This window comes from Alligator mississippiensis, chromosome 4, assembly GCF_030867095.1.
Source record: "Alligator mississippiensis isolate rAllMis1 chromosome 4, rAllMis1, whole genome shotgun sequence".
Classification (NCBI taxonomy): Eukaryota; Metazoa; Chordata; order Crocodylia; family Alligatoridae; genus Alligator; species Alligator mississippiensis.
The window spans coordinates 211,736,839-212,025,196 of NC_081827.1; the positions used below are offsets into that span (position 1 = coordinate 211,736,839).

At 43.0% G+C, this 288,358-nt stretch overlaps 3 protein-coding genes across 10 annotated transcripts; 1 reads left to right on the forward strand and 2 right to left on the reverse strand.

Annotated features, from left to right (window-relative positions):
- Positions 1-12,918: 12,918 nt before the first annotated feature.
- Positions 12,919-101,416, forward strand: LOC102566101 (neurabin-1). Of its 3 annotated transcripts, none has more exons than XM_019480269.2 (19): positions 12,919-13,228; positions 13,952-15,787; positions 42,190-42,322; positions 42,963-43,083; positions 46,524-46,628; positions 46,826-46,946; positions 47,682-47,825; positions 50,957-51,010; positions 57,596-57,825; positions 58,090-58,186; positions 58,268-58,451; positions 62,226-62,377; positions 63,016-63,349; positions 80,832-80,916; positions 83,528-83,599; positions 84,065-84,263; positions 91,782-91,898; positions 96,808-96,996; positions 99,813-101,416. In XM_019480269.2, exons 2-19 carry the CDS (start codon positions 14,189-14,191, stop codon positions 99,978-99,980), a joined length of 4,104 nt encoding a protein of 1,367 aa, XP_019335814.1. In that variant the 5' UTR covers positions 12,919-13,228; positions 13,952-14,188; the 3' UTR covers positions 99,981-101,416. The 3 variants fall into 3 exon arrangements, with proteins under 3 accessions (XP_019335814.1, XP_014454890.1, XP_014454891.1); XM_014599404.3 differs by lacking the exon at positions 12,919-13,228 and adding an exon at positions 13,597-13,699; XM_014599405.3 differs by lacking the exons at positions 12,919-13,228; positions 91,782-91,898 and adding an exon at positions 13,597-13,699.
- Positions 84,145-132,334, reverse strand: PDK1 (pyruvate dehydrogenase kinase 1). 5 transcript variants are annotated; one of them, XM_014599406.3, is made up of 13 exons: positions 132,161-132,333; positions 128,623-128,764; positions 118,834-118,905; positions 117,150-117,334; positions 116,717-116,812; positions 116,332-116,409; positions 114,027-114,103; positions 110,418-110,516; positions 109,306-109,416; positions 106,875-106,988; positions 106,588-106,720; positions 105,395-105,493; positions 84,145-84,231 (listed from the first exon to the last, which is right to left on the reverse strand). In XM_014599406.3, exons 1-12 carry the CDS (start codon positions 132,276-132,278, stop codon positions 105,420-105,422), a joined length of 1,299 nt encoding a protein of 432 aa, XP_014454892.1. In that variant the 5' UTR covers positions 132,279-132,333; the 3' UTR covers positions 84,145-84,231; positions 105,395-105,419. The 5 variants fall into 5 exon arrangements, with proteins under 5 accessions (XP_014454892.1, XP_006261607.1, XP_019335815.1 ...); XM_006261545.4 differs by lacking the exon at positions 84,145-84,231 and having other exon boundaries at positions 102,579-105,493; XM_019480270.2 differs by lacking the exons at positions 84,145-84,231; positions 116,332-116,409 and having other exon boundaries at positions 102,579-105,493; positions 132,161-132,334.
- Positions 132,335-140,583: 8,249 nt separating this feature from the next.
- On the reverse strand, positions 140,584-211,080 carry ITGA6 (integrin subunit alpha 6). 2 transcript variants are annotated; one of them, XM_014599578.3, is made up of 26 exons: positions 210,814-211,080; positions 183,031-183,155; positions 182,372-182,451; positions 178,878-179,133; positions 177,183-177,314; positions 173,796-174,009; positions 172,592-172,785; positions 172,376-172,464; positions 171,733-171,860; positions 169,532-169,627; positions 163,814-163,875; positions 160,756-160,913; positions 160,182-160,340; positions 159,226-159,335; positions 158,359-158,548; positions 158,182-158,265; positions 157,891-157,970; positions 157,638-157,715; positions 157,439-157,541; positions 154,397-154,570; positions 149,675-149,773; positions 148,977-149,087; positions 148,792-148,890; positions 147,573-147,698; positions 145,198-145,327; positions 143,798-143,888 (listed from the first exon to the last, which is right to left on the reverse strand). In XM_014599578.3, the coding sequence occupies exons 1-25, from the start codon at positions 210,990-210,992 to the stop codon at positions 145,220-145,222; spliced, it is 3,234 nt and encodes a 1,077-aa protein (XP_014455064.2). In that variant the 5' UTR covers positions 210,993-211,080; the 3' UTR covers positions 143,798-143,888; positions 145,198-145,219. The 2 variants fall into 2 exon arrangements, with proteins under 2 accessions (XP_014455063.2, XP_014455064.2); XM_014599577.3 differs by lacking the exon at positions 145,198-145,327 and having other exon boundaries at positions 140,584-143,888.
- Positions 211,081-288,358: the final 77,278 nt, after the last annotated feature.

The following is a 288,358-nucleotide window of genomic DNA, read 5'->3' on the forward strand; positions in this document are numbered from 1 at the left end:
GAACTAAAAAGCTTTGCAGTCAGTGAATAGTATCTGATGAAAACTGTTTGGTTTTGGATATATTTGGATGGCTAGTCCTATAATTTTTGATGAATTGTTCATTGTTAAATTCACAGTAATTATGTATAAAATTAAATTCTGTGATCCATGTTTTCATAATCTATTGGATTATTGAAACATGCTGTATCTCTGGCTGATTTAAAAGATGACTTGGAAATTACATAAAGTATAATTAGGCTTGACAGAATTCAATTTTTTAAAAATAATTTCAACAGATAGTATAGATTTTTGTTTATTTTTAAGTATTTATTTCAATTGTTATCAATTTACATTTTCAAGATTGTATGAAATTAGAGGTGTGGGTGGCAGACAATTTATTAATGACAGTATACTATTATTATAGTACAATTTAGCCATCCACCAAGACAAACGTAGGTACTGTAAGACTGCCACCACCTGACTGGCAGAGATACCATTAGTCCCAGCTCTGCTCGCCCATAGCTCCCTCATCCAATTTGTCACTTTCTTTGTTCCCAGTCCCCTGGGGTTTCTGGGAGTTACCATCCAAATTACAGTCAAAATGGTTCTGTAGGACTGCTCCCTCTGTCATCACACATTCCATCAACCATCATTTTTCTTACGTCCCCTTTCTATAAATTTTGATTATTAATGATGAAAATATTTTGAGTGTAAGATGAAATCAATGTTTATCAACATTTACTGATAAAAATTGAATCCTGCCAAGCCTATATATAATGTGCAGATATAGGTCCTGTGTAGGATTAAATGAGATGAAATTATCACACAGATATGCCTCAATCTAGATCTGGCTGTAAATCCAATTTGTTGCTTTCAGAACCCTACATAGCTCAGATTTGCAAACCGTTTAGCCCCCCTGGAAGTGCATTTTTTTCTTTGAATTTACTATTGTGGGAGAAAAATACTTCTCACATTAATTATCCCTCTAATATACTCTCTGAGGTCAACGATATTTTCCCCCAGAGTATTTTCTTGTTTAAAGGACATCATTCTCTGCAGTACTAAGATAGCTAAAGCTTAAATATGTTGGCACCAGAAAGGAGATTTTTATCAAATACATCTCTTAGCAAGTTCTAGACATTTATTTGAAAGAAGTGCCCGTGCCCTGATGTTGCATGGAATAATGAGAAAGGAAAAAACAAGAGTTTATTCTTGAAGTTGATATTCTGGGATTTAATACTCTCTCATGGTCCCATTTTGAAACTTTGGTCAAACATAACTATCACTTATTTCATTCTCATTGTTCAGCCTCAAGGCAAGATATCAGTACTTCCCAATGCAGCAGTTATTTTCTCATTTCCAGCAGTGTCAGATAAGTTCACTGATGAGTATTTTAACGTAAAGTCTGAAAATGCTTTAGAATATTAGACTGTAGTGTAAGGAATTGCATCCAAGCCTTGATCCTACAGTTGATAGTACATTGTATGGTAAGTCTGCTGAGTCTGAGAGGGGCTTCCTTGAGAGGGGCTTCCTTGACTTCAGTGCTGCTCTATACAATCACAGCTGTTCTGTCTCTGCTATCATTTGCAGATGTGGGACCTTGAATTTTAAAGTCTTCAGTTCACAGATGTTGTCTTTCCATGTGTTTATACCATGCCCAGTGAAATGACCTGTGATCCTAACAGGAGTTTCTAAGTGCTATTGTCATATAAAAAAATAATCAGCAGCTAACTGGGCAAAAGTTTTTATTCCAGATATGGGAGATATAGATCACTCCATTTCTGAAGTAACTATCTTTTAATACCCAGGAAAGAATGGTCATTTAAAGGTAAAATAAAATAGAATCAAAACAATATTTAAGTTTCTTAGTGATATTAGTTTCTACAATTATATTAGTTTCTACAACTAATCTACACAAAAAATATCCTTCTGCCTAATCAAATTAAGGTGGCTTCCTTTCTATATGTTACTTACCTTTTGCTATATTTGCCCTTTGATTTATATCCTGATCAATACACCTACCATTCAATGTGATTTAGACAAAGACATTTAGGCAATCCAATTCATACCAGCACTTGATTAGAGATAGATCACAGAAGAAAGATATAACCAGCACCTTAGGCCACATCTGCCCATGAGTGAGAATGTGTGCTTTACAGAATCTCAAAGGCTTCTGAGGTACTGCAGTGCATGTGAATTGGTCTACTGCACTGCATTATTTGCAGCACAGTGGCAAAATTAGGTACTGGGAAATCCCAGTATCTAAAAAAGCACAGAGAAAAAAAGTGGAGCAGCACAAATGTGCCACTGCTATTTGTCTCTGGGGAAATGCACATTCCCACTTGTGGGGACATGCCCTTAGTGTCCTCATTTGTCTTCTTCTGGACTGACAGAATCTCAAAATCTTACCTGTTAAACTGAATTTTTAGTTAGTCAATTTAAATAATTTACTTACTTCATTGTTATTTCCCTCCCTATTCTTTTTCTTACATAACTACTACTTCTGTACCAAAAATAAGCACTTAGAATACTTTTGGGTATGTTTGCAAACCACTTAAGTTTAGGTTTATAGTATAAAACTAAACCAGAGTCTCTCTTTCTGTATGTCTGTCTCTGTTCTATCTATATATAACTTTGGTTTATAAAACTGATTAGTGAATTTAGATGTCCAAAACTGTGATTCCATATAAGGAATGATTTTAAGATTATAATTTTTGTCATTTGGCAGAGATATCTACACAGCATCTAATTATCTGTTTGTGCAATATGCATATGAATCTGAGCATCTATATGTGCATATATATTTAAACATCTATAAACACATATAGATAGAAATATTATTTATATTTTTATTTAAAATTGGGCTATAAACCCAAATACATGTATAGTATTGTTTTAAAATTGAGAATCTGTGCATGAATGCCTTCAAGACTTGTCACTCTCTTTGTGAATTTTTAAAAAGATTTGGGGCTGCACTTTAACTATGTGGGAATACTTTAGGTATGTCCTTACTGTTTCCACAGCACTCCTGAGTGCACTGAAGGAAAGCACAGCCCCATCTACCTGCTCCCACTCTGTCTGTGCCAAACTTGGAAACAAGGTGGTAAAGAACATCCTCCCACCCACATCCCCTCCTCCCAAGTATTCTGGGGACACCTGAGAGCCCTGAAGAAGAGAATGCCCCTAGTGTGGCTTCACAGCCTGGTTTCTGGGTTTTCAGAAACTGGTGAGAGATGCTATGCTTCCTAATGGCAAGAGAATCAAGAAGCAGTGTAGACCTGTCTTCAGGAGCTCTGACAGTATCAACAAACATTTTCTCATTTCTTTTTTTCTTCTAAATTCTGTTTGCCAGATGTTAAGCAGTTGATAAATGAAGTGTCCTGGAGGATCATTCAGGGCATGTTAGATGGCTGTTCTCTGAGACTGCGTTTCACACTTGTGATTCTGTGGTCAGAACATTAATTCACAACATTTTGTGGAGATGAGATGGTAGTAAACTGCAAGGGATTTGATAGTCAGGCAACTCATGTTTGTTCTTTGCTGTCTGGTGACAGACCAGGGATATGTCCTACCATATTAGGACTGCCTGCAAAAGACGGGATCTATTCTGAAAGGCTAACGGGAAACCAATAAACTATGCATTTCACCAGAATGGTCTCACCTGATATTCTGCATGACTAGAAGAGCAGAGCCACCTACTTATTTGGAAGTGGTAGAAAAAACAGTCCTGCCTTGTAATACTAGATCCATTTGGGCACAGTTGGTGTTTGAAAAGATGGCATGGAGGTTTAATAGCAAGGAGAAGGAGATCATAGCTGACATTCTAGCTGTTGCCACACTTAGGGGGTAATTCAACAGGGAGTACTTAAGAAGCAGCTGGGAAAGTGGTGGTTTTATATCTATATAAGTTGGAGGCGTTAGCTCCAGGAATAAGAATAAATGCCAAGTGTACATCAACATGTAATACTAATCTTCTCTTCTCTCATATACTTCATTTCCCCTTCTACACATCATTAATGTGGCAGAGCCACACAACTGCTTTATTATTCATGCTTGACAGGTCCTCATCCTGGGTGTGCGGTTGCTCTGCACACATGCAGGGGGTGTCAGCAGGCTGTGGTGCATCACCACACTCACATATTGGACTGTCCTTTAAGCCAGTCTTATAAAGTGTGGCATTAAAGCATCCAGCTCCAGAGCAAATCTTGTTTAGTTTAATGCATAAGTTGAAGAGGAGCTTGTACCCAGGTGGATAGGGTGTTGGGTTGCTTATGAAGCACTTGAGATGAGAATCAGGCCTCATCCCACTTTTTGTGGTGTTGTCCAAGTACCCATAGGCACTTGAACTTCAACCTACCTACCTATGTAATATTAATGACTTAAAATAAAGACAAACAGAGTAATGTTTACCTGTCTCCTCTGCAGTGCTGTTGGTAGCCAGGCTGCTTTCAAGGACTGAAGGCTGGCTGGCACTGGGCTTCAGGAGCTAGGGGACCAGGTCAGTCTCAATGGGGCCTCAGTCAGGCCAAAGAACTTCTGGCTTTCAAGCATTCCTATGTTCACTGAGTCATGAATTTGACAGTTTTCAGAGACCTTGTGTGCATTGGCAGTGTCCAGAATACTAGGCAAGTGCTGGAGTCTCATTCCAATATTGTGTCCAGCTTGTTCTTGAGTGGCTCAAGAACTACTGCTGGCCCAGTTTTTTTGCCATTTGCTTTCTTGTAATCCATCTCCAGATCCTTAGTTTTATCCAGGATAGCCTCGATGTCTGAATTCCAGGACTTCCTGAGCCTTCATTTCTCACCTCAGAGCAAGGACATCCAGAACCTCTGCATGGCTCCAGCTGGACACATGACGAGGCATGACACAAGGCTGAGAAAAATGCTGACTCTTGGCGTGTCCAAGTACAAATAGAGCAAACCTGGCTGCATGCCAGCTTTTAAACAGAGAGGTGATATCTGGTCACCATGACCTCAGAGCAGTAGAGGACACACAGTTAAGCTGACTGGCTAATTCAGGCAGGGTGCAAAGCAGTGTAGGGAGTATTAATTACCTTAGTGTGAGTAAATTATGGCAGTTTCCAACAATAATACACACACTGCAGTATCTCCTCACCAGATACATTTACTAAGGTATTGTGTTACATGGACTTTGTCAAAGCAAGCCATTACAAAGTAATTCTCCTCCCCTTATAGGCAAGTCCTGCAAGTCATCACCTCCAGAAAATGTTCCCTCTACATGGGCAGATCTAGGAATCTAGGACAGTGCTTCCCAAAGTTTTCCTCAGCATGACCCCATTTATGACCCCATTTCCTCAGCATGACCTCTCATTCCCAAGCCGCGGCCCCCAACCACCCCCAGACTCCACTCACTCCCAACCCACAGCCCCCTGGCCCTGCCAGTGCCTCTCAAACCCAACCCACAGCCCCCAGGTCCTGCTGGTGCCTCTCCCTCCCCACTACCCCCAGGTACCCCAGAACCAGGGCCTGCAGCCCCCCACCTCCTCCCCCAGCAGCGCCCAAGCCCCAGCTGCTACCCATGGGAGACAGCAGCTGCTGCAGCCAGAGCAGAGTATGGAGCCTGGTTCCTGCCCCCACTCCCTGTGTCCCCTCCCCTTTGGGTGGCACAGCCAGAGAAAAGCCTGGGGGGAGAGGAAGAATGCAGGCTGCCTGCTGTGGGTTTGGGGCTCCTTGCCCTGCTGTCCTCCCCCCATGGGGCTCCATAGCCCAGCAGGCAGGACCTGGCATGGGAGGAAGCGCTGCACCACTGTGGCTGCAAAGTTGAGGCGCACCCTGCACACTCAGCAGCAGCAGGGGCACAACTCCACACCACCGCCACTGCTGCACCTTACCTTGGCAGACATGGTGGTGCAGTGCTCCCTCCTGCACTGGTCTTGCCCACTGGGCTGCAGAGGAAGCTCCTGCCTGAAGCTGGTTCAGTCCCATTGCAATTCTGTGCCCAACTGTAGGCATAGAAATCTCACGACCCCAACCACTGATGCTGCAACCCCATTTGAGGTCCTGACCCACAGTTTGGGAACTGCTGATCTAAGATCTTTTGAAAAGCGGGGTGTAGATAATGTAGTGCACCATCACATATAACACACTGCATAATTTTATCACATTAATTTTATCATCAAAAAACATCCCCTAGAGTCTTTAGAAATAAACTAAGGGCTGAGAGCTTATATTATTCCATTTAAGATTGGAGCAAAAACAAATATAAAGGTATTGGAATTTTCATTAATTTGCTTTATCATGTATTATGTTTAAAAGACACAGCTAGACAAAAATAATCAAAATATGTTGTTTCATTAGTTCTGCAGTCTTTAGAATTAATCTCTCAGCTTCATAAAACAAAATCTAGCCTTCTTGTGCATCTTTACAAAGTATCCATGCTTCACTCAAAGTTATTCACACACCAGAGCTAATGTTTTTAGCTATTGCTAAAAACCATCTGCAGAGCTATGAAATAGGAGCTACCAGGAGCATTACCAGGAGCAGCAAGCAAACAGCAGGAATACAGAAGAAAATTTAGTTAGATTAGTTGAACATCAAGACCATCAGAAAGGAGAGAGGGTCATTAACACCTGTGGAATGATGAGTTTTGAAGAAATCTGTAATGAGCCATGAAGTCACCTGACTCCCTTAGTGCTGCCAGAATAGAAATGCTACTGCCACCGGCAGGCAGTTGATTTTAAACTTTGGGTGGACCAGGAATCAAAGGGGGTGCAACTACAACAGGGCACCTCCCCTTGATCTGCCCTGTCCCTCATATTTTCCTGTGGGCAGAATGAATGGCTGCTAGAGCTTAAATGTCTGAGTGCTGTATCCCACCCTCACATTCCCTCTCTTATTTTTCTCCTTTCCTCCATGCATACTTCTGTTGAAGAAACAGACAGTGAGACCATAAGACTCAAGAACAGAAAGTCACAGAAAAGACTGAGTGTCTAAGTGAAGAGAAAAACAGACTGAAAGTTAGATAAAGATGAAGAGAAATAAAAAGACAGAAAACTTGTTCTATATTAAGCTCTCATCTGAAATATTTTCTGCCAGTATTGGTATCAGTGCTGCTGCATGTATTAGTGACGGAGGCAGTTGTCGAGTGGTGCCACTACTGTAACATCTACTCTTTCAGCTGTAACATCTACTCTTTTATTAAACATATCTACTCTTTCATTATTTAAGACTGAAATTGAGTCTTTTCATTTTAAGACAACCAATAGCGCCCGCCCACTTAGCTGTAAAAAATTCTGCAAGGTTTGTTACAACTAAGTGGATGACTGAACACTCTGAATGTGCTTGCACCAATTCATCCTCCCTTAAAGGCAATTAGATTTGATTTTAAAAACGAATCTGCACTGATTAAATGAGTGAACAAACTGCGCACAGATGAGCCTTAAGTTAGGCCACCTATGCCACCTTTTTGGAGTAGCTCTATTTGTGCGGAATCTATGCTTTTTTTAAAGTTATACCCTATCGAGACTCCCACAAGACCCTTGCATCATTCCAATGTGTGTCTTACACTTGCCTTGCATTCTCTCTCCTAATTTTAAGAGCACACAGCTGCTATAAAGTTTGTCACCTCCTTACAGTAGCACTGAAACTATTCTCCATGAACTGCCAGCTTTAAATGTATAGTCAAAACTTATCTAGAAGTTAGTTATTTGTGAGAGTGATGCAAGATCATTAGCTAAAGAAAATCATGTAAGAATTTATTTTTAGAATGATAGGAATGATAGCAACCTTTTAAATTAATGTGTTGCTTTTGCTCTTTGCTAAACACAGGTAACAAAACATCCACCCAGAATATTTTGTTTCTCTCTTTGAATTTCAAATTAGTATTCAAAGCCTTATTACTGAAATATTTCCAGAATATTCCGATTATTTTAAATAATGACAGGTTTTTAAGCAAGTCATCTTTTTTTATAAAATCTATGAAAAGTATGTTTAATTAAGCCCTCCTACTTTTTACCTTTAACAAAAGTGCAACACACAATGACTACTTCAATTTAAAACTGCTGAGTAGAACTAAATAAAAGATTACACAAAAATTTGGCTAGAGCGTATGTCAAATCACATGATAAAACTAAAATGTGGATAAAGCAGATGACTTTTAAAGAGTACAAGTTCAGAGAATGAAGCTTTACAAAGAATGCAGAAGGCATGATTCTGTTCAATGGACATGTAGGCTTCTTCAGCTCAGCTGATCACTGGTTTTAACAATGCACTGTTATACTCAGTGTTGATTTCCACCCCCACCCCCTTTTTCCTGTGAGGCACTGATTCCATTTCTATTGCATTCTTCCCAGTCAATTATAGGGATCAGCAAAGCAATGAGGAGGAGGATGGAGCTTTTTAAATCCTATCTGTACCAAAAGAATAGCTTGCTCCAATTTTGGGCTCCAAAAGACTTAACGCTAGGATATGCATGAGTAAGTTAAAGTATTTTAACAGCTGCATGTCAATTTCAAACTTCTAGCTCTCATCTTTTATATAAGCAGTTCATTTTTGCCTTCTTTTCTCCTCTGTGTAGTGGAGTCTTGTGAAGGAATAGCAAGCCTTTCTGAATGCATTAGCATAATAAGGAAAAACTAAAGATGACCTCATAATCCGGGACCCATCCTCTGTTTAAAAATTACTTTTATATCATTTAAAAATAATGTTCTCTTGAGTGACAATCTTTAGCAAGCAAGAACTTAGAGCTGAAAAGAAATAATCAAAATAAAATTCTGATTGCAGAAAAATCTAATAGAAAAACATACAGAAGGAGTTGAAGTAGTTCCTTTGTAGGTTGGAATTGAAAGCCTACTTTGAATACTATCTCCTACAGAGTTAGTTGTCATGGCTGAGTTGCACTTTAATACCATGTTTCAGACCACAGTGTGTTTCTGAGCAGGTCTGGAAAAGATTGAGGATTGAACAAGCTAGTGTTTAGGAAAGAGATACAGGTTTTGGAAGTAAAAAGCTCTGGACCAGTTTTGTGGCAGGAGATAGGCATACCCATCCCCCTAGGACCTCCTGCCACAGCAGCTTACAGTAAAAGTACCAATACAGACATCTGCTTACATACAGGCGAACCTACTATCACCAGATAGTAGGTTGACCAGAGCAGCTAACCGAACATTTGTGACCCCTTGGGTGATTTCCAGTTAGGAAGAGAAATTCTTGATGGAGTCAAGAAATCTTGATACAATTCCTTTTTATTTGTAGGACTGCACAAAGTCCTGATTTCCTGAATACAGGAGGAACCAAACACAGACAATTTCTTTGCTCACCTCATTTAGCTTGCACCCCAGTTCAAAAAGCATTAGGCTTTTTCCCAGGACCACACATGAACATTAGTTCAGGCTTTCTTCTCAATCTGAGTTCTGCCTCTGCTTCTCCACTTGGACTGTTTTTCCAGCATACTCACAGGTATGTGAGTGCATGCACACATGAACACACACTTGCATACACAAACATAATAGCATTCAACCTGTGTTTAAGTAGAGTAGCCTTGTCCTTGCCTTTTGTTTGGGGCAGAAATATATGCCTAGCTGTCTCTTACAGCCAACTTCAGTGAAACCTACCTTTCAACAAAGTTTAATCCAACCTGTAACTCGTGCCCTGTCTTCCCTTCATCCATCATCCTAGTGGAGCCTAAAATGGTGACAGTCCTTTCAGAATGAAAAGAGAGAAATAAATTAACAGATTACAAGCTTAACTATTTACCTGTTTCCCTGTCAAGATAATTTCACACTGCCAAACTGAATAATTTCACTTCCCGAAATTTGTTCACCCTCAGCTTGATTTTCTTTCAAAGAGTGAGGGAGGAGCTGCTCTCAAGTGCCTTCAAGCCTTCATGTGTCTATTGTTTGTATGCCAATACTGGCCCAAAACCCTAAGCATTAGCATGTTTCCAGGATGGGAAGGGGCTTTTAAATATAGGTAGGCCAAGAAAGAAGCAAACACAAGAACTTTTTCAACTCTGAAGATGCTTAATCACATTCCGCTCACCATTGAAATAGCTTCCTTGTCTCAACTTATATATAAAGACTTTTTTTTTCCGTGTTTACAAGCCCACATATACGTTGAGGGTGCGGAGGCCCAATTTATGCAAAGGTTCTTGTTCCTCTTTCCTAGGGTCCGTTTGAGGCCAATTGAGCAGTTCAGTTTTTTAAGATCCCATTTCCTACACATGTTAGCAAGTCTGACCTAACAACTAGTAAGTTTAAGCAGGTGTCATCTTTTTCTATACAATGCATTCAGTAGTCAAACTCCCATTATTGTGGCTAACTATCCTGATCTAAATAAAAACCATAGAGCTGATCTTTGTACCTCCAAGTTTTGACTCTTCAGCTTGTTTTCTTCCTGTTTTCCAAGCTGGAAAAGCAGCTTTCATTAGTCACCTATAGTACCCCCAGCCTTGCATGTGTAACAGTTCTTCTTAGGGCCAATTTCTTCACAGTGCCAGCAGTAACTGGACTGCTTTCTATATTTTTGTACTGTTACTAATGTTTCTTTCTTTACAAGCCAAATGTATCACTTTCTCTAATCATGCAATAATATCACCAAGCAGAATAGAATTCCCTTTTCCTCCATACACACAGAATAAAGAAGCTGCATTTGCAGGGTTCATGCTGATCAGCTTCCATCTGCCTCAAAAACTCTTCCAGCAGATTCATTCCATAGCAAATTCTGCCTTTGAGAAGTGCTTTTGCTCTCTCTTTCCTGATTCTGATCTATTAGTCTGACCTGCTGAGAGGCAGGCATATTGTTAACTTATTCAGGAAGTCCAGGTATGTCAGGAGTTTCCCTGAGCCTTCTGTCAGTTCAGGTAAGGTTGCCTCTTTCTCACACCTTGTGACATTTAGCTGTGTTATGGCCTGCTCCGATAGATATCTGGCTCCAAACTGTATATTAATGCTTGTATTCAATAAGACCGTCTCTTTTCTGGGGGTCGAATTCTGCATCACCATTGGACCTGGGCCACTCAAGTGGTCTGCTGGGAAACCTTCCCCTAGCCCCCTTCCTCTTCAGCCATTTCTTTAGTCTATGATGTTGAACTGAGTCAAATAAACCTCCTTAGGAATAATTCCTTCAAAAAGAGCAAACCTATGCATTATTTGAGCTAGGACAGCTTAACTTCTCCCCTCGAGGCTTTGGTAGGTTACAAGTGTGGAAAACTTTTTGCAAAGGTCTTTGTTTTTTTAAATATCTGTTCTTAGCTCTGACTGACCCAATTCTGTGTCCAGGTGCCTGACTTCCGCTATGACCTTTTGATTTCCTTTTGGAGCCAACATTTTAGTTCCGTAAGTCCATGCTGCAGCTTATCTTATTTGTTAGTTCCAAGCTGAACAAAAATTTGCTTCATCAGCCCTATTGTGAAGATAAACTTTCAGTCAATGCCCATCAGGTTGCTAGTAATCTCATCCCTCTGTTTTACCATTCCAGACTGGAAATGTCTCTCTTTTCAGTATGTTGGGCCACATCATAATTGTTGCTCCAATAGAGATTTCACCTGCAATCTTTTGCAGCTCTTTCTAGAAAACCTCCAGATCCTGCTTGAATTCTTTTTGTGACATCTACAGCTCTTATTCCAGTTAATTCTAGGTTTAATTCCTTCTGGCCAAATGTGATTTCTGGAAGCATCCCCATTATTTTCTACATATGGGTTTACCAGGAATAATGTTCGTACTTTCTTTTGCATGGAAATAGGATCATCCCTCTGACACCAGTGTTACCCCAACTGACCCAAATGGGTAGCCAAGATAACTTACATTATTCTCAGTTAGGAGAAATTGGTAATAAAGTCAAGCTTCTTTGATGTAATTTTGTTTGTTTAACAAAGCAGGACTTTGTACTTTCTTTTAAGCACAGCAGTAATCAAATACCCAGAGACAGCTACCCTGCTTACAGCTCCAAATCTTTTTCAACCCACAGTTGAACTCAAAAGCGTCCATTCTAGGTCTCTTCCAGGCCCTGTGAGTTCAATATAATTTAACCCAACTTATAACAGTGTACTTTCTACCATTCCTATTTCTGGAAAGTTTGGTAGAAAAATTACAAATAGCTTATTTAAAGGAACACATCACTATTTTGCTCACTGTAACACTATAATATCTCAAAGTATGAGGAGCTTGTTACTGTGAATAGTAATATTTGAAGTTTGATGACAAATAACATTTCTAGGTGTAATGTTGGTGAGAAGTTTGACTGACACTGGCAACACACAAGAATAATAGAAGACTCTTTACACCAATTCTTACTTTATTTCATGTTGGAAGGAAACTTTTGCAATTTAAATATTTAAGAAACATTTTGTACAAACATTGGGGGTTTCTTACTGTTGTTAGAAATGGCCTTAACAGTTTTAGAATTCAAATCTAAAATATTCTGGGCATTTCTGTTTCTACTAAAGCAAGTCAGTTACAGTGCCTGAGACGCACATATTTCATTGTAATTTTTAACAGAAAAATATTTAACCAAGTTATTTCAAAGACTGAAATATTCAGACTTTTGAATCCTTGTTATGAAATTGTTGGTAATTATTATGTCAAAATAAAATATCATTTGGCATTTCCAAGAAATTTCAAAATTTCACTTCAGTACAGCACAAAAAATTTCAAGTTTGGACTAATTGCCAGAGCAGGTATTCTGATGCCAACCAGTCCTACCCATCTTTTGAGATTCTCTTCATTGCCAATGTCCAGTACTTTTGATGGGTCATTTTTAAGGTTCTTCTGACTCTTTTTGTGTGATTGCATATCTGGCATATGCAAAGAAGGACTAAGCTGACAAGTCAGATTCTCCCTTTAATTACATCCAGGCAGCCAGGCTGAAGTCATCCTGTTGTCAGGGTTTAAACCAAGGCAGAATCTAAGCCAGAATTGGATGCAGGATTTCAGTTCCTGCTGCCTAATAAGTAGCAGCTCTTTGGAGGGAGGCTGCTGTTCTCCGTCCTTCACGACCCACAAATGTTGCCTCATTGCCCTGGCCTGATGCACAAACAAGCCTAGGGTCTTGGGCAGAGAAAGCAGAAAGCGGGCTCGCCTGCTAAGGATGCCAGCAGCAGGTGTCCTCCCGCCAGCGCTCGCCGCCTCCAAGCACAACAGGGCCCGTCGTTTTGGTTTCTCCGCTCTCTGGAGATGCGCGCACCACGCGGCTGCAAGTCCCAGCCTCCCACTGCTGCCCTGCCGCTCCCCCGCCTCGCGCCTTCCACCCGCTCTCCTGCAGCTGCCTCCGACCCGGCGGCAGGGAGCCGCGAGGTGAGCGGGGCGGGCGCCTGTGCCCGGGGGCTCGGAGCGGACCCGCGCGCCCCAGCGCTCCCGGGTTTCGGGGTCGCGGGCCGAGGCGTCGCGCCCCGGGGGGAAGGCGAGGGCACAGCTGGGCGCGGGGCGGCCGCGCATGTGGTATCACCCGCAGCCGCCACCCGCCATGGTACAGCCCGAACGCGCTGGAGCCCCGGCAGCTCCGCTCCCCCCTTCCCCGCCTTCCCATGTTGGAATGGGCCGGGGCTCGCGCCGCCGCCTCTTTGTGTGGGAGCGCGCGGGCGGGCGCGGCACACACAACACAGCGCAGCAGAGCGAGGAGGCGCCGCGCGGGCGGGCGGGTTCCGCGGCCGGCAGAGCGGAGCGGGACGTGCGGGGGTGGGGCGGGGCAGGGCAGGGCGAGGCGAGGGCCCGGGCCGGACAATGGTGGCGCGCAGGGGCAGCGGCCGGCGGCACCCCCGCCCCCAGGTAGGCGGCTCGGAAACTTCGGGCGAGGCGGGCGGCGGCGCTGGGGGACCCGCGGGCCGCTCCACGGCTCAGCTCCGGCCTCCGTGCGGGGCCCGCGCCCGGCGCGGGAGTGGGAGGGCCGGGCCGGGCCGGGCCGGGCCGCTCCGGGGGGGCAGGGCAGGACAGGGCCGGGCGGGGGGTAGCTCCGGGCCGGCGAGTTGCGCAGGCGGGTGCCGCGGTAGTTACGCTGTCTCCGCCTGCCCCGCCCGGCAGATGGCTTCCCGGCAGGCCTGATCGACGGCGAAGTTCCTGCCCGTGCGCAGACGGACGCCGGACCCGCACTGCCCGCGACGCGGCTCCATGTGAACACGGAAGACGCGCCCGGCTCGACGCGGCGTCTCCATCCCGCCGCCTTCCGCCTGCCCTGCGACTCGGGGCGGGCAGCGGGAGCGCGGCCGGCGCTGCTGGCCCCCGATCTGCCCCGGAGAGAAAGGGCTTTCCAGGCTGATCATGATGAAGACCGAAGGGAAAGGGGAAAGGACTTTGAGAAGCGCCTCGCCACACAGAAATACCTATAAATCGGATTTTCACGCCATCAAATGCTCCTTCGATGGGGTGAACAGCTCCGAGGGTGCTTCCAGCAAAACCAGCCTCCCGCAAAAGTTGAATGCCTCGTCCAATGGAGGGGGAAGCGACCCTTACAGTCGAGGTAGAGCTGCTACCTATGGCAACCGAGTACACAAGATCAAAAATATGTTCATGCAGATGGGGGGCTCCTCTTCCACACCGGCGTGTGAGACCAGCCCGCTTGTTGAAGCCAAGGTCAACAGCAGGACAGCACCAGCAGATCTTGGGCCTTCCCCAAGCAGCCCATCTTTCCTCAGCGTCCAAAAAAATAACCTCTTTAATATGAGCAGCAGCCCCTGTTCCAGCCCCCCAGACTCGCAGCCTGTGCCTTCCGCCAGCGACAAAATTGTCCGCAGCAATGAGGAGGGAGATCTGGACAAAATTGCCCTGGCAGAAAAGTTTTCTGAGACTAGGAAACTTTTTGAGAGGAATATAAAGCAGCGGAGTTCAATGGACAGATATACTCCCAGCAAATGTGAACGAGGTGAAGATAAGAAGAGATGTGGTTCAGCCTCTCCTGATTGTAGCAGTGCAGTGGATCACTTTAATTTCAATACAGATGTGAGCCTTCATGTTGCCCCAGAAAGAGTTGAAAATCAAAGCAGTGATGAACAACGGCAGCAGCATCCTAGCAGTGGGCAGAGATTCTCCTCCCTGAATGCGGGGCCCATTTCTAGGAGGCTGGAAAGTTTCCTGGGTGATAGTGATACTGAAGAACCCAAAGAAATTTCCAAAAGTCAGAGTAGTCCAAGTGAAGATCACGTGTTTTCCTGCGATAGGGAATCACCTGCTGCCACTGAAGGATCCGCAGAGGAGAGTCCATCCTCCAAAGTGTCTGTATGTCTTTTAGGCCATAGCAGGAGTGAGCTGAGCAAAGCACATGTAGAAGTGGGTAACAGGGAGCAGCAGGATGGGAGCATCACATCTGATAAGGAAGCTAAGTGGGGGTCAGCTAATGCCTCCTCACAGGCACCCTGGGTAGAGAGAAATCAGGGTGAACTAGTCCTGGAAGAAATCTCGGGGAATGAAAGTGTGTTCCAAAAGGACCAGTCATTCCAATTTCAGTCTGTGGAAGGGAAAGGAAATGAGTATATGTTTAGAGGAATTGAGAAGTTTGAAGATGACAGTGAGGTCAGTCAGAAAGAGTTAAAAGAGGGAGTGCCTCTGAAGGAGGTTGCAGTCACACAGGGTCAGGACAGTCTGGAGCAAGAGGGGGACACTGAAGAGGAGGAGGAGGAGCAGGTGGTAGAAAATCAGAAAGAAAAGTTCAGTGCATTTTCTACCACTGCTTTTGGAATAGAGAATGCTGGTTTTGATGATGACAGGGATGCAGAGTCAGAAAACCAGGGCTCTGAAGGTAAAGAAACTTTAGATGTAGAGGAGTATATCTATGACAACGAATATGAGGAGCTTCCTGGACTTTCTGAAGATGAATATCCTGAGCCAGACAGAAAAGTCAAGTTCTCAACAGCTCCTATCAAGGTAAAGTGTTTTGAAGGTATTCTGCTTTCTTTCTAAATGTATCAACCTTGCAGGAAATTTGTGCATGTAAAATATTATTGTAATAGATTTGCTTAATAGAATATTGTAATAGAATTGCTTAATTTTAAAATAAGAAAAATATTGGTATCAGAAATATTAAACTGATTTTTGAAAACTCTGTACTTTATAAAAGGCAACTTTTGTTCAATATAAGGAAACAAATTAAGCTTTCCTTAATTATATAAAGGAAAGGTCTACTTCTGTGCCAGAATGTAAATAGTTGATTACTATTTTAGAGCAATAATTAGAAAGGTTCTAAATTCTCTTCAGTCTTTTTCTTCTTCCACTTACATATTTGTATAAAATGTTGGTAGGAGGAAGGAGTTTCTTTATTCTGCCATGTTAATACATATAAGATCTTAGGAAAGTATGTATGATAAAAAACACAGAAGTTAAAAAGGTTTGCATCCAACCTCAGACCTGTTTTCATAATTAATGATTAGAAAAATTATTTTCCTTAAAATACCAAAGGACATCATCCTAATTTAGATACTGGGATTGTTTTAATAATAACTTTTGTGAAGTTCTTTTGTATCACACTGGTCTATATTCTGTAGAAATGATAGCATGATTTTATACAAGTAATGGGCTGTATTTCTACAACTCTGCAGAAGATGGGGTCCTTATAAATTTGTGTGGATTGTAAACTCAAAATTCTTTAGGATTTTGAATCTCCATCCCCCTCAAACAACATTCTATATTTGAGATCACCCAGAAAACCTGAGATAAGTCCCATGACCGGTGACAGGTTTTTTTTTAAATACACATTTTTCTGTGATATTAGATAATATTTAGGAAAGGAGCTTTTTCAACTGTGTCAGTCTCAATTCTTTAACCTTGCTCATGCTGAACTTTTGTTTTCTTGATTTGAGGGATGTAATAACAGCTCATTGTCTTTCACAATTCCTACAGAGGTTAAACTAAAAAGAAGAATTTGGTGTGGTAGATAAATAGGATACAACTCTCTCTTAACCAAGTTGGAAAACTTTGTTCACAAACCATTCTGCAGCCATGAACGCTTGCAGAGCTTTCCTGCAGACCACAGCACTGGTGTGCAGAGAATACTGGCCATGTTTGTTAGGTAACAGTGGTTCTTAATCAGGACTCCAGTTTGTCAAGAATTGCACTAAGGATGCAATGGTGTTTAACAACATAGAATAATAGGGATGGAAAGGATCTCAGGAGGTCTTGTATGTCCAGTCCTCTGGACCAGGCAGAAATATCCCTGTCTGAACTATGCCAGCTACATATTTGTCTAACCCATTGATAATCAGGGTGCTGCAGCCCAGTAGGTGTGCAAACACCTAGATATGATTTATGTGATAAACTCTGAGATTTTGAATTAGGAATCCACAAAAACATTCTGACCTGTTGTGGTCTTTGAATTCTTTGCAAAAGAGAAATTGTACTTTTTCCATGGTCAAGAAAACCATGAAAGCTAGGAGTTGGCATTTTCTGAGAGGTGCTTGGGTCTAAAAAGGTTGTGAACCACTAGTCTAACCTACAGTTAAAAACTTGTAATGATGGAGGTTGCACGTCCCAAGATTTCGATCTCTGAGCTATAGAGAATCTTATTGAGTGATGAACTGCTATTAGTGATCTTGTTTCATGTAATTTTTTAATTTGTCCTGTACACATGATGGCTTTTATATGGCATGCATGTAGGTCACCTGGGTATACTAATGAGCTACAACAGGTGAACAGGTGTGAAGTGCTGGAAATTGGCCACTGATTTTGACTGGGGACACGTCACCATAGGAAATTACAGATTGGAGAAAGTTATTTAGCACATACTAAAGGTCTGTTCAGGGAATTGATGCAAGCTGGCTAGTGCACTTTTAATCCATACCCTAATTTATTGCACACTAACATTCCTCTGATAGATTATAGGTTATCTTTCTGTGTGGTGTTCTGAATGCTGGTTTTCCAGTTTTCCCCTTTTCATCCATTTTGTTTTCTACCACCTTTCCAGTCTTTTTGTTTTGTGTTTGTACATTGGGGTACCAGTCCATGACCAGGGTATCTTAAATTCTAGGACAGGGGTAAGGGCTGGCAACCTATGGTCTTTAGACCCATTGGATCTAGCCTACAGTAATGGGGCTTCTGCTGCCTTCAGCAGTGGGGTACTTTGCATGTGCCATGATGGGGAGAAGCAGCAATGACCAGAGCTGTGTGGGTGGGGGGGAAACGTGGTGGGGAAGATGAGTCCCAGCACCCACTGTCCTCTAATCAGAGCTGGATTTTTCCAGCCCACAGTCTGAAAAGTTTGCTGAATGCTGCATTAGGGAAATACACTTTTTTTTTTTTTAAGTTCTTTCATTTTTTCTTAATTTCTCCAGTAACTCAGCACTGCTTTGCAAACGTGTTTTCATATACAGGGCTTAGAGATTTTACCATGTGAAGAAAAAGGAAATCTGAGAGTGGTAACAAAATATTATTTTGATATCCCACCCATAACCAAGTTAGCACCACAGTAAGAAATTTGCCCTACTATCATATCCAATGGGAAGAGGTTGCCGGTATTTTTATCAGCATGATGTTGTTAGATTCAGTGGGGGTGATATGCTGTGAAGGTCTTTCCAGAAACTGTGACTGCTAGAAGAGGTGTTCTGTTTCTTCCACTCTTCTCACTCCAGAGTCTCTTAGCTAGTACAAAGCCAGGATTGGATGTCTACTTGCTTTTTTCTTTCTCTGCTATCTTGGGGAAGTAAGCCTATTGCTTTTCCATCCTTCCAGCTTTCTGGTTTCTGCAAATAAATTATTTCCTTACTACCCCTTACCACCTTAACTCACATGATTTGACACATGGATTTTGGACTGATACTGCATGCTGTCTGCTGAGCCAGTCTCGTGTGCAAGCTCAACCCAGCGGTCTGGGTTGTGAGTTGCATGCAGCGCCTGTGCTAGACTAGCCATGCTGGACTAGCCTTGTACAGTGGTTCTGGGGCTGGTCCAGATCAGGCTTTTCCTGGAGCCAGCATGCAAGACTGTCTGGGGTGGGGTGCCACACACAGCTGGTCCCCTGTGCTGCAAGCAGAATTTGGAGCACCAAGTCCAGCCCATGAGCCACATGTAGCATTGGCCCTGCCCCAGGGCTTGTGCTGCCTGCTGGCTGGATCTGGCGCTGCACGCATTGCTTGTGGCGTAGCAGGCTGGCACAGGATATGTACTGCATGCAGCGCCCTGCTAGACTGCCCTACACACTGGTTCTAGTGTGCACAGATGGCTTGGGGCCTGATCCTAGCTAACTCTGGAGCCGGCGCTCAGGACTGGGCTGGTGAGGCACCATATACAGCTCATGCCCTGTGTCAGCCCCCTGGGCTACAGCCAGTGCTCATGGTGCCAAGTCTAGCCTGAGCACTGCCTGCAGCACAAGCCCCAGAATGGGGCCAGTGGGTGTTGCCTGCAGCACAGGAGGCTTTCACGGGGAGCGGGCTGCACATGGTGCCCCATGGACTGGCCCTGCTCAGTGGCTCTGATGTGGCCAGATCCAGCTTGCAGACCAGCTCAGAGATCCTCATCCAGCCTGCAGGGCCAGATGAGTTTTACACCCCTGTTTTAAAGGAAGAAGCATGCTGTCTTTGCTTTCCCATGTTATGTCTGACTGGTTGCTATATGGATAACAGTTGGTTTCTGTTACTTGTATGGCTTCCTAGCATCTCTTGTTTTGGGGTGTCTCTCTCATGCATGCGCACGTGTGTGTGCGTGTGCCTGGGGAATAGCTCCCACATAATCACCCCCAAAGTACTGAGAGTGATGCTCATGAGAATTTCTCATGCAGCTAAATGAAATTTACTTATATTAATATGACTTTTCACTGTTGCGATTCAGAACTCTGTGGTCATTTGCAAAATTTAGGAGATTCTGAGTGGCAGTAGAGCTGGAATCAAGCTATGTTTAACCCTATAGTTGAATAGTTTTAAAGCCCTGTACTACTCTGTGGCTATAGTGTAGTTTGGGAACATGATTTAGAACAGTTTGTTGGCAAGTAGATAAAACACCACCTATGGAAGTGTTGCTTTGTTTTGCCTCTTGATTCGTAGTTGGAGGGCTATTTTCACAGTGATGTTGGCTGAAAAATGTTTGTAAATCAATGCTTAGATCCTGCAAATGCTAATGTCCTATATCTGAGAGAGATTTCTGCTTGCTTTAGATGAGTGATTCTCCCCCCGCTCCAAGCCCTACTGTTGCCTGATGTCTACAAAATTGACAGAGAGAGGGGTTAGGCTCCCTTCATTTGCCTCTTTCATTTACATCCCACAAAGTAGTATTGGGCAGTTACTCATCTCTTGTGAGGGTCATGTCAAATACCATAGGTTTGTTTCATCATCTTTGCTGTTCAGAGTATGTGTGAAGCTGTTAAGGAACACAGCAAGCAAATTTGAGGCATGATGGTCCTCTGCTCTACATTTTGTTTCATATTGCACCTGGATGGAATAATTTCTTTGTTTTTTTTCCTACTGTTTGACTTGGGGTATGCATAAGAACTAGTTGATTGAAACTTGATCTGAAAAAAAGGGGGATCTGTTTTTGGTTATCATACCACTGGTGTAGATTAAAGTAGCCTGGTAAAGATGATACCTATGGGCTCCTATACACGTGCGGGGAGCCTGCTCTGACATGCTGGAAATCCAGCGTGTCAGAGCAAACTCAATTAAGTCTGCTGGAGCACGGAAACTGACGCGCTGCAGTCTTCCACGTCATGTGTATCGGCATTTCCGTGTGCCTCTGTGCTGAAAAAAATGACGCAGGGCACTTTGAAATAAAACATGTTGGATGAGCTTTAGTTCAGAGTGCCCCGCCACCATTTCTTCAGCACGGGAATGCCGATACAGGTGATACGCAGGTGCTTTTAATTAGCGCGGGTTGGCACTGTGCCCCAGTACACCTGTAAAAATATCCTATGTGCTTGTTTTTGCTAAAGGCACTTAACACAGTTCAGAGTCCTCCATGGGGGAGGGGAAGCTCTGTGACAGATAACAGCAATACCTAAGTGTATGTTTTCATCTTTGTTTAACAAGGAGGTTAGTTTTTGAGAGGGTATGAGTTTTCTTGTGTGATCTTGGGGGTTTTTTCTTACAGGGAATTTGAATTGACTATGATAATTTGAGTAACTTTTTATTTTTAGAGCTAATCTACAGCTTTTAGTGTTGTTTTATGCTTAAAAGATAGATAAGATTAAATTTTTGGGTTACAGGTAAACTGTTTTAATGTGTTTTTGCGTAGCTCTGACTTCTCAAATTATTTTTCATAATCCAAATTTTAGATGTTTTCAGTATATTTCACTGAACCTGTATAGTGAGTGAAATACAGAATTAGGTTTTCGGAGTAATCTTGGACTTTATTAACCGCCAAAATGGAATAGTTGTGTATCAGACAATGTATGTGTAGAGATTTTGAGCAGAAAGGGTTTTTTGGCATAGTGTTATAATCAAACTAGAATTCTCAAGATATCAGGCCTCAGAGCCTAGCTTCATTTTTAGAGAGGGTCTATATTTGTCTCAATAGTTGTGGAGTAGTTATAATATGAGATTTAAGATCCCTGGAAAAAATCAAGAAAGAAAACTGTCATCGTCTTCGTCAGGTTATCAGACTCAACTGGCTAGGTCTGTGTTGAGATTTGCATTTGACAAAGTCTTAGCTATTGGCTATTGCCACTAACTAAGTGTTGGAGTAGATTGTTTAGTTGGTCTGGTCTGCTATGGAAATTCTTTGTTTTTCATTTCTTTCTTGTAGTACTTAAGAATAGCCAGGCAAAAATGAATTTATCAGACGTTTTCTTAAAACGTATGCTCAGTGTTACTTCTTTTACTGGCTTAAGTTCACTTGCCATGTAAGCAAATTGGATTTAGTAAAGGCAAGGACTTTTTGATTGTGGTAGTGAAGAAAGGACTTTTAGTAATATAGACTTAGGGTGATGCAGAAGAATCCAAAATACTCTTCAGCTGATGACCCCAAGAGCCTCAGAAAGCTTCTGTAGACCCATATCTAAATACTACATTTACTTGAATGTAAGATGACCCTGAATATAGCATGAGTCCCCAATAATTAGATTCTGTACGTGGAAAAATTATAAATTTGTTAATTTTCCAGGTATAAAATCTAATTATTGGAGATTTGCTTTGAGTTTGTCTTCCTCCCACTGCTATAGGAGGCGAAATCAATTTGAGGGGTTTAGATGGCCCCCTTGCCCTCTGTCCCCCAACTTCTTCCCCCTTCAGCTGCTTCTCCCCTTACTATCAGACCCTGACCTCCCTGAGTACATGGAAGTTAAGAGCAAATTTGAAAACACTAACTGAAATAAACATGCCTGTAGTAATTGGCACATAGGCGAGTTACTATGGGTACCCATAGACTTAGTTCATCCGAATTGATGCATTTTACCTTTTTAGAAACTGCTGCAAATTTTAGTATGGGTACTCCATAAACACACTTTTAAATAGCACTTTTGTACCTACTTATATATAGTACAGACTATGCATGATACTAGTTCACAGCCAAAAGAGTTATGATTTTCCATGTAGTTCATTGGGCTGGATCCCAGCAGAGTTAATAGTGTTTCAAGCCATGGTGGCCCCATAGCTTAGCACAGCTTAATATGTGTGTGTGTTTGTGTACTCCAGACACCCCCCCTACAAAGGATCCATGTGTAATTAGTCCCCCACTCATGACTGAAACCAGATGCTCTTGTAACAAGTCCTGGGATGCTCCACAAATTTATAATCAGATGAGTTGCAGGGCAACCTTGCCCAGCTCCACCTCATGGAGAGTGGGGCCACACTAATCATACGTGTCAGGCCCCATTTGCTGATGATTGCCCGATTGTTTAAAGCTGATGGAGAAACAAGAATCATTGGAAATGGGAAAGGAAGGCACTGCTCGGCTGTGGGAATGAAGACGTCGAAATATGTGCGGTGTTGTAGCTTGCCATGACCTGAAAAAAAGCTGGCACTGAGGGAGACTCACTACCATATATCTTATTCAGCTCGGCTGCAGTAACCTGTGCTTGTTGTAGGTTCCCATCAGTGTGTTGTGTGGCACAGGGGCTAGTATGGCAAGCTGATCAAATAGGTGTCAGTTCTAGCCCCAGTGAGAGCCCTTGATTTTACCAGAAGAAGCTCATATTTCCATCAATATGTTTGTCCAGTATGGGCAACTTGTTTTATAGTCATGCTCAGTGTTGCCTGTATTTAGTCAGCTAGATAGTTGGTTTCCATTTCTGAGCACATGTTTTTGGCAGCAGTTTAATGATAGTCAGTGTATTTAATGAGGTTTCCTTGTATGTGAATGTAAGAGTAATGTAAATTGTCCTTTTATCGGTGCCGATCCGATATGGCATTGATGTATTGGTGCACCTCTACTTAATTTAATTCCTTTGAGGTTTGGGAAGGCAAAAGAACACAGCAGAGGCAAAGGGTAGAGCTGCTGATTGAAAAAGATCACTCAGAAGTAAAGGCTGGGAAAGGTGAAGTAGCAGAAAACTGCATATTCTTCTCCTGTTGGCACCCTAGTCACAACAGTCAAAAAGTCACAAAAGGGGTATTGTAATAGAACCCTTGAAACAATATTTCATATCAATATGTGACTGTTAACTCTTGTTATTACACATTTGGTAAAAAAAAAATTAAGTCATGTATAGGAATTTATAGTATGGATATGTTGCATAAGTGGATATGATAAGTTATTAAAGAGAGAGTGAGGATTTAAGGATAGCTGTGCAATAAGAAAACTTGAGAACAAAATGATGTGGGTGAGATACAGAACCCAATTCTGGGAAAGAGAACAAAACAGAAAAGTGAAAAGGAGTGAGGGAGAAAGATCAAGTCTGCTAAAAGCACTCAATGATCTATGTTAGGAAAGAAGAAAGAATTATATGAAGGGAGGTAAACAGAATGAACTCTGATATTCATTGGTTTACTTAGTTGATTGATCTTTTAGTTGTGGCATTTGACCAGTTTTAGAGCTGGTCAGAAATGTTGAGCAAATATTTTAATAATGCTTTTGGCATTCATCATATATATTATTTTATTTCTTTCTGTTTAATCAGTTAAATTTACAGTGAACAATAAATAGTATACCTCCTGTGTTTTAAGGAGGCTTAATATTGGTAATGTTTCTGGCACATATGCCACAAATAAAACCCCATGCCCTCCCTGAATACAACTTCAATCCCCTTCCCCTGCTTAATATGCTGCTCTGCGTTCTGGTCTCTGCCCAGTCTGATCCTCTGCTTTCTGGTCCCTGCTCTCTCCCTCATCTGCTGTCTGCCTTACATGGCGGCTGCCCATACCTCCCATGGCACTTGTGCCACAGGTTGGCCACCACTGAATTGCTATATTCTCCTTCTAGTGGACATGTGCTCAGAAAGTTTGCTTTAAAATGGATACTAGTTAATAATCCTAATAGCTGTCTCAAAAGAAGATGGATTACTTTTCTATTCTGAGATGAAGGCTTGAGCATTTTGGGAAGACTGGGGAAATTTGTCCTCATCTGTTTTTACAGTACCTCATCTGTGCATAAACATGGAAATCTGTTTCTGGTGCTCAGAAATGCAAATGAATAAAAATCAATTATTTCAAAAATAAATGTTTACAATTTCATTTTAAATTATGAAAAGCATTTCTTAAGGTCTAAATGTTATACATTTATTTATTTAAATCATTTGAATAGATGATTATATAAGTAGTAAATGTCAGAGTTTTAAAGAGTCAAACCAATAAACTGGTTCTAGTTGTTGGCACAACTTAGAAGCGGTTTGTTGACTTGCTAATGCCGCTTTTGACAGCAACAGCTTTTTTTGCTGGTACAGAATATTTTCTTGGTTTCACTTTGCTCAGCATATTCAGTTTAATTTCCATTTCATTCAAATTTGAGTAACTGGAAATTGATAGAGCAGGAAAGTATATGCTTCTCTTCCAATCCATAGATAAAAACTACATGTCTGAGACCAAGATTTTTCTAAAATCTTGAATGACAAGGTGACTAGAAACCATTCATTTCACTGACTACAGTTTGGGATGGCCAAACTGCAGCTTTCAAGTTGTTTAGATTGCAACAGCTTAAGTTGTTCAAAGCTCCCAGATAATTTTAAATGCAGCTCCTGAAGAAAGTTATGTAGTTAAATTAAAACATTATTTTTCTCTTGTTTTGTTTTTTATCTTTTTAGGTATGACTTGTCTTAAGAAGTCCCTTGGACTAGGGACAGAAACAACACACAAACTGATATAAGTGATTGGAAACCAGTTCAAATCTGTAACACAACAGAAGTTCAGGGCACATAAGCCCCTTTCAAAATGGGTGAAACCCATTTAAGATAAAACTGGATGGATGTAGTATCAGACTTAACTTGAATTTGGAGGAGATCAGTTAACTCACAGTCCCCCAGCATCCTAGGATGCTTTGCACCTCCCCTGCAAACTGCGCCTTCCAGGGTGGGTGGACTAGCTTTGCCCCAGTGCTGTGCTCCAGTTGAGCAGGGAGGTGTGCTCTGGTGCCCCCTGGCTTCTGGTCTGGACCACTGCAGGCAGGTGGCTGCATTTCTGGAATCAAAAGTGAATGTCTTCACTTGTTTATTGGGTCGATCTATGCAGCTTAGACTGACCTGCGGAGATTGACTTGATTCAACATGGGCTTTTTAATTGTCTGTACTTAGCCTTAATGACAAATTATTATTTGAGTTGGGCACCAGTTGCAGATCAGTGACTGGTGTTTGTGCATATTGAAAAATTGTGTCTTGTGGTCCCCAGATTTTGGTTTGTGGCTGGGAAAATTAAGTTTTTCTGTCTTTACTGTAAATAGACAATACTTCCTTTGATTGATAAATCAATTTTAATTGCAGAACATATTTACATAAACTTGTTTCAGTGCATCCAAATTCAACTAAAAACATGCCACTGTTTTGAATGTTAACTGAATTCCAAATAGATCCTGAAACATCACAAATAAAAAATTGTCTAGAAGAAAAGAATGTCTTTACTATTTTGATTATAATATAGGAGATAAAGATTTACAAATCTGAATAAATGTATAATAGCTTAAACGTTCATAGATAAAGTATGTCCACCCTGTTTAGTAACTAAAGGTGCCTAATACAATGTAAAAACTATATTCAGTCAACAAGAAAACATGCAAATGCAAAAGAAGATTAGAATCAATTGTTAAAATTGTTTTCTTGCTTTGCTGACTAAATAAATGTACTTTGTCATGAAAAAATATCTTCTACTCGCAATACAACAAATAATAGATTTGGAAATGCTTAGCTTGTAGCATTTAGAAATACAGAGAAGAATAAGTTGAGGTCGTCTGATATGTACTTCAGCTGAGGTGGTAGGTTGAAATGATAACTTTAAATTAGGTAGAAATATACCATAAACTGTCTGGGTTTTAATTTTTTTGTTCACAATAGCTATAACAGCACAAATGAGTGAACATATTATGTATTTAAAATAATGTCGTTCTTTGCTTGGGAACAACTTTCACTTGAGTGATTGTATGGTCAAGATAATGCATTGAATTTTAGAAGTTTTGGGTCTAGTCTCCTCTTGAAGATTTCTGGGGTAGCTGATTGCACCACCTCTGGAGGAGCTTATTCCACAGTCCAGTTACCCTGACTGTGGAGAAGTTTTTCCTAACGTTGAGCCTGAATTGGTCTTCCAGGAGTTTGTGGCCATTACTCCTGGTTTTCCCCTCGGGTGCCCGCGTGAACAGTTGCTCACTGAGCCCTTGATGTACTCCCTTAGCGTAGCAGTAAGCTGCTACCAGGTCTTCACTCAGCTTTATTTTCTTCAGGTTGAAGAGTCCCAGATCCCTCAGCCTTTTCTCGTATAGCTTGCCGTGTAAGACTCTGATCATACGGGTGGCTCTTCTTTGGACTCTCTCAAGCTTGTCCATGTCCTCGTTAAAGTGTGGTGCCCAGAACTGGATGCAGTATTCCAGTTGCGGTCTTACCAGCGCTGAGTAGAGCAGAAGAATCACCTCCTTGGCTTTGCTGGAGATGCATCGATTGATGCAAGCCAGAGTATTATTTGCCATACTGGCTATACCATGGTACTGCTGGCTCATATTCATACTGTGGTCTATTATTACCTCCAGATCCCTTCCATTTATGGTTCTGGTCAGTTTGGTGCTGCCATGCCTGTAGTTGTTTTGGGTGTTGCTCATCTCAAAGTGGAGCACGTTACATTTCTCGATGTTGAACTTCATCAGATTCCGATCCTCCCAACTTGCTAGCCTGTCTAAGTCCACCTGTATCTGTAGCCGGTCTTCAAGCATGACCACGCTTTCCCATAATTTGGTGTTGTTCGCACACTTGGCCAGTCTTCACCCCCACATCCAAATTGTTAATAACGATGTTGAAAAGTATTGGACCAAACACCAACCCTTGCGGGACATCGCTGCCCACTTCTCACCAGGATGACACGCATTCATTTACTATGACTCTCTGGGTCCTATCCTGCAGCCAGTTTCTCACCCACCGGATTGTCTCAGAGTTAAACCCACAATCCTCCAATTTTCTTGAAAGTACATTGTGGGATCACAGGCCTTTTGGAAGTCAAGGTATACAATGTCAACCTGCTCTCTCATGTCCAGGTGGTGGGTTACCTGGTCATAGAAGGAGATGAGGTTAGTAAGGCAAGACCTGCCTGCAATGAAGCCATGCTGGCTGTCATTCAGATCTTAGCTTCTGCAAGCTCAATAGATTCATAAGCCTAGGAAAGGACCATAACATCATATAGTTTAGTCTCCGGTAAGTGAAAGGCCATGATACACAGCCTGTGAAAATGTCACCATTCTAGTCAGCACAATAACCTGTGCTTGACTAAAGCATATCTTCCAGAAAGGCATCCAATCTCAAGTTGAAGATTTCAAGATATAAGACTTTCCTTTGGTAGTTTGTTCCAGTAGTTAACCATGCACCCTGTTTATAATCTACACGCTCATCTGATAGTTTGAATTAATCTCACTTTCAGCTTACACTTGTTTGTTCTTGTTATGCCTTTCTGTGCTAGATTAAACAGATCTTTATTACCTGGAATTTTCTCCCTGCAAGGATAATTGTACATTTGAAATCAAGTCCTCCATTAATTTTCTTTTGATAGGCTAAACAGATTCCACTCTGTCTCACTGTAAGCATACTTGAGTTGCTCTTCAACAGCCTCTCCATTGTTTTTTCAAAATGTTCTGTCTTTACTGTAAATAGACGTTTACTGTAAAATGTGGATACCCAAACTGCACACTGTACAGTTTAATATCATGTTATCCAGCATCATCTACAAAGATAGTATCCTTTCCTGCTCTCTACTCCTTGCATATACATCCATGGTCTTGATGGTCCTTTTTTTGCTATGGTATTATTTTGGGAACTGATGCTCAGTTACTTGTCTGCTGTGATTCATCCATACAGCCTTTCCTGAGTCACTGCTGTGCAGGATACAAGTTTCCATTTCCTAGATATGGATTGCATTCTTTGTTTCTATATGTATGATCTTGCTTTTCGTTGTGTTAATAGACATTTTGTTTGAATAGGCTTTGCTTACCATGCATTCCAGATCTCTACCTTGTCTGCCTCATTAGTTACTGCACTTGTTACAGACCCCCACACCAAGGGGAAGAAATAGATGCGGGGCTCCTGAGGCAACTCTCGGAGACCATAAAAGCTAAAGAGGCGGTAGTCATGGGGGACCTAAACTACCCGGACATCTGCTGGGAGACGCAGACAGCAAGGTCCCATCGCTAACGCAGGTTTCTAACTTGTGTACAGGACCTCCACCTGACACAGGAGGTGCATGGTCCCACTAGGGGGAATGCCATACTGGATCTGGTATTGGCAACGGGAGATGACATGATAGGGGACCTCCAGATCGGTAGCTATCTGGGAGATAGTGATCACCTTATAATAGAATTCAACATAAGACGGCGAGTGGGTAAGGTAACTAGTAGGGTGAAAGTGCTAGACTTTAGGAAAGCTGATCTCATTGCACTCAGGCGATTCGTCAGGGAAGCACTGCAGAGTAGGAGTTTTGATGGGATGGGTGCCCAAGAAGGGTGGCTGTGCCTAAAGGAAACGATCCTTTGGGCACAAAGCAAGACGATCCCCGAGCGAGGCAAAAGAGGGAAAGGGGCCAGGAGGCTTCCATGGCTGACCAGAGAAATCCAGGGCAGCCTAAGGGCCAAAAGGGGAGCACATAAAAAGTGGAAACAGGGTGAGATCACTAAAGATGAATATACCTCCTCTGCTCGTGCTTGTAGGGAGGCAGTTAGGCGGGCCAAAGCTACCATGGAGCTGAGGATGGCAACCCAAGTAAAGGACAACAAGAAATTGTTTTTTAGATACATTGGGAGTAAAAGGAAGGCCCAGGGAGGAATAGGACCGCTGCTAAATGGGCAGAAACAATTGGTGACAGATAGGGGGGACAAGGCTGAACTCCTCAATGAGTTCTTTGCCTCAGTGTTCCTAAGCGAGGGGCACGACAAGTCTCTCACTGGGGTTGTAGAGAGGCAGCAGCAAGGCGCCAGACTTCCATGCGTAGATCCTGAGGTGGTGCAGAGTCACTTGGAAGAACTGGATGCCTTTAAGTCGGCAGGCCCGGATGGGCTCCATCCGAGGGTGCTGAAGGCACTGGCCGACATCATTGCAGAGCCACTGGCGGGAATATTCGAATGCTCGTGGCGCACGGGCCAAGTCCCAGAGGACTGGAAAAGGGCTAACGTGGTCCCCATTTTCAAAAAGGGGAGGAAGGAGGACCCGGGCAACTATAGGCCGGTCAGTCTCACCTCCATCCTTGGTAAAGTATTTGAAAAAATTATCAAGGCTCACATTTGTGAGAGCCCGGCAGGACAAATTATGCTGAGGGGAAACCAGCATGGGTTTGTGGCGGGCAGATCGTGCCTGACCAACCTAGTCTCTTTCTATGACCAGGTTACGAAACGCCTGGACACAGGAGGAGGGGTGGATGTCGTATACTTAGACTTCAGGAAGGCCTTCGATACAGTATCCCACCCCATACTGGTGAACAAGTTAAGAGGCTGTGATATGTGGATGACTACACAGTCCGGTGGGTGGCGAATTGGCTACAGGGTCGCACCCAAAGAGTCGTGGTAGATGGGTCGGTCTCGACCTGGAAGGGTGTGGGCAGTGGGGTCCCGCAGGGTTCGGTCCTGGGACCGATACTCTTTAATGTCTTCATCAGCGACTTGGACGTGGGAGTGAAATGTACTCTGTCCAAGTTTGCAGATGACACAAAGCTATGGGGAGAAGTGGACACGCCGGAGGGCAGGGAACAGCTGCAGGCAGACCTGGATAGGTTGGACAGGTGGGCAGAAAACAACAGGATGCAGTTCAACAAGGAGAAATGCAAAGTGCTGCACCTAGGGAGGAAAAATGTCCAGCACACCTACAGCCTAGGGAATGACCTGCTGGGTGGCACAGAGGTGGAAAGGGATCTTGGAGTCCTAGTGGACTCCAAGATGAACATGAGCCGGCAGTGTGATGAAGCCATCAGAAAAGCCAATGGCACTTTATCGTGTATCAGCAGATGCATGATGAATAGGTCCAGGGGGGTGATACTTCCCCTCTATAGGACGTTGGTCAGACCGCAGTTGGAGTACTGCGTGCAGTTCTGGGCACCACACTTCAAGAAGGATGCAGATAACCTGGAGAGGGTACAGAGAAGGGCAACTCGTATGGTCAAGGGCCTGCAGACCAAGCCCTACGAGGAGAGACTAGAGAAACTGGACCTTTTCAGCCTCCACAAGAGAAGGTTGAGAGGCGACCTTGTAGCTGCCTATAAGTTCATCACGGGGGCACAGAAGGGAATTGGTGAGGATTTATTCACCAAGGCGCCCCCGGGGGTTACAAGAAACAATGGCCACAAGCTAGTAGAGAGCAGATTTAGACTGGACATAAGGAAGAACTTCTTCACAGTTCGAGTGGCCAAGGTCTGGAACGGGCTCCCAAGGGAGGTGGTGCTCTCCCCTACCCTGGGGGTCTTCAAGAGGAGGTTAGACGAGTATCTAGCTGGGGTCATCTAGACCCAGCACTCTTTCCTGCTTATGCAGGGGGTCGGACTTGATGATCTATTGAGGTCCCTTCCGACCCTAACATCTATGAATTGTCCTCTGCAGATTTTATCAGCAATGACTTTCCTATTTCCAAATCATTAATTCAGAAATTTCACTAGCATCAGGGCTTTCATTGGTGCCCTGCATAACCTCACTAGACCACTACCAGTTGATGATGATTCCTCATTGACAACAAGGTATCAACCAGTTTGTTATCCATTTAGCATATACATATTCATTTCTGTTCAGGGTATGTTTTTAAAGCAGAATCTTACGTGGTAAGAAGTCTTACAAAAGTTCAAGCGTACTAGTCTATGGTTGTAGGGGTTTAGGTTGTAGCCGTGTTGGTCTAAGGATATAGGCAGACAAGGTTCCTTGGGTGAATTTGATATCTTTTATTAGACCAACCCAAATGGTTGGAGAATATTTATTAAGCAAGCTTTCGGGTTCAAAAACCCTTCGTCAGGCTAAGGAAGCTGCAGCAGTTGGTGTGTGCTCTTCCTGGATGGAATGAAAAGTAAACAAGCCAGGGGCTGGGCTGGGCTGGGCTGGGCTGGGCTGGGGAGTCAGTTGCCAGGCAGATTATAATGTATCAAAAATCCAATGTCTATGTTTAGTCCATGATCTCTAGTATCCAGCAGGTTGATGAAATGGAGCTCGTAGGCTCGTCTCTGGGAAGCGTTGTTTAAGTTTCCCTTGAGGATCAGGACTGAGAGATTGGAGAGAGAGTGGCCCTCCTGTGAGAAATGTGCCCCCACCGGTAATTGAGTGTTTCTGTCTTTGATGGATTTCCGGTGTGCGTTCATTCTGGTGCGCAGTTGTTGTCTGGTCTCTCCTACATATCTTCCATCGGGGCATTTGGTGCATTGGATGAGGTATACTACATTTCTGGAGGTGCAGCTGTAAGATCCTGGGATGCTGATGGCTCTGTTGTGGGGCGTAGCAATAGTGGGGGTGGTGGAGATGTGTTGGCAGGTTTTGCATTTCTTGTCCTGGCACGGTCTGGATCCTTTTGGTGTGTTCTGGGCTTGAGGAAGTTTGCTTCTGGTGATGAGGTTGGCGAGGTTCGGTGCTTGTCTGAAGGCTAGGATGGGTGGCTCCTAGCCTTCAGACAAGCACCGAACCTCGCCTACCTCATCACCAGAAGCAAACTTCCTCAAGCCCAGAACACACCAAAAGGATCCAGACCGTGCCAGGACAAGAAATGCAAAACCTGCCAACACATCTCCACCACCCCCACTATTGCTACGCCCCACAACAGAGCCATCAGCATCCCAGGATCTTACAGCTGCACCTCCAGAAATGTAGTATACCTCATCCAATGCACCAAATGCCCCGATGGAAGATATGTAGGAGAGACCAGACAACAACTGCGCACCAGAATGAACGCACACCGGAAATTCATCAAAGACAGAAACACTCAATTACCGGTGGGGGCACATTTCTCACAGGAGGGCCACTCTCTCTCCAATCTCTTAGTCCTGATCCTCAAGGGAAACTTACACAACACTTCCCAGAGACGGGCCTATGAGCTCCATTTCATCAACCTGCTGGATACTAGAGATCATGGACTAAACATAGACATTGGATTTTTGATACATTATAATCTGCCTGGCAACTGACTGCCCAGCCCAGCCCCTGGCTTGTTTACTTTTCATTCCATCCAGGAAGAGCACACACCAACTGCTGCAGCTTCCTTAGCCTGACGAAGGGTTTTTGAACCCGAAAGCTTGCTTAATAACTATTCTCCAACCATTTGGGTTGGTCTAGTAAAAGAGATCAAATTCACCCAAGGAACCTTGTCTGCCTTAGTCTATGGTTGACTTCTATCAACTAATTCCATAATTTAATCAAAAATCAGATTTTTTATAACCTATTTTTTATAAAAGCATATTGATTTATATTGTGCTTCTATCCTTTATTCTTTGGTAGCAATGTCCTATATTAGCTTTTGATATTATTGATATTAGGATATTGATATTAATAGTACTGATATTAAGTTAACTGCCTTATTTTTTGGGTAATCCTGCATGTCTTTTTGAGTATTGACACAACATTAGCACTTCTGCAGTTACCTGGAGTTTTTACGGTCTTCCAGAAACTATTAACTGTTAATAAATTTAGGCCATATATTTCCTGAGATTATTCTAAAAGTGGTGGAGTGTTGGTTATCCAAAGCTGCTCTTTTCAAATATTTATCCCTGGTAGATTGTGTTTGACATGCTCCTTAGTTACTAGTGGACTGGAAAGTGTGGTATTTTCTCGTCTTTTCAAATAAAGAAAGCGTGTAAAGAAATATTTATTGAACATGTCTTTCTCTTATCATTAAGAATGTTACCATACACAGGCAATAGGTCTATTCTGTTTTTAGGATTTCTTTTGTTTCTACTCTACTTATGACTCCTTGTAGGCCTTAGTCCCACTAAATGTATTTTATTTTCTTGATGTCTGTAGCTTCTCAATACTTCCAGACTCTTAACTTGTATTGTTGCCTCCCATCTCCTTTTCATACTTATTTTATATTATTTTTTACTTTTCAATTGCTTCAGTAACTTCCCTACTGGCCCAGGATGCCCTTTTTAATTCAAATTTATTGGGTTTTATGAATTTGTTTACTTTTTGATTATGGCACTGGGTTTTTTGGTAATCCAATACATTCTTCTTTAAGAACTTTCCATTTCATTTACACTTTTCTGTCTACATTTTTATTCTTAACAACTTCATTTTTTAATTTTACTCCACTTTGAAAACAAGGTTTACTTCTGAAGGTGTTAATTGCAAAGTTTAGGGTTTTTTTCAAAATAGCTGTTGTTCAGTGTTCTTGGTGGGACTAAGGCCCAATGGGCCTTAGTAAAATTTGACCCTTCTATGTTTTTTGATTATTCAAGTGCCAAGATCAGGGATAGGTTTACTTCATTTCCACTGGAAAAAATGGAAGGTAGTGATTGTCTTTATTAGGGATGCCTGTGGCCTCAATCCCTTTGAGAAAAGTATATGGTGGCTTTTTTGAGGAGGGCCATCCAAGCAGCCAATACCTTTCACCATGTTAGGTGTTTTAATCCATTTCTCTTACCATTAAATAATTGTGAATTTCTTGTTAACTTATTCGATCAGTATGTACAACACTTTAAAGCTGTGTTCAAGTAGATTCAAACTAACACAATTCAACTTCAAGGGTAGAAATTCCAACCACTGGTAGTGAGCCATTTTTGTTTCCTGGGGAGTATGGTTTAAAAAACAGCAAAATCTTTAGAAGTTATCAGGATGACTAGAACAGTTGCTGTTGGGTGTATTTACTGCTGTATTTTATTCAGTATACATCTTTAACGGGCATTCAAAGTAAGAGATTCTAGAGCACTAAAAGTAATTCTGTGTTTTTGTGCTCTACAAACAAATCATCATCTTAAAATGGGGTTACTGTCTGAAAAGACTGAGTTTTTGGGGGGTTTTTGAAGAATTGTAGAAAAGCAAGTAAAGATTGAAGGTTGGCATTTATATGGAGAATGTATGCACTGAATAAAAACAGTCTTGTTTTCTTTTCCATATACATGTTTTTATTAATGTGTATGGTCTTGAGAAACTGACTGGTAAGGTGGTTAAGCACTAAGGTAACTGTTCTTGAAAAGTGAGACATTTTGGAAGCGACCCTGAAATATTTAGTGTGATAGATACTTGGTATACTGTTGTTGCCTATAAGAAGCTTACAGCGGGCTGTGTAAAACTGGGTATATATTAAGAGCTGCTTTATTAAGAGCTGGCCAGATGTGTAAGGATGCAAACGTGGCATGTATTCTCCTTAATTTATGGTGCAGCAAGTCCATAATCTTACCCTTTGTGTCCTTGCTGCTGCGGTCCTTGAGTTTTCACGGAAGGGCAGTATACACAGTATTCCAGTAGCAGTTGCATCTGTGCAGAATTTGGACATGGTATAACCTTGTTTCTACCTGAGATATTCCCTTGATCAGACCTTTTGGCCATTGTGTTGCACTGGGAGCTTAAGCTTACCTGATTATCCACCATAACTCCTAGGAGATCCTTATCAAAGTCACTGCTTGATAATGTCCTCCATTCTGTAAATGTAGCCCAAATTCTTTATCCCAGATTGTTGACCTTACATTTGACCAAATTAAAATGTGTATTGTTTTTACCCAGTTTAGCCAGAGAACCATATTGCACTTTGTTAGTGTTCTCTTCTCTTCATTATGTATCAGTTTCTTAATCTTCTCATAATTTGTAAATTTCATCAATGATGGGTTTTGTATCTTCTTCCAGGTCACTGGTAAAAAGTTAAATAGCAAGGGGCCAAAAATGATCACTGTGGAACCCCACTAGAAACACAGCTTCTTGAAAAAGAATCCCTTTTACCCAGCTTTAATCCATTTTAATTTTTGCCACATTGATATTATATCATCATTCTCTTAAACTGTTACAGTACAGAAGTTGAAGTATATTGTGTAATCCTATTGCCTTTAAATCAATTTTATAATAGAAAATTTAAAAAAATCAAGTTAGTTTGTCAAGGTCTGTCTTACACCAAGATATGGGGTTGCGTGGACACACCCATAGATAGGCTGCAGATACAAGCAGACCTAGACAGGCTGATATGTTGGGCAGAACAGAACCAGATGAGGTTCAATGTAGAGAAATGCAGAGTGCTGTATCTGGGAAGGAAGAACCCACAACATACCTACAAGCTGGACATCGCTAACCTGACCAGCACTACAAAGGAAAAGGATCTGGGGGCAACAGTAAACCACAGTATGAATGTGAGCTGGCAGTGCGATGCAGTAGCCGCTAGGGCCAATAACACTCTGGCATGCATCAATCAATGCATCTCCAGTAAATCCAAAGAAGTGTTTCTCCTACATTACTCAACATTGGTACGGCCACAGTTGGAGTATTACATCCAGTTCTGGGCGCCACACTTTCAGGAATGCTCTGCTAAAGCTCAAGAGGATCCAGAGAAGGGCCACCTGCATGATCAGGGACTTGCATGGTAAGCCATGTAAGGAGAGGCTGAGGGATCTCAGACTTTTCAGCCTAAAGAAAAGAAGGCTGAGAAGGACACCTGATTGCAGCTTAATACTATATCAGAGGTGTACATCAGGGGCTCTGAACAACTGTTCACCAGGGCTCCCTGGGGGAAAACTAGAAACAACATCCACAAACTCCTAGAAGATAGTTTCAGGCTGAACATTAAGAAAAACTTCTTCACAACTAGGGTGTCCAGACTATGGAACAAGCTCCCCCAACAGGTGATACAATCATCTACCCTAGAGATCTTCAAGAGAAGACTGGACAGTCACCTGGCTGGGGTTGTCTGACCTCAGATGTCTCTCCTGCTCATGCAGGGTGCTGGACCCAATGATTCTTCAGGGTCCCTTCCAGCTCTGTGATTCTATGAGTCTATAAATCCATGATTTATTGGCATTTATTATATTTTCTTCTCTTACTTCCCCTCTAAGTGAGGTTTGCTTGTTTGTTATGCAATGTGACCTTCTTGATTCTTGGATTATGGCTTGTGGAGCAGTTAGTAAAACACTCTTAAGTAGTTTCCTATTATCTTTCATATTTTTTCTTTACATTCTTTCTACTTCCAGCTTTCACTCATAATTGATCTCACCTTTATTAAATTGCCCCCTTTTAAGGCACTAACTGTGTGAGTATGTCTGTGTGTGTTACTAGATTTAATTTTATTCTTCTGTTTAAAAACATGGTCACTAACCTACATTTAATTCTCTTATCAGTTCCTCTTCATCTGTAAAAGTGAGATCAAATAAAATTCCCTCAGGCTGAATGTGTAACTCTTTTTTTTTTTTTAGTTATGGACTTCTCACTTACAGCTTCTTAACAATTTTGAGAATATTTAAGTAATGGCAACATCCATCATGATCATGCAGCTATTTTTCCCCCCCTACAGGTTGTAGATAATTGCTTAAGGAGCTGGTCATCTATTCACTAGTGCGATTAAGTTAGGTATAATAAACACCAATTACTTATTTCGTCTTCTGTGTTATCTTACAACACTGAGCTATAAACAGTTGAAATAATTCACTTTTGATTTGTCTAGGACTGTACAACACTCTTAAGCCACTCTTCCTCCCCTTTCTTGTCAGTTTGATCCTTTGTAATTTTTAACATTCTGTTTTTGTAAATTTTACACCACTTACCTAACTATAATCTTCTCATTTCAAGAATCTTTTGCCCTGTTTCACAAATGAGATGGGAAGGATCTTTAAGGAAATCACTTGGACATTCTTTTCCTTTGGCACCCTTTGTAATTCCCTGAAGTCGTGTCTAAGGACATGAAGCAGTGTCAGTTGTACTGATCTGTACCATTACTAATGGATCCTTTTCTGTCATGTTGAGAAACTTATTCAGCTCTAATCATATGTATATTAGCTTCATCCTATTGTTTACCTGTCTCTTGCAGACATTACTTCATAATAGAACAGTAGTTCTCAACTAAGATTCTGTAGATACCCTTTCAGGGGTGCCGTGATGCAACTAGGAAGGGCTATAGCATGAGCAACACTCCTGCCTGCCTTAGCTTGCTCTGGTAAACCTAAAGTAAATAGGAGTTCCTTGGTCTGCTGTGGCCCCTCCTGGTCTGACCTTACGTGGTGTCTCCCAGGAAACGGAAGTACATGGGACAGGTGGAACTGTCCCATGCACCTCTTGTTTCCAGGAGGAATTGGCAGAGTGGGGGAAGGGAATCACTGGAACTGGGACTGGTAATGTTGTGCCTGGCAGAGTCTGTGTCCTCCTGTGCTAGCCTACTCTATCAAGTCACACAAGTACCAGCACCGGACAAACTGGGCATGGAGCTCCTCAGGCCTGCTGCTCCAAAATGTGCCTGCTTAGGTGGGAGGAGCAGGGCATGCCAGGTCCATGGAGCAGTGACTTCAGATCTCCCCGGCAGCTGGACCCTGCTGGGTCTCAGGAACAGGAGTTGGAGGAGAAGAGGTGGTATTCTTGCAGGCGAAGTTGGAATCTACTGGTGATGTAGGAAGGCTGCTTTTTGAGGACACAGGGTATGGGAGCAGCACTAAATGGAATGATTTAAGCCCTGCGTGGTGCTGCCCTGGCCAGCACCAAGCACAAGGAGCTATAACCGTTGGCATGGTGGCATTGAAGGGTTGTAGCAACTGAAAAGCAGCCTCTTCTATCATTAATCAAAGCCCATGTACGGACCGAGGGCTTCTTATTGCAAGGAGCATCTAGGGTAGAAGGCAACTCTAGAAGATCCCCTGCTCTATTTCCCCCATCCTGCTGTCCCCTGTTATCTAATTTCAGAAATGCAGCTGAAAACTGGTTCTGGAATCGGCCCAGGAGAGAGTGAGAATGTGCAAGGAGGCAAGAGCGTCACCAGTGATTTTAAAAAATAGTGAAGTCGGGGACCATCCCTACTTACAGACAGGGCCCTGGTCTTCGGAGCAGAAGCTCAGCACTTAAAGAAAACCAAGCCTCTTTAAAGTGTCTCAGCTGAATAGTGCAAAAAGTGGAGTGCCTAGAGCAGTGATTGTCAACTGGTGCACCCCTGGGCCTCATACATTAAAGCTGGGCCAAATGGGTAGCATCTCTCCCTTGCTCCAAGAAAAGGGAACTCCCTCCACCTGCATCTGTAAAGGGTGCTGCTAAATGTAAGAGAAGTTATAAAGAGTGCCTTGAGCCTAAAATGGTTGAGAAGCACTTTAATAGAGAATCTTCAATGAACATAGTCTATGTTGCATAGCTGAAGATCCCTTTGTTGGGTATCTTTTCTTTGTTTTTTCTCCTGGGTTAGGCTGAGCAGCCATTTGTGAGTGTATACTTCTCTCTTGTTTGAACAGCTTAGTGTCCAGAAATATATTCTTCAGTTTCCATGTTAAGGACCTAATAAGGTTTAGAAAATTTTAGCTGTATGAGATTTCCCCTTGTTCTCTCTCCTTCATAGTCACAGCCCAGCCATCCTCTTTTTGTCTCCAAACACCCTAAATGTCATCTTGACCTCTTGCCTCTTGTTACAGACTTCTAAGCCTCCCCTTGCTGCTTCTATGATTCTTTGGATTTGGGGTTGGGATGTTTTCCTAATCTGATTGTCCATAGCCCATGATGCTTGGTAGTGTTTATACTTGTCCTTTCCATCACAGTCTTTTCTGCCAGTGCAGCCACCAAGTTTGTATGCAGGTTTCTGTCTTAGTGCTAGTTGGCTTCACGGAGAAAAGAAAGTAAAGCACGGTGCCACTATTCAGAGTACAAGCAGTGTTCTATGGCTGGCCACTATGGTATTGCATGTTCCTGGGTATAATTCTACATGCTTCTTGTATTCTTTTTCCAGATTCCCATTTGCACAGAAATTTACCTGGCAGGAGATTTTATTGCTCAGCTGCACTTCTTCCCAACAGAGAGGGAGTAACTACTTGGATATCAACAAACTAGGTTTATCAGACCCTAGGGTCTTAGCCACACCTGTTCAGAGGCCTGCAGTCCACTTAGATAATTCTTATGGAAAACACGTATCAAATAAACTTCTGTAACCTCCAAGCACAGGTTTGGCAGCTGTGCCCTACAAACTTCCCTGTTTTATGCTCTTCTTTGTGTAAAAGGTGCAAATCTACCCTAGCTTCCAAAAGAAGTGATCATCCTCTATTCATAGATTCATAGATGTTAGGGTCGGAAGGGACCTCAATAGATCATCGAGTCCGACCCCCTGCATAAGCAGGAAAGAGTGCTGGGTCTAGATGACCCCAGCTAGATACTCATCTAACCTCCTCTTGAAGACCCCCAGGGTAGGGGAGAGCACCACCTCCCTTGGGAGCCCGTTCCAGACCTTGGCCACTCTAACTGTGAAGAACTTCTTCACAATGCCCAATCTAAATCTGCTCTCTGCTAGCTTGTGGCCATTATTTCTTGTAACCCCCGGGGGCGCCTTGGTGAATAAATACTCACCAATTCCCTTCTGTGCCCCCGTGATGAACTTATAGGCAGCCACAAGGTCGCCTCTCAACCTTCTCTTGTGGAGGCTGAAAAGATCCAGTTTCTCTAGTCTCTCCTCATAGGGCTTGGTCTGTAGGCCCTTGACCATACGAGTTGCCCTTCGCTGTACCCTCTCCAGGTTATCCGCATCCTTCTTGAAGTGTGGCGCCCAGAATTGCACGCAGTACTCCAACTGCGGTCTGACCAACGCCCTATAGAGGGGAAGTATCACCTCCCTGGACCTATTTGTCATGCATCTGCTGATACACGATAAAGTGCCATTGGCTTTTCTGATGGCTTCGTCACACTGCCGGCTCATGTTCATCTTGGAGTCCACTAGGACTCCAAGATCCCTTTCCACTTCCGTGCCACCCAGCAGGTCATTCCCTAGGCTGTAGGTGTGCTGGACATTTTTCCTCCCTAGGTGCAGCACTTTGCATTTCTCCTTGTTGAACTGCATCCTGTTGTTTTCTGCCCACTTGTCCAACCTGTCCAGGTCTGCTTGCAGCTGTTCCCTGCCCTCCGGCGTGTCCACTTCTCCCCATAGCTTTGTGTCATCTGCAAACTTGGACAGAGTACATTTGACTCCCTCGTCCAAGTCACTGATGAAGACATTAAAGAGTATCGGTCCAAGGACCGAGCCCTGCGGGACCCCACTGCCCACACCCTTCCAGGTTGAGACCGACCCATCCACCACGACTCTTTGGGTGCGACCCTGTAGCCAATTCGCCACCCACCGGACTGTGTAGTCATCCACATCACAGCCTCTTAGCTTGTTCACCAGTATGGTGTGGGATACCGTATCGAAGGCCTTCCTGAAGTCTAAGTATACGACATCCACCCCTCCTCCTGTGTCCAGGCGTTTCGTAACCTGGTCATAGAAAGAGACTAGGTTGGTCAGGCACGATCTGCCCGCCACAAACCCATGCTGGTTTCCCCTCAGCATAATTTGCCCTGCCAGGCTCTCACAAATATGAGCCTTGATAATTTTTTCAAAGACTTTACCAAGGATGGAGGTGAGACTGACCGGCCTATAGTTGCCCGGGTCCTCCTTCCTCCCCTTTTTGAAAATGGGGACCACGTTAGCCCTTTTCCAGTCCTCTGGGACTTGGCCCGTGCGCCATGAGCGTTCGAATATTCCCGCCAGTGGCTCTGCAGTGATGTCGGCCAGTGCCTTCAGCACCCTCGGATGGAGCCCATCCGGGCCTGCCGATTTAAAGGCATCCAGTTCATCCAAATGACTCTGCACCACCTCAGGATTTACGTATGGAAGTCTGGCGCCTTGCTGCTGCCTCTCTACAACCCCAGTGAGAGACTTGTCGTGCCCCTCACTTAGGAACACTGAGGCAAAGAACTCATTGAGGCTGCTCAGCCTAACCCAGGAGAAAAAACAAGAAAAGATACCCATATGTTTGTAGGCAGAGGAAAAAGAGACCGTACTACTGTATTTCACAAGGTTTTTAATCCAGTAGCTATATAGTATATGTTAAACTTAGTGGGTTTATTAGTGGGCATGTCTACATGTGCCCCTACTGAATCGTTGTTACTGCAGTCAATTAGTACATCCTTTTGGAAATACTAATGTCAGTGCAGTAACAGCCTGCACCGCAGTGGCGCACAGTTTTTAATCCACTGCATCACTGTAGAAACGCACTGTAACGAAGGACGTGTTGCTACGGCGATGTAGTTGCAGCATTACGGTTTGTGCCTGCCAATGCCACAGCGCAGTAGCACATTGCTATGGCAACGTACCATTACATGTAGATGTATGTACCCAGTGAATACTTTCTTTCAGTCTCAGTAGATATTATTTATTCCTTCTTCCTTCTTAGTCTTCAGTCTCTTAGTACTGGTTATTTATCAGTTTTTTATTTATTGTCCTGTTATTTTTAACAATTCAAAAGTTCAGCTGGAGTGATTACTATATTTAGTAATGTATGTAACATGGCATTTCCTTTTCCAGGGAAACAGTTCCTTCTCCCCTCCTGCCCCCCCCAAAAAAAGCATCTGTTTGTAAAAGAAAATAATTGGCAGATGATGTTGTGTTGTTTTTTTATGAGACTTATGAAAAAATAAAATTCTGTATTTATCTATGTGAAAAGTGTGCTTTAGTACAAAGGCATTCGAAGTATTTGGCACTTCTAACTACCTCCTCTGTTCTTCAGAAACTGCCTTGCAACAGCAGTGTTATTTCTTAAATAAGTTGAATTTTTAGAAAATGAAATCCTTAAAATTATCACTTTACATATTGGCTTGTAGATAATCTACTCTCAAACGTGAAAGAATGTTTACACTGAAATCTCATTTTCTGTTATCTTTCTAAGGTTTTCAGCACTTATTCAAATGAAGAATATGATAGGCGCAATGAAGAAGTTGATCCAGTAGCAGCATCAGCAGAATATGAACTTGAGAAAAGGGTGGAAAAAATGGAAGTGTTTCCTGTAGAAATTGAAAAAGGTGCAAATTAATTATCGAATATTTGGTAGAGAAAAGTAATTTCTTTTATATACAGACTGAAGCACTTTTCAAGTGGGCTTCTATGACATTTAGGTCTTAATAGTTTAAAGATTTAGGTACGTGCTTAGTTTCACATTTGTGAATGGTTTGAATTCATTGGAACAACTTGCGGGGACCAGTCTCTGTAATGTAATTATAATGTAATTGAGGTAAATGGAACTTCAACAGTTTATACTACCAGAGGATTTATTTGGGTCACTTAATAGCTCAGAAGCATAAACTTCAGAATGCAATCCACTAGGCAGTCATTTACAGTGTGGTGGGATGTAAGTAGAAAATGCATTCAGTAATGCTAATCTCTCTTTCTACAATTCCCATACAACTGGTGTTCGAAGGCATTGCTGTCCTGGAGCATTTTAAGCAACTAGGACTTCAGTCTTGTGTAAGGGGTTTTTCGTCCTGCTGGGAACAAGCCAGTCTGCGTTCTTTCGTTACTTACTGACTTAAATATATTTTACCTTAGTCTGATTAAGTATAGATAAGGAATAGGGCATGTTTGTTTATAACTGGTGAGTGTGATTTATGTCAACTATATTATAAAATATGTGGTGGCTGTTGTTGGGATTTTTTAACCCTACAGGTGATAGTGGCCTAGGCATCAGTATTATTGGAATGGGAGTCGGTGCAGATCAGGGATTGGAAAAACTAGGAATTTTTGTGAAAACAATAACAGAAGGTGGAGCTGCACAAAGAGATGGGCGGTAAGTTTTCAGTTAGGTCTTTCATACCATTTTGTTACTGATCTTGCATGATATATAGTCAAGTATTCTTCAGTAAAATACATATAAAATCCAATATAAAAATGAGGGTGTAGTAGCAGAGCAGGAAAAGTATCTCATGGCTTCATTGGCATGAGGTCAAGCCCTACCCTGGACTTGTGCCAAAGGCAGCCTCCAGTTGCCCCAGCTGGAAATGGATATCTAGTCATTGAGTTTAGGTGATCAAAGGCAGTCAGACAGTGCTAGCCACAGTGCTTTCTTGTGTGCCATCAGCTATAGAAATGGGTGTATCTTAGCCATAGTAGCCCAGTGAGATAATATGCTTAGGTAGACTTTTGACCTTTTGAATATTATATAATTACTCTATTTTGAGATATACAGGGGAAAAGTTACAGAACGTCCGTTACATCTGACAAAGCCTTGGGCTCTTGCCTGAGACAGCGTATGCCTCTGTACTGGTTAGTCTCTAAGGTGCCATCCTTCCCTCCCTTCTGTGTTACAGAATCTTGAACTACAAATATGACATGTATTCTGCTTTCATGACACTACAGTAATTAGTCAAGTAACTGGCATAGTAATTTTTATTATATTTAAGTGCTCCAATCTTGCTGAAAATTACTCGTATTCCATAATACAAAGGACATTGTATAGTGCAGCATATTTTAATGAAAGCACTGAAAATGTCCTTTAACTTTGATCAGTTTGGTATTCAGCTAGTCTAAAAAAACCTCTAAAGCCTTTATTGAACAAGCCAAATTTAATATCAAATCTCAGCTGGTTTAATTCGTCATAATTCCTTGGTTTCAGTGGCATTTGGTGTATGCCAGTTGAACATTTAGCCCTTCTCCATCTTGCACCTACTCACTTTAGATAAAATCAAGGAGAATAAATCCCCCTGTTTCAGTGCTTATCTCAATCACTGTTTATGTGGGTCATGAAGAAATGTGTCCTGTAATTAAATTATTCTTTGCTTTTCTGCTTAGAGGGTTTCTTGCAGCATCATTTTTAAGCATCTGGCAAGGACAGCTGTCAGAGATAGCAAAATAGGCTAGATGGATCATTGGGCTTGATCTGATATGGTAATTCCCATGAATAATGTTGAAAAAGTTAAGTGCAGCCAAATAAATATCATATTTGTTTAGTTGTATTTTGACCTGGAGTTTTTTTTAGCAAAAGCCTATGTAGTCTAATCTACAATAAGCAAAATAAAGACTGCATCTGTGCCGAATAATTTTGCTAGCAAAACTTTTAGTTAATGCGTGTATGTTAATATGAACATAAGGGGCAATATTTAAACTTTTCCAGTCACATTTTGTTAGTCACCATACGTCTTTCTGTTCCAAACAGTTATTACCATTACAAATCATAACTTATGTCTGCTTAGCATACCCATGAAAATACATGTGCTATATGCATGGACATAGCATTTCCCCACAAATGATGTGGTTAACAGAGAGCAACTACCAGAAAATAAACAACTAAAACTATGATGAAGGAAAATATACTTTTAAAAAAAGTAATAATTAAAAGAAAAGAAAATACCATCTTTACTCAAATATAAGACAGCCCTGATTATAACTTGACCCTCCAATAATTAGATTCTATATATGGAACATTTTTAGAATTGATATAATTTTCCAGGTATAGAATCTAATTATTGGAGGTTTGTGTTGAATTTATTAGTCTCCCACTGCTACAGCAAGGAAGATAAACCTGGGGGGGAGTCAGGTAGCCCCTTTGTCCTCACCCTCCCCCCTCTCTGCCACCAACTTCTCCTGTAGCTCCTACTCTCCCTGAGCGCACAGAAGTGAGGAACAAATTTGAAAAACCTGATGTTGGAATAAACATAGCTGTAGCAGTTTGCATATAGTACCCATAGACTTAGTTTATCCAGAATTGATGCATTTTACCTTTTTTGGAGCTGTTAGAAGTTTATCCATGGACACACTTTTAAGCAGCCCTTTTGTACTTATTTAGAGAGAGTACAAATTTTGTATGGTATCCAAAGCCAAAAAACTCCTGATTTACCACATAGGTTATTGGGCTGGGCCTCACCAGAGTCAACAGCATTTCAAACTGTCAGTACTAATCAATATCAATACCTGTGTTTTCCAGATCCCGCCCCCAAAAGACCCATGTGGTAATTAGCCACCCCACTCATGACTGGAACTGAGCATTCTTGTCATGATTCCTAGGATCCTCCAAAACTTTATATGCAGATGAGACATAGGGCAGCCTGGTCTGGCTTCACCTCATGGGGTGTGGGGCCACACTAATCATGTGACAGGCTGAGAGAATGGACAGCAGAGGGATTCTGGGTAAATGGTTTAGAGTCCCGTTTGTTGATATTTGCCAGACATTTAAAGCTGGTGAAGAATTAGGAATAATGGAAATGGGGAAAAAAAGGTGCAGCTCAGCTGTGGGAGTGAAGAAGTCAAAATGTATTCATTTTAATGGCTCACCATGACTTGAACAAGAGTTGGTGCTCAGAGGCACTGTGCTTAAGGGGCATTACCATATGTCTTATTCAGATGGGCTGCATTAATTTATCTCCCATATGGGCTATGTGATTTATTGCTTCTTGGTCTCTTGTAGGCTGAGATCAAGCATAGCTGCTTCAGTGGTCTGTTGCCTGGCTGAGATCACTTTAGAATGGCGTTGTGTAGTAGTTGGTGCAGACCTGTCCAATGCACTGTGGACTGGACACCTTACAAGAGTCTACTATAGTCTCCCAGTGGAGGATCTTGGCTACGCACCTACTTCATGGAAATGGGAGATCCCTCACTAGCTGCTCCTTTGGCCAGTTGGCTAAGGGCAAGTGAGACTCGGGGGCATCCAAACCCCAAGGTCTCCGCACTTGGGTCTGCATGTAGGATGCCTGCCCATGGATTTGGGAATCCTAGGCTGAAGAGTCTGGGATGGAAGATACTTGCTGGTGGTAGCACCACATGGACTTTAACGATTGAGTTCTGCTCAGTCAATAGGATTCAGAACTGATTTTGCTAATTTGACCTGTAACACAAAATTTAATTTTAAAAAAGTGTTTCATAGTCATGCTCAGCATTGGCTGCATTTAATTAACTGCATAATTGGTTTCCATTATTGGGCATGTGCTGCTTTTAGCAGCAGTTCATAGATAGGCAGTGTATTTAATGAGGTTTCCTAGTATGCGAATGTAAAATGAGGGGCTTTTTCCTCATGTTGACTGGGGGAGAAAGCCTCATCTTATATTCGAGTAAATATGGTAAATCAATCTCCTATTCCTTAATTCTTCTAGCAATGGACTTTTGGGACCCCCATAATTGTCATTTTAAATATTTGTAAATTTCAAGGCATGTTTATCAATATAGAGATAATGTGTTATACCAAAATCTTTTTATTGACTTTATGGCTAAATAAATATTTAATGATTTATTTTTCAGAATCCAAGTAAATGATCAGATTGTTGAGGTTGATGGTACAAGTCTAGTAGGAGTAACTCAGTTTTTTGCAGCCACTGTACTAAAAAAGACCAAAGGCACAGTCAGGTATGTATATATTATTGTTATAAATTCTAAAATGTTAGCTTTTAAGTTATCCAGATTTTTATTAACATAGAAAGTTTTGTGTAAATTAAAAAAAAATAACAGAACTTGTCACTAAAGGCAGCAGTGTAGCTTGCTATGATATATTAATCAGTACTCACCTTGCACTACTTGGTAACTTGTAAGTTTTTGCCTCCTAGATTTCTGATAGGAAGAGAGAAACCAGGAACTCAGAGTGAAGTAGCCCGTCTCATTAGTGAGACTTTGGAGCAAGAGAGGAGTCTGTATGAGCAGCACTACGACCATGATGATGCAGAACAGGTATAAAACAGTCAGTGCCCGCATTTCTTTAAATATGGTATTTATGTACAACTATTTGCATATATATTTTTGAACGTGTATGAACCATCTCTTTGAACCAAAAGCTTGGGACAACAAAGGAAAAAGTGCAAAGTTTATAACTTAATATTGTCATTCCACATGATAATGAGGTAGTGACAGAAAGAGAAATCTCTTTTGCTACAGATTGAAAGGCATGAATTTTGAGCCTTGTTCCAGACCTGTCTAGGGCTGCCTGCATTTGACTCAGATATTCATGAGTACCTGGGTCATTCAGGCTGGGAAGCTGAACATATCCAAGTGTGATGCATCACCCCCTTTTGTGCTGTAGGCTGTTGAAAATGGTTTGCCTTAACCAAGTTAACCCAAGTGGCTGTTAGGCTCAGATAGCACTTTGACATTTTTTGACACTGCCACCAGCCCTCAGTCTGATACCCAGGAGGCAAATTGAAGGGATGAAGTTAATTAAAAAGATCAATTCTTTCCTTTTTCTGTTTGTAGAATTCTTATGTAAGATGTTCACAGGCATCTTAAAGCAGCATTATAATATTAGAAAATTGTTCAATTAAAAAGAACAAAGAATAAGTGCTAGTTAGGAGAAAAGCTGTATTTATGATTTATGATTTTGGATTTCTTGTGTATTTAAGAAAGATCTTTTTTGTTGCTTATAAAACAAAGCACAGATCTTTCTTCACTAATGTTTTTGTTTATTGTCAGGATGATGACTATGATGATGGTGAAGATACTTTTGAGTCACATTTACATGGAAAATCTGTGGAAGTTTTTTATCTTCCTGAAAACGAAGATATGAATTTACCCCTGGATATGGATTCAGCACAACTTCTTCTTAAATTTAAAGAGGTAATTGTATTTAATGGTACTACATTATTTAAAGTTGTTACATGTTATCTGTGGTGCACCTAGGAGCATTTTAATCTTATAAGATATTAATATTAAACTTCCTTCTATCCCTATTTGTCATACTCTCTTTCCTCTAACTACGAATTGTCTCTTGCAACTTTCTTTTCAAATTTAAGGATTTTATCACATTATGCATTTTAAATAGTTATTGGATAAACAGTCCTCATAGCAGTGTCTGGAACCCCCAGAGCTCCTTTGAATTTTTCTTGTACAACAGTTTGAGTGCTCTAATTACTGTGCTGCAATGCAATGCTGCCACTTTTTTCCTGGCCCAATGAATCTTGCATTTTTTTTGCTGTACAGTGGCAAAGTTTCAAAAGGAAAATGGAGTGTGTCTCCATGCCTGTACAGCCCACATGTTACAAAGGCACACTCCAGATAGGTAAGAGATGAGCATTTGAATCTACAGTGTTTGAATCTGAAGTGTCTTCAGGCAAAAGACAACATAAAAGGTCTCTTACATCCTGGCTGAGTGCTTTAGTCACTCCTGCTGTGTATTATGAGTGACCCCTGATCTGTAGTGAAGGACTCCAGAAGAGAATTTAGGGCTGTGAATCTCAGTCTGATGCAGACACCTCTCTGAAGCCCAGTTAAGTGGTTAGGTCCCAAGAGAAGGATAAGATGCAGCCCCCTCTGTTTTTTGTTGGCTAGTCTGAATGGTTCCCACTCAGACATTGCGGTGCTGAGTATCATAACACCTTACTTTTAGGCTGTGTCTTCTGTAGTTAAATCAACAGCTAGAATTAGGAGTTAGGTATAGTGGGAAAATTAAGCATCTCAGAATGGTACTCATAACAGTTAGCACTTCTAAGGGGATTGATGCACATTACATTTGTAGTGTCCACATGCTTACATCATCAGTAACACGACAAAAATGGCAAATCTGCCCCAGAAATGTTCTGGAAGTTTTCAGAGGACCTTCTCTGTAGCCCTCTGTAGTGTGAACAGTTGGATCTAGCACTGAGTAGGGTCTTGGCCCCACAGCAATCCACAGTCTTCTGCTCTCCCTCCCCACTGGGCTCAGCCACAGTGAGCTGCCATAGAGCCATTCTGGTGGCAGTGGTGGTAGGAGAGAGGACAGCTGCTGAGCAGCAGTAGCTGTCAAGTACAGCCTCCTGTTGCTTGCAGGGTCAGCAAGGGCAAAGAGAGCAGCTCTTCTGGACTCCCCATGCACTGAGCAAGAGGGGACAAGGGAGTAGTCTTTGACAGCTCCTGCTTCCAGTATCAGCTGCCATCTGATCACTGACAACCTGCCCTCCTTCCCAGCAGGGAAATGAGCATGCTGTCAATGATTGGGGTCACTGACAGGCTCCCCAGAAAACAGGGGAAACAAGGGAGCGCAGCCCCTTTGGTGGAGAGCTTACCTTTGAGCAAACTTTATAATGTTCCAGCCAGGGGGCTGTGCACATATGCACACTGCTACAGCAGTATAAATTAACATGTGTCCATTGATTCAGTGTTTTTTGTGGCCCCTAGCCCCTTAAATTACTTTTTTTTTTTTTGAGAAAAATACACTGTGCCCAAGAGCTTTGCTATCTTGAGATGGCACTGGTGTGAATAGTTGCATGAGATTTTATCTATAGAGGCTGATGATGTTGCTCTTGATCAGTGGTGCTCACTGTTTTAGAGGGGTGGGTTGGGTCTTTGCAACTTGGCTGCACCACAAGACACCACTCTCTTGGGGAAGGTGGGAGGGGGAAGGGTGTCTATCAGTGTCAGGGAGGGGGAGGACAAAGGAAGAGAGCTTACCTTCCAGGGCAGGAGGAAGGGAGAGAGCTCTGGTAGACAGGGCCTGCTACAGTGGAGGAGAGAGAGCAGGAGGGCTGCAGAGTAGATCAGCAGCATGGCAAAGGGCAGGAAGGGGGACACATCCTACTGTGTGAGCAGTAGGTTGAGCACCACTGCTCTTGATAGTACTAGACAAGTTATTAATAGAATTCAGTTTTCAGACTTTAAATCCTTAAAGACCGTTTTCAATTTTCATAGGTTAGTAAGTATGGTGGGAGTCTGACCAATCATAATGCGATTTCCTTGCATAAATACCATGCCTGTTGCTGGAAAATGACTAGGTAAAATCCAAACTCTGATAACAAATCTAAAGTGTTGACTCATGAATTTACTCACTTCAGCAATTCTTTGGCATTCTGTGCTTCACAAGAAATTGGCTTCTTCCAAATCAAGTGACTCTCAACCAGGGTGCTGGGACACCCTGGGGTGCCACAAGATCTTTTGAAAGGTGCTGCAAAGTGAGAGGAGGTTCAGGCTTCTCCTGACCTGGTTGCTACCCTGCCCCCACTGCTCAGCCCCTCTACAAGGAGGTAAGCGCTGTAATAAATAAATTAGTTTTTGAAATGGGGTGCTGCTCAACTCACAGACGTTACGCAGGCATGCCTCGGGTCACACCAGGGGTGCCTTGGGGCTAAAAACATTGAGAAACACTCTTCTAAATCATACATTGAATGTGAAAATTTAGAGTTCCATAGTTATCTTCAGTGAATATTCTACTGGCAGAGTAGCAAACTTTTCAAGGTGTGGTAATAATTAGGTAACTTAAATGAAGCCTTTTTCTACTTCCCATAATCCCTTTGACATATCTTGCACATTAACCACGTGGCTCAACTGCATGATGAAAATGCTTATGAATGCTACTAGTAAAAATGCTTCAACAACTGAATTTTCATTTGATTTTTATATTTATTATTTGCCCTAGTATAAAGGACTGACTGCTGAGTTTCAGTGTTATTGTTATCTTCAAATAAATCAGATAAAAGAAAAAGGTCATCATTATTTTATTTTAAATTAGTTAGGAATATTATAACACCTATAATCTTTTTTTAACTTTGTATGTTAAAAACATTATATCATATAATGTGTTAAGACCTGATTCTCCTTTAAGTTGGTAAAAACATGAATAACTTAGATTAAGGAGTGAATATAATGTATGTTAATGGACACTAATGCAAGCCTGGCTAGACTGAGTGGAGAATTAGGTCCTAAATAATCCATGATAAATTTAAAATGTATAAAAAGACATTTGAAATGTTTGTTGACAAAACTACTTTTCATTCCAGCTACAATTAAAGCATGCAGTTACAACAGCTGAAGTTAATCAACTGAAAGAGAAAGTAAGTACATTATTTTAAAATCTTTTAATATTAACATTTTTCATGGTAAGTTTCATGTTTTTGAGAAGAAAAAGTTAGAGTCCAAATGAAAGCTGATAGGCAGGGATCCTGGTTTTCTCTGTTAAAAAGTTAAAACTTCTCTTAAAACTTCTCTGATTAAACCCCCCCCAAATCCGCGTTTTTCCGCAATTAAAAAAAACCCCTCTGTGTGTGTGTGTGTGTGTGTGTGTGTGTGTGTGTGTGTGTGTGTGTGTGTGTGTGTGTGTGTGTGTGTGTGTGTGTAGTAGCCAATTACCCATCAAGAATGGTGGGGGGCAGAAGGGGGCTGGGATGGAGTGCTGCCACCTAACGGCCCACGCTGCCGCTGTTCTGCCTCGTGCAGAGAGCAGGGTGGCTGAGCCAAGGCCAGCGCTGCTGGCCTCGGCTCCCCCACCCTCTGTCTGCTCCTAGGCGCAGCTTCGGAATCAGGGCAGCACTGCCCCACACTTGAAGCACTCTGGCTGTTTCCATCAGCCAATCAGAGTGCAAATAAAGCATTATGGGCACAGTGTGTGTGTATGTATATGTATCGGTTGAACACATTTTTTTGATATATTTACAATTTTAAAGCAGTTTGGAAGCCTACCAGTGCCTCAATGACTATAATAAAATACATTCTAAATACCTATACATTTTGGCATTTGATTTTGGGTTTTTTATCATGGAAAATCAGAGCTCCCCCTGCCTCCATTGCTCACCAGAATGCAGGTCCAGCTGCAGCTGTCCCCACTTCCACTGCTTGGTGGTTCTGAAAACCTCTGATGAGCCAATGCCCTGCCCATGCCATTGCCCTTCATTACCAAGCCACAGCCCCCTAGCTCTACTAGTGCCCCTTACTCCTCACCCCCAGCCCTGTTGGAGGGGGTACCCAGCTGCTAGGGCTATCAGGCCAGGTACTCAGGTCTGGAGCCCCCTCCTCCCTAGCAGCACCTGAGCCCTGGCTGCCACCCATTGGAGACAGTAGCTGCTGTGGCTGGAGCAGACTTTGGAGCCCAACTCCCCCTCCTTCATGCACGGCATGGCTGGAGTGGAGCCTGTGGTGGAGGTGGTACAGGCTGCTGTCTGCGGGCTCCTTGCCCTGCTGCCCTCCTCTCGGGCCTCTGTGGCCCAGCGGGTAAATCCAGGTGTGGCAGGCTGAGCAGGGCAGGAGGAGGTGTGCTGCTGCTGGGAGCCCCACACTGCCATGGTGAGGTACCCCCTGCCTGCCCAGCAGCAGTGACGGTGGCAATGTGAAGTTATGCCCCCCACTGCTCCTGGGCGAGCAGGGAGCACCTTGCAGTAGTGGCATGGGGCTCCCGGCGGTGACACCAAGCCTCCCTGCCCCACTTTGCCCTGATGTGCTGTGTCCCACCTGCTGAGCTACGGAGGCCCTGTGGGGAGGGCATCAGGGTAGGGAGCCGCAAGCCCACAGTCACCAGCCTACGTCTGTCCTAACTCTGCACACAAATCTCAAGGGGGTATGTACCCCCCATGGCCCACCTGGGAGTGTGCACAGTGGCGGGGAGCCAGCTCCCCACCGTCCCCTTGATGAGCTGCCCACGGCTCTTTTCCACTCCTTAGCCAGACCCTATGGCTGCACATTCCTGCCCCAGGCCCTACGCACTGCCCCAGCTGAGCAGAGCCTCCAGCCCTGCCCAATTTCCTCCCTCCCTCCCTGCCTCCTTCCTTCCCTCCCCTCCCCTCCCGATTTTACCTGTGGTGAGTAGTAGAAGCTGCTCTCAAGCTGTCTGGCTGCCATGTAGCACCTCCTGCCTGATCGCCCTGCTCCCACTCTCCCCAGCCCCTTATAGACTAGAATTCTCCCAGCCTGCAAGGGGAAACCTGCAGTTTCCCACGTTTTTCTCCTTTAAAGGAGAATATCTGTATTTTTCTCCTTGAAATGTGAAAATCTGAATTTTACTGCATTTTTCCATGGCAAATAGAAAACTGCTGACACATCAGTTTTCCATTTGCCATGGAAAAATGCAGTAAAACTCAGATTTTTTTACTGCTGATACATCAGTTTTCCTGCTGATAAGTTTATTTTAAGAGTACAGCTCCATGTACAGTGTGGAATGCTAGAAATAAACTCCTAAACCTTAATTCTGTAATAAACTGAAGATCTGTTATGCTGGTCCATTCCTTCCTTTTTCATGTCCTAGTGACGAGGTATTTAGCAGAATTCGAAGACTTGTTGGAATCTGACAGGGTTGTGCCATGAGCACTTCTGCTACAGCCTCAAGCTTGCAACTTCTGGTCTGCCAACCATGCTCTTTAGTGTTTGCACCACCCCAGCCCCTGTTGTACCAGTATAAAATGCTTAAATACTACTGTGTAAAGAAGGCTCCCCTTAACTGAATATTATAAGAGGAAACAAAATTCTTTTTTTCAGTGGACATAAAGTTGCTTCATTTTAATACTGGTGTGCCAAATATTAGATGGTCTTTAGAAATTAGAGTAGTGTATGTGTTTAGCACTTTGAGTAAATAATCACATCTAGGAGAGAGTCTTTGGGGTTCTGCATAGTGAAGGGAAATTTGAGCTGAAGATTCCCTTCAACTTCCATGTCATTCTTTCTCCTCTCTGTGCCTCCAGTCTTCCTGAAAGCTTCAGTGAGAAGGGGCTTCTCTTAGGCTGATGATTGGCTGAGTACTTAAGCTTTTTGATTGCTCTAGGAGGGGGAAACTGTTTATCTCCTCTACCACTTAGTCCACAGGGGGAAAGCTGTGAAGAGTCTCTTTTTTGAGTAGAAAAATATTATCTGTAGGTTAGATGAAACTAAAGAAACTTCCCTCTGACCGTTTCCCCTTTTGTGCTCCTGCAAAGCAGACTGCTCAGTAAGGCAGGTTACAGAAGGTGGCTCTTATTTTTCTCCACATTTTTTTACATTTAGTGTGCACGTTCCTCGTGTATATGAGATAAGAATCATTTTTGAACTGCAGCCGCCATTGGAACTGTTCCCTTACTTTGCAGACTGTCTAGGGCAGAACTAGCACAGCCTCTCCACAGTTCCTTTTACCACTGATGGCTGTGACCCAAAATGTTTGTTTCTCTGTTGACTATTTTTCCTAAGTATAAGTAGTTTATTGTTCACCTCATTGGCAAACAAATAAGTGATGTAAAATATAGAAGACATCTTCAGTCTAGGAAGTGCTCCATCACTGGACCTCCTCAGCACAGTGAACTTAAATTCTCCAAATTCAAGGTCTTTTCCCCCCAGCAAGGCTATAATCACTGCTAGCAATAGACACCAAATACCTCTTGCCCTGAGGCTGCACAGATACCACACAAGTGCCCCATGTGCTGTTCTTTCCAAAATGGCTCAAAATTCCAGGCAGTCCTAGATTCATAGATTCATAGATGTTAGGGTTGGAAGGGACCTCAATAGATCATCGAGTCCGACCCTCTGCATATGCAGGAAAGAGTGCTGGGTCTAGATGACCCCATCTAGATGCTTATCTAACCTCCTCTTGAAGACCCCCAGGGTAGGGGAGAGGACCACCTCCCTTGGGAGCCTGTTCCAGACCTTGGCCACTCGAACTGTGAAGAAGTTCTTCCTAATGTCCAGTCTAAATCTGCTCTCTGCTAGCTTGTGGCCATTATCCTGCTTAAGGCTTTTTTGCTTATAGTGTTCTCAAGGGTTTGTTTGGTTCCTGAAAAGGAGAATGCCATTCAACTGGTCCAGCCTGTTTCTTTAGGTTCTCCAGTAAGCCAGAAGTGTACAATGAGCTCACGAGCCTAGGCTCCTGCTGCCGCATGTGACAGGAGCTACCTACCCTATCCTCACTCAATCCTCTAAAAACAGAGAGTGCAAGTATCTTCAATCCTAAGGTGGTGAGAGAGACAGCTCTCTCTCTCTCTCTCTCCCCCAAATTTAGTGGATCCAATTTGGAAGATAGTTGCTTCAGGCCCAGATTTGGGTTCCACTGACAGCTTTGGTCCTAGACCAAGCTTCCACTCAGTTGGATCTAAAACAAGCTTTCAAGGTCCATTTGGCAGTCCCGGGGTCCAGACAGTAGTTATAACTACTGTCCTCAGGCCAGGCTTCCTGACTACTGCAGCATGATGAATTAGATGACTTGAGAGTTGGGCTCCCAAAGGAGCTAGCTAGCCTGGGAGACTGGGAGTCTTATAACAGTGGTTTTCAGCCTCTTTTCATTTGTGGACCCCTAAAAAATTGATGAAGGTGCGGGCTCCTTTGGAAATGTTGAATGGAGTTGTGGACTCCTTTGAATTGTAAGTGTGTGTATTCACATACTTTTGATTGATCATATTCATCTTTTGTAGGCCTTTTCGACATAGTCTGTCTGCGGACCACAGGTTGAAAACCACTGTCCTAGAGTCCTCCAGGCTGTTGGGTGATCCACATGACTTGACAGCTGCAGACAAAAATGATATACTTGCTTACTTCCCTGCTGCCCCCTCTCCCCCCTGTTGAATAACAGGAGGCAGAACACCTGGGTCACTTTCTTTGCTGTTGTTCAGTGCTGGGCAGGTGTGAAATTTGCAAGAATATTGAATTTGTTAGGAGCCAGTGAGTACTGTGGATCATATTTTGCTTCAGAAACACTACCTTGTGTTTTGAGACCACAAATGTTATGGATCCTCCATTGTGTGGAAAAATTCCAAATCTTAACAATCATTCCAAATCTTAACAATATCAGCATTCTCCTATGAACCAGAAATTTAGAGCTGTGATCGACTCGTGTTGTCACTGAAGATCCCAACACAAGGGCATGGATCAGGTTCTCCTACACTAATGCTGTAGCCTTCAGTACTGAGGAACTTGTGCAGAGCCAGACTCGCATGTGGTGCTGAAACCCTTGGTTACTGAGAGTGGAGTGCCTGGTATTGCACGCTATGGTACTGATCTGACTTTTGGAATTAAAAGCACCAGCCTTCTTTGCACTAATGAGATTTTTGGTACTGGAAGACCTAATGTAACTGCCTCATAATTGTGTTATCCCCATAATGCAGAATGACTGAGTCCAGTACAGCCTTCTACCCTGTTTCTGATACAATAGTTTTTGATAACTCTCAACCTCCTGAAGGACTGTTTTATTGGATTATGTTTTGGGACAGGAAATGGAAGGCTCACTCTGCCCTTTATGCCTCTTCTTGTGGGTAACTGGAGGTAACGTGATGCAGGGAGAACCCCAACACATTTTTCAGGTTTTCTTTGTCGTGCCCATGAGCTCCATGTGCTCTGGAAATGGAGTGTATGTGTACAAGGTATCTTGGAGAACTACAAAGTTCTAAATAATTTGTGGTGAATTTTGGCTATTTATTTGTCTCTATAACAGCCAGTTACTTGTAATGTAATATTACTATACAACATGCATCCTTCTGCCCCGTTTCTAAAAACTAGACAATGAGCTATATCTGAGTGTACAAAATGCAGATATTTAGACCTGGGGGAAGCATTACCAAGTTCATGTTCCAGCATGACAGAAGGGGAATCATGAGATGTTTTTGTTTGTTTTAAAATAATGGAGACGACAGTTCTTGCCTAGATGCAAAATGCTGAACTCTTTCTACTGCTAAAATTGACCGTTAATTATTTTAAACAGAATCAGGAGTTTAGGATCCAGCCCTGAAGTTGATTCTATGTTTTCAAACTTTTAAGAAAGTAAAATGGTCTTCATATGCTGATCCGTTTTCAACAGCAAGCTTTAGTGACTTGCAAGCAAATCAGCTAGGAAGATATTAGGGCAGGAAAAGGGTAGATTTCTTAGGAACGTAGGACTAGAAGAGATGTCCTGCTTATGTTGCAGACTCCATATTTTATATTCCCTTTTATAAATGTAACAAGCTCCATACTGAAAGATACTAGATTTTTTGCCCCTAATGGCTATGTCCAGACAAGTGTGGACATTTGGTTCCCCGGGGACAACTAGCATCAGTACATCTTGTGCTGCCGCTAGTTGTCTCAGGGGAATTCCTGTGCCATGTTCCCTCTGTCACGTGACAGGTTACACCAGGTGGGGTAGGGGGGAGGCTGTGGCCAGCACTGGGCTGGCCCCAGCAACCTTACCTGGGGTTCTGGGGTCCTCCTGGGGATGCAGTGGTGGCAATCCTGGTGCTTGGAGCCTGATTGGTAGTCACAATGTACCTCCAGCCAGCTAGGCACTGGTTTTGAGCAGCGCACACTGCCCCCCACATGTGCCTCTCCAGTGCTTTTTTTTTTTTTTTTTTTGGGGGGGGGGGGGGGTTGCATAGGGTTTTTTTTTACCCCTAGATATATGACTCTCTCTCTGCCTGAAGAAGGGTATTTGTACCTGAAAGCTTGCAAAGAACAATTTTTGCAACTATTTAGTTGATCTAATAAAAGATATCACCTTTTTCTAAAGAACCGTTTCTGCCTATGTCCTTAGAAGGCTTAGACCAACACAGCTACCCAACACCCCCGAAACATTTGATAACAAAAAACGCTGTACAAATTAATTGCTTAGCATTTAATCTGATTAGTAAGATTAAGTGTCAGTAGTCGTTCTGTGCTTAAGTATTTTATCACTGCTCAGATGTTAACTTTTAATCTTTTTTATATCTTGTTCTTAATGTTTTAAGTTAAAAACTACTGAAGCTGAAAAGGTTGAATGGGAGTCAAGCAAAGCTCAGCTTCAGCAAACTTTAGAAGAGAACAAAGAGAAAATTAAGAAGTTGGAGACCTATTGGGTAGAGGCGCAAAGTTTATGTAAAACAGTGAATGAACATCTTAAAGAAACACAGGAACAGTACGATACCCTAGAGAAGAAATACAATAAGGCCAAGAAATTACTCAAAGATTACCAACAAAAGTAAGTACTATTAAAGTGAAACTCACCCCCAAAATATGTGTTTCTCTCTTGCTTTTAGGTAGCCTAAATTGTGGTCAGTGCTGTAGTTAAGGTTTGTAAAATATTTTGTGTTGTAAGTATCTCAATATAGGTTTTTATAACTTCCAGTTCAGGTTGAACTTTACTTATTCTCGCTAGCTTAATATATAGTTTCCAATTTTAGTGTGTTTCCCTATCAGCAGAAGTCCTTCGCGTGTTGCAATACAATTCTGTTTCTTTCCCCAGAGAAATAGAATTTATGAAAAAAGAAGAGGATCACACAAAGGTACTTGGAGAGAGAGACCAGAAACATTCAGAACAGCTGAAAATGTTGCAGGAAAAGGTTAGGCAGTATCTTATTTTGAATACCACTTTCACATTCTTGAAAAGTGGCATCTAACTCTTTGCATTTTAACACTTACAGATTTCAGAGCTTGAAAGCAAATTAAAAATATATGAGAGAATACCTTACATGTTTGGAGGTTTGCTGGAGGCTGGCTCTCAAAGTCCAGAACAACTAAATGAACACTCTGAAGTAAAAGAAGACATTGCAAAAGAAATGGAATCAGTAGTGGAAAAAATAGATTCTTCAGACACATTATTTTCTGGTAAATTAAGCAATAATTAAGAAAATCTTAAAATTCTATATTGGGTTTTGTTGGGGTTTTTTGGTTACCTTCAATATTTTAAAGGTGTATGGGAGTGGTTGTGAGTTACATTTTGCATAAAGAATTTGAGCCACTTCAGTATGTGATGCAATATAAAAAAAGTATTAGTAGCCCTGATATATTTTGGTGAGGGTATAGGAAACTAGAGATGCAAAGGAAGCCTACTTAATGGAAAGAGCACTAGGCCTGAGTTCAGAGGACCTTGGCAGTGTTCTGTTCTGTCAAAAAGATTTAGTCTGCTTTAAAAAAAAAAAAGTCTTGTAATTTCTACTGTAAATGGCTGGCTAATATTTTTAATGTACAAAAAAGGGGTTCAGTAGTTTTATAATTAGCATCTTAGAGCACTGTATAAACACAAACATGTTTGGTATCATTCTTGCTGCAACCTTAGGAAGTTAAAGTAGTTTTTTCTTTTTGAGTTTTATGTAGCTATTTACAAGAAAACTGGGTGTCTCAGGTTACTGACAGTAATTTGAATGCATTCTAGAATTCCATTTCCAGGCAATAAAACAATTATGTTTTAATAGAATAACTTTTTATATTTATTGGAAAAATGTACTAAGTTAAAATATTGAGCTTTGACAGGATTTCCAGAAACCTATAAATTAGCAGAAGAAGCTTATAATGCTGTATTTGTTCCATTTTTTCTGAACTTCCTTTTGATGATAAGTTCCCTGGTTTTCTTAAGGATCTTGAAAAGAAGTCTCCCTCACTCTTCCTTTTTTCTTTTCAGTTTTTTCAAGGAAAGCATTGTCCTAGTCCTAAATCATAGACTATAGAAAATCTGCATCTCTGTTATTACAGAAGAATGGATAGACTTTGTATTGTTGCTGGATTTGAAATGAATAAACAAATATATCTAGTTGAAGGCTTGTCGGTGACAGATAAAATACACACCTGGACTTAACTCAAAGTATACTCACTTTGTGTATTGCAGTAGAATATATTGTTAGACATTAGTCTAGGTACAGTTGGGTACAATAGATTCTCCATTTTGTCCTTGTTTTGTTATGAGTTTCATCATTCACTATGTGATCAGGTTATTCATATGATGTCGTCTTAGCTACAAACAAAATAAGCAGAAGAGAAGAGAAAATGGCAATTCCCTTTTGTGTTTCTACTTTGTTTTTGTTTAGCCCCATGTTATTTGATGGTTGGCAGTTTCGGGTAAATCCCAATAGCAGGTTGCTTATGCTATTGATGTGGATTTTGACTTTGGCCAGCTTTATTTAACGTGTAAAATTGGTAGCTGTCAAGTAGATTGTTGGAAACTGTTGAAGATTCATTCCTCATTTCATGGTCCGATTTATGTACTGAACAGCATGGACCTGAACAAATACAAGCTACTGGAGAGGAAGGTGGAAGTAGAATAGTTACAGATGGGTTTTTAATGCCCAAAATTATAGACTTCTGACGCAGGTGGTTGCCAACAGGTGTCAGATGGTCACAACTATCCTGTCTTTCTCATTCTGCTAACTAGAATGAGTTGATCATGACTAGAAGGAAAGGATCACATAAAACTGGACAACTGTTGATCTGAGTTAATGACCTACCTGTGTCCTAGTGAATTATGAGGGTATAACCTGGTAACACTTTCATGATTGCTATTAGAAACCTTGAAAGTGAGATAGTTTCAGAACTGCTAGCTCTTAGCAGTCACCCTCAAAGTTTCTAATAGCAGCCCCTGGACTGCTGCTTTCCTCTTCATCATTTTTATGCTGTTAACTAGGTTATGTTTACATTATAAAATAGATGGTGGGGCTGAAAGATGTGTGCACTTATATGATTTATGCATTCAATCGTTATGACAAATAACAAGCATTTGTTATAATGTAAGAAATGGGCAGAAAATGGGAACTGGCTGTGTGCTATGCATGCAATTAAGCAAATTAGAAACAAACAAAACTCTGTGTTAGAGGTGATATCTTTTATTAGACCAACTAAGTAGTAGCAAAAAATGTTCTTTCTTTGCAAGCTTTCAGGTCCAAACACCCTTCTTCAGGCACAGGAGAGTTCAAAGATTTGTAAAAGTTCTCTCAGGTAGAAAAGAAACTTCAGCTTGTACAGGGGAGGTAAAGGATGTTGTGGTTCCCCTGTGTTTCAAAGTCCATTTGTGAAAAGGTTGCTATGTGAATATGCAGATTAAGCCAAGCTCCAGCAGGTTTCTTCCCTGAAGGTGTCAGATGTCAGGCAGGGAGTTGAATTTTGCTTATTTCCTATTTAGCAATGAAGTTTACATTTCCAATTAAGCAAATTTTGTACTTACCTGGTATGCCTATCAGTGGAATACACTGCATAAACACTTAAATTATTTTTGACAATTGATGAGAGTGCTGCTCTTTGCTCTCGGCCTTAAAATTGCCTAGATGTCCTCTTATGAGAAGGGAAACAAGTTTTATAATAGTCAAAAGTGCTAAAATAAATAGGTAAAATAGTCAGTTTTCAGCATAATGGTATATCAAAATGACTATGCAAAGGAAATGTCTCCTGAATATCAGAATATATGGTATTTACACCAGTTGTTACTGTTTCTGCCATAAGTGTGTCTAATAGATATATGTGTCCTTTCATCTATCAAGCAAGTAGCAGCCAGTCTAGACGAAGGATTTTTTGTCCACATCCCTCATCTCTGGTAACTGAATAGTTGTCGCTTTCTAAAGCAGCTAGAGCAATCACAGTTTTAATTTTGATTTTTTTTTAATTGAGGTTTTATGCTCGTAAAATTCTTAAAACTCCTTAAAAGCAGAGGAAGTTTTATAACTCTTAAGAAATGGGCGATAGTTCTTATACTCCTCTTGTAATGTGTCCTTACTGCTCAGAATTTCTTCTGCCCACCCCTAGATCTCCACTCCAGCTTGGCATAATTCCCACTGTAGTAGATGAACACAAGGAAGAGTGGGGAAATTACTCTGAATTGGATGCTTCTACTGCAGGTACCTTCAGCTTTTTAGGGTTTAGAGTAGAAGGTCAGGCATTCTGGAGAAGAACCCCAGCACGGGAGCAGCCTAGGACAAGTATCACCTTCAAGGCTGATGCAGCTAGTTTTTTCTACACTCCTCTGCTTCTCAATCTGAGTTGATGAAATTGTCACATAAGAACATTACTTGAATTAACCTTATTTCTTCCTTTTTGGGGGCTTCTTTACTTAAAGAAACCTCTGAAATAGAGCACTTGGCTTCCTTCCTTGTGTTTCCGAGCACCAGTATGTTGTCCTGAGCAGAAAAAGCCTTCCACCTGACACTTCATAACCATGACTTTCCCTCTTTGTTCTATTGCCCTGTCTCTCACTCTCTAGAAAGTTCGAATATGTTTGCTCCAAAAGAATAGGCTACTTAATGTCCTGGTGAGTTGGAAAGCTCATGCTAGTGTTTAGTGAAGAAAAATATACAATTGGATGAGAATAAACAAGGGGAGACTACTTCAAATCAGTTTCTGCTAATGTGTTAATCTATTCTCAAAGCTGTAAAGAACTATCCAGATGTCCCACCATACCTTCCCAAAAGCCTTTTGAAAAGTCTGCTAATTATATTCAGGTGTACGTGTTCTCTTACTGGGCCTAAAAAAGCCTGTTTCCAGATTGGTTGGCTACAGTATTAATGTTTGATAGCTTGATTTGTCATTCAGACATGTGGCAGCCAATGTCTTCTGACAATATTAATAAGTTGGAAAGCTTGCCTGGTGCTCAATCTTTAAAATATTTTGTGTTTATCTCAGATTTTGATGCTTTTGTGGGAGATACTCCAAGGTTAGATACCAGTGCTCACAAGGCAAAAGCTCAGCTTGCTTTGAAGGTAAAACGTCAGCCACCTTCTCGATCAAAGCTGAAAGAATCTCTTGGAGCTGGACCACAGAATATAAATCTACAGGTACTCGTATCTATATATAGTACATATCGTTGTATGTTTTTCTCATTTCACCGTTTTAAAGTTACCCAAAACTAAGCTCTTTTTTTTGTAATAGGAACTCTTGCATTTACTTGAATATAGGAGAAGGTCATCCCCATCTCCCTCTCCCCTCCAATCAGCAGTAGGGGAGGGAGTGGGTTGCACTCCCTGGACAAGCCATTCACAGCTCCATCCCATGCCCCTCCCTGGCTGGGATAGCCCCTGCCCAAGCCCCACTCCCTCCCTTACTGCCACGCTATTTCCCTCCCCCCGCCCAAAAGATTTACCAGCCAGACGCTGCTCTTCAAGTTGCTGGGCTGCACATCGACAATCATGTGGCTCATTAATAATTGACCGATATGGCTCGTTAATAATCAGCAAAAAAAATCTTTATCAGTGCACCCCTAATAAACAGTGCAGTATAAGGTCAATTTCTATTTTGATCAAAGAGAAAAAAATGAACTCCAAAATCTTGTGTAGAAAATAGCAGACATAATTTTTTCTGTATAATTTTAAGATTAATTTTATTAAAAAGCAAGTAATAAAGATTTTCATAATGGATGTCATGGCTGCATGACTGCATACTATATTTTATATAATATTTTTATTTTTATTTACAGGATGAGGATACAGAGGATACTTTCCATAACAGGGATTTTTCTATAGCATATCAAACCAAGATTTTAGAAGTAACAGAAAAGCCAGCCCCATCTCTGCTGAATGATGTAGATCAAACTACTGAAAAGCCAGAACAAATGGAAAGCTCAGAGAGTCTGTTAGAGTCGAGCCCTTCTGCATCCACTCACTCTTCTCCGGTACACAAACCAAACAGTGAGAGCAGCATGTGCAGTACACACTCTCCTCCTGCAGATGATACAGCTTCAGGTTCTCCTCAAGGATATTCCAAGAATGTTAAACACAGAGAATTAAAAGGGAAAGGAAGAGAGGCTAAAGGTAACTCTTTAGGTTATTTTAATAGCCCTTGGATTGAAATACTTTATGCTAGATTGAAATGACTGTTGAACAGTAATATTCCACTCTCGCTTAAGATGTGGGAAAATCACTTGTGTTAGTATAAAGCAGTGGTACTCAACTCATCTGGCCCTGCAGGCCAGATCTGGAACACCAGGCCAATCTGCAAACCAGATTCAGAGCAAGAGGCGATGTCCTCTGGTTTGCAGGGCTATAATATGGCAGCAGCAGCATTAATTACTATAGCTCCCAGAGCTGTGGCAGCCACCACTGTTCCTATTGCCAGATTTACAGATAATGTAGTTCCACCCTCTGGCTTCAGCTATGGGGCTCTCCATATGTCTAGAAATTTGGCAGCTGGATGAGTAGGAGGCCAGGAGCCATAGCTACACTACCAAATTTCTGGACCTGTGAGGAGCCTTGCAGGCGGAATCCAGCCTACAGGCTGTCTTGGTCACCCCAGTATAAAGTATAATCTTAGTGTAAAAATTAATTGTTTGCTACAAGATTAGTTGTTGAAATATCTCAGAACATGGATTCTGTCTCTCTAATGAGATATACATGGTACTTGGGTCCTGCTATATGAAGACTAGGAAAGTTTTACAAAATAGAGATTGTTAAGGTTTATATTCTGTTAGAACAGTATTTAGATATACATGGCTGGATACTGCAAGCATACTCTGCAAAGGAATGATCCTTGTTACAGGTCAGTTATTTCACTGGAATGCCAGCACTTCAGTGGCATTTGATGGATTGGCATTAAAGGTAAGTTTCTCTGTTAAAATACAGCAGCAGCCAAATAGGTAAATAGGCTGTGTTTAATGATTCTTTGAAATAAAATATTCAGGGGACATCTTTTTTGGTTCTTTTGTGTGGAAACAAGTTTACAGCTACTGTGCACACATCTGAATAACTTAATGAAGCATAACAATCATCCTAGCTTTAAGGGGTTAAATATTTAAACACATTTTTATTACTCTTTCCTTGTGCTTGCAGAACAAATAGCTAACAATATTTTGTAATGAATACAATCCTTTGTGTAAAGGAAAGCTTCAGTCAAATTTAATACGAAAGAATAAAATGCCTTAAAATAGTGCAGAAAGAAAATGCTGATAACAGTAATTACACAAGAAGACTGCAGCTGTAGTGTTGAGAACCAGATGCTTAGTACAAAAGACAAAGACTAGATGCTCACTAGCTGTCATGTGTGAGCCTCTGAAAATTTCTGGAATACCAGTATGTGAAACCTTTTCTCATGCTGCACTTCATTTCAGGCTTTGGGTTCAGAGCATCAGCCTGAAGATTGTTAAAAATATCTCCATTTAAAAAACACCTAGGGTACTGATCAATATACCATTTGTTCAGCTATTATATCAGCTTTATAATAAAGGTGCATACAAGCATTACATTTCTACTGGTGGAATCACAGTGCTACTGGTAGAAACCTTAGGTGTATTAGCATTTGCTTGGTTTCTACCAGACCAAAAACGGCAGGTCCGGTAGAAAAACCTTTAAGGGGATAGAAGTTCTACTGGAGAAACGAATGCTTGTACACTTACCCCTCTGATCCAAGCTGCCCCTCTGTTCTCCAGCATCCCAGCATGCATTGCTTTGCTCTTCCCCTACCCCCTGAGAGACCTCTGCTGCTGCAGCCTGGCTCACAGCAAACCTTTCCCCTTGACAGCTTTGGGGTTGGGAAAACCCAACACCTGTCCACATTCGTTGGACTGTGTAGATCCACTCCCTCTGTGGACCCAGACTGGCTCATTCCTGCCTCCACTGTTCCTGCAACCCTCCCCACCCTGCCACCATGGATGCAGATCACACTTGAAATGATAATTCAGGTCTTGGGGGAGTAGATCTGGAGGGTACAGTTGGTGCCAGGTTTACACAGTTTGCTTCTGGGAGGGGGCAGGGTCTGATAGATCCAGGTCCAATCATGGAGGACCTGAAGTGCCTAGACCCCCTTCCCTCCCCCTACCCCCATACCCAGACTCAGCAGAACCCAACCTTGACCACCCAGCACCCCATCTGCTAGCCCCAAACCCCAACCAGACTCCTCCAACCTGCTTTGAATCTGAGTCCGTAGACTGGTGCCAGAGGGGTAGGGTTCCAGTGCAGGCTGCTGGAGGGGAAATTGACAGGCTCGAAAAGACAGCAGACACACACTGCTGTCTCAGAGCCTAACAGTTGGGAAGAAAGGAAGGGGTGTTGTAGGCAAGGGCAGCAGTCCCCTTAGGCAACCATCCAGTCAGTGCTGACCTGTGCCTTTAGCTGTTGTCAGCTGTCTCCAGCAGATGGGACCCTGCAAAAGTTGGGATGCATGCGCAGGGCCTACGTAGCTGTGTGGTGGTAGCAGCGCAGACTGTGAAGCAGCCTCCCAGCCCCTGTAATGTTTGAACAGTGCGGGCCCAGTAGGTTTTTCTGCTGGAAGAACAAAACTGGTAGACTTTGCGCCATATGCTTCAATGCTTGTTTGCACCATAAGTCATTAATTTTCCCTTGAGTTAATAGCAACTGCTGATGGCAAGGGGGAAACTATGGGACTAGAATGGATCCCTAACTGCATTAAGGAAAGTGTCATGGGTTAAAAAAACACATTGAGAGGTGGCATAAAGGGAGATGCAATACGTCAAGCATAGGTCCATCATAAATTTAGAGAATGGAGCTCTCAGACCCCCAAATGTTGCCTCTTAGTCTAAGCTCCTGCTTACTTGCCAAGAGAGACTTCCTAAATTGGATTGATGGGTAAGTAGAATTTTCCATGTCTTTATAAGATACTGCAATGTGTGTATATGTATGTCTATATATCATGCTACTCTACCATGTCACATTTTGGCTAGGGACAGGCATTCAAAAAGCTGGCACCTGAACTGATTCAACCTTTGCAGGTTCGTCTAACCTGCCTAGGCTGAACCAGTTCACAACAGGACAGACATGCTCTCTGGACTGAGGCAATGTAGGCACATGCCTGCAGTTGCTCAGGCCAGGAACCAGGGAGCACCAGGGAGCCATTGGCTGCAGGGAAGCTGTGCTGGGAGGCATGGCCAACCCAGCCTGAACTGGCCAGAGAGGGGTTTAATTCTACCTCCCTGTGCCACCAGCAGGGACCTGAGCCAGGTCTACCTGCACTCCCCCCTTGCTGCTGCAACAGGGAGGCACCGTGGCCCCTGAGGCAGAGGGGGGCAGGGAGCAGAGTTCGTTTCACCTCTACCCCACTGGCATCCGGGTGGCTCCATGCCTGGCATAGGCCCCCGGTTGGCCACTCCACCCGAGGAATAACCCCATCCCTGCCCCCCCACCAGGGGCCCTGCCTGGCCGTGTCCCCTCCATGCAGTTGCAGTGGGAAGGGCAGAGCCCTTACTGGGGGCGGCAGCCACTGTCACACTGTGGGAGAGAGCGAGCCCCTTCCTGGCAAGGGGCTGGGCTGTGGACTCAGGCTACACGCAGCAGCGCCAGGGTGTGGAGCGGTTCAGAGCCCTGGAAGCCATCACAGCACTGCCACAATCCACAGCCACTCTGCCAGCCCCACAGCGCAGCCCCACTGGGAAGCCATGATGGGCTCCTGCCCATCGGGCATTCACCTCTCGCCATTCCAACTGCTGGGCAGGGATGGGGCCGGCCCCCGCAGCTCATTCTGTGCCAAGGCAAGACACTGGTGGGGCTGCTCTGTGGGGCCAGCAGAATGGCCGTGAAGTGCGGCAGCACTGCAGGGGCTTGTAGGGTTCTGGCCTGCTCCACACCTTGGTGCTGCTGTGCACAGCCCCTTGCCAGGAAGGGATTGCTCTCCCCCACAGCGTGAAAGGAGCTGCCACCCCCAGTAAGGGCTCTGCTCCTCCTGCCACAGCAGTGGGGAAGGGGCATGGCCAGGAAGGGTCCCTGGTGTGGGGGAAGGAAGGGGTTATTCCTCTGACCGCCAGCAGAGGGTCCGATCCAGGGGCCTATTCTGGGCACAGAGCCACCCAGCTGCCAGTGACATAGAGGGGAAACTAACTCTGCTTCCTGCCCCAGTCTGCCTCAGGGGTGCCCCCCTGCTGCAGCAGCGAGGGGGGAATGCGGGCAGACCCAGTTCAGGTCTCTGCCGCAGTGGCAAGAGTGGGGGAATTAAACCCCTCTCTGGCCAGACCCCTGCCCCTGCTCGGGCTGTGGAGCAGAGGTGCAGGGCCAGCCTGGCTGGGCTGGAGCAGAGAGCCCCGCCCAGAGAGCATGCTGGGATGCTGGAGGTCTCTGATTTAACTCAGACTGGCAAAAGGTCTGGGACAGACAATGCATTAACTGGTTTGAGCCAAATCAGTTACGTCTGATGCTACATTCAGCTAGGTTTATCTTAAACCAGTTTCTGATCACTTAAACTGGTTTACGTGTAATGTTTGTCCCTGGCCTTTGTCTAACGTAGAAAATAAGGATTGTATTAATGCAGTGAAATATAGAAAAAGTGTTGTATTAGACCCCTCTCAACACTCCAGTAGGTTGAGATATCTCTTTCTCAGAACAGAAATGGAGGCAGAGAATTGACTTGCCAAGACCAAAGCATTAATCAAATCAAGAGATTCTGGCATAGAATCCTATGCTCAGAATACTTAGACCATATATCTCTCCCACACCCTGCTCAAATATTATCAAGTGTCTAGACAAATACTGAATTGCCTCAAGTTTATCACCATTTCTTATTTGTTAAAATAACCCAGTAGCTTAGCTAAAGGACTTCTTCAGTAGATTTATCCCTTTCATCCTGTAAGATCCAAAAGCACTTCACAAACCGTGTACATACAGTGCCACAGAAACATTTCAGATCTTATTCTAGGCAAGACAGCTGCAGTCAGACAGCTGACATACATTATAATTAGGTTTGGCAGGATTTAATTTTTATTGGTAAACATCAATAAACGGTGATTTCAACTTTTGCTAAGAGACTGACGAAAAAACATTTCCAGTGACCAAAATGTATACGTTGTAAGAATAGACGGCTGCCGCAGTGCCCAAGTGGGCTCCTGCTGAGCAGCAGCTGAAGGCAGGCGGTGGGCTGGGCATGTATGTCTGCATATCTGTCCCCAATCCCATCTTCTCAGCTTGGTGCCTGTAGGGTGCTAGCCATCTGGGCCCTCCCTTGCAAACTTGGGTGGAAGCTGGTGGGCAAAGCAAGCTGCTGGCTGTAGGGGAGCAGATGCAGCAGCCAGAGGTTTCCTTGCTGGGATGGCAGGGGGAGAGCCGGGGTGGGGGCAGGGGGCAATGGGCAGTGACTGCCACAGAACAAAGCAAAGTGGGCACTGAGTTCAGCAGCACTGTATATTGGGGCCGAGAGGTGAGGGCTGACAGCCTGGCAGCACGACACCTTCACCTGTGCTTGATGTGTGCTGGGCTGGAGGAGGAAGCAGGTGTGTTTGTGCGTGTGTGTGTGCACATGCACACTTGTTCATGCCCAATACCTCATTTCTCACAACCCTGAAATTTTAAATTGATAAAAAAACTAAATAAATGCTTAAAAAAAATCAATTTTAGCTTGTGGCTCTGAGCAACCCTGATATGCCAGTGCCATGCCCCTACCCATACTCTTGCCGTTCCCTCCCAACCCTGCTGACACTCCTCACTCCCAGCCTGGAGCCCCTTGTTCCTGCCAGTGGCCCTCGCTGCTGACCTGGTGCCTCCCACTCCCAGCCCCCAGACCCCCAATGTCGGGGGCAGGGGGTGTGGACATAGGTGATGCCATAGGCAATGTGTTGGGGGAGCATGTGGAGGGGTGCGGCATGTGCCTCCACAGATTTCTATGCCCACAGCAAGGCACAGGCCTGTAGCCTGGCTGGACCGGCATCAAGAAGGATCCATCTCTGTAGCCCAGTGGGCAGGACCTGGTGCAGGAGGGCAGAGCAGGGCAGGGAGGCTCAGTGCTACTGCCACCAGAAGTGCTGTGCTTCTATGGCTACCAAGGTAAGATGCTGCCACAGTGAAGGGGCATGACTCTACACCGCCATGGTGGCACCTCACCTTGGTGACCATGTCGGCATGGCACTCCCAACGGCGGCAGCACTGAGCCTCTCCACCCTCCTGCACCAGGTCCCACCCACTGGGCCACTGAGATGGCTCCTGCCTGGTGCCAATCCTGTCAGGCTGCAGCTCTGTGCTCTGCTGTAGATGCAGAAATCTGGGGGGAACACATGCTCCCCTACCCCCGATTTGTTGCGTATGGGCTTGATCCCTCTCCATGAGTGTGTGCAGCAGCAGGGAGCTGCTGTTCCTGCCACCCCCACCCCCCCAACTCCTCCACCTTCCCTTTCCCCTCCAGAACAAGTTGCCCATAGGTCCACCCCACTCCCTGGCTGGGCCCTGCAGCCACATATTCCCGCCTGCTCCAGCCCTTGGCACTGCACACTGCCCTGACTGTGCAGTCCCCACAGCTGCCAACCACCAACCCTGCCCCACTCTCCCTCACTCTGCGGGCTCGGTGTGAGCCACTGCTGCCACCACCTCAGTCTCCACACAAGTTATGCCCCATCATGTGTTGGCTTTGCCTCCCTGCCCTCCCCACCCCCACCCCCTATGGATCACCTATGCCCCATTCCCCCACATAGACTTTCCTAAGGGAGCTGCAGAAGCTACTCTCCACCACACTGCCTGGCTGTATTGCCAGCCACATGCATGTATGCCTTATGCATGCACACAAGCCCATGATGCCCCCTGCCTCTGATCGCTCTCCTCCCGCTCCCCACAGCCCCTTGCAGACAGAAACTCTGCCAGCCTTCAAGGAGAAACCCAAGGTTTCCTGGATTTTTCTCCTTTAAAATCCACATTTTTCCACTGGAAATGGAAAACCCAGATCCCTGGTCATGGCTCAAGACCTATGCACTTAGCTAATGTCAGATAATTCTGGGAGAACTTCAGTAATGATTTGATGTTTTTCAGAATAATCTGAATATTAGTAAACATTCTGGTGAATTACTGTATTGTTGCTCTTGTCCTTTTAGGATACTAAGGCGGCTAGGACTGAAAGGATTATAATCAGACTTCTCTCCTTTAATCATAATTCAAGAGAGGTTTGTGGCTTTTCCTTGGGGAGTAATTGAAAAAGGAACTAGGTTATTTACCTTATACAAAATATTTAGTTACTTAACCAGCCACCATACTGTATTAATAAGATTATGGCTGCAGCCTTTCTTGCCCATCTTAGACAGTCATTCTTATATCCTCAGCAACAGGAGATCTTTTGTAATTTCCTGGTTCCATACAGCTCTGTTGAGTGCTATATCTGAAATTCTCTATGCCCTTCCTTGTATAAAAACTGTCGTACTGTGTGTACATAGTGCAGAGGCATAACACAGCCAGTTTCCCTGGGAAGTTGCCACATGCAGGGCAACTTCTGGTTGCTGTTTTTTTCTGCCTCCTGTGCCCCCCAAATCAACACCTGGGGAGGCTGCCCCAGTTACCCTACTCCAGTTATGCCACTGGCATAATGTGCATGCAATTTTGTTTCCTTTTGAGTACAACTACTATAACCAGGTGTGGCTGCAGTGCATGAAAACTTCCCTTGGTAGCTAACAAAATATTGCAAGTGTTAGTCTTAAAGCTGATAGTCATAGAATGGGTCAATGTAGTATATCAAAGATAAGAGAATACTAGTGCTGAAAATTCATTCTCAGTAGGTAAAATAATGCTAACCAGTGTTTTAGTGTTGCGTTCTTATATTCTAATGATTTTACTGTCTACCCACTATATAAAATAGCACAGAAGCCATCCTTTATGCTTCCTCTCATCCCATTCATACATCTTGTATCAGTCTACTCATTTTTTTTTAAAGTGGTCTTACTGCTTTTATCTTGGAAGTTGTTTCTTTAAAAAAAAATTCTTGGAGAGAATGCAAGTCTTTTGCAACAAAATGTAAACAATCAGTTTTTAAGGAGCGAGTCAACAGGAATACAGCTAAATGGAACTTGTTGATATAATCACTGGACATTCAAAGACCCTTTGATCAAGTGCTTTAGCAAAAGTTATAAAGGAAACCAAGTCATTAATCAGAAACTATTAAAGGGATAGGCTGAATGAATACTAAAGTATTTAACATGAAAAAATAGATAAATTGTGTGTTGCTCAAAGAAGCCCTTCAAGCAAAGGTGGAAATTAATATATTAATTCTCTGGGGGAAAAGTAAGCGATAAGCTGTCAACCCTTGTCAGTAATGTTTTCCAAGTTACTTTTGAACTAATCTGTAAATAAGATCTAAAAGAGGCAGGCAGCTTTGCAACAGAGGGAAATGGTATTCAAAATGCAAGGGCACTCAGTAATGCATTTTCAAGGAATTAAAATATGCTGAACTGCTAGTTTACTTTCTCTTGGCAATTTTGGCACTCAAAAGAGGGGGAAGCATAATTTGCATTTGAGATGAGGGTGGCTGTAGCAGTTTGGTTGGTGTTGGTTCTGTCTGCCTGCCAGAAACTATTCATAGTCTTTGAAACTGAACTTGAACTTGTTTGGTAAAATGTCATTAATTTCATTACCCTGAACACTTATGAGGAACATTTGTATCAGTATCTCTTTCCATTTGAAGTGACAGATTGGTGGAGAGAGTTCTAGAATAAAAAATTAGCAGTAAGTAACATTTCCATTCATACCACAATCTGTCCATTAGTGACAAGGAAATCATGATGGATAAAAGAAAATGGAAGTAGCTCCATATGAATGTGTTCAGGGGCTATAAACTGGATTGGCATCCTGTTGAGAAGGCATTTTTGTGTGCTTAAAAATCCCATTTATAACGTCTGATGAACGTGGCAATTGCACATCTTTCACTAAAGCCAGTGCTTTTTGTTCGTTTTGGAGGTTGGAGGGGGTTGTGTTTTTCAAGAACACATTTGTTTTGTTTTCTTGGCAAGAGATTGCCCTCATTCTTGTAAACTGGATTCTCTTCAGAACCAGGATCCTTGAAGTTGCATGCGCTTCACAGTTTTTCTCATAGGTCTTCAATGAATTCTTCCCTGTTTTGGATGGAAGTTATTAAATAAGAGTGTAATTATTTATATTAACTGTTACAGATTTGAAGAGTCCTTTTTGCATTCAACTTGTATAAGAAAATGAAAATAGTATGCTATTAAGAAATACAGAATTAATTGTTCATTTTTGGAATAAGGTCAGAAGCTGTACTAAAAGGCATTTTGCCTCTTGAAAGTGTGTTTGTTTTTTTCCTGGAGAATACAGTGGTTGGAGACGACATGTAGCAGACCTGGTTGCTAACAAAAACTACATTTCACTTGTTTAAAAGAAGTGGACCCAGTAATTCAAAGGGTTCAAAGAAAGGTAAATTAAGAGCTTGCAGTACTATCTTGAGGTCCTATCAGGGAAAGATGGACCAGTGCCAATTTAAACTTGTTAAAGGTAGAATGATAAGTCAACCCCCACCCCACTCCACCCCCAAACCTGGCAATCTGAGTTGAAACCATTCCCTGTGGTGAAAAGTTAGACCCTAGTAAGCTGTACCCTAGACTGATTGGTTGACCATCCTGAAGGAACTACAAAAGAGCTGAAATTTCCAGTTTCTTGGAATGAATATATCCATCTTTGTTCCAGTTTTTAAAAATATAATTCATGTTCAGTTCCTTGCATGTTGGACTTCTTTCCCCATCTGAGGTTATCAAAGTTTGTACAAACTTACCGGAGTCGTCCATCTCTAAAGTTCTGTTTTCTCCTTCATAGGCAACTGAACGGACTGACTTAAATATTCATTACACAAATAGGAGGCCTGGTGTAGAGACAACAAAATATAAAAAGATGGAAGGTGGTCATGAGCTGTGAGGTGTTTTGCTTTTTCTCTAATGTTTTTAGTAGTTATCTGCAATATCTGGAAAAGCATATGAACAGAGATAGCAAAATTTGCAGGTGTTACTGTTACTTAGGATGAGAGGAAGACGGGCATTTCAGAAAAGCCTAACAAAGCCTGAGGGCAAATAAAATTAATTATTGACAAATGCAACGTAATACACATTGTAAGGAATAATTACAATTGTCCATCCATTTTACTGCGGTCTAAATTTAACTGTAACCACTTTAGGAAAAGACCAGCATATCAGTAGACATATGCTAGCTCAATAAAACGCCCTGCTTAGGGTGCACTTATCAAAAAAAGCAAACAGTTTTAAGATATGCAAATAATAGAATAGATTGACAGCAAAAATATTAATTGTCATGAGGTAACTATGTATTGTCCCTAGTATACTGTGTTCAGTTCTAGCCTTTCCCAATTAAAAAAATGTTGCAGAGATGAAAGAGTTTCAAAGAATGTTGACAGATTTTTAGAAGCATGGAAAGATTTCCATTTAAGGAGATGAAGTACTTGATTATAAGAGAGCATGTGACATAACTATGCAAAGCAATAAATGGTATTGGAAAAATAAATATGTTGCTTCTTGTGCTTTGAGAAAAGGTAACTAGGAGGCATTCAATGAAATGCAGAAAATTTGAAAATGATAAAAGAAAATAATTGGGCATAGTAAACTTGTAGAACTCATAGTCAGAAAAGATAGAGGCAAGAAGTTTAGTGGGATTCAAAAAGGATAAAGTACCAGATACTTCTGTGAATAATGTAGAATATAGAAATGTAATTGCATGAATATAATATTTTTAGAGAGAATGTAAACACTTCGGGCATTTATACATATACTTTTTTTTTTCCAACAATGCGCTGGAGATCTGTTGCTTCGGCACAGACTTGATTAACTGTGTGTGCTCCGCATGCGAGCTGAGGTGAACTGCACTGTATAACTGAACTGTATAAGTGGTGAAATGCACGTCAGTGTGCCAAAAATGGCAGTAGTGCACTTTTGAACTAAAGCACCTCCTGGGTGTTTTAGTTCAAAAGCGTGCTGCTGCCATTTTCTCAGCGCTGGTGCATTTTGCCACTTACGCAACTGCACACGTTGCAGTGCCAAGCACTTTTCAAAGCACCTGGCGCTGCAACGCATGCATGTGTAAAAATGCCCTTATACTTTGAAACATAAGCCAGCCACCAAGTGGTAGGTTTTTAGGAAGAAACTTTACTTAAGAGCAGATTATACTGTAATTTTCTACTAGAAGTGTTGTTCCATCTTTCTGTTCATCTTGGGCACCTATACACGAGCGCAGAGGCTGCTCCAACGCACTGGAATTCCAGCACATCAGAGCAGCTCAGTTGTGTCTGCTGGAGGGTGGAAGTTGTCTGCTGGAGCATAGCGATTGCCACAGCCTCCTACATGCCATGCATCAGCATCTCCAAACTTAAAAATGTTGACGAGGGTGCTTGAACTAAAGCTTGTCAAACAGCTCTTGGATCCACTCTAATTAAAACACTCCCACTCCCCCCCCCCCCCCCCCCCCCGGAGCACATGTAAATGTGCCCTCTTATTGTAGACAGGGTGCTAAACTAACTGGACCAGTACTCTAATCTTTGTATGGGAGTTCCTATATAAATTTAACCTTTATAGTAAATACCAGTCAACCCTAAATCGTTCTTGCATCAAAAAAGCACTTCAATTAAAGTTGTTTTATTTTCTTACAACAGTTTGCTCACAAAGAGTGAATTTCCTCACAAAAACATATACCATAAAAAGTAAAATAAACTCAAAAGCAACGTTCATCCTACAAAAAAATCTCCCTCTCATTAGTTCATTAACAAAGCATTAAATCCTACCCAAATGATCATATCCTCTGTAGGGAATGCTCTTATAAATTTAAAAATATCTTCCAAAATGCTTTACTGATGTTTGCTGCTGTTAGCACCTCTAGTAGTGGTTTCTCTGCTTGCATATTAACTTGTGGATTGTCCATATAAAGTTAATTTTGAAGCTTAAGATTTAGGAGCCAAAAAATTGTATGGCTTCTGAAGCCTCCTTCTCCTCCCTTTTTTTTTTTTTAGCCACATTAGAGTAAGATTTTGTAAAATTATAGTAAGAAATTATCTTTTGGAAGTGCTACTTGTAGATGACAAATGGGGTATAGCAAAGCGAGAAAGATGGGGAAATGTTATGAGAGATTTTTGTGAGAGTATATTCAATACAACACAATAAATTGCTCTTTTCTATGGTCAGCCCATATTGCTTCATAATTTTCCCAGTAATCTGAGTGCTTATGGTGTTCTCCATTTTTTGTAATTAAAACCCCAATTAAAATATCTGAGCAAAAAGGCAAGTAAAAATAGCTTGGGGGGTAGCAAACAAGAGGAGATAGTAAGGTGATCTTAAATCTGGATTATTGTAATTGTGGCTTAAATCTCAGGTTTATACTATTGTTTTTGTGATGGTATATGTATTAGGATAAATTTTTTGTACTTACCCAGTATTTTGATACAAAGTAAAAGAAATCTAGAGCTTTATATCCAGTAAAGCCATACTATTATTCACAACTCTGTTCTTTTACAACTGGAAGGTAAAAGATCTTTCTCTTTCATGAAATTAATTCCAGTCATCTATTTCTTACAAGTCTTCAACAATCCCTCAGAGTCGAGGATGATTTTTTTTATCTGCGTGTCCAAAGATGGCTGATGAGGCCTGTTCAGGATTGACAGACTCTGCTGCAGATAGGACACGCGTTTCCGTGCGGGGTGGGTGGCTGGATTCTTTATCTGGTCTGCAACACACTGTTTCTGCCACTCCTGCTTTTCTCTCTCCTGTTGTTGTCATGAGGTTTCAAAGTACCAAGATTCCTACAGCAGACTCTACCTCCATTTGGTGCAGTCCTGGGCAGTAGTCTCCCATGAGTTGACATTGTTGCATTTTTTTTTTAAGTTGGCCTCGAGGAAGTCCCTGAAGCACTTTATCTGACCTCCTCTTGAGCGTATGCTTTGGCTGATCTGGAAGGATAAAACTTGCTTTGGGAGTCTGGAGTCAAACATCCAGGTGATGTGGCTGGCCCACCAAAGTTGATGTCAGATGGTCATCGCCTCAATACTAACGGGGTTTGCTTGCAAGAGGTTGCTAACATTGATGCGTCTGTCTTCCCACAAAATTCTGAGGGTCTTCTGCAGGCAGTATTGCTGGTACTTCTCCAACTACTTTATGTGTCTCCTGTACATTGTCCATATCTCAGCTCTGTACAGCAAGGTGGGGATCGTGACTGCTTAATAAAACATGAGCTTGGTTTTGGATCTGATGTTGTGATCTTCAAACACCCATTTCTCCAGGCATCCAAAGGCTGCACTTGTACATTTGAGGCAGCATTGGATTTCTTCATCAGTGTCAGCCTTCTGCAAGAGAAGGCTTCCGAGATATGAGAAATAATGTTCTCCAGAGTCTTACTGTGGATCTGGATTACTGGAGCTGGAGACTGTTCATTAGGAACTTGTTGGTGGAGGACATTAATCTTCTGAATGTTAAGCGTTAGTCCCGCTTTCTTGTATGCCTCAGTAAAGATGTCAGTGATTCCCTGGAAGGCTTGCTTCCGAATAAACGCACACTACAGCATCAGCAGCGTACTGGAGCTCAATGATTGAGGTCAGGATGGTCTTGGTTTTGGCTTGGAGTCAGCTGAGTTTAAACAGCTTACCAATCCATTCAGAAGTTGAGCTTCACTCCAGCTGGAAGCTTGTTGGTGGTCAGATGTAACATCATGGCAAGGGAAATTGAGAAGAGTAGAGTGATGACGCAGCCTTGTTTAACTTCCATTTTAACCTCAAAGGGATCTGTGATAGATCCATTACTGAGAACTGCCACTCATATACCATCATGGAGCAGGCAGAGAATTGTGACAAATTTTGGTGGTTATCTGTACTTCAGAAGGATCCCCCATAACACTTCTTAACTGACACAGTCAAAAGCTTCTGTAAAGTCAAAAAGACCATGTAGACAGGCTTGTGTTTTTCCTGATATATTTCCTGCAGCTGGTGAGGTGTGAAGATCATGTCAGTTGCTCCTCTTGATATCCTAAACCCACACGAGATTCTGGGAGGAGCTCCTCAGCAAGTGGAAGGAGACAGTTCAGGAGGGTTCTCACAATGATCTTTCCTGTGGAGGTCAATAAGATGACCTCTCTGTAGTTTCCATGGTCAAACTTGTCTCCTTTCTTGAAAGTTGTCATAATCGTGGTGTACCTGAGGTTGTCTGGGATTTCCTCATCATTCCAGATCCTTATGATGAGGGCATGAAGCTGTGATGTGAGCTCCTCTCCTCCCTGTTTGAAGATTTCCATGGGGATTCCATCCGCTCCAGATACTTTGTTCTTCAGCTGCTTGATGGCTTTCCTCGTCAAGGATTGGAGGGATTCCAAGATCGTCTCTGACTGGGTGTTGCAGGATGGAGTTGAGAACACTCTCACCAACAACAGTCTCACATTTTGAAGACCTTCTCAATCTCCTATCAGCCATTGATGGCTCCCCTTTCCTTGATCAGGTCTCCTCCATCCTTAGGTCTCAAGGGGGTTGGTCCCTGAGTGCTCAGCCCATAGCTGGCTTTGGTGGCACCGAAGAAACCACATGCATGTCAGCAAGATAGGTTGCAAGGGTGGGCTAACAAAAACAGGATGCGTTTCAATACGGACAAGTGCAGGGTGCTGCACTTGGGCAGTAGTAACCGGCAACACACTTTTAAGATAGGAAACGCCCTTCTTGAGAGCACGGAGGCAGAAAGGGATCTTGGAGTCATCATTGACTCCAAGATGAACATGGGCCGACAACGCAAGGTCACGGTTGGCAGGGCTAACCGGACCCTATCGTGCATCCGCAGGTGCATCTCAAGTAGGGCCAAAGAGGTGATCCTCCCCCTCTACACAACACTGGTCAGGCCACAGCTGGAGTACTGTATCCAGTTCTGGGCACCCCACTTCAAGAGAGATGTGGACAACACTGAGAGGGTTCAGAGGAGGGCCACACGCATGATCCGGGGACAGCAGGGCAGACCCTACAATGAGAGGCTACAGGACCTGAACCTGTTTAGCCTTCACAAGAGAAGGCTGAGGGGGGACCTTGTGACCATCTATAAACTCACTAGGGGGGACCAGACGGGTTTGGGGGAGACCTTGTTTCCCCTAGCGCCCCCCGGGATAACAAGGAATAACGGCCACAAGTTGTTAGAGAGTAGGTTTAGATTAGACATCCGTAGGAACTACTTCACAGGTAGGGCGGCTAGGATCTGGAACCAACTTCCAAGGGAAGTGGTGCTGGCTCCTACCCTGGGGGTCTTTAAGAAGCGGCTCGATGCCTACCTGGCTGGGGTCACTTGAGCCCAGTTTCCCTCCTGCCCAGGCAGGGGGTCAGACTTGAAGATCTACAAGGTCCCTTCCAACCCTACTTCTGTGATTCTATGAAGATGTTGAATCTTCTTAGCCTTGTCTTCCCACTGTTTGTTCTTCATATCACGGATTCTCCTTTGGACCTCTACCTTGGCTTGTTGGAGATACAATTTCTTTTGCTTGGAATTGGTGGTGTTTTGCCAAGCACAAAAGGCCTTGTGCTTGCGATTGATTAACTCTTGGATCTCCTGCTCATTTTCATCAAACCAGTTTTGAAGTTTCCTGTTAGGGAGCCCAAGTGTCTCTTCACAGGTGCTGATGATGGTGGCCTTGAGGGCACCCCACATGCTGCTGACATTCTCCCACTGCTGATTGGAATTCACCATTTTTTCATTGAGGTACTGGTGGAAGAAGTCTTGCTTGCTTGGGTCCTTGAGTCCTTCAACATTGATCTTCCATTGGTATTGCTTCTGCTGCAGTAGTTGTTTGGGAGCCAGTTTGAGTGACATCACCAAGCAAACGAATAGGCGATCAGTTCAGCAGTCAACAGCTCCTAGCATAGCTTGGGTGATACAGACATCTTTGTGATCCTGGGCATGGACAATGGCGTAGTCAATTAGATGCCAATGCTTAGATCATGGGTGTTGCCATAATGTCTTGTGCCTATTTTTCGGGCAGAACAGGGTGTTGGTGATGGTTAGCCTGTTTTCCACACATTTGTTTACGAGGAGGATGCCATTAGAGTTAACTTTTCCTACTCCTTCCTTGCCGATGGTTTTGTTTCAGAGGTTAGAGCCCCTTCTGACTCTGGTATTGAAATCGACAAAAAAAATAAGTGCATCTCCTTCCAGAGCGTCAGAAAAGACTTGGTCAAGATTGGCATAGAATTCTTCCTGGGTTTCATCGGCAGCACCAAGAGTCGGGCCATACGTGCTGATGACAATGGCATGTTGGCTCCTTGCCATTTTAAGACCGAGTCATGAGGCACTCAATTTCAATAGAGAATTCATTGAGTTAGTTTACGAGTTCATTCTTAATGGTAAAGCCAACTCTGTGAAGTCAGCATTCTCCTTTCTCTTTACCCTTCCAGAGGAAGGTATAGCTGCCTCCAAGTTCTGTGAGCTGTCCATCTCCTACTTGCTGTGTCTTGCTCAGTGCAGCTACATCCATATTGTATTGCCTGAGTTCTTGGGCCATGATTGCAGCGTGGCACTCTGGGCATTTACTATTTGGGTTGTCCATGAGGGTTCTATTGTTCCAGGTCCCCAAAATGATGCTGTGTCTTTATTGGTTTTTTTGACCACAGTAAAGGTGATTCCACTGGGTGCAGTTATCTAGTCAGGAAGAAATGCAGAATACTGTATTAGACAGGCTATGTTTAGGGCACCTTTTCTAGCCCCCTCCCCATCTGGGGTAAACAGAGGAGATCCTGAAGAGGGCTGCTCAGTCACAGTTACAGCTGCTGAATTGCACTCCTGTCTTGTCTAAGTACTAGATTAACTTCTTGTAACTGCCACCTTCATGCCAGTTCACAACTAGGAAATTCCAGAACTTACAATCCTGCTCCTGTTGCCATTAACTGGTCACCAAAGGGCTTGAGGAATGTGCTCGAAAAGCTGTTTTCATGGAAGACACCTGTCCATGACTTTTTTTTATTGAGGTACTGGTGGAAGAGGTCTTGACACATCAGCTTTCACACAACTCTTGACAGAATAGGACCTTGATCCAATAGCAAGGAAACTAAAACACCTGGGATCTTGTTCCACCGCAGCCTTTATCCACCTTCACACCTGTTGAGATTCTGTTATCTTCTGCCTGCTCTGCTGTTCAGGACTTGTAGACATATGGCTGGGGCCTGGGCAGATTTATTTATAGTGGTGACCTGTGCTTGCCATGTCACAGCACCATCAAAGTATATGTGTGGCTTTTCAGGAGGGAAACCATTGCCATCTGCTGTCCTCACCACATCCTGGTGGTGCTGCTGCTGCTTGGTCCATGACTGCTTATTAGTCAGAGTTACCCCTGCTTATCTCACAGCTTACCTTCCCTGAAGGTCATCCCATTATTTGCCACCTGTGGATGCAATGGGTAGCAGTACAGCTCTGCCCCACAGAGGTATGGTGCATGTGAATTCAAAGACCAGGAAGTCGAGCATCAGGTTATTTTTAAATCTTTGTGGTTAAGATGAACATGCATTTTAACAACACAGAGTTACAAATATTAAAGTTTACAAATACCTTTAGTAGGTAGTTAAAGTTTGCTTAATTTCTGCTTTTTTCATACACAGATGAAAGGAGAAATGAAGATAAGACAGTAGAAGCAAGTGAAGGTACAACTTCTGGGAAGTCCAAAAGAAGATTTCCAGACTTTGGGTGAGATTTTTTGTGTGTGTGCATGTGCTGGTGCAGAAGTAAATGTCTTTAAAATGTGATTATGATGTTTTCCTCTGCATTTCTGGTATTCCCCTCTTCATCCCTTCAAATTCATTGAGCTATCATTCTACTATTAATCCTCACTGGTCATTGACTGCTCTGTCAGGTTTAATCATGATAGAATTACTAAACAAACAAACATATGAGCATACAAATATGTATTATAGTTTTGGGACAGCATATTCTATACTTTGCCTCCATGCGTTTATATAGAGGGAGGTATTAGCTGAATTCCGTGAGATTGAGTAAAATACAACAAATCTCTTCAAATTACATTGCATACTCTTTGAGTTTTATATTGTCATTTTTTGAGAAGTTACAAGTAAATTCAATAATTTCAATTAACTCATCTTGAATATTAAGCTTAATAAACATTAGTATATGCTTCCAGATGCTCCTAAATGTTCTTAGTATTGTAGATCTGAATAATACTTCAAACTTAGTATTATAGATCTGGATAGTACTTCAAACTCAGTAAAATATTATGTCCAAGTTATATGTATTTGAAGATTTTTTAGGAGTAATGATTACTATTGTACTATTAATCTTTGTAACTAGAAGTTGTTGTTCTTAAAAAGCCAGAAAGATGTTTTTTCAAAGCCTTGTCTTTCAGAACAGGTGCTATGGGATAAAATAAGAAAATGAAGCTGCTATGTTTGCTAGGTAGCATATGCCCTTGATTTTCATAGATTTCATAGACATTACGACTGGAAGGGACCTTGCAAGATCATCGGGCCCAGCCCCCTGCCCAAGGAGCAGGAAGTCATCTGGGGTCAGATCACCCCTATACTTGGATGCTTATCTTGCTGGGGTGATCTGACTCCAGCTGACTTCCTGCCCCTTGGGCAGGGGCTGGACCTAGTGATCTCATGAGGTCCCTTCCAGCCCTAATGTCTATGAAATCTGTTAAATCAAGGGCATAAGCTACCTGGCAAACATAGTGGCTTCATTTTTCCTATTTTATTGTGGCACAGGAGAATGAGGGAGGGATGCTTTGTTTTTAAATATTTATTTAAAATTAAATTCAACCTAATCTAGGGCTGTATACACTAAAGTGCCTGAGTCATAAGATTATATTGCATGGCAGCATTGCAGAGCCACATTCTGTTTTCTTGGATGCCCTAACTGTATAGTTCCCTACTTGACCAGGTAGGGAATTTCATCTGGAAATTTCTTGGCCTTTATCGTGCTTCTTTTTGAGATGTCATCCCTGTGATTTATTTCACTCTTATTGATGATATGTATTCAAAACTTTGGCTCTGCAATAATGAATTTGTCTAGAGATGCATAGGTGTCTGTGCTAGCATGTATGCATGCACTTTTACTATGGAATTTAACATGTTCCAGGAGCAAGAAACCTAGTGCTCATTTCTGTTGGCATTCTGTTCAATGAGTTTTGGGTTGGTTTTTTTGTCTTTTTTTTATTTGTTTTGTTTGTTGTTGTTTTAACTAGGCTGGAATTTGATCACTGTACTTGCCTTCTGCATTATTCTTCCCAGGAAGGCAACAGTAGAGCAGGGAGTTGCATCTTAGACCTAGTTAGAAGATGTAAAAATTGAGTATAGTGAAAAAAACAAAAGTGGAGACCACTGAGCTGTTTTGCTAAGCAATACTGTAGTAGCAGCGAAGCCAGGGAGAAGAGTGGCTGAAATTTACTATATGCTCTACACCTCTCTTGGCACATGAGAGAGAGGATTCGAAGTAGGGCCACCTCTCCAGAACAGTAGGAGACATGTTTGAGACAGATTGACTGGAGAGCATAGCAAAACAAATGAGTGTGGGCATTTTTTTTAAATGCAAGTTACTCTATACATGTGGGGATGTGTACACTGCCAAAGCTATTCTGGGAAGTGCTACTGAAAGTAAACAATGTCCACTCACACATCCACTTGCATTTGCCAAAAGCTGGGGAAATGTAATGTCCTTGCTATTAGTGCCCTGCTGAGCATGCACCATAAGCATGCCTGAGTCTGAGAGCAGCATTGGGTATGTGCCAAACATTAGTTGTGTTGGATTTTTCAGGATTTGGCATGTATTGGCAAGTGTCTGGGACGTTTTCATATGGAAACAGTGTGAATAAATGTTTCTGTGGAAGTTGGCAGGGGGGAAAGAGATTACCACCACAGAGTTCCAAAATTGTTTTAATTTCTTTAACCAGTTTTCTCTATGCTGGCCCCTCCCCATATTGTAATCTGTTTTTGCTGAAGGGGTTTTTATACATGTGTTTGTATATATCAAGCAGTTAGCTGCTTTAGGCTGGAAGTTAACATATATATTTGTAGCATATGCAGTCCTATTGAAGCTTTTTTAAGTAACTTTCCTCATTTCTTAAGGAAATGTGAATAATAGCATGCCTTACATAAAAGGAAATGTCTGCAAAATTGTGTTCCACTCTATATAGTGTTTTAAAGATCAAGCCTTTTTATAATTGTTATATGAATTAAATGTATAACAAATATTTAACATATTTTGATATACATGATATTTATAGAATTTAACATGGCACTCAAATGTAGAATTTGTTTGAAAGTTGCATTTTTCTTCAATTCAGAGGTTTACGGAAATCTGGTGGTAAAGGCAAGAAACAAGAAAAGGAAAATCTGAGGGGTTCTCTGGATAGCAGGTATTTTTTAAAAAATTATATTACATTCTCAAAATTACTAAAAAAAAAAAATAATATTTTCTTGAAGTAGACATTGCTTTCTGACCATAGGAAACACATAGATGTCAGTACAACGATAATGAAATATTGCAAAAATGAAGATTTCAATACGTTTCTGTGCTCATGAAACAGCAGTCAGTTTAAACCTATTCACATGAAGTCTGTATCTTCTTTTCAGTTCATAAATGTAAAATTGTATTGCATCTAGGACACCCATGTTAGGAGTAGCTTCTTGTAGTTGCTGCAAAAAGGTGCTAAAACATTTACAATGAGCTTTTAAAAGATCTTTTAATACGTGACACATAAGAGTTCTCGTATGCATTTTGGTAAGTGAATATAAATTTTAATTTTTAAAATGTCAGCATGCCCTGAAATATACATAGTAAGTTCCTATGGCACAATTACCAATGCATTTATTTATTTCAGAGGGTCCCGGGAGTTGTTGGAGGACTCTGGCAACAATCTGTCTGCATCAGATTCAGATTCACCTGTTCCCACTTGCATGCCTTTCTCTTGGTTTGGAGACAGTCATAAAGAGCCTCAGGTTTCTGGTAGTGGTCTTCACTTTGCACAGAGTGGGCAAGACAATGTATCTGAACAGGGTCAAGAGAAAAACAAAAGCAAGGTAAATGTATATAAATAAGCTATATTTTGAATGCTTAGGTTAATTATCTCTTTACATTTTCAGGATCCAAAGTCTAAATACTTAGAATCTTGATCATTAATACATGGAGTAAGCTATAGACTGTTGCAGGATGCTAAGTAGTTGTGACTCAAAATTTGAACAATATAAAACAAGAAAGTCAAGGAGTATTCTTTTTGAAATCTAAATATCTTATAGTTGCAAAGGAATTCAATGGGTCTTATAGAGGAGCAGTATCTTATCTGGTATTTCCTTAGTGAATTTAGCAGAAATTCAGTTCCATAAAGAGTATATATTTTTGCTGGTTACATAGTTCAGGCTGGTGCAAAAAAAAAGGAATCAAAACAAAATAATGTTTTTGTTGACTTTAACATGAGGGGAGAGGAAGTATAGCGGATACCAAAAAGTATGTTTCAAAAGGGAAAATAAAATCATAAGTTTTGATTGAACTTCCAAATACGGAAAAAAGAACTTGATAACATGTAAACTTTTCAAACTGCAAGCCTCTGCTAACAATCCAGGGAGTTATAAAAAGCTTTGCAATTCAGAGTATAAAATTAGGCTTCATAATTCAAGTTAATACTTTCAAGTTTCCATTTTACAATCTAAATTATTTGAATGTTGTTAGAATTAAGGGAAACTTAAATTCATTATCTTTAAGTAATTGTGTCTTTCTTCATTTACAGCTTTTTACTTTAAAGTCTAAAGTGAAAGCAATATCTTTTAAAATAACATTGGCTATATAAATATGTTGAGAAGCAGATGTATGGTTAAGACTAACCTTTAAATTACACTAAACTTGCCTGTTTGTAAACAAAGCTCAGTTTTAATTCCCATACTTATCTTTTTGTGTTCAGTCCATATAAAATAGGCTTTCACATTCTCCTATACAGCATTTCATCTAGGGATATATAGTGCATATAGAACATGTTGTAGTCCCATAATAGAGTCTGGGTTTGTCACTGATACTCTAGAGTTGGCTGATAACACGGTACTGATTTTCTTCATTTCCAGTCGCTAACTTCACTAAAGTATAGTTAAAATGCATTAAAAATTGTCCAGGAGTTTGCAAATACAATAGTTTTGGAAAGTTGTGTAGTCATGATGATCCAAGAAATGTATGAGAACAAAGGATTTTTTGTGATATCTTTTTATTGGACTAATTGTATATTTGGGAGAGCATTTTGGACAAGTTTTCAAATATCAAGTGCCCTTCCTTAAGTCCCTGCGTATGGGTGGAGGGGCAGGGGAGCAAGGAGCTCAGTATGTAGGAAGCCCCTGTGTCTTATCCCAGCTCACTAACTGACTCTATTTTTTCCATCACTTCATACCATTTCTCCCCAGTTGATTAGCACTTTCAGCTTTCAGTTAATTTTTGTTGACCGAACATGCCAGCCATGGGTTTGTGTGCTCCTCTTTTCTTGGAGCAGAAAAGAGCCAGCCATTTTCTTTAGCCTTGAAACCAGCAGCATCACCAAACATGTGATAATAGTCTCTGGCTACTTGTCTGCCTAGTTGCATTTCAGAGTGGTGGGAGGCTAATTTTGAATCTAAAAGCCATTGGTATGTTGATTGCAGCTCTGTGGGATTCCAGATCCTGTGACAGTCCCAGGTCAGGTATATAGCATTGCAGTAGTTTCTGGGCTGCGCCTTTAGCTTTATGAGGATATTGCAACTATTGATTCATGCAGTTAATCAAATTGTCTTCTTTAGCTTGTAGTTGACTGTAAATATTGCCCTAGAGCTGTGGTGGGCAACCTTTAGCCACCCAAGCCCTGCTGCATCTAGACACTCTAGCCATAAGCAGATGCTGCAAAGGAAAGAGCTAGAAAAAGGCAAATGCTAGGACTCTAGGGATGCCTCCCCTGCTGCAGTATATGGAGTATACTAAATCAGGGGTGTCCAACCTTTTTGAATGTGGGGCCGGATCACGAACTTTTTATCACCCAGTGGGCCAGAGAGCCATATTCAAAGACCTCACAGGAAGTGGTATCACTTCAGGAAGTGATGTCACATGACCTTTGACACCAGTGAAGTTGCAGGAAGTGACAATGAAATGGGTCTAAATAACTACTTCAAAACTCTCCCTCTATAGCATTCACCTCTGCCACTGTTCGGGACATGATATTGAGCTCGATGGACCATGGGGCTGACCAAGCATGGCAGTTTTTATGCTATGTTCAGAAGCTCTTATGTTCTTTGGCTGAGCTTCCAAACTATGGCTGAGATTTGCAAAAAGGGGTAGATAGGCATATTACAAAGTTGTCATAAAAGATGTGGAGCCCTCTAAATCCCATTCATTTTAATGGAAGTTGGCCTTTTGACTCAGCGTTGAAAATCTCAGCCCAAGGTGCCAGCCAAATAAGTCAAAATATATTTTGCATTTCTATGAAGTGCATCTATGTGGGGCTCTCCAAGCATTTTACAAACATGAAATGAACCTCAGGATGAGCCCAGTTAGAGGAGCAGGGGCTCAGCTGCACTTTCCCCCTACCTGCGCTGGTCAGTCCCAAGCGGCACACGGCTCCGCTGCCACTTCTGCTGGCTGGTGCTGACCCAGGCGGGTCTGTCCCATCCGGAGCAGCATGCAGCTGAAGCTGGCTTCCCACATGCTACTGGGGATGGGAGGAGCCCGGCCGGGTTAGCACCAGCCAGCAGAAGTGGCAGCAGAGCCGTGTGCTGCTTGGGACTGACGGGAGCAGGCAGGGGGAAAATGCAGCTGAGCCCCTGCCGCTCCAGCCGGGCTCATCCCGTCCCGAGCAGCATATGGCTCCGCCACCGCTTCTGCTGGCCAGTGCTGACCCAGCCAGGCTCCTCCCATTCCCAGTAGCATGTGGGTGGTCAGCTTCAGCTGCATGCCGCTTTTCCTGGCAGGTGCTGACCCGGCTGGGTCAATCCCATCCGGAGCAGCATGCGGCTGAAGCCGGCTTCCCATGAGCTGCCGGGGATGGAAGGAGCCCAGCCGGGTCTGCACCAGCCAACAGAAGTAGCAGCGGAGCCGTGTGCCCCTGGGGACAGGACGAGCCCTGAGCGGCAGGGGCTCAGCTGCATTTTCCCCCTGCCTGCACCGGTCAGTCCCAAGCGGCACCCGGCTCCGCCACTGCTTCTGCTAGCTGGTGCTGACCCGGCCGGGCTCCTCCCGGCCCCAGCAGCACATGGGAATCTGGCTTCAGCTGCGTGCTGCTCCAGATGAGACAGACCTGCCCAGGTCGGCACCAGCCAGCAGAGGCGGCGGGGGAGCCGTGTGCCGCTTGGGACTGACCAGCGCAGGTAGGGGGAAAGTGCAGCTGAGCCCCCTGCTGCTTCAGCTGGGCTTATCCTGTCCCGAGTGGCACATGGCTACTCCTCTTCCCACACACACTGCGTCGGCAACGTCAAGCTGACGCGGTACGTGTGGGAACCTTGTCCCTTCCCCAACCCTTCAGCAGCCATTAGGAAGCTGCTGAGGGGCCGGGGGAGGGACAAGGGGTGGGAACGAAAGTAAACAGTATTTACTTTCGTTTCCCATCGCAGCACCGTGAGCCACAGAAAATGGCTTGGCAGGCCGCATGTTGCTGTGCCTGGCGCATGCTAGAGATGGCTGGAGATTTTCTCCACCACTGGCTGGAGCATGCTGGAGATTCTCTGAGTTGCCACAGGTTGGATCTAGCCCATGGGCCCTAGATTGTTGACCCCTGCACTAGATCAGTGGTTTTCAACTGGGGTGCATCAAGAGCCTTTCAGGGATGCTGCAGCACTGGTGCCACTGCCACGGCCAGGTGAAACTAACCTGTGCGCCATGTGTAAAGCCAGATCAGCAAGGGTGCAGCAAGCTCCTGCCTGCTTTAGAAATGTCCAGTAAACTTAAGGAAACCAGAAACAGATGCTCCTGATACAGCCCTTCCTGGTCCAGACTTGCACACTCCTTGTGGGAACAGAAAGAGGCACATGGAAAAATTCCACCTGACGTCAGCTGTTTCTCCAGGCTGCTGGGCCACTGCAGCTGCCAGGTGGGACTGCCTTTGCTGCCTCTTCCCAGGAGGAGCCAGCTTTCCTATCTGCTTGGGTTTATCAGAGAAACCTAATGCAGGCAGGAGTGGGCATTCCTGCTGCAATCCTTCTGTCTGGCTCCACACAGGGTGCCTGGAGCAGTCCTACCTGGCTATGGTGGTGACAGCACCCTGGTTGAGTACCACTGAGGTAAGCTGAGGCAATGTGCTACCAAATTCTGAAAAGTTATGGAGAGGTGCCCTGACTCTGTAAACACTGCACTAAAGTAATAAGGTTTTTGACAAAGAAGTCAAAGTATGGACAAATGACTCAAGGTTATTTTTACTGATATCTCTTGATTTACAATCCTTTGTTATAAGTCAAACTAGGCATATACCAGTCACATACTTCATGTTTCTAGATAATGATGGTCTCATATCGTTTTTTTGTAAGTACTTTCTTAAGCTGTTTCTTAAGCTTCTGTCCAAGCACAAGCATTTCCAAGATGACTTCTCCGCAGAATTGTGCTGCTATGAAAAATATTGTGGTGCCACATATTTATGGATTAATATTTTATTAGCTCTTACATTCCATGAGGATTAATCTGAAAGGGTATTTAACCACCCCAGACCTCTTGTAGAACTCTTTCTGAACATTTACACTGAATGAACTTCCCTAAACTTTAGTCATTTTTATTCTTTGGAGAGAATTTTTTCCCCTTTTCTGTTGAATGTTTGAATACATCTGCCTTAATTATTTGTAGGTAGTAAAGCATAAAAAATCAGTTTGTCTCCATGATTAAAGCAGAAATGTTTACTGCTGGTATGTATTTGTGCTGAATCCAGCACAAAGTGACCTTCATTCTGTTGGGACTTTCGAAAGTTCCTGTACAGGAATATATGATTAATAACATTTTAATGATTTCATATTACACACATCATAATTTAAGACGGCTTAACAAACTAAATTCAAAATATATGCTTTTTCAGTTTGGGAACTAGACACAATTAGGCTGTTGTGTTACATAAAGCTTTCACTCAAGAAAAGTTGCTGATTTTCTTGAACAAAGAAAGTTTACCTCACAGGCCTTTTTTAAGAATTCATGAATTAGAAAGCATCTTTCACCACAGTTTATGCTACTCCACTAATTCTTAAGAGAACAATAAGCATGGCTGCACCTGAACAGAAAGTTGTGTTTTATATTCCAATTAAAAAAACCAGCTACAACTGGTAGAGAGACTGACATTACTGGGTATGTTTTTGTTCTAATACTTCCCACCATTCTTTACTAGTGTGACTAATGTGTGGCTTTTCCTTGGCTGTCTTTGTTTAATCCTGCTAGTGAATCATTTCCCATTACAAGAAGCATGAGGAAGGTGCAGCTGATTTGCTGGCTCGAAGAAAAAAAAATCCCAAATTTTAAGTTTGTCCAGGTTCCTAAGTGTTTTGTCAATTGTCTTAGTTAAAAAGGTGTGGCTGAAAGGATAAGACTAAGAACAATTCCAGGTTACATTTGATGCATCTGGAAGGGTTTCATGAAGTCTAAAATAAGTTGAAACACTAGAGATCTGAGCTGATAGTAAGCTTACCACCATCCTGGGAATACAGACAGATTTAAAAAGTAACCCCCAAAGGAGACAGCAGGAAAACCCAAGTGAGATGACAAGTATGTTAAAGAAATGGCATTGAAGTTGAAAGTGCATATCAGTTTTATTTAATTAATTATTCCCAAACAGGCATTATACTTCCAGGATATTTAGAGTTAAGGTAAAAGTTAAGAAAAAAAATTAAAAATCCAAACATGGTGAGGTATAAAAACACAGGATACCCAAGCAAACTTGATTCAGTCCTTTGACGCCACAAGCGAAAGAACCGTGTCTTTAAAAATCAGTTTATTCTGGAACCTTATGTTAGGATGCATAAATCATAACTACATGTTTATTGTATAGCATCCTTATAAGGTAGTTAGTTGACAAGAAGCTTTGACAATAAATATTTGGAGTTTTAATTTGATAAATAACATGATGGTGATCAGTGGCAAAAGTCAGAAAAGGAAGTGACTTGGTCAAGCAAGTTTCCTCCTGGAGAAGAGGGAATAGCAGGGCAAATACCCCCGAGGCCAGGGAGCATTGCCCTGCTTTTCCCCTCCCCTCCTAGACTCATCCAGGAGCAAAGGAGAGCAGCAAAGCCTTAAGCTGTGGGCAGTCCCTGCCTCTCCCTTTCTGGACCAGACCAGGAGGGGACTATACAAGCATTTGTTCTTGTAAAAGAAACTCTCCCAAGGGAGCTCTTCTAGGTTGAGACCTGGAAGATCTCCTGGAACAAGCAAGTTTCCCCTGGAAGAAATTTGAATTAAAGCTTGTATGCTTGTGATTTCTACTAGTAGGCATGGAATGATTGTATGTGTCCTGAGGTCCAAGCTGTTTGTCTGAGGTCAGTGGCTGTGGCTAAATTTGAAACTAGCATCTTAGCTACTTTTGAAGACACACAAATGAAAGTACTTTCCTGATAAACTGCAGTAACACCATGGATATGCTATGTCTTTGTGCTGCTAAATATTTAGTAAATATTTTACATTGCTTATGTTATTACCTTACAAGAGTAAAGGAATATTGAGTAGTCATTCATGGTACAGAAACTAGTAATAATCATTCACTGGAAGTACTTATGTCTGCTTAAATTTACTTCTTTGGAGGCTATTAGAAAAATGTGTGCAGAGTAAATGCATTGCGAGTGCTCTTGGGAAATTATTTACCTTACATTGTCTAATATAAGGTGTTCAATTCAGCACAGAGCTTTCTACAGTGTATACCTGTCTTGACTGAAATTTGGAAAGGGGTGGCAGCTCCCTTGCTATCTCTCCTTCCTCTTGCTGATAGTATAGATTTATATAGCATGTTGCATATAGGAGTAATTCAAACTGTACTCTGCTCATGGAAATACAGGCACCTCGTTAGTTAAATGAGGAAACTGTGTAATAATACAAAGCAATGCACACACCAGTTTAAGACAAGAGAATAGCTACCAAAATGAAAATTTCTCCCCACTATTTGAGCTACTTTAGTGCTATGGGAACATTAATGACCATAGTGGTCAGGACTTTGCTTATAGTATGCCTCCATCCCTACCACTTAAGTACATAAAAACAGAGTCGCACATTCCTAGGTTGTGATTTCAGTTTAGTACAAATTCAGAAAGAATAATTTTCCTAACTAGATCTGTACCCCTTCCTGCTGGATCTGACTGTTCCTTTGGAATATCCTTTCCAAATACCGACTTGGCTTATTTTTCACTTAAGTGTTAATGTATGGCTATCTACATAAAGGTAGTATTACTGCAGCTGTGACTTCAGTGCTGTTGTCATATTTGAGCATTTTCAAGTTCAATAAAAACAAGTCATATTTTTGATACAGTGAGCATATTTTTATATTTTTTTACAAAGAATCAAGGGTGCTAAAATGTCTCCTTGTGTTCTGCTGTCCAAGGGGGTAAGTTAATAAAACATTATTTATTATTTCCACTTGTTTGCAGAGTAGAATTGTCATAGATGATTCATACCATAGCAGGCCCAGTTGTGATCTATCAGGGTTAGTGACAGAACCAAATCTGTCAGGGCGTTCACACACTTTAATCTTCTCTTCAGATGAGGTGAGTTTCAAAGTGTGTATATGTGTCTTGTTGGTGTTGCCATTCATACCACAGTATGTCTAATAGAACACGCTTTGTTTAATATTAAATTGATCAATGACTCCAGTATCTTACTGTTTTTTTATAATGAGATTTAACATTGAAATAGTTATTTAACTAAGGACTCCTATCGTAAAGAGGTATTTTAGTCTTTGCTTCATGATCTACAGTTTTATATGTTAAAAATTGGGATGAGTGCTATGCAATAAAATTGCAGTTGGGAGTTTCAGAAATTAAGAAAGTGATATAAAAGAAAGACACACATAAACTGAACAGATAGATGGACTTTGCAGCATTTTTCAGTTCTTCTCACACCAGTGTGCATTTAAAAATATATTTTTCATATTAGATAAGTAGTTACTGGTGTAGTGATATTTAATCCTTAAAATAAAACATTTCCTGGTATATGTACGTGAGAGAGCCAAAGTTCTTTCTGCTCGCAAAACTCTAACCTCCTTTGCCTTCAGCTGAGATCTTAGACTAAATGTTCCCTTGTCATTGGCATTTTATAAAATGAAGGTAAAAGAACGGAACAGTTACAAAAACTATACCTCATCATCTTTCAGTAAGATGGCTCAACAAATAATGATTACATTTGAAAGAAAGTGTTAACAGGTCACTGGTCTCTGATATTACATAACTCCCCATCAGCTTGGGAAAGGGGAGAAAACAGGAAATATTCTCTCAGAAATACGGAGATCTGAATAGGATGTATTGCTGAGTTCTTGAGTGACACTTAATCATAGGGAAGCCAGCACTGAATGTTGAGCTTCCAGAATGAGCTAGTGTGCTGCACAACATGTTTAGGTACTTTCACGTTTCCCCAGTTTAGGTGCTTTCTAATCTGCTGCAATGAATGGGGCCTCTGCTATCAGCTGATAGATACATCTAGCCTTGTCTTCTGTCTCTGGAAATTTTAGGCTTTCTAGCCTTAATCACTTTCCAGAGTCTTAAGGGAGAACAGTTCTCCCAGATTGTCACAAACTTCTCTTGGTTCTGATGTCTGAATCAGCATTTGTCTTTTTCTGCAGGTAGAAATGTTTTTCATACATCACTCACTGGAGGAGAGCTAGTCACAGGAGGAGCCAGCACATACCTGCTCCTACCTATAAAAAGGAGATGTTCAGTTAAGGTCCTTAAGCTATAAAAATGAATGTGGGTTTTTTTATTTTAAAAAATGGCCAGTGCCTGACTGCATTTTACAGCTCTAGGCATACCTCAGTTGATTGTGTCCATTAAGCTTAGGTAAAAGAGGGATGACACTTGGAGAGCAGTCAGTTGAGAATTGCGGTGTTCATGGGCCCTCTTCTGTGACACTGCATTTGTATGGGAATGCCTTTAACTGAGCAGAATCCAAGCAATTATTGTGGTATCAGTCAAACACTTGCATGGCAATAGCAATTCAAAATGGCATGGTGGTTAGAATTTTTTTAAGGTGTTATTACTCATTCTGGTATTATGCTAAGCGAATTTAGGAGAATGGGGATTCTTAAAGAGGACATTCTGTCTACTTTCTCTTAGTGACATGCATCACCTGTAGTGTAAATCTTCTATTAAATTACAAAAAGTCTGTATTCTATCAGTCTCCTGCCTTACTTTTACTAATAATGGGCTTTAATTCTCTCCAACCATGTTTTGCTTTCCTTATGTGGGAAGCAAAGCCTAAAAGTTAAAAACATGCAAGGATAGCACCCCTCTTTGCAAGGTTGCCTCTTCAGACTTTTATAGTAAGGACTCAGTTGTTGAAACTACTTTCCAGATTATGTAGCTAATTAACAGGCCCAAAGAAAGCAATCTTAGAATTGAAATGTAGTCTGGCCATTGGAGTTAAAAAATACATTCTTAATTGAAAGGAAAGCAACTACCCCATCAGTGCCAAGGGCCTAAGAATTTTGTAGAACCAAAAAATTAGGTCTCAAGTATGAGAGATAATTTTGTAAGTTATTGTATATAATAAAGCTGATAAGTTTTTTACATACTGCAGTATGCCATGTTAATAGTATTTAAGGTGAAAAATCAGTTACAGTGTATGAGACAGACCAGCCCTCTGGCAACAAATAGAAAATGGGTCCTGAACAGCAGATGGGTCTGGCCAGCTGAGAATCCTTGGGACCAAATTCTTGCAGTAACCTCTCATCTACTACCCCCAATATAGGAAGTTTGGGATGGTGAGGATTATGCTGTGGGCCTGACTTGTGGACTGGTTAGTCTGGAGGATGGCTACCATCAGGTGTAAGTTAAAGCAGCTTGGAGACAGCACTGATCCTCCCTAAGAGTTAGGCAGCTCAAAACCGTCTGCTCTCTCTTGTTGCAGTAAATGAGTCTGAGTCTCCTTATTAATGAGGCCTGTACCTTTTAAAGTATTGATGTCTTATAATGGCAAAAGTATAATTGTTTTAAAGGCAGTCTAAAAATAATATATTTGCTTTATCTCCCGTTTTTAGACCATATTAAATGCATTTTGATGTTTAGCTTTGGAAGCATATCTTTTTCTTGCTGTTATTGGAGAGAGCTAATAGAATTATCTACCCTACTTGGTCCAGGGCAGAAAGATTTACTTCAGACTTATGTGTTTCACTCTGCTAGCAGCTGTTGGTATGGTATGAAGAATAAAACTGTCAGCCACTGAGGAGCTGAAAAACCATTGTTTCACCTCCGAGGACTCAAGGTGCCTATAGACATGCAGAGAAGACTTGATTAATTGAGTCTGCTGGAGCATCCTAATTAGTGTGCTCTCATGCATTCAGCATCCCCATCCTTCAAAATAGCGGCAGGGGCACTTTAACCAAAGCTTGTTGAATAACCTATAGTTAAAGCACTCCGCTGCCATTTTGAAGCATGGGACACTGAATACACAAGATGCTACAGGAACTTTAATTAGTGCCCCTCCCCACCCTCAGAGTATGTGTAAAGACGCCCTCATTGCTTTTCCCTCAGATCTGGTTTGCCTCTCTAGGTACTCATGCAAGACTGAATATGGGAAATGAACTTTAAGTAGATGGGACACACACTACAACATGGCTTTTGGGTCAACCAAGTTGGTGATTTGTAACAGTCATTTATGGGCATGTCTTTAATACAGTTCACTGATCAAAAATGTAAATGTGTCAGGTTACCCTATTTTCATAATACTATAATCAGAGTTTTAATCCCCATGAACCTCAGCTACAGTTATAATAAAGTTTTGTTTTGATCTCTTAATACCGCAGACTTCTGAAGGTTTAGTCCGATCTATCCCTATTTTGAGTTGCGTCATCAGGTCAAGAAATCCCGATTTCAAGTTCCCAGAGATAGTGTTTTTAAAAACGGTTAAAACAGCTTCCTGATTCCTCTGTAGACTGAGAATTTTTTTATTTAGTGAAGTAATAGACCTGGGGTTGGCAGTGTTTTTGGGCAAACTGTAATTGTTGATGTGCCAGGTGTGGATGGCAGTGGAGCCATGAGAGGCCTTATCCTTGTGGCAGTGCTGTCTGCCCTGTGGCATGCATGTGCCTTCACCAGCAGTGAGCTGGCTCCACAGACCCCAGCACAGCTGCTTGCAGCCTCCTGGCTGCCTGCTACAGCCAGCCCAGGCACCGGGCAGGCCCCTGCCATCCGCCATGGAGCCCAGCTGCTCACAGCCCTTGTGGCTCCCCCAGTCTGCCCTGAGGCACACATGCCAAGCCTTTGTGTGCTGTGCTCTGGCGCACGTGCCAGGGGTTGCCTACCCCTGTAACAGACTGCTTCAACAGTAATAGCAGGCTTTCCTCTTGGATGCTAAGCAGAAATTGAAGAAAACTTCCGGATTTAAAGCCAAGAATTGATTAGGCTGTTTGAGCAATTGAGGTATATTTTCACTGGAATAACACATGGCCTGGTATGAATCAGATAGCCTCTGCTACTTAGCAAATTAAAAATAAAAATCTGGTGTGGCAGGACAAGGTAAGAGAATAAATATGACTTTTGAGAAATATACTACCACTTAGTAATAACTGTTATTAGTTACAGTGCAGAATATATTTATAACTTATTGGACATGTCTACACATGCCCATCAGTATTGCGCAGTCCCAGCAGCACACATTTATTTTTAGACACATCTCAGTAGAGTCGGCATCACAGTTTGTGCCTGCTGATGCTACGCTGTTGTAGCATCTCATGTAGATGTGCCCATTATTAGAACTGAATCATTTAAAATTCCTTGTTTGGTTACAAGTGAGAGCAAGCTGGTCAGTCTCATTGTCTTAGATGTTTGTGCATTCTCCCAAATTACCATGTAATATGGCCAAATTGCCACATGATTCTTTTTAGGCACAGTATAGAAGAAGCAGAATTATCATTCTGTCTCAGGATTGTGCTCCCTTAAATGAGCAAGTTGCTTAGTGCTTGGCAACAAAATGCCTGGATTTAAGCCAGTGTTCTGATGTTTCATGACAATTCAATTTCTCAGAGGCAAACTAAAATGTCTTACAAATGTTTGTCCTGCTTATGTTTGTGGTGAATTTTGTTGTCTGAGTTGTTGTGATAACTTTATATTTCTTACAATGTCTTGGATTTAAAGAGGACCGACTACAAAGTCTGCTCATCAAAATGCAAGTGAAAATGTTAAAGTTTTATAGAAATACAGAAAGTATTTAGAAAGATTTTATAAGAACTATTTAATGTTAAAACTTGTTGCAAAACACAGTTTCAAGGAAATGTTAATTTTAAAGCTAAGAATTCTTCATATAAATTATTCTTCATATAAATTATTCCTTTTGGATTTTTGTTTGATAAAAGTGCACTGAAAAATATGCACTTTATTATCTCAAAAAGTTTATAAATTTATACGGTCAAAGAGGGAAAATATTTATCATCTTAAATTATTCACTGTAACTTTCTTGATTGGTTAGGCACTTGATGATGAATTTGCAACAACAGGGAAACAAAATCAGTGGCAGAGTAGACCCATTTCTGAGTGGACAACACAACAAGTATGTCATTGGTTGATGGGAATGAACATGGAGCAATATATTTCAGAGTTCACAGCAATGAATATAGATGGGCAGCAGCTGATGCAGCTAGACAGTGATAAGTTGAAGGTAAGTGCTTTTTTAAATTTTGAAAGTGTCTGTTACTTGACTGCTAGTTCAGAGATGCATTTTTTTAAATAAAGAAACTTAGCTTTTCCTTATTTGAGTACTGGCAACATTTTAAGGGGCATAACAGTTATTTCTGTGTTCTTGGTTTAGCTGCAGAATATGTAGAATCAAAGATCATTTAATGAATGGCATTAAACTAAAGGATATTGAAATTAAAAGGATTAGTTATGACAGAATAAAAGAGCAAAATAAAACATTTCCTCAATGGCAGTGCAGTAAAACTCAAAGAAAGCAACTGGTGCCCAAAAAAGGCAATTCCCTTAGTATACTGTCTATATCTGTCAGCACAACAGGATGCAGGTAACTCAAGTATGTAACACAGCAGACTCTAGTTCATTCTAGAAATCTGACTTCCACCCAAATCTCTACCTCTTTTTTGGAAGTTCAGTTCCTTATTCCTTTTCTACTTTCAGATATGGCCACTCTTTTGAGAAGTGTATTTTTAAGGATCTACCTTTTTATAGAAGCCTCTCAATGCCTAGCCTTTAAACCTCTGAAAATAATCCAGGTGCTATTTTGAGATGGCTATTTTGCTTCCAAAAGCTGTAACTTTGTATCTCTTGCTACTAAATAGTTTTCAACTTGTATGCTTTTCATTCAGGCCAGCAGACTATTTTTTCTAGGTTAGCAAGATGTTACACTAAATTAGGATATTGGATAGAGTGAAGCCAGAATTATGGCTGCCTATACACGTTCCAGGGGAGATGCATTTTAATTAGAACAGTTTCCAGAAAGCCGCTTTAACAAAAACACTGCATCATGTGTATTAAGCCCTCACACATTTGCTGATGCTGCAGCAACTCTGGAGTGTTCTAATTAAAACAGGAAGTGATTGATTAATTCTGCTACAAGGCATTCTAATCAGAACACCAAGGAGCACGTGTATAGGCAGTCCCAGGGCTCCTACATATGTGCAGGTAGACTGCTCCGATGGTGCTGTAGTTACAGCACATCAGAGCAGACTCAATAAAGTCTGCTAGAGTGTGGTAATTATCACACTCCCACAGATTCCAACATCATGTGTATCAGCATCCCCATGCTGAAAAATAGTGGCAGGGTGCTTTAAGCTAAAGCTGGTTTGATGACCTTTAGTACAAAGTGCCCCACTACCATTTTTCAGCTTGGGGACGCTGATACACATGACACTCCGGGCACTTTTAATTAGCGTAGGTATCAGAGCTACACTAATTAAAGTACCTCCCCCCCCCCCCAGGTGCCTGCAGGAGCACGTCTATAAATGCCCCTAGTGACTAATAGATAGATTGGAATGTCTGGTAATAAAGAAAAATAAATGTTTAATTTGCTCTTTAAAATGCACCTGTTTTTTAAATAGATTTATAATACTAAATGTTCTTCAATGTAGTATGAGGATGCTTCTTTGAATGGTAGAGAATGAAGGTTGTTAGTAACTCATCAGCTATACCTATTTATCTGATATGAGGAAATGGGAATGTTGGTGGTTGAAGCAGTCATTTACATGGTATTCCTAAGAGTTCAACTGATATAAAACAGTAGCACTGTTTGTGAATTGAAATCAGATATTGCCATCTGCTTATCAAAAACTGAACTGCATTTTTTAATGACATTACTAATTTGGTATCTGTCATTAAAAGAAAATAGAAAGTAACAAATTAACACTTTTTAGTAAAATTATGGAAGACATTCTAGTCTCACTATATCTTTAATAGTGTATTATTGTTCTTACTACTTAAAAAAAGGATCGTATTGAATCCAGTTTGGCTCTCCATTTAGATACAAACCAGCTGTTACAAACCAAAGACAAATAACAATTTTTTTATGGATTTATTTTAAATTCCCATGATAGATTTTTTAAACAATGGACTGGAAAGGACTAAAGCATGAGAACCGCAAAACAAAATTACCAACAACATACAAGTTTAGCTAGTGCTGAGAAATACAAAAAGTAAACAGGCAAGATGAGAATTTTAAATGACATTCTAATTCTTTCTTGCTAACTGCCTGTATCGTGGTGCTGCTGCTTCAAGCAATATAGTGTCTTCCTGGGCAAACAGGATTTTAATTTCTTGCTTAAAAAAAAAAGGCAGAAGATAGTTTGTTGGGAAGCTGGCAGGAAGCTTTCGGCCAGCCCTTTATCATAAAGAATCAGAGGGGACACGGATATTTTTTTCCTTGATGTTCTTAAACAACCCTTTCAACTTTAGATGTGATGACTTAGGGATATTTGCATGGTGTTTTGAGGGGTTTTTTTCCTCATCAATTTAAATAGTATTATTACATTTTCATCTGATTGAACCTTCATCAATCTTAGGACTTAGGATTTCACTAAGTTATTTCTTTCCTTTTATTTTCCTTAATAGATATTTTTCTAAAACACTAAATACTGCAAATGATTGATCTGAGTTCAGCAATGTTGCTGGTGAAGGAGGTGGGGAATTAATAATCCTGTTACTGTGGTTAGTGTATACCAAATACTGCAGGATCATTGGAGTCAACAGAAAATTTTAAACAGGCTTTTAACTTTGTCATATCTTAGAATCTCTACTACTCTATTAAGTAATACTTAAATATTTATTTATAGCAAGGTAAAAGAGTAGTTTGCCCTCCAATTTACTATTAAAACACAAATGCTATGTTCGCAGACTTACACCCTTTACTCCCCTGTAAAGAACTGGACAATTTCTTGAAGTTTCTCCAGTATTTGCCTGAACAGATTTAGTGTTTTAGACGTTGGTTTTCTGTTGAAAAACAATAATGATATCCATTTTCTCCTAAAGGCTTTGGGAGTTTCCAGTCAAAATGACCGATCCATGATAAAGAAAAAAATTAAGGATATTAAAAAAACACAAGAAAAACTGGAAAAACAGAAGGAAAAAGTTCAAAAGCGAGAGAGAGAAGTTCGCAAGAGTGGCAGGGTGGTAGCCACTGTAGAATCAAGCTGCTAAAATGATTTAGTTTTATTTTAGCTGACTGACTTCAACTTGAAATAGTACAGCAAATTTGTATATAATTGTACAATTGAGGGGAAAGAGTGAAAGTGCAACAGTTTAACATGATAGGTTTTTATTTACCTTTTTTAATTTCTTTAGTCCCTCCCCATTACATGTTCCATTAAAACAAAGTAATAATTTCAATATTTTTTATATCTAGTTGTTTCTGCCTGTACTAATAGACAGTAACTTAACTTCCTGCCTTAAGTACTGTTTGTGCTTTTGTCTGATCTGTAGAAAACACCATACACTCTGAAACATTCTTTGAAATTCATAAATAAATTGGGATATGACATGTAAAGAAATAGGCTATAATATGTTACTACTCTGGCATTTGACTTAAAGTATAAATAGCAGGTTGAATCTGACAGAGGGACAATAGAAAAATCCTGCCACCAAATTCAGTCTACAACAGTCTGCTGTTTCTGTTGCCACTAAAATTGTATAGTGAAAAAATAAGTTTAAGAAAACCGTAATGTCAAATTAATTTAAACAGAGCATGTATTTCAAAGTATTCTCTTTAAAAATCTTTATTTTCCCAGTCATAGTCCTTTTTTTTTTTAAATTCAAAATCTACTTTGGTAATGCATTGAAATTTTTTTTTTTAACTTCACGTGTTGCAACTTACTGAGAAGTATTCAGAAATAAGTAGTTTTCACAAACTATTTGTGTTAAGCATAACACTAAGTCCTCTCTGCAAGCTACATGATAGGGTGGTGGAACAAGGTTTAAACATATAAATAAAAGATCAATTTTTTATGTATTTTTCCTAAGTAATACATAGTTTTATAGTTTTATGCTATGAATAAGATCAGTTTGCAATGTGTGTATTTCTCTTTTCTACTCAGTATAAGATTTTGGGGACCAAATTTATATATTTGCTAATTTTAAACAATACTGTTTCCAGACTTCAAATTCTCACATGAACTTTGTAGGAAAATTTATCAATGAAGCACTGGGTTTTGGTATCGTATTTAATTGTTCAATTGTAGATTATAGAATGTTTGGTTGGTTTTTCTAAAGGAGGATTTGATTCCTGGAATAGCTTAGAACATGATTGGATGTGTTTTTGTGTAATGACATATGTTCTAGAAATATTACATAAGCAATTCCCTAATTAGTTTTTGTTTCACAAAAATAATGGAATAAAAGTGCTAATTCCATCGTGGAATAGAAGTTAAATCTAGAATTCCAGTTACGTGGACCAAGTTCTCCTTTAAATATATGATTAATGTTTTTTCATTTTTAATCAAATGAATGACTATCATCTGACATTCAGTGTTTTTGTAATACATATGGAAAATTACCTCTTCTACATTCTGAGAGAGAACCATATGGAAATCTACCTGCACACCACTCGCTTCCAAAATAAAGTTTTAAAAAAATGGTCATATGTGTTTCTACTAAGTGGCTTTTCTGTGTTTTTAGTTCTGTGTTTTAACTAAGAAAATTGCTTTTTCTTTGCCAAGGTTTAACTCCTATAGATTAGTTAATTATAGGTAGATGGATTCATGTCCAGCTTTTCAGTAATCAAAGGTGGAAGAGTTGTACTGCTGAAAAAGGGAAAGCTTGGTCAGAGTTTGTGAGGGGAGAGGCTATTTGTATCCCATAGCTTATGGTTGTTGATGGTAGGTGCACAGAATGAAGTGGTTTGGAAGGGACTGTGTCATGTTTGGGAGCTGAAAGTTTCAGTGCCCAAGATGTGTTCATCACACCTCTGAGGACCTTGTCAGACACTACCTCACTTGCAAATTTCAAAAGCTTGTCTTTGCAGTGCTTTTAACAGTTAAACTGGGGCCAGTACATTCATCATATATTTACCTATCTTGACTGCATTGTCTTAAGTGTCCTTTGAAAGAAAACATGTCTATCATTGACAAAAAAAAATTGAATATGATGAGCTGTTATAATCAGGATTCCAGGTTTTCTTGTTTCCCACAGAAAAACAGAGTAAAACACAGATTTCTCATTTTAGCAGAGAAACCCACAGATCTTGCAGTTTTGCAACAAACCCTCTGCAGGCTGGCAGGGAGCAGGAGGATGGTCAGGGAGGGGGCACAACATGTGCAGGGTGGGAACCTGAGCCTGTAGCAGGCAGCACACCCTGCCCCATACACAGATAGGGGAGGCATGGGTTTCCCCCTTTTCCCCAGGAGTGTGTGCAGTGGTAGGGAGCTGGCCCCCATCCCATCCAAGGTTGTAGCAGGCAGGCAGCGAAGGGGAAGCCAGGCTCTGCTCTGCTCCACTGCAGCAGCTGCTGCCCCCTGGCAGCTGGAGGCCACCTCTGGCAGGGCTGGAGCTGTGTATGGGGGCAAGGGGTATCAGCAAGGCTGTGGGGATGGAGTGAGGGGCATGGGTTAGGGAGGGCCTTTCATTTTAATAATGCATTTTAGGGGGTTTATCAGAAAATTTGCTGTTTTTTTTAATCAGGGAAAACCAGGATCCCTGGTTATAATGAATAATGGAAAGAGAAAGATGTTGGTAGGCTGGTGTCCCATAATTTCTCTCCCCAAGCTCCCAAAGAAATCAACTCTTTTTTTAATGAACTGCATCAACTGTTGAACAAATTTATTGCTTCATTCCAAGGTATCGCATTAAAAGTTTTTTTTCATCACACACACAAATTAATTTCACAGTGCAAGATTAGTGAAGTGTAACTGTCCATTTCTTCTTGCAACTTCTAACCAGCCTGCAGCAGTGAATGAATTCTTTTAGTACAATAATGTACAAAAGCTACTGCTCAAACTACTGCTTAATTAAAACTCAACTCTCATGACCAGAAGTAAATACAACAAAATGAAGATTACAATAACTTTATTTCCACCATAATCATTACAGGAGAAAACTACTGAAATATCTATATATGAAAGTTGATTTAAGGCCCTGCTTTTTTACTTCAGTAATGCAAACTCAAGCTCCTACATAGCAGGGATGTAAACAAAGATTTCAGTTTCTGTAACCCCACATACTCATATATGTGCTAGACAGACAGTCGTAAGAGGCAGACTATAATACCCTAACCTTTAAAAACATATTTTGCACTTTTCCTTAAATGCTACTCAAGTCAGGTCAACTAATTCTTGAATCATGATATTTGTTTTAACATTTGTCAGAACTAGTATAAAATGTGTGTTCAGCCTTAAAACGTGTACTTCATTTTTTTTTAAGTTATCATTTTAGCTTTAAGGTTGTCAAAAGTAACAGGTACAAAATACTTCCTTTAAATTTTACAAATGTTGGGCCCCAATTGCATCTTTCTGGCTGAGTGCTTTCTTGCACAGCCCTAATGGGTGTTTATACACATGCTCTGGGAGGTGGGGCAGAAAGTCTTCAATTAGAGCAGAAGCTGCTTTAATTGAAGTGCCCAGAGCACCTCATGTATCAGAATCACCCAGCTTAAAGCACCCCCTCCCCCCACCACTTTACCTAAAGCTCATTCAAGATAAGTGCCCCCACCACCATTTTTGAGTACAGGGATGCTGATACACAAGGCACTGGAGGCTGTTGCAGTAATTACTACACTACAGCAGACTCTAATCAAGTCTGAGACAGCACATCAGAACAGCCTTGCTTCTCATGTCTAGGCACTCAATTGTATTGGGCAGGAAACAGGCTTTACACCTGGTCTCTGAGATGCCACTACAATGAAAAGGCATTATGCCTCAAACACTTCACCTTCTCACATCATGGTAAGGGAGATTTGTCTTGCTAAAGCAACAAAAGCCATCTCACACAGCACTAGCCTACAACGTTACAGTTCCAGCCGCTTCTTTGAGGTGTGCAACAAGAAATCCAGTGATTGGGATCAGACAGACCAACACGTGTCACCCTCCTCTGACCTATCCTGAGCCAAGAGGGTGTTAACAGCTGAATAAATGTGACCATTTCAACTCAGCACCCCAGACTAATAGTTTGGATTCAAGCAAGGGTCTACAACCTACGGTGGATCATCTGCATTTTACTAACAGTACACCGATACCCCATTAGAGTCTGCCACATCTGGCCCAGATTCCATATTCCTCATTTTACTAGTAGTTGACCCTTGCTGCTGGCTCTTGCAGTGGAGGGGGAAGTCTTTGCATTTTTCAGCTTCATGTTGAGGGCTGCTCTCCCCTCCACACTGCAGCCTCTGCTCACTAAATTAAACTGTCCCTTGCTGTGTCTTTCAGGGGAGGCTGCTTTTGGGTGGGCAAGGGGTAGAGATCAACCAACTTACACACAGCAGAAACAACCAGGCCACAGCAGGAGATGGGCAGCCCACAGAGCAAGGCTGAGTCTCAAGGGATAGTCTACGGTTAGTAAAGTTGCCAGCCCCTGAGTTGCTAGATCACTTGAGGTAAGGAGGTGGAATTTTAAGCAAGTGCTTTCCTGCATCCTCCTTGAAAGCTTCCAGAATGAGAAGATTCAGTGAAAGTATGTATAGAACTGAGATGCGATTTGAACCAAGCAGCAAGAAAACTACTAACCTTGTCATAGTCCTCAGAGGTTGATTCATCCTCCCTCCCCACAGTCTAATACATTGTTTCGATAATATCCCTTTACTTGCCTGGAGGACAAGTTCTGCTTTCTGTATGACCAGAATAAGACCAGAAGTTCTGGGTACTAGGTATGTTTTGACATATCAAAACACAAGTTTTCTTGAATTCTTTAAGTGCTCCTGAGAAGCAGGTTAACATATTCCAGTAACATAGAGGTGTCATATTCATTACACTAATTTGTCTCATAAGATTGGTCATAATGGGCTCATGTACACACCACAATTTTTGCCCTTTCATGCGCTGCAACTGCTTGTCTGTTTGCGTGAGTGGAATTTCCCAACACTTTAAAAGTCTTTCTTGTGCATTAAACTAAAACTCCTTAGACGTAGTTTAGTTTGGCTCGCTGGGAATTAAAGCATCACATCCATGGATTTGTTGCATGCAAACACAAGGGTACTCAAAGATGTGTAATGAGCCTTTATCCACCAGATGGCACTGCAACTTTTTTTTCTAGTTCACCCCTTCGAATTGCTTTTGCTTTCAAATTGTTTCCACTTTTTAAAAGTAACATTCCTTGGACATAGGGTTTTTTTGTGCATGTGTGGTTTGCCAGCTCCCTGCTTCTACAGCTGTGTGGAAGGGATGGGCATGGGGCGAGTGGGGGGCCCCAGCGCTGGACCATCCTACCCTCCTGTGTTGCTGGCCAAGGACCCGGCTTAATTCGTTTGAAAACATAATGCATGTAAATACAGATGCAACGCTCCAAAATTAACAAGTTTAAATTTTATAAACCTACTTAATGAGGATTAAAATCTGTGGTGTATACAGGCACCCAATATAGTCATTCAAATAGTCAAACACAGTCATACCAGAAGAACTGGTACTACATACCTGAGATGATTATCAGTGGCTACTGCTATGCTTTTTCTTCTTTACAAAAATCCAATTTAGAGTTGTAATTTCCAGAGTTGAGATATAAGCGTATCCAAGCTGCAAACAGGTATACCCAGAGAGTAGTTTAGCTTATAGGTACTACTTTGACAAACGGAATGTTTCTGCTACTTCTTGCTTTATGTAAAGTTTATGTTCAGATAGCTACAGAAATCAGTGAAACACATGATTTTCTACTGAAATTGCTATATTAAATATTAAAAAATTGTTAAATTTTACTAAATTCAGGTTCACAACATATTTAGGCTCACTGGATAGAAGGTGCTATGTAAGTGCAAAAATTATAGTGTATTCCATAAATTTATTAAAAACTTTAGTTTGGTGGTCTCCAAGGCATGGTTAGAGGCAACATATTATCCATGAAGCCTTTCACCAGTACTCTCAGCCACAGGAAGTTAAAAAGAATAAAAACAGGTTGAGAGAAAGAATAAGCAAAGTATAGTGCCAGCAGTAGCATAGGCACACAACCAGACACCCATGGCATGGGGGCAACGACAACTTCCACTTGCCACTGCAACTGCAACCTCATAGCTGCCAATAGCAGCCACCTTTTTCTTGGCCCCTCCCCCCCACATCAAGTGTACAGGATGGTTGCCCCACCTCAGTTACATCACTGATTGCCTCCAGTATGTTACTTGCCCAGTATTGTCACCCGTGGGCCAGTGAAACTTGGGGACCACTGCTTACACACTTTTGTTTCATACATCAGTATTCACATCACTTAAGAACTTCTTCACTCAGTAGTACATAATAAAATGAAATATCTTCTCTGACCAGTGTTCACCTAATGGAAACATTATTAATTATGAATTGTACAATTCAAACCAGGTGTGCAACTAGTAGATTTGGTCCCTCCAAAACCTAGAAATTACTGCTTCCCAGTTTTAGCTACTGAAGTCAATTGAAGGTACCTGGAGGAGCAAATGAAGTGTGCACTTAGTTAGCTAATTTGACAAAAGCAAATCTAACTCCTTAAAACAGTTGTGACAAATTACTGAATTCAATTTTATATTATTCCATACTAAAAATGATCTTTATACACCAAATATGGTTCAAATACTTGATATAACCCAGCTGTGTACAGTCCCTTGAAAACAAAGGCATGTTTATTTTTTCCAGACACAACTATATACTTCGGAAAGTGGTCATGTCCTTTGGTTCACTGCTTGGCACACACCAGTCATCTGCTTCATGGTTTGCCTTATAATGTTTCCAAGCTGATTTATTATACACAGGGAGCCTTTCAATTGATTCCGTTGACAAAGCCTATAAACAGAGGAGAATGCAGAGCTCAGAATAATTTCCAGAGCGAATATTAGGCATTCTAGTTTAATTAATGAAACGATGCCATTTGGTTGCCACAAAAAGGCATGGCAAAGAAATTTACTACAATTAAAATAGGTAAAGTGGTAAACTCTACCTTTATGTAGATAACTGCATCTGTACCGTAACCTTCAAAGGAATACAGCTTCAGATCTCCTTGGAAGTACTGTGCATACAGACGTGATATGGGCAAACCATAACCAAACCCAGCCTGGTAAAAGACAGACAAATTTAAGTGTGAAATTTAAGTGTGCTGTAACCGTACCATCATCATCACGCTTTATTTTGTTGAGCTGTTAGGGTAACAGGCAATAACTGCACTTTCTAAATTTGGGGAAGGGGGAGAACAGCAGCCAGACTGAAACATGTTGCTTGATGCATGTTGGCATGTGAGAGAAATAAATCACTCTTATGGGATCAGTAAAGTGAGGAATCCATACCTGAAACAATAGTTTTCTCCCATACATCCAGAAGTTTCCCTCCTGTCACACTCATCCACCAAAAAAGGCACCTTCTTAGGAAAGGGATGTAGATGTTTGAGACTAGGAGCAGTGAAACCATTCTTACTTCTTTGGCAACTGGCAATACTGTATTTCTTGCATACAGCATACCCCTGCACCTTGTAATATGCTTTTTGAAAGGCAACATAAAGGAAATAAAATCTTCCTTGTAGTAACTGAGTAGCAGCAAGTACAGGACTGAGCCTGCTGCCAGCCCCACATGTCAGATGCAGCCCACAGACTAACCTTGCACACCAGGTCCAGCCATGGACTGCCCCTGTGCACCAGTATGCAGGGCCATGTTATCTGTCTAAGCAGCTCCCCCCCACAGGTCCACAAATTTGGTGACGGGAGCAATGACAGCATTAATTGCTGCAGCTCCTGGAGCCGCCTCCTGGTCTCCCAGAGCCACAATTACTGCTACCACCACTGCTCTGCTGCCATATTTCTAGATCTATAGGGATAGATATTTCTGGCATATAATGTGCACCCCAATTTCCACCAGCTGGTTCTAATGAAAAGGTGTGAACTTTTTAAATCACTTGCAGTTAACCAAGAAAAAGGAAATAGTACCACAAGGAACATTCTGCTTCACACCAAGCAGCCTGCAGATACCCCTTTGAGAACAGATCTGCAGCATGGCTGTATATCCCTATCAAATAGCAGATTCCTCCTCTATACCTGTACCCTGGGATGCCACTAATCTTGAAATAAGGGACTTAACCAATAGATGTTTTATGATCACCTGTAACAGATGAGATCGCCAGAGTCAACCTCCTTAAATTTCATATTTAATTGAATCCAAGATTTTCCCCTCCCCATTTGACATGAGTGAAAAAGCCCATCTGAGACTTGAGTACATGGGGGGGGGGGGGGGAGGCACAGTTGCAGCCCCAAACACCCCCCCCTCCCCCTTCTCCTCACCACTGTTTACCTCTCAAATCGGGGCTCTGGCCCCAGAGAGCATGCTGATTTCAGGCTCCACCTGGTCATGCATCAGCAGCAGCAACTCCAACCTGGTCCTTGGGCCAAAGCTGCAGCTGCTGCCACTGAAACCACTGCTGCATGGCTGAGCAGGAACTATAGCTAACACGGGGTAGGCAAATTGCAGCCCACAGGCCAGATGCGGCCCACCAAGCCATTCTATCCAGCCCATGGGGCCCCTAAAAAAGTTAGAAAATAAATATTAATCTGCCCTGGGTTGCCTGTCATGCAGCCCTCGATGGCTTGCCAAAACTCAGTAAGCAGCCCTCTGCTCAAAATAATTGCCCGCCCCTTAGCCAACGTGTTCTGTGCCCCAGGTTGCACCAGGATCAGAGTCCTACCTGAAGATAAACAGTGATGGGGGGAGGGGGGCAGGAAGGGAAAGATGCAGGGGGTCACAGACAGCAAGGGGTGAGGGTTTGGCTGCTTGACTCCCCCACTGTCTCCCCACCTACTGCTGCTTTCTCTGCCTCAGTTGGGAAACTGAGGGTTGAATTTAAGAAGACCCTTCCAATAATTAGATTCTATGCATGAAAAATTATTACAAATTTATAAATTTTCCAAGTATGGAATCTAATGATGGGGTTCAACTTAAAAACACTACCATAATCTACACACTTTTTTTCTTTTTCAGGATATCATTTATTTCAAACAAAATGACAAAAGTACACTTGAAGGCAGGAGACTTAAAACACAGAAACATTCCTAAATTAATTCTGTAATCTACCCAGTGGTCAGAATCAAAAGATCAGAGTGCTACACTTCCAAAACAGACGGTAAACAAATCTTACGGTGGTACAAGGAACCTCCATGTTCTGCTCTGCATGTCTAATTTGTTCAAATTTGGAAGAACAAAAAAAGTTCAATGGTGTGTTTCCTATTTCATATTATTATATATTCTGTTGCTGCTTTTAAGATTTTTACATACTTTTCCTGTTTGTTCTCAGAAGAACATTTCAATTAATCTTTAACACTAGAGTTGCCAGATTATCAAGCATATAATCTCATAATAAGCATAAAATATACACAAACACACATACAGACCAGGGGTGTTGCTCTTGATGTCTCAACTCGAGGATGTGGTGCAGTTGAATACATATAGTTGAACAGTCTGTCAATCTTCCTCACAGGAACGCCACCACCACGATCACTCATCTAGAACATAAGTAAACATTGTTAGCATTGTTCCTGCGCACATGCACACTCACGCACAATGTTACCCAATTTTCACAAAGAATAGAGTTGAAAAGAAGTCTACAGGCAAATCTGATGTTTTATTCTGCAGCCGTCCTTCCTTCCCTTGAATCATGAATTTCATCATTTCACTCAGACTGCTTTCCACCTTCATTTTTCAACCGGTTCTTCCCAATTAGTAAGCAGCAAATCAAAAAAGCTTCCCCTGATTTCTCCATCTGCACCAATCAGAAGTTGCTGCTGCCTCTATGCAGCAGCTGTGCTTGGTACCCAGCCATGTTCTGCCACTGATCACATGTGCTATTTCTCCCTTTTATCTTAACTCAGAGATCTTCAGTAAGCCTACCTCCCACTTCATTCTGTACCTCAGAAAAAAATTATTTGTATCTCTAGAAACAAATATTTAGCTATCACCTCTAGAAAAAGATGGTCCATGGACTTGCAGTCTACTAGGAATTGTAACTATTGATACAAATTGGAAGATGCATTTTTATTACACCAGGTAAATTCTAAGTCTACATCTCCATCCCCTGCCCCACACACTGAGGGGCTGAGGTCAGGAGGGGCACTGGGTCAGGACTGGCCAGTGTTTACAAATAGGTCCTGATACAAAAAAGGTTGAGAATCGCTGGCATAGGGTAACCTCCCATTGTCACTGCTTCTCCCCACCAAGGCATAGGGAAAGCTTCTGCTGCCAAAGCTCCAGCTCCCTGGGCCAGATCCAACAATGGCTCCACAGGCCATAGGTTGCTGAGCACTGATGTACACCCTAACCACAAAACAAAAGATAAAGTAATATTGCATTCATTATCTCCCTCTTTCACACAAGAATTATCACATTCACATTATCTCTCTTTCACAAAATCCTTGATAGTCTCACTCATTGGTGACCTGAAACCCTAATCTGAGCCCCCCTCCCCCCCCCAGTCAGAAAATAACTATTTTCCCTCAAAAGTGGTTACCTTCACAGTTAAATCTTCATTTCCCAGCGTAACATGTACATGAACTGGAGGATAAATACATCGATCAGCATTGTGCTCCATCGTGGCTCTCATTGCATTCTGAGAAATATTTTAAATTGAGCGTAAGTAGTTTTTACTTTAACTTTGAAGGTAAATGGATTTACAGTTAGGAATAGTTTCATTAGAATGCATTTGTAGGTTGGTAGTTTCCAAAAACAGGAGGCACCTAGGTACTGGGATAATAAGTACTTGTTTAAACTATCACTGTTTACGTAGTTCATTCATAGAGCAGACTTCTGAAACAAGTATTTTAAAAGGCTTTAGAATGCTTAACATTATACAAATGGTGAAGGTTTAGTCAAGCAATCCAGAGGTTTCCTTTTTAAACTTTGAAATTTCTTTGCAAAGCTCCAAACAACTCAGTATGATACGGACTGCTCAAGAAAACTCCAGGATTGGAAAAACTCTGAAGTCCACGTAGCATCTGCCACTAGGGCTGTGCGAAACGGCACCATTCCGCATCAACTTCTGTTGCAACAGAACAGTGTTTCGTTTCAAGTTTTGTTTCAAAAGCGCTGTTCTGTTTTGTTTCGTCAAAATTGTTTCGCTGTTTTAATGCTGTTTCAATGTTTCACCCATAGACTATAATGAGGAATCATGAAAATGCCTAAAACTTTGTCATTTCTTGCCTGATTCAGATGAAACTTGCAGGGATGGTAGCCCCTTCTGAGGGCACGAAGCCTGCCAAGTTTCAAGGAAATGGGTACAGAGGTTTCTGGGAAACTGCACCTCAAGGTGTTAACAAGCAAAACTCCTGTCACTTGCTGGTAGTGGCAGCCTCCTATCATCCAGCAGGCAGATCGAGGGTCTGCCCACACCCCCAGGAGGGCTGCAACGCTGTGCTGGACTCCTCCTGGGGGTGTGGGCCCCTGATCTGCCTGCCGGATGACAGGAGGATGCTGCTGCCAGCTGGGACCAGCACTGGGCACAGCCCGTGCCAAGCGCCGGGAAGATTAGTGGCAGCACCAATCTTCCCGCTGCTGGGTGCAGGCTGTGCCCAGCACCAGTCCCAGCTGGCAGCAGCAGCCTCCTGTCATTCTGCAGGAAGATTGGGGGCCCACCCACACCCCTGGGAGGGCTGTGGGGGCTGTGCTGGACTCCTCCCGGGGGTGCAGGTGCCCGATCTGCCTGCCAGATGACAGGAAGCTGCTGCTGCCAGCTGGGACCAGGACTAAAGACAAGTAAGCTCAGCTTCAAAACTTGAAATGTTTCAAAACTTCTGAAACATTTTGAGTGCCCTTGTTTCATTTCAAAGCTGTTTCGAAGGCTTTTGTTTCATTTTGATATAGCTGTTTCGAGGTTGAAACGCATCAGAACAGCTTGAAAACGAAACACCCAGTGAAATTTCGCACAACGCTACCTGCTATACAATTTTCCCAGCTTAAATATGCTCTATATGACTGGGAAAGTGAGAAAGCAATCGTTTTCCATTTTTGCTTCCTGGTAACATTTTAAACTATAATAATAAAAACATCTTATCGTATTAAAAAAAAAAAAGTGGGGGGGGGAGGGAGGGTTTACTATTTTCCTTTACCCCAGTCTTCCACAGGTTTACTAGAAGTTTTATTGGGAGAGAGATACTGTAAGTACTTTTGCCTTATTTTAAGGTGAGAGAAACTGAATCTTAACAAGCATCCTCTCTTAAGATTAATTAAGCACTGGAGTTCAGGTACTAGCAGAAAGTCATTTTAAGTAGCCCAATCAAAAAAAAAAAAAAAAATCAGTTTACATGTCAGTCACTTGTAACACCATAATTTTATTATTTCTACAGTGGATTAAAAAAAGAAAGTTAGTGGTCCACAAATATATTTAAAAAGTATAGTTTTAGATCTTAATTGCTTTGCTTGTTCAGTTAGAATATAGCATGCATAGAGTCAATACATTAGAAAAAAAAAAATTGAAGAGCTATGGCCTAATAAAGAAATCCTGGTATGTTTTTCTGTACTGATGAGAAAGACAAGAAACACATTTTTCAAATCTTGAAATTTTATATGCAGTGTTTGTGTAAACTTTAAGACCTATGGTTCTCAACCAGGATGCCAGGGTGTCAAAAACATTCGAACCTGTTCTAGTCTGAGTTCTTTGCAATAAAGAATTGTTTGATTCCTTTTCTGTTGTCCAGAAAGGAGTGAAAACTAAGAGGTCTCCTTTTCTGAAGGGTGCTTTGAGTCAGGAAAACCTGAAAGCCACCAATTTAGACATTTAGCTACTTGATTTGTTGGAGGACTCAATTAAATATGAAAGTAGGATATCATAGCTGATAATAAACATCAGAACAACTGCAGATGTTTCCTTTGGCATTTCTAAATGGCAATAATTGTGGAAGCCAGGGAGGGTAATGAATAGAGGATATATAGATATCTCCAGACATATCTCGTTCAATGCTCTCCCTCTAAAGCATGCACTCCTGCTACTGCCGGAGATAGGATACTGAGCTAAAGGGACCATGGTCTGGCCCTGTATGATACTTCTTGGCTAGGGGCAGACATTCAAAAAGCCTGAGCCTGAATTGACGCAATCTTTGCAGATTCGTTTAACTTGACTAGGCTAAACCAATTTGTAACCACACAGACATCCCCTATGGACTGAAAAAATGCAAGCACATGCCTGCAGTGTCTTGGGCTTGAAGCCGGGGCACACTAGAGCAGTCTTCCTTTCCTTTCCTCGGTGCTGAGCTGAGGAGGGCGTGGCCCAGCCCCAGGGCAGGATGCTCTGATATGGGAGCCCCACCCGCACACCGCTTGATAACAGAGCATTTATCAGCTCGGTCATCAGCATTTAGCACCCCATGAGAAAACAAAGCCTTACTCATTAGTTGAAGCTCTTCTTAAACAGCTTTTTCCAAAGGAAGGAATGCAGGGACATTACCAGCTGACTTGTTGATTAGCTCCAAAAAGCCCTAAGCAGACACTGCCCTGTCTGCCTGCTAGTAAAACTGGAAATACACGCACACAGAGACACCTCTCAGCATTAGGTAGCATACCATATGCTGGCTACGGTCCATGCTGTGGGAGAGAGGAGGAAGGGATCTCTGCTTAAGCAGTGAATGGGAGGTTTGGGGGGGAGGCAGGCCCCGTGGGGAAGCCAGGCAAACCCTGCTGTACCTGCAGTCTCTGCCAGAGCTACAGTCAGGGAACACAGGGGAGGGGCCAGCCCTGTTGTGGAGCAGAGAGCCCTGCCCAGCCCAGAGAGCATGCCAGGATGCCGTGGGACTCTGATTTAACTTAAACTAGCAAGGTGTCTGGGACAGACACTACATAAACTAGTTTGACCCAAATCAGTTATGTCTGATACTGCATTCAGCCAGGTTTATTTCAAACTGGTTCAGCCATTTTCTAACTGGTTTATGTGTACTGAATGTCTGTTCTATTACAGGTTTAAACCAATTTCTGATCACTTAAACCAATTTATGTATAATGTCTATCCCTAGCCTTTCTGTTTTTAAAGCCTCACAATTACTGGTACAGTTTCAAGTTGCCATTAAAAAAAAATGCTGAAGACACTCTTTTAATAAAAAATGTTGTGAAAGAATGATTCTACTGCACAAACCTTGAAAAGTTCAAAAAACATGTGATAGAGATGGGATGGTACATATACTACTTGTATGGGCTGTCCTGGGGATTTTACTGGAAAGAAGAGAGAAAACCAGACAGTATATTACATGCCCACTGTTAGCAATATCCACATAGTTCAAAAGGTTACTTGAAAGTCTCTATTTTGTGTTCACTGTTAAAATATATTACAAAAATAGGGAAAGAAGCTGAATAGAAATGTTATACTATCCTGTTTGTCAAAAAAAATTCAGAATCTTGACAGAATATACATTTGGAACTTTTTATTTGTAGAAATAAATTTCTAAAACCATTTAATATAATTCCATTACAGTATATGTTTGAACAGTCTGCTGTTTTAATACTTTGGCAAATCTCTAAAAGAATTATCACAGAAACATCTGAAATGTTCAAATTATAACTAATTCTGCTCAACCTAACTTGCACATCTTTTTTATGCTCACTTGTTAAAAGAAGAAAGTAGGAGGAGTATTTCAATAGAAACTAGTCCTTAAGCTAGGGTTAGACTCTTCCTCCTTTTTGATCACTAGACCAGAACCAGTGCCTGAAAATATTTTCAGGACCAGTACATTTTATTTCTGTTCATGCTTATTATATTTTGCATACATTCTTTGCAGTCAATACTTTTGAAGCACTACTATGGTGGTATGTCATTTGATATTTCAAAAATATTGGATCTAAGAAAGAGATGCCAGACCTGTGCTGTTCCATCACTCATGCTAACAGTGGTGTTTTAATATCAAGGTTCAAAGATCAAAATTTAGAGATTTTATTAGCTATAGGTTACAACCATATATTTGACATAAATATACACTGTTTATACATTTTCTTTAAATATGGTTTTATTAAAAATTAACTAACACTTAACAATAGCAACTAATTATACTGCAGCTGCATAATAATTATACTATGGCCATGCTTTCAAATTTAAGGCTTGTTATTAACACTAATTCATAAGACCAGCTACCTGCATTAAGGAGTAATCACAAAGTTATGTTACCAAGTGTATATAATGTACCTAAATTTCTAGATACGTGATCCAAGTATAATAGAAGAAATCTAGTCATGTAATTAATAACCATAATTCCTATTATGAATAAGTGATAAATAGTTATTTAAAAACATAACTAAATTGTAATTGTTGTATGTAGGACAGGAAAATTGCACATTTCTACTAGTATTTATATCTATCAGGCTCAACATTCTTAAGGGAGACCTCTTTTACCTTGATATGGAATGACAGACTTGCTAGAGCAGGAAAAACAAAATTGGTAAGCAGCACAATAAAGGCCTCACTTAAACCCAGACTTAACTAGGCTTCCTCTTCTCTGACCTCCGTTTTGTAGGTATAAATAACTGTAGGTGCACTCCTGCACCTCAAATTATTTGTAGAGGCAATTTAGATTACTTCATATTTTTGTAAGCCTACCTGAACTGAGCTTTAGCTCTTAAAGGATAGTGCAGCTTAGTTACACCCTGGGTGTACTTTTAAATTAATTTGATTAACGATATTTTACAATTGTATGTTTATATATGCATCATTGTTGCCAGATTTTCAAAAACCACAACTGGAAGTGTGCCAATAACTGTCCACAAGACCAAAGTCAGTGATAGTCAACCTTTTTGGCAGGTATGCTAGAAATCACCCTGCACCCTCCCCACATGCCACTAGGATCCCCTATCTCTGTCCAATCTGCTTCTGCATCTAATCTCTTGCTCTGCCTTCTGCTTCCTGCCTTATCTGCTGCTGTGCTGCCTGTCCCCTCCCTGGTCTACCATGTGCCACACACAGAGGCTTCCTGTGCCACTTGTAGCACAGGTTGGCCACCACAGACAAACTGTACCTACATCGAAGTGTAAGCACAAGTACCTGACAGCTAGTGAAAAACTAGAACACAGTCTGATCCTAATTAAGGATTTCAGAGATATTAAAGCAGATAGGCTGGAATATATAATAAAGTCACAGACAAGATTTTCTATGGTTTTCTTCTACACCTTAATGCAAAGACTAAAAAGGTGAAGAGACAAGGAAACCAGCTGAAAGCTCTTAGACCAATAGTTGTAAAACTAACATAAAACTTCCCTTCACACTAATCTTATTTAAAAAATAATTAGGAGCAGAAGGGGATGGAAAACAAATGTAAAGCCTTGTCTGGGATTTACAGGAAGACCCACTAAGCATATGAAGTATGAAAGGACAACACATTTTTCAGTTAGTCACTTCAAAGGAGACTATCATTACACTGAAAAAAAACAAGGCCCCATTGAACCCAAACATATACCATTCATCTCTTCAAGGACAAGTTCTGGAGAGCTCATGTAATACAAATCACAAAGTGTCTTCGCATTTTCATAGCCATCTACAATATATCAAAGCAGAAACAAGTTAAAGAAAATGAGGATTTCCACCACATACTTTTTCCAGTTATAGTTTTCTGATAACTTGTTCAGCAAAAATGAAAGATATTCTGAACTGTATTGCAGATGGTTCATTATTTTCTATCCAAAAATGAAAGACAAGTAGAACTGCCAAAACATGACATTTGAACTGAAATTTTCTGTCCCAGCTAAGGAAGAAATTAAATACCTGTTTTATGTTAGTTCATACTCTATAGATTTTCATGTACCTTTTCAAAATTCTTGTTCAGCAGGTCTGCTGGAATTTACCTTTAATAACTCCTACAACATCACAGTTGGGATTAATGCTTCCAATGTGTTTTGGGTGAGCTGGATTAACTTTAATTTTTCCACCAAAAAGCAAAGCTGCCAAATAAGAAATAGCATTTAATAACAAACATAAAAAAAATGTAAAAACTGTTAAATTACATCTTCAGCAGTGCTGTATGGAAAAGAACAAACATTCTATAAATCCCTCTTTGGCATTCCTTAAAAAATAGAGGGGGATGGAATGGTTGATGAACTTGACAGTGCATTTGTATGTATGCGCTCATTTGTTGATAAACAGATCACGAAGTTGTAGTATGTAGTAGTACTTATTTAAGTAAACAACAAATAGTTAACAAATAGTTAACAAATTTTAAAAAAAATATAGGCACCTTCGATTCGACTCCTCCCTGCCCCTTTAAACAGTAGCACTTACAATGTTGATTAAGAAGCATTCTAATTGATATGCGACTCATGTAGAAACGATCCAAAAAGTACTGCACATTCTGGGAGGTTACTGGATCAATACCAAAGCTCTCCTTGTACTCAACCACACCCTGAGCCATAGTAGGGATTACATCATTATGTCGATTCCGGATTTTGATCACAGTATCTGTAAAACTAAAATCAATGCATGGTCAATTTTTTAACTTTCAAGTGAATTCAAAGTTCATTCAATAAACCAGATTCTCACTAAAGATCAGTACTTGCTGCCCCAATTGATGAAGGATCAGCTTCACTTGATACAGCAGAATTAAGATCACATGTATCTGAGTGATTCACAACCCACTTAATCTGCAGCAGGTTGCCAAATTAAAATGAACTGTTCAATTGTCTGCTGAGGCTTTCACTTCAAAGGGCACTTTTTCTCCAAACTTCTTGTATTAGCAGTAACGTCCCTTTAAAATCAAGGGAAGTGATTTTTCTGCTATACTGAGCACTGGTGAGGCCTCATCTGTAATACTCTGTCCAGTTCTGGGCCCCATGCTTTAAGTTGTGGATAAATTAGAACGAGTCTAACAGAGCACAGGAAAAATAATTAGAGACCTGGGAAGCATGAGGAAAGGCTGAAAGAGCCAGGGTTACAGTCTGGAAAACTGATGTCTGGGAGGGGATTTAGTAAGAGTCTTCGAATACCTGAAGGGCAATTATAAAGGGCATGGAGATACCCTTTCCTCTGTGGCTGTAGGGGACGGGACGGGACAGGACAGGACTAGGAGCAAGGGCCTCAAACAGCAACAGTAATATAGGTTGGAGTTTAGGAAGAACTTTCTGACTACAAGGGTGGTCACCTGTAGGAACAAGCTACCTAGAGAAGTGGCAGAATCTCCATCTCTGGAAACTGTCAAGAGTAGGTTAGACAGCCACTTGACTGGGGTGACTTAAAATCAGGGGTGATCCTGCTTCAAGCAAGGGGCTGGGCTAGATGACCTCATGAGGTTCCTTACAGCGCTACTTTCCTACGATCAGCTGGAGCTAATCAGCAGTCCTATGCAGCAAATTGGAAAAGTGACATCCTTTGAAGTAAAAGTAGCAGCAAACAGCTGGAGCATGTCAGTAGTGCTGTAGAGTTGTTTGCTATGACTATGTATACCCCTGCTTTCTTCATTAACCTTCACTTTGCAGAAGGACAAAGGACCTAGCCTTAAGAAAGATATGGGGTTTGATTGTATTCACATAAATGATGCCCTTTATTGAAAAGGTCATTAGAAATGCAATGCATAACAGTAGTTTTTCAGAGGTATAGATGATCCTTAAAAACTGAAGCGGGACCAGTAACTTTTGCTTTGATTGCTATCTGGCAACTACTATACAGACACCGATAAACTGAGGTGTCATTTCCTAGCTCACACCGTAAGTTCCATCTTATAACTTTTCAATGTCTTTAGTTTTAAACAGCAGTTCCAAGATCAGAATTCAAATTTGGTCAAATCAAATAAGCAAAAGGTAATGCCTTTCCCTCCCCACCTCCTTGATTTAGTCTGTAGCTCTTATTATTCTTCTATCCCTTATTAAATGTCAAAAACATTAAAGAGCTTTCTTGATTTGAAATTTCTTGTTGCCAGGACTTACACATACACACACACACGCACATACATTGGAATTAAAAATACACTTACCTATGAATAGTTTCTGAATCTTCTGCATTTTTGTCCTTGAAGTCAAGGATCTCCTGAAGACTCTGATCATACCTTAAAAAAATGAAGTTCTGGATGATGAATTTTTGTCCACACGGATCCTCCATTTTGCGAAGATACTAATGTTTAACACCTCTTAGCTCTGAAGAAGGAAAAATGCCATAGCCTCAAAATAGTCATCCTACTGTTTAAAAGGCACTAACGTTCTCAGGCCCTATTTTCAGATACCATCGGCTTCCTAAATAGCTTTACGCTGCATACACTCCTGCTTGTTTGTGGCCAAAATTAAGTCTCTTTTTACTTTATTGAAGTTTGACCATTCAAATGGATAAGCAAAGTATTAACTCACAATCATATATTTTAAAAAGTGGTTTTCTATATTTGAAAAAATATATGTATATTTTTCCTTCTCTATTTTGAGTACTTCAGTTTGAAATTTAAAATGCATGTAATTCTCAGGAAAAGGTTGTAATAGTTTCAACACAGTATATGCTGTTTACCTTGCAACTTAAAATGCTGTATTTTCTCACACACAACATGCCCCAGAATATAATGTGCACCTTGTGTTTAAAAGGCAGAATGAAGAAAAAAAGATTTTTCCAGTTATGGCTGCACAGAGCAGGGACAGAGACTATTTTTCAGCTAGCCCTGCCTCCTTTTCCTGATTAACTAAAGCGGATGCGTTAGGTCAGGGGCGGGCAATTATTCTGGGCGGAGGGCCGCTTACCCAGTTTTAGCAAGCTGTCCAGGGCCGCATGGGTAGCTCCGCCCCTTGACAGGTGCCCCACCCCCTGGTCACCATCTTGTGACCAATGTCCCAGGGCCAGCACCAGTGGGGCCCAAAGCAGGGTGCAGGTTGGCAGGGGCTGTGGAGCTGGGCTGGGCTGCACCAGCAGGGAGAGGGGAGAGCTGGCCCAGCTCCACAGAGCCCCTGCCAGCCAGGACCCTGTACTCCTGCCGCCCTGCCCTGGGCCCGGCTGACACCGGTGTGGGCCCCATGCTCCCACTCACTCCCAGTGCCCCCAGTACAGGTGGGGGACAGTTATAAACACTATCATTATCTCCAAATTCATTCACTTTATTCAAAAAAGGCTTCTCAGAAATTTATCTTTCGCCTTTCTAAAGGTCCGGACTTGGATTACCCTGGCACCAGTGAAAACACTTAACTCAAACCAACAGAACTAGAGCAGTGGACTAATGGGAGCTCACATTCAGGCCCAAAACAATTTATTGGGTTCATTAAAGGTGCTACAATATTTGCTGGAAAAGGGTTCTCAGCCATAGTTTCCTTGCTAGTATCACATGCATTCCTTAACTGTTGTTCACAAAGAAATATATTCCTCATTTTAGTCCTGCCTCATGCAAACTTGGTGCAACTGTCATCCCACTTTTAAATATTGGTGCTATTTAGAATAACTAACTCACAATATTAGAATTACAGGCCATGACTGTTACACTAAAAAACAATTCATTCTTCATTCTGAACTCTCTCCACTATTAGTCATTTATGCCTCCTTAACTCTGGGCCCTTAGCCTCATATTTGACTGCTAGCCCATGAGACCTAAGCTTTTAGCCAGAAAATATGATCTTCAGCGCTACACCGAGCCAAAATAGCCCATCCATGCCAGTTATATCCTGCCCATCACAAGCACAGCTCTCCACACACACACTTCTTTTCTTCCACTAAATTTATCCAGGGAGAGATAAAAACATTTCTCATAGAACCAATCACAGGGTTGAAACAAAGAAGTTTAGTCAGCCCAAAGGCTGACACAATTAAAGACTAAGCCTGATCCTTTTGTCAGAAATCTATGGTTCCCAGATAGATATTTCTTTAGGAGTGTATTTGTAAAGCTAGGCAGTTTTCAGTCATTTGAAAGGAATGACTGCCCTCATGCAAGCCTCAAAATATAAACAAGCTTCTGTCTTAAACAGTGGTGGAGAAAAAACCAATGCACTTCCCCAAGTGCTTAGCAAGGCAAGAGGTTTCAACCATATGTTGGGACAAAGACTGAATGCATAGACAGGTATAATAAAATGATGTGGGCTTGCTCTCCTCACACAAAATAACACTGCTGTATCCCCTCACATTTAAATTGGCAATAGCCATTTCTACATTGCATTCAGAGTTCCAGCACACTGTACACATGCCTGCGATCCTGCGGGGATGGGTTACAAGCTGGTGCAGAGCGCAGGGGGAAAAAGCAGCCCCTCCCCCACCCCGTGGCCAGCACCTCACAGCAGCCGCTTGCAGCCTGCCTGGAGCTGCCTGTGACTGCTCAGGACAGCCCCATGCAGGCTGCGAGCAGCTGCAGCAGAAAGCACTGGCCACAGGGTGACGGGCTGCTTTTCCCCGGGCTCAGCTTTTTCCTGGGGTCCTCCCCCTGTCCCCACTTACCTGAGGTTCTGGTCAGGACAGCCACATGGTCCCAGGCTAGAAGTCCCTAATGGGGCTTCCGGCTGGGGAGGGGCAGGCCGGGCGAGCCCTGCTATTGCGAGAGCCCACTGGCCTTCCCCTGGGTCCTACTGACCTTGGTTCCTGTCTTTTTTTTTTTTTTTTTTTACAGGAACCAAAGACAGATAAATATTAATTTTCTAAATTTTTGTTAGAGGCCCCGCGGGCCGGATGTGGCCCATGGGCCGTATTTTGCCCACCCCTGCCTTAGGTGCTTTTGAAAACTGGTCTCCATGCGTGGATCTATGGTTTTGAAACAAGCTAATCTAGAGCTATGAAATAGGAGAAGAGAGATCAGGAGCAGATAGCAGACCAGAAAACCGCTAAGAAAGGTTATCTTGATTAGTAGAATATCAAGACCATTAACAATGAGAAATGATTGTTAATATCTATAAGTGAAGAACAATGAGCTACTAAGACTACTAGCTCTCTCAGCTGCTTGAACAGTAATACTGCAGCTGCTGCACTGTGGAGCAGAAATCAAAGCCAGGAACTTCTATCCTGGGCAGAAAATCAGTTTCTCTGCTTAATAATATGCAACCCAATTTTGCGAAAGGTTCATGTTGTATGCGGAAAACCTGGTATCCATTAGACATAGTATTCTAGTTCAGATCAAGAAGGCTACAGGATCCTTAAAAAGAACAGAAAATGAGGAAAATACAGAGGCTCTCTGAGATCACTTCTGTTCTGTGGAGGCAAGAGGATAGACAGAAGATTGTAAACTGTCAGCTATCTAAGTAGTATTATATACTGTAGAGGGTTCTGATCTTGTGGAACAGGGGATGGAATGATTTGATGGCTTCTGCCTTAACAGAAGGTGAACTGAAGGTAGTTAGTGCTTAAAATTAGCATCTAAAGTAAGGGAAACACTCTACACAGACCCAAAGTAGCACAAGTATAAAGAATCAAGAGATGAGGGGGGGGATTGTTATGTATATGCCAGTGCTAGATGAGCAAGAAAACCAACAAGAATCTGATAATGAAATTAATTAACCCAAATGAAAACGTAAAAAAAACAAAAACAAAACACAGGCCTGGAATGTTTAAAAAAAAAAAAAAATCAACTGGATATACGCCACTTAAGAAAGAGAGGAAAGAAAGGCAAGTAGCAACTCTAAAGCAGAAACAGGTAAGTTCCAAGAACAGAACCTGGAACAATCAAGAGTTAGTAACCCAACTAATAAATGAGAAGGGGTTATTAGATGTGGAGTATATCAGACTCCTCTCCCAAAACTGGGGGGGAGAGGAAGGAAACAGGATGAGTATTCACTCACCCAAATTCGAGATGTCTGACTTTGACTACCCAAACATCTCGTGGGAGGAGCGCTTGGTCAACTCCGAGCGGCTTCAAAGCTCTCTCTCATGTGTGGACGACCTCTATCTGACGCAGGAAGTCTACCGCCTGACAAGAGGTAAAGCACTGCTCGACCTCGTACTAGCAACCAGAGATGACCTAATCAGCAACCTAACGACAGAAGGGAAGCTGGGTGACAGTGATCATGAACTGATCACCTTCACCATCTGCCGTAAAGCTGAAAAGTCAGTCAGTAATACAGAAGTCCTCGACTTCAGGAAAGCTGACTTTGACAAGCGAAGGAGGCTTGTCAGAGAGGCCCTAAAAGGCCACAACCCAATGGAGAGGGGAGTTCAGCACGCATGGTTGCTCCTCAAGGGAGCAATCCTGGATGTGCAAGAGAAGTCCATCCCATCTCAGAGGAAAGGCAGCAAAAGGGCACAGCAGCCCCCTTGGCTCTCCAGGGAACTGGCAGACCTCCTGTGTCTTAAAAGGAAGACCTACAAAGGATGGAGGACTGGAACTGCCAGCAAGGAGGAATACTCTGGTCTGGTCCGCACTTGCAGAGAGCAAATCAGGAAAGCCAAGGCTGTAATGGAACACCAGCTAGCTACAAATATCAAGGAAAATAAAAAGTCCTTTTTTAGATATGTGGGGAGATAGAGGAAAAATAAGGGCAACACTGGACCCCTGCTAAACCAGAAGGGCAACTGACAACTGATGCCCAGGCAAAACTTGCTAAATGGGTACTTTGCATCAGTTTTTCACCAGTTCCATGGCACGGCCCTGCCCACTATGGGTCAGGGAGGCCCAGGTGAGGGAGATTCCTTGCCCTCCATACAAGCTGACCTCGTGAAGGAACACCTTGACAAGCTGGATACCTTCAAGTCAGCCAGCCCTGATGGGTTACACCCAAGGGTACTCAGGGAGCTGGCGAGCATCATAGCTCAGCCCCTGGCACGGATCGTTGAGAGCTCTTGGCACTCTGGTGAAGTGCCCAATGATTGGAAGAGGGCCAATGTCGTGCCCATCTTCAAGAAAGGGAGGAAAGTGAAACCAGCAAACTACAGGCCCATCAACCTGACCTCTTATCCTGGGGAAGGTCTTAGAAAAGATTATCAAGGAGGCCATCCTTAACAGACTAGCTGAAGGCAATATCCTGAGGGATAACCACCATGGGTTTGTTGCGGGTAGTTCTTGCTCAACCAGTCTCATTTCCTTTTATGACCCCGTGACTTATCACCTGGACAAGGGGGGAAGGGATCGACGTTGTATACCTCGACTTTAAAAAAGCCTTCGATTTGGTACCCCACGATCACCTCTTGGCTAAACTGGCTAACTGCGGCCTTGATGGCACCACGAACTGCTGGCTGGGGAACTGGCTCCGTGGTAGGACCCAGAGGGTGGTGGTCAACAGGAGCCAATTGTCTCGGTGCTCTGTGACCAGTGGGGTCCCACAGGGCTCTGTCCTAGGGCCTATACTATTTAACATCTTCATCAATGATGTGTACATTGGTGTCAGAAGCGGACTGGCCAAGTTCGTTGACGACACCAAACTCTGGGGTAAAGCATCTGCACCTGAGAATAGGAGGGTGATCCAGGTGGATCTAAACAGACTCATGAAATGGGTGGACAAGAACCTGATGGTGTTCAACACTGAAAAATGCAAGGTTCTCCACCTTGGGAGGAAAAACTTGTAGCATGCTTATAGGCTTGGTAGTGCTACGCTGGTTAGCACTACAGATGAAAGGGACTTGGGGGTTATGGTTGACCACAAGATGAACATGAGCCTGCAATGCGATGCTGCAGCCAGTAAAGCGAGCAAAATGCTGGCTTGCATCCATAGATGCTTCTCAAGCAAATCCTAGGACATCATTCTCCCGCTGTATTCAGCCTTGGTGAGGCCGCAGCTGGAGTACTGCATCCAGTTTTGGGCTCCACAATTCAAAAAGGATGTGGAGAAGCTTGAGAGGGTGCAGAGGAGAGCCATGCGCATGATCAGAGATCAGGAAAACAGACCTTATGATGAGAGGCTGAGAGCCATGGGGCTATTCAGCCTGGAAAAGTGCAGGCTCAGGGGTGATCTGGTGGCCACCTATAAGTTTATCAGGGGTGCTCATCAGGATCTGGGGGAACGTCTGTTCACCAGAGCCCCCCAAGGGATGACAAGATCAAAGAGTCACAAACTCCACAGTGACCGATTCAGGCTGGACATAAGAAAGAACTTCTTCACTGTCCGAGCCCCCAAGGTTTGGAATAGACTGCCGCCAGAGGCAGTTCAAGCATCCACTTTGAATGCCTTCAAGACACATTTGGATGCTTATCTTGCTGGGATCCTATGATCCCTGCAGACTTCCTGCCCCTGGGGCAAGGGGCTGGACTCGATGATCTTCCAGGGTCTCTTCCAGCCCTAACGTCTATGAAATCTATGAACTAATCTTCTGACCACTGTACTTAGTACACGCCCAGTTGGGGTTGGCACCTCCCAAAGCTTCAGCAAAAAATGAACATGCTCAATACACCTCCAGACGTAACTGCTCTGGATATTGACTAGATAACCTTAAGAAGTGAAATGCTGTAGGATTCTGCTAGCTTATCCTTTACAAGCTCCTATACCCAAGAAGTTAGCGCAGCTGAGAAAATATAACAGGTCAAGGTGTGGATGCTTTACCCCAGAGTTTGGTGTCGTTGGCAAAAATTATAAATTTGTTCCAAATTTGTTACAATTTTCCTTGTACAGAAGCTAACTATTGGGGAGCCATCTTAAATTCATGCCCCCACTGCTACAGCAGAGAAAACAGTGGCAAGGGATGAGTGGTCTAACCCCCATTCCTTGCACCCCATAGCACATGCTCCCTGTGGCCTCTCCCCGCAACCACTTGCCCCTCCAGAGTGTCTTCCCCACCTCTTCCTTTCCCCCTGCCACCTGGGCCACTTGCCGCAATGGCACCTGACCAACCCACCCCCCCGCTGTTGACTCTGTCCCCTCACAAGCCATTATTTACTCCATGCAGCAGTTCAGGTTCTGCCTCCAGCCAGGCAATGGCAGCAGCAACAGCAGCTCACCTGCCTCTGTGTGGTCTCCCCCATGCTCCTTTCGGGCCACACACTGCACGATCTCTCCCCTACTGGCACCATGTAGTCTCCCTTGTGCTTCCCCCCACTGTACAGTCTCTCCTATACCTCTCTGAGCCCTGCACCACATGGTCTACCCTGAACTCTCCATGTCAAATGTGTGGGGTGGGAAACTCATCTTGGATGTAAGTAAATATGGTAGTACCTTTAACATCTAACCTGTAACATGAAGAAAGAAATTGCTTTATGATGGGGAACTCTGTTCTCAAGGACCCATGTCAAAAGTCTCATGTTGCTACTAGTAAAACATGTTCAGAATTCCAACACCTAAGCGATATATTTTTAACATTTGTTGCACACAAATTGGAAGTAAAATTATCTATGCATTGGACCTCACTCTGATGGATAAGGATAGACTGACCACTGAACTGAAAACTGACAGTCTCCTTGGTGCAAGCAATCACAGCCTAATTCTAGTAATGTGCAAACAGAAGGGTTGCTATGAGTAACATGTACTTGAAGCTTTAAAAGGGCCAAAGTTCAAAAAAAACCAAACAAACCCTGAAAGTTCAATGAGTGGAATGAAAGGCTAGCACAAAAATGAGAAATAACTGAATGAGAACCTTCTAGACACTCGAACACAAACAAAACACTTTTTTTTATTTAACACCATTCTAGTTAAGATAAAGCAAAGTTGCATTTAAAAACAAAACAACATCAAAACAGGGAAGCTAAGAGCAGCAGTGGGCAACTGATACTAGGCAAAATAACAGGTAGCTAATAAGAGACTCTATCATTAAACAATACCATAAGTGGCAACCAACCTGCTTTTATAGAAAACAGATCTTGTCAAATTATGAACCAATTTAATATAAAAAAAATGAAAAGAGAACTGACATAATATATATAACCTATAAGACATCTGACTTAATCCTACATCATGCTGTTATAAAACATTTACTACAATGAATCAATATAACCCCTATCAAATGTATATATAATAAACTGGCTAATGGATCACAAGCTAACTAGACAGGGCATTATCCTCTTGGGTGTTTCAGATGAGGTCCTACAATGATCTACTGTTGGCCCAGAGCTGGTCAGCATACCAAACTGAAAGAAACTGACACTGACAAAGTTTACAGATGACATATATTGGCCTAAGAGAAAATAAAGAGAAAAGCCAGTGATATAGGCTCCTCTGAATTACTCCTCAAGGTTGGATCACTTGAACAACATGACTTTCAACAATTAAATGCAAGATCATACATTCAGGCGCAAACAATATATGTTATGCTGTGGGGCTATATCCTTGAATGAAATAACAATGAAAAGGAGTTTGAAGTAATGGCAGATAACCAGTCAAACTAGAAGAGTTAAACTGACTAACCATTTGTATATTCTAAGAAAGAAAATGTACATGTCATGAACTAGCAACCAAATGCTCAAAATTCTCAATCAAATATAGGCTGGTATATAAGAGCATGTATAGATGAAACAGGAGCCCTAAATTGAAGCGGTGGGTTTTAAAAAAAACATAGCTTCAATTTGGGGCTGATTAAACCCATGTGTCATGTACACATCCCACTGACTTATCTGCCTCTCCGGTGCAGAGGGGAGGAAGAGCTGCTGGTGGACGGAGCGGTCCCTGGGCTGTGTGGGGGCTGGTGCTTCCCTCCGCAGCAGCAACAACTCCCCCCGGGCAGCACCTGCCCACAGGCACCCAGCCCGGGGGGCACTGCAGCCACAGAGGAAAGCATGCAGATCAGGCAGGCAGGTAGGCCCCAGGGATGGGGGGCGTGCAAAATTCAGGCTCACTGCTTTTCTTGGGCAGAGGTTGCTTCCCTGGGCTGCTGCCAGGCTACCTGAAGTGCTTCCTACAGAGCCACAGAGCTGCATGGAGCCCAGTGCTTCGCTCCACGGCTGTAGGGGCAGCAAACTAAAACTACTTGAAGACATTTTAGTTTGCTGCACCCCAAGTCACTTAAGGTGCATTACACTGCCGAATTTCCCACAGCGGCTGGAATTAATACACAATACACCGCCAACGCGTGCAAACATCAACACCATTAAAGTGGTGCAAAAGCATTTAGCCCGCTTTAAAGTGTCGTGTGCACAAGCCTCTCGGTTCGTCTACACACAGCCCAAGTTTAAAATGTTGTACTTAGTAGTGGGTGCATCTACACATGCATTAATGTGCTTTAGTTAATACACACTATATCTAGTACTGCTATTGTGAGGTACTAGGAAAATGTGCATTATACTGTCTTAACGCACATTAACTAAACAGCACATTTTTTAAGTGATACTTAATACATATTAGCCTATTTTAATGCACATTAACTAAACAGCATGGTTTTTTAGGGCTCCTATACATCTGCGGGGAGCTCCAACACACTAGAGATCCAGTGCATCGGAGCAGACTCAATTAATCGAGTCTGCTGAAGCGTGGAAACTGACACACTGCAGCAGCCTTTCGCATTATGGGTATCATTGTCTCCGTACATCTCCGCTCTGAAAAAATGGTGGTGGGGTGTTTTGCAATAAAACACATTAGATGAGCTTTAGTTCAAAGTGCCCTGCTGACATTTTTTCAGCGCAAGGACACACGGGGGACGCTGATGTGTGACACATGGGCCCCTTTAATTAGTGCAGCTTGCTAATTAAAGTGCCCACCACAATGCCCCAGGGCACATGTAAAAATGCCCATAGTGAGGCTTTAATTCGCGTTAAAATTGGCTAATGCACATTAAAGCGCGTGTATAAACGCACCCACTCTCTCCGTTAAGTTCTAAATTATTTTATTCAGAATAAACTGTGTAACGATACCACAAACACCACAAGGAGTCTTTTTTTCCCTATAAAATCATTGATTTATTCATTTCACTTAACATTAATTGCAAAGGAAACTCTTAAAAGATAATATACTAACAAAACAGTTCTTACCAGCTCTGCACTAGCTGAACTGAAGGTGTTCTTAAAAGGTTGTCTGGAAGCAGACTTATTTCTTTCATTATATTTGCCAATCTTACAGGTAACTCTTGACGTAAAAACATAAATGAAGTCTTTTCACAAGCATTTTCTGATCCTAAGTCAAAAAAATATTTGGGAGAAAAAAATAAGAGTAAAGTTAACACCTGTGTTTAACACACAGAAAATTCTATTTATCTGCACACACTTTTGCAGTCTCATCTCAACACTAAATAGGATCAGATGGTAACTGGTTGGTCAGGCACCCTGTTTATTTTTTTGCAGTCACAGGGATCCTGGTTTTTCTCTGTATAAAAAAAAAAAAAAAAAAAAATCACAAATTCTCCAATTTTAAAAAAGCACAAATTGTGTATACATTTTTTGCGAATTCTGATTAAAAACCCCAAAATCTGCATTTTTCCACAATTAAAATGAAATGCCACTACATATATAGGTATCAGTTGAACACAATATTTTATTGATATATTTACAATTTTAAAGCAATCTGGAAGCCTACCAGTGCCTCAGTCACTATAATGAAATTAATTCTAAATACCTATAAATTTTGGTATTTGATTTTTGTTTTATAATAATCATGGAAAAATCAGAGCTCTCCCTGCCCACTTCGCTCGCCAGAACGCAGGTCCAGCTATGGCTCCTCCCCCCCACGCCCCTTGTGGAGCTGAGCAGCCCTGATATGCCAGTACCCTGTTCATGCCATTGCCCCTCACTCCCCACCCACAGCCCCTCCCGCCCCCGTCACCCCAGCCCTGCTGGTGCCCCTCACTCCCCACCCACAAGCCCACCCCACCCCCAGCCCTGCCAGAGAGGCCCACAGCTGCCAAGGCTACGGTGCCAGGGACCCGAGTCCACAACCCCCTGCTTTCCCAGCAGTGCCTGAGCCCCAGCTGCTGCACCCCAAGCAGGAAGCAGAGCAGACCAGCTCCCCCTCTCCCACAGGCAGCATGGCTACAGTGGAACCTGTGGGGCACAGGGGGGGTGCGGAAGGTCTGGTGCACTCCCCCTGGGGCCTCCGCAGCCCAATTGACAGGACCTAGCACGGCAGACCAGAGCAGGTCTGGGCAAGGAGGTTCAGTGCCACTGCCAGGCGCCCCACACCACCATGGCAAGGCACTCCTTGCCCTCTGGCAGCAGCAGGGGGCACAACCCTGCACCTCCACACCTGCTGCTGAAACTTGGGTCTACTACAGTATGACTTGACACTTCCAAACTTATTTTGTGAGTGGTACTTTGTTTTCAAGTAGCAGGAAATGCCTTCCATTATCCCTCTTGAACTGAGAACACGGTTAAAAATGTGGTCTCCCATCAAAATAAACTGATGCTTAAGTCAGGTTTCTCTCTGATGCTTTGCTTCACTATAATGAAGATACAAAGCCCAGTTTGTATGAATACAGGAGAAAAAACTAACAAGGCAGTCCCTGTTTACTGCTCCAAGCCTCCTCTTAGTCGGCACTTAGCCCAAAAGCTTTATCTATAATCTTTTCTCGGGGCCACGTTCTCAGGGTGCTCAGACTGTCATGACTTTTGCTTGCTTTCTTTCTCACACCTCTCTAAAACAATAAGCAGTTAAAACCCACTGTCTATATGTTTTGTTGCTTTGGGCAGAGGCCACTACTGTTTCAGCTATCTACGTCTATAAAGAGAAGTGGCTCAGTCATGTTAGTCACAAGTCAGGCAGAAGATAGGGCAGTCTCTGCAGTGCCAGCCTGCCCTAGTTTCTGCATGTTTCTATACAGGAGGTCAGCCACTTTTTACACTGATCCCGATCCCAGATGGAAGATAGCTGTTATACCCACTAGGGCTACAAACAGACATCCCATTTGTCCCCAGAAAAAAACATTTTATCCCAGAACAAAGTTTACTCATTCAGACATTCATATCTGTTGTCCCAAGACAAATCCTGAAGAGGATCATGGGACAAAAAGTGCTGAAAGTTTGTTGCAGGACATCACAAAGTATGTCGGAACCTCCTGGACTACATCTGTCAATGGCAGAGAAGCAGCAGTGCTTTCAGCTGCTCATGAAACCCTGACTGAAAGAATGATGTGTGTGTGTGTGCATGCTGGTCCTAGGACTTTTATTATGTCAGAAACATGGTCACAATGTGTCCTAGGACTAATGCAACATCTGCTTCTAGCCGAAGTTCAACAAGGCTTAACATAATCATAACTCTTTAAAAATTGCAGAGGCAAGAATTCTTGTGGGTGATCTATTTTAATGGGCCAACTGTCCAGCTGGAATAGATGTAGGCATATCCCTCTGGCCTCTGGGAGGGAAGCAGACACAGCAGAGCTAAGCAGCAGACAGAACAAAAGCACGAGTAAAAAAAAAGATTGCTCAAGAGGGTTGTTATCACCAGTGAAGTGCAGAAGTTATCAAGTAGATTATAATGGGCCATGAAGTCACTATGTTAAATCCCTGGTGTACTTAGTGTCCAAACTTATTGAATTTAAGTTCTCAAGCTCATCTTATAAAAATGCTGGGCACATGGACTGCCATGCGATCTGCAGGACACAGATAAAGTTCCTCAAACAGACCAAGACCTATGATTTGAACGCTTCCATTAGATCTTCTTCTTATTATTATTTAAATTTTTCCATGTCCCAAGCCAAGTCAATTCCAAATCAGAGACAGTCCAGAACAATAAGTGGCCCTACTACCGGCAAACATCCTTGGCCCTCATCTGGGGCTTCAGATGTTCCCAAATCCTCTGGTGGGCATCCTACGTGCAGGCCCAAGCCCAGAGGCTTGCGGTTCGGATGCCCCTGAGTTTCGTTTGCCCTCAGCCATACAGCCGCAGAAGCAAGCAGGGAGGAATGCTTCCATTAGATCTGCTTGATGTTAAAGAAATAAAGAAAGACATCAAATCAAACCATCATCCAACTTATCCTCCCGGCTGGGGCCTATAGCAAAGACACCCACCCATCATGATGTTGTATTTGCCATTTCCTCCCTTTCCATGTATCCAGAGCACATCAACAGGTCTTCCACCCACTTCCCCCCACTCCTCTAAACAAGGGTGCATCCGGAGGCCTGGGCTGCTGGATGCTTTGCTTGGTACGGCAAGGCTTGTCATCGCTTCCCCAGCCATGCAACTTCTGCTGTGGCTGGCGCCAGGCTGCCTGAAGCTGCAGGCTTTGTTGAGAGCGGTTTTAGGAAGAGCTCAGGTTATGGATTTGTACAGGCCGGGCTGAGCAGGGACGACCCCGCCGTCCGCCCTCGGGTAGGGGTGGGACTAGGTGCCCGCTGGAGGAGCCCGCCAGCCCCACTTCTCCAGGACGCCGAGGACATTTCGGCACCTGAGAGGGCAGACACCCCTCAAGGCTGCTCCACACAAAGGCAAGGGTCTCCCCCTGCTCCCGCCTGGCAGTGAAGGCGCCCTCAGAGGACAGAGCGGAGCAGGGCGCTCCAGCCCCACCTCGCCCCGCCGGCCTCGACCAGGGAGGCCGCGCGGGAGCCGGCGGGGCCGGCGCTGCCCCGGCCGGGCACTCACCGAAGTCCAGGAACTGCTTCATGGAGAGGGGCGAGGGCGAGAAGCGGGCGTAGAAGTCCACCTGCTGCGGCAGCCCGGCCGGCGACACGCAGCGCCGCAGCGCCCGCAGCAGCCGCATGGCGGCCCCGCTCAGGCCGGGCCTACCGCCATCCTTCGGCCGGCCCAGCTGGCTCCGCCCCGCGCAGCGCAGCGCCGCCTCACGCCGGGAGGAGGCAGAGGCGGGGAAGGGGCGGGCGACGCGGGTTTGCCGCTGGCCCGGAGGCTGCGGGGGGTGGGGCGCGGCCCGGCGGGGGCGCTCTAGCTACGTGGCCGCTCCTCCTTGGGCGGCAAGGCAGGGGCGGCGCGCGGCAGGTGGCCGGGCCGGGCTTTAGCCCGCAGCGGGGAAGTGCTGCCCAGCTGCCAGCCTCACCCACAGCTGCCTGCCCTGCCTCTGGCAGCCCTCACCATCCTCCCTGTAACCACCCGTCTGCCGTTTGAAGACCGCTGTCCAGTCCCACCGCGCGCGGCCTTCCCCGTTCTTCCAGGCTTTCCCCACAGGTTGTTTCCTAGACCTGTTGCGGATTCATGCCTGGCCATCGCATGCATCTTCTTGGCTCTCTCCCCATTCACGAAGCGGTTTGTGGTGTGAGGCGGCGGTACGTGTCCTAGGGCAATGGTGCTCAACCGGCAGCCTCTGTGCCAAATGCAGACGGTGGAGCCTTGGGATCTGGCCTGTGGGGCTCCCAAAGGTCAGGAAACTTGGTGCCAGGGACCAGTGGCAGTGAATTCTGCCACCCCACCCGGCTGCCAAAACCCCAAACCCATGCAGAGGTTCAGAGCCAGGCCGTGAACCTGCGTAGCAGGCCATGCACCCCCCTCCCCCATGGAGCTGGATTAGGGCTGGGTCATGCCCCCTCCAACCATGGGGCCAAGTTAGAACTGGGCCAAGTCCCCTTTCCCTTCCCCCATGCAGAGGCTGCCCCCCATCCACATGGCTTCAGGAGTCCCTGCTGCACCTGTCCCAGTGCCGCATTGGGTCCACCAGCCAAGTTTGGGCGTGGACCAGGCACTGCCTAATAGTCCAGCTGGGCAAAAAGGTTGAGCATCAGTGTCCTAGGATTACTGCTTAGTGCATGACTTCTTGTGGCACTTGCTCCTTGTGGTGGGGTCAACCCTGCCATGTGGGTCTTGCTGTCAAAAATTGGCTTTGCTGTGTGTCTGGCTAGCGTGGAGATGTGACAAGAGTTCCCATTTCTAAGTTGTAGACCACATTTGCTAAAAGTAAGCCAGGGTCCACTAACTGACGTGACAATGCTTAGGAGACCATGCCTGCTGAAATGCATAACTCTTGCTGCCTGTTGACCCCATTCTCCTCAGCACACTGTTGGGTTGCCTGAGACCTTCTTTCACAGATGTGAAGCTATTGTAGCATTTTGATTCTACCTGGATGTGGTGGAATCTATTATTCTTGGCAATCCTGCCTCTCCTTTTTCCCTCTCCTCCCACTTCCAGTGAAAAAAAAAAAATTTACAAGAAACCTCTACCACCTTTTTCTCATCTCTATCTTCTATGGTTTATATACAGACTGTCATAGAAAATGGCATATATTCATCCTACTAAGTCCTGGGAGGGGAGAAAGGGAGCTCCTTAGCAGCTAACTGGCTGACTAGCCACAGCTGGAGATAAGAGGCTGCAGCTCAGGTGGAAAGGGGTAGCTGCTAGAGAGGTTGAGAACTGCTCTGAGGGCAAACTAGCACCAACTTTCTAAATAACCAGACTACAAAACTCCCCAAAACTGAAGAGAGAGTGGGATTGCTGGCAAGGCTTCAGGCAAGAAGCCCTTGGGGGTGTAGGTGTTTGAAAGAGAAGGGAGCAGGAGAGTTGCCTTGTGCTGTCCATCTCAGCAGAGGGCTAAGATAAATCTCAAAACCTTCTAAGGCCATGCAATGAGGTCTGTGAGCCAACTGTGGAGATGGGGGTGTTTTTTAATTCTGTACTTAAAAACAATCAAATAAAAAGATACATTACTGTAAGAAAAACCCTATTCTTTTGGATGGCCTGGAAAGAACAGTGCTGAAGGTGGCATGAGTCATGAGCAATGTGCTCTGGAGCCTCCTCTGTCCATACAAACTCGCAACATCCAAAAGCATGGGAACAAATATTTTTGTCTGGAAACTTAGCATGTCTGGGGGTCTGAGTATCTTTCTCCATGCCGTTGTTCTGTTTTTAACAGTTTACCTATTAATAACATACTTCATATTGCTGTGGTCCTGCTCAGCTTTTGACATTTTTTTTTTTAAACATATTCTGTTCTGAGTGAAAGTACTCTAAAACTAAACCAGCCTTTTATTAAGAGAATTGATTTCAGAGATGCTGCAGCTAGCTATGGGCTCACAGACTGAATTCTTAAGAGCTGCCTTTATTGTACTCCACTGCAAGTTTCACTCATACGGCTTCAAAGAGGGTGAAACATTGAGACCCTTATTCTTTCCTGCATTCCTCTACACCTTTCTAACCAAACACATCTGTAAAGTTAAGTTTGTAGTCATTATCTTATCATAAGCATTTATGATAATGCCCTCCACTTGCAAGCTATCTATTCCAATCTTTTTGTCTCATTTACTTGATATTGCAAAAGCAGGCACAATAGATAATACAGACTTCTAATAGCAATATTTATATTTTTAATTTGGAATTAACCTTTAACATTTTTGTTTAATTTTGTTTGGAATTAAAACTGTTAACATTTTGAGGTGTTTTCCTCTGGGCTTGTGGGGGCTGTTCTTTCTTGTCTTTGTATTGTAGAAAGAAACCCTTCATCAGACCTTGCTGATGTTAGAGCAAGTCTGAGCCCATCTTATGATGCCGGTCTGGTGCTTGGTTATGCAGCTGGAATCGTGTTTCTAAGTCTATTGACACCATTGGTTACAGAGATCTTTCATGGTGCATCTTGATCAAGTTTTGATCAGACTAGCTTTTAGGGGAGTACAAAGTGAGCCCTATTCGATTCAGATTCGGCTTGAATCGGGGACAGCGATTCAATTCATTGATTCAGATCACTTTCCCCGATTCGATTCGGCCGAATCCGAATATGAAGATTCGATGCTGAGTCAGAGAATCACCGATTCAGACAGACAGCTTTAAAAGTTTTTTCTATGTACCTTCAGGTAGCAGGCGCAGCTTTTGATCACTGTGATGCTGGGGTGCATGGAGCGTCCCACAGGAGTGCAGGGTGCCCTCCACTTGCTCGGCAGCAAACCCAGAAGTGGACCGAAAGACCCCCCTCCCACCCAGACCCAGGAGGCACCAGTTACCGAGCCGGAGGGCACCAGCCCCCCCCCCATGCACTCTCCAGCGGACCCAGAAGCGGACAGGGAGTGCTTCTGGTCCAGTTCCCCAGTGTGCTCAGCCGCAGAGCCGGAACTCCCCACGCTTCTGTGGAACACTCCACACGCCCCAGCATCGCAGCACTTACAAGCCCCTACTACCTAGAAGTAGGCAGAAACAATATTCAAAGCTGTATCTATGTCCAGATCTCCAAATCGATTCAGAGGGTTCAAATTCGATTCAGAGAAATTAAAGGGTCCTCCGATTCTACTCTGATTCGGAGATTCAGCCACCAAATCGGGCCAAATTGAATCAGTGACCGACACTTCACACAGCCCTACTAGCTATGAGCATTAGGCCCTTCCTCCCCTTCACTCCTCCTGCCTACCCTGCTTCCTTCCTGTTCCTGATGCACCTTGCCACTTTGCTTCCCTGCCAGAGTGCACCCTGCACTACACATTAACCAGTAATTCATTACCAGTATAAATATCATTTAAACATTTAACCTTTCACATCCCTAGCTGAAAGCATAAGGTTAAACTAGTGTTCAGAGCATTTAGGAGAGGGGGTACAAGATTATATTAAAGTAGGAGTGCCAGAGGCACTGTCATGGAGCACATGGTTAAGACTATGGTGTTGCTTGGTAGAGGGCCCTCAGTTGGAGTTATTCATGGATGGATCTAGGATTTTGAAAACTTGGGGGTGCGGATGGTATGGCATATCATCACATAACACAACACATGGTTGTCTCTTATTAAAGAACTGGATGTTTTACTAATATGCAAGGGGGCTAGCATATATACTATTCAGTTGAAGATCAAAGCAAAACAAGTAACTATTAGAATCTAGTAAATGAGTGCACATTCTATGTAAAATTTGAAAAAACACAACAAACTTGGCAAAAAATAGCCCAAAGATATATCATGTCATTAGTCCTGTACTCACCACAGTTAAATGTAGTTTTCTTATTCAGAGTCATAAACCAAAATTAACCTTCTTGAGTGGCTTGGCAGTGCCTCCAATACTTCACTGCGAGTCATTTCTACACCTAAGTTAATATTGCCGCATCTGAGTTAAGGTTTTGAGTTAGAGTTTGGGTGGAGCAGGAATCAGAGGGCTACCACTGCACCCCACTTGGATCTGCTTCTGGAGCTATGGTTAAGACTCTAACCAGCTAGTATTACCAAGATGGGAGCCAACATTGCAGCAAGCAGAAGCAGCCTGACTACTTTGAGTTTGGGCTAGAAGTAGGACCTATTTCTAGCACTACTACAAAGCTAGTTTATACCTTCCTCCTTCTCCACATCTGTGCCTAGCTTGGGGCCCCAAGCCTTACCTTGGCCCAGGATCCCACGTCAATCCCAAAGTTAAACTGCCAATACTATCAGCCCCAAGTCTAAGCCCTAGGACAGGACCCCTTGCAAACCCAGTTTGGAGGCTCCTGCCAATCCCACGCCTAAATTTAGCCTGGGATCATCTACCATCTCCTGCTTTCCACAACCTTCATCCTACTCCAGTGCTACATATGATCCCAAATCCTATTTTAAAACTGAAGCCACCTACGAGCTTGAACTGTGACTCTGTTGTGGCACTCTAGCTCAGTGCTACCAACCAGAAACATCCTTCACACTAACTCAGGGCCTAAAACTGTACTAGATCCAAACCTAGAGTTTGTTGGCCACCAAGCAACTTCAGTATTCATTGTTTGGCACAGCATTGCAATCTCAAACCTATATCTACCCGAGTGATACCATCCATTTTTAATCCTAACCCTAGCACGAACTGACCAATGGACCTCAACCTTCCCCCTTGCCTACGGTCTGAAAATTATCCCTATTCCAGGCCCCATTAGGGTTTGTAATGGAGCCTCAAGTAAGATTGCCTATTGGCCACAGCTCTTGCTCTAACCAGAGACAATCAATCAGCTTCCATCTCTGAATTCAGGTGGTGACCACCAAGCAATCCCAAACCTAGCCCTAACCTGAGGCCACATGACTGCCAAAATACATCCCAGGCCTAATCTGAATTCTAGATTGAGGCCACCTACTAGTTTGTCTTTTAATTCTACTTGGCTTCCACATACTGGCCTGAGTGGCCTCACTCTAATCCTAGTCAGGGGACTAAGCCCTGTCCCAAATTTTTGCTGACGCCAAGTTCGCTTAGTGGCCGCACAACTCTTAACTCTAACTTGGTCAACTACCAGCTGAAAAATTAATCCATGGCAGCTACCATCTGCAATTCTCACTCCAGCCAGGGGCTGCCAACCAGCCCTTAATTAACCCTTCCTTGGGGCAGTGAATGCTAACTGAAGACAGGGGCCATGAATTTGCCTCAAACTTAACCTAAACCCTTCCAATTTTCAGACAGTACACTATAATGAGGAATAGTAGTGAATTAAGTAGTTCCTGTATTTGGAAAAAGGAGGCAATTACAGGCCAGTTAGCCTGACTTCAGTAGGTCTTAGGATAGATATTGAAGGAACAGTCAAAGGAGATGGAAGTGAACAGAAAATTAGACCTAGACAACATGGCATTATCCAAGGAAGAATGTCAGATTAATATTGTGTGTCTACTTGAATGAGGACAGTGCAGTGGATTCGGATTTAAGCACAGCTTTTGATACCATGCCTCATGGGGAACTTATTGGCCAAACCTGAAAAGATTCATAGATGTTAGGGTTGGAAGGGACCTCAATAGATCATCGAGTCCGAACCCCTGCATAGGCAGGAAAGAGTGCTGGGTCTAGATGACCCCAGCTAGATGCTTATCTAACCTCCTCTTGAAGACCCCCAGGGTAGGGGAGAGCACCACCTCCCTTGGCAGCCCGTTCCAGACCTTGGCCACTCTGACTGTGAAGAAGTTCTTCCTAATGTCCAATCTAAATCTGCTCTCTGCTAGCTTGTGGCCATTATTTCTTGTAACCCCTGGGGGTGCCTTGGTGAATAAATACTCACCAATTCCCTTCTGTGCCCCCGTGATGAACTTACAGGCAGCCACAAGGTCGCCTCTCAACCTTCTCTTGCAGAGGCTGAAAAGGTCCAGTTTCTCTAGTCTCTCCTCGTAGGGCTTGGTCTGCAGGCCCTTAACCATAAGAGTGGCCCTACTCTGGACCCTCTCCAGGTTATCCGCATCCCTCTTGATGGGGACTAACACTACAACTGTGGATAAGTAATTAGCACAAAGGAAAAATATATTGGGTTATGTAGAAAGGTAAGTTGTCAAACTGAATAGTAATTACCAGTGGACTTTTTCATGGCTCAGTTTGAGGACCTAAACACTTTTATTAGAAGTCTTGGTACTGAAACTAGACGTATTCTCATGAAACTTATGGATGACATCAAGTTTTACCTAAACAGAATAGAACTAAGGTATTAAAGCTTTATTCTAATATATAACAGTATAAAATGCAAATGTGAAATGTAGTTTAGGGATCACTTAACAAGAACATCCAGCTGTAAGATGGTCTTGGGGGAAGGGAAGTTTATAAATTGGAATCAACTGAGAAACAGCAAGTCCTGGCTTTATTGGTCAGGCATAGGACAATTATGAGCTGCTAATGTTCTGCAGCTTTAAAAAATGCTACTGAAGTTCTAGAGCATCTTAGGCAAGACAAAAGAGGGTATTATGAGTCTTTTGGGGATTGGGTGTTTGAAAGAGAAGGGAGCAAAAGAGCTGCCTGGTGTTTTTCCAAGAGGCTTTCCATGGTTCTCAGCAGAGGGCTAGGGAAGTATAGTAGCAGGTCATAAGAGGGGCAAAAATGTACTAGGCGTAAGGCCCTATTTAGAAATACTAGGGTAACCAGAACTGTACAATGTCCAAAAAAAATAGAAAAAAGGGAAAAAAAGATGGATGTCAAAGTGAAAGTACAAAAAAGGATACTAAGAGTATTAGAGGAATACAGATACTATCTTATGAAACAATTGAAGGAGCTTGGCCTGTTTAATTTAACAAAACAAACATTGAGAGGAGCTATGGTTACTTTTCAGGAATATGTTCAAAAGGTAAATGTTGGCATGGGAGAAGACCACAGAACAAATTGCTACAACTTGATTTTGAACAACTTACATGGAAAATTAGAAGATTATTTCAATCAGGAGGCCAGAGGTTGTTAGCCAGGTTAGTCTGAAGTCAGGTAGAGAGTAGGACAGCTTGGCATCTTAGAAACTAACTAGTTCAGAGGTGCATGAGCTTTCATTGGCAACTGCCAGCTTTGAAAGGTGCTATGAATAAACTGCTAAAAAAAAATGTGGAATGCCCTTCTGGGATAAGCAGTGGGGGTAAAGAACTGTAACTGGCTTTAGATCAAGCTCTGTAAGTTATGGAAGGGACAGTATGATAGGATAGCAAGCCCTTGGCTCAAGGATCAGAATGTATGAGTAAGGGCAATCCCCATGTTGGGGTATAGAGGTTGCTTGTAGTAGCAATCCCATAGTTCAGGATCTGAAAGGGCTAATTTTCCTTGTCATTTGGCTTTCTTCTTCCCTGCCATGAATACTTTATTAGTTTCTGGTGTTGCTTTGTTTTGTTTCACACTTTTTCCCTTTATCAGAAGCATTTGGATAGCAATCACATTTAAGGTTGAGAAGCTGGTACTTCATAGGTTCCTTGTTTAAATGGTCTTGCTTTTCCATTCCAGGCCAAACTGGAAGGAACTCTTCCCCCCCACCAGTCAGACTGGGAATGGGGGGTTGCTGTTCTGTTCCTACAATCCTCTGAACATATTAATCAGTTAGTTTTCTGCCACTGCAGTGCTAGGGTATGGGCAGCATCTTTGTCCTCCCTGCCACTTTACCTGCAAATATTGCAGTGCTCATTTTCTGATTGTTGTGCCTTGTAGTTGTAATGTGCAAGGATATGGAGTAAACAGTTTTTAGGCATATTTGGGTAAATGGCTACCTACAAACATAGGGGACTGGAGTTACTGGCCAAGGAGGCCACTTGTAGTTCTGTGATCTGAAATGCCTACTTTCCAGTGGCTGGCGTGGGTCGGAACAAAATGTATCTTAAGAGTGGGCTAGCTTAATGTTATAAGAGATACTAGTGAGAACTGAAAGCTATAGAAGCTTGGCTGCTAATCATTATTTAAGTGTAATTATACTGTAAGAAATATATCAGTACTACCAAGGCAATAAACATTTATTTAAAAAATGTTCACACTTGTATACAAATATCCACAGGTAACATCCAATTATGGAATGATTTAGCATTTTTAGTTCATATAAAAATGTGTTTACAAGATGGAAGTAAACCAGTGACATGACTTGAGATGTTTTTGACAGCCTTACATTAAACAGTCACAACATTCATGTTTGTTTTGCTCTAGTATGAGAATATCACATTCACAACCCTATCCCCTTCATAACTGGAAGGACTAGAAACAGAATCAACTGTTGAGAAACTGACATTTTTGGATACAAATCCAGTTGCTTAGGTGTATGGCCCAGTCAGCAAAGGAACAGGGATTTAAAAATTGTCACAGCCCTCATTTTAGGGATATGGATTTAAAAGGTCCCGGTTCCAAAATGTTAACACATGAGTGTTTGCAGGATCAGGGCCACAAAAATATGTCCGTCTTACTTGTATAGCATCCCTCCTCCCAAAAAACTTAGCCATCCCCAACTGAGATATATGTTTTAAGTAAAGAAGCTGGATTTCCCTGCTGCAATGGAGATGCTACAACGAATGCCATGGGCTGTGCTGCCTTTTCTTCCCAGCCATGTGGAAGAGCGGCCAAGTCTGCTTCACAGGTCATTCACTCTTTCCTTGCAAACCCCATTAGCAGCTGTGACAGGGTTAAAACTTGAACTGTCAAGCTTGCAAGGTGAGAGTGAGTGGTGTTGAAGAACAGACTGTCCCTGGTCCATACAACCTCAATTCAGCTGTTACTTTGGAAGAGTTGTTTTCTTCACTCTGCCTTCCCAAAACAAGGTGCATATTTTATCTGGGGAAATGTGGTATGCAAGGAAATATGGTAATTTGAAAAAGATTTAAGAGAGGGCTAAAGAGGAAAGTTGTACATTTAGGACTTCTCAATCTACAAATAAATGCAGTTTCTAAAAATAACACTTCTTACGAGTAAGGGCTATAGAACTGTCTGAAGATATCAAACACACCACACAACAGTTAGTGATCACATCTAGCTTACAGTCACCCCTATAGCTTACAGTCACCCCTACTCCCTCTCTTAGAGCTAATGGCCTGTTAGGAGGAGGTACAGCTAGAAGGCTTTGGCCCTGGAAAAAGGTTATTTAACTTTTGCATAGGTCTCATCACTACCCAAAAGGGGGGAAAAAAAAGTCAGCACACTGATACCAGTCAGTATTAGTCATAAGGAATAAACAGCTGAGATCTAGATCTTGATTCTTATTTAAATAGTACCAGTATTTTAGAACATAGGTAAAAAACTCAAAAATCTCTTTAAATAGCTATCGTTTATGTTGTTATAAATCAGGATACTGAACAGAATTATTGTAACAGTATTCTTAAGTCAGTAGTTTCAATGTGGATCAGTGCAGATCCACAGCTAAGGAAAGTTAGGAGCTTACTCTCTTTCAAGTGCTATATAGTATTTGCAGTAGTAGACACCTTTCTCCAAATATGCAATCCTTATAGAGCTGGAAAATTATTTCCAAGAGCACCTGTGACTTTTTGCATTAAGTATAAAAACTGTATAGAAAAAAAACCCATATAAACTTTAGGTATTCTGAATTATTACACTGATTATTTTACAGGACCATGCTAATTCCTACTGCATAAACAAATATACAAGGAAAAAAGATCCACACAAACTGGTGGAATAAATGTTTACATTTAAAAAAAAATGTATCAGTGATTTGAAATTTACACTTAAAGCATTGGCACTTTTACCACTTTTTAAAAGATCCCTAAAAAGCTCCAAGTCTAAAAAAAAAACCTAGCAATTTGGAGGTTTGATTAAGTAGTCTTTGGCCTATGGGTTAGTCAGATAAAGGGTTTTTAAACAACAATAAATAAAAGAACGACTAAAATATATACAAAACACATCTAGTATTCAAGCCTCTTTTTTTTAAAACCTGTATTTAGTAATTTGGTGCAAGCAAGGTTCTTACAACTGGCCACGTGTAGACGAAATGAGAGGCATGTGTGCACAACACTTTAAAGCAGGCTAAATGCTTTTGCACTTGTTTAATGGTGTGAGTGTTTGCACCCCTCAGTGGTGTATTGTGCATTAATTCCAGCTGCTGTAGGAAATTCGGCAGCGTAATGCTCCTTAAATAACTCAGGGCGCAGGAAACTAAAACTCCTTCAAGGAGTTTTAGTTTGCGGCCCCTACAGTCACAGAGTGAAGCACTGGGCTCTGTGCAGGTCCACAGCTCTGCAGGAAGCCCTGCAGACAGCCTGGGAAAGCAGGCTCTGCCCAAGAAAAGTGGCAAGCCTAATCTTTCCCCACTCCCCCTCAGAGCCTGCCTACCTGCCTCAGCTGCATGGGGGCCTGGTGCTTCCCTCTGTGGCTGCAGTGCCCCCCAGGACTGCCCAAGCCAGGTGCCTGCAGATGGGTGCTGCCCGGAGGGGCGGGGGGCTGCCACAGAGAGAAGCACTAGCCCCTCTCTGCAGCCCAGGGACTGCTCTGCCCACCGGCAGCTTGCCCTCCCCTCCCCGTAGGAGAGGCAGCAAAGATGTGTACACGATACATGGGCTCAATCATCCCTAAATTGAAGTGGTGTTTTTTAGAACCCACCGCTTCAATTGAGGTCCCCCGTTTCATCTACACACGCCCCCCCCCCCCCATATTAGAAAAATTATAGCAACATGACATTTGTATGTTCAACTTCAGACTACACTTTAGGTTAAGCCCCAATTGCTGTAGCTGCAGACTTCAGATTCTACTTGAAAAAGTGTTTAAAGACCACAGGATATATAACAGGCTACACACAATAAGGAGGGGGAAGGAGATGATATTTTGCATCTGATCTTACATTCTTTGCACACTCACTGACTTCAAGTATGCTGAAGTCCGTATTGTACACTGATGTGCATACTTCATAGAAGAGTCAGTTCAATATGCTGTTTATAAGTGTGAGTTAGTCATAGAGGCAAATTTTAAATAATGCAGATAAATCAGTTCAAGCAGTCTTAAAATTTTAGTTGTGCAAAACAAAATCCTCAGAATAAGTAACAATATCTACAATCAAAAATACAGGTCCATATTGTATGTAGGTCTCGAGCCATCAGTATTTCATTAATGAAGATGCTAAAATATATTTAGTGGGAGGAAGTTTTCCCTAAGAGTAACTTTCATTTTCACTCCATTTTGTAATCCATTGTTTTTTCTCATGATCATCCTTATATTTTCCATCTTTGATCTGACGCTCTTCTTTCCGAATTCTAACAGCATGGTAGCGGGGGACGCTGTCATCGTACCTGGAGCGTTGGAAGAATCCACACTGGAGAAGAGTGACATAAAGGGACAATATGGGATTCAACTGTAATCAAAGTATCGTAAACAGAGGTCTAACATTGTCCTTTGAGCTAGGATAAAAGTGGCATCTCTCAAAGGACTGTCAAAGAAAGGAACTGAAAAATAAAATGTTTCCAAGTCAAATGTAAAAAAAATGCAGGGCTCCTAGGTGGAATGAAGGGGGATGGGTGGGTAGTAGGGGGATATTTCAGGGCCAAAGTTATTAAGACATGGGTCTGTTATTAAATCAACTGAAAATGTTTTTGTCTCTTGGTGATCAAAATTTTTCCGGATAAAATAGAGCTTTGATGCACCACTTTCCTGTTTGAGCCCAGCTGTCGCAAAGTTTGCACAGCCACTTAGCTCTGCACACTGTGATCAGCTCTCTTGAAGTAAATGGTGAGAATGACTTTGAAGACTGTTGTTGGGTGAGTGGATGAAGTGATGGGCAGAATATAAAGGTCTTTTTCATTGGTTTCTTCAGCAGAACATGTCACTTAACACAAGTTTGTAAGTAATATTACTCTTACATCGTGAAACACCAAAAAACCCTCACCTTTAAGATGGTAAATAGTAGAGGGAAATGTGATCACTATTCAGATCTAAGACCTCAACTAAACCCACAGAATTTTAGAAAAAAAACATTATCTCCCCTTTACTGCACATCAAGTTAACAGATCAGACCCCAAAATATCCTCATTTTAGGAAACACAATCCATATACAATTATTCCTTCCAATCTTAAGTAAGAATTACTAAAAGCATAAATCATGCAACTGGCATACTTCAAAGGATTACAAAAAATATTAAAATTGTATCCGTTTCCACAGCAATTAAAAGCAGGTATTAGAAAGCACCTTTTTATCATGAGCAGCATAAATCCTTTAGCATGCAATAGGGGTTAATAAAGCCACTTGTTTTGCCTTCAAACATGAGAAATGTTGACATAACTTTATTTTAAATCTTAAAATTCTACACTATGACATCTGTAAGGCTTGAAGATTTAAAATAGTTATGTCCCAATAAAAAGTATTGCCTCATAAAAATATTTTACTATCGAGAATAAGAATATTCTAAAACCCATACGTAAAATATATTTTAAGCAGTTTCTAAGAGCATACATTTCTTCACGTGCACTGAAAAAAGTTAACATTATAAATAGAGTAAGCAAGCAAATATTGGTATTTTGAGATCCAGTAGTTAATGGAACATATGCAGCAAGCTTCCCACAGTTAGCCACCAAAACCAGAGCATGTCCCACAGCTAAGAATTTTTTTTTAAATATTAATCAATTACCAATTACAGAAGTAGATCAATACTATGCATCAGAAGTAAGCCTCTCTTTATCAGATGGCTGAGCATGGATCTCAGCCTTGTGATATGTGGCATCATAATGATCTTTCTTATTTCTCTTGAAGAAACCACACTACAAAGAAGCAAGGTATTTAGTCAACTTTTTTGGATTGGTGTAAAAAAGAAAGAGTCAACCTTTTGTACTATTTTATATATAAAAAAAATTAAGACACCTCCCTTTCATTACACCTTTCCATTCCTTTTACATATGCAAAACAGCAACTGAGAATGTAACATGGGAGAGTAGAAAGTATTTCAAGATGTCCCAGAATATTTTCTTCTATGAAACACAAAAATTATGACATATTTGTAGGTCAGAAAGGATTTGCTGAATGCTACAATATCCCGAGATCCAGCAGTGGCTTTTTTTTTTTTTTTTTTTTTTTTTTAATGTTATCTAAAACAAATGCTATTCTCTAAAACGGGATTTCACAAATATTTGTAATGCACCCTTAAAGCGCATAAATGGGTTGCAGTAGCTCACGTAAAATAATTGAAAATGCTTTACTATTACTCGAGATTCATCTGCTTTCTTCAAAACTGAGCTGCCCTTCATATACAGCTGAAAATGCTTTTGTCTGCATGACAGAGGCATGCTTAATTCCAATTAGGAGAGACGTCTAGGTTTCTCCAGATTTGTTTCAGTCTCATTTCTATGTTTAAAAAAACAAACAAACCACACAACAGTGGACTAATACCGCTTACTCAAATCTCATAATTGTCAGTAGCACTTCAAGTAGGTTATTAAACCATAATTCATAAACTTTGTCAATTATTTGTTCTTTTCCTTAGATAACGTACTTGCCGGAAAGAAGAAAATAGGCAAAATCTGGAGGACAATCTGAAAGGAACTGATAACGAGCAGCCCCCCCGCTTTATGGTCAGCAGAAAGCAGTTGCTGTCTAGAAAAGCTATTTTCAAGTGAGTATTTTCAGAGGACTGAGGACAACTTCTATATTAGTGTACCATATAGTACTAAGGTCCGAGGTGATATTCCTAATCCAGGAATTTGATTCCATAGTAACAACTAACTTGCATCCCACTGCTTCCAGCTAGAGTCAGGAATAAGACTGTTGTTCTTTTGCACTTAAATCTCTGACTGGAATAAATAATGGCAACTCTACAGCCAATCACTGGTTTCCTCCCGCAGAAGAACTCTCAGAACTACAGCTGGGATACTCACGGAAGCAGCAAGCAGGTAATTAAAGAAGTGAGGATAATTAAACCAAAGGGATATATTTTGATTTTGGGAGCAGAACTTAAATCTAAGATTCTAGAAGGAGAAAATAGGTGTTCAGATAATGCAGTGTTTGTAGCCAATCTTCAATTATCTTCAGCTATTATTCAACCATTAGATCAGCACTTTCTATGCAAAGTGACAATATGGTTTCCTAGGGTATTACTTGCCACCATGCATCTGTTTAAGAATATTCTCAGACTATAAGAATGCACCCACATATTGTCTACCAGGAAACACTTACTGTTCCAAGTGTAAATAGTACTAATAATTTGTGATGCATACATTTTTACTAGGGGTACATTGATAAAGATTTTCTTGGCCAATACGATGGCCAACTACTAACCAGCCGTAATCAGCCAATAACGATCCGATAGCCGATTTACAGGAATGTAGCCCAGCAGCTTGGAGAGCAGCATCCTGCAGGTAAGCATGTGGGAGGGGAAGAGGCATAAGGGGACGCGGGGCTGATTGAGGCCCCCACAATGAGGGAGGGAGTGGGGCAGGCACTGCCTAGCCAGGGCAGTGAATATGACCCTAGGAGCTGGATGGAGCCGCAGGCAGCTCGTCGAGGGTGGGGGGCAGGGGCTACCTGCCACTGTGCACACCCCCAGGGGAAGCATGGGGGCCATGTGCCCCCCAGATTTGTGTGTGGGGTGAGGATGGACTGCTTGCTGTGGGCACAAGGCCAGGGGCTCTGCCAGCCTCTTCCCAGCAGGGGTGTTGGGCCAGGGCTGTGCTTGGGACAGGTGGTGGCAGCACAGGGAGGGGTGGCTACAAGGTGGGCTACAGCCATCCCAAAATTCCCCGTAGTCACCCCTCCCAGTGTCACCTCCGCTGCCTGCCCCAAGCACAGCCCTGCCCCCCCCACAGTGTTGCAGAATTTAGAACCTGAAATTTTTTGTGTGTGTGTATAAAATGATAGAAAATACATATTCATGAGATTATTCCACTTTCAGTAAAGATGTATGATTATGTTGCTCTTTTTTACACCTTAATTGGCAAAAAAATGCTTAAGTAATTTGCTACCTTATTTGTTCATATGCAACTGAAAAATAGGTGGATTATTAAAATAACTCACCTTCCATAGCAAAAACACCAACAGTGCAAGCATCAGTATTCCAGCAAGAATAGCTACTAAAATGATCCACCAAGGCACTCCTGTATAGTGTGCTACAGTCTTTGCAGGGAAGACAGTAACACGTACCTAAGGGAAAGGGAAAGATTGTAGGAGTGAAGAGGATAGTAAGAAAATTTCAGAAGTACTTAACTCTAATACCAAACTAATTTTCACAGCAGTTCTTCAGACCTTCAAGTTGTGCATACAGACAAGCCTATGTTCTGAAGATGTTTTTTCCTCTTCAGTTGCTAATGTCTTTAACACCCAGCTTTAAAGACAAGAATCTGATTCTACTCAGACTTGGGAACTCCAGGGCAGACTTGATATTTTATTGTGTCAGTAAAGTTTCCAAATTGATCGACTGAAGTGTGAGACCTACAGTCCATGAGACCATGATTTTTTCCAAGTGGTACAAGTTCTGTACCAAAAAGTCACAGGGGAAAAAAAAAAAAAAAAAAGAAATCTAAAGGGATGAACTGAAGGTTCACAACAATTCCAAGCCTCCAATCATTAGTTTGGGTTTGGTAGAGTAAGGGTGTTGTAAAACAATATGCCTGCTTAATTCAGAACTGGGATTGTCTTGTTATTATGCACTCAAACATCATGTAGATTAATGGGAACCAAAACTTAAATGGTTCTCCAAGGAACCAACACAACATAACAACCTTCCTAGCCTAGAATATTTCGGCTCATTTGGAAGAAAAGAGTAAGAGCAAAATCTAAGCCAAATAATTGGCCTGAAGTCTCATCACTCCTACCAATTGGCAAATATACTACTGGTTTCATTTCCACCAGGTGACTTAGTTTGGAGAAATATTACAAATGGGAAACAATGCTGATATGCATGTTCTCCCTGTAGCAGACTGCTCTGTGTCTTGCAGCTCAAAAGCAACACTGGTTTTACAACAGAAGACACAAGTCAGCCTCTTGCAGAGCTAGGCCCCATGCCTGCCTGCAACTGGAAAGGCAGTATTACTGACTGAGCCTAGGTAAAAGTAAGAAAAGAGTATGTATGTATCTGCTCTTCAACTGTACTGGATCTCTCACACAGGAAGACAGAGGTTTCATGGATCCAATACCATTTTCAATGTTTTGAATTAAAACATTCCCTGTTGCAGCATGTGTTAGATGTGTACTGATGAAATGGAGGATCCATGTTAAAGTAGTTTTGAAAACTCACCTGAGCTGTCTCATTTGTGAGCTTAACATTTTCTGCTGCAGCAGGAATACTGATTGTAGCTCTAACAACAATGTCGAGGTAGTTCAGCTTGGAATATTCCTGTTTCAAAATAAAGTGTACATACATTACAAGGCATGTGAGGGGAAAATGAAAATGCCTCAAGAACAGAGAGTAACAGAACATACCTCTAGAAAAGTACTATTCCACAGTCTTGAACGCAATACGACCAATGCCTTGCTGTCCAAGCCTTGCAATGGACACTTTATGTTCACACAGCGTGCACTCCCCCTACAGTCCTGTAATTTAAATTTATAACATGTTAATTCAAAAGTCATATTTGACAGAAAATGTAACATTTAAGTTGTAGGCCAGGACTTAAACTGTTTTAAGGAATGGATCAGACGAGTGTGCGCCTTAAAGTAAAGGACAGGGCTTCCTTTAGAAGACTCAAATCTGTTCCCACTATAATCAACAGCAAACACTCACCAATTTCGGGGAGACCTAGCTCAGGATGCTAGGCTCTGTTCTAATATTGTTGAAAATGTATGCATCATTTTGCGCACAAATTCTTTACTTTTGGTCTTGTTTGTTATTTTGCTGCCCTTTAAAGTCAAATTCTAAATGCTAAATTGCCTACATAAAAGTGGTCTTCTGTGGTTGTTTAGAAACGAATCCAACAAACTAATCATAACTTTAAAAGAACACTGGGAAAAAATAAATAGTTAAACCATGGACCATCAGAAACAAAGCAATAAAAACAAAACAAAAAAAGTGTTGTATACACACCTTCTTTCACCCAGCTAAACCAAGAAAGGAAACTGGAGGGGCAAAAGTGGGGATGGGGACTAAAGCATAACTGATATTGTGATAGGGAAATGCTTACCAGAGTTTTGTATTTTCTTTCTGAAAACAAAGAAAACTTCTTGCCATCATTAATCTGCTTCTCTGCAATCTCACGTTTTCTCCTTGAGTTATGGGAGTCCTTTACAAACAAAGAGAAATATATAGAGTAAATAAACTTAATTGGACTAATCGGAACACAACAGACTATTTAAATACCCAATACTTAAAGATCCAGATTAGATTCCAAATACAGAAGAGCAACAATTTTGGCCTCTTAAACAGATCCATCTAAAAAAAGTGTAGCTCATTTAGCGGCTACCGTAATTTCCCATAATATTGTTTCATTGTTTTCATATTGTAAATACAAATCCAGTAAAATAAAGCAGGATTTCTTTGGACTTCATCATGGTACTACAGCAAGTAAACAATTTCTAAAGGCAAGCGTAAGAATAATACAAACAAGTTTTAAAATAATTTTCCTCTAACATAAACCTTTTTTCCATTAAACTAGTATCTTAAACCTGATTCAGTAAAATTAACAGGGAAGGGAAAGTACAGCAGTGACACTAGAGCCTAGTGCTGGTCATCTCATCACGACAGACAGAGACAGACACGTTTGTGTCACCTGACTACCGTGATTCATTAAGCACCTGTATCATGGGCAGCTTTTCCATCCACTTCCTATGCTACTAGCAAGGACTGTTGGTACCACAGCAGTTACTGGTATTTAATCAGTAACGTACCTTCTGTAGCCTGAAGAGGCAAGTGTTTTACCTGACCATTTCATTTTTAAGGCATTCAGAGTATGGGCTATTAACAGCACCACTTAGCTTTTTTTTTTTTAATTTGATTACTAGCAAGCATCAGTAGAGATAAGCCTGTTAAATCTGTTTGCTGAACTTGTTCAATAAACTGCTAAATACAGCACTAACTGATCATTATGAGCGCTGATGAGGCAGGCTACAGGAGGGGTGCGTGTGTTCACGCGTTCCAATCCTTACACATTCAGTTTCAGTGGGAAAACTGCATGCACTTAAATCCTGAAGAGTTCATACTGTTGTTCAGCAGAAACGCTTGTACTGAATATTGTGTAACAAATAACTGCTGTGTGTTTTAAAAGAAAAAAAATCCCATGCAGATAACACACAGCACATTTATAGGCTTGGCAGTGCTACACTTGCTAACACCATGGCTGAAAGAGACTTGGGAGTCATGACTGACCACAAAATGAAGATGAGCCACCAATGTGATGTTGCAGCTGGTAATGCAAACCAAACTCTGGCTTGCATCCATAGATGCTTCTCAAGTAAATCTCAGGATGTCATCCTCCTGCTGCACTTGGCCTTGGTGAGGCCGCAGCTGGAGTACTGCATCCAGTTCTGGGCTCCACAATTCAAGGATGTGGAGAAGCTTCAGAGTCCAGACGAGAGCCACGCGCATGATCAGAGAATAGGCCTTACGAAGAGAGACAGCCATGGGACTCTTCAGCCTGGAAGAGCACAGGCTCAGGGGTGACCTGGTGACAGCCTATAAGTACATCAGGATTTGTGGGAATGTCTGTTCACCAGAGCGCCCCAAGGGATGACAGGGTCCAATGGTCACAAACTCCTCCAAGACTGTTTTAGGTTGGACATAAGGAAAAACGTCTTTACTGTCCAAACCCCCGAGGCCTAGAATAGGCTTCCTCTAGAGGTTGTGCAAGCACCTACTCTGGACTCCTTTAAGAAGCGTTTGGACGCTTATCTTGCTGGGATCCTTTGACCCTAGCTGACTTCCTGCCCTTCAGGCAGGGGGCTGGGCTTGATCTCCCGAGGTCCCTTCCAGCTCTAACATCTATGAAGTCTAAGATCTCTTTCAATGCCAGAGACCAGGACAGGGCATTATCTGATGACTGGAGAACAAGGGGGTGGGGGAAGTGGAGTCTTACCTGACAGGACTCTCGTTAGGTAGCAGCTGCTGCAGCTGAGACATAGGGAGTGGTGCAGGCTCACTGGGGGCTCCTCTTGGCACCCCATTCTCTTTCCCCCCACCCTAGGACACAGGGGTGTACCTCTTATAGCAGAGCATTAGGGGGATAATGGAGGGAAGAAGGATGGTGGCAGAAATGGTGCCATTTCACCACCTGCCCCCAAGATGCACTGAGGGTGTGTGGTCTGCCCCTGCCTGGCTTCTATGGCCATGTAGTGCAGAGCTGCACCTGCCATGGCAAAGACGCCTGGTGGGATAGGGCCATATTAGTGCCTCCTCCAAGTCAACACTTGGGGTTGATGCCGTGCTCGCCCCCTCCCCCCAGTTTACTGGCTTAATCTCAGTTATGCCAAATATTTTTATTTTATATAAAAAACACACACATGAAAGCCCACTGAAATCAGTGAGATTGTGAGGATACAAATGAGGGCTCACATGCTTTAGAAGAACAGTAACGTGCAACGAAATACTATACATCCCAATGTATGCAGATGGGGAAGAACCTTAGAGACAAACAGCACACAGACAGAAGTTACAATTTTTGCCTGATCTGGCTCCACAAAGTGGTCTACAGACGCAACCAAATAGAAGCACACAGATGCACACCACTTTAAAAGGGCCCAAACCCACAAAAATCTGAACCCTCATTGTGTGAAGGTTCAAATGAACACGTTCCAAAGCAGAGCATATTCTGTAACTTGTGTCTGTGGAGCTCCCAGTCTGTCACTGTTTTCAAAATGGGAGGGGGGAAAGGGAGCAGAGGGACTTTGGTCTGAGGTTTATTCAGCTGGTGCTGGAGGGTGGGCTGTGCGGATTAGAACTCTAATCCACCCGCCCAACCTTCAACACCAGCCAGGGAACCGCAAGAACATGCTGCCTCTGCTCCCTTTCCTTCCTCCCATTCTGAAAACAGTAACAGGCTGGAAAGGGGAGCCAAGCTGCTTTGGAGACCAGGTTGCAGGCTAGCAGCAAGCAGCTGGAATTCCCAACTCCAGATGGAATAGCAAATTTCTGGTTGGTCAGGGGAATTGTTGCAACTCATATCGCTTCCTGCAAAGCACTCTTGAGTTGCAATGGGAAGCTGCTCTTCTGTTTGGGCCCTTAGCTTAAAAAAAAAGGTTCTTCTGGCTGTGCTTTGCATCCATACTCTTTGGGAAGATAAGATATAGGCTAGTTCTTGCAATCTCTTGCATACAAAAAACTCCCACATCCTCCAACAGCAATTGTATGCAAAGGGCTTGCAGGATTCAGTGACATTTATTACCATCAACCCCTTGCTCTTTAGGTAATACCCACTGACACTGAATATGCTAACATCACAGCAGGAGCTAGATTTATCATCCCCCATCATAATCTGTAAAGTTTTTTAAAGTCAGCCGTGGGTTAAGTAAAGTCTAGACATAAAAAAGGAAAAACACTTCCCGGTTAATTAAATTCCAAGCACCTTAAAAAAAAAAAAAAAAAAAAAAAAAAAAAAAAAAAATCACCTGTATGTTTGAAATCTACTTAACTCAAAACAGATGAAATGAAAGCAAATCTTTGGCTTTTTTCTAATTTATACTTAGACAGCATCTAGTGAGGTCAATACGCATGTCTAGCCATTCAGAACATGAGTACTACCGTGCATAATTGAAACCATTCATCCTCTCACACCAATTTCTCTCCTATGCACTCTGAAGGAAAAAATGAACACAAACTAGACCCTTCTCAGCCACTGATGAACACAGTATTGTAGTTGAAAGGGAAGTGGCTCTTACTAAGGTTGCTACTGGCTCCTTTCACTGGCTTTGCCTACAGCTTGGCCACAACAGTTAGTCAAGTTTGAAAAGCCGGTGGACAGTTTTAGTTGGAGCTTGGTTTCGGAAAAGATGAAAAGCATGTGGCAGAGTATGCTTTCCTCATTATATCAGCTGTCTCCTAAGCAGCACTTTGTAGTCATCTAGCTAAGTAGAAACCTAGTCTTATAAGGACTAATTTGGATCCCAATGCTACATTTGCTTCAAAGGGCTACTCTCGACAAATGGCTAAAAGGCTTGGGCCCTTATGCTGAAAAACTAAGGGCAAGAAAGATTTTTAAGTGGATACTGGCAAATGCCAAAAGGTTTTCCCCAAGAAACAAGGAAAAGGGACCAAAAGTAATGAGACAGGCTTTAAAACTAAAATGTTTAAACACATATTAATAATAGTTGTCCTGTTCTCCTTTATCCTTTTGGAACAAAATTTTCCCCATAAGAAAAGAACTGCATTCTTAAAATAAAAAAATAAAATGTTTTGTTGTAAATACAAAATGAAGGAGCCAGAACAACAGAGAGATCTTGTACTGTGGGATTCTGATACACTTTCTAAGCTATTAGCAATACAGAACGTTTCCAAAATAAGCACCAAAGGCACCTATATGCATGCAGGGGGGAGGGGGGGGGAGGGGAAGGAGAGACAGGGAGACAAAGTGCATTTTAATTACAGCGGCTCTTGGGAGCTACTCCAATTGAAACGCCTGCAGTATCAAATGTATTCAGCATCCTGCATTTCAAAATGTCAGTGGGTGGGAGGTTAACTAAAGCTCCCCCACCACCATTTTGAAATGCAGGGACACCAAATACACAAGATGCTGCAGCATGCTGGAAAGTTCTGATTAGAAGACTCCAGCAGATTCAATTAATCGAGTTTGCTCCGATGCATTCTAATCAGGACATGTTGGCGCACTTTTACACATGGTCCAACATCCCACTATTGCATTCTCCATGGTTCTTCAGCAATAGATTAACTTGCTTTTAATAGGTGAAAATGCACTTACTCTGAGTTGCAAATAGTTTATTTCATTCCGAGGTTCACAAGGGATTATTCCCAATTCTTTGGATTCTACTTTCATCAAATACAGCAGCCATTTGCCATTATCGATTTCTTTAGGCCACTGGATGTCCAATGAAGCTGTACCAAATGTTTTAAGTGGTCTACCCAAGTTAGTTATCTGTTAGGAAAACAAAACCCATAAAAAGTTAGAATTTACAGTTACAAATGCACACTAAAAACTGTGTACCAAGAGGTTTTTTAATATTAATGCCAAAATCATGGAAAAAGCACATATTCTGAAGTACTATATATTTGTGATTTTTCCAAACAATTATGGATTCAAAATACAAGATAACAATTCTCCTAAATTATAGGAAGTGTGATCCCACTATAAGTGTTCTAGATGATGCTGTACAATTTATACATAAAAACAGGAAAGATTCAATTTTTTACTTTAGATCTTATAAGTAAAAGTAAAACTAAAGCAACTGTAAGGTTTACTAAAAGCCTGTGAGGATCTGAATAGAACATGTAGGCAATTGGGTTTATATAAGCATAGGCCAAGAGGATGCAACCAAATGTTAAAAGTTAGAAATGTAAACTACAAAGTTCAGCAACAACTGGAATATCTGCTCCCTCAGCCAATGTTATCTGCAAATCTATCATCTGCCAGAAGAGCAACAGGAGCGAGGATGTTTTTAGCAGTAACAAAAATGTATTCAGTTATATAGAAACAGAGGGACTGCAACGGCAAGGGGAAATCTGACAGCACAGAATGACAACTCTGGCCTTCTTGCCCTACTACAGCAGTTTCTAAATGAGGAGTCGCAGCAGTGAATGGGATTGGAAGCCCTACAAAAATTCATATCTTGTAGTTAAGAAGTGCAGTCACCAGAAAAGAAGAACTGAAAGCCAATGCTGTACCAGTTTGATAATCCCCCTAAATTCTATTTTCCTGTTCTTTTAAAGTCAGAAGAGAATGGCCTAATGGCCATGGCCTTGTCACTGAATCAGAAACAAAAGTACACTTAAGTACTGCCAGTGCCTTCACATTGCTATGTTAGGTGTATGTAAACAAAGCTGGAGAAGAAAGTATGTATCTCGTAGTCCAAGATGGGACGAATAATGATAAAGGTGTTTTTCAACCCATTCCCTTCCCCTTAAACCTTTTTCAAAACCCTCCAACATAAACCAAGAATGCACAAATTGAGAGCTTCCACGTTTGTGCAGAGAAAGGAGGACAAGGTTCCAGCTTTGATTTTGGGTCTTGTTACACATTAATTTTAGGCAGCTCCAGGAGCTCTTAACCACTGGATTGTCCACACATTAACACCTGAAACAAGTTTTAAGCACACTTTAGGCAGCTTAAAGTTGCACCACTCCCAGGCAGGTTTCTCTCTGTTCTGTGTTACCCAGTTCTTGTTCCATTAATGTGTGAGCTGTCCAAGTTGCAGTCCTCCAGCATCCCAGAATGCAGCATCTCCTCCCCCATCCTCCTAGTCTGTGTGGACAATCTTTCCACCTCCTGAACTCTACTGCCCAGGTGGCACTCCTGGCACCAAGTCAACTCCCTCTCCCATTCCTAAGCATACGACCTTCCCACAATGAGGGGTGCAAACCCATGCAAACAGCCTGCAGAACGCATGCCCAGTTGCAGGGCGTGGACTGGTCCAGGAGTGGGGGATCTAAGCACAGTGGGGGAGTGAGGGTGGGAGGAACAAGGTAGGGGGCCAGATCAAGTTCCCATGAACTGGGGCTTCCTTCCCAGGGCAGGGGCAGTAGTTCCCCCATAAGTACCTTCTCTCATTGCTCCCACCTCCTCAGCCACCCCAGGAAGGATGATCAGCACCCCCAACACCCCAATCCCAATTTAGTAAAATATGAGACCCTCTTTAATTTGCTTCCTCTATTTCTTTTTATTTTTTTATGATTCTTTTTATTTTTCCTTCAGTGGCAATCTTCCTTCATTTCACCACCCTTCCCCTACACCCATTTCCTCTCCACCTCCCTTTTCATTACCCACCCCCATCCCATTAATGCTCCACCTCCCAGCTTCATGTTCTCACCCCCAGGCAACCCATCTCTCACTCCGCCGCTGCTTCTCCCCCCCCCCCCCCCCCCCCCGAGTAGGGATAAAAGCCTGTCCTGACTCACCAACCCTGTAGTGATAACTTGCCTCTCTGTAGCTCCTAGTTAGGCCCCTGCTTGCCAGTCTTCTAGTGGCAAGTCACAGCTGTGCAGGTGAGGGACAGTCTGAGAAGGTTTTTATCCTTAAGGTGGGACTGCTCCAAACTCAAACTAGCACTAACCAGCTAACATCTGAGCAGCTCAAAATGAGAATGTGTAACATGGCCCATATGCTACTACCTGTCAGGGCAGACATTTGAAAGGCAAGGGGGAATTCTAGTGGAAGAACAGCCAGCTCTGAATGGAAAGGAAAGGTGCTGTACTGAGCAAATGTGGAACAGAAGCCTGTTTGAATGGATGAAAATACAGGAGCAAATGTTTACATTGCTGAGTGTTCTGGTGTTTGCAAAGTGTTCACTGTTTGAAAAACATGGATGTGAAGTCCATGCTTTAGTAATTAAAAAGCACAAAACCAGTGTGAGCTCCTAAGGACCATGTGTTGAAAGTGGCTTCAACACAGGTCCTGTCGCTGCGTGCTCCACTTTGTGTACATAAGTTCCTACACAAACACTTTGAGTACTAAGCACCTGAGTATGTCATCAGTAGGGTTTATATAAACTTTGTCACTTGGATATTTTTGGTAGAAAACAGTATGTGCAGGGGACTGCACTCAACATTGCCCACAAACAAATGGAAACCACTTTTGGGAAATGCAATCCTAATATTTTCAAGGCTAAAAGAAGCCCCATTCTTTGTGCACTGATCAGGCTGTGGATTTCTGAACCAAAAAGGTAGAGATCCTGTTCCAAGGACAGCCAGCCTCAAATAAGCTAGATTTTACATATTCACCTGTATGAAACACAGTAGATTGCTTATCTGATGAACAGTCATGACATCTTAATAATCAAGATCAACTCACTCTGAATTCATATTCTATTAGATTTCCAATATCATCCTCAGATTTCATAGCACTCTCACCAATGATGTTACCTCCAAAGTATACCTGGGAAGGCTTCGCAACTCTGTTCAATTAACAAACAAAAACCCACATTTTAGTGAGGGTTATAAATCAAACAGTTCTCTCATATTAATTTGTTTCATTAACTATAAACACTTACCCAGTAACTGACAAAAGCAACTGAATAACCACTTTAGCAGTAGCAGTAATTGGAACCAAATTAACTTGATTACTTGTTCTACAATGTAAAAGGAAACAACACTGTTTATTTTAAAATCTTAACAGTTTTCAAATTACAATTACATTGCTTTTAAAAACCAAATCAAAGCCAATTCCAAATGTTTACAAGTGCCTGGGAAACAATGAGCAAAGACATAACCAAAAAAACCCCAAAACAACAAAAAAAGCCTTACGTTTCTAACTCTAACGTAATGTCCAAGTCAGTTGTGTCAACATTAACTTTAGTTGTACTCAAAACCAGATAAAAGGTTACCTAAACAAAAAATAAAATGTACAGTAAAGCACTTAATACATTTTTCTAGAGCAAGTTTATGTCAAGTTAAAAATACATTAAGCTCTAAAATATATAAAATAGCTGGGCTCCAAACCAATTCCCTCCCTCAAACCTCCACTTCAGGACTGAGGCCAGAATTTTAATTTTGAAACGTGGGCCCAACTCTACTTGAAAGGTAAATGCCACTTACATTGGAATTTCTTTTGAAAGGATTTCCAAGTTCACACTCTGCCTGAGAACCATTTTGATTGGCACCACAAGTTAACTGTTTTTCCTGAGTTAATGAAAGACATTACAAGTCAAAATATTTAAATAAGTATTTAAATATACATATATAGCCTTTTCCTTGCTTTTCTGGAATACTTACCGGATAAGCCCTCAGCTCTCTAAATGTAGAGTAAGTCAAACTGTCTGGAAAAGTTGCAATTAGTTTAGCTTCATGTGCATCTTCACCATCTTTCTTGGGATTTTTTGCATCTGATGGATTATTTGTCACCGTTATTTCTAGTGCAATATCTTTCTGATCTTTCAGGACAAGCACTGGGACACTGTTCTCACTAAAGAAATAAAATTGATTAAGTCTCATGCATTAGAAAAAAAAACAGACAAAAATCTGATCCTTTCTAAACATCCGTTCATGTTCAGTCATTTTTGCAGATGCAGGGTATGTCTACACTGTTTCCACAGTGCTCTGCATGCCACTCTCAAACACACCCTACCCATGTGCTCCGCATATGCTAAACCAGGAAATGACACATGACAGCAGGTGATCAGGGCATGTTAGAATGCAGTGCCTAGACAGCACCAAGAAAGCACTGAAGGCCTGCCCACAGGAACACAGGATAAAAGCCTGAAAAAGACCTCCCAAGTCAGTCTAGTCTCCTATTATAGTAGGCAATATAATCATGTAATTGCGTTTGTAAACTTATCATACTTTTATTGGAAAACTGTTCTATAACCTCCTTGGTCTCATGGTTAAAACACTTCTCTTCATTTCAGGCCTATATTTTATTCATGGCCACATTATTATACCCTTGCTTGTGTGCCAATACCATCCTTTGGCTCATTTCTTTTCCCTGCTTGGTACTCCCCTGTTAGACTTTGTCTTACTAAGCAAACTACCCCTTCAATTTCTTCTTTTAAAATAGATTCTCTACTACCTTGCTCATGTTTGCAGCCCTTGCCCACAGCTACTTCAGTTTAAATTATAACCAATACAAGAATCAAGTCTTACATTGGTAAATAAGAAAATCTGTCTTCATTTCCTTCTCTGGTGCAGAATCTGTACTGAAGTTTTAGATTGCTATTGCATATATTATCTTCTCCACATCCTTCTTTTAAGAACTGCACGCACACAAAAAACAGAATCAGTTACATACAAACATACAAAACAATATTAAACCAGGCTGCTGACATGTTTGTGATTAAGGTCAGATGTATAGGCACTTCAGAACCCCTGGACTTGTTCGACTACAGAGATAAAAGGACACTAGCACTTGGTTAGTAGTTTAAATTTTTGCTGCCAACTGCCATGTGAAAATGCAAAAGGAGGCAATGTGGGGCCTACCCCTTCACAGTGAAAAGGGGTTTCTTCCAAGACAGTACTTGGCCTATTACATGCAGTACTCAGCATCTTGCAGATCACTGGGTTCATGTAACAGTCAAAGTAGTCCTGGCTAGAGTACTGCAGGGTGGTGCTTCGCTAAAATTTGGATGCAAGCTTTCTAACACTATACTAACTCTAACACTCAATAAATATTAGACTGCAGAGCGATTCTGTGTTGTGGGACTAGTGTGCATCAGGATAAAGCGACTCAATTAAATGTTCAAGTACTACATTTCAACTTAAGTCTCCTAGAATAGAAAGCTAGTGCGTTAGCCACCTCTGTCATCTTCACTTCTGTCCCAGGAAGCGTGCATAAGCAACTTTTAAAATACTTTGCATAGTTAAGTGACTGATAACAGCAGCCAACTTAAGAGAGCAGCTGAGATTACAAAATTAATTTATGTGATTTGCCATATCAGTTTGGTCACAGCCAATTTCTTCACAGCTCTTATTTCAGGGATTAACTGTCAAGGTATGTGCTAGAACCAATTTGTTATGCAAATAACCCAACTCCTCCTTTTTCTGTCCTACACAATTGTGAAGTTTAAGTAGATCTCCAGCAGAACATGCAATAAAAGACTTACTTCTGCCTTCACTGTTTCTGGTTCATTTGAATTTAGAACTGGAACAAGATCTGGAAGTGCTCTTCCTTGTCTTCTCCTGGATTGTGAGCCAGAGTCTGAGCCACTGATTTTAACATCAACTGACAAAGGAATGGGACGTAGTTTATCTTTGATATTTTCCTGTTAAACATTTTAAATGTCATATTTAATACACAGTATAAAAACCCCAAGACACTGGCTTTCTTAACAAAGCAATATATTCTAAGTAGAGTAGAGCCTTTCCTTTTAGAAACACAACAGAAAGTCCAAAGTATTTATTGACTTAAATGAACATTTTTAAAAGAAAATGCATTAAAACAAGGACCTGCACACCCCAGTGCTCTCATTGGCTTACTAATTACTTCTCTCACGGGTAATGATCCGCAAGAAGACCAAGTGGGAAGGCAAAAATAGCAGCAACTGTCTCTTCTCGGTAACCATGAGACGATGCAAACAGTAGGATGATACATCCTCACCCTCCCACCCCACTCCACTCCACAAAGAAGTGTTCAATTGTAGCAGAAAGTGAGACAAAATCCTCTGCCCATCACCTTACCTGGAGTACAAGAGATGTTTTCACACACTCCCTTGTATTTTGTCCTTGTAGTTTTATACTCCCAGTAAGCTGATCAGATGGATGATTGGGAAAGTGTACTCTGGAAGGTAGACCTAAGCGCCTCCTATCCTTTTCTGCTTCAAAAGTATAGTTAAGTTCTAAATGAAAAATAAAAGGAAAAATACTTCACACATAGAAAGTATGATAACTTAAGAATGCTAATATATTCAACTATGGTCCTGCCATACATTGTCTTGTACTACAATATACTGACTACACTCCCTTGTTTGCAAAGCCTTATTAAATACAACCTTTTAACAGCCAGGATTATACTTCTTTCATTTTCATAGATTTCATAGACATTAGGGCTGGAAGGGACCTCGGAAGATCATTGAGTCCAGCCCCCCGCCCAAAGGGCAGGAAGTCAGCTGGGGTCATAGGATCCCAGCAAGATAAGCATCCAGTTTCATCTTGAAGGTGTTCAATGAAGGCGCTTGAACAACCTCCGGTGGCAGGCTGTTCCAGACCTTGGGGGCTCGGACAGTAAAGAAATTCTTCCTTATGTCCAGCCTGAAACGATCTTGTAGTAGTTTGTGACCATTCGACCTCGTCATCCCTTGGGGCGCTCTGGTGAACAAACGTTCCCCCAGATACTGGTGGTCACCCCTGATAAACTTGTAGGTGGCCATCAGATCACCCCTGAGCCTGCACTTTTCCAGGCTAAAGAGCCCCAGGCCTCTCAGCCTTTCATCGTAGGGTCTGCTTCCCTGACCTCTGATCAAGCGCGTGGCTCTTCTCTGGACTCTCTCAAGCTTCTCCACATCCTTTTTGAATTGTGGAGCCCAAAACTGGACGCAGTACTCCAGCTGCGGCCTCACTAAGGCCGAGTACAGGGGGAGAATGACGTCCCGGGATTTGCTTGAGAAGCATCTATGGATGCAAGCCAGCGTTTTGGTCGCTTTACTAGCCGCAGCATCGCATTGCAGGCTCATGTTCATCTTGTGGTCAATGATGACCCCCAAGTCTCTTTCTTCCATAGTGCTAGCCAACATAGCACTGCCAAGCCTATAAGGATGCTGCGGGTTTTTTTTCCCCTAAGGTGCAGAACCTTGCATTTATCGGTGTTGAACACCATCAGATTCTCATCCGCCCACTTGCTGAGCCTGTCCAGGTCAGCCTGGATCACCCGCCTGTCTTCTGGTGTGGATGCTTTGCCCCAAAGTTTGGTGTCATCTGCGAACTTGGCCAGACCGCTTCTGACTCCAGTGTCCACATCATTAATGAAGATGTTGAACAGTACGGGTCCAAGGACAGAGCCCTGGGGGACCCCACTGGTCACCAGAGACCACGATGAGTGACTTCCATCAATTACTACCCTCTGGGTCCGACCCCGGAGCCAGTTTTCCAGCCAGTGGATCATGGAGGACCCAAGGCGACAATTGGCCAGTTTCTCCAAGAGACGATCATGGGACACCAGATCGAAGGCTTTTTTGAAGTCTATATGACATCAATCTCATCTCCCTTGTCCAGGTGATGAGTCACCTGGTCGTAGAAGGAAATGAGATTGGTCAAGCAAGACCTACCCACAACAAACCCGCGCCGGCTATCCCTTAAGATGCTGGCGTCAGCCAGTCCATTAAGGATGGCCTCTTTAATAAACTTTTCTAAGATCTTCCCCGGGATAGAAGTCAGGCTGATGGGCCTATAGTTAGCCGGATCCACTTTCCTCCCTTTCTTGAAGATAGGCACCACATTGGCCTTCTTCCAGTCTTTGGGCACTACACCAGAGCACCAAGAGTTTTCAAAGATCCGCGCTAGAGGCTGGGCTATGATGCTTGCCAGCTCCTTGAGTACCCTGGGGTGAAGATTGTCAGGGCCAGCTGACTTGAAGGTATTTGGCAGCCACCTTCCCTTTCCTTTAACGTTTTGGATCCAAAAGCACTCTCTCTCATTATCAGTCAAAGGATTTTACAAAAAAATCCCTGTTCAAGTTTACTGGCATCATTAATATCTTCCCAGCTACAGCAGCAGGGCCTTAGCACTCAAGCAGCAGTTTAGGGAACTTGGCTACTTGTGCATAGAGGATGCACGCAGATTAGATTCAATGTTAACTATAAGTCCATACATTTAAGATTCCCTCCCCTCTCCAAATGTATCGTAACACATGCCCCCCTTCCATTACAAAGAAACTACAGCATCTTAGCCACATACAAGTAAAAGAAGGTATCTGAAACTGCTATTTTAAACATTCTTTAATCTTATGGAATAAAAATTCCAATCTTACATGAATAAGATTACTCTAGGTGCCCATAGCCATTAAACTACTTCCATAAGTGTAGAAGCTTATACTACAGGCTCTTACTTGTATATTTCTTGTGTGCGTGTACACACACACACGGCTTTTTTGTTGTTTTGGGGGGATTTTTGGGGGTTCTCTCTTTGCTCATTGTTTCCCAGACACTTGTAAACATTTGGAATTGGCTTTGATTTAATTTTTAAAAGCAATGTAATTGTGCGCGCGTGTGTGTGTGTGTGTGTGTGTACACACACGTACACACACACACACACACACACACACACACACACACACACACACACACGTATCTATGTTTGTTTTTTTGTTTTAACTCCATGAAATAGGCTTTTAAAAACTATGTATTTTGTAAAGTGACACCAAGTACTGGCGTGTGAACTGATTCACAGATTCTGTTGGAGTGGCTGTTGGCTAATAATTACAGAGCTTTTAAAGACTCTTTAACTAGTCAAATCCAGCTGGTCGCCACACCATTTAGTAACACAGCACAACTGTGTTTATACAGAAACCTGCCATTCAGACATATGTTAGCTCTTCTCTACAGATCTCCTGTGACAGCCAGCTGTGCCCTGTATTGAATTACACTTCAAATCTAGAACAAACAGCAAGCACAGATTACTACAGTTTACATGGCTACCTCTGCAGTTAATTTTTTCTGACAGCAAACAGCTGCTTGTTTCTTCCATAGCATTAAATAGACTTACTCTCACAATAAGCAGACTAGAAGTATTTTTATCTACTTACTTATTTTTGGATTGAAATCTTGGGGGCTAGCAGTATATTCAAAACATGCTTCAACATTCAGGCTGTAAGAAGTCAAGAATTTAATTTCAGTTAGGCAAGATCCAACAGGTTGACAAGTTTTAACGTTTTTGAACAGTTTAATCAATTTTCAATTATATTAATTTTCATATGAGAACTGGCATTTCACTTCTTCCTGAATAGGGCATTACAAAAAGAAAGAAGTGCCTTTTTCTCTTCTAAAATGCATTTTAAACCAGAAGGGTACTTTTCAAAAACAGGATGCTTTGCAGTGTGCTTCTCCTTTAAGGGATACAACAGGATTTTTTTTTTTTTTCGTTTTACTGTGGGAATCCTCAGGAGAACTAATGGGATTATGACAGAACAAATGACTGATCCTGGCAACTGAGAAACTGAGAAACATTTTGTTTAACTGCGGCCCCCCCTACAAAAGCAGGTAAAGATGCGATGGACTCTAATGCCAAATCCACAATCATGCATTAGATCCCATCGCTCCTTATTGCCAGTGCAGGGGGAACTCCTACAGCTCGGAGCCCCCTCAGTTGAGGGGCTCACAGCTGCAAGGGTACCCCATGCACCCCCAAGCCTGGCAGCTGTGATCCCACAGGCCCAAGGGTTTCATGCACCCCTGGGGCAGCTGCACCCCCTGGCTGCTGGGACCCAGCTAGTTGCTACTGAACTTTAGTTTACATGTTTATCAGGCTCTCCCCTGCAGCTGGGAGCCCCGTCAATTGACAGGGCTCTCAACTGCAAAGATGTACTATGCCCAGCCAGGAGTCCAGCAACTGAGGGGACTTTTGGCCCCAGCAGCATGAGGACCCAGGGAGTCCCACAGCTGCAGACACTGGGTGCCAGGACCTGGAGTCGGCAGATGCTGGGGCTGAGATTCCCTTCAGTTGCAGGACTCCCAGCCTTGGCTGGTCATGGTGCACCCCTGCAGTTGACAAAGCTCCCACGTGGGGGTAAGGGGGGAGGGGGGGTGCAAATTAAAGCTCAATAACTATCATCTATGAAGTTAGAACACATTTTCGAGGTCTAACGTTACAGTCAGTTGGAGTTTTATGTCATGATAGCATATGTAGCTGGTCTTAAGGTAATTATGCAATTAACTAGTTAATTGTGTGATATCTGTAATGTATAGAGAGAGCCTGTTTAAAAATAAACGGGAGCAATTCTCTGTTGCCATGAACCTTGTATAGTCATTTGCATTCGTGTTGAGAGGACAGAAAATGCCATCTCTCTCACAGCAGTCTCTCATCTACTCTGCATTCTGTTAGCACAGGTGTAATGATTAATTAGTTTTAGTCACCGTCAGCACTCATACAGAAGCTTATAGAAGCTAGTGCATAACGGGTCACTGCCCAAAGTTATGTTGGTCAAGGAGTTTCTTTCTGTACAATCAGATTAGTTTCTGTTTTACTGTCTGTTCCATAGGAAGATAAGTCCAATTTCATATTTCTAGTGAAAAGCCCATGTGAGGGTGCTATTACAGGTTACCTTTAAAACATTTTAGCCAACATGAACTTAGGACAGTTTCAGAGCACTAGCAGGTTAAGGCTTAATGCCATCTCTGACCTGCATAACTGTGACTTGTCACTAGAGGGCTAGCAAGCAGTGCTGTGGCCAAACTCAATTCATTCCCTGTCCGGTGGGAGAGGAGAGGGGAGGGTGGCACATAGAAATGAAAAAAAAAAAAAAAAAAAAACCTAAAAAAAATTAAGACTGTCTCATACGTTTGTGCAGGGATTTTTGACCTTTTTTAAAGGAATGTACCCCTTCTGGTGGTGGCGGTCAGCGGGGGCTGGCACATGGCAGCAGCAGGTGGTGGATGGCAGCCTGCAATCAGCTGGCCGGGCAGCACCTGTGCAGCCCACAGAGGGGAAGCGCTGCCCTTCCCCCATCCTTTCCCGCAAGCCCTTCTCCTAGGAGACGGCAGCACGGGGTGGTGGCGCTCCATCCCTGCCCTCCCACTCGTACCCCCTAGCACCTTTCCATGTACAAGTCACAACCCCTGCATTAGTGAATTGTGGGTAACAGTAGAGAACTGGGCCTTGGGGAGCCCCCTAGCCGAGCCCAGCCAGATGGCCCCACACCAGCCTGCTCCAATAAGACCTCTGGCACTGCCTTCTCTGGGGAAGGTTGGGGGCTGGAATCACTGCTGAGGCACAGGGGGGCTATGCGTTCCTGTCCTGGCCAAAGGGGTTGGGAGGGGGCTGGCAAGCACCAACCACCTGCAACAAATCCTGCTAAACCTTTCACAATCCTGTCCCAGGTGGGATGATTTAGGGGGACCCCAGCTTTCCCCTCCCCCCACCCCAAGTCCTCCAAGGGCCCGTCTCAGCCTACAGCAGGGGTGGGCAAAGTGCAGCCCATGGGCCATTCTATCTGGCCTGCGGGGCACCCCCAAAATTTAGAAAATTAATATTCATCTGCCCCTGGTTGCCTGTCATGTGGCCCTTGATGGCTTGCTAAAACTCAGTAAGCAGCCCTCTGCCCAAAATAATTGATCACCCCAGCCTAGAGGGAGGGGGCTCCAAACGAGCAGCAAAGAACCCTTCCAAACCAGACCTCAGATTCCTCGTCCCATCCCATACTTTCCCCACGCGCCCCAAAAGCCTTGCTCAGAGCAGCCTGTACTTTTAAGCCCAGCACAAGGCATGGGAAAACTTAATTTAAGCTGACTTTCTTTACCTGAGGGTAATTGAAATTTTCCCACACCCCTGGCCCTTTTCTCCCTTATCCAGTAGAGTAGCTGGGAAGGGGAGGGGCAGCTTTTCCTCAAGCCTCCCCAAGTCTAGTCCCCGTTATGAGGGGCTATGGAAGGCTGGAAGGGGAAAGCTTTTCCTTGAGCCCCCTTCCACAGCCCCCCTCACCAGGGACCAGCTTTTCGGGCGGGGGGGGGAGGGGGGCCAGGGTGCGGTAGGCCAGGGGAGGCATGCTGGGAGGCCAGACCATGGAGCTGTCAGGTGGCGAGCTGTGGAGCCAGGGAAAAGCATGTTTCCCCCAGCCACTGCACTTCAGCCAGTGGTTTTGTGCTCTGCACAGAGCTGTCACGTGGTGAGACCCTGGAGCTGCAAAAGGGTGGGATGGGGTAGAGTGCCTGGAAGCTGTGCATCCTGGGATTCTGGAAGACTGCAAACTGATCACTAGATCTCCAGGGAACTGACTAACAATACCGTATCTCAACCTGGGTAGAATGGCTAGAAGACAGCCCCACCCTTAGATGGGTTTTAGGATGAGTTAACACCCTTTAATGGGTTTTAAGTGCCTTTATGACAGTTTAAAGGTAACCTATAACATCACCCTAACATTTCCCTGGGGTTGTTATTCCATGTTAATACTACCTTCCATGCCTTCTACTCTCCTACAGTAGTCCTGTAGTCTCAATAATTTATGATGAATAAGTAAGAAAAGAATCAAACCCTTCTTTTTATAGCTAAGATACAAAGAGCCTATTACATCTGCTTCTAGAGAGGATCTGCCAGGTAATGAAAAAGCCATCTAAAGAGCAAACATGTTGCATTTAATAAAGGGTACAGGGGCTGCTGCCACTAATTCTGGCAGCAGCATTTCAGCTAGGCCCCCTAGAATAAGTACTGCTCTGTCAGTAGAAGTACAGGCAACCCCCGCTTAGCACTCTTAATTGGTTCCTGAAAAACTGAGCGTTAAGCGAAATGAGCATTAAGTGAAACTGAAAGTATTTGACGACCAAAGATGGCTACCGCAATTGTTTTTAATGACCCAAGATGGTGACCGCAAGCGTTATACTGAAACTCGCTGAGCACTAAGGCAAAATCAGGTATCAATTTAAAATAAGCGTTACAGTTAAATAGCACTAAATAAAACAGTGTTAAGCAGGGGTTGCCTATAGGTTTTCTGCCATCAGAGCGATATCAGCTGCACTATACAAAGCTGCACCCTCACTGGGGGTTTTGCCAACATAAGCAGAGCTCCGAAACATGGACAAGGACAGGGAAGAAAAAATGATACTAAACAGAGGGAGAGCAATTAACATGTGCCCTACCCAGCACCCTATTCATTCTTATTATTTAGAAGCTCAAGTGTAAGGCTGCAAATAGACCTCGAATTGGTCCCAGGAGAACGCCTTTTGTTCCAGGATCCAACAGACATACAAGTCCAGTTTCCTGCTTCAATTCCCTCTGAAGTATGTAGGATAAAATGTGCTTAAGCTTTTGCCTAGGACGCAGCTGTGTGTGTCTATTAGATTACCGTGGGGCATTCCAAGACAAGCCAGCCAGGCTGTGTGCTCTTGCTGACCTACTGGTACAGAAGCAGCAGCAATGCAGCTTGGAAGAGCTGTGCGCATATGTGGTAGAGCACCAGTGAGGTGCTCGCCACATAGGGAAGTTGCAAGCTCTGGGGAAAGCTTGTTGGCTGAGCAGCAGGGGAAACACCCCCCCAGCAACCATTTTAAGGGGGAAGGCATGTGTTGGAGCACTCCTGGTGCTCTGCCACTTTCAGAACCGGGCCAGACAGGTGCAGCTCAGGCCTGACGAGCAGCCATCTTAAGTCTCAGGCCAGCAGGGCTGGGGGCAGCAGTTGCTGCCTGGTGCTGAGGGAAGCAACATCTCATGGAGGAGATGCTGCTCCAAGAACAACCTGGAGGAGGTCAGGGAGAGGCTACAGGGAAGGAGGCCTCCTGGCCCTGGGCATGATCTAAAACTGCACCCTGGTGGGGCATTTTGAGGTGTGGGAGCCCCCAGGAAATGCCAGGCCAGCTACCTCCCCAGTGAAAAGCAAGGAGGGGCACCTTAACCCCAGTCCCAACCTTCAGGTGGGTTATTTATCAGAGGCAGTAGAGAGCCAGGCACGCCCTGGTGTGGCACTTGAGCCCATGTGGTATGCAAGGCCCCAGGGAGCAGATAGTGGGGCCAAGCACAGCTGCGGCCACCTGAGCCCAGATAGGGGTAGTTAGAGCTGTATACATAGGCTCAAGAGAACAGGGCATTCAATGGGCAGCTTCCCACCTAATTAAAACCCTAATCATTTAGCAACAAGGTGTGGCAGGCGAGAGAGGCAGGTGGGAGACTAGTTCTGTGGCTGGTCAGGGAGTTCCCACTTTGCCACAGTGCGCCACACCTGTTTTGATCCGGCTCAAACCCTGGAACAAAATCAGGCTTGTGTCCAATGAGACATCTATATACAGTCTACGAGCAATGAACAGAGAGTACAGTTGAAATTTACTACTGTGAAGTGTGTCTTTGAAGAAACCTCCTATTCCTTTCCATTGCTTACCCAACCTTAGCCTTTTAGCTCTTGTTAAAAGTGCGCACCATGCAAGCAATATTTTTTCAGTCAGAAGAAAGCTCTGAAGTAAAGCAAGGAATTCTAAGTTCTAAAAAGTTGCACAACAAAGAATAAAAATACACAGGAACAACCAATTAAATCCATTTCCCTGTCCTTGCACTCAAGAACAAAAGCCAATGATTGAATGTGGTGATAAAAATACAATTCTCATTTGTCGCAGCACTTCAGCCTAGTAGACACAATCCAAAGATTCTGAGAGTCCATATCGGGACTAAAACATACATTATAATTACCTTGATAGTTAAAGTTTTGTGCTCATAACATGAAAAACTAGTCTGATAAGTTTTGGGGGGGTTTTTGTGAAGCCTAAGAAACAAAATAAGAAACACTCATTATGCCAAGCCTCAGAATTAAATAAATTAAACACCTTACCAGATTCCACTGGGTTCAGGGCAGGTTCTTCTGTTTAAGTCAATTTTGTCAGGCAATATCTTAATTGTTTTCTTAATGCTTATAACAGGCCGAGACCTTATTTTGGGTAGCATTGAAGGGATGAAACAAAAAGTTACAATTAATAAAACAGTCACGTTACTCATTCACTTTATAAAGGGCTTTTACGCTCTCGCAGATTTACTGTGAAGACACTGAATACCCTATATCACATTACCCTGAAAAAAAATCACATTGCCCTGAAAAAAATTACTGCGTTTGATGTTCAGTATGGTTAGAAACAAAGCATATTCTAGACAAGATAAACAAGCCTGACCAAAACAAACAAAAAAAAATCAAAGATGAAGTGACTACTATTGTTAAGATTAAAAAAAAGTGCAGGTTATCGCATTTTATATTCACAAGAGTCAGGAAATTCAAAGTGAAGATTCTCAAAAGCAATTGTAATTCGGCTCCAGTGAGGAAACAGTAGGTACCAGAAATCATTTAGATTAATGTACACGTCAAGCTTAATGCGCAAAGTAGGCAAAGTTATGTTTGCTGTGGAAAACTTGTTTTTCCACTGTGTGACCACTACTTCTATAGCATTACACCCATAAAAGTCATATTAGTATATTTTTCTTTTTATTTATTAAATATAAAAATAGGGTTTTTACTATTGACTCTAGCAATACCAATGCTGGTAAATTTGTCCTAAAAGTGGACTTAAGTACTACTTATTGTAATGGAGTACTCCTTTTTGTATTGGGAGGCTTCCGCTGGCTCACTTTTATACCACAGCAACTTAAATATTCTTGCGTTTACCTTCTGGCTTATTTAGATTTCTGTGCTGCCTTCATGAGCATAATATCAAGCACCTTTTAGTACACCATGAACCAGTATGACAAATCTGTCATGTGTGGTTTATTCTCCCATCCTCTCATCAGAGGAAGAACTGCACGTGCAGTGGAGTGTTCTGTTTTTTAAAGTTTTTCTAAAGGAAAGATTTCTCTTTAGTTCTCATGGGAGTTTTTCCAGTCTCAGACTGGCCTCCCAGAAAGCTCCATCTCCTATAGAGATGAGCTTTACCTTTATGGTAAAGTTTCACTATGCCCAAGGAAACGAGTTGTCAAGCATGGCCTTCATCCTGGAGCTTTTGATGGCCATTTAGCTATGCTGAACCCTAAACATGGAGAGTCCTGAAGATAAGCACCAAAACTCTGAACTTGAAATGGATTCATGGTCCCGATCAAATCCTCCCCTTCCTGCTTATTGTCAGTGATGCTGTATGTTGAGGGGAATTACATTAACACCAGATCTTCTCATGATCAAAGCTGTGTTCAATACAAAGCATTAATAGCTAAAATACAGGCTTGAGGTAGCCATAAGAGGCCAAAATAGTTCCCTTAGCCCCACTACTGCAACCTATGGGCAGCATATGCCCCACATCTATGGCACTCAGCTGAAAGATTGCAGCAGGAAATAAATTATTGTTGTTTGCACTATGACAGTACCTAGAGGCCCAAGTTGGTATATTGTGATACAGGCCTACCCAAGCTATCAGCTCAAATGATGGTGGAAAAAAGTTTGTAACATAACACTGATTGTTATAAACACTTGAGATAACAGAAGCTTTTATAATAGGAAAAGAGATTAGAACCAAATTAATCCAAACAAAAAAGGTCTGTTAATGCTACCCAAGGGTTAGATCAAAATTATAACTACTGAACAAACTTAGACTGGAGTTGAACTAACAGAACAGAATTAGCACATGAGAAATTGGGCCTAATTGAGAGACAAGACAATGAAGAAGTGGGTTATTCGGCCCACCTGTAGGGTTCCTTAAAGGAGAAACCAAAGTGGTTGGCACAGAAGAGATGATAACAAAACTTGTACAGTCTACATCTGCCATTGCATTACAGCAAGGAGCTGTATAGAGTAAATGAGTTAAAATGCCTCAATTAAGAGATGATAGATCTGTGGTCGTGGATTCACCGACTGTCTCATTCACCCCCAATCTGTTTACATCTTGGTATGAAGGGGGATGAGTTCAGCCCTTGCTCTAACCATTCAAATAGCAGAAACAGAGTTTTGAACCTCAGGATTAAAATACGCATTACAAACCTGAGAAAACACACCGGTCTCTTCAAAGAAGTGTTAAAAATATTTTACTAAATCTATGTTGATTTTATTTATATACCTACCTGTAAACAGATACAGAATCTGAAAGTGACCCAACAGCAATATCAGGATAGGAATTTCTATCAAGATCCATATTTCCGGCAATAGAATAACCAAAGAATTGAATGTTATTTTCTTCACCATCAAGAATCTAAAAACAAACAAACAGATTGTCAAGAATGAAGTGTTTAAGATTCTTAAAAAGGATATATCAAAGGTTTCATACTCAAAAACTAAAAATATCAAGGAATTCTGAGAATACTTCTTTTAGGTAAGACACCTCAAAGGAGAGAAACTTTTACTTAAAAAAAAATATATATATATATATATATATATATATATGTCTGGGCTCTAATCAACGGCTCTCTGGTATTAGCTGATCCCTTATGAAATAGAGCTTATGTAGCCAGTGGCCCCTTCCCTACTTCCTATTAGTGATAATGAACTCTACACCGATTTCCTCAGTAGAAGGGCTCAGTATTAAATTAACCACTCCTGATCATCTTTGCCAACAACACACCCTTTGTACAACCCCAAAGAGCTTTCTTATATACCCCTTTTTCACTGGTAGAAGTGGGAGGGAAGTAGATATTTGTAGTCCTAACGTGCCAGGGTAACTTCTTATGTTTGACACCAATTCAAGGTTGAGCATATGATCTTAATTACCTGTGTTGCTTTTGTATTTATTCCATTCTTAGATCCATGATATATATACACCTTGCCTGAACCATCATAGGGTGCCCCTACTGCAATATCTGTTGAAAAGAAATTACGATATTCAGAAGAATCTTTGAATGGTTACATCCATGATAGCATGAGGTGCTCAGAAACTGGTTTTGAGCAAAAATGGGCATACGCTTATTTCAAGGCCTGCTTTCTCACCTGGGAATCCATCCTGATTAACATCGCCAATACTTTCAACAGCAAGACCAAACATGGAATCAGTAGTTCCATTAAGGCGAACTGGCTTCACGCCTTCCCAATTGCCGTTCTGATTAATGTAGATGTACACAGCACCACCAATATCTTCATCTCTCTCGAAGTATTGTGGGGCTCCAACAACAATATCTTGCCAACTTAAAATAAAACACAACAATTTTAAAAGAGCTATGAAAAGTAACTGGAAATGCCCATCAATTTAAATTACATCAAGCCCATAGTCTTTAAGTCAGTTGGTCTGACAAAGAGGTAGCAAAGGTTGTTAAAAAGTACATTAAATGGGTACAGTAACAAGAATGAACCTAAGGGCATTCATTAAAGTGACAGTTTAGTTTCAGACTTTTCCCCCTTCTTTGATATATAATGAATGCTCAAGAGTGTTTCTTTATGTATCAGAATTAGTTTATTTTTCCTGCTTTTTTGTGCTTTATTCATTTTCTAAACTTAGTTGCCCATAAGTGATTAGACTTTTTTCCCCCTACTAACACCCTCCAGTTAACAAGGAAAGCTTGCCCAGTCTACTCCAAGACCCTCAGCAGGTCCTCCACAAAGCTGGAGAACACAGAACTTACCATTCCTAGTATTCCTAGGGTCAAAACCAAGCAGGAAAAACAGCCCAAAAACAAAATAAGAAAACTAAACTTAGCAAGTCTTCTTTACATAGCATAAAGGAGAAGGAGAAAAAATATATACACCTTCCCTTTTTCTCAGCATCTTCAAGTCACTTTTTTAAAAAAAAAAAAAAACATTGGCTCATTTGCATTCTAATTAGAACGCGTTGGAGAAAACTCAATTAATTGAGCTTGCCCCACGTTCTAATTAGAATGCTTAAGCTTAAGCACTGCCACAGTCACGTATCAAGCTCTCGCGTGTTTTATAACGACTGTAAGGGCCATATCTAAACTTCGTCAAATGACCGTTAGATAAAGTGTCTTGAGGCCATTTTAAAATACCTGGAGGCTTAATACATGTGACAGTAAGTCATTTTAATTAGAGTAGCTGTCTGGAAACCACTGTAATTAAAACACCCTCCCTCCTGTCCCAACCACTCCCCCACAGAGCACATGTTTAGGCAGCTATTTTACCCGGAAGACACCATAGCAATGCAAAAATCAGAACTTAGTAGGAAAAAAAAAAAAAGCCTCACCCATCCTTATTGAGATCCACAACTGCAACATCATAGCCAAACGAAGAGGCTAGCCCTTCTCCTTCAAATATATGCACAAGTGAAAGCGCGCTCTGAATACTAGGATCTTTTCTTAGCAAAACAACTGCCCCGCTGTGGTTGGCTCGTGGTGCACCAGACACAAAAGTTATCTCCTCCTGAGACACAATACCTTTGCCAGAGTCCAAAGAAAAACCTAGAACAAAAAGTGAACACACAAAAGTAAGTTTTTTTTTCCATCATTAAATATGAAAAGTACATGTGCACACTACATTAAAGTGGTTTTTAGTAGTGGTACTGCAACCAAATTTAGCAAATATATCCACAGTGTAAGCTAGTCATTCAAGTAGCTTTTAGATCAGCTGGAAAAAACCAAACAGCTTAAGAGTGCACAAGTGTGAATATAAAATGCTATGAGGCTTATATCTGTGCTCTTGCTAGAGATATGAAGGGCCTGAAGAAAACATTTTTCTTATATAAATCCACCATAAGCATGCTTGCTCAATGAAATCTGATGTTGTCTGTACATGTATGTATTAAACATTGTATATACAGACACAAATCTCCACCTCTTACTGTCTATATAGTATCAGATTTTATTGACCATGCAGTACCTTTCATATACGTCATATATGCTTATGGCAGCCATTTAAAAATGTATTAACTTAAGATCAAGTCAAACTTTACCACTTTAATATAGCTTAAGTATTTATTTTAACACAGGATGAATAGTACTTATGAAGTTTTATACACACACGCATAAACATACATACAAACAAAGCACTCTCAGTCATATACATGCAAAGTATACTGCACAAGCACAGTGTCTTATGTTAATTTGTTACACCGTATTTGAGAATCTGTAGTGGTGAAATTAGCAGTATTAACCTGAATGTTTGTAAATGACATACTTAAGTAGTGAATGAAGCCCTAAATGTCCAGGATCAAACCTAAATTTTAAAAAGGGGGTTTGAGTTGTTTCACATACTTTATATATGATTATTGCATATATTGGAACGTGGCATGAATTTGTGCTAAAAAGTTTTCACTAGCCAGAGTCACAAATTCAAAGGAAAAAAAGTCTAGATTAGGAGAGAAGCATAAAAAATAGTAAATGAGGCTGCCCTTTTTATCCTCCTGTAATCCTTCACCACTGCCATTCCAATTCTCAATTACAAAAAAATCACTGCAAGACAGAGTTTCAGATAAACTTGGTAAGAAGGCCCCAGGATGCATTAAGAATTACACTGCAGGTTAATTTGTCTTAAATGCATCTTACTTTCCAAGTTATCCTTCATCTGAATCCCTGCCATCACATGCCTTTATCCAAGTGTATTTGAAATGGGAAAAAGTGTGTCCAAGTTTATGTAGATGTTTAAAAAAAAAAAAAAAAAACACAAAAAACTGTGATTGAGACCATATATATTGTCACCTCAAGAGGTCACAAACCTAGGTAGCTATTCATCATCACATCCACTGATTTGTCCACCCTTATATTGGGAGGTAGTGTTTTGTATACAAACTGATCAGGATCAGTATCAGAAACACTTGTCAAAAACAGAAGACCTGTAAACATATATGGAAGGAAGAGATCAAAGAAGAATAAAAATATGGTCGTTAAACAGCAAAGCAACTGCAGAATCATGCAGGCTCATAATAACCTAGGGCATAGCAACTGCCAATAAATGCCAATGAAAGGGAAAATTAACTGAATTTGAAAGATGCAAATCAAGAAAAATCATTTTAGAATGACAAATCCACCAGTTAAATTTATATCCTAGAATGTAAATGCAGTATTATGTTTGCTATGAAATCCATGCTGATGAACAGGAAGACCAAATACTAATCACCATACTTTTTAAAGTCTTATTCTCTGCACAGTGATCTAAAAACTCCTTCTATGGCATCCTTTCCTCAATCCAAAAGACCTCTCAGATCCTTAGTTTGGCTATCAAATTGTCTCTCTACCATCAGTAATTATTGTTCACTGCACCTATTCATTCCTGATCTTATTCCAGTTGAACAAAGGCCTCCTAGATCATTGTGTTCATTCTGCATTTGCAGTTCATGGTCTATATCCTCTTTAAAGAGTCTCATGATCACTTTGCAGACAAGGTTCTTTGGGTAAATGTGATATATTTTATTAGACCAGCTAAATAGTTGGAAAAAAAAAATTCACTCTAAGTTGGCTCTAACCTTGGCTGGCTCTCACTTTTGTGAGTGTTCCCATACGCAATGCCAAGAATTAAATCTCTCTTTTTTCCATCACCAGCACTTAACCTTCTGGATTCATTTTGATTCCATCAAACAGCAGTTTTTTTTAACTTCTGAAGTGCTGGTGTAGAGATACCAAATTACTCTGCACTTTTCTCTTAACACTATTCAGCTTTTCAAAGATTCAGTTCAGCTTTATTCTTCACCAGGTTATCCTGTTGGTTTGCAGTCCCATCTATCCATTGACCTAGGAACAATTGTCTTTCTTCACAAATTGGTTTAAATAGGAAAGTTTTCTTTTATTATTTATCATAAAGAAAAAAAAAATCACACTATAGCAGTGTCAAGCTACATTAATGTTTAAAACTGTTAAAAGCATATTTACCAGGTTGTACTTGAATTACTTAGGACAGCCAGACTGCAAATAGTCTTAGGACAGTGGTTCTCAACCCTTTAAAATTCAAGGCATCCCTCAGAAAGTGTCAGTTCTTAACTTGAATTTCTGACTACAGAAAGACAACAGAAATTCTTCTACTGCAAAGAACTCAGAAAGACTACAACACAGTCAGAGTTTTTTACACTGAATTTCTATTTGAAATCTCTAGGGTTATCTTGTGAATCACAAGTGCATGCTGGCACCCCTAACAATACTAATCTTCCATGGCACCCTTGAAAGGCTCTCATAGCACCCCAGGTTTTCGGGGCACCCTGGTTGAGAACCACTGTCTGGCAGCTGACTACAGTTTTTATGTTGTAAGGATAAATACAATATGAGGCCTTAGCAATCATGTCCAGAAACTCAAGTTTTACCAGAACTCCCAATGCTACATGGCCAAGGGCTATGGATCTATAGATAGTACTTACTTACCATTGGAGAGTGATTATAATCATATCCCAATAATTTGAAGTCCCTTGTCAAAGCTCTTAAATGTCTCATTACATTAGCAGCTCTTAAGAGATACCTTAACAGAGTATCATCTTATACTTCAAAAGGCCCATAAATGTAGAGGAGACTGTGAATGACCAAGAATGGGCTGTATTTTACACAGTCCATAAATGATTTGCTTTCTACTCATATTTTACATTATCATACCAGATTTGGATAGTGAGTATTCAAAAAGTCTCAAGAGTTTTATCACGTGTGCTTAATCCTACCTAAATAACTGTTAGCTGGAACAGGAACAAGACTTTCATCTCGGGAAGCCTCATCACCAACTTCATAAGGCCCATCATCAAAGATACTCAGCTCATAAAATGTCTGGTTCTTTTGTTCTGCACGAACCACCCCTGAGGAAATGAAATGGTAAAATAAAAAAAATGAATGAATGACAAGGAGGAAAATAAATAGATAAATGGTCCCTGGTTGACATTAGGAACAGTGCTGTCAAGATTGTTGTTTGAACTGCCAAATGACTAACATGTTTTGTGAAGTTATTTTGAAAAGGAATGACTTTGTAAATTCTAGCTGCCTTTTTAAGTCTCATGGTATTTTGTGCATCGAGGGAGTCATGATGATGCCATGCAATGATCTAAAAAATATGGTATACTAATAAAATGGTCAACCAAACATGGAACAAACAGATTATGAACCCTCTTAGTCCAGCATATAAAATGGCATTTTCTATTAAAGTCTTATGAGACTTATCTATAATACTGATCATAAAATTCTTATCAAATCAGTACAAAATGTTAAATGATACATCTGGGAAACATTGTGTTTTAAAAATAGTTGTGTCAAGTTCAATAAAAATGGGTACTTCCCTTCTGACAAGCATATTTAACAATTTGGAAAGTGCAAAAATGGTTTTCCTCAATATGAAAAAATACTCTTAAAACTGATATACCACCATAGCAGTTCTCTGCAATTAAGACAAAGCAATCTCTGAATGCAATATGCTGTTTCAGCTTGGTCAAATTTTCTTGACAGAAACAGGTATGTGAAAGATTAAGTTTTCATAAAAGTACACCGTGTGCCCAAGCTTAACTCAAAAAATGTTACATGGTTCACATGAAAGACACAGGTGTATGAAGGAACAATTTATAGCAGGGGTCAGAGATCACACATTCTACAGGAGGGGGAGGACAGCATTTTCAGCTGTTGGTTTAATGAACTGCAAAGAGAGAAATTACTAAGAAGAGAGGCAGGACTGGCATTAGAAGCTTTTACACAAAGACTGAATGAGACACATCTATTCATTTATTTTTCCAAGAGGTGCAGTATTTTTTGGGTATGGGCCAAGCCCTTAGTTTTTATTAAGTAGAACATTGAAGCCAGTGAAAATTTTACTTAAGTAAAAGCCAGGATTTTCCCTTAAATATTTACATTTTTGTTTGGTTTTCTTTTTTCTTTTCCTTTTTTATACTTGGCCTTTGGTCACTCTCTCATTACCTGCAGTATTGAGTTCAAGATAAATTAGTTTTTGCAGCGAGGGACTGATCACAACACAGAGGAACAAGTACACTGTGGGACCAAGTATGAAAAAGGCCTTAGTGTAGGTGTATGCATTTGAAAGACAGAAAATAATGTGCTGGCCCAGTAACTTTAAAAACAATGTATGCAACACTTTAAATTTGCTCCAATGTGAACATCCATCCTTTAAAACAAGCACTGAATCCTACCATACAATTAGAATCAGTGTACCTACTTCTATTTTAACTTTAAACTTTTTTTTAAGTCTTCTAAGTTTGTAATGTACATGTTTTGAGACAATTTAGCAGGTTATGAGAACAATTGACAAACTTTCCGGGTTGACACCAATGAGATCTTTTCCTTAAAAACATCCTTTTTAACATCGAAGAAATTATTGCTGGTGAAAAATCTAGCAAGACAAGGAGGAAATAGGGTCATACCTTTCCAGTTATAAGTGCCTGGTGCACCAAATACAATATAATGATAGTCTCTGGTGAAAGTAGCAGCAACACCTTGCTGACATGAACCAAATTTCTCGTGGCCTCGCAATCGACCATCACAGAAACTCCACTCTCCACCATCCATATCATCCACAATCGTGAGATTTTGGCTCAACACATAGCACCTCCCAATGATATCACGAGTTTCCTGAAGAGTGTTCACGTATTGTCTTTTCTCATAGCGGTGTGCACATGTCTGCAAGAAGAACCAGGATATAATGGATAACCAAAACGTATTATGGCTTCTTTATGTCTTCTTGAAAATGATCATTAGAAGTCAAATAATAAGCTATGTTCTCCTTTAGCCAAGGGGCTTGGGTATCTGTCCCCTGTAGCAGGGTCCATCATTCTAAACCTAGGAAGAATAGGCTCCCTATATGATATACGGGAAGGCTCAGGCACCAAGAAATGGGCTCTGGCCTATCCACTTAGCAAAACACAATCAAAGTTTTATTTGGATAGAGAAAAAGAAAAGCAGAGCTTGTGATTGTAGTCTCATGATCAGGACATTTTCCAAGGAGGATGAGGCCTGGATCCTAGTGCCTTCTCAAAATGACTGCTTATAATTTTTATAACCAAAGGCCATTTAATATAAGATACATAAGCAGTCACTAGGCAAGTCCTCTAAACACTGACCTATTGCATAAAAAATGATAGTTTCACCACCAACACATGTCTGGCATCACATCCAAGAGATGGGTCTACTGAGATGACACATACTGATGACACCTTGTTTATGGATCTCAGCAGGGCTTAGGCATGAGGCAGGCACTCAGTGACTCAGTTCTATAAAGACTAAGGTGCTAAAGCCTTAATTTTTCATGATAAGATTCATCACATGGCAACCAATTTGGAGGAAACAAAATCCGGCAGGCAACTCTACATGCTCCACATTGTCCAGATCCACAATTTGTCTACACCATTACCAGTTCCAGCTAGGGTGACCACCTTCTTGAGGCACTGTAAACTAGCAGATTAGGTCTTCCAAACCAGAAGAAGCAGAACTGCCCTCCTGTGGTAGCTAGCAGTGTTGTGCTATGTACACTGAGAAGCAGATCCTGAAGCTACTTCCTGAACTGGGATCAGTGGAGTAACATTTGTTTAGCAATGAAACCAGACAAATTAAACTGTCTGGCACTGCAGAAACTTACAAAGAGTGAGGATCAGATTTTCCGAATTCAGACCAAAGGTGCCATTTCAGGGACTTTTTGGGGACACTGAAACAGTGCCTTGAAAACTCAGGACTGTCCTGGAAAACATAGGATAACTGCCTGATCCAGCTCCCATGAACTTCAGGCACCTCCAGAGCCACACAGAGCTCAGCAGAACTTTTGAAGATCACAGTTCTGTAATTCAGCATGTGTGGAGTTGGGCACAACTTAAGCGCCTAAGTCTGCTGAGGATCTAGTCCACCTGCTTGCGTTCTGCAGAACAGTGGAGTCGTATCTTGTAACATCTGCGTGTTGGGTAGGAATGAAAAATATACCACCTACCATAGAGACTGCATCATCACTCATACAGTTACTGGAAATTCTGCATATGGCAGATCTCACATGTACATTTGCCATATTTCACTGGGATTTGTGGGAAGGGAATTGCTCTTCCCATACATTTTGCTCAGCAGATAGCTATTGTCTCTCTGTTCATGGCCATGTGAAGTTGACCCTCCACTCAGGTTCTGAGGCATATCAGAACAAGTAATTACCTACTCTGGGAGTACTAACTGACTCCTGCATTTCCTTAAATAGCTTGCTCCAATTTTGGAGGTAGTGAGGCTGGAAGAGTTCCCATGCAAGAGCACAGCCACAGTTCTCAGCACATACTTGTACCTAACAACATGTAGCTGGCACCACACTACTGGACAAAGTATATTTGGTAACAAGGACAATTATTTAGCTACAGAGATTTATGGTGTCATTCAATGATAACTTATGAAACAACTACTCTGTACCATATAAAATAAAAAATGGTATGGCCTCATATCATGACTAGCCTCGTTAATACAAGGTTGTCCCAGGGGAGCGGGGGCACTGGGAGACTCCCGCGGCGGCCAAGGGGTCTGCTTACCTCCCGCAGGGCCGGAGGAGCCGAAGAAACTCCACGCGCCGGCGCAGGTCATCAGCCGGGCGTTTATCCGGCTGCGGCTGAGCGGCGGGGCACACCGGCCGGGAGGAACAAAAGGCGGCCCCGCCGAAGCAGCGGGGCAGCTGAAGGGAGAGAGCTGGAGCGCGGAGCCCCAGCGAGCAGGGGATCAGCCGCCACCTGCAGAGTGCGGGACGCCGCCGTGTAGAGGCGAAGCAGGCTGCAAGCAGCGCAGCAGAGCACCCAGGAGTGAGGAGACAAGGGGAGAAGTCAGCCCCAGAGGTGGGGCAGCAGCCAGCGGGGAACCCGACACCCGAGGCAGCAGGAGGCGTAACAGCTATCCCGAGAGTGGGGCCAGCTGTAGCCTGCATTATGGAGCCGACGGCGCGGGTAACTGTGGCCGGGGCTATTGGGGAAGCAGAGAGGAAGTCTGCATCCCAAGGAAGGAGGGATCAGGTCAGCACCCCCACTGGGAGAGGCATACCCGGTCCGAAGACCGCCGGTGGTGGCTAGGGTGACTGAGCCGAGAGAGGACGAGATGAGGACGGGTTAGAGGCCAGGACAGGAAGACCTGAGGTGGTATATGGCCGGGGTGTAGGGGAGGACGGAGCCCCGAGAGTACCCGCGAAGAGGCGTGCCAGCACCAGGGGATACCCCAAGGGAAGACCCCCCACTGACAGAGTCATCAAAGTCGTGGCAGGCGAGTTCTGGGGTCCCCCTTTATACCAGCCGGGGTAAACCCTGGGGCGTACCAACGAAGCCCGGGGGTGCAAGATCTCGAGTCCGGGCGAAGGCAGCGCGCGAACTCCTAGTCGAACGGAGGCGGGTACAAAGGTCTTATTACAAAGTTAATTCACTCCTCAACCCTAGCTCAAAGGCCAGTAAAATGTCCAGGGACATCTACTGCTTTGTAATCATAATAAACTCATACTATATCTCAGACTGAGACGTATACTAATACACAATATAAATCCAAGACAATGTGACCATTCTTGCAACACAGGCAAGAAAGTATGATGGTTAGAAATCTTCTGGGTTAAAAAAAAAAGGTGAAGGACAATCTTATGCTTCCATATTAAAATTAAATCTTAAAAAACTTCCTAATAATGCCAACTTAAAACTCAGATTCCTAGAAAAATATTCTAAACCTCTTCTGTTCTAAGTTGTCATGATGGTGGAAAAAATTTTAGATAATCTAAAATCCCCTGCTTCCCTAGGGACAAATTAAATTCCTTTGATTTAGAAGACAACAATAAAATCTACAGAGTGCTCTGAAAGGTTACACTTCTCCAGGTAACTTTCTTACATGCCTTATAAGCCTGAAAAGATGTTTAAGAATATCCCAGACTTACCACCACCTTCCCTCCTGGTCCCTGGCTTCGGACAGTTACACCCATCCACTGGTCTTCTTTACTTTCTTTCTCTGGGTCAGCTGTAGATCACCACAAAACAGTTCCACATATTACAATTAAAAGCAGTAAAATGAACATTTTTTGCAACATTTTCAGCAGTTTTACATAGTACCTCAAATGGTCTTTAGGTGGCACTGTTTATACATGTTGTCACTGAAAGTCTTAATTGGCAATCAACATTAGTTTTATCACAGATTTTTGTTGCTTTAATGCAGCTTTAGTAATTAAACCAAGATTTATGCATCTTCAAAAAACAGATAAGAACAACTGTAAATATATTTAAAGTTTCTAAAAAGTAACTTTTCTTTTTTTTTTTTTTTTTTTAAATGAACAAAAGACGATCACATCCAGTTGTAAAGACTCTCATGACCCTGCTGTTTGATAAGCCAGGACTGTCCAACTGGCAGCCCACTGGCTGCATGGTTAAGTTACAGTCCCAGGACTCTTGCTCAGCCACAACTCTCCTTATCGGCTCATTTGTAACAGGAGCTCTGGGCACCCCACTCCAGCCTCCAGCTGCCCCAGGCCACTTAGAAATTGGACAGCCCTGTGCCCCATGCAGTTGCTTCAGTTTAAAACAAAAATAGGAGAGAGCTTACTTTTCTCATCAAACATGACACGTGTGCAATATGTCTCTGATATAATGTCACACCAATATAATCCTCCAGTTCTGTTAGCTTGCTGGGCTGGGAAAGCTTTCTCCCGAGGTGCTCCAACCAGCAACCTGTTGACAAAGAAATATAGTTAATGGACTTCCGTGGATAACTTGAGAAAAGAAAGGAATCAAGAGTAAAAGAGTAAAAGGACTGGGCAAACAGGCGGAGGAGTTGGGAAGGGAAGTGGGGGCAGGGACTGAAGTAGTCTTTTGCATAATTGTGACAGTGATCAGTGCATGAGCATGCGGGAACGCAGGTGTACAGTGCAGTCTTTGTTAATTGGACTAAGAATGATGTAACTGTAAAAGTGTGTTTTTTGGACTGTCAAGTGAACCACAGCAGGTCACAAGACGGGTTGTTAGAGGGAGGGAGAGTGTGTGTTAGAGATAGAGAGTGTGTGTGTGTGTGTGTGTGTGTCTAACAATAGATAGAGACATATAGTTTTGGTTGATTGCTTTACAGATTCCCCCTCAACTGTCTCAAGCATTAAAAAAACATTAGGTAACAGCTACTTGTACTTCTGCTGCTGGGCACATACCAACTACTAGCAACCAAGCTGCTTCAGGATAGACCTGAGCATCCCCTGGACTGGGAATGTGAGAGAGTGGAGTTGGGCAAACACTCAGCACCAGTCTACAGCAGCTATATTCCCTACTTCCTCAGCAGCATATTTGGGCTGTGTAGGCTCACAAACAAAGGAGAATCTCAAACCATTTTACATAAAATGATTGCTGAATAGTGTTATATAATCGTACTAGATTATGAACAGACTGTAGTAAAACAGGTTTAGATTAGACAGATGTTGGTACATTCTAGAATGCATTTTCCATCAGTGCCAAAAGATGTCATAACAAGTGGTGGAATTAATCCAAACTAAAGCACTACAAGCCTGCCCTATAAAGCACACCCGGCTGAGCTAACCAAACACTGTTTGGGGTACTGCAGACTGGTCATTAGAAAGAGCCTGAGTATTATTCAAACAGACTAGATATTTTTCATTCCTAATAAATACTCAATTACTTTTTGTTCAATAAATCAAGCAAAACATATAAAAGAGCGGGTCAGACATAACACTGCATAAATAACCATAGTGAGAAGAAGTATGCTATTGAATAGGTCATATGCAGTGAGGGGAATTTTATCTTAACTAAGGCAACCCACATAAATTAGACTGTATATTCTTGTGAAGAGCATTGCAGAACATTTGAGAGCACCATTATGGGCTTATTTTTACTTCAAGTCACCATGCATTGCTACTTATTTTATTATTAATTTTTTTTTAATGTATGCAAACATACTAGTTTTTTTCCTGCAGCCATGCACGTTCTTGAATCTAATTTGATGGTGATCAAAACCACTTCCTCACAAAGAACCAGAATAAAAGTTGGGGGGGTTGTTTAAAAAAAAACAACCCAACAACCCACAAATGTTCTCATCTCAAAATGTCTTTCCTGCCAATATAAACAAAGAGCTTATTGTGAAAGAGACTGGAGAATGAGCTCTTAATTTTTTTATTGTAAAGTTGACTTGCCTTTTATTAAAATCTCTTCTCCAAGGCATAAAGCTGTGGCTAAACCATTCAAACCCAAATGCCTAAAGTTAAGATCTTAAAATGTGGCTCAGGAGTCAACAGAAGCTAGAGACCAGTATTTGCCACAGAGATTGAAAGAGACAGGCTTCCATTTTACGTGCAGCTACTGGATTATCATGTCATAAAACCAAAAAATATACTCATGTCATGTCAACCATCCTGTATATTAGCCTCTCTCCTGGAAATTTAGCTTTGCGCAATTTCCATGATTCATACATAAGACCCAAAAGGAACCTCACATGACAGAAAACTACAGATTAGAAGAGGGTTGCAGAAGCAGGCATACAATATTGTATTAGACTAGATTTCAAGGTGTAGCCTAACCTATAAAGTTTTATTGGCACAGCTATGTCAGTTAGAGATGTAAAAAGATGCCAGCAAAAGTAGACACAGCCCAGATAAAAGGAGTGGGTTTTGTGTTTGTTTGTTTTAAGCTTTGCATATGCTATTCAGGGAGGCAGTGGAGCAAAGCCAGCAGAGAAAACCCATTCTGTCTATATATGCCATGTCTTCACCAATGGGGCTGTGCTAGCAAACAGCTATGCATGTAGCAGAGTGCACAGCTATAGCCATAGTGCAGAAAAGCCCCTGTGTTCGTTAGCTTAATTATGCATTGTACTACTGCTGACTAGGGCTGGGCAAAGCTTCATTTGCCGATTCGATTGGGAGGAGATTCAACCCGATTTGGTGGCCGAATTCAAAATTAATCAGGAGACAAATAAAAAGGTTCAAATTGATTCAAAGCTCTCCAAATTGATTTGGAAAAGATTCAGAGAGCTTTAGAGAGATTCAGGCAGTCCCCACTCACCACCGCAGGGAGCTGGACCTGGACTCCATGCCGGTACGTAGGGGGCGGCGGCCAAATCTCCGAATCAGATTCAGCCGAATCGATTCAGGGCAACGATTCTAATCACTGAATTGAATCACTGTCCCCCAAATTGGCCAAATCCGAATCGAATACTAGCCGCTTCACACAGGTCTACTGATGCCTTTCTCCCAGCCAAGTAACAAAACTATTTAATGAATTTCTAACAGGAGGCTAACTAGGTTGTCATTGGTGAAAATTGAGGTCTTTAAGGATTGTGCTGTCAGTGGACATATAGTTTGCTTTATGCTAAAAATATCTGAAAGGCTGCCTCATTATGTGAGCTAATATCTACTACTCGCCCTTAATTCTAATCATAGACAGTAATTAAGAACCTAAGCTTTCCAAATTAAGACTAGTTGAGGGAATTAATACTTCATTCTACTAGCAGAAGCTATATTTAATCTAATTCTAACCATTCCTGTTCTGAGCTGGGTGCCTTTGGTCATGACCAAGGCAGGGCCCCCTTCCATTCTTAATCAGTGATGAGCAGTCAGCTTCCTAGGAATGGGTTTGCTCCAACACAGACACAGCATATATGTTTTAACACAGTAGCCCGGAAGAAACAAGGCTTTAACTCCAAGCCTTCATGAAAGAAAACCAGTTTAACTAAGCATCACAACCAAGATATAATTTCAGCTCAGATAAAAGAGGCCCGTGATTTTGGTGCTAAAGTCCCAAGTTCAGCCTCTGCTGCCCACTGCAATATTTGTAGTTGCTTGCAGCCATAGCTCATTAAGACTCATGACCACACTGAAATTTGTCCTATACAGCCAGAATCAGAGACAAACATTTGTTGTCTGTAAAGTGTATATCACCCGCTGAATATGTGGAATGGCAAAACTCCAGCTGACTTTTCAGGAACATAGAGGGGCCCATGGACCATGCATTTTAAAAAGTGTGTGCTTATAAAAGGGGAAAAAATAGCTTTTCAGACCTTATTTGGTGATTCAGGTATGTCCATGTTTGCTACTAGTTAATGAACATCATTCATTCAAGTCTGATGAACAGGTGAAGGGAAGTAACCTAGTTCATAAAATCTAGTCCAAAATTCTTTAAAAAAAACATATACACCAGCAACAGCTTTCCATTAAGAGCAAATATGAAATATTAACAGGGAATTTATTTAGTCCTAAATTCTTATTTGCTTTCCACAGTAATTCCTCAGAAATTCAACATGCAACTGTGACGGATCTGGATTATATGCTTTCAGAATCCTTACCAAACTAATGGAAACAGTGGCAATGCAATAAGAAATGGTAGCAGTATCAACTTAAAATAGGATTAATTTCCCTCCAGTTTTACCCATTTAAATGCACTGATCATTTGTACACAAAAAGCTGCAGTTGAGAAGAAATTATTGAACTAGAAGAGATGCTTCTAAAAGCTTTTTGGTTTGTATTGCTTCCCACCACCTTATAATTTCATCAACCTTCACTGCTCGTTTTACACTTTCATCCTGAGCATGGCTTGGCACTTTCCAAGATACTATATAAAAAGCTGTCAAAATATTTCTGATCAGGGAAATAAATTTCAGTGATTCATTATAGTATCTTTTGTCCAAAACATTAAATTGGGCAAAAGGAAATTAAAAAGTCCAGTTAGCATAACTGGAAAGAACATCCTGTTCTTAAAAAGCAACACCTTTTTGTTAATTTAGCATTGGATTTCCAATATTATACAGGCCAAAAATAATAATCAAGATAGAAGGTATCACTTCACTGCATCTCACTGTATATTCAGTCTTAAGGTTCATTGCCTTCAGAAAACTTTGCCAAGGCATTTAAATACCCAAAGAAATCAGACAGCCCTTGAATACAGATAAGAAAATATGGTGAGCATAACTGTAAATGCTACTTGTCTTAATCTTGAAGTTTTTACCTCACAAGCCCAGAAGACATCCTATATTTGCCATGCTTTTGCTAGAAGTGAATGGAGCACATTAATCACGTCAGCCTTCTGAACGCTGCACAGACTGGAACAGGAATCACTTGAAGTGTTTCCTGGGTAACAAGCCATTAGCCGTGTCCATAAATAAGCTAAATAAAGCTGTCAGTAGTGTAAACACTTTTCAGTTTTGCTTTCATTAAGCCTAAACATCCCGTTTCATGTCGTTATTGTGGGATAACACTGCTGCCACTGTAGATATTATGCTTTCTTCTCCTTTTCAAAAAAACAAAAACAAAACAAGAAACTGCAGCATAATCCCAAAGTGATCAACTAGGAAAATGGTTATACAAAGTACCCTAATGCAGGGGTGCTTAGGTCTCAGTCCGTGGCACTGTGTCAGCCCATGGGGCTCCCCACAGATCTGGAAATTTAGTAGCGGGGGAGCAGTGGTATCACTCTCCTGCTGCTGCCAGATGTTCAGACCCATGGGGAGTCCCAGGCCCTGCACACTGGATTAGGGGCCTAATTCCAGCCTGCAGGGCTCAGCAGGGACAGTGCCAGGCCTCAAAGCCCAACCCCAGTGCACAGGGGCCACACCAGACCAAGGCCCAATTCTGGTTTAAGGGAGACAGGAGGGGGCAGTACCAGGCCCCTGGGGCCCAATTCCTGCAAGCAGGGCAGTGGGGGAGGTGCCAGGCCCCAGGTCCCGATTCTACTGTGCAGAGCTTAATCCAGCCTGTGGATCAACCCTGGGCCACTTATCTGACCTGTGGGGTCAAAAGGTTGAACGCCACTGCTCTTTATGGCTAACATTTTTCTTAATTTGAGCAGAGACATCAGCTCCTGCACCCTCTCACCAGTGCTTCCACTGCTTGGCTCTCATATTTGTTCGGCTCCATTGACCATGATGAAGGCGTAATCCACAGAACTTAATTTGAACACATCTGTTACACAAACACATCCCCATTTTCACTGGTCACAGCTCTTAGTTTTGTTTCAAATTAGATTTTTAGCTTTCCTAGACAGAAATCTTTTCTGCAGTGCACATTGTTCCTGTTTGGGATGCTTCGGCAAGAATAGGTCTTTGTACCCTAAGGACTGGTCCACCTTAGCTCATTTGTCTGCTACTGCTTCCAGCTCAGGCGACCAATCATTCTGGCTCGTGCTTTTAGTACTGACACTCCCAAGCTCAAACCTCCTTCTCAGGCAAAACCGACCCTTGCAACAACAGCAATACTACAAAGAAGGCATTTATGAACAATTCAACAAAGAAAAGGCCCTTGCAGTTGCAACAGCTCATAAGTAGGAAAATGTCATAGTTCACGTAAGTCAAGTGGGAAATGTTCTATATAGTGGCCAGTTCTCTTCTCAGTAAAGCTGATGAGGGTTAGTTGTTGACTTCAATGTGAATGGGATTAGGCCCTATTGTCTTCCAACCTGCCAAAAATAAACCATCATTAAATTCTCTGGTTAAGAATCCCTTATAAAGGTCTTGACAGGTTTTATTTGGCTTAAAAACACACAGCATTCTAACCATGACTAAATTTAGTCAGTACAAGAAAAAAGGTTGCCCTGTTGCAGAGGCCACGTCTGCTGTATGAATGGAGTCATCACCTCAAGATAATGAAAACAACGCACCAAAATGTGTTTCACAGGGTAAAAACCCTTGATGTATTAGCGTAACTCCTATGAACATAAATAGAGGTTATATGGCATATCATCTAGAGATTAAGCTTTGCCAGATCCCTCAAAAATCTAGCAGGTAATTATGTGGCTGCAGAACCAATTTTTGATGTTTTCTGTAAGGATGCATGTCATTTACAGTTTGTAGGTTACTGATAGCTCTATCAATATGCAACTCCAGATGTGTCTTTTCAAATTAACAACAAAATTGCTGCCCAGATAGACAATTAATCTCCCTTCCTGAATCCCTGGTGTTTAAAGGATTAACAATTTCATTTCACTTGATCAGCTCTTAAAAAAAGAGCACATTATACCATGGGGGATGGTAAAAGAAATAAGAAGCAATAGAAGGGGCAGGGCAAGTAGTACAAAACCAAGCTATGGCAGGCAAACTAATGACTGTTTGGGTATTCCATGCCCAAAGATGGCATATGGAAAACAAGTGCTTATCCTTCACATATATCAAAAGAGCCTATTTCACATGGATCCTAATACCTTTTGACAGATCATTACCTTAATAGATGGAAATGAAACCTGTTAACCTAACTAAAGCATATTTTATACTTAAAGAGATAAAGTGCTTTTGCACAAACCGTTTTTGGGCATATAACAATCACCTATTGTTACACAGGCTGTACTTAAAACATATTTTCCATTACCTATGTAGAGTACTCTGACTTTGGAGTAGGATAACCAGTGCTACAGCATACCCTGTTGCAAGTCTCTCCCCCTTGCTGGGGTGGGCAGACCATGGCACAGGAGCAGCAGCTGGAGCCTCTTCTTTGTCCCCAAATCAGGTAAGAATTTCCTCCACACCCTTCCTCTCAGCACCTTCCCATTTCTTCCTCTCCATGCTCAGCAATACCTCCCCTCCCATTCTCCTCCTGCCCTCTCTACTTACACCTCTGGGCACAGAAAGGGGAGACCTGTTCACCACTACCAGGGTTCTAGCTGCTTCTTCCCCACTCCAGTTGGTACTGCAGGGAGCAGCTGCATGAGAAGGTGGGCTCAGCCGAGGACAGTGGTGTTTGCAAGGAGGTTCTACCTCTCTGCACCTGCGTCCAGGCTGGCAAGGAACACCCAGGAAGACCAGGCAGGGAAATCAGGCAAGGAGGGGGAACCTGTCCAGTTACCACTGCTACCGTCTCCAGGTGTGCCCAGCTCTGCACACAGCTCCTCCTCACAGCCTCGATTAGAGTAGGGCAGGAGCAGATCTAGGGTTTCCCCTATCCCTGGGTCAGCCAGGGACTGTGGCAGCAGCAGCTAGGTCTCCCTTTCCTATGCCTAGAGACCTAACTAGGAAGGGGGAAGAAGGGGAGAAGGAGGAGAAAGGAAGTGCCAAAGGGCAGGGAGGTAGGAATTCTTACCTGCTTTGGAGACAAAGTCCCTAACTGCTGCTCTCATGATGTGATCACAGTTCCACAGAGGGCTCAGGCATCCAAGGCTGCAGGGAACTGGAGCTGCCAACCTACACTGTGGAAAGGAGGCTGCGACTGTACCACCACACCCCACTCTAGATTTGTCCCTAGATATGTCTACACAAGCTGCAGTCATACCACTGACTGCAGTGCAGGTATATCCTGTGTGTATTGCTGCTCACCAGCAAGCTGGCCCTTTCTGTGTCTTTACCTTTATCAATTTAGAGAAACAAAAAGGCATACCATTTCCCTACTTTATGAAGTGTAACAAGCATCGCTTCCGAGCCAAGTTGTGGCCCGCTCACCTGTTCCTGCAGCAACCGCCTGCCTTCTTGCCTGCCACGTCTTGATGTTAATTAATTAATTAGCGGGAGGCTGCCCATTATAATGCCCCGATGCCGGGGGGGGGCGCTCTGCAGCTCCAACCTCCCCTAATACCGCAGCCCAAGCCTCGCAGATGTAATTGCTGTCATCTCTCTTCTGCCCCCTTTCGGAGACTCACTATGCTGCCCCCTTTTTGGGGCTCCCTATGCCCACACTTGGGCTCAATCGCCCCTCTCTGGGGCCGGGGTCTATGCCCCTATAAACTGCGCCCTCACTGGCATCTGGCTGTGCCCCACTTGGGCTTACAAAATGGCCCCCGTCCTGGGAGCTCGCCCCGCCCACACTGGGGCTTCAGAAATGCCCCTCCCTAGGGCTGGGTCTATACACCCTGTATGCTGCGCCCTCCTGGGCGCCGGGGTCCCCACACTCTGCTGCAGGTCCCTATAAGTAGGTTATGCCCTCACTGGCGCCAGGGTCCTCACTTTAATCGTGAGCCCCCCTATGAGGCCTCCTCCAACCCCTACAGCCTCACCCAAGCCTCCGGGTGTAATAACAGAGCCAAACAAACACAAGCCTCCTGGCTGTAACACAAACATAAAGCCCCCTGGCTAAACCTTTAGTGCCCAATCCTCTCAGGGCTATCATGAGCTGTACTCGCTCGTCGGGCTTCTCCCCATATCTCGGCTGAGGGAGCTCCTGCCTCTCCGGCTGCTGGCAGAGAACTGCCAGCCTGGCCTCAGCCCTGGGCTTTTATAAGGGCCAGGCCCTGCCCCCTTCTGGCCAGCTGACTCCCATTAGTTGCCCCAGCAACCTGCAGCTGTCCCCCTTATGTTCGGCCAGGGCTCTCTCCCTGGCAATTTTCACTCCTTAGGAGCCAGGCACTGACGTGCCCTGCGACATGAAGCTTTACAGGGATTAATAACAAATTTTGGCATTGTTTGATATCTTCAGCTCACTGGTGCTATACCAGACCTAAACTGCCTACCTGCAAAGTAAGGGTGAGCAAGAGAATCTCATTGAAATCAACTGCACATATTACTACTATTACTGTACTTATTAAAGAGAAGCTAATGGATTAAGTCCGTCCTGCTACTGAATACCATTTTTCCAATGAAAATTATTTCACAAGTTTCATGTTTCATATGTATCAGAAACACATAGGTAAACTCATTTTCATTGCCTAGGACATCCTGAGAAGTCTGAAAACTTATTTTTGCATCAGCTTTTTCTCAGTACTCTAAAATAGGCATCTCTTCTTGATGCCTCAGAACAGAAGTGAAATACCTAAGCCACATTATTTACCTTGCTAGTTTTCTGAAATATGTGCCTAGAAGGGTAGTAGGTAGAATATGGAAATGGACTGGCTGGATTCCCCTCCTGCTCCCGCTCAGTTATAATAGGTATATACTATTCATTATAACAAAATCCAGAGGAGCTTTAAATACATCTGAGGATAAATACCTTCTTTCAAAGGACTAACAGAAGTAGCTTAAGACTATAATCAAAACGGTAAACCATTAAGGACGTGAGAAACAAAGTAAAGGAGACAGATGGCATGTCTACACGAGACGCAAGCTTGCTGCAAGTAGACTAAGTAGCTGTGCAGTATTGTAAATGTCTAGCCATCTATACATATGCCCCATTACTAAACTAAATTAGTAAACTAAATTTACTCCCCAGCAGGACAATACTTGTATTTACAAGTACTATCCCACTACGGAGTAAAAAAAACTCCACAGCAGAGAATATGCAGACGCTCAAGGGGCTGGCTGGGACACGAGGGTGCTTCAGTGTAGAGGGATGCTTGCCAACCAGCCACACACTGAAGCACCCTCATGCCCTAGCCAGCCCCTCCACAGCACACTGAGCGGGGGGAGTAGCCACAGGCTGTCAGGCTGGTCCCCAGGGCTCCTTGCCAGCCAGGGGTGCTCTGCCCCGGGTCAGGTAATGTGGGGCCCCTACAGGACAGGCTTGGCAATCTGGTGATTGCATCAGAGGAAAAAGCTGATCTCTTCAACAAGTTCTTTGCCTCCATATTTCTGAGCAGGGACCAGGACAACTCCCCCACTAGGAGTACAGACGGGCTCAGGGGACATGACGCCATGCCTACGGTCAGGGACAATCTAGTTAGGGAACTTTTGGAGGGGCTGGACATGTTTAAATCAGCAGGTCTGAGGGTACTACTGAGGGAACTGGCAGAGGTCATAGCAGGGCTCCTGGCACAGCTGTATGAATACTTGTGGTACACTGGCCAGGTCCCAGAGGACTGGAAAAGGGCCAGTGTGGTTCCCATTTACAAGAAGGGGAGAAAGGAGGACCCGTGTAACTGTAGGCCAGTTAGTCTCGCCTCGGTCCCTGGGAAGACCTTTGAGAAAATTATCAAGAAGCACATCTGTAGGTGCCCAGCATGGGAAGTAATGCTCAGGGTCAACCAACACAGGATCACTGCATGCAGATCCTGCCCGACTAATCTTGTTTTCTTTTATGACCAGGTCACCAAGTCCTTAGGTGCAGGCATTGAGGTAGATGTCATCTACCTGAACTTCAAGAAGGCCTTTGATACCTTTTCAAACCCCATTCTCACAAAAGAACTAGGCAACTGAGGCACTGATACCTACACAGTCAGATGGGTGGCAAATTGGCTCAATGGTTGCACCCAGAAAGCGGTGGTGCAACCACCAGGTCGTTTTCAACCCGGAGGGATGTGGGCAGTGGAGCTCCCCAGGGCTCAGTCCTCGGGCCTGTGTTATTCAACATCTTTATCAGCGACTTCAAGGTGAGCGTGGAAAGCACACTGTCCAAATTCGCTGATGACACAAAGATGTGGGGAGAAGTGGGCACACTGGAGAGGAGGGACAGAATCCAACTAGACCTGGACAGGTTACAGAGGTGGGTGGATGGGAATAGAATGGAATTCAATGCAGACAAGTGCAAGGTGCTGCATCTAGGGAGAAGGAACCTGCAACACACCTATAGGCTGGAGAACACCCTTCTCAACAACAGTGGCTGAAAGGGATCTTGGAGTCGTTGTTGACTCCAGGATGAACATGAGCCACCAATGCGAGGAAGTGGTCAGTAAGGCTAACCGCACCTTGTCATGCATCTACAGGTGCATCACAAGCAGGTCCAGGGAGGTGATCCTTCCCCTCTATGCAGCGCTGGTCAGGCCACAGTTGGAGTACTGTGTCCAGTTCTGGGCACCGGACTTCAAGAGGGATGTGGCTAACCCTGAGAGGGTCCAGAGGAGGGCCACTCGCATGGTGAGGGGGCAACAGGCCAGGCCCTACAAAGATAGACTAAAGAGCCTGGATCTATTCAGCCTCCACAAGAGAAGACTGAGAGGGGATCTGGTGGCCGTCTATAAACTCACCAGGGGGGACCAGCAGAAAATAGGTGAGGTTGTGTTCCCCCAGGCACCACCTGGGATAACAAGGAATAATGGCCACAGATTGATTGAGAGTAGGTCCAGCCTTGATATCAGGAGGCATTACTTTATGGTTACGGTTGCCAGGCTCTGAAATGGGCTCCCAAGGGAGGTCGTGCTCTCCCCTACCTTGGAGGTCTTCAAGAGGAGGTTGGATAGATATCTGGCTGGGTCATTATGATCCCAGCACTTGTTCCTGCCCAGGGGCGGGGTCGGACTTGATGACCTGTTCAGGTCCCTTCCGACCCTAGAAACTATGAAACATGCTGCAATCCTGGGTACACATGCAGATTCCAAAGCTTATTACTCCAAAGTTTATTGGTGTGCATTAACTGCCATATGCAGACATGCCCAGTGTCCAAATATATCTCCTGCTACTGTCACTTGACTGAAGTGTGTTCCAGCTGCTGCTCATTGCAACTAGTCATTTTTTAACATTTGCTTTGCTCAGCCCATTCAATTGTGACACAATCTAACAACAAAGTGGATTCCCCAATATATGACCACAGCTGCCAAAGCCTAGAGCAGGGGTAGGCAATTATTTCGGGTGGAGGGCCACTTACCAAGTTTTGGCAAGCCATTGAGAGCCACGTGACAGGCAGCCAAGGACAGATGGATATTAATTTTCTACAATTTCTAGGGGCCCCACAGGCCAGACAGAATGGCCTGGTGGGCTACATCTGGCCCACAGGCTGAATTTTGCCCACCCCTGGCCTAGAGTGAGAAATTCACCTGAACAATACCAGCAGCCTAAAGTTTGAAAATGTAATTTGTCTTTCCAGTTAAGCAATATTTACAATGATGCCAAAACTCACAACCACAAATATCATAGAGAAGTTGGACAAAGTTAAAAAAAAAAAAAAAAAAAAAAAAAAAAAAATCAGTGAAGCTAGCCAGCAGCTCATGTGTAGGCCAAAATTCTCAACCAAGGTGCCACAGAACCCTGGGGTAACCCGAAAGCCTTTCAGGGCTGTTGTGGGGGTGCCATGAAATGTTAGCACTGTGAATCATGCCTGCACCCCTAACAAGACAAACATGTTTTCAAATGAGAATCCATAATGTTAACAGGATTCTGACCTGTCGTGGTCTGAGTTCTTTGCATTAGAAAAACTGCTGTATTATTTTTACACTAGAGGTGCACCAATGCATCGGTCAGATATCGGATCAGCACCAATATAAAGAAAATTGATTGTATTGGAAATTGGCCTGATGTAGACGATAATTTGTCTGATAAATGTCTGTGTGTGCGTGCAGCCATAGTGCAGCGCGCATGCAGCCACAGTGCAGCGCACAGGCAGTGAGAGGCACAGCCCAGCAGCTTGGAGAGCTGCATGCAGCTGGTAAATCTGGTGTGGTGGAAGGGGCCAGGGGAGGGAAGGAATGGGGTGGGGGGGGGCAGGGGGAGCAGATCAAGGCCCCTGCAGTAAGGCAGAAGTGGGGCTGGGGCAAGCACTGCCCAGCTGGAGCAGGATGGGTGCAGGACAGAGCCATCATTCCTCTGGGGGGCACGGCTCCTGACACTGCACGCCGCTTGTCCAGGAGCCACTGGTCCAGCACTCACCCGCTTGTCTGGTAGCTCCCGCCACTGCTCCCACCACTCATCCAGGAGGGCATTGGGGGGGGGGGGAGGGGCAGGCTGTATTGTCCCTGGATCTGCACAGGGCAGGGCAGGGCAGGCTGGGGCGGGGTGGGCCAGGGCCCCACTCTGCACAGATCCGGAGGCACATGCCCCCTCCCCCATGCCCTCCCGGATGACCAGCAGGAGCAGCAGCAGGAGCTGCTGGACAAGCATCAGACCAGCAGCTCCTGGATAAGCAATGCGCAGTGGCACACCGCAGTGCGAGCCACCCTCCCCCACCCCCAGACAAGCCATGGCTCCGTCCTGTCCCCGCTGGGCAACACTTCCCCAGTCCCACTCCCCCCTCTCCACCCTCCACCACACCAGACTTACCAGCTGCATGAAGCTCTCCAAACTCCTGGGCTGGTATCAGAAACCAGATCGGTATTGGCCAATATGCCTCCTTAAAAATCGACTATTGATATCAGCCCCAAAAATCTCTATCGGTTCACCCAGTCAGAAAGTGAGTAGAAACTAAAAGTTGGCATTTTCTGAGGGACTCCCTGAGCCAGAAAGAGGTGCTTTGAGCCTAAAACTGTTGAGAACCACTGGTGCAAGCTGTGTAATCAAAACTTTATTAATAATAAAGCTTTCTCTGCATAAGGACATAATATATGGCCAACCAGGAGAAATCTGTATAGATGGCAAAGTCAAGCCAACACACCAAAGCTCCAGTTTTTTAAACCTTCATGGCTGTGGACTAACTGTAGCTCACAGGACCAAGAAAAAAGGCTAACTATCAAAAGGTACAAGAAATGTCACCATAGTAGAAAGGTGAATCCTCTTCCCAACACCCAGCATTTTACTTTTTTTGCTGAAGGTCAGGATTTAAGAATCTGTGTGCTTACATACCATCTAAACCACAGATTTATTCAAATAAACTTAATTCAGACAGTCCCCTCACTTAGAAGGCCACCACTCTATTAAGATATTTTTATTAGTACAACATATTGCTCAAAAATGAGTTACATATTTGTTTAGAGCGCCCAAACAACCCTCTAATTCCATGCGACCATTCAGCATATCTTTAAGGAAATAAACTGAGCTATGACATCCACAGACATCTCCCTCCTTACATGTATAATATATTACATACATGTACAATATATTACATGAGAAGGAATGGACAAACTGTGAGGAGTTCGGTTTTCCAGTTCTGAAAACAACTTGTATTTGTTTAAAAAAGTAGCTATAATTTGAGAGTTTAAAACGAACTTAAATTCACTTTTTTCTACCAAGCCACATAATCTATACTTTAATCACCCTCCCCCCTACCAAATGCATACATTCTTTCCTTGCTCTCTTTTCACATTCTCACTTAAGCAGAGCATGACAATAATGCTGGATCTCAAATAGACTTTTCCTATGACATTCATATAGGCTGAAAGATAGGAAAAATTAATGTACCCCTTACTAGTTATTACAACTTTGCTTGATCTCTGCTGACAACAGGCAACAGAGCCCATTGTCCTCTTGCTACTTATGAAGAAAAAAATGGAGAAAAGAAAAAGGAGAGGAGCCGAATGTTATTCAGCATTCTGTGACCAAATCATATCATTAAGTTTCCCACTCACCACTTTGTTTGACTTGTATGAACAAAAATGGATCTTGGGCTTTGAAAGTTCTCTCTTATCCCTTATGCTCATGGTTTATCAGATGCAACTCCCCAGTATAGATGAAAAAATATATATTATTTCTGGCACCACTGAACAAGTGCATTGTGTCATCATCTTCAAGGTCTGCTTCTCATATGAAGACTGAGGCCCATACTAAATAAATATTTAGAATTAAATTCTAAAATTTAATTGAGGAATTGAATAAGGAAAAACCAGTGAGCAATTCTAATTATATGCCCCTGGATGAAGCAGGATCCAGACACAGCCAATAGATTTAACTAGTACAAAACTTCAGCAGTGTGTATGAAAAAATGGGAAAACAACATTAAAAATAGTTACAATTTTTATACAGAACACTTAAAATGTAAACAAAAAACTGTGAAAAGGGGAACCACACAGCCAATGATGAGATCCCTTTCAGCAGCGCTTGCCCATTTTGGCTGTTCCCCGAAATTTACACTTCCCTTCCAGTTTCAACCCGTGCACATGTAGGCAACCTTCGATCCCTTGAATCATGGTATGTACATGCAGGCAGTCTAGTCGGATGCCTGATGAATCTGTTTGTGGCTGACAAGCCCAATTCCAAGTGTACAGCATGCTGCTTTCTTCCTTCTTGCTTTGTTTCCATCCTCGGGATCAAAGCCGCTTCATGTTGAGCTGCACCCAGTATCGGATGTTCTCAAAGGAAATTCTGCACACTCCTCCCATTTTTATATGCTGATGTTGAACAACTTCATATAAATTTTTGCACACATTGTGGTACCGCCATAGAGAGGGACCTCACTTTCTAGAGCCATCTTGAATCTTGCTATACAAAATATTCTTGGGGACACGGTCTCCTCCCATTCTCCTGACATAGCCGATCTGTCGCAGTCTCCTCTTCTTGAGTGGTTTCGGTCCTGTATGTTCCAGTACCTCCGTTTGGTATTCTGTCTTCCCATTTTATTTTCAGGATCTTATGCAGACATTTCATGTGCATATGGTACTATGCATATCTCAATAACTCAAGCAATTCACATCACTTTGCAAGTGTAATGAGTCATTCAAAAGTTATTTTCTGCCTGACTGCTCTGCATTTACAAGATGCTCTTCATGAACCTAATTATCAGAGATACTAAGCACCCAAAACTCCAGATTAAGTCTGCAAGAACTGCAGGCATTCTGCCCCTGGGGACAGCAGACTGGGGGAAGATATAGTGCTTAAGTCAGCAGCAGCCGGTCAATCATTTTATTAACACAAAACCCTGGGACTCAAACTCAAGCATGGTGTAGAAGGAAGGATGGAAAGCAAATAGATGAGCATAGCGATTACCCTGAAGCTAATTAGCCATCTCTTAAAATGGAGAGTGCAGGTTTTACATACTGTACTAAGACAAGGACTTTTTCATCCTGTGAACTCTTGATAATGGAGACCTCCATCCCTTCTATTCACAGCCATAACATCCCTGTACAAACTGTGATAAGTGCTTACATGGGAAACTAATATTAGGGAAGTAATATACTTTTAGATGTGATTTAATAGAGGGAAAATGGAAGAGAGCAAATGCCATGCAAAGAGTCTATGCTCCATGGATCACACCAGTTAGTACTCTGCAAAACACAATTTTTAAAACCTGTGCTTCAAGGTTTTTACAGTAGACTCTGGATACCACATAGGGTTAGGTCCTGTCACCTCCCCCCCACTCAAACTGTGAAGCTCTGCAGCACCATTCATTTGCCACAGCTTTTTTCTCAAAGGGTGCTACTTCTCCAATCAGCTGTGTGGGACAGCTGATGTGCTTTAGCTGAGTGGAAAAGCAGTTCCTTTTGAAGTAAAAGCTTCAACAATCAGATGAGAAGCTCTTCCTTAATTCAGCAACCCACTACCAATTATCCAGATGCTTTGCAACCTGCTTATAAACTACTTGGACCTTGCTGTACTAAGAACCCCAAGCCTTGTAGATGCAAGTCCTCTTCCCATTCAATTTACAGAGAATACTTCTGACATATTCATTAAAATAAAATGGCACTGCTGGACTTGTTAAAAAAGAAAATAATAATCAATGATACAGATTGGTCCTTGAAAAAGGACCCAAAGACACATTGCTCTCATTTCTCGAGTGCAAAGGGACATTCTTCTCAAGAACACTCTCAGAGCTGAAAGGTACAGAAATGCTCTGCACGCAATATACAGGTCAAGATATCTGTGTCTCTCTTGTTTTCATTTTTATAAGCTTTAGAGGGGTGGAAAAGATTCAGGTACACAATCATTTAGAAGTGATAAAATACAATCCACTGAAGCAACATTAAATTAAATGAATTTGGGTTTTCTTGTTTTTCTAGGCTGGATTCTTTTGCAACTCTTTGCAGAACAACAGGTTGCTTACATATATCTGTAGTTTTTCTAAGTATGGATTATTTCTGAGAAATAAATACATACATCATTCAAGAATATGGCATATTATAACCTCCTTCCTTAGAGGTTTTTAAGACCTGGCTAGACAAAGCCTTGGCTAGGAAGATCTAGTTGGGGATGGTCCTGCTTTGAGCAGGCCGTTGGGACTAGATGACCTCCTGAGGTCCCTTCCAAGCCTAATTTTCTATGATTCTAATATGCCATGTCATTTTATGTATTTTCTTTCAAAATCTTACTAAGCATGTTGGCATCTTACTACCCCTTGACCTATCAAGCACGTTACCATTAAATGATAGTTTTATATCAAAGTACATTTCAATGAAGAAGTCGAAACAATCTCTCCAATTGGTGTACATTTTTGCTTACTTGTTTTTAAAAGGACAGTTTACCTACTCATTTGCATTCCTTTAACCTTCAGTCCCATAGAGATGTTTTTTCCACTTCCAACTTGATCTTCAAATGTTTAAAAACAAACAATAACCTAAGCCCCCAAAACAATTTTAATAGCCGTTATTCTACAGCAGATCTGGCTACTCCTAGAAGAACTTTCCATTATGAAATTATATTATGGCAATGACACGCATATTTAGCTAGATCTTCAAAAAGAAAGTAAGTTGGATGTTAATACCCTGTAGCTTGTGAAAGATTTACTTCAATAAAAATGCCAGACATCTAATCAATTTGGTAATTTTTCCGTTTTATTTTGAGATAGAAAAACCAGGCACTAATAAATTAAATCTGTAAACCAATCTGTTTTCTTTATTAAGCTTACAAAGTATAAAATTTGTGGGAAGTCAGCCTTCCTGCCCCATTTCTGAATGACAAGCTAATCCGCCCAATTTAAAATTATAGCACATCCACTGTCCACAGAATTAAAAACTGTTTAGTTATAATTACAATGATTTTCTGCAAGTATCTTTGCCTCAGTTTTCTGATCTGTAAAACAGGAATATTACCATTGTAAATTGCTTTGCAATTTTCAGATAAAGACATTATGCAAATGCAAAGCACTTTTACCACAAAGACTGCTCATTACTAAACACACTTCTAACAAACTTAGATAATACAAAAATTGCTCCTTTCTCCCTAATTTGATTGCCCCATTGTACAGATTTACAACAGTCCCAATTCAGTCTAAGATTCTACTCAAATGAGCCAACTGCAGAGAGAGACAACCTATTTTATCTAAAGTTTCTGAGGTAGCTTCTTAAAACAAATTATTTGCCATGCTTCCCAAGCAAAAGAAAGGAAATTTATGCTGCCCTAGCATCACAAATGGAAGTGACTGGAAGATGGGAATGAATGGGAGCTTATCCACATGCATTGACTACACTCAGGAATTAGACCATTATGTATAATTCCCCCAGCATGTATGCAGATACATCTGTAGAGAGGTGCCATTTAACAATACATTTTATTCCTGGAAGGAAGCAGAAGCTGTGCTGGTATAAGGCACTTTAATAGCAATCAATAAATGGATCTCCAGTGGAAAATGCAGCTTTAACTCATTTAGATATTTCAGTTTAAAAAAAAAAAAAAAACAAAGCCCATACCCCTAAGCATAATACATACTAGCACAAAAAAATTGTACCTTACCTTTTTCCAAATAATTGTTATGCATAATTTAATTTTTCAACAGCTTCTTCTACGTTCAAAATTACCACTACCCTCCCCACCAATGTTTCACCATAACTCACAAGCCTCAATAAGGTCTCCCTGTGAGAGAGGGCGTTACAGGTTTGGGGACTCCCACAGACGTGAGACAGGGAAACAGGTGGTGGGCACAGACAGCCATGTGAGAGGGAGGCATGGGTTTGGGTGGAATAATGGTATCAAGGAGGGGGAGGAGGGCAGGGGGTAGAAGGAACAGAGGATTCCCCTGGGTATGAGGCAGGAGAGTGGTGGGGGAGGAATTTGTTGTTCTTTTATGCTGGTATTGAATGGGTTGGAAAGTGAGGTTGGGTTGAGTGGAAGGCCACTTTCCTTGGTCAGAGGCAGAGGAGCAGAATGGTGGGGTGTGAAGCATAAAGTTTTAATTTGGGAGATGAGGAGGATTTTCCCTTGATGCATCATCTTATTTAAATATTTAATTCTAATTCCATATTGTTTGTCTTCTACTGTACACTACCCTAAGACTTCTTGAGAAGAGGTACATACAATTCTAATAAATAAATACTAATACCTCTGCAGAGACAAATCTAAAAGCACTTTGCCTCTCAAGACCACAGATGCTTCTTCCATACATTTAGGAAATGAAGCCTTAAAGTCTAGGACACTATGCTTCCAAATGTAAATAGGAAGCATTATGACTCTATGCCAGATAATGACCTTCTAACTGTGCCTATTATAGAAGGATGTCTAAAACAATGTCACACCTGTCCCAAGTCCTTCTACCCTGAAACATAACCGCATACAGCAAGGTAAGCACTGTTGTGTGCATGATTATATTCTTCAGATATCTGAACAGCACTTTTTTTAAATTCCTGCATCTCACGTTTTCTATGCATCTTTTTCTACCAACTGCGTCACTCAAAAGCACAGTGCAAGTTTTCTCATACCAGTCAGCTAGACTGGGACCACAATTAGTTTGGGAAGCGGTATGCCAGCTAGAACCTTCAGGAATCCGGTTCAAAGCAGAGCCATTATTCTTAGCTCTGACTCTCATTTCTGTACTGAAGAGAATTAAAGCAAAACATGCAAATGTCAAGTATGCCACAGTCAGCTTTGGACCTGCGGTTTCAGGTTTCAATTGAACAGAAAGGGTGGACAAGAGGAAGACAGAAAACTCTTCAGTTCTCCCCATCCTTGGACTTTTCCTGTCAAGTCACATACTTCTGATAAATTTATCCTAACCCGTTATCATCTTGAATTCTCAATCTGGATGGTACCAGATGTTTTTCTTGTTATTAAAATGGATGTCTCAACTATTATGACCCTCTGCACAAAAGAATGACTCATTAATAGCTTTACTGAAGACAAAAGGGCTACATTTTAAGTAGGACTGTATGCATGTCTGACTGCATGGCAGAGGTCTGCCCAACTGTCTGTGCATATCTACAACAGCCTAGCCTAGAAGGAAGGAGCGGCACTGGGGGTGTTGCTGTTTTTCAGATCCTCTCCCACAGCCCCACTCACTTTTATGCATGTTCTTGGATTGGATTAAGTTCAGAGATTTTTATAAACAATTTACTAACCCTGGTATCCAAGAATAGAACAAACTTGTCAAGGAAAATCCTTGTCCTTAACCTGCATATTTAAATGTTAATTTAGTTTAACAAGGACAACTGCCTTCTCCTCCCCCAGTTCAAGGTCCGGCCTTGTTTGCACTATGAACTATTTTTGTTCTGTTCAGGCTGTTCTAATCTCATCTCCAGTTGACGACATACAAGGTTAAAACTTTTAGATCTGATTTATTTACAGGTTCCAGGACACCTATAATATTCTGCATCATCAAAGCTTACTGGGCTAGCCATATACAACATCCATGCTGTTAATTTCTATATTGTAACATTGTTTACTAATCATGGTTTTGGTATACAGAGTCAGTGTCACAAATTCACGCCTTCCAGAAAGGATGAGCAACAGACAAATGAAGAATAGGAACCTTAAGTCATCTAGATGAAAAGAGCTGTTATATTTTGAAAATGTCTTTGCCAAGCTTGACATTTCCCAGCTTTTTATGTGCCACAACATCTCAGCTTGCAGAAACAGAGATGTAGCAAAAACACTGTCACTGTTCCAAACACAAAACCTAATGAAACTAATTAGTGCTTCCAAAGATGTCCATTACAGCTTCCTGAGACTTCTACAAACAAATAAATATAGAGGCTATCACTGCATCTTGGCTTTTTAGCTCATCCATTCCACAAGTGTATTTATCATTATTCCAGGGAGTTACCACCGGTTTCATAAGCTATTCATAAGGCTGTCTAACTGGTAGCCTACAGACCACATACAGTCTGCAAGGGGTTAAGCTACAGCCAGAGCAATAAGGGGGACAGCAACAGCAGCTAGGAGCTCCAGCATCCCTTTCCTTCTTTCAGCTACTGCTTCCTGCTCCTACAAAGGAACAGGGCAGTAGAGCAGAAAGGGACTATGTTGCGCAGTGTCAGGCAGGGGTGCCTGCAAGGGCCCATGACTCACCCTGGTGCAGTCCAAACAGTGTAGACCCTGACTGCTTTGAAATCAGACAGCCCTGAGCTACTGCAACTCCATCGAAGTTGATGAGATAGTACCTGCTTATATTAACACTATATTTGATCATCAGCTTCCAGGTACTTAAAGAAAAGGACAGAACAAAGAATAAAACATGTGTGTGCATTTTCCAGTAGTAAAGCACCAGTTCAATAATCTTTAATTGCAGTTGCTGTCTTAACTTATTTTTGAAAGCTGTCACTTGAAGTTGAGGCTATTTACTATCATTGCAGACCACACGCCAAATCCTTCAGCACTTACCCCGGCAAACTCCCACTGAAATCAGAAGACAAAGGAATAAACTGTTCTTCTAGTCAGGCCTCATAATTAACAATACCATTTCATGCAAGTCTCACATCCAGCATAGTCTTGATGAAGAATCTGAGCCATCCATAAGCGACAGTAAAATGGCCTAAAAACTTTTGGCATCACCAGCAAAAATTTGGAGGAGGAGACGCTACTATGCTAATGCAGACTGTCATCAAGCTCTCTTGTGTGACTGCACCTTCTTTTGCTAGTATGGCTATGTTGGCCAGAGGTGTGATACGATCTGCAATGGACTCAGCTACACTTGCAAAAGCCTCTAAAATCAACACAGTTAAAACTAGCAAAACTGTGCTTTAGCTGCTATAGCTTGCTTTATTCGTGGAAGACTGGAGAACATTCACAAGCAAAAGAACAGTTTTGATGCTGTGAAGTACGCTCACAATAGGCATGGTCTGGTAGCATGACATACTGGCAGAGGCTTCCAAGTACAGGCCAAAGTCAATACAAAGAAGCCTTGCCAGCCCCTGTGTTGGTTAGGAATATAAAAAGAAAACATGAGCCCTAGATGACATAGATATACTGACCCCCATGCATGCATACACAAGCACACATGGATACACTATTTATACTGTGCCAGCTGATGTTGTGTAAGGTAGTGGTTTAGTTACAACAAAAGTATTCTTTGGGACCGTCTAAGCTCCATCTCCACCAGGGGGCCTTGCTCACATAACCTTATGCAGGAAAGCCTCTGTAGTGCAGGATAGTCCTGGGAGTGCTTTACTTGTGCTGTATTTCTATAGCTTAATGGATAAACTGGGCACTAGCGTAGGCATAATAGGAATGTTGATGAAGAGACTTCATTCTGTGCTGTGACACACTTCTTACAGTATGTGCTTTATGTTTTCAACTCCCTGCCACAGATGACTCAGTTAACTCATACTGGGAGTGGGGGAGAAAGAGCTCCTTATCTCTCCTTACTCCTTTGACCCTGGCAACTCCATATTCCTCCTCTTCACAGAGGATAACAAGTCAAACCCTGTTTAACTCTTTGAACCCTCATAACGATATAAATGAGCTTCCATTTTAAACTTCTATATCTTCCAAATCAGTTCTTCCAAATACTAAAACCTAGGGATCTTATACCTTAACTACTATAACCTCATCCTCTCCAGCCTCCCCAACACACACCTTGCCCTTCCAATCTGTCCAGAATGCAACTGCAAACTGATCTTGTTTCACAGATGAAATAGTAAAAAAGAATAGTCTGGATTAGATTCACAGGTATAGGCTCTACAAAGAAAACAGGAAGGTCCTCAAAGGAAGCATCCTGAAGAGGAGACAATCCACCAAAGAAATGAGGGGAAAACAAGAGTCATCCAGAGAAGAAGGATAAAAGAATCAGGACAGCAGAATCTGGCAATTTCTCTCAGTAAAACTTCTTTATAAATGTTGCAATTGGGACAGCAGTATTACAAGAGGCTAGGAGACAAAGGGCAAAGCCACATTTTTGGAGCTCATAGACAAAGTAAAAGCTAGCAGAAATGTTAAAAGGTAGCAAAGTGCAGTTAGATGCAGTGGAATTCACAAACATACCTAAGATCTGACCTACACTTCAAAAGTTTTGTTGACAGAAGTTCCTTTAGTAAACCCACTTCTCAGGACAATAAAAACCCTCCCCCCCACAGAGCTGCCAGCCTAGAAAAACTGTACAAACACTGCAGTATCAGCAATCATAAAAATCTCGGTCTCTCTCCACCTGAAACACCTCTTACGCCAGGAACAAGAAATAAGAGGAATCAGTACAAGTGCCAAAGTCCCGGTGAGCCCATGCTCCAATAGCAGCAGTGTTGGGAGCTGCAAACAGAAAAATGTCCTCATAGAAAAACCTTCTAGCATGGACATGGCCCAAGCAAGTTAGGTATCTGAATTTTCCCCTCTATCATCAGAGCTAAACTTTCATCCAGGTCTTCAGCATCCTGAAATTTGAATACTACAACTTCCTTCTCGCCTGCCTTGAAAAATACCCATTTAGCTCCTTAAAGCCTAAATAAGGACTAGCATAATAAGTAAAAATATACACATGCTCAAGTGCTTGTAGGATCAGTGGTCTAACTCAGGGGTGTCAAACATCAGAGCCAGGTCATCCAGCCCACAGACATTTGCCCTGACTCTAGCTGTGATGGGGGGACTTTCCTGCAGAGCCAAGAGCCCGGGTGAGAACTGTGGCGCCAGAGGCCCAGAAGTACTGCAACTTGCTCCTACAGCAGCAGCCAAATGCCACAATGTAAGGCTGAGCTGCTTTCTCTGTGTAATACTGCTAGGGATCCAGCACAACAGCTCTTGCCCAAGTACTTGGCTGCTACTATGAGAGCAAGTTGCAGCATGCTGCTGGGGCTCCAGAGCTGCTACTCTTCCTGGCTTGGCTGCAAAGCACCCAGGCAAGAGCAGCAGTACTGCAGGAAGAAGCCTGGCACCATGTCTTGTTCTTGCAGCAGCAGCAGCCGCCAAGCCTAGGACTCCAGGCCTCTCCTCTATGATCCTAAACCGCCTGGAGCAGGCACCATGTGCATTAGATCTGGCATAGGGTAGAGTGAGGTGGGGGGGAAGGGGAAGGATGCTTGATCTGGCCCCACATCATTGATCTGGCCCATGGATTAGTCCCATACCACTCATCTGTCCCCATGGGCTGGATAAGTTTGATACCTTGGTCTAAGTCACAAAATTAAATCTCTAATGGTGTCAATTGGTATGAACTAAAGGACTAGAAGTGATCTGCTGCATCACTGAATTCAGTTTCCTCCTGCTGCTGCATATCTTTCATAAATTGGTCATCAATTGATCAAACTCCATCTTAAAGCTAGATGTTTTGGTTGCCCACTCTTATTGGAAAACTGTATTAGAATCTCATTTGCTTAATGGATAAAATCTTCCCTCTAATTTCCAGTCTAAATTTATGCATGGCCTGTTTATAGCCATTTGTTCTTGTGCCAACATTGTCCTTTCACTTAAGCCGCTCTTCTCTTTTCCTGGCATTTACTTGGTGTACTAAGAGGGAAATCACATACTTCTTTAACCTTTGTTCTGCCAGACTAACTACTAAACCAGGCATTTTTAGTCTCCCTTGAAAGATATATATTCCATTCCCCTGATTGGCCTGACAGCCTTCCCTGTATCAGTTCCACTTTGAGTTTGTATTTCTTCAACATGAGCGATCAGCATTTCAGAGGAGATCTTACCAGTCCCATTTACAGTCATCGTTACTATTTTCCAATCCTTATTGGAAACACCTCACCTGATCTGTCTTGCATTTGGCTTTTTGATAATATCACAGGGACAGCTCAAAGACATCCTGCAATTGGCTAATAAACCCAAGTTCTTCTCCTCTGTCACTTGCAAGTGAAGAGCTTCCCTCCTGCAGCAGAAACTGTTATTTGCCCTGAAGCTCATAACCTTATACTTAATAGTAGCAGTGACCTATGAAATTGGGAGCAAGTCTACACCAGTCATCTACAATTATATAAGTCCTTGTCTTTTTATTATAATGGTAAGTAATTACCATCATGTAAATCTAGAAATATACAACCCTTTGCATCCTGTGAATGAGGAAAAGATAATCAAAAGTAAACATTATTTTATTAAAGGCAACTGCAATTGTACCTTGATCTTAGTCATACTTCCTCAAAATTTCCCCACCCGCATCCTACAAAGGTTTTGTAATTCTCACTCTGAGCAATCAAACAGTGATGACAAGAAAATGAAAATAATTTATCTTGAAACCTGTATCAGGTAAAGAAGGAAGATTAAGAAAATATTGCTGAGACAACTAAAGACCATCTTTGATAACATGCAGTTGGCATGCTGAAATGGGTTCTCTATTCCTAGATTCAAATGATAAAGCCCAAGGATTCTCTTCCCTGCTTGCTTTTGCTAGGATCCAATTACTTGGCACAAAATGATCCCAGTCTGGATTTATGATTTAGATTGAAGAACCATGCCAAGCAAGAACCCAGCTGTCACATTCAATTAAGGTTCAGTGGTAAAATGTGTTTTGTGCATTTTGGCTGCATGTTTAATAGTGCTCACTTAAAAATCTATAGCTGAGCTTTGAAGTTAGCATTCGATAAAGATGAACACGCAAAATAAATAAATCTATTGTTTTTGTTTCAGCTGATCTGGGTGTTTGATTCAATGAGGCCGCAGCTTATAAAACTATCTTTGCAAAAGAGCTGAAAAAACAAAGCTGGATAGAGCTGCAGACCCACAGGTAGTCTGAAATCACTCCCAACAGCATGTCCTATCTTCAGCTGTGACAATAACAGTAATTTTTACCTACTTAACTGTCAAATAGGCTCAATTGCTGCCAGCACCCAGACCTCCCTGAAACACATGCACAAAGGACATAAGCTGTCCTGCCTCTAGAAAGAGTTCCTGTGTTTGGGGTGGCCTCAGTGTACCCAATGGACTCTGTAAAGGAGTCGTTTGCTACCAACAATAAGTACCATTATTTTATCTAGTTTTTTACTAATACAAGACAAAGTCTGAAAAATAGTCCTTTAGTTCAGTTTTCCAATGACGAAACTCCCACTGAGTTTGATTATGTTGCTATTTGACAAGATGTTTCCAGCACCACAGAGCTTAAAAATGTTGCCTTCTAGGGATGCTATCTGCATAATGTATTTTATATGCCAACACTACTGAAGTATCCAGGCAGTTTACAATATTTAATGCTTTTATTCTTACAACACCCCAGTAAGGCCAGAAAATATAATTAACCCCATTTTACAGATAGAAATGGAGGTACAGCAGGGAATTGAACCTTCGTCTCCTAAAACACAGAGAGCACCTAAACTGCTGGGCCACTCTTCAAGTTAGTCTATTACGTGCAACTCTACCCTGTCTTCTACCTTACAGTAGTTTGCACGACTCCGATGGAGTCTGCAGGATTCAGCCTGTGCGTACTGTTCCCTAGTCTGGTTCTGCATTACTCAGGGTTTTTTTTCCAGAGAGCCCTGTCCATAAGTTAAGGATCTGCTTATTTTCTCTTCCCTCAGATCTGAATTGCCACCAAGTGTTCTATACATACAGCTAACGCAGAAGTGTCGTTCTAATAATCTGAGAGAAATTTTAATCTAAAATTTCACAAACTTGCCTGAACATTGCAACTGGCCTCCCAAGACCAAGAACCCCTACAGAATGATTTTATGTCCCCACATATTCCAATTCCTAACTACTAGCTGCATTTGGCCATACCATAGGAAGCTAATAAACTGTACATTGTCCTTCTATTGGTTTAATATCCCTAGACATTTTAATATCTACTCACTAGCCACATTTGACTGTACCATACAAGGTCTAACAAACTGTAGATTGTCCTTTTATTGACCGTTTAGAGTAAAATGACACAAGCTTTTAAGAACCGCAATAATAATGCCGTCAAGATGGGACAATGATGTACGATTCTAAAAAGCAACTTCTTGCATTAAGATATTTATTCTTCTGCCTTTGGCAGCCCCTGTCCTATAAGCATGAAGAGCTAACAATAATAGCTGTTGATGTTCACTCATGCAACTTCACTGCAATTAGTAGTTTCACAAGTGCAAGTCAGGGCAAAATACAGACCTATAAACGTAACTTTCTTTCTGACTGCTACTTGCCCCACTTCTCTCTTGCAAGGGCAGTTCCCACGCTCTTATTTCTTTCTGCATTAAAGCAAAATATGAGGGCTTTACTTGTCCTGTCACAAGGAAACTTCTCCTCAGTGTCACCCAACGATACCACATACAGAAGGTAGTAAACACCAGGCAGCTCCGCAGGGAAGCCCGGGGAGGAGGCCTGGGAGAAGGTCCCGTTCATTTCGCCTTTGGCTGTTCCATAAGCGCCGCCTTTCCTTGCACCATTACACTGGCAACACCCGCCCCCGTGCCGTCTTCCCATGAGGAGTGCGAGACCAGCTCAGCCTTGAAAAGGAGCTGGTAAAATACTATGATATCCCTCCCGGGCTCCTGATCAAGTGGTGGGGCAGACGGAGCCCCGGAGGACTAGCTGTCCTCCTGCCCGGGGAAGCAGCAGCTTAAGTCTTTTCCAGCCAGCTTCACAGCTGGAGCACGTGCGAGGGGCGCAGCTCCCCCGGCCCCGGCAGCGAGACCGCGGCTCCCCGGGAGCGGCGCACATGGCAGCAGCCTGCAGGCCCCCCCGCCTCAAGCAGCCGCCTCCCTCCGCGGCCGCGGGACCTGGCACCGCCCCCGCCCGGATCCCGGATCCCGGCACCAGCGCCCGGGGCGGCAAATGGCGATCGCCCGTCACCGCTCCGCCGCCCCGCCAACAGGTGGCCGCGGCCCGGCCTGGCCGAGTCGGTGCTGCCCGCCCGGGACCTGCCCGGGGAGCGGAGCGGAGCAGAGGGGAGGGGAGCGGGGAAGTTTGGCCCGGGGCCGGGTCACTCACAGTCTCTTGTCCTGCGGCTGCAGCTGCCAGTGCATGGCCAGGGAGAAGCCGAAGAGGCTGCCCTTGCCGCCGCGCCGCACGACCGCCTGCTCCGCGTCCAGGTTGAAGGCGCGGGCGAGGCCGGGCAGCAGCAGCAGCCACTGCCCCAGGCGCAGGTAGAGGCCGAGCGGCGCCGCCATCTGTTCCCGCCGGCGGCCGCGGAACCTGCTACTCCTCCGCGCAGGGCCCTTGTTCTCCCGAGGCCGCGAGCGGAGTGACGGCGCCGGCCCGCCCCGCCCGGCCCGGCCCCCCGGCAGGTGCGGCCGCCGCGCCCCGCTGGGGAGGAGGCTCCAGCCCTCGGCTGCGGCCGGCGGGGGCGGCCCCGTGAGCAGGCGCGGGGGAGGCAGCGGGTGTAGGGGCTGGCGGCGCCTCCAGAGCCCAGCCCAGTCCGCCCCGTCCTTGGCCCGTCACGGAGCGCGTCTGCGGCTCCCAGCCGCCGCCGCCTCTCCCCGCGGCAGCCCCGCGCCCCGGCACCCCCCGGCCGACGGGCACCACGGGTTTATTTCGGTCTGTAGTTCACTGCCATTAGGCATCCAGCACTCCCTTCCTTTTCCTAAATTAAGGGTTTGTTTTTTTTAAATCACTAAACCTCCAAAAGTAATACGGTACTCTTTCTTAGAAAAGAGCAATTACACTTTTTAGAGTAGGGGCAGAAGAAGTTTTAAGACTCCTCTAAAGGGCCAAAAGGTGGCTTTGGAAAAACGCAGGAGGAAGATTTAAAGCAAAACCACCATTCTGGTTAGCAGTCTGGGCAGATGCTTTGATTCTGTAAGGAGAGCTATTCCAACGAGAGTTAGGCCAGGACAGTTATTCCAGCATAGCGAGCCTGAGCAACTGTGCTCAAATAACAGGTGTGTAAGCAAGTTTTTAGCTATAAAGACTCATAAGCCCCAAGCCAGAAGAAAGTACAGGCAAGTATTAAGTCACCCAAAAATGTGTCCCATAGTCTATAGGCTGGAAACCTTCATGCATGTTTGGTCAAATAAGGATCTCAGAGGGAGATGCCTTTTCCACCTGATAAAGTTTCATCCCAGCACAGTCAGATTTATGCAATTTTATAATCCAGTGTTTGGTCACATGGTCACTTCACTCTCATGGCAGAAAACTGTTGACAAACACTACACTGTCATGGACTTCGAAGATGGAGAGGACTTGCTACAGTAAGTTTCCTTGATTATAGCCCATAAATGTGCTGGTAATTAATAAGAACTTGAAAACAAATACGAACAACAAATTTTTAAAACAACTCTGAGATGTGTATCAAAGTAATAAAGAATTTTTTCCCCTCAAGAACAATCAGAGCTGCATCCCATAATACATTAAGAAGTGTAGTAGTTGCTCTGCATAACTCTTTTAATGAGGTAGGGGGCATCATTCAAATACTGTTATACCATATCTGAAAAGTGGTTGAGATGTCCTTGTCACATAGGGGGGGCCGAGGGTGGAAATCCCTAATGAAGTTCACATTTTGCCAAGTTTTATTCATCGTTATTATCCATAGTAGTTGCTACAGGAAAAACTTCTCTGAACAGTCTCCTCTCCAAAAGTAACTCAGTAATGAGGGTTCCAAACCACAGCTGGACCTGGATAGGCTGGACAAGTGGGCAGAAAACAACAAGATGCAGTTCAACAAGGAGAAATGCAAAGTGATGCACCTAGGGAGGAAAAATGTCCAGCACACCTACAGCCTAGGGAATGACCTGCTGGGTGGCACAGAGGTGGAAAGGGATCTTGGAGTCCTAGTGGACTCCAAGATGAACATGAGCCGGCAGTGTGACGAAGCCATCAGAAAAGCCAATGGCACTTTATCGTGCATCAGCAGATGCATGACAAATAGGTCCAGGGAGGTGATACTTCCCCTCTATAGGGCGTTGGTCAGACCGCAGTTGGAGTACTGCGTGCAATTCTGGGCGCCACACTTCAAGAAGGATGCGGATAACCTGGAGAGGGTACAGCGAAGGGCAACTCGTATGGTCAAGGGCCTGCAGACCAAGCCCTACGAGGAGAGACTAGAGAAACTGGACCTTTTCAGCCTCCACAAGAGAAGGTTGAGAGGTGACCTTGTGGCTGCCTATAAGTTCATCACGGGGGCACAGAAGGGAATTGGTGAGGATTTATTCACCAAGGCGTCCCCGGGGGTTACAAGAAACAATGGCCACAAGCTAGTAGAGAGCAGATTTAGACTGGACATAAGGAAGAACTTCTTCACAGTTCGAGTGGCCAAGGTCTGGAACGGGCTCCCAAGGGAGGTGGTGCTCTCCCCTACCCTGGGGGTCTTCAAGAGGAGGTTGGACGAGTCATCTAGACCCAGCACTCTGGGGTCATCTAGACCCAGCACTCTTTCCTGCTTATGCAGGGGGTCGGACTTGATGATCTATTGAGGTCCCTTCCGACCCTAACATCTATGAATCTATGAGCTGCATAAGACTTGTTTGGAGTGATCACTCACAGGACTGACAAGAAGGATTGCTTATAAAAAGGTAGAGTAGAACTACACTCAAACTCTTTAGGAGTGCTTTGTAGTATGGCCCTTGGATGGGCACTTAAACAACATTTTACTCTATGCACTTTAATTTGTCCTACAGAAATAAGAGAAACAAGTGGGAAATGGTTATTTCCCTTTTCCTTTCCCAGTCAGACTGTGGAATCTCAGAAATGGATCCTACCTTCAAAAAGATAATGTTATTGGACTTTTTAGAACCGGTGCCACAGCACCAGAGACCCTTTCCAGGGTGTGTCACAACATTAGCACTACCAGGCGTGTGCAAGGATGATTCACAAAATGAACCCAGAGATTTCAAATAGGAATTCATGGCATTAAAAACATTCTGATGTGCTGTGATCTTTGAGTTGCTTGCAACAAAAAAAAAATTCTCTATTTTTCTTGCAGCCAAAAAAGAAGTGTAAACTAAGGACTGGCATTTTCCAAAGAGAGCAATGAGTCTAATGAGGAGTGCCATGATCTTAAAAGAAGTTGAGAATCACTGATCTAGAAACTGAAACAGTGCAGAATAAGAAGCCCTTCAGTATCCCAGTATAAAAAAAAAAAAAAAGAGAGAATAAGGATTAGGTATAACAACCAATTAAAATTAACTTTGGCCACTGTACTGAATATAAAAAAAGATGCCATCTTTCAGCTAGATCAAAACCATGTGGCCTATCTTTAAAACACATGCTCTGCCATAGCTGAGTTTTCAGGTGTCTGCTCACTAATGGTATGTTGGTTTTCTGCCAAATGGACTACAAGGCGTTGGCCTGCTGAGCCTACATATTGAGAAAACATCCGTGCCAAGCCTGCTCTCCTCCTCAATGTAACAAGCTGTGTAGTTAATTATAACAAATAATTTTTCATTTTCAGAAGAAAGGTGTGGGGAGCTGGAGCCACAAAAGATGTTTTATTTTGTCTGCTGGAGAAACTTGAAAGAGCGATGTTTCACACAGCTAAACTTTTACCTTCTATTTGAACAATACCTTACATTTATCTGACCTAAAGAGTTGCAAATCATTTACCGTTACAGAGGGGGATACAGCTGAATTTCTTTAATGTGGCACATAAAAAAAAAAAACAAAAAAACACCCGTCTTTAAAAGTGGAAATATGCAACTATATCCCCTTTTCATTTTTAAGTGATAATAAGTGTATTCTCTTTTTTTAAATCTAAATTCAGAAAACCTGATCCAGACCTACCATGCTAGACCCAATTATGAGGAACTCCAAATTATTAAACTTTAATCATTTTAAATATTAATTAATTTTACATGTCCAGAATGTGTATATGTCAAATCAAGCTCTTTGAACAGTTTCTTGAAAGCAACACTTTCACAATTTTTTTAAACTGCTAGTTCTCAGGTAACTTCTATTATGTTAACACCTCTGAACACTGGCAATCAGCTGAACAAACAATTAACCTTTTATTTGCTAGCATATTTGTGTTAGAATTTTTACTACTGTTATCTTTGCTTCTGGTTCACTGCTGTTGTTAGGACTTGTAAGAGCACTGGAGTACATAAGACACCTGCAGCTGTTGGCATTTTGAGGGGGGGGGGAAAAAAAAGAAGTGTGCTCCGAGCAGGTTAGAGGTCAGGGCAATTAAAAAATAGTTGTGTTTACACTATCAGTATTTGTATTTCTACCATTGATATTTACACAATAACAATCATGGCTATATTTATACAGTTTGTAAATAATTGAAGGCTAGTGCTTTATAATATCTTGTAACACAGGGGTAGGCAATGTTTTTTGGCTGGAGTGCCAAAAAAACCCACAATGTCTACCTTGGAAGGTGTGGGAGTGTGAGCATGCCAGAAAAACAAAAGGGGGGGGGGGAAGAGAAAAGAAACAGGTAGGAACATGGCAGGACACACTGCATATTAATATATTTAATAAATCATAAATATTGCAACAAGTTCAACAGGAGGCAATGAGACAGAGACACATGCACAAATACAGAGAACCAGAACAGACACGTGCACACACACACACATCCAGAACCAGATGTGTGGGCACAGACACACAGAGGCAGACAGACACACAGAACCAGATGCGCAGGCACATGGAGCCAGGATCCTGGGCCACTGGACAAAGTCTGACCCAACAATGCCCTGGTCCCGTCAGAGCTCCTGTGCCTCCCTGGGGAGCCACACCCCACGCTGCAGCACAACTGGCCAAGGCCCCGGCCCAGAGCCTGCCCATCAGCCCAACCACCTACCCAAGCCCACAAAAGGTGCGGTGCTTCTGGCAAGGGGGCATCATCAACCTCATGGCGGGGGGGGGGGGGCTGGGCGAAGGTGGAAGTCAGGCAGGCTCAGCTGTCAGCCTTGCTGCAAGCAGCCTGGGCTCCATGGTTGGCAGCAGCTACCAGAGCCTGGGCTGGCTGCAACTGGGAGGCTGCCAACAGCTGCTCCAGGCACTGGCATCAGCTCCATACTGGTGGGTGCACACACACCTTGGAGCGGGCAGTGGGGATAGGGCCTGAAGCAGCACAGCCCTCCCACTGTCCGCTCTGAGGTGCACATGCAGTTGCTGCCAGCATGAAGCTGATGCCAGGGCTGTGGAGCCTGGCGCAGCTGTTTGCCACCTGCCGGCTGCAGCTGCCCAGAGCCTGGGCTGGTTACAAACAGCTGCGCCGGCCTCCAGAGCCCAGTCATCAGCTCTTTGCCAGCAGTGGGGGAGAGGCCGGGCTTGCACTGCCTCAGGCCGCTCCCCCACCGTCCGCTCCGAGGCACATGTGCACCCACCAGTATGGAGCTAATGCTGGAGCCTAGAGCAGGCCCCGAGTAGCTGCTGCCAACCACGGAGCCCAGTTTGCTTGCAGCAGGGCTTGCAGCTGCCCACCCAGGCTTCATGGCTGGCAGCAGCTGCCTAGAACCCAAGCTGGTGGTGGTGTGCCGAGCAAAGTGGCCTCGCATGCCGGCGCACATGCCAGGGGTTGCTAACCCCTGTTGTAACCCATTCTCAGTACTTTATTTAGGAAAAGATTCCTAAAAATTCAATTTTTCATCTTACTACCAGCCCTCTTCAAAAAAAAGTGAACAGCAGTTCCAGATGACCAGATGCACTGAACTTTAAAGTAGTTTTCCCCTTCCCTTAAAACATCTAGCAGCCTGAAAGATTTATTTATTTATATATTTATTTATTTTTTTAAAGGAGAGATGGGAAAAAGGGGGGGAGGGGAAATAACCTTTTTCTTCGTAACAGTCAATTTGAGTAAATTTATAATATTTCTGACTTGAATTCTTCAGTTATTGTTTGACAAGACATTTGATATTTAGGATCACAGTTTTAAAAGGATGAAGGAAGATTTTCTGTCTGGAATTCCTGCAGACGGACATTCAGCTTACACTGCTGTCAGTGTTCTATATCAGCTTCTTTCCCATTTTTTCCAAAAATATCAGTTTCTTTCTTTTACAAGAAGAGAACATTTTCACCCAGCCCTGAGGCCTGTCTTTTCAGCTAGTTTTAGCATGACCAGTCACACACACAAAAAAACAACAACATTTTTTCCATCCAAGCTTTCAGGCACATTCAGACTGGTCATTCTAAAACTGCTCCAAAGAAGTGTCTGGAGAGCAAACATCTCAGCAAATACTCTGTAAGAAGGGATTCATTCCTGATCATGTTTTGCCAGAGATCAGAGGAGTGTGCTGCCAAATAGAAACATGTTAGAAAAGTTTATTAAAGAGGCCATCCTTAATGGACTGGCTGATGCCAACATCTTAAGGGATAGCCAGCACGGGTTTGTTGCGGGTAGGTCTTGCTTGACCAATCTCATTTCCTTCTACGACCAGGTGACCTATCACCTGGACAAGGGAGAAGAGATTGATGTCATATATCTTGACTTCAGAAAAGCCTTCGATCTGGTTTCCCATGATCACCTCTTAGAGAACCTGGCCAATTGTCGCCTTGGGTCCTCCATGATCCACTGGCTGGAAAATTGGCTCCGTGGTCGGACCCAGAGGGTAGTAATTGATGGAAGTCACTCATCATGGTGTCCTGTGACCAGTGGGGTCCCCCAGGGCTCTGTCCTTGGACCCATACTGTTCAACATCTTTATTAATGATGTGGACACTGGAGTCAGAAGCGGACTGGCCAAGTTCGCCGATGACACCAAACTTTGGGGCAAAGCATCCACACCAGAAGACAGGCGGGTGATCCAGGCTGACCTGGACAGGCTCAGCAAGTGGGCAGATGAGAATCTGATGGTGTTCAACATCGATAAATGCAAGGTTCTCCACCTTGGGAACAAAAACCTGCAGCATCCTTATAGGCTTGGCAGTGCTATGCTGGCTAGCACTATGGAAGAAAGAGACTTGGGGGTCATCATTGACCACAAGATGAACATGAGCCTGCAATGCGATGCTGCGGCTAGTAAAGCGACCAAAATGTTGGCTTGCATCCATAGATGCTTCTCAAGCAAATCCCGGGACGTCATTCTCCCCCTGTACTCGACCTTGGTGAGGCCTCAGCTGGAGTACTGCGTCCAGTTTTGGACTCCACAATTCAAAAAGGATGTGGAGAAGCTTGAGAGAGTCCAGAGAAGAGCCACACGCATGATCAGAGGTCAGGGAAGCAGACCCTACGATGACAGGCTGAGAGCCCTAGGGCTCTTTAGCCTGGAAAAGTGCAGGCTCAGGCGTGATCTGATGGCCACCTATACGTTTATCAGGGGTGACCAACAGTATCTGGGGGAACATTTGTTCACCAGAGTGCCCCAAGGGATGACGACTAGGTCAAATGGTCATAAACTACTACAAGACCGTTTCAGGCTGGACATAAGGAAGAATTTCTTTACTGTCCGAGCCCCCAAGGTCTGGAACAGCTTGCCACCAGAGGTGGTTCAAGCGCCTACATTGATCACCTTCAAGAGCAAACTGGATGCTTATCTTGCTGGGATCCTGTGACCCCAGCTGACTTCCTGCCCTGTGGGCAGGGGGCTGGACTCGATGATCTTCCGAGGTCCCTTCCAGCCCTAATGTCTATGAAATCTATGAAATCTATGTAAGGGTATTAAAACACCCAACAGTTTGGGTTGCTATAACAAGATTGTAAGGATGCTTTTTCCAAGACCTATTCAATGATAATTTGATTTTATAGGCTACTTTCTGGGTGTATGGGTATCAGTATGTCTGTTTTTACAAATGTATTTGTAAAAAACCACAACAACCACCATAGCTTAAGAGGTAAAAATAGGTTTCAGAGACATTTATAACCAACTAGGGGCCACAGTAGTAGCCAAGTCCTAACAACCGTTCAAAGACTAGGAGAAAGAATTCATGTAAGGCAACAAAGATTTAAAACTTAAGCTTTGAACCCAAGACTCTCCCATTACACCAGAGTTCATAGCTGATATGGTAAAGCTAGTCATGCACCACATTTGTATTTGAAGGAAAACCTGCCTTTGCTGATGTTAATGGAATAATGTGCGTGTGTTCATAGCACTTTTTAGTACATGATCTATTCACTCAAACACAGCAAGTACCTCTTGGTTCTTTAAGTATTTATCTTGGTAGTAAAACATCTAAAAAAAAAAAAATCATTAATGACAAGGTATTTATTATAAGCAAAATTAGTCGTCATTGCAATCACTCCAAGTATATAGATCAGGCACATTTGGACAAGTGCTGTTGAGGACTCACCAGAAATACATGGTACAAGAGTTCAGTGGTGGAGTTGTCCAACTCTTTTTTTGTCTCTTTTGGGTTGGTCAAATTAAGAAGCATCAGGAACTGGTGTATTCAGGTACATAATAGCAAGTAGAAGATATTCTTAACAAAAACCTGCAGGCCTTCTTCATGGATCAAAACAGAGCAAACCAAGGGCCTGACCCTATTTTTCCAACCCGCCCCCCCCATAAAAAGACTGATGCAACAGTAAAGGTTTACTGACAGTTATGACCCATGTGAAATCAGTATTGAGAACATTTCAGTAAGCAAGTTGAAATACTCAGAATAAAACACTTACTGTGCTGTTCTCTTCCTTTTCACTAAAGGATGGAAGCTACAAAAAAAAAAAAAAAGTGTAGTAGGAGGCAACTCCTTTGGAGGTTGAACCAAAAAGGGAGTAAATCAACACATACTCATGTCACGCTGGTTAAGGGAGCTTTCAGCTTTTTGCTCTAGATAGTTTACTTTCCTTGTGAAAAGGAAATGCCTTTCTGGCTGGCACTAGTTACAGAAATGTGGAGAGTTCCATTAAATAACACACTAATGTTACATGGATGGAGAATTTGGATGACATCCCTCTTCTTGTGCTTGTAACTATAGCTCGAGGGCTAAAATTCAGCCTTACTATGCATGCCCACAACTTTAAATGACTTGTGTGATGCAACAGCTATTTAACTTGCATCTGAATTTGGACTTAAGCATTCAAGTCTTTCAAACATCTTGAGTTTCAGGATATCCCTTTTAAAATCCAATTTATACTGGATTTTAAAGTCGGAGCCACTGTGAACTGAGTAGTCACTCTCCATGGGATTTTCATAGAAAGAAAAAAAAAAAGTTTTGTACTGCTTTCTGGGACTATTGCCCTGTTAAAACAAAACAAAACAAAAAAAAACAATGGAGACTAGATTTGGGGGTTCTTTCCGGAAGTGTGACAAAGTGGCTTTCTTACCTCTTGGGCCTTCCTTCATACAGATTTGTTTGGCTTCTCTTCCCTGTTGTGTTTGGCAGAAAACACTTCAAGGACTAATTATCAGAAGTGTTGGGTGGGGGAAGGGGGCTGAGATGGAAATAGAGGCCTAGCCAGTCCAACAAACAGATAGGATGTGTGCATTTTTCTGTGCTACCACAATCCACTTTGAACTTCAAAACACTTAAAATTTACCCTATTTTGCCTTATTTCAATATTTAAGAAGAAAACAATATAGTCATATATACACAATTCTATATTGTATTAGAGACTTTGTGAAGAACTCTCTGCAGAGAAGTGTCTTCCATTCTCCAGAGAATCAGTTATCATAGGAATGGAGAGCTCTGGTATTTCCCAGCATCACAGTGAAGAAAGAACACAGGCTCCAGGAAATGACAGAGCAGTGAACAGGCTTATTGAATACACTTGTACCAGATTAGGAAAAATCAGCTTCCTAACCTGCTCCCTGAAGAGGAAATAGGAGTGAATATATATTGCACCTGCTCTCCAGTGAAGAATTTGACTGGCATAGCTGGGAAGGAAGGATACTGTTGTGACTTACTCAAGACTATAGCACAGTCCACTGTAGGAAAAATAATTGGTATGGAGAGTCACTGCATCTGGTGGGTCCATAAAAACATTTGGAAAAATGATTCATTTTGGATAATAATCTGAACTTTAGTATTTTTTTTCCAGATTGAACACTTTGATGTTCAGTATGTGTAACTGTGTTACAATTTTAAACAACTCTAGAACGCTTGGCTCAGAGATGATAGCTTTTATTAGACCAACTGAGAAATTGGAAAAAGAAAATTTTCTGCAAGCTTTTGGGCTCTCATACCCTTCGCCAGGCTCAGGGAAAGTTAAAGATGGTAAAAAAGTCCCCATATGTAGGAAACAAGCTTCATTTTTGCACAGAGGAAGCAGAAGCTGGAAATCTTCCTCTAGGTCCATGAGAGCTTAACTTTCCCTGAGCCTGATGAAGGGCATGTTAGTCTGAAAGCTCAAAGATTTTTTTTTTTTTGTGCAATTTCTCAGTTGGTCTAATAAAAAGGTATTATCTCTGAACCAAGAGTTCTAGATTTTTGCCTCCTTTTTTTTTTTTTTTTTTTTTTTGGTTTCAGACCAACACTGCTGCCAAATACACCCTCTGTTACAATTTTGATACTTTAGGCACATTAGTATGTTAACTGATTCAGTGGGAACTGTGTTTAAAACAAATTCAAACATAGTTTTCAGAAGCATTTCCAAAACCAGTGTAAACAAAGCAAAAAAGTCTGCTTGCCTCATGAAATCTGAAGGCTAATCTCAAATAGTAGCATCAGCTGTAGGAACCTCATGACTGCAAAAAAAGCATCTCACTTCAGATAGGACAATAACAAACAACTCTAGCAGACAAGTTCCATTTCTACAATGTCCTCATTTTCTGGGAAGAATATTGAGGAATTAGTTACTGGACCCTATACAGTTGTCAGCTTTCACCTTCTTCAGATGTTAGTTTGCGATGTACACCATTTCTACAGCATCTAATAATAGCTTTGCCTTTATTTTAGTTGGATTGCCCTGAATAGCAGATAGGATTTGTTCAAATATGTTTAAAACTACAATTTAAAAAGATCCTCCCTCAGATTTCATTCAAGCCTCCTTATTTTGGCAAAATTCCCACAGAAATCAATGAAATCTAGCTGAGCAAAGGTTGCAAAAGTAATCTAGTAACATCTTAGGATTTGATCATAGATCAGATGGGTGGACATCTAATCCCTTTATACAGGTGGCAGGCTCACCACTGTTGCCAAGGTTTGGAAGAGAGCGCTCCCAATTGATGGAACATTTCCACCAATCAGGCAATGGCTGGGAGGGGTTTGCCCCACCCCTGCTCAGAAGCAGGGGAGTGGAGGACAAGGAGCACCAGACCCAATGGAAGTCTGCACTTTGCAGGTCTGCAAGACTCTGGAGACGGGGCCTCCGGAGTGAATAAAAGGATGGCGTGCTCGGCACACTGGGAAAGACGCGTTGAGGAACTCAAGAAGAGCGGGGTCCAGAAACCTGGGAAGAGCTGCCTAGTGGGCAATTGCCCAGAAAAACCCCTGAAGACACCACTCAAGGATTCAAGCAGCAGGAGGCTCCTGCAGTGCACAACCCAGGTGCACAGAGCCTCAGCCCTGGGAGTGGTTTGAGACCACTCGGGCCACCTCACGGTGCATGAACCAGTGCATGGAGCCTCAGCCCCAGGGAGCTCCTTAAGGTGGTTCGGGCCAGGCAGCCGGAGCCAGCAGCGTGGCTCGGCATATCTAAAAGAGCCCTTGGTGCCCAGAGTGGAGCCCAGGGAAGACCCCCATGTGAAGCCGGATGGCTGGACCCAGTGGCAGCACAGCTTGGCATAGCCAACGGAGCCCTCAGTGCCAGAGGGCACAGGGCAGCGGGGAAAGGAAAACCCCTGGTACGAGGCCAGATAGCTGGAGGACGCAGCGCAGCTTGGCCTGGGTGCCCAGAGTGGGCGCCTGGCCTGGAGAGGAACTGGAGGCACCACTGGGGAGAGGCCATGGGGAGCTGACATCCAGGGGACAAGCCCCGACTGCTCTGGAAAGCAGGAGTTGCTGGGGAACAGGTCCCGCAGGAGAGGTGCCCTGGGAGGGGCCCCTGCAAGAGCTAAATATATATGGTCCCAGGTTGTGGGACAGGAGCCTGGTGCTGTCAGGGGGAGAAAAAGAGATTTTGGAGTCTTCCTTTTCCTCCATCAGGAGGCAAGCCCAAGCCTGGACTCAAAGGGAGAGGGGCTCCAGGGGACACCCCAGGGGGTGTTGAGTGCACCTCATATTTTATGATTGATGTAATGTTGATGTTAATAATTATGGGTATTCTTTAAAGATGTCATATTGGAGTTACCTGGTTCCTGCCTGTATATGCTTACTGAAATGGTACCTTCATTTACCTGTGTTTATTTGCTTTGTTGCCTGTACGTACCTACTGTATTGTTACCCACATTACCCATGCTCAGGACCATCCCTTTTGGGGGGGGGGGGGTGGATTGCAGTGACTATTCTGGGCTCCATGTTGGGGGGGTGCCCTGTGAAGCCAGGCAGAGCAGCAACTCCATGCTGCTTCCAGCTTCACACCTGGCTGCTACCTCCCTCCCCCACCACCGAATCCATTGCCTCCGGCCACTCAGCAACACCCACCCCCACCCTCTCAAATCCACTACCGGCTTCCTTGCATCTGGGGGTGGGGCCCTGCACAGACTGATTTTTCCCAGGCCCTGCATCCTGCTCGGGGCGCCTCTGCATGTGCTTACCTGCTGGGTTGCCTGTATGTTTGTTTATTGAAGCGATACCTAGACCTACCTGTGCTTACCTGTTCCCAGATATTGATACTCATCTGTACCGGAGGTTGATCACTGCCCACGCTATGAATAACCCATTTTGAGTTCCCAGTTACCCGTGCTCCATTTTGCACGTCCCTGGAAATAGTGCAAATTTCCTGATTGTGGGTTAGGTTAATGGAAGTCAAGGAGAAAGGGATTTGGTGGTAGGGATCTGCTACAGACCCCCACACCAAGGGAAAGAACTAGATTTGGGGCTCCTGAGGCAGCTCTCGGAGACCATAAAAACTAGGGAGGCGGTAGTCATGGGGGACCTAAACTACCCAGACATCTGCTGGGAGATGCAGACAGCAAAGTCCCACCGTTCACGCAGGTTCCTATCCTGTGTACAGGACCTCCATCTGATGCAGGAGGTACATGGTCCCACTAGGGGGAATGCCTTACTGGACCTGGTAGTGGCAACAGGGGATGACATGGTAGGAGACCTACACATCAGTGGTCACCTGGGGGACAGTGATCACCAAATAATAGGATTCACCATAAGACGTCAAGTGGGTAAGGTAACTAGTAAGGTGAAAGTGCTAGACTTTAGGAAAGCTGATTTCAATGAACTCAGGCATTTAGTCAAGGACGCACTGCAGAGTAAGAGTTTTAAAGAGTTGGGAGCCCAGGAAGGGTGGCTGTGCCTTAAGGAAATGATCCTTTGGGCACAGAGGGAGACTATCCCAATGCGGAGGAAAGGGGCCAAGAGGCTTCCTTGGCTGACTAGAGAAATCCAGCGCAGTCTACGAGCTAAAAGGGAGGCATATAAAAAGTGGAAATGGGGAGAGATTACTAAAGAGGAGTATACCTCCTCTGCTTGCGCTTGTAGGGAGGCAGTTAGACAGGCCAAAGCTGCCATGGAGCTGAGAAGGGCATCCCAAGTTAAAGATAACAAAAAATTATTCTTTAGATATATAGGGAGTAAAAAGAAGGCCCAGGGTGGAATAGGACCTCTACTAAATGGGCATAAGCAATTGGTGACGGACAGGGGGGGGACAAGGCTGAACTCCTCAACGAGTTCTTTGCCTCAGTGTTCCTAAGTGAGGGGCAAGACAAGGCTCTTACTGGGATTGTAGAGAGGCAGCAGCAAGGCGCCAGACTACCATGCGTAGACCCCGAGATGGTGCAGAGTCACCCGGAGAAACTGGATGTGTTTAAGTCAACAGGCCCGGATGAGCTCCATCCGAGGGTACTGAAGGCGCTGGCTGACGTCATTGCGAAGCCACTGGCGAGAATATTTGAACGCTCGTGGCGCACAGGCCAAGTCCTGGAGGACTAGAAAAGGGCTAATGTGGTCCCCATTTTCAAGGGAGAGGAAGGAGGACCCAGGCAACTATAGGCCGGTCAGTCTCACCTCCATCAGTGGCAAAGTCTTTGAAAAAATTATCAAGGCTCACATTTGCAAGAGCCCAGCAGGAAAAATTATGCTGAGGGGAAACCAGCATGGGATCGTAGCAGGTAGATCATGCCTGACTAGTCTCTTTTTATGACCAGGTTACAAAACACCTGGACGCAGGAGTAGGGGTTGACGTCATTTACTTAGACTTCAGGAAGGCCTTCGATATGGTATCCCACCCCATGCTCGTGAACAAGTTAAGAGGCTGTGACTTGGATAACTACACAGTCAGGTGGGTGGTGAATTGGCTAGAGGGTCGCACCCAGAGGGTCATAGTGGATGGGTCCGTATCAACCTGGAAGGGTGTGGGCAGTGGGGTCCCGCAGGGCTCGGTCCTTGGACCAATACTCTTCAATATCTTCATCAGCGACTTGGACGAGGGAGTGAAGTGTACTCTGTCCAAGTTTGCATATGACAACTGTGGGGCGAAGTGGACATGCCGAAGGGCAGGGAACAGCTGCAAGCAGACCTGGACAGGTTGGACATATGGGCAGAAAACAACAGAATGCAGTTCAACAAGGAGAAATGCAAAGTGCTGCACCTAGGGAGGAAAAATGTCCAGCATGCCTACTGCCTAGGAAATGACCTGCTTGGTGGAACAGAAGCGGAAAGGGATCTTGGAGTCCTTGTGGACTCCAAGATGAACGTGAGTCGGCAGTGTGACGAAGCCATCAGAAAAGCTAATGGCACTTTATCGTGCATCAGCAGATGCATGACGAACAGATCCAAGGAGGTGATACTTCCCCTCTATCGGGTGCTGGTCAGACCGCAGTTGGAATACTGCGTTCAATTTTGGGCGCCACACTTCAAGAGGGATGCAGATAACCTGGAGAGGGTCCAGAGAAGGGCCACTTGTATGGTTAAGGGCTTGCAGGCCAAGCCCTATGAGGAGAGACTGGGGCACCTGGACCTCTTCAGCCTCTGCAAGAGAAGGTTGAGAGGTGACCTTGTGGCTGCCTATAAGTTCATCACGGGGGCACAGAAGGGAATTGGTGAGGCTTTACTCACCAAGGCACCCCTGGGGGTTACAAGAAATAATGGCCACAAGCTAGTAGAGAGCAGATTTAGACTGGGCATTAGGAAGATCTTCTTCACAGTTCGAGTGGCCAGGGTCTGGAACAGGCTCCCAAGGGAGGTGGTGCTCTCCCCTACCCTAGGGGTCTTCAAGAGGAGGTTAGATAGGCATCTAGCTGGGGTCATCTAAACCCAGCACTCTTTCCTGCCTATGCAGGGGGTCGGACTCGATGATCTATTGAGGTCCCTTCCAACCCCAACATCTATGAATCTATTGAATGCAGTGTCACATGTAAATATCTTATATCAGTTTAGGGGTTTGTAATTATATTTCTTAGAATCATAGAAATAGGGTCGGAAGGGACCTTGTAGATCTTCAAGTCCGACCCCCTGCCTGGGCAGGAGGAAAACTGGGCTCAAATGACCCCAGCCAGGTAGGCATCAAGCCTCTTCTTAAAGACCCCCAGGGTAGGAGCCAGCACCACTTCCCTTGGAAGTTGGTTCCAGATCCTAGCCGCCCCGACTGTGAAGTAGTTCTTACAGATGTCTAATCTAAACATACTCTCCAACAACTTGTGGCCGTTATTCCTTGTTATCCCAGGGGGACGCTAGGGGAAACAAGGTCTCCCCCAAACCCTTCTGGTCCCCCTTAGTGAGTTTATAGACGGTCACCAGGTCCCCCCTCAGCCTTCTCTTATGAAGGCTGAACAGGTTCAGGTCCTGTAGCCTCTCATTGTAGGGTCTGCCCTGCTGTCCCCAGATCATGCAAGTGGCCCTCCTCTGGACCCTCTCAATGTTGTCCACATCCCTCTTGAAGTGGGGTGCCCAGAACTGGACACAGTACTCCAGCGGTGTCCTGACCAGTGTCACAGAGGGGGAGGATCACCTCCTTGGCCCTACTCGAGATGCACCTTTGGATGTACGATAGGGTCCGGTTGGCCCTGCCAACCGTGACCTCGCATTGTCGGCCCATGTTGATCTTGGAGTCAATAATGGGCAGGTTTGTACTATAAAAGTATTACAGGTTGTATATCAGCATTAAATGACCTGCAATGACTGTTGTGCAAGCAGCACATCCACACCATACTGTCATCATGCCACTAATCTACTTCATCTTAGTAGCATTGTGGCAACACAGCATGGTGATGGCTTGAAATAATCCGTTTTCTTGTCAGGCATCCGATGGTGAATCTTTGCCACATGTATTCTGGGATACTTTGCACTGTACTTTGTGGGATAGTTACCAGAAGGTAATAACATTCTTATGTTTAGGGTCAAAATAATAAATTCCCATCATATCCCTTGCTTAATTCCACCTTCAAACCTATTTTTGCCAGTCGCAGCCATTTTCATAGCTCTGTTCGATAGCATGCAGGAAACAGTGATAAGAGCTGCAATAATATATAAACAGAAAAAATTGTTTGGGACGAGGCTACAGAACTACATTTCAAAAAAGTAAAAAACCACCAACAAGACAGTTCGAGATGGAGAACTAAGAACCTTATTAATGGAAGCATGAGGTGAGTTCAAGCACTGGTTGTGTTTGTACACGGTGATACCTGCAGTTGGGGGTGAGGGGGGTGGAGAAGAATAGTAGCCATTCTGGCTGCTGATCCCCCTTGTGGGCCACCCCACTTGTCAGTCCTTACCCAGTCCCACCTCACCCCCAGTCTCTTGCCTGCCATGACCTCAATGTCACATTGTTGGCTGTTGGAGGAAGTGGTCCCTAGGGACAGGCATAGCCTCATTAGGTCTTAGTCTGCCTGGTCAGGTTAGCCCAACCTTGGGGCACAGGCAGATTAATGCACAGGCCAGCGGGCCTGGGCCCAGTGGCTCCTGCCAATCGGAGGCCACACTTGCAGCTCAGTTCTCATCAACAGGGAAGCAAAAGCTGCAGTTTTAAACCTGACACCGTTTTCATCTCCCCGCTGGTGGGCAGCAAGCGCCAAGGCTACCAGGGCCCCTCAGCCAATCAGCTGTGGGGAGACAAAAATGGCACCAAGTTGAAGACTATGGCTTTCACTTCTCTGCCAAGGACTGAGCCATAAGCAGGGCCCCTCCACAAATCATTGGCAGGCGGCACACAAGGGAACCTGCAAAATTAAAGGTGCTGCCACACATAGCCAAGATCACAGCCAGGCAGCAGGTAAATTGTAGTGGGGGAAGGGCCATGGGGGAGAGAAGGGCCATGGTGGAGAGGGTGGCAGATCAGGCTCCCACAGTGAGGGAGGGAGTGGGGCTGGGGCTGCCCAGCTAGGACAGTGAATAGAGCCCCAGGACTGGGAGCAGGACAGAGCCATGGGCAGCTCATCCAGGGGCATGCGGCAGGGGGGGAAGGGGGGGAAGCTCCCTGCCACTGCATGCACCTGGGGGGGGGGGCATGTGTCCCCCTGGATTTGTACATGGAGCAGAGGCTTGCAGCAGCACCGACCTCTTCTTGGCAGGGGGAATGGGCTGAGGCTGAGTCCAGGATGGGCTCAGCTGTGCAGGGCAGGCTGTGGTAGCAGCGGCAGTGCTGGGAAGGGAGGGTACAAGTAGGCTACAGAGAACTTTGGGGTGGTTCTAGCCCCCACAAGCCACCGCTAGCACTGCCCCTGCTCAGGGTACTCTGTGCAGTGCTCCTGAGGGAAAGACAGCAGAGCAGTGTGTCCCAAGCTAGTGCAACATGAGGGGAGGTTTGGGGGACTATAGCCACCCCAAAATTCCCTGTAGCCCTCCCATAGCCACCCCTTCCAGCACTGCCACCTGTCCCACACAACTGAGCCCACCTCAAGTCCAGCCCCCCTGCCGGGAAGAGGCTAACATTGCCCCTGGCCCTGAGTCCACAGTGGACAGCCCACCCTCGCACCATGCATAAGTTGGGGGGGGCGGGGCACATTCCCCCATGCCTTCCCCAGGGGTGCACGCAGCAGTAAGGAGCCATCCTCCCTCCCCGCCACCCCAGCATGTCTTGAACAAGCTGTCTGTGACTCCATCCCACTCCCAGGGTCACAGTCACTGCCCTGGCTGGGCAGTAGTTGCCCCTGGCCCACTCCCTCCATCACTCTAGGAGCCTCCATCTGTCTCCCCCACACCCCTTCCCCAACACTGACTTACTGTCAGGACGCTGTTCTCCAAGCTGCCCGACTGCATTCCTGGCTGTGTGCATGCAGCATTTATTGGTGACATTAACATTATTGGCTTCTTATGGCTGGTGCAGCCAATTTAGCTTTCCTTTTATTGGTGCCAATCCAGTATGTGACCACTATATCAACGCATCTTTAGAGGAGGCCCCCCAATTTTGTGGTTACCCAGGGCCCCAATAAATCCTAAATCAACCTCTGTCTTGGGGTCTTTGCTGTCTGTCTGGTACTTACCCTTCAAGGAGGTGCTCACATAGGATTCTGAGCACTTGTCAAGGTTTCAGCTGTCCTAACCTTGGCTCTTTGTTCTGACTGTACCTTCCACCTTGGCCTACTGTTCAAGACCTCAGCCTTGCCTTGCCAGCAGCCTCCCTTTCTTGGGGATCCACTTTCACCTCACTAGTCCCTAGTCCTTTGCCTTAGGGCTGACTTCTGAGACCTATTGCAAGGAAGCAAACTCAAGCACCCCCTGTACGTGTGCTCCTCTACCCCTATAGGCACAACCCAGTCTTCCAGTTACAAGTCCAAAACAGAACAGCAAAAAAGGGAAAAACACAAGCCATCTGCTTCATAACAAATAGTCTCCCTCCCTCAGGGCAGTGTTGCCCATGGGCCCCTACCTTTCATTGGGGCCCTCTTACCTGCAGCTCTCTTGAGCAGCTTATGAGGGCCTGTGCCCACTTCCTTTCTCTCAGGCTCCTTTCTTTCCCTGCTGCAGAGACAGAGCTTATGTCCCCAGCCCAGCTCCTGGTCACATGATTGGGCCTTCTGCCTCTCTCCCCTCAAGCCAGGTGTAGCTAATTACTTCATTAGCTATCTGGATTTTTAATCCCAGGTTCAGTCCACCTGGGCCCCCACACTTGTTGTCCTGCCTGACTCCTGCTTTCCTACCTATTCAGGCCTTCCTATTAACAGGGGTAGGGGGCCCCTGCTACACACACCAGAGGAAAAAAAAATCAGGAATGAGGAATTTGTACACTCTCCTATACAGCTGCCAGTTTGAACAAGATACTGAATGCCCAGGAGGTGAAGAGAGCAATATGGTGGTGTCCTGAAGTTTAGTTGTTTAATTCCCTGAAGAAGGGATAGGATAATCAAGACTAAACTGTGGTGTGGTGGTTCAAGTACAGGCACTCCTCATTTAACGACCGAGTTCCGTTCCTGCGACTAGGTCGTTAAGCGAATTGGTCGATAAGTGAGGAGCCACTCCTTGATACTGCGTGCCTTGGCTTGAAACGCCACGCTGCCGTTTCCACAATACGTTTTGTACAATACCGACTGCTCGGAGAGCTGGTCGTAAGTCCGCGCAGTTGTTAAACAGGTAGGTCGTTAAGTGAGGAGTACCTGTACTGTAATAAGTCAGAGATGCAGCTTCAAATGCCCTCTGGATTTTCAATATTACCTTGTATACCAGTCTATTCAGGCATTGACATTACAATGGTGAGCAAATTGCAACCAGCACACAGGTGTCAAAAATGGCACCTTAATGTGGCTAGAAAGTTGCTATAAGAAACCCTTCCACCCTTAATGCTCATTCATGTACAGGATGGATCAGGGAAAATATGAAAATCTACTGTAATGAAATACAAAAATCTGTGCATGATTCTAAACCTACAAATGACACCCAGTTGCTTTTATATTCTGATTTATTCCAACAAATTTTAAAAGCGTTACAGTAGTTTGTTATTAATGGACGAATGTTGGAAAGCCTTTAAATATTTACAAACAGAAAATAAAAGGCTTATGAAAACTCAAATGAAAGGGCTCATCTATACATGAAGCTCTTCCTGATTAACTGTTCCTTATTGATTGTTAAAGTACCTTAAGTTAAGCATGAATTTTGTATTTTATTGCAAAATAGTGTCCGTGGATAGAAGTAATCCCTTCCATGTGTAGAAAAGCCCTAAGAATCTATGGACATATACATAATCTTTTTTATGAGGATATGGTTCCCCTACCATTCGAGTTTCATTCTGTGAAAAGAGTCATTTCATTGTGCTGCCACAAGCCGACAAGCTTAGCAAGTGAACTGTAAACCTCATCAGTTTGGCAAAAGGGTTTCATGGGAGCAGTGTAAACAATAAAGATAGTTGTGTTGGCTTCACTGATTTCAAGCAATTCACTATTTTGTTCATTTGTCCAGAACAACTGAAGATATTTTTAAAAATGACTATTAATTACTGAAGTACAGTTCTATAGAAAGAAAAAAAATGCAAACACTAATAAGACTTTAAGGATGCAATTATTTTAAGGATCTATATAAAACATTGCTCATCATTCCATTTTTTTATCATTTTTTAATCTTATATTTTTAGTGCTAAAATCTAGTCCTGGTGAAGGTAATGGCAACATTTTTAGTGACTTCTGTGGGATCAGGATTTGGTTCTGAGAGTTTTAAAGATCTTTTCTGATAATGACATACACTGGTAAAAAAGGCAAGCCATAAACATCTTTTAAAATTGCTTTATGTCAAAAAGTCTTGTAATACTGATCATTTTCAGCAGATGATTTGTTCACAGTGGCCCCCAATTGTCCCTTTCAAGAGAAACTCTCTTAGTTTTCTAAAAATCAGGTTTGGAACATTCCTAAGCTGTTACCATTTATAAAAACATGTTTAATACATTTATACATGTCTATTTTGATAAGATAAAAACACTTAGGTCAAATGTAAACATAAAAATAGTAAAACTTTTTCACCCCCCAAATCACTTATGCAATTTCCAGAAAGATGATTGAGTGGCTTTTGGAGGACTGTGATGCCAATAGTTCATCAGCTGGCAGAATCATAGAAGTATCACCTAGTAAATTTAAATACTTTGTTATCCTAGGGACGGAAATTGCACATAAATTGGTATAACCAGTCAGAAACTGGCTCAAATCTGTAATACAACAGAAGTTCAGTGCACATAAACCACTTTCAAAATAACTGAAACCAGTTTAAAATAAACCTGGATGGATGTAGTATGAGACTTAACTGATTCAGAGTAAATCAGTTTATTGAACTTCTGTCCCAGAGCCCCTACAGATTCAAAATAACTCTCAGTCCCCCAGCATTCCAGGGTGTTTTGCACCTCCCTCGGCAGACTCTTCCCTTGCAGGGTGGGCAGGCTAGCCTTGGCCCAAGCTGTCTGCTCCAGCCAAGCAGGGAAGTGTGCTCCAGCTCCCCCAGCTTTTGGCCTGGGCCACTGCAGGCATGTGGCTGCATTTCTAGAATCAAAAGTAGAAGTCTGTTCTCTTGCTTATCTGTTCAATCTATGCAGCTTCAAGCTGTGAAGATTAAATTGAGTCAATCTCAGGCTCTTTGACTGTCTGACTGACTGTCTGGACTGTCTGTTGCTGGAGACTTGATTTTTATTTTTTACCTATATTGCAAGTAGAAGGAAGTTTGGCTGATTGTCTCAGCCCAGTCTCTTTTGTCCATATGACATTGTTCATAAAACTACACATTTACGGACATGAATTTAAAAAGTAGTGTGGGTTAAGGGAACTGGAGGCAGTAGAGGTTGTATTTGATTCTAGATAAGCTGGATACACATTCATCACTAGATCAGATATGCATGGCTTTCCTAAGAAAACTATGCTTTTAGAAAACCTGCATCTTGTACACATGTATAATAACTGTGCAGAGCATAGTGCAAGCTTTCAGAAGGCTGTTTTACAGTCATCACTGACATGGAAATCCCTAATATTCTTGGGGCATGGTATGGAGTGGGTAATCCTAATTTTACTAGCAACAAGATGCATTCTCTGCTTCTTCCTCAGGCTAATATAGAAATTGGATTCACCAGCATCTTTTGAACTATAAGACCTTGAGAGAATTGTGATCTATGTAGCTAGTATTATCAAAGTTTCTTGAAAGTTATGGGCCATGAAGAATTTGGATCCAAACCTGCATTCCTCTACTCTGGTATAATCAAGATTATTCCTTATTCAGGCATGGTCATTTTGCATGACTGGTCAACTAATCTCTGATTGCAGTAGAAAAGGTGACAGGTTCAGAACTGCTAGTACAAATGTCCATATTTAAGTTTTATGGTATAATTTTTCATATACCAAAAGCTGTGAAAAAAACTGTTTGTAAAATCTTGGGCCTGAATTTCAAAGATTGGCTTTACATGCTTTTGAACATTTGTCTTCTCAAGTCTTCATGGCTTTATGATTCTCTTTTATGTAATATTTCTATAATGAAATAACAGTCAGTATATTAAGGGTGTGTGAAACGGGCCATATTCAATTTGGATTCAGATTCGGCTGAATTGGGGACAGTGATTCAATTCATTGATTCGGATCACTGTCCCCAATTCAGTTCAGCTGAATCCAAATCTGAAGATTCGATGCTGATTCTCTGAATCAGCATAGACACAGCTTTAAATGTTTTTTCTACATACCTTGAGGTACCAGGTGTGTCTCATGAACGCTGTGATACTGGGGCGGATGAAGCATCCCACAGGAGCACGGGAGTGGGGGGTCCCCGCATGTTCAGTGGCGAACCCAGAAGTGGACCGGAAGTCCAGGTCTGCCACCAAGCGCGCTGCCCCCCCACCCCATGTGCCACCCCAGCTCTGTGATCGACTGTGGGGGGGACCCTGGAAGACTCAGGAGGCACCAGTCACTGAGCCAGGAAGGTGCAGGGGGACCCCCTGTACCCTCCCTGGTGGACCCAGAAGTGGACCAGAAGTGCTTCTGGTCTACTTTCAGGTCTGCTGCTGAGCGTGCTGGGGACCCCAACACGTTCCTGTGGGACGCTCCACCTGCCCCACCATCACAGCATTCACGAGTCACCTGGTACCTTGTGGTATGTAGAAAAAACATTTAAAGCTGTGTCAATGTCCAAATCGTTGAATCTTTCCAAACCTCTCTGAATCGATTCAGAGGGTTCCAGTTCAATTCAGAGAGATTAAAGGGTCTCCTGATTCAATTTGGATTGAGAGATTTGGCCACCAAATCTGGCCAAATCTCTGCCAAATCAAATCAGCGACCGAAGCTTCTCACCGCCCTACAGTATATGTATGTGTATTTGAAATCAATTATAGAACAGTAATTAAGTATTTATGACTCCAATCCTAAGCTCAGAGCCTGCATATCACTAAGTGCTGCAATTATCTGGACATCTACAAGGCACACAGCACATGATTTACTTTCCTGTGGGTCTGTGATAGTCTAACATGTGAAATTGTACAACCGTACATATATATTAATCCCTCATCTTTATTAAAAAGCTTTCAAATTGAATTTGGTCTGTGGCTTATGCCTTGTTTGTTCATATCCAGCTCCAAAAAATGGAACACAAAAAACGTATGTTGAGTAGAAGGTATTCCATACAAGAGGTTGAATCCATGAGCAACTCACCTAGGTAAACTGGTTAGAGTTAAACCTCCTCAGTTTTCACTTTGACTTCCCTTTTTATCACATCAGTAGAAAATAATTGCCACACAGGACAACATGCACTGCTTCCTTTGTTCCCCCCTGGGGGGTTTTCCCCCCTACACATCAGAGAATTAGTATCTGTTTTAAAACACAAAAGACTCCCTGCTGTAAACCGTTGATTACCTCCAATAAGGTTGAAAATGCTCCGACTCCTACTGAGTTTGAAAAAGACTTCGGGCATTCAGCACTTGTCAGGATCTGGTCTTTTTTTCTTTCTTTTTTTTTTAATCTGACAAAAAAACAGATGAGATAAACTGGATCTGCATATGTTTTTTACTCTTTGCAGTAAACACGCATTCACTCTGTTTGCTGTGGATCCATCCTGTACATGCATCATACAAATATGTAGCAGGTTTGATTTTACAGCGACAGCAGGCTTTTCTCTGAAGGCACCTGTCACCATAACTCCAAGCCTATCAACAGTAATTAATGAACTCACCTGTGAACGACATCAGCGTTCTTATTTTCATTTTAAAAATCAAGTCACGATGAGCAGGACTGACTTCCCTCAGTGCAACAGTGCACTGCAACAAGCCTGGATTGGGATCCAGGTCTCCTGACTGCCAATCTGCCTTATTATCAAGGCAATGTCTGCCCTTGAAAAGGGATTCTGTTTTTACTGGCATATAGCTGCTGACATTATTATGTCAATAGAGTGTGTCCCTACTTAGCTATCTTTGCCAGTACACAGCCTCACAATGAAAGGTACTGACAAAAGACTTGTTGCATGGCAGGTAGGTATCCCAGCATCCCCTGCACCACCATAGGGTTCACTATCTTCTAGAAATTTTTGCCGTGTATTGTGGGATAGTATTCCAAGAACAGTGGAAGTTTGAAATAAAGTTCCCACAACTCTCTCTGTCCCATCCTATCTTTTCTTTTTTCATGCTGTTTTAAAAATGCCCACAATTCCTCCTTTCCATCCCTTAATCTGTTCTGGTTTTCAGTCCCTCCACCATATCACAGTCAGAAGCAGAGATGCCAAACCAAAGGAGCTGTCTTACCTGTTTTGCAGGTAGACAACTGATTTGTCTATATCTGTAGAACTACAGCCTCAACAGTCTCTCTACAGCAGTGGAAATGAGAGAAGCAAATGATGAAGACCATGAATGGTCACAGGATGCTACAGGCACCTGACCGGCTACACTTGGTGGAGCAAGCATCAAGGATCAGACAAAAACACAAATCTGGGGCAATCAGCAATTGTTATAAAATTTGTAAAAGAGGATGGCCACAATGCTAGAATTTTTGTGCCAAGCTTGTTCAACCTTCCAGGGCGTGTCTATACGTGGCTGTATGGCGCCATTGTTACTGCGCTGTCATTTAGTACTCCCTTTGGAAGTAGTAAATGACAGCACAGTAACAGCCCGTACAGTGCTGTGCCGGCCACACATGGTTATTTTTAGCTGTTATGTCGCTGTAGCAGCACACTATAAAGAGGGAGCGTGTTACTATGGCAACCTAGCTGTGGCATCACGGTTTTTGCCTGTTGATGCTACATTGCCATAGTGAGTTGCTACGACAACGTAGCATCACATGTAGACATGCCCCCATTGTTGCACTGCATACTGGAGTGGACATCTAGTCACAGCTTCAGGAACAAGCAATTGTCCATGCTGTATAACAGCTGCTTTGGAATTGGTGTTTGTTCCCCTCATGTCCCAGGTTCTGCATGTGCTCTTAAACATCTGAGTAGTCTGTATTCCTGCAGGAATCCCCCACCTGAGCAAGTATCACTCCTTCCTTCCACAGGCTAAAGCTGGACTCCTCTCCTTGTCTAGACACCAGCACAAGCTTAAGTTGTAGTTTTAGCTCTGGAAATCCATGGAGTCATATTTGTGTGCTCCAAAGGTTAGTTCACAAAAGCTAGTAGGAAAAGAGACATTTTCTAACATGCTGGGGATCTAAGGAGCAAGTGGGCTTCCAGCCACTGTAGCTCCTGGAGTTCCAAAATGTGACCACTTTGGTCAATGCCACAGAAACACTGACAGAGTATTGCTGGAGAAGCATTTGTGCCCATGGGCACATCCAGACAAGTGCAGTCATGCAGTATGTGGCGCTGCAAACATGTTTGCAGCGCCACATACCACACCGTTCAGTGTTCTCCACTCAGCAAGGGTGCTCTGGCCAAGCATGCACTGCACCGGGTTTTATTTTCTGTGGGTTTTATTTTCCACGGGAGAAAAAAAACAGTGCAATGCACACTTAACCAGCATGCACTGCTGAAAAGCAGAGCTGGGCCACCTGGAGCCACGCTGCGGCTGCTGGCCAGGCTTCGTGCGGTAAAATAGCTGTGGCTGCAGCCCCGGGAGGCCCCCAGAACTCAGGTAAGGCTGCTGGGGCCAGCCCAGTGCCCTACCCCACCCGGGGCACAGGTGTTCTCTGGGGACAAGTAACGGTGGCACAAGCTACGCCGCCACTACTTGTCCCCAGGGAGCCAAATGTCCACAAACATCTGAACATGCCCCATATGGGCAGAATCTTGTAGGGCCATGCAAGATCCTCACAGGCAGTGGTGGAACAGCACTAGTAGAGGCCTTGTAACACTTGTGGATGTGATTCTACCAGACTAACAGAAGTTCAGCTGTATCAACGGGATAATAAACTGAACACCTGCATGTCTCTGCCACCAGAAGGTAAATTTCATCAGTAAATTTTTCTAGACCAGACTCAAGATTCTTTTTAAAATAAACTCTGACTCTTTTTAATCATTCATAATGGCAGTAACATAAAATACTCTTTCAAAGGCATTCAGAGCTGGACTAAACATCCTGAATATAACAATCTTAGACTTCAAAGGCACTCGGACTCGGAAAGGATCTGAATACCAAGTTTCTTAGAATTATTATGGCACCAAAAAGCACTAGTTTTTTGGGTTTTTTACTAGTCATGTTCTATTTTGGCTAGACCTAAGAGTGTGTCTAACTGGATTTTTCAATGTTTTAGGTTTTTTAAATTTTGTCTATATTAGGCCAGTGGTTTTCAAATCATGGACCTCTAAAAAATGTTGAATAGAGGCACAGATCCCTTTGGAAATCTATTGTGTGTATAGCAAACATAAATAGATAATTACTGACAAACCTTTGTGTTAAAAATAAAAATAATATCAACAACAACAACACAATTTTGTGAACTCACCATTTTGTCATCAGTTGTAATGAGATGGTTGAGCTTTCTTCTTGGCAAAAAACACATGAAAGTTTAGTAGGATAGGTGACATTTTAGTCTTAGATCTCCTTCAACATCCAGTTTGTTTAGGTATTTTGTTTTTATTGATATTAAGGCTGAAAACCTACTTTCACATAAGTACATGGTGGTGAACAGCATCAAACCTTTGACAGCCTTATCTGTCAGATCAGGGTACTCCTTTTTTATTTTTAACCAGAATTGAGCAAGAGGTTCCTGACTGAATTCAAGTTTCAGTTCCCCAATAACTCGAGCAATTACCATTTTTCTTGAGCCATTAGACAGGACCTAGAGTTGCAGTCTGCTATAAAGGGGTAAAATATCCACTCATTCTCATTGCCCATTTCAGGAAAATACTGGCAAAACTGAGATTTGTGCACCAGTAAGTGTTCCTTGATTTTGCTTTTCACATCACTGTCCAGTGTCAACTCATTTTCAGTCAAAAAGCTGTCAAGGGTTTCAAATGTGTCAAAGTTATTTTCTCTTATTTGAGAAACCCACAGTTGAAGCTTCTTGATGAAAGCTATCAGGTAACAGTCCCCTGTATATACGGGCAGCCATTCACCTAGGATTCCCCCACACTGTCACATCAAACCCTCACACATTCACATGTATTAGATGTGCTGTGAAGATGAGAACGCAGGGCACAGACAGAGTTAGTAGATATCCTTATACCCCACCAGACTTTTGTTGGTGGCCTCCCATCACTTTTATAGGACCCATGAGCAACTGGTGCCTCCCAAGTCTGGGGGGAAACCTAATCTTGGACAGGGGAGGAGGGTCCCTCAGCTGCTGATCACTGACCAGGGGTGGGCGGTCCCCCCAGCAGCCAATCACCAAGCCAGCGGCAAAACCAGAAGTGCACTTCCACCAGCAGTTCCGGTTTCGCAGCTGGCACTTCCAGGGGGTACGCAGCCAATCTCAAGGGGTGCACGTGCACCCGTGTGCAACCCCTACACATTGCCAATTATAGGACCTAATCTTTTACTAAAATATGTGCAGTTCTTATCATTCCAAATAAAGTTTTCCACAAGTGTGTCAAGACACTGCCGATATTCCCAATGGAAATTCCATCTAAACTGGTATGTGCTCTCTCTCTGTCTCTCTCTCTCTAACACACATGCACATTCACATGAGTGTATGTGTGCATGCACATACACACACACCTGTTCCAGTTTGTAGATTGATATTGTTGGGCAGGTGGAGGGGCCACAAGGCTGCAGCATTGCCATGTCCCACATGAAGCAGCAACAGAAGCAGCAGGGCTGCCCAGCCATTTTCTGCCTGCTAGCTCTGGGCTGCCCACTGCTGGTGCTCAGGCAGCTTCTGACCACGGGGGAAGCTGAAGCAGCAGCAGCAGCAGCACCAATGGTGCTTCCACTTTGGGCGGGTCTGCCATCTTTACAGCCTCTTGTGGATGCCCTAGTCATACTCCCTGGACCCCCAGGAGTCTGCAGACCACAGGCTTAAAAACACTGTATTAGGCCATAACAGAATCTTGAGTATCTTGCTGCAACAGTCAAGGCAACAGAATGATTTTTCATGGGATTAGTAAAGTATGACCAGATTATATCCCTACGCACATCAGATCCCTGCATCCTCCCCAGAGAGATCTTAATTCTTTCACAGATCAGAAGGACAGTAGCACTCTTCAACTTCCATCCCAGGGATCAGAATCAATCTGGAAGGAGGAACCAAGACCGAGTGGGCCAAAAGATGGTCTTGGAGATGTACATTATTCCCCTACAGACCTATACAACATTAGAGAGAGGTGGCTGTATTACCTTTACCACAGGTTTCACTCTGATCTGGAAAATTGCCTATAAAAGCTAGGTATTGCCATGGAGGCTTTGGTAACACAGCTCCATAAGGTAGAAGCTAGGGGAGGGAGAGGAGGACCAAGAGAATACCAGGGACTCTGAGCCAACATGGAGCCACTGCACTCTCATGACTTTGTTCAGGACCTTTACTGGACCTACCTGAGTTTTTCAGGTTTGAGGGCTAGACTTATGGCTCATTTGAGAGAAAGGGCAAATCTCCACTACTTCCAGGGCAACAATGTGGAGGAAAGTCCCCAGGGGGAACCCTGCAGAGTTCACTTTCACTATTAGAACCACATACTTCCGCAAATTTAGAAATATTTGGATCTAGAGTTTCTATTCAGACCCACCTGTATTCAGAGCCGAGCTGCTTTGGCATAGACGTACATGAAGGTTTGCACAGGATCGGTTTACATTCTGCTTAGCACACCCACTCCTCAATACTCTATGGTCTTCATTTTCAAGAACAATATGTTGACACCAAACTTAAAGCTCCCCAAACCTGAAGAGACTTTGAGATATGCAGCAAGTAGGAGTGAATAAACTGAGGCCAGATTCACCAGAAATCTTCCCTGTCATGCCCATTATAATACACTTTCATGACCTTGGGACATCTGGTGTTGTCATGAGAATCAGACAAATCAGCCTCACAACTCATAGGTGTTCTCTGTTCTTCACACTAAGAGCAAAATCATATCATACTGTAACCTGAAGAGTTGAGGCATGCCCATGATCTAGAGGGACTTTTACATCTGGGAAATTTACAAAAATATTCCCAGTGCAACTTTTTTGGTAACTTTCCCCTGTACAGACAAGGCCAGTGCAAATCTCCTCTTTCAGTGTCCTGCCTATAGCAATTGGCTGTCTGTCAGCGAACCATGGACAATATCAATATCCCCTCTGAATCTGAGAATCTCAGTCCTAAGAATTCTACTTTATTACCCTAATCTCCTGTTGATGGAATGTTGCCCTAACTACTTGCCAAAAACAAGACGCTGTTTGTTGTGCAATACCATTCCAAAAGAAAGTAGAGACATCCTATAATGTCCATAAACCTGGCTCCATGGGTTATCGCAATGAAGGTCCCTCCTTTATGACACACAAATACGTATTTTTCAAGTGAATTGTTAAAAGTATCTATTATTAAGTGAACATGGTGGAAGGATCCCAGATAATGATAATAGTCTGTCCAAACAAAGATCTTTTACAGGTAACAAATACAAGTAGTGAATCAATGAATCAATCTGTGAATACTTGTGTGGAATGCCCACCTACATTAATAATGATAAAATAAGAAGTTAAAATGTTTATTTTTAGTGCTTCAAACTTCTCTTCTATGAAAGCTGATCTGATTGTTTTTTCTTTTTTTACTATACTGTATGTCAGCAGAAAAAGTATCTTCAAGCAACTTTCTGAAAGGCATACAGGAGTCTCTTTTGTACTGAAAAAAGTTTCTTTGTCATGACTACTGCAAGCCAACACCTAAATATTTGTGTGCTGTGTCTCCACATGCCTTAGTAAAAGAGACATAACCTCAGGTGTTATATATCTGATTCACTTCCATGGTTTGTGAAGTACTTGACAGTTACACATTCATCATCTTCCTTTACTGTATAGATGACTGCAGTACCACAGTTAAGCAATAATCCCTGATATATCAACCATTACCATTAGATAAGAAGTAGGCTTTTGGTATCTGGCAGACTTAACTTTTACTTAGTCATTTAAGGCTCCATTTTCCAAAGATAATGGATGTTTCCACCCAAAGCAAAAAAAGGAGCATAAATAGTATATAAACATTTAATTCTTAATATTTTAATATTAACTAAATAATGAATTCCAATCCATAATATTCAAATATTTGTTTTATTGTATGAGAAAAGGTTGGACTTTGGAAGGCACAGTCAAAGCATGCACCTTACACATTTTTCCGCTACAAATTTGATATTTAAGCTTTATAGCATGAGTAAATGCTTTATGCAGAATTAAATTAAATTAAAATTACAGGAACATATATCCACACTTTGAAATACATTTAATTGTCAAAGGATAGAAAAAATGTTGGTTTTCCAAATAACAAAAATATTCTTATGTAATGCCAAAGCAGTCAGGAAATTTCTGAGCTCTTAGGGCAAGGTAAGAAAAATAGGTTGGAGTAGAAGAAATGCAGCTTTCTTTCATGTCCATTCTCATATGCATTGATTTCTGTATTTACCCAAATCTGAGATTACTTTGAATTTATTATAATTTTCCAGATATAGAATATAATTTTTAGACAAATCTTGAATTTTTCCCCCTACCACTGCAGTAGAGAAAGTAATGGCAAGGGGGGCAGGTGGGCCCCTTGCTGCCTGTGCCTCCCACCACTTCTCCCCCTGCTGCCTGAACCACTTGTACTTGTACCTAAGATGAAGGGCTTCTACCACCCTCCATGTTGAATGCGGGGAAAACCTCATCTTGGATTTGAGTAAATGTACTTTCCTGAAAATGGGGCAATTCTAGCCTGAGGCCATGTGTAGACGAAATGAGAGGCGTGTTTGCACAACACTTTAAAGTGGGCTTAATGCTTTTGTACTGCTTTAATGGTGTTGGTGTTTGCACACCTTGGCAACTTATTGAGCATTAATTCCAGCCGCTGTAGGAAATTCAGTGGCGTAATGTGCCTTAAATGACTTGGAGACTTTAAGGAGTTTTAGTTTGCTGCCCCTACAGCCACAGAGCGAAGCACCAGGCTCCATGCAGCTCCACGGCTCTGCAGGAAGCCCTACAGACAGCCTGACAGCAGCCCAGGAAAGCAGCTCTGCCCAAAAAAAGCAGTAAGCCTGGTCTCTTCAAAGCCTGCCTGCCTGAACTGCACTGGGGCCTGGTGCTTCCCTCCGCAGCTGTGGTGCTCCCTGGGACTGCCCGAGCCAGGTGCCTGTGGATGGATGCCACCTGGGTGGGGGCTGCAGCTGCTGCAGAGGGAAGCACCAGCCCCCCCCCACTTCCCCGCAGCGCAGGGACTGCTCCGCCCGCCGGAAGCTCACCCTCCCCTCCCTACTGGAGAGGCAGGTAAGTCAGCGGGGTGTGTGCATGACACGGGGGTTAATCAGCCCTAAATTGAAGCTGCGCTGCATTGCTTGAAGATACTTTTTCTACTTTTAATCAGCCCTAAATTGAAGCTGTGTTTATTAAAACCCACTGCTTTAATTTAGGGCCCTCTTTCGTCTACACACACCCTTAGTTTTTAAACTAAATCTGAATGCTCCAAATGGAAGATAACTACCGTATTCTTCCAAACACCTATAGCAATTGGTGCAACCAGGAGCTATAAAAGCAATGGAAGTATTCATTAGAATGGTGTGGATGATAATTTTCCAGTTCAGTCAGCAAAACAAAAAAATGGAATTTAAGGGAAATGTTAGCAAAATGGCGGCAAAAAAAAGTCAACTGAAGGTTGACAAGAATATCCAAAACATTTCATTCATCCTGAAATGAAATGCTTTTTTCCTTTTAGGTTACTGAATACTTTTCATTCATCCCTCTTAAGTCAAATTTGAAACGTGGTTTCAAAATAAAAAGTGGAAATGTATTGCCTCAAAAGTGTCAAAATGAAACATTTTGCCTTTTCTGAACTACTCTCTCTTTTTCTTTCCCTGTAACTATTCACTAAATTCAGCCTGACAGTGAATAATTTCAGTAACCATTAAACTGCTGATGTGTCGCAAAATGTTTACTGGAGGAAAAAAAAATCTCTCTACTGTGCTAAAAATCTCATGCACAGTCTCCTTCAGTTATACTAGTAATTTTATTAGATAACAGAGCCAAGTAAAAAGTATTTAAGCAGTGGAAAATTACTGTATCAAAAGTAAGCAAGTGCCAGTGCTAAGAAAAAACTGAGCTGTCACTGATGTGATTATGGTTAAAATAAAATGTGAATATAAAATTACAGGTTTATTTTTCTTATTTTTCCATTTCTATCATTTGGGTAAAGTACAAAGAGAGAATGTATGCAATTTTAAGGATCTGAATGTAAATTCTGTTCCCATCTCTGTGTCTAAATGACAGCGTTCTAGCTCCCTAAGTGGTATTTTTTGCACTTAAGCACAAGTAAGGACTCTAGTTTCCCTTAACTATGGGCATGTGCACATGTGTAAAGCCAGGGCCCTAAATATTCTATCCTGAAAACACACATGTTTAACTTTACATGTATGAGGATACCATTGATTTCAATAGCCAACCAACTATGGGAAGTCAGTCTTTTTTCCTTATTATTTTTAATACAAGTATACTCAAAATTTGCAGCAAAAGCTAAAATCCAAGCTCTCCATCTTTGTAAGGGTAGATTTATTATGGAGAAAATTTATGGCTACTTTCCCCCAAACACTTGCTGGTGCAAAGCTATGCAAATTAGGTATTCAATGTCATCAATTTGGGCAACACTATTTAGCATAACACTGGCTCCCTGACAAAGTGAGTGTTTCTATTTGCATAATTTCTATTTTAAAACTCTAGGAAACCAGGATGTGACAGGGTGGCTAACAGAGTGAAGGCATTAATGAGTTCTCATCTGGGACCTTGGGTAATACTGGTATGTATGAAAGACTTTTGCTTTCTAAAGATTGACCATCAAGAGGGGTGGTGGGGGGAGGCGTGGAAAGAGTCTTTACTGTTATCCTCAGGTTTTCATTTTTTCTTGGTTCACTTGGCCAGTCCTCAATCCTAGCACAGTTTCAAATTGCTTCTCCTGAGCTCAACAGAGAACCAATGCTTTGAAGTTAAAACCCTGGTGGCCTCTTCAAGCCAAGAAAGAAGCAACTACAAATATGTGCTTAAAATTACTTAAGGCAGCAAGAGAGGGGCTGATTCTCCACCACTGTGTGCTTTGTATAGGCCCTTTTTGCCTGTGCAAAATGAAAGTAGAATTCTGTCATTCTGCTCTGGAAGCATTTTACTGCCGTTTTCAAAAGGCATAAATGACTGCACAATATGCAAGGCAGCTGAGACTCATGCACAGAGATTCTATTTCATTTCCATGAATACCACATTTGTTTCAAGTTGTAAAACCAACAAATAAGTAAAAGGCCAATTAAAGCACAGAACTGGCCAGATTTTCTGTTATCCTCCATCCTGAGTTACCTCACTTTGAGCAACGCAGAGTATAAGAGCAGAACCTACATCACAGAAAATCTAGAGAAAGCCTTCTCTGCCATCACCACTGCTGGAAAAAATATTCTGTAAAAGCCCAGGTGAATCTGTCAGCAGGTGGTTAGCAAAGAGGTATGATGACCCAGTAGGAAGCCAAATAAAGATGCATTAGAGCCAATATCCCTTAAATGCTCAAGGGAAACTTATTGCTCGTAGTACTTTTAGTTGCTGTTTACTCTCAATAAATTGCTTATATGTCTACATAATGGAGTGACTTATTCATCAAAACTCTGATTCCTAGATTCACCATTCAATTCCACTGGCATGACTCTACTAACTTCTTGCAGTTTGCTATAGTTCTGCTACATTCTGGGGTTTAGCTGCAGCAGCCAGACATTTTTGTGGTACTGTTAATTGATTTTGCTCTAAGATGGGGTCTGGATGACTGCCCCTCTTTAAGATTCTGAGATTCCATAGATTACTTTTAAAGGCTTTCTTTCATCTACATAACAATATAGGTACAGAGAACTTTTAAAGCTATTTATCTTTTAATTGTGAAGTCAATGCTAGGAAGTCAGACAAGTTATACAATAGACCTCTGTTATAAACAGTAGACAAGGAGGGGTTGACATTCTCCCTTTTTTCATCTTTCTTTAATATATTTTATGTATGTTGAGGATATATTTAATATTGGTTTACTCATAGCTTTATAAAACAATGACAAACATATTATCACAAAATAAATCAAGTAATGCCTTATTCTGACTTTTATTGTAAGTGGCAGATTCTTGTTTACAGTGGGAAGTGAAAAACAACACAAAGCAAGGAAAGCCTCTCAGCCCAAGGGAATAAATTAGGATGTTAAGTGTCATAAAACTGAATTGAAAATTATAAAATGGGACACTATTTTGATTGCTATGGATTAGTGCTAAATTATCTATCATGTAGGTAGAGCTCAGATTCTGCAGAAAGAGAAGAAATAGGACAAATATTCAGAGATTTTGAAAGATTCTATACAAAGCATTTCTGTTGTGATTCATTGTCACTATCCTGCTGCTCTTTAAGGCCCACAGTTTGTTGCCTGTAGTCTGCCCTTGTAACAAACTGCAAGAATGGAGCTTAAGACTGTTTCCGTTTCAGTTTTTGTATTGTTATAATTACCTAGCTGACGCTGTATATCTACCAGGGACATTTTAGGGGGGAAAAAATTGCCCGTCTTATTTTTTAAGAGAAGATTTGTTCTATAACAACCCCTCAAAGGGTAAGATGTCAAACAACTGAATTTTCAGATTCTAATTTTAGGTTGATCTTCTAAAGAAGCTAGAGTATGTCCATTGTAATCCTTACTGGAAGCCATCAAAAATGTAATTAGTCAAACCAGTGAAACTCTGGTTTAACTAAAAGCTTACCTAAATGCCAGTTTGCACTGAAATAACAAAAGACACATAATCAAACCAACTTAGCTGTTTTGGGGGGGTGGTATGTGTAGACACTTGTTTGACAACAGAAGTAGTTAATGTCAATCTAGTACTAAATTATAGATCAAAATCAAGGCAAACTAAATCAACACCTCTATCTGATGTGCAAATACTCTAATGGTAAACCAGAGGGTACATTAACCTGTGTGGATGCTGGAGAAAAAGCTCAGAGTGGACAAAGCAAGAATACTTTTGTCAAAGGAAAGCTAAGGTCAAATTCCTATTGCCAAATGTAAAAGTCTGCGATTCACTTCTTTTATAGCACAACACAAGCAATGCCTGTCTGGCTAACCTTCCAAATGAACCCACACAAATATAACCTATTTGAGAGACAAACTAAAGAAATTGTTTTCTAGTGGACAGTAGCTGACTCTTCTGTGAATTGTATTTAGTTCTTGTGGGCACATTAGAAATGTCTAAATAATTTAACATTCACAGCCATGTTCCTTCTGAGAGGATCTCTTTTCTTCTCCCATCCTTCATTCCCCCACACTATACAGGTCATACTACCTAATAACTCATGGGCATTTTGGTAGTAGTTCCAAGTACCTGGTAAGTTAGGTCATTTTAAATTGTACTCCTTCTTTTGAAATTATTTTTCTTGTCTTTTTTTTATCCTTTGATTATTTTGTGCTAAAGGGTGAAACCAGATACCCAATTCCAGGTGATGCTACAGCTCAAATTTTATAATGACCATTCTTCTCTTAAATGAAGCTAGCTCAGATGCTATAGCAAATCTTCAGTTTCACATATGAAGAATATGAAGTGAAATTACTACCATGACATGTATTTTTTTTCACAGCCACATTATTTAATTCATGAAAGGTTTAAAAGAAAGATTACTTCATAATTATTATGAGATCATCCCCATCTGCCTTATAGAATAGTGGCAGGTTTTCAATGAAATATGTGAAGAATGTATACTGTTCTATGCTGGATATGGAATTTCAGTGATCTAATTTTAAAAGGAACTAACTAAATGATATACAGTAAACAGCAAGTCCAAAGGAAATTTCACTGAAGCACAATTTAAAAAGGAGAACACTACAGTTTACTATGAAAAGAAATCCATTATGGTACAATTTTCAAGCCACTTTCCCTGTAATTTTCTGTGCAGTTTGAATGAGAAGTTGCTATGCTACAGCATTGTTTGAGAACATGTCTATTCTGTGGTAGAAAAGTAAGGGGCAGTAAATGGAGATTATTTATTGAGGTCTGTCAGTGTACTCAGTTCTCAATAATACATGCATAGAGATATTTATATGCCTGCCCAAGTCCTTAATGGCTGAAAGAATATCAAGAAAACCATTCTTTTCAGGTTTTTAACTCTGTCACACTCACTTCCTGTGGTACCCAAGTAGGGAACAGATAACTTCCTATTGTTGAACACCACAGTGCTTTAGCTGTCCCTGCACAATGGGCTCAGAATCCAATAACATTTTGGTTTAAGGATTTTAACGATGATGGTTTCAGCCAGCCAGTGAAGAATCCCCACCTTCCCTACCCCACTTGTAGATCCTTCCTCATGGCTCTTGAACTGAAACATGCAAAGGATATATACAGCTTTATTGTAAAAGGGCATAAAAATATAATGCCAAAAGAAGGCATGGGAAAGTTTGTTTTTACTTCTTCTCATGTTTGTTCTTAATCTTGGAAGCATCTGGAATGGCAAGCTTCATCTTCCCTGGCTGGATAGAAAGCTGTCTTGTGTAGTCTCAGTTTTTATAGGGAAAAAGTCTTCTTCAATTTACACTTTTTCCTCTTCAAATGCTAATGGTTGTATTGAATTAAATAGATATGAAACAAAAAAAAAAAAGAGAGAAAGAACAGTGGTTAACAGGCAACCTTTCCCTCTCTTTCTAATATAAAAAGGGAGCAAATTATTTAAAACAAGCACAGCACTTTCTGGGCCACCTTTGTACAAGGAAGCTTGAAAACAGACACAAGTGTTTGACCTTTGCAGCTCACCTTTCCGGTGAGAAGCATGTAGCAGATCATATGCATTCATGATCACATTTCTCTGGCATGGCCAAAGGGCCAGATATGTAAATTAAATGGGGTGGGGCACTCTTGCAGCGTGGTACAATGTGGCACTCATGACACAAAGGAGGAAGAGACGATACATGTTGCATGCCTTTCCCTTCTCTGTCTTCTAAGAAACTTCCACCCTCTGCTCTGTATCTGTCTCATTTCTGAAGTGCTGGGGAGTTTCCATGTCCTTTCTTTCTTATGTTGCGGTAACATGTGCAACTCCATGCCTAGCTCCATCACTGTGGGAATAAAAGCAGTGCCTATCCCTGAGAAATGACACACCAGGGACAGCATAAAACTTGATACTTGCCTATATTTTTTACTTTGCCCTGCCTCTGGGTATGCAGGGAGCAAATGTGACTTAAAGCTACCATTTCTGAACTCCCCTCCCCGCTTCCAGGTTCCTATGCCAAGGAACTGGGAATTGGACTCATGTTTTTGGAGCTCCTCCTACCAGTTGTTGAGGACCAGCTGGAAACCCTGCTTGGTAATGACAGGGACACAGCCTGTTCTAAATGAAGAAACTAGCTAAGATCAACTCCCCACCCTATCAGCCATACGAAGACTGAATGTGTGGTGGAGAAATCCATTGGCATTTATCATTACAGAACTATATCCTACAGCTGTCAGGCTGACAGGTGGCAAAGACAAGTAGGAAGTTTCTATCTAACACCAAGATAATTGCACTGCAGAGGAAAAGAACTATTAATAAATACACAAATTAAATTGATTACACTGTGCTAGTATACAGATCATGGTCACAGTTACAGACCTCTGCATTAACAGCATGTTTTTTACTGCCTATGTGGTGTGGGAAGCATAGTTCTGTAACTGTTAGGGAACTGCACTCTAACCTAGAGAGCTTTATGCTATACTTTGTCCAAGTTAACTTTGCTGTTCTTTATTTTTTAAGTTAATTCATGATAGGTACCTCTCACACACAGCTAAGTTATACCCCTGCATCACCACAATAGTGCAGTGTTCCAACTACATTTAAGCGTGAACACCTACCACACTTTCTTTATATCACATATCTTTCCCAAACCTTAAGTCCACCAAAATCATAGGTGACTGGTAGGGGGAGCACAAGGGTCCACGTGTCCCACCGATGGCCAACACTGATGTTGTCGGTAGGATGAGTGCCCCCCCTGAAAGGGCCACTGCCCTCAGCGGCTTCTGCAGGTGCCCCCCTCTCCCCCCCCCCAGATTCAGGAGGCACCAGTCACTCATGACCAAAATGATACATAAGCGTGAACCTATCTCTGGCATTAAGTCCTTTTAAAGAGAATCTGTGCCTGAATAAAAGTGTCCATTTGCCAATTAGTTTCCAGGATTAGAGGCTTCAATCTCTTATCCCTATTTTACAGACAGGGAACTTGAGGTACAAAAACAAAGTGGCTTGTCCAAAATCATCCAGCAAGTCTGTGGCAGACCTGAGAATAGGATCCAGCAGTCCTGAGTCCCAATCTATTTGTCTATCTGTCAGGCCACACTTCCTAAATTATTGCTATAAACTTATAATTGCTATACAAATACAAACAATTAGATGGCTTTTGGGGTTTAAGAAAGTTAAGACATGAAGGGGTTATGGATTAAGAAGTCTATTATAAAACATACTAGTCCTAAAGTAGATACGTATTAAACATATGGCAAAACATGAAGCCAAAAAATAACCTAACAAAATAAAGATCAAAAGTACTACAAATACTCCATGCTCTTATTAGGTCAAAAAGGAGATCTGTATTTTAGAAAACTGGAGGCTCCTGCATTATCTGCAGCATAGCCCTGAGTCACAAGTTGCTCTTTAATAAGCTGCAGAAAGTTCTCTTTATTATTTTAGTATGTTCATTAAGGCTTTTCATGGTACATTTGTATAGAAGATTCCAAATATAATGTTTTGTCTGTTAGCATTAGTAAAAATAATAAACTTACCTCCACTATTATACATTGCTACTATTAAATAAATTAGGATGTTCAAGTGTCATAAAACTGAACTGCAAATTATAAAATGGGACACTATTTTGATTGCTATGGATTGGTGCTAAATTATCTATCATGTGGGTAGAGCTCAGATTTGCAGAAAGAGAAGAAATAGGACATTTTTTTAAATAAACTGTTTCAAAACATACTAGAGCACAGGTGGTGGTGTTTACTGTGGCAGATACAAAAAAAAATTTGAGGAAAAAACATTAGAAAAAGTTGAGACTAACTAGTCTTTTTAATTGTTTTCTTACTATTTATATAAGGTTTTGGTGTTTTTTTTCTTTGAATTGCCCAAAAAAGGACAGAAGGGAAGCAGTTGTTTCCTATACACAAAAACTGTTGTGTCATTCACCCAAAACAAATTAAATGGTTGGTAACCGTTACTCTGTAAAGGTTGTTAAAGAAAAAAGTCAGTCTGTCTGAACAATTTGGATTCGTCTGGCTCATCTTTGATTTTATTGAATTTACTATCAGCAGCAAGCACTTTGCTGGATAGCACAGATGAGCCTCTTGTATTTCTACATTCCTGTTAAACAGCTTTAACTTTCAACCATCTTTTACATGCCATATGACAGAAAACTCTTTTGAGCAAACTTGTCACATAGACAGAGATAGAGTCTCTAAGCAGTCACTTGGCCACATCTAATACAAAGAGAATAGAAAGTGCAACTGGAGATTGTGGCAGAAGAATTATTCTTAGAGAATGCTCTCTCAAAGGCTATGCACAAGTTTCCTCTGAAGAATCATTTATCGTGGAGGGGGGTGTACTAGCAGACAATTGTATTTACCCACAGAACTTTCCATTGTGAACAGTCACAGTAAAAAATCCCTGTATTTCCAGCTGCTTTTTCCTGGCTGCAGCCTCTGCTTACTGTTAACGGAGTGACTGGACTGGAATGGTGGCCTGTGGTGCCAGCCAGGTTGCAAGCTGCAGCCTGAATTAGCTAAAAGTTGTTGCCCCCTGTTCTAGAGGACCTGACCCACAGGGAAATGAGTAGTTGTGCCCACAGTTTTGTCTTCACTCCAGACTCACCTTATGCTTAACCCTGGTTTTCACAGTTAGCATAGTACACATTGATATGTCTTCATGATGCCATCACTACCACTCGGCAAGACCACCACCAGCTTAGGGAGCCAAAGGGCAAGCTATGAGATGAATGCAGTGAAAACAGAAGTCCTGGGCAATCCTTTCCCATGCACCCAGTAGGCATCTCTGTGCACTTTCTGGCTATCTTCTAGAGCTCTGACTTTTGATCACTAGGGCTGTGTATACATGAGCATGGCCTTCTGCCACCCTGGTAACTCCTTCTGCCATCCTTGTAACATACAATCCTAACCAGTTCATTTTTCAGTTCATCTGTCACAAGAAGCACAAAGATTTCTGTGGCATAAATGGAAGGTCTTAATCCCTGATGCCTGGAATAATTTGTGTCTCCTCCATTCTGGTATCCAAAGGGTTCATAGGTTTCATAGATTGTAAGGGGCTGGAAGGGACCTCACAAGATCACCGGGTCCAGTCTACCTGCACTAGGCAGGAATACAACTGGGGTCAAGTGACCACAGCAAGGTGACTGTCCAGTCTCCTCTTGAAGATCTCCAGAGTAGGTGATTGCAACACCTCTAGAGGGAGTTTATTCAACAGTCTGGACACCCTGACCATGAAGAAGTTTTTCCTAGAGTTAAGCTTGAAACGGTCTTCCAGGAGTTTGTGGCCATTACTCCTAGTTTTCCCCAAGGGTGCCCTGGTGAACAGTTGTTCATCGAGACTTTGATGTACTCCCCAAATTTATCAGTAAGCTGTTACCAAGTCCCCTCTCAGCCTTCTCCTTTTCAGGCTGAAGAGCCCCAGGTCCCTCACCCTTTCCTTGTATGGCTTGCTGTGCAAGTCTCTCATCATACAGGTGGCTCTTCTCTGGCCTCTCTGAAGTTTTTCCATGTCCTTGTCAAAGTGCAGTGCCCAGAACTGGATGCAATACTCCAGCTGCAGTCTCACCAATGCTAAGTAAAGCAGAAGAATCACTTCCTTGGTTTTACCTGAGATGCATCGGTTGATGCATGCCAGAGTATTGTTTGCCCTGCTGGCTACAGTATTGCGCTGACAGGTCATATTCATACTATGCTATGGTCTGTTATGACCCCTAGGTCCCTTTCAGTCATGGTGCTAGTTAAATTGGTGCCACCAAGTCTGTAAGTATGTTGGGGATTTGTCATGCCTAGATGGAGCACTTTACACTTCTCAATGTTGAACTTCATCTGGTTCCGATCTGCCCACCTTGCCAGCCTGTCTGGGTCCATCTGTATCTGCAGCCTACCCTCAAGTGTGACCACACTCCCCCATAACTTGCTGTTGTCTGTGAACTTGGCCAGGGAGCTCTTCACACCCACATCCAAATCATTGATAAAGATGTTGAAAAGCACTGGACCAAGCACAAACCCCTGAGGGACACCACTGGCCACTTCTCACCAGGACAACACAGATCTGTTCATTTGAACTCTCTGGGTCCTACCTCACAGCCAGCTTCCTACCCACTGAACTGTAGAGCAGTTAAGCCCACAATCCTCCAATTTTCCCATAGAACATCATGGGATACTAGGCCTCTGTGAGTCGGCAGCGATCCGATCCGTCTTCGGATCCGGCCACTTCAGATAGCCATGATCCAATCCGGAGCTCTGGACTAGGTTTCTGTCTCGATCTGGCCGAAGTGGCTCTGAAGCTTCAGAGCAGCCTCGGAGATCCGGCCATAGGGTATAATGGAGGAATCAATGAAACATCTATAACTTTGTTGTTTTTTGTCCGATTTGGATGAAACTTGCAGGAATAGTAGCCTCTGCTGAGATCATGAAACCTGCCAAGTTTCAAGAAGATCAGTGCTGGGATTTGGGGGAAACTATACCCCAAATTTTTGAAAGCCAAACCCATGTCACGGCTGTGTGTTACACCACAGGGGGGTGAAAACTGCAGGGCTGCTGGCTCTTACTGAGGCCACAAAGTCTGCCAAGTTTCAAGAAGATCGGTGCAGGGGTTTGGAGGGAACTGCACCCCAAGCTGCAGACAAGCAAAACTCGTGCCATGGGTGACACTACGTGTGTTAAGGTGCAGTGGGGTGACAGCTGCAGGGATGGTGGCCCCTGCTGTGACGCCTGTGAGCTGTGGAGGAGATTGGTGCAGGGGGTCTGGGGCCCTGCACCCCTAGCTGCTGATAGACAAAACTGCTGAGACCGTCTCTGTCTTGGGTCAGATGATTGTCTGTATTGATTCTTTCCTCTCCTTAGCCTGGTTTTGTAGGTGCTAATTGATGCTGGTTAAGTCATTATGCAGTAGCTAGGTCCTGTGTATTGAGCTGGTCCCTGAGTCCCTGGTCGCTGAGTAAATCATGATTGATTGATTGATTGGTAACTAGTAACACAGTAGCTTAGCAGCCAGGCCTGCTGCAGTGTCTCCCCTCCCCGCGCCAAGCCAGACAGAGTCAGTCCCACAAGCACCCATGGCACCAGTTTTGCTTGTCCGCAGCTTGAGGTGCAGTTCCCCCCAAACCCCTACACCGATCTTAGAAATTTGGCAGGCTTTGTGGCCTCAGCAAGGGCTACCAGCCCTGCAGTGTTGACCTCACTATGTTGTAACACCTAGACGTGACATGAGTTTTGCTTTCAAGAATTTGGGGTGCCGTTCCCCCCAAGCCCCTGCACCTATCTTCTTGAAACTTGGCAGACTTCATGCTCTCTGCAGAGTCTACCACCCTTAACAATTTAATCCAAATCGAACAAAAACCAACAAAGTTATAGATATTGTATTGTTTCCCCATTATACCCCATGGCCAGATCTCCGAGGCAGCTCCGAAGCGCTTTGGGAGCTCCAAACCACTTTAGAAGCCTAATGAGGCCAGCGCTTCAACCCACATGTGCTGCTTTGGGCCTCGAAGTGTCCAAAGCTTCTCCGGATCCAAAGCTCTGTCTGAAGCCTCGCACAGCCCTATGGGATACCAGATCAAAAAACTTTTGGAAGTCTCGGTATACAATGTTGACCCTCTCTCTCTTATCCAGGTGGTGAGTTACCTGGTCGTAGAAAGAGATGAAATTGCTAAGACAAGACCTGCCCACAATGAAGCCACGCTGGCTGTCGTTCAGAATCCTACCTTCTGCAAGCATATCACACATAGATTCCTTGATTAATTTTTCCAGGATTTTCCCTGGGATAGAAGTTAGGTTAATTGGCCTATGGCCCAGGTCCTCTCTTCTCTCCTCCTTGAAGATGGGCCCTCTTCCAGTCTTCAGGGACCTCTCCACCAGAGTGCCACACGTTTTGGAAGATTTTCACCAGAGGTCCTGCAATGACTTTGGCCAGCTCCTTTAGCACTCTCAGGTCATGTTCATTTGGTCCTGCTGACTTATAAATGTCTAACTTCTCTAGCAGATGACGCACTAGCTCAGTGCCAAAAGAAGGAAGGTGGCAATTTCCACCATGCCCATTCTGAACCTTATCTGGCATGATTTTCCCCTTAGTCTGGTGAAATATGGAAGCAAAGTAGTAATTCAGGAGTTCGGTTTTCTCCTGAGTGTCGGTAACCAGCTGTCCAGAGTTGTTAAGCAGTGGCCCCACGATTCCATTTGTTTTCCTCCTGTTCCCTATATACCTAAAGAAGGACTTCTTATTGTCTTTGATTCCCATTGCTAGCTTAAATTCAGTAGCTGCCTTAGTTTGGTGTTATCCTATAGTAGGAAGGCAGTCCTATAAAGCAGTCCTATAACATTGCAATATTATGACATGGATGCAATATAGCCACCATTACTTCCAATAACTGCCCTGGTCAACTAATCTTCCCTTTCTTTCAAAAAGAATTTTTTTTGTGTAGTTGGAAGACTAAATTTATTGTCCTGGAACAATTTCTCAATAGTCAGAAGCTTGATGGCAGAATATGTAAAGACAAGACTTTCCTTTCAGATAAAAAAATTGTTGTATTTTTCTCATGCCTACACTGACTTACCATAACATTGTATGAATTAAAGAATATTCAGTTTTTTTTCCACTCTGACAGGAACAAGTACAAGAGCCATAGATACAGCAAAGGATGGCCCAGCAACCCAGACTTTGAACCTGAGAATAAACCAATGGAGCATCAGGAAAGACTTGGTAATGTGGGTACAGAGAGTGTTCCAGGCAATCAAAAAAACCATGGAGCTAGAAATGGGCAGATAAGGATAACTAAAGGATGGAAGAGAAAGAGCTACTGTCAGAGTACTTCTTCCATGGTCACAAGAGGAGAGACCAAGACATGAATTTTCAGAAAGACCTACTTGTGAAACTATTCCAAGTTATCAGCCACATGGGCAAGTCTCCTATGGTCCTGAGCCCCATAGAATCATCTTGGTGTTACCTTCTGCTGCAAAATAGGCAGAACAGTTCTTGATGGAGTCAGTCAACAAGCCACAGACCATTAAACCATCTGCTTCACTCTAGTCCTGATCCAGTGTTCCAGAAACAGAGCAGATATGTGGATGATGTGAACTGTCCTTATTCGGGAATTTTTTTTCTGGTCTTATAGTTGCACATTCTACCACTGCAAAGAGCAGTAGTGAATCCTACCTTTTTCAGTGTCAGGAAGTTCTAGTAATATTGAAGTAAAAGGAATCTATTTCTTAAAGGGGTATAGGTTATAGCTGTGTTGGTCTAAGGACATAGGCAGACAAGGTTCTTTGGGTAAATCTGATATCTCTTATTAGACCAAATCAAACTTTTATTACTTTTTACCAACTCAAATTTTTATTATTAACTTCTATTAGACCAATTATTTGAGATGGTCTAATAAAAGATATCAGATTTACCCAAAGAACCTTGTCTACCTATTTCTTAAATATATGCAAAAGCCTTATATTTAAACACAAAGCAATACATTCAGTGGGCCATACACTGATGCAAATACAACATACAACCCTTAATTAGCACCACCATGCTTACACAGAAATTGAATATACAAAAACAAAAGACATCCCTTAGGGCTTTTGCTGTAACAGACTGTGGCAGAACACCTTTGGTGCCTGCCACTTTAAGGGCTTGGAGTGGCAGCAGGGCAACCAGCAAGTGCAGGCCAGCCCTGATCATGTGACTGGGGGAGACGGTTGAACAGCCTCCATTTTAGCTCTGGCCCTCAGGGTTGAGCCAGAAGTCTGCTGCTGGCAGCTGGAAGGACAACACATGGCTGAGCTGCTGCCTGGAACATCCTTGGAGGTAAGGGCAGGAGTTATGGGGATGGAAGGAGGCTCCTGCTCCTGGGTATGACCAAAAACTACACCCTGCTGGGGAAAGATAGCCTGGTGGGACTGCCCGTGGTGGGGCAGTTACCCAGAAATGCCAGACCAGTTAGTTGTCTCCCCAGCGAAAGGCACACAGGGGCACCTTATAAGCCCAGCTACCACTATCCAGTGAATAATTTTAGAATGGAGAATTAGCAGTGAGGCCAGGCACGTCTGCAGACACCTGAGCCCATGGGGTATAAGACCCCAAGCCCCAGAGAGGGAGCACAGATGTTGGCCCTAGTGAGAGAGCACAAAGGGGCCCCAGTGAGGGGATAAAAGTGTATAGAAGGGCACGCACAGAGTTGGGCATACGGGGGTGCCTGAAGGACTGTGTGTGTGTGGGTGTAGAGTAGGGTCGCAGGGGTGACCTGAAGGGCTGCACCAGGGGTGTGCTGAGTAGGGATGCAAGCATTGGCGATGCGTAGAGGTTGAACGCAGGTGCATGGCACCCCCTGAGTGTGGCAGCGTACCCCCTACAAAAAGGCACCACAGACACTGGCAGTGGCGCCTGCAGGCAGTTGCCACTCACAACCCCCCTCCACCAATGCCGACACCTCCAGCAACATCTGCAGGTGGTCAGCGATCACCGCTAGCCACCACAGACACAGCTGGCAGTGTCTGTGAGTGGTCACCACCCCCTAGTCGGTGCTTGCCACCCCTGCCCACCACCGCCGCCAACAGCACCAGTGGCGTCTGTGGGAGCTCCCCGCTTACCACTGCTGCACTGCTGCCACCGCACTCCTGCCACTGCCGCCATGACCCCCCAGCTGCCAGGGGTGTGCGTCATTCATGGTTGCAAGGGTGGCCTTCAGGGCAGCCTATGGGCCAACCCCCATGAGTGACACCAGGAGGAAGTATAAGGGTGGCCAAAATTTGGAATGGGCTTCCAAGGGAGGTGGTGCTCTCCCCTACCCTGGGGGTCTTTCAGAGAAGGCTGGATAGGCATCTGGCTGGGGTCATCTGACCCAAGCACTCTTTCCTGCCTAGACAGGGGTCAAACTTGATGATCTGTTGAAGTCCCTTCCGACCCTAGCATCTATAGATTCATAGATTCATAAAGTTCCCCGGAGAGGGGCTAGCAGCTGAGTTCAGCCCAGTGTGAGGCATAAGACCAGTACCATATAGAGTAGGATTGCTCAAGTGACCTGAAGGTCTGCATGTGGATGGGCTGGAATGGGAGTGGTTAAGCCTGATAGCCCGAGGGGGCTACTTATGGAGCAGGGTGGGTTGGGAGTGGCCTAGAGAGGGGGAAGAGTGAATGAGCCCCTGTGAGAGGGGGCAGAGTGCAAGAGCGGAGTGCTAGAGGCCCAACAAGGGGCAGAGTTTAGCCTGGCCTCAGGCCAGAGCTGTTATCAATTTGTGATACCATCTGTGAGGCATGGGACACAGTGTAGGGATGGTACAGAGCTGTGTACAATGCCCTAGGCATTGGAACATTTAATGGCCAGCTTCCCGCACTTAACGTCTATTATATTACACGAAGACATGGCAGGGGACACAGGACAGATTAGCCTAGGCAGGTAGGCAGGCCAACATTAAGATCTAGTCTTGGGGTGGCCCTCTGTAACACAGAACTTTGACAATAATAGGTTTATTTGCCAGTTGTCTGTAAATACCGTATATTCTTACATAAGACATTCACTTTTCCTTAAAAAATGCATGCTGGGAATTTTGGTGGACTTTACATGCAAGAAATATGGTAAGAACAGCCCAGTTTCTGCTGGTTACTAGGAAAAAGTGAAAGTAAAATCTACATGACTCCCAGAGAGAACACTGAGCAGGCTCTGCTCCCTAGCTGCTGTTACTCAGCTGCTTACTACAAAAGATCTTTTTCCTGAATTCTGCCTGTGAAAAACAAGGTGAGTATTTTATTCTGGGGTCTGTTGTTTGCAAGACAATAGGATATAGTCCGGTCCATAATTGTCAATAACCCAATCCAGCCCAAAGTACTCTTCCACAAAATCATAATCTGCCCTGATACATGTAGGGCATTAAGTATGCTATAGTTCAAGCAAGTCAGTAATCTGGGCCATCTCACTTTTAGTTGGCCAAAGGCACATTCCACCACCAGCCTGCACTTGCTCATTGTGCAGTTCAGCTGCCTCTTGTCTAGTTGGCACACCTCAGGATATGACTTCATCAACCAGGGCAGCATAGGTAGGGCACTTAAAATCACAGGTATCCATACCTTTGGCACATAAATTACAACCATATCAGCTGGGTAACTGCCAGGAAATGAATTCCATAGACCTGGACCATTTCCTCACAATCCCAAGAGTGACCAGACAATTTGCCCCACAATATCGTGTGAATCCAGCATAGAGTAATGCACTGAATTGTGCTACAAAACTTGTGATATGAATCTAAGTAGCTCCACTGCTCATGATGACCATATTTGGTATCACTTCAGATGTGGGGTATAACCACAGCATACTAATATTAGCCTTGTCTTCCTATTGTGATTGAGGATGGTACCATGCATTGATAAGTACATAGCTATTTACATTGTGCTTAGCATACTATGCAGGCTATATAACATATATAGCCTTGCATAGTAACAACACCATATTTGGCCTCTTTCATTTCACACTGCACTAATAAAATAGCCAGCAGATGATAACAATTCTGTTCCTACCAAACTGAAGGTGAAGTACTGAACTCAGGGTAAAAATATTCATATTTCATTTGCAATACTTGGAAGTGATTCTGTCCTAAGAGTTGGCATGTAGAGTAAATTCACCATTCTCTAATTAGAAATATTATGAAGTATCTACTTTGATGTTTTTGAAGAAGAAGAAATTTATCATTAGCTATAGATTGAGATCTTAATACCATTTTTAGTATAAATGTAAAAAATGTGATTTCACTATGATGGAAAGTTTTCTATACTAGTGCTGGAAATAGTTTTTTTCCAACTATACTATCTGTGAAACCCTATTTAAAGTCAGTTCAAGGTGGTTTATTGTGGACAATGCCTGTCAATAATAGTTCAATTTCCTTGTAAAGATAGGACTATTGGGCTAAATTTTCAAATATGGTTATGTGTCTAAAATGCATCTGGATTCCTTTTGGCATTTTCTACAACACCTACACAGGTTATGTGTTTCAAATAAATTTGAAATTGAAATAATAAGAATTAGATGCCTGAAACTGTTTAGGAACGTTATATATCCTGTCTATCAGTATCTTTAATGATAAAGCATTTTTGAAAATCTGGCACCAAATGTCTGTGAATTGACAAAGGGTAATATTGTACTGTGTCCCTCTAAAAGCCAAAACTTCACACCGGATCAGAGTCAAAGCAGAATTTGAAGACTGCTTTCACCTCCCTAACTAATGAAGCAGGTTGTTATTCTACACAAGCCAGTTTTAAAAAGTGCCTTTCCTCTGCTTGAAGGGGGTGGGGGGGAGTCTTTTCTCTCTCTCTCTCTCTCTCTTTTTTTTTTTTTTTGGTATTAGGAAGCTATTTTCTAGGGTGCATATTTATAGTTAATATAATCATCTTTTTTCCATTTTCCATGCAGCAGAATTGCTACAGAGCCATCTCTTAAAATTCTCTGGTGTGTATTGCCAAAAAAGTAGGTGGAGTTGGAATTAACCAAAAAAAGAAGGGCCCGATTCATTAAACATCTGGGCATGGCTTATTCTCTGAAAATGTGGAATTTATTACTGTAAAATGAACTCATGTTTTTCTGCTTTTAAAGAAGAATCCATTTTTAAAGTTTGTTGATCCATTTTTAACGTTTGTTTGTGACCCTTTGATATAGTCTTGCAACCCACTTTTGGGTCTGTCACTGGTAGGTGTTATAGGGTTTTGGTCCCCTTCTGGTCGGTGCCTTGCTCCCCGGCGATGTCAGGGTGAGATCAGATTTTGGTGCCACTTAGATGGTTCGGGTGCTGCCCCTTCTCACCTGTCATATCTTTGATGTTTGTTTTTGGGGAGGCAGTTCCCTGTAGGTGGCCCAAGGGGATCTCGGCCCTGGGCCTATCTGCATGGGGCTCCAAACCTCCCCTTTACCCAACCCTTACCACATCCTCAGCCTGGGTAGATGCTGCTCACCGCAGGTCACCTCATCCACACTGCCCGCCTCGCAAGGGTTGGGTCTTTCTGGCCATCAGTTTTTCCAGGACCGTCCCTCATCCTCAGGTCAGCTTCCCCATCCTGGGCAACTAAACCTGCCCCATCCGGGCTGGACTGTAACTAAACACAATTTAACTGAAAAATGACCAGCATCTGCTGACGGGGCTCTGGAGATTCCATCTCTCAGGGCCCTTGATCCCTTAGGGGACTCGTCCATCCCTTTTATCCTAGGAGGCATCGGCACAGGTAACTGCCCTGTGCCCAGCCTCTGCCAAATCTCCCGGCATGACCTCCCTAGGGCCCAACTGACCTTTGGTCGAGCTGTCCTGGTCCCACCAGCCAGTGTCATTCACTTCCCCCTCCCGGGGGTCTGTGATCCCCCATACTCTGCTCACCGTGGGGCTGCCCAGGAATGCCTGAGGTCCTGAGGGGCCATCCCCAGCCACAGCGTCTGAGCTCCTGGTCGGAGCCCTGATGTTCCCCTGTGGCATCCCGCGGGGCTGCTGCTCCCTGGTGGGACTCCCTTGCCCGTCAGCTCCCAGAGCTGCTCTCTGCCTTGCCCGTCTGGGTCCTCCAGCAGGTGTCCAGCTTCTTCCCCTGGCATCCAGGGTTCAAGCCTTCTGGCTCCAAAGCCAGCACCTCCCAGCCAGTGTTCCGCTCCCCATTCCCCAGCACCAGCTCAGCTAGATCTCCGGCTGCCTTTTGAGCAGCCCACACTTCTCAGGAGCCATGCCCCCAGCATTTGCCAATACACAGGCTCAGGCAGCTGTGGAACTGCCAAGCCTGCGTTGGCGTTTCCTTTCGGCTGCCGCCTACCCCAGCTCCTACGGTAAGTGTCGGGGTGCGTTGGGCAAGCATTTGGAATAAGTTGGGGGGTCTTTTGCCTCCCCTCTCGCAGGGTCACAACCCACAGGTTGAGAAATGCTCCTCTATGGTCCTTCCAGCCACTCTCAGCTTGGTGTCTTCTGCAAATGTAATAAGTGTACTCACTATTCCATCATCTGACCATGCTTCTGGTCTCACCAACAATTCTACCTCCATTTCCCCCCTTCCTTCCATATCCCCATAAAACCATGGATGTTCATGATCATGATCAGTAATTGATAGAGTCAGAGGGAAAAACCAACAGACAAACATTTTCCATGTGGAAAAGACCTAAGAGCGAGCATAAATTGCAATAGGATGCTTTCCCCCCACAGCTTGTAGAGCCTTTCTTTAAATTTCTAAAAGTTAAAACAATGAAAGATAAGAAGTACTGCAACATCAGTCACAATTATGAAGCAATGACTTGCACATTCTGATACATAACTAGTAGTACATACTTTAAATAAAGAATAAAACAATTCTCTTGGCAGTGTGTTGATAAAATATACTCCTCTATGTAGCGTTACCATAAGTCCTGGTTTTCCCGGACCTATCCTCTTTTTAGGTCTTCCGATCTCTGTACAGGTGGTTTTTTAAAATATGAACACATGTCTGGGATTTTGGTCTGCTCAGCATTGAAAATTTTCCCCAGCACTTCCCTGCTTACTCTAGCGAGGAGCTGCTTAGGGTTGGGGGGAGCTGGAGGAGGGAGATTGGAGGCAAGGGGCACTGCATGTGTTTACTTACTCACACACACACATGCATGCGGCCGGCAAACAGCCAGGCAGGGTGGTAGGAGCAGCCCCAGCAGATGGATGCAGGTAAGTCTATGAGGAGTGGGGGTTGGAGGGCCAGGGCGTGGGGACTGTCCTGTGTGTACATGCATGTGTGTGGAGGAGAGTGTGTGATGGGGGCAGGTGTCTGCCAGCACTGGAGAAAACTGTCTAGGCACTGGGGCTGCAACAGAAGGGGGTGGAGGGGGAGAGGGACAGCACCTACCCCTCCAGCAGGGGACGGGGGGCCCTTTGGCAGTAGCAGGAAGCTGCGTGGCCAGGCCAGCAGCACCAGAGTTGGTGCCCTTGCTTCTAGGGGTGGTGTAGCCAGGAGATACTGCAGGGCTGGGGGGAGCAGGGCTATGAAGTGAGGGGAACCAGCATGGCTGGGGGGTGGGGGATGTGTCTTGGGAGTGAGGGGCACCAGGTTTGGGGAACTGTGGATCAGGAGTGTGGGGCAACAACAGCTCCAGGAGGTTGCTGGTTGTGAGTGAGGGGCATAAGCATGGCCCAGGAGGGTGGGGTACTGTTGGTCAGGAGTGAGGGGCACCAGCATGGGCAGAGACAAGGGTGGGGCAGGGCACAGACATATCACTGCCCACCCCCAATCATATACTTTCACCACCCCCACCCTGACAGGTGTCCTCTTTTTTGAAACTGAAAATATGGTAACTCTACCACTATGTGGATGTAAAAACACCACCTGCAAATGACCTCTATGTGGATTTAAAACACCATCTGCAAATGAGACTGGATGTCTACTCTGTAAACTTATTGTGCCAGTCAACAATAGTGCCCTCAAACATGCCACACTGCAATGCATGGGCTATGTCCTGAACCAGACACTGTATAGGTGCATTCACATAGTGCTGCCAAAGGGCTAATTAGCACTGCTCATTATGGCACTGCTGGCAAAAATGCCAAATGATTACACCAACTGTAGCTACCTGGCTTCTAGTGTTGGAGGTATCTCACATGGAATAGCATGTATATTGAAGGCATAGTTGCTTGGCACAGTAAAACTGAAGTGCAGATTTTGCAAATCTGCAATGCTTTTGTAGACATTGCACTGCCAGCAAAAGGAGTTTTTCTGGCACCAGTCACACCAGCTCCTCTGAAAGGCAGGAGCTCTGCTAGCAGAAGACAGCATCCACACTGGGTGTTTTGTCAGAAAAGCTCCATCAGCTATAGGAACTGGTCTTCTTCCAGTCCCAGTGAACGTAGTTCTGCTGGCAGAACTTTACAACCATAGACAATGGTCTGGGGCTTTGGAACCAGGCCTCTAGTTAATCTCATTATCAAGAAAGTCCTGAACTGCTACATTAAAATCTGAACAAAATTTGTTGATGTTGGGTCTTATATTAGAGCGCAAACTCTTCTCTGTCCTCTAACAAGCAAGGAAAACAAAACCAACTCAGGAGTCAGAGGCATGATTAATTCAAATACCATTTGATTTCCTAGTGCTAACAACAAACAGTCACTTCTTTTTTGCAAGCATCTACATTAAAAGAAATGGAATCCTTTACAAACACAATGGGCACTCGCTGTATATGTTACACAGATTAACAGGCAAATTTAACAACTTTTTTGCTTTTATCCATTTTACAATCAAATGACCAAATACTGAGCATGCCTGCAAAGGTCCCACAAGCTAGAATTTAGGACAGGGATGCCTTGGAAAATCAAGTGCTTACCCAGCTTCAATGGCTATGTTAATTAAGCTGTCAGATGTCATTGTGATCAACAAACTATCTATAGGGACCACTGTAGGGGAGCTCCAGACCCTACATCTTGCAGTTTTACATTCAGAAAGGGCATTCCAACAATGCCGAATTGATGTGCAAAGCATTAAGATGATTTTAAACACTTGAATCATTGTCTTTAAATGTAGAAGATCAGGAGTTTCTTAAAGTGCACATTGTGCAAATTCACTGGGTGTGCCACATTATGCTGAAGTGATGTTTGCTAAAATGAGACAGGGCCATGTAATTGGCAGCTGAGTAAGAGGAAAGCAAGAAGCCCTGGGCAAAATGACCTTTATAACTGCAAACAAGTAATCTGCAAAATTTAGGCTGAGATTTAACTTTTTGAGATCTGAGTTATCAATTTAAATAGAAATTTCAGTATCATATTCATAGGGAATTAAACTAAATGGAAAGTGATGCTTAGATTTGCTACCCTTAAATGTCAGAGGGATTATGATTAGTTTCCAATGGTAAAAGACATCCATATAACAACACAGGAAACATGGAAACATCATTGTTTAAAGCAGTGCCTCAATAGCAAAATGTACAATGTGGACAGGTTCATGCTCTATTAGTACAGTCACAAGCTATACATTAGCATGTTACTGCATACTGTTTAAACAATGCCTATGTGTGTGCCTACTACACTTTTTCACATCAAAGCAGCAGGTGATGGGAAATTGTTTCCTCAATATTGTTCTAATGTGACAGCTAGGAATCTTCCTGGAAGAAATGTCAAGATTTTCCAGCCCCTGAATCCACACAGGTTGTCATGTCCACAGGAGCATCCACATGGGGGGCAATGCACAGAACACAGCTCTCTTAGGATCCTTCTTCCCCACAACAGCCACTTAGTCCTGCTGTAGCGCTGGCCCCATTAGAAGTGGAAGAATTATTGCTTGTTCAAACAGCACTAATTCTGGAAATGCTCCAGGTTGGCTGCTACTCATTTTCCCCTCCTGGGCTAAGTACAGACAGCCAAAAAGCCCGAGGCTGAATCGATTCAATCTTTGTAGGTTAGTCTAAGCGGCTTAGATTGAATCCATATGCAAGTGAACAGACATTCACTTTTGGTTCCAGAAATGCAGCCACATGCCTGCAGGCCAGAAGCTGGGGGGTGCTAGAGCATACCTTGGCTGGAGCAGACAGCTTGGGCTAAGGCTAGCCTATTCACCCTGTGAGGGGGAGTTTGCACTGTGAGTTAACTTGAATCTGGAGGGTATCTAGGACAGAAGTTCAATAAACTGATTTAACCTAAATCTGTTAAGACTACTACATCCATTCAGGTTTATCTTAAACCAGTTTCCGCCATTTTGAAAGCAGTTTAGATGCACTGACTTATGTTGTATTACGGATTTGAACTAGCTTCTGATCATTTTTACCAGTCTACGTGCAATTTCTGTCCCTAAATGGCTGACTTAAACCTGTACAGAAACAATCTCTAGTATCCAGGAGGAGAATGGGGTAGATCCGGTGCTTTCTATCATTAATACAATCATATTATCCCATAACCATGTTTGAACACAATTTCACACATTAACAAGCCTAAATTCTGGTTGTGTGCAGAGCTTCAGCATGTGAAAACAATATACTGCTTATGATAATATAGTCTAAATAGTCAAATGATCCTTAATATTTTTTTACCATCCCTTCTTCTTCAGCCTAAACAAAATTATATTTCTTAAAAGCAGGTAGAGTACAAATAATATTCCATAAGAGTGTTAATACACTGAACTCCTCATTTTTGTATGGCAGACATGATGGGTTTTTCTGAGAATCACTACTATGACAAGTGTTTTAAATTGCATCCGAGGGATATTAAATATACCCAGCTCCTACAGTGAGGAACCTAAATGTATTTATTTTTTAATTGAATCTAACCATACAAAATGATCCTAAGTAGATAGATTAAAAATATGATGTGTTGGGGCCCCATGTGGTTTGCCTTCAATACTGGTGCATTCAATTACTGTTTTTGAAAAGCGAGGAATTACTCATTGCATCTCTAATGCTATATTTATTTAGGATTTAGGCCCATTTTAAGATTAGGCCTGACTTAATTGTACCAAACTATGAACAATGTTGGAGTCAAAATATTGAAATTCATGATTATACATATCTGTCTGGCATCTGTAACAAAGCTGTGAAGAAGAAAAAGAGAACAGTGCCTCTTGCTACTGAAGGAATTGAACTGGAAATCATTTGTGTAACTGAGAAGTCATATGTATCCATATGGTTCCAATAATGTATTAATTTTCTTATGGAGAAAGTTAAAAAAATGCAAATTGTATTACATAATAAAGTGTATGACAGGAAAACAATGCTTCTCAACTGCTTCTCCATACATGGCTCATGGAGAAGAACTTATTGCAACAAGTGAGATCTGTTGGCAAAACTAATTTTAAGAGCAAGCAACTCATGTGAGTCATTTTGCTTTTGTGGCTATGCTCTATAAAGAGGGGCAGAGGGAAAGGAAACATGGAACAATATTCCTCCTCTTTTCCCTGAAATCCCCATCCTGACACTACCTGTGGTCTTGATCAGGTCTGCAAAAGGGAAGCCTTGTTCTACTATTCTTCACAATATGGGAAAAGGGTGGCTGCTTTACTGAAGACTCAGTACCCAACTTGCATTAATGATTTACTATTCACTAAAGACCCAAGATACTACCACATCATAACAACAAAAACAACAATTTTATTCCTTTATCCTTCAGCAACCTTCTTATTGTCTCATCTTAAATGTTTTCTATACCCTCTTCTTTCATTTCATTCCTGTCTTTCTCAGTAGTTGCTAGACAGAAGAAACCTTAAATAAAAGTCTGGTCAGCCCTAATGTTTTTATTATATCCAATTTGATGATTATACTCCAAATTTATGCTATAAACAGCAAACTATAGCTATAAAAACTCTTAACAAAATCCCACCTTCAACTTCCTTCAGTGTATATTAATGTGTATTAATATATCCATCAGGAGTACACATTTAAACTTGTGTGGCTTGTTACATTGTCCTCATTAATTAAACAGCTCATAAGCAGCTTCCAGTCTTCTTGCTTTTGGGGGCCCTTTCTGTAATACATGGAAATGATTGTACGAGGCATACATTTCCACCTTAATTCTGGTGAAAGTGAAATATGCATGAGAGAAGTATAACATATGCTCTTTTTGTTTTCATATAAAATGCTTTGTAGATTAAATCATTTGTCTGATAAACTTCATCCCTCTATTAATCAAAAGGGATTAAAGAATAGTGATGGCCACTGTGAGGGGAAAAATATGTGCTTCTTAAGAACATGCTGGATTTAGTCAGCCACTAAACTAAGCCTGCACATTTGTCACAGAAGATCAAGTCAATAAGCTCTCCAGGACATGACTTCTGAGGAGCCAGCCCTCTCTCCTCATGCACACAAACAAAATTTAAATCATTACATATGCATAAGGGCAGCAAATTATTTTATTAATTAATGTTTTTCAGCAATCCACACGCTAGATGCCTTCCCATCATAAAAGAAGTCATGGAACGCTGCCTCAGAGCATATCGTCCCTAAATAAGGTAAAGCAATAAAATGCTGCTTTATGCTTATGCTGGAGTACACCTTTGCGCAACAGAGGCTAGAAGCAGAAGGGGTCTAGCTGTGCTGGGATGTCTCTGTTCCTGACCTCTGGAGGTGTCTTTCAGCCCTACTTGTCTACGATTCTAGTGTGACGAGCTAGCTGGCAGTGACTTAGCCCAGGGGTTTTGAAAGGGCAAAAGATGATTGGAGGACTTGGGATTCCCTTTCCTCACCAATCTGGTAATGATTTGGCCCAGGGGTTTTGAAGGGGTAAAAGATGATTGGAGGACTTGGGATTCCCTCTACTCACCAATCAGGCCCCAGAGATTCACCCTCCATGTCCCCTGATTGGCCCCTTGGGTCACCTGGAGGGGCATAAAAGGGGTGGCGCGGCTGACTCAAGGGAGACTAGTGAGGGACCACAAGGAAAGAGCTTCAAAGAGCTGGCAAGAGCTGGGCCAGTGGGGTGGGAGCAATTGCCCCAGAAGAGCCTGAAGGAGCAGGACCTGCAGGCAGCAGTTGGACCTTCAGCAGCGCGGCATGCGGCTGGCAGGAGAGACTCCCTGCTGGGCTCCAGGATCCCCTATGAGAGGCTGTGGCCAGCAGGAGAGGGTCCCCAGGTCCAGCAAGGATCTGAGCAGTGACCTGAGAGGTTCCCAGCCCTGCTTCCAGCTCCTCCAATAAGAAGCCAGGCGGCTCAATGTGAGGCTGGGGCTCTGGGAAGGTCAAGACCCTTAGCAGCTTGGAGCAGCATTTTGTGGCACCACAAAGGTGACAAAAGGAAATGTTAGGAAAATGCTTTGTAATTGTAACAGGGAGCCAAAGGCTCCCCATTACCTTTTAAAGAAGAAAATGGAGCAGAGAGCTCCCCAGGTGGGGAAAAGCACTGCACCTGAAGAGTTGGCTGCAGGAAATAGGCAGTCATGGGATCAGAGACTATCAGTGCCTAGTGCAATGCTAGCTGTTCTACAAGAGGGCAATAGGGCAGAGGCCTACTATAGGCAACAAGGGCTCTGCTAAAGCAGCCAGAACAGCAGTTGCAGACTGCTCTGAGAGCTTTTTATCATGCTAGAGTTACCATACTTCCAGATTTTCCTGGACATGTCCTCTTTTTGGGTCCTCCCATCTCCATGTGGGCAGTTTGTTTGTTTTTTAATATCAAAAGTGTCCAGGATTTGGAATTTTGCTCTGCTCAGCATCAAAGTTTTACCTGGCACTGGGCTGCAGGGGGGGGGGGGGGTGCCTGCTCCTCCAGTGGAGAAAGGGAGCAGAGGAGCTGAGTGGCTGGGTTACACTGGTGCCTGTGCTCACAGGAGCAAGGCAGCTGGGAGACACTTGCAGGGCTGGGAGGAGCAGGAGGCTGCAAGGGGTTGCAGGTTGGGAGCGAGAGGCACTGGCAGGATTGTGGGGGGTAATGGGCTAGGGGTCAGAAGTGAGGGGCACCAGGATGGCTGTGGGGGCTGTGGGGAACAAGCAGTACCATGGAGCTGCAGGATGGGAGGGAGGGGCATCAGCAGAGACGGGGACATTGCGGGTTGGGAGTAAGGGGCACTAGCATGGCCTGGGGCTTGGAGGATTGTGGGTTAGGAGTGAGGGACAGCAGTAGGGCTGGGGAGGCTTTGGCATACCACTGTCCCCTCGCATCATATTAACCCACCCCCCTTCCCTGCAAGGTGTCCTCTTTTTTGAAACTGGAAATATGGTAATTCTATATCTGACTCTGATTAGAAACCCCTGTGGGTGACTGGGGAGCCACCTGACTGGAAGGGGCAGAACTTGGGGAGGCTTATAAACCCAGGGGCCAGAGTCAGGGAGGTAGGCTGGCCCTGCTGTTGCCAGGGAGAGAAGATACCTAAGGGACCCTGAACCAGAACAGAACAGCAGAGAGTGTTGAGAGCCCAAGGCAGACGCTGCTCCCAAAGTGAGGGCTGCTGTGATGTGGGTGGGGGGAGGATTCCTTCTTAAAACAGTAGTTTGCTTTTCCTTTTATACTGTTAGTTCACCCACATGGGAAAGTTTGTGTTGTAGCCAAAAAGCTTACTATTTGGTTAAGATATACCCATGGAGTATAAGAGACTGTCAGGGAAGGTAGGAGGTCCCAGTGGTAACTGAGACATACGTGGCAGCTTGGAGCCCAGCCAGGGACAGGGGATCAGGATGGTCAAGGCATCTGAGGCCAAGACAGCCAGAGCACAAACCCAAGATGGGCAATAGCAGGCCTGAGGTCAAGAGGGTCAGACCAGAACCACGTGAGGAGCAGATCTAGGGTCAGAGGTCCAAAGTCCAAGAAGGGCAAAATGACAGCTCAAGAGGGGTGAGGACCAGGGCCAGGGGCCTGAAGCTCAAGAAAGGTGAAAGCAGAGCCCACTGGGGCAAGACAAGGGCTGGAACCCAGAAGCCAGGTCCAGCATTGTGGGCCTAGGCTGAGGGGATCAGCTAGAGAAAAGGTGCAGAGGCCAAGCAGACCAAAGTTCCAACAAGGGTGTAAAAGCCTATAGTGGCTTGGAATTGACAAGCCTCCCTTTCTATCAATTTAACTAATTACAACAAGGCATGGCAGGCAACAGGGAAGGAAGGAGACCCAGGGAGCTGGGGTGGGTAATAAAGTCCTGACATGCAGTTATTTAAACTATTATTGAAAAAATAATAGGCAAGATTTAAACTGAGTTTAGGTATACATTTTTACCTATCAGTGGCAAAGAGTCCAGAGACTTGATTACAGGTAGCTGTTATCAAGAAGGAACCATTCTGAGAATACAGAGACCTCAAATTATTTTGTTTTGTTTTAAACAGAAGTGTTATCTGAAATTCTAGCCATATGTGGAGATGAGGTTGAAAAACTCACCCCATGGGATTTATCCTATTTGGAAAATAAATCCTTACCACAGGATATTTCTACAGAGCATATCACAGTCACTTTTTAATCAAAGAATTTTCTGGGTATATTTCATAAGTTGTGTTTACCTGACAAATAATTCAGTTACATAGATGGCTAAGTTTATGAAACATCTGACAGAATATAAGAGGTATTTGGCAAGTCCTAACTAGTGCTTTGTTCTCCAATCTTTTGGATAATTTCAAGGAAGGAATTAAACAGAAAGCTCATGCAGAAAAGAATATCTCTTTGGAAACAAAAATATCCTTCTCGCAAAAAAGGAGGGAGAAAACAGGTGGAAAATACCTTATTTACTTTTGCAACCATGTCAGCATGTAGCTAAGCTTCAGACATGGTGGTATTTATTTCTACATACATGACAAATTAATTTTAGATTTGTTGTTTCTTCTGGAAAAACTGAAATCTGACACTTTAGACAAAAGAAATGAAGAACCTGATTGCCCTCAGAGACAATAGGGCAGTGGTTTTCAATAGGGGTGTGTGAAATAGGCCATATTCAATTCAGATTCAGCCCGAACTGGGGACAGAGATTCAATTTGTTGACCTGGAACACTGTCCGCAATTCAATTCAGCCGAATCCGGACCTGAAGATTAGACGCTGATTTGGCGTATCAGTGATTTGGCCATAGACACAACTTTAAACATTTTTTCTATGTATCTTGAAGTACCAGGCGCAGCTCATGAATGCTGCAATGCTGGGGCATATGGAGCGTCCCAAAGGAGCACAGGGGGGTGGGGTGGAAGGCACCACTCACCGAGCCAGGGGGTGCGGGGGCCCCCCCAGCATGCTCCCCGGTGGATCCAGAAATGGACCGGATGTGCTTCTGGTCCACTTACGGGTCTGATGCCAAGCGCGCTGGGGATCCCCCGATACTCCCGTGTGACGCTCCATCTTCCCCATCATCTCAGCCATCACAAACCACCTGGTACCTTGAGGTATGTAGAAAAAACATTTAAAGCTGTGTCTATGTTCAAATTGACGAATCTTTCCGAATCTCTCCGAATGGATTTGGAGGGTTCCAGTTAGATTCAGAGAGATTAAAGGGTCTCCTGATTCCATTTGGATTCAGAGATTTGGCCACTGAATCGAATCAGGGACTGAAGCTTTGCACAGCCCTAGTTTTCAACCTTTTTATACTTGAGGCATCCCTTGATAGACATAAAGCACAGCTCAATAAACTCAAGGTACCCCTCAGAAAATGTCAGTTCTTAGTGTTCATTCATTTTTTTTGATGATAGAAAAATAATAGAACACTTCTTCTCTTACAAAGAACTCAGAAAGACCATAACAGGTGAACTTTTTTTTAATACTATGGACTTCTGTTTGAAATCTCTGGGCTTATCTTGTAAATTATGTTTGCATCCCTAGCAGGGTTAACATTGTGTAGCATGCTGCAGCACCCTGGACTTCAGAAAAGCAGACTTTGACTTGTTCAGGGAACTCATGGGCAGAATACCTTGGGAAGCCAGTCTGAGGGGAAGAGGAGTCCAGGAGAGCTGAGTGTACTTTAAAGAAGCCTTACTGAGCATGCAGGAACAAACCATCTGGATGTACAGGAAGACTAGCAAGTATGGCAGAAGACCAGCTTGGCTTAGCAGGGAACTCTTCAGTAAACTAATAACAAAAAGGAAGCTTATAAGAAGTGGAAACTTGGACAAATAACTAGGAAGGAGTATAAGAGTATTGTTCAGGCATGCAGGGATGAAGACAGAAGACCAAAGCCCAATTGGAGTTGCAGCTAGCAAGGGATGTGAAAGGTAACAAAGACAGGTTTCTACAAGTATGTTGCTAGCAAGAGGAGGATCAGGGAAAGTGTGGGTCCCGTACTGAATGGGGGAGGCAGCCTTGTGAGGGAGTATGCAGAAAAGGCTGAAGTGCTCAATGCCTTTTTCACCTCAGTCTTCACAGGCAAGGTCAGCTCCCAGACTGCTTCACTGAGCAGCACAGTTTGGCGGGAGGGAAACAACTTCTTCCCCCTGCAGCCCCTTCCCTTCATCCTTACTGTCAGAACCTACTCTTCTTGAGCACATAGAAGTGATGGACAAATTAGAAAATACTGACCTTGATATAAACATTACCTGTAGTAATTTGCATACATTACCCAAAGACTTAGTTCATCCAGAATTGATTCATTTTACCTTTTTTGAAATGCTACAGCTTTAGCACATGTACTCCATAAACACACTTTTGAGCAGCACTTTGACATTTACTTACATATAGGACAGACTTTTTTATTGCAAAAAGATGTATTTACACACACCCTATACTTTTTCCATCCCATTTTGTGACCAACACTGTTCACTTGACAGTCCATAACACACATCTACCATTAATCATCTGTTACAACTGCAACTATGCACCCGTATGCCCATGTGCTCGTCTCCATCTCCTGTATCTATTACAATCATGCAAATTGCCTCCATGCCCCTTCCCTTTCCCTCCTTTTCCCACTCCCCTACTCTAATAACCCTTCTGTTTCTTTCCTCAGTCCTTTCACAGCTCCTCCGCTCCCAAGTCTTCATTGTCTTCATTGTCCTCTTCCTTCTTGTCATTGTCATCACCCTCCTTTTCCTCCTCATTGTCACTGTCACTGGTGGTCACATTCTTGAACAGTTTGTGCCATTCTTTCCTTTTCCATGCATCTTCATCTCCTTCCATGTTACAGTACAGCTGTGGCTCACTCACCCCCATTCTGATGCAGTCTTTGACTGGGAGGTTCATGCACCTGTACATAAACAGGTTCCTGGTCTTCCACAGGATGTTCCTGAAGCAGGAGATGAACTGGCCAAAGCAGGCTATTGGGGTCCCCTGCTGCTTGGTCAGATGGCCTAAAAGCACCACCTCTCTCGTCAGAGTCTTGACTCCTGCCACCATCTGGAGTTCACTTACTCTCTCCCACACCTTCTGGGTGTATGGGCAGCTCCAGAGGAAGTGGTCAACATTTCCTCCTCCCACTGGCAGGTTTGTCTGGGGCAGCCCGGTGGGCTCCCATCCCCCCCTCCCCCCCACCTATTGTGTCTCAGCACCCGCATGGGGAGTGCCTGGTGGGCTACTTGCCAGTTCAAATCTCTGTGTTCCTTCTGCAGGTCCTTGTGGACAATTTGCTCCCACATGGCCAGGGAGTACACCCATAGGTGACCCATGAAGTCTGTCTCTTGCCCTTACCAGCTAGTGCATCTTATGGGGGGAGGAGGCAGGATCACTAGGACCTCATTGTGTAATTTGTACTTGTCCTGGAAGCACTCCAGGACCTTTTAGAACCACCGAGGTTCCCAGATCCATAGGCATATGTTGGCAGGGCAGTGTGTACACCCACCAGCATCACAGCAGGTTCCCTGCAAAATATTTCATGAAGAGGCTGTGTTGGTATCTGTCAGTTTGCAGATCTGGCTTGTGTACTTGGCCCAGAAAACAGCAAGACATCCAGCATTCTTCAGTCCCCAGTCTGCTTAATTTTGTACAGCATGGTCCTTGCAACCTTCTCCCATCTGGTGCCCCAGAAGATGCACATGGCCCTCTGGACTCTACAGGTGGCTTGCTCTGAGAAGGGAAAAGACCAGTGCAGTATACAGAAGCACTAGGTCAAACTCTCCCCCAAAGATCTATACCCCCTTATGGGGGATGGTTACCCCAAGAGTCAATAGGTCCCTGAGTTTACCCAGTACCAGACATGTGCTTGGCCCCTGCTGCTGCTCCATATACCTGGGTGTGTTGTAGCATTCTTTCTACCAACCACTTGTCACTGCACAGGACAGTGAGATCATCCACACAGGCCAAGACTTTTGCCTGTGCTCCACTTCTCCTGGGGACCTCCACTCCACAGATCCCATGTTCTCGCCTGAGCTGCTGGGCTAGAAGTACCAGCACATGAATGAACAGGATTGGGGAGAGTGGGCAGTCCTGCCAGGCACCCAATTCCACTATGACTAAGGCAGTCAGGAACCTGTTCACCAGAAGCCTGCTGCTCAGGTTGGTGTAGATTGTCTTTATCCAGGCAACAAAAGTCAGGGCAACCCCCATCTTCTTCAGCATCTCAAAGAGGAACCAGTATTAGATTCAGTCGTAGGCCTTCTCCAGGTCGAGGTTCAGCCCAGCAACGTCCTGCCCTCTCTCCCAGTGGTACCACAGCATGTCTTGCAGCTGCAGCAGGGTTCTATGGAGCTGTCACCCTGGCACCATGCATGACAGGTCCTTGTGAACCACTGCACTTATAACAGACTTAGAGCCAACAGTGTACCTTTGTTGTAAAAGAAATCCAACAGCATACTGAGTTGTATTAATAGAAGCGTCACTTGCAAATAAAGGGAAATGATTCTTAGGCCCCCTGGCACATGTTACACTTAAGACACGATTAACCAGTTAATCGTGTCTTAAGTAGTTACCCAGCCACATGTTAATGCAATTAATGGTGTGATAAAACAGGGAATAAGCCACAAAGTTATTCCACAAAATATGTGGAATAACTTTGTGACTCATGCCTACCATGCCATTAATTGAATGTGTGGCCAGGCTGATTGGGGCTCCCAGCTGTAGGGGTGCACTGTGCACCCCCAGGACTGGAACCATCAGCTGATCTGATCTATCAGCAGTGGGGGTGTACCATGTGCTCCCATAGTAGGGAGTCCTATCCGCTGATCTATGTTTTCAGAGATAGGGGCTCACCATGCACTCCCATGGCTGGGAGCCCTGTCAGCTGATTCAGGTTCCCAGCCAAAGGAGTTTACTACTTGGTGGTGCTCCCTCTGCACCGGCAATATGGCAACATGGGATCTGATACATATTACTCAACTCCACAGTCATACCTCCTGCTGTGCGTGTGTGGCATGGCAGGAAGTGCAATTGTGGGGTTGTGCATTAGATCACATGATGCCTTTAACTGCACATCTACCAGGGCCTCACACTCTACTGAGCACTGGTAAGGCCTCACCTGAAGTACTGTGTCCAGTTTTAGGCCCCGCACTTCAAGAAAGATGTGGACAGTTTGGAAAGAGTCCAGCGCAGAGAAACAAAAATGATTGGGGCTTTGGAGGCAAAACTTATGAGGAAAGTCTGAAAGAACTGGAGCTATTTAGCCTGGAGAAGATGACTAAGGTGGTATTTGCTAACAGTCTTCAATACCTGAAGGGTGATTATAGAGAGGATGGAGATGGGCTTTTTCTGTGGCTGTAGGGGACAGAATTAGGAGCAATGGCCTCAAGCTGCGTCAAGGGAAGTTTACGGTGGAAATTAGGAGGAACTTTGTGACTATGAGAGTGGTCAGGCATTAGAACAGACTACCTAGAGAAGTTGTGGAATTGGAAACTTTCAAAACAAGGTTAGACAAACACTTGACTGGGATGGTTTAGTCAGGAATGATCCTGCCTTGAGCAGAGGGCTGGACTAGATGAACTTATGGGGTCCCTTCCAGCCCTATTTTCCTGTGATGCTATAATAAACAACATGGGCATGTCTAGACAAACGCGCGCATGTATTTCTCCATGCACAAATAGCAGCAGCACATAGTTATGCCACTGCTACTTGTTCCTGGGGAACGCTCATGCATGTGCTCTCTGATGTGCGGTAAGGTGCCCTGAGTGGGCTAGAGGAGCATGGAGCCAGTACCTGAGCTGACTCCAACAACCTTACTTGGGTCCTGGAGGCTTCCTGGGGCTCCAGCAGTAGTGATCTGGTGTGTGGAGCCTGGCTGACAGCCTGAGCATGGCTCCGACTGGCCAAGCTTCAGTTTTGGGTGATGCACACCGCTGCCACATGTGCTGCTACACTCTTTTCAGGCACGTTTTTTTCTGACACCGGGATCTCTTGGTGTCAAAAAACCTGCCACACTGCAAATCAGCAGCATGGCAAATGCCTGCATGTGTGGTGCTGTATACTGAGCATGCACACTTGTCTGGACACACCCCATGTGTAAACTGACCTCAGCAGAACTACTCCAATGTGAGCCACTTAAGAGTCTGACCCATCACAAATATGCTAAGCAGCATCCCTACATGATTTTACATTATAAAAAATTGTTGCTTTCTTTTGATGTGTGAAAACTTCTAACTCTTTAACACAGTTGGCTGAGGGAGCTCAGTAAACTCCTCCTGGCGAGCATGCTAGATTTTTTTAAACTAGGAAAAAACTTCATTCAAGTTTGCCAGTACTGGAAAATAAGCATGACCTACATTTAAGAGTAAATTAAGATCTTTAATGTGAGGGGAAATTTAGAACAGGAGGAAAAAATGGGTTTGGTTATTGTAAGCTTTTTTTTCTAATGAATCTTCTACCAACTGCTGAGTGGAAAGCAGCTGGTGGGTGGTGTATGTAGTCAGAGTGCTCTGCCAATGTAGCAGCAGTGGCACAGCTGGAAATATCTGGCTTGCAGGTGTTTGCTTTTAGACTTACAGTGCTAGCAAAACCACACATTATCCGCAACTACTCCCAGCAATGCTCTTTTGCTGAAACAATGCTCTCCTAGTTGATTTTTCAAACATTTCTCTTTTTTTCCCCGCCACAATCCTCTCTCGGTTTTTAACCGCTCTATTTGCAATGCTGCATAAAAGAGTTAATTGTTTCAACCTCACCCTTTTCCTATTTTCAGCTCAGCCTCAAATTCTCTCTCTCCAATGAGCTTGACCTATTTGGCCCATAAGCCATTTCTTTCATTCTCTTTTTTAGAAAAAAAAATGTACTAAATAAAATCTGTTTAACATTTGCTTGAGTCATAGCAGTGGACAAATAGAAGACAGTTTCAAAAGCTGGTCTGTACTCCTATAACTTAAAGTATCTGAGATGCACAACCTATTTTCCTAAACACTATTTAAAGCAGTAAAAGAAGAGTTGAGCAAGCAGCAAAAAAGGAATCTGACCCACTGGGATCTATTCCCAGATTTGCCACCAACTTGTTTTGTGAGCTTGGGCAAGACGCTGAACCTGTGTCACAGTTAATCGACCTGTAAAATAGACTCAATAAACACTTAAAAATTCACTGAGGTACTTTTAGGCTTAACGTTCCAAACCCCTTTCTCACTGGATATGTGAGAAAAGCATTATTATTAATGTAAATTAGAGTCCTGGACAATTTGGTAAGCAGGAAAATAAAGGATCAAATAATTTTGATCCTTCTATTCCCCCATAGCAACAATATCAAAACAAACCATATTTTTACACTACCTGCATGGGATCCATATTTGACAATAGACCGTCATGGCTCTTTAGCACCAGTACACTTTGTAATAAAATATTTGTTTTTTCACCGTGATGGCTCTGCAGGAGCTGTCAGGATTTATCATGTCAAAAATCCATGTACTGTACTAAGAAAAGAAAAGACTGCCCAAAGAGGGTTTGGGATTTGACAGCTATTGCAATCCATTTTGTTAATAATAATATATATTTATACATTGGGATTTTGTTTCTTAGCTTGCTAATATCATACTATTGTTCATTATTTCTGGCCAGCTTTTGTTAGGGCATTTCAAGGAAACCTCCGCAAATGACAACATAAAATGAATATTAAGATGTCAGAAGGCTGTGTGCATCAATACTCTTGGTTCCATTTTCTTTTTAATCACTGATGTGCCCTACAAGGTATATGCTGAAATTCTGAAGAAGCCAGGGTGGTCACCAGTCAATCACTGAGTAGTCAGGCACTTCATGTGCAGCTTGACTCTAGTATAGAATTCAGGGAATGGTGGGGAGACTGTGCAAGGGGCATAGATCAAAAGCATTGTCAGATCCAGTAGAAACTTTCACCAACAGGCCACCATTTTGAACTCAGCCTGGGACAGGCTTTGTTTGTACCTATGACTCATGTACCACATTTTTAGAACTACAAGTCAAACAAACTAAATACATACCTATATTCTATATACTTCATCCTAAATATCAAGAACACAACAGGCTTCAACCACATGGGATAATTAAGGAGAGAGCTAAAGGCTCTAGCTCTATTTAAGGAGCCTGAAATGGCCTCATTTTCAGCCTATGAATACCTACATCTCCTAGTAAACCAACAGAAGTTGAGGACATTCAACTTTTCTTAGAGCACTTCAGCTCTACTAAGATTGGGTACAAAGTCTCCTAACTCCTGGTCCCATGTATTTAAACAACAGGACAGTCCTTCTTGTCCTAAGTATTAATACTGTGATACTCTATCCTGTTTTATCTATACTGACATATACTATGACCAATAATTTATGTCTTACATAACACAGCTTTCATTTGTTAATGTCAAACAGCTGGGGAGATGTCTTATGGTTAGGGACAGGAGAATTCCAATCACGTTTCAATTTTCTGTGACCTGGGAAGGCAGATTTAGGGCACTTGTACACCTGATGGGGGTTTAATCCCCAAGATTTTATTCTATGCCCCCTAAATTGAAACAGTGGGTTTTTAATTGAAACCATTTCAGTATTTTGTCACATTACAGTGAGGGGCCCTATCCTCTTCTTTTCTTTTCTTTTTTTTTCTTTTTTTGTCAGAACTTGGGGTTAGGGAAGAGTTGGATCAGGCTGAGTGCTGCCTCTGAGCTGGTGCAGCACTTGGCATGAATGGTACGTGCCCCCAGCAGCTTGCAGGGCACAGTTGCGCTGGTGGTGGCAGGAGTGCAGCAGCAGGAGCCCAGTGGTGGTAAGCTGGGAGCTCCTACAGATGCCACCAGCACTGTCGACGGCAGGAGAGAAGGGGAGGTGGCAAGCACCAACCAAGGGTCAGCAACCACCCACAGATTCTGTCGGCAGCAGCCAGCAGCGATTGTAGACCACCGCAGATGCCGCCAGTGGTGTCGGCGGCAGGGTGGCGAGCAACGATCACCTGCAGGTATCATTAACAGTGTCAGCGGTGCCTTTTTGCAAGGGGTGCACCACCACACTCAGGGGTGCACGTGCATCTGCATGCACCCCCTATGCGTCGCCCCTGGCACCTGGCCTGCTAGAAGCCCACCTGGGCAACCTGGGAGGTGCCGCCCTTGTGGAGGGAAAACTGGAGCCCCCAGTCTGCTCAGCCTACTGGCAGCTCACCCTCTGCCAAAAATAAAGAGAAATTGGGCCCCTCTCTGCTTCTGCCTTCAGCAGGTGCCTGCTGAAGGCAGAAATGGTGAGGAGCCCGATCCTTATTTTTCAGCAGAGCCTGCCCTCCTCTCCCATGGCCTGGCGGGGGAGATCTGCCAGCAGGCCAAGCAGCACCTAAGCTACAGAGAGCACTGGTCTTTCCCTCCACAGCAGTGGCACCCCCAGAGGCTGCCTGGGTGGGGAAGGTGCTGCCCCAGCTTGGAGGCATTGGGGGGCACCACCATTGTGGAGGGAAGGACCAGGGACCCCGCAGCTCAGGGTTTGCTTGGTCCACTGGCAGCTTGCCCTCCAGCTGTGGGAGAAGCAGGCAGGCTCTGCCAAAGAAAAAAGAAAAGCATCAGGCCCCTCACCACCTGCTGAAGGCAGAAGCAGTGAAGAGCCCGATCCTTTTTTTTTCCGTGGAGGTGTAGCAAAACCCCCCGTTTTTCTTTTTCTTTTTTTTTTAATTTAAAAATACACTTCCTCCCCTTCCCCTCCCCATTTCTGACTTTCTCTCTGCCCTCTCTATCCCTTATAAGTGATTACAAGTAATACTAGGTAAGCCAAGTTCTCATACTCCCACATAGTAGTAAGCCCCTTTTTATATTGTAAATAGTGTTCTGTTATGTTTGTATTGATTTTTAGTGTTTTATATTGTATTATATTGTATTCCTATCATTTTTTGCATTGATTTTTATTGTTTCACATCAATATTGTATGGTTTAGGCCTGTGTCTGAAAAGCAATGTCAAGTTATGTCAAGTTTCTATTTTGGATGTCAAGCCTCCATCTCATGTCCTCTGCCCAGGTGTAACCTATGACTCATGTCTAACCAGTCTCATGTAAATTGGTTCCTGAATGAATGGGGATGAATGAGGGTGCTTGAGATACAATGGTAGCAGACCTCTATTTAATAATGAACTCAACAACTGGACCATCAGCTCAGTGCCTGGACCATTGCCTTCCATTGACTCACCCAGGAACCACGGACCCAGCATTTGAAAGACAAAGACCCTACAGAAACCAGCCAACCCACTATTGCAACACAGACACCTGGAACTGCACCTCTTTGCCTGGTGTGCACATGCTCAGTACACCAGGATGGCCTTGCCCAGACATGTCCCTCCCATAGGAGACACAGGTAGCCCACCCCTATAAAAGGGGTGGTAGAGTGTGACCTCTTTGGGGTGCCCTCTCCATCTGGACCACCACTGTACCACATCACCTATCCACCCAGAGGCCCTGCCGGCGACCCCCTCTGGACAACACCTTGCTGGAGAAGACCCCGACTTGCCATCAAGGATCAACTCACAGCCCGGGATAGGTAGCTATCACCCACCTTCCTTCCCCAAGCAAAGGACCTGGACTCTGTCCCTACACACCTTAACTTCAATCCCTCCACCAAGCCTTTTTCTCTCCTGCTACCATTGTGTGGGTGTGTATGTGAGTGCTTGTGTGTGTGTATGTGTAGGTGTGTGGTGTACGATATATATCATCGTATGCGAATTAGTAATCCGTGTATGTGTATGGGGTGTGTGGATATTGACAGCTGATTTTGTCTAATTTTTGGTGTGTATAGTGTGTATGTGCTTGAATTGGTGATAGATGTGCATGTGTGCCTAATGCATGTGTATGCACCTAATTGATTTTTGTGTGTGTATATGTGCAACTGTGTCACAACCTCCTGTCTAATAGTGCAATTTTGAGATCCTGAGAGTTGGCTTGGCCCCACAGGACAACAGAGAACGCCCGCCTCCCTTGCAGCAGGGGGGCGAGCTGACAGTTGCATCATTGCAATTTGCAACATTGAAAACAGATGTAGTTTAGTTTGCAACAATGTGAAGTCATTTAAAACCCGCAAAAGTCTTGCATGTGTACACTGTGACACCATTAAGTCACACAAAGTGACATTTTCATCACATGGACATATTAATGGTGTCACATGTACAAGCACCCTTAGAGGCCAGAAAGTTGTCCTTTCTACAGAAAAAAATACCATAAAAATGGTTTTCCACTGGGGATAGCTTAAAGAGGGGAAAATGGCAAAATCTTCATCCTACTGATATCATAGAGACCTTTGGGAATAAGATTTGGCCCCCAAATTTCCAGCAAGATCTAGTAAAAAGTTAATAAGATTTTTTATTTATACAAGAGCCATTTTACACCCCTCTGGCACTGCAAAAAACTATTCCATGCACTTTAAGGCTGGTTTACACTGCCAGAGTTGTACAAACAGTCCTACTAGAAAAAAGAATTAGGCCCAACAAGTGCATCTGTAATAGATTTTAGTTTTATAGAGTACCTATAAATCTGGTAATCTCCTTCCCTGTAAGATCTTAGCTTCATAGTTTTAAGGATCAATACACACTTCTTTGTAAGTTAACAATTGCTTTCCTTTTCAGCTAGCTAAACACGATTTTCCTTTCTCACACTTGTTATCGACATACCAGCTCAAAGATAAGAGCCAACCTTGGAACATTGGCAGCCTATTGAAATGAAAGTGTTCATTGAAGAATACAAATGAAACTCATGGCCAGTAAACATGCACCAGACAGTCTGGCTGAGAAGCCATTCAGAGTGCAAAGTGTATGTCAGCACACTGACACCGTAGCAGCTGCTGTGCATTTATGTTTTGTTTTGTAAGAATTTAGAGAATTTTCTGAGATGACCACAAGACAAATACTTTCAGCCTGTTTTATAAGCAAAAACGTTTTATACAGTGCCTCCCATGCGCCTTCAACATTTAACAAAGATAGAGAAAGAGCCACCTTGAAAAATGGAACATGGGAGAAAAACATGGTATATAATTTAAATTTGGCTTAAGAAATGGACTTTAACCAAAGCCCTGTATATCTCTTGCTGGCCCTGTATTACATAGCTAATATGTCTAAGAGGTGTAGCCTCTTGGCCATGGCCATGGCAAGGATGACAACTTGACCAGTGACCAAGTTGGCCAGATTTAGAAATGGAAATCTTAATGAACAGCTCCATTCACTGGTAAGGCCTCACCTGAAGTACTGTGTCTGGTTTTGGGCCCCATGCTTCAAGAAAGATACAGATGGTTTGGAAAGATCCAGCACATGGAAACGAAAAGAATTAGGAGCCTGGGAATTAAGACTCATAAGGAAAGCCTGAAAGAGCTAGGGCTATTTAGTATGGACTAGAGAAGACTGAGGGGGGTTTGATAACAGTCTTCAAATATGTGAAGGTGTTTATAGAAAGGGTGTTTATAGAAGGTGTTTATAGAGATGGGCTTTTCTCTCTGTGGTCAAAGGTGGCAAGACTAGGACCAATGGCCTCAAGCTTTGCCAGGGGAAATTTAGGTTAAGATTAGGAGGAACTGTCTGACTATGAGAGTGGTCAAGCATTGGAATGGGCTACCTAGGGAAGTTTCCATCCCTGGACATTTTGAAGAACAGACTGGACAGACCTTTGACTGGGATGGTTTAGTTAAGGATAGTCCTACTTTGAGCAAGGTTTGGACTAAATGACCTCATAAGGTTCCTTTCAACCCTACTTTCCTATGATCCTGTGATTTGCCTCAGATCTTTGGTGAGTTTGACTTTTGTGGTGATTTTTTGTGCCTAGACTGAAAAAAGAAACAGTAAATAAAATGGAGTCTTTGGTATTGATAAGCAACCTACAAGAGTTTGGATGATCCTGAATCAAGCCCATCCCCAAAGTTCTGGTGCCTAGCTCTTTGGCCAAGTCCAGCACAGGGCCATAGGCCCAGCCTAAGCCTTAGCCCAGCAATAGTGTCCCTGAGTACAGGGTCCAGTGCTGCTTTCAGTTCCTCTGGTCACAGAAGAGTAAGAGAATGGGACTAGGACATGCTCAGGATTGCTCCAAGCCATATATGTTGCATAATTTCCAGCCTGTGGTGTGCATGAAGTGGGAGTGAATGTGTAGGTCTCAGCAGTAGTCCTGGGCTTGGCAGGGAAGCAGTACAGACAGAAAAAAACCCTTAGAAATTAAAAATTACTGCACGTCGGATTTGAAAAGAGGCTGCATTTAATTTTTAGGCAGAGTTCTGGGTCAGTTCTTAATGTTTTCTAACAAATCTCCATTCTTTGGTTAAAATGTTAAAATTAGGCTGTATAGTTCCATTTACTAAGTGGAGAGAAGTATTCTGGAATGAGCTAATAAAATGCTCTGCGTCCAAGTACTTGTATTAGTTCTGTACTGAATTTCCATTTCAGATGGGTATCTGATATATGTTTAGGTCGGTCATTCTCAAGCTTTTTAACCTTGAGGCACCCCTCACTAGACTCGAGGCACTCCTCCTTAACTTTTGTGCATTAAACAGCACCCCATGTCAAAAACTAATTTATTACAATACTTACATTCTTGTAGAGGGACCAGGGAGGGAGTGGGTACAAGCAAACAACCAAGCAGAGTTAAGCCTGTGCCTGTGTGTATCTGTTTATCTCCCCACATTTTGTGGCACCTTTTAAATGTTCTCCGCAGGTGCCCCAGTGCCCTAGCAGGGTGCCTTAGTGCCCTAGCTAAGAATCACTAGTTTAGATGATATTTTAGTTTCAAACAAACACATATTAATTTCCCTACTTAAGAAATCTATTTGCTAAAAGAACAATATTTTTTAAAAAGTAGAATACTGTTTTGTGAGGTTCTAATTGACCAACTAGTACAGTACTGTTTGTAAACTTTAAACTTTTCAAAACTGTAAAATATCAGTGTCTGGGACCTGATTTTCCTCTGCAGTATCAATATGTGTCACTATTGATCTCCCCAACTTAATGGCAAAGTTGTTACTGACACAGAGGATATGATTCTGGGCATAGTTCACAGGTTTTTTTCCTGTTTTTTTAACACCCTCCTCCAATTGAAGAGAGCATGAGAGTACAATTACTGGTCTCTTTACCATATGACTATATTTCCAGCTTAATCTAAATAATATTCCCAGCTGTTAAATGTCCACATGAAGATTAGAATATACTACTGATGTTGTGAATGGGATTTTGTGTGGGATGGAATCTATGAAATGCTGATCTGGATAAAAAGCAGTTTGGGATTCACATCCAGAATGCGCTCAGGCCGCAATAAGCCAAGAACAACTGTTTAAAATATGCAGAGCAACTGATACAGAGATGTCAGGATCAGCGCTATTTTCTACAAGATATAGCTTGATAATTAGTGTCATCGGCAAATGAGTAAGATGAGCAATGAGTAATCCAATCAGAAAGAGAGAAAACTAAAGCATAAAAAAGCTCTGAGTAAGAAAAGGATTGGTTGCTGTGAAAGTTAGCCATGTGTTTCAAATGGCAATGACAGCTCTTAGTCTGACTATCATGATGTTCTCAAACATTATTGAGGCAAAAGAATTCTATTAACAAAAAGAGGTGTTATAGAAAAAAGGTAGGGGTTTATTATTTCATTAAAAAAAAACTCTGGGACTTCAGGACATCACAAGGAAGGTGGTAATATTGGTGTACTCACTAATACTGAGGAAAAGCAAAGGAGAATTTGCAGTATCACATCGTAAAAAATTACTACAAATCATTTTAAATGCTCATTTTATTGCCTGGCCCTTACTGTTTTCCACATCACCACAAAGGCAATGTGTTAAGCTGCATTCACTGTGACAATCAAACATATTTGAAAGCAAGAGAAGAATCTGTTCCTTCTAGGTTCTATTACCATGCATGACCTTAAATAATAAATAATCATAGCCTCTCCTTTCATTGTCCTGAGCTGCTAAGAAGTGTCATTTAGGAAATCAGTCACTATCTCTAATAGGTAAAAGCCTATTATATTTTTTAAAAATTCACAGGCTTTCTTTATTCAGAAGAAAAGCAAGTTTGTGAATTTTTAAACACCATAGGTTCTGCTTCTGCTATATGATGTCATATTAATCACAAGTCAGTGAAATGGTCAAATAACACCCTGTTCTCTACAGCAGTGGTTCTCAACTTTTTTTTTGTACCAGGACCCATTTGTAAAGATCGATGGCCAGTCCTGACCCACAGCCCCCTGGCCCTGCTGGTGTTTGTCACTCCCAACCCACTGTCCCCGGGACATGCTGGCACCTTTAACTCCCAACTGCAGCCCCCTGCCTCCCCCCACCCTGCCGGAGGGCCCCCAGCTGCCCCCGTCCCGCTCTGGCCGAAGCACAGTGGCTGTGGCAGCTCTGGCTCATGCAGGCAGCAGCAGAGCAAGTCCAGCCCCAGCACCAGCTGGAGGAAGGAGGAGGGAGGCCTGCAGCACCCCCTACCTTGGGCTGAGGCTGCTGCACCGTGCCAGGCTGGCTGGTCATAGCCCCTCCCACCCTCCCGGGCAGCATCTCCTGGCCACCCCACCCCTGAAAGTATGGGTATCAGCTGCAGTGCTGCCAGCCCAGCCATGCAGCGCCCTGCTGCCCCTGAGGGACACCCCCCCCCGCTCCCTTTCCCTGCTGGAAGGGTAGGCACCCCCCCAACCCTGATGCAGCCTCAATGCCTAGCCACCTTCCCCCAGCACTAGCAGGCACCCACCTCCCCTCACACACCACCCCCCACAGACAATCCCTAAACCCTGGACCTCCAGCCCCCACTCCCCGTAGACTTACCAGCATCTACCTGCTGGAGCTTCTCCCATGACCCTGCCTGTCTGCATGCCAGCCACATGCATGTGCACATGCAGATGCACATGCGCCCACTACCTCCAAATCACCCCAGCAGCTCCTTGCAGGCTGGAACACTGCCAGCCTGCAAGGGAAAACCCATGCTTTCCCACATTTTTCTGGGACTTGCTTGCAACCCTTTCAAATATTCTTGCAACCCACTTTTGTCTCACAATCCATGGGTTTAGAAACACTGATCTACAGGAAGAACTGATAAACTATTATCCCTGTGAAACCAGGACAACTCTGGAAAGTTATCACCTATTCCAAAAAAAAATCCCTTGAGTATACTAACTCCCTCAGAATTGTATTGTTAAAATAAACTACAGGTATCCTTTGATTATATCTCAATTTAACATTCTGGTTTTCATTATTAACATAAATCTTTGGTAAAAGCCAGTCTATCACACCTTAAAGAGAATGAAAATGCCATTAAAAGAAAGCTGCCAATTAAGAGTTTGCTGAGAATGATGGATCCAAAGCATTCTGCATGCTTTTAGGAGAATGAGGTACATGTTTGCTAAGCAATGACTAAATAAGTGGTTTCTAGCCACATAAAGCTTTATCCTTGCTTAACAGTGAAGCAACACAGGTCTTTTTATTATTTAATCAAACCCTATTCCAACTCACATTAATTTCAATGAACTGAAATGATGCAATTTTGTTGCAAGGTAAGTAGATGAAATGGAAGTTTATTCATTTTAATTCTTCAGACAAGGCTGGGATTCATGAGTGATTTTATCATAGGAAGTCTTCACTGTTAAACAAGGACTTACTGTAGAATCTGAAATCCAGACTGACTGGATTTAACAAAATGGCTCATTAATCTAAAAACCAGTTCTGGAATATACTTAGGCTTAGTTCTGGAGATGCACGTGGCTCTTGTTTCAATTCAAGTAACTGAGGAATGGGTTCCATTCCTTACTGTTTCACGAACTGTTCTAAACTCAGGCAAGTGATGTAACCTCTCCAATGACCACAAGAGAATGGACTCCCATATATCATTTATAGCTTTTTATGGCACTTTACCTGTAATCCTTAGGCATCACATAAGACATCTGATCTCATATGCCCGGGAATTCTTTAAATCCTTTATTATTCTTTTTATTTCTGAACTAACTCTCCATTAAAAATATCCCTGCCCTTTCCCATTTCCAACTCGCCATGTACATTCTGAACTAAGCCAGGCACTGCAGTAACAATCAAGCAGCTGCCTTTGAACGCAATACTGCAGAGCATAGCCAACTAGCACATTTTCTCAACAGTTAGGGTGTTAGTCTTGGAGTTCCAGCCAACTTTCAACTTACTGATTTTCCTGAACATTTCACCTGAATAAATTATCTTCTTAATTTCAAATCCTAAAACTGAGTTACTGTAGGAGAGAGTGACAGGTGGCTTAATTTTATTAGAAATTACTAGATGGATTAGGTTTGTAATTCTGTAAAACGCATTGCTTTGCAAAAAGCACCAGCAAACTCAATAAATAAATCCACAAACAGAGCCAAGTTCTCAGCCTGTTCCCAGGCAGAGTGCCTCTGCTTGGCAGTGGGTACATACACAGAGGACAGAAATGAGAAATCTCACCCTCCAACTACAAAGCAGACCAAAAGACACTGCTTCAGTTCAGTGGCTGAATTAATGCTCTGTGGGCCACTTCCCTCAACCTGATTCCCATGAGGTTTCTAGACTCGGGGAATCCACACAGCAGTGGGTCCTTTGGCCTATCCACCTCTGCCCCTTTTGCCCATCTGCCCACTTTGTGTTCCTACATGGTGAGCTCTCATGTGGAGGAGCGTTATCCCCTCACTTCAGGTGTCCCTTCCATTGCACAGTAGAATCACCTTAGTTCTACAACCAGTTCTACTTTACAGCCCTGGGGCAAGGGTAAGACTTGCCTTGGTTTGATATAGGCAAAAAATAAAAATAAAAAACATTTATCACCTAAGTCAAAGTCCAATGTAGACACTGGTGGTATATTCTAGAATCTCTAATGAGCATGATTTAATTATGTATGCAAGACCTAATGAGCACACAAAGGAAATAACCAGACTCTACAGTAACAGGAAATGAAACAAAGTCTTAACTAAAAAAGTGCTGGCTGAAAAGCCAGCTATTGTCAGAGCTTTGAGAGTTCAAATCCCTCTGCTGTTATAGACTGGCTTCAGCTTGAACAAGCTTGGCAGCCTGGCAAAACAGTGAAGTGTGCTAGCCTGCTTCAATGCAGGCAGCTTTTAAATGTATTATTTTTGTGTTCTACCTACAGAACATGATAATTCAGCTGAAGGTGCCCAATGAAGTACTTTGCTATGTTTAACACCATTAATTTGCTAGCATTTATCAAAGGTCAAATCTAGAAGTGTTTGTTTTTAAGTGGTGAGTTGACTCATCTTTTTAATGTATTATGCCCAATGCAAGGTGTGACATCTCTGTTTCTGTGTATATTCTTGTTGCCCTCTACAAAAGGTGTTGGGGTTTTTTATAATGATCATGAGTTTATTTTATTTATAAATCTTCCCCCCATCATAAAGTAAATTTAAAAATAGTGCATAGGATGGTTAGTGTTCACCTATGGCTCCTGCCAC

What these genes read in the sequence shown, in the direction of transcription:
- PDK1 (XM_014599406.3), bottom strand. Translation starts at nt 132,278, where the DNA reads ATGCGGCTGCTGCGGGCGCTGCGGCGCTGCGTGTCGCCGGCCGGGCTG. An exon ending in GATTCAGAAACTATTCATAG is followed by an intron (nt 117,335 to 118,833) that starts GTAAGTGTATTT and finishes CATTGATTTTAG; the next exon opens with TTTTACAGATACTGTGATCA. An exon ending in AATGCTTCTTAATCAACATT is followed by an intron (nt 116,813 to 117,149) that starts GTAAGTGCTACT and finishes CTTATTTGGCAG; the next exon opens with CTTTGCTTTTTGGTGGAAAA.
- ITGA6 (XM_014599577.3), bottom strand. Translation starts at nt 210,992, where the DNA reads ATGGCGGCGCCGCTCGGCCTCTACCTGCGCCTGGGGCAGTGGCTGCTG. An exon ending in ATTACGTTAGAGTTAGAAAC is followed by an intron (nt 157,716 to 157,890) that starts GTAAGGCTTTTT and finishes TTTACATTGTAG; the next exon opens with AACAAGTAATCAAGTTAATT. An exon ending in AAAGAAAATACAAAACTCTG is followed by an intron (nt 149,088 to 149,674) that starts GTAAGCATTTCC and finishes TTTAAATTACAG; the next exon opens with GACTGTAGGGGGAGTGCACG.
- LOC102566101 (XM_019480269.2), top strand. Translation starts at nt 14,189, where the DNA reads ATGATGAAGACCGAAGGGAAAGGGGAAAGGACTTTGAGAAGCGCCTCG. An exon ending in TCTCAACAGCTCCTATCAAG is followed by an intron (nt 15,788 to 42,189) that starts GTAAAGTGTTTT and finishes TATCTTTCTAAG; the next exon opens with GTTTTCAGCACTTATTCAAA. An exon ending in TCCTGTAGAAATTGAAAAAG is followed by an intron (nt 42,323 to 42,962) that starts GTGCAAATTAAT and finishes TTAACCCTACAG; the next exon opens with GTGATAGTGGCCTAGGCATC.